Below are 287,424 nucleotides of genomic sequence, written 5' to 3' on the forward strand. Positions count from 1 at the left end.
ATCAGAAAAAAGTTTGTGTTGCTTCTTACTGTCTTCTTATGCAGTTTTCATTTGAGTTCGTCACAGTCTTCAAGTTCACATTCAGACTTCTTCCTAGTTTCTGAACCTACTGCCCAACTTCAGCAGCAAAAGAGAATTCTAAATGTCTGGTAGTCTTCAAGAGCTGCTTGTCAGACAGTTTAACTACCATGAGTCTTTCCTTGAATCCTCATTCTTAATTTTCAGACATACGTTTACAATAGTTTACAGGCATCACTCCTGAAAGAGACCATGGAATTGTGATTATGGTAGGTAAAAACCACCAGTAAAATATGTAAGTGTAACACAGACCATACAATCCCAAAACTTGACACAGTATCAGATGCATAAATAATGCTAGAACAAGTCTACAAAATCAGGTTACAATTTACTCCTGTGTTTATTCTCTTTCACCTACATGCCTCAAGTTCAGTCAAAGGACTCTCCAGCTTCAGTACACTACAAATCAGACACCAACACAGAAAGGGTATCAACTGAAATCTATCTCAAATAGGAGTAGGCTGCATTTTGCAAATAATACATCGAATACAAGTATGGTGTAGTAGTAATAGTGATGTCAATTTGTAAAACTATATTTGTCCTACGTACAGTGCAACTCTATAGATACTTCTGTCTATGCGTCTAGTTACGTCTCTCTTCAGGAGAACACTGTACACAGCAAATTCTTTTTCCAACTGCGTAACGTAACACGTTACTTTTGCCATTTTAGGGAAAAGGGGAAGGCAACAAAAATCTTACTAGAAAGAAAATAGTAACACATTCCCTCCTGAAAGGGAATTTGGAAGTTGATGGACCTGGAAAACCAAAATTTAGCAGCTTTTTCTGAACTGTCTCTGTTCTACTCTGTGTCGTTTCCACAGCTGTTGCATCTACAACAGCTAAATCACACCAGTCCCTGGGACATGACACGACTTCTAGAGAGAGCTCTAAGGGGCTGAAAAACCTAAAGCAGCTCCTGCCTGGGTCTAATGGAAATTGGCAAAGCATGACAGTAGGTATCTTCAACCAACCACATTAAAAAGGCAGGAGTCGAACTGCCTCCTGACTGGGTTCACAACATAACCAAGCCATCACATTTTCTGCTAGTAGGAGCAAAGCCTGCAAATCTACTCCCTGGCTTGAGAGAAGAGGATGCTGCCACAGGGAAGGGAGGGCAGGGAGGCAAATCAAACCACATGCCCATCTGGAACATGACCTCCGGGTAGTGGTGGATAGAATTCAGCAATTTCACCTTGTCTGATGTAACCCTGCCTCACAGGAGTGATGAAAGGAGTGGCCTAGTGATAGGACTGGCTTTGATGGGCAGATTAGATTTCATGCCAACACAGTTCTACTGGGGCAGGAGAAAAAAAAAAAAAAAAAGAATGAAACAGTGATTGATGTTCCCTCTTTATTGTACAAGAACTTCGATTGCCAGCTGATCTGTCCTTTGGTTAAACATACCTTGGACACTAGGCCAAGGTGAGCACCTGATTTTTTCATGTACAAATAGCAAATTGTCCCATGTATCAAGATCCTTTAGCTTTTCTTGTGCATTTCTCCCTCCCCCAAAAGCCAGGCTAGAGAGAGACATACATAAACAAAATCCTGAGAAAAAAACCTAGCAGCTCTCAAGGGCAGAGTGAAAGTCTGGACTTGTAAAAATACTTGGGCAACAGTCCAAGCGAAAGACCCAATCTTTAGAACAACTAAACAAAGGAGAACAGGATCTTGTCCCACATCAGTCTTCAGAGGATAGTGAGAATATGCAGAACTGTGGTCCCAAAGCATTCAACATCAGAGGGTGTGAAGAATGGCCTCCTCCAAGAAATTTGGGAGTGCTGCCCAAGAACCCACTGCCAACTTAAAGGAGATGGAAGGAGAAAGGCAACCCAGATACAGACCAGTGAATGTCAACTTATTTTTAAACCTGCTCTACAATAACTGAGAGCTGAAATGCACCAGGCAGGAATGGGTGGTGCTAGGGCTTATGTCACTTGGCTGTGATTGCCTTAGTGCGTTGTTTCATTCCCTCAGACAAGCTAGAAGATACTTTCTTAGGAAAAAAGTTGAGATCAAGTCAGGCATAATCAGTACAACCCAAACTCAACCACTTTCTAGTGAAGGGATAAAGGCATATTGTCCACTGGCCATGACTGACAGATGTTCTAAACTCTGAGCTGCACAACAGAGAGAAGGGCTATACACAGCCAGGTCTGTTAAATTCTTATTTGCTGGTAACCTGTGTGCTCAAAATACTGAGCCATTCACTTCCTTGGGTGTTTATTTTTCCCTTAGGAGAATTATCTGTTTCTGTGAATCCTTTTCATTTTCTATTCAAGTTCCAGATTATGCAACTTCCCTGATACACCTCCTTTTATACACTAGAAAGGACCAAAATTACTAGCAAAAGTACAGACATTGGTTTCCTCATCTGCCCCTTGCAATCTCTTCAGTTGTGGCTGATGTTGAGCTCTTATGACTGATATAATTGATGCTCTTTGCTAATTGGTTTTATACAACCAAATTAAGATAGAGCTGTAAAATGTTCACAAGCAGATGACAGGACCATTAGAGCTGTAGAGCCAGCTGCAGCCAAGCATTAGAGAATACTAGACAGTGTCTGAACTTCACCACCACCTCGAGTCTTTCTTCACTTCTTCACCTCCCCTCTAATCTCTCTGGCACTACCAATGGGTGCAAAGGTCTCAGTGGCCATTCCAAATGGCACGTCAATGCAAAGACTCAGTTTGAAAAGATTTGGTGTTCTTGAAACATGGGCAATGCTCCATTCCCCTGCACCATGAGCTCTCAGGATCCTGACCGGTCTCAAGGTTTTTCCCACCCACCCACCTTCAGCATCAGGCAGTTTTCTCTACCAGGAGAAATATGTAGAGTGAAGCTGTCCCTTGCAGTGGGTCTATCACAAGTTGGAAAAGACCTTGGGTGAGGGTCCTGGAAATGTCCTTTTCTCCTACTCTGACCTACATCCAGCCCCCTGACACATTGCCTTTCCGGACAAAAGGAGAAGGGGAGGGGGAAAAAAGAAGGAAAAAAAGTTAAATGGCACAGAATATCAATTGGGAATAGAGAACTACTTCAAAGAGTGGGGTTTGTGAGCAGAGGGTCTCCATGAGGCAAGTGGAAAGTTACTGGGAGCCTTTTCTGTCCCAGCATTATGCCACGGTGCAGGATTGCAGTTCCCAAGAAGATTTAGATCCGACTCTACACTGATGCCACTGATGTCAGAGCTGGGCTGGCATGTACAAATAAATATGAAGTATTTTGTTGCTATGTCACAATGGCAGCAGCCTCTTTTCCATATTTATGCCTGCAAAATGTTGCTCCACAGGATCAGGGAGGACTTCTGTGCAATGCAGGCACCAGTGACAAACCTCCTTTAATTGCACTGTGAAATATATTTTTAGGAATAAGACCAAGAAGTCAACGCAGCTTCCTCCCTGTTAAAAACTAAAATAAAAATGTAAAAATGTCTGATGGGCTGGGAGTGAAGAAAAATGAAAGTGTTGATCAGCGCAACAGCTGGAAAAATGACTACTGGTACAAATAAAATTTAAAAAACCCTGTTAATATTTTAAAGACTGTGTGGCTGGAAAAAAAAGCAATTTCTTTTGTTATTGTTAGGGATTTACAGCTGCTGGAGAATCAGGTTTCCATAAAAACCTATCTACTGTTTAATGCCACTAAAAGCCAGGAAAATTAACTTTTAAAATATTTAGCATTTATAGATACTTACTCACTGGAAACCCACCAAACCTATAAAGGAGATGTGATAGCTACAGTCGGGCTTTTATTAATTTCAGCATCAAGGGGGATGCGAGGGGGACTGAGGGGAACAACTTGTTTTCTTTTTAAAGAGAAAACCACTCTTGTCCTTAACCCCGCATAGCCTTCTGTTCCTACCACCTACCAACAGGGAAGAGCAGGCTACAAGATAAAGTATAGGAGACCTGGGAAACTGGGTTATTGCAGTTGTTTCAGCTCTGACTGCCCTCATAACATGAGCAAGTATGTCAGAGAGGGTGCTTAAATGTGTCTCCTTGTTCTGAATGTCCAACCTAAGGGACAAAGCAGGCCTGGTTTTCCCCGATAGCCACCGTTCTTTTCCAGCTAAAGGCAAGGGAAGCTGCAGATGGTCTCAATCTCAGCTCAAGTACTTCAGGTCAAGCATTTAAGAGGGGAAATCAGAGGCCACTTCTGAAAAGGACTTGTACTTCTCTGCAGGTTCACACAGCAGCATGTAAGATTTCCAGAGCATTTGTTTTTAGAATTTTAAGTCACCTTAAGCAGAGCTAAATGTTAGTTTTAATAGATTACAAAACCTTCTCTCGATTCCAGTGCCAGCAGTCAGAAAAACTGTGAAGCAAAACTGCTATTGCCAGCACAACTCATCCCTCATTTCTTCAGATCAGTGTAGCAAAGTTCTAACTTTACTATTAAGTACAGTTTTGGCTGCTTTCTTTAGAAATGATAAACAGCTGATCCATTTGTCCCAAAGTCAATAATAGTAAAAAAAAAAAAAATTCATAAACACAGCCTAGTGATGTTGAACTCCCACTTTCTTCATTTCTTAAAGAAATCGGAGAAAATTACTACAGACAAATAACACATTCTCTCTCAAATACCTCAACCTGTAGTTGAGTGCTATCTACTACTTTTCCTGGCTAGCATTTTATTCTGGTCAGAGAACACAAGCAAAAGAGCCATCAGAAAATAACACGGGGTTTGGTGGGGGTTTTTTCTGTGCCATTTGTGCATGATTTATATTGGTGATGATCATGCTAAAGCAAGAAACAAGGCAGATTGACTTTCAGACACCACAATGGTTGCAGCACTGGCATTTATAAAAATTACTTTTCTTCACTTTTGAACTGAGCAAATTTACTCTGGGCTCTACATCACAAAAATGAATGAAGAACGAAAAAAGATGGAAGACTGATGCCAACTTCACATGGATCATTTCCAGATTCCAGCCTCCATTTAACATTGCTTTGTCTTTGATCCTCACGTAAGTTCAAAAGTACATGTTTACATCAAGGTCATTACAGCTGACTCAATAATTCGGCAAGACAAAATGTTTGAAAGAAAATAAGTGGTTAAAGTAACTATTGAGGGGTTTGTTATCAGCATATGTCATGCCATAAAGCAGAAAATTACCTTAAATATTAAAGGAAAAGACTGCATGAGAGATAAACCATAGACAGCCAAAAGTACTGGGATTCTGGATAACAATTTACAGCAGCAAATACTCTTGAACTGTTTAACTTTTACATGGTTTCAGAGCAGGAGAAAGTCTAACTCTGCAGCAGGCAGATGTTAACCCTAGAAAAAACTGTTCAAAACCTTGAGGCTCTTTCATCATCCCTCACTTGATACTGCTTTTTTCCCCTAGTTCTTTTCTGTGTGAATTATGAAAAGTTCGAGGGTTGTTTTTTCCACCCCCCTTCACTTGAACTTTGCAGGCTCTCTCATGGGCAGAGATCTTCCAGTTTTGCTTGAAAATGAGTTAACAGGTAAAAATTACAAATGTCCTGTAACAGCTTCCTTCACACAGGTTTATTACACTCCATGAGCTAGAATAGACACATGTAAGTCATCCCCCACTCCCACTGAGGTTTAAGTGACCTGCACTTGAAGTCAGCATTAAATCCTAACAAGGAACAGTTACTGTTTCTAATTCATATTTGGTGACAGAGCTTCTCAGTACCCCTTGCATGAAAACAACCACAGGGATGGCAGTAGCAACTAAGCGTACATTGTCCTGGAGGAAGGAACCAGGTTAACACACCCTCTGCATATCCACTGTGAGGCTGCAGGGTGTCGATAGCTCGATATGCCACAGCCACAAGATAAGGCAACCAGAGCTCAGATTGCCATAGCTCCATCATCCCTGCAGCTCAGACACCAAGGTCCTGGTAGGAAGGACCTTAGAGCCATCTTCTCTGCTTGACATCAGCTGCACAGTCTCCAGGCAAGAGCAAACGGATGCATGACGGTAGCAGTCCTTTTGCCAGATAATTTCAAACACAGGAACACCACAAACAGTAATGAAGATCTATATTTATCTAGTTTCAAAGTATTTCACAGCTCTGGAGGCTAAAGAGACAAGCTCTCTTCTGGAACAGTGGTCACCTTGTAGGACACTTGCTTCTGCAGGTACGTGGGGAGAATTACTTTCATTTCAGTAAAATGCAGCACTGTGCTTGCATAGTGCTGGCAAGCTGTGTGTGGTGTGACCCGTGTGCACACATGTGCTTCTCTATTGTGGGAAGAAAAGAATACAAAACCCCTCTGTTTCAATTCTGATCAGATTTCCAAAAGCTGGGGAAAAGAAAAATAGAGCACAGGTTTGAGACCTGGCAGAACAATTCAGTGATTCATCAGAAATGACACAGGTGCCACAAGAAAGAAGTTTTCTCCAGTTAGAATGACCTTTTTGCAAAAAACCCAGCTACATACTAAAAAATCCTCCACTCCCAGGTTTAACCCAGGCTTATCAAACTACCATGGTGCAGTCTAACCTTTTCCCCATCTCTCATCCTCCAAGGCATATCCCTTCCACAGCCCCCATCTCTCCACTGGCTTCAACATTTCCCTGAGCCAGAGATTTTAACATTTCCCTAAAGCCAGACTTACCCCCATGCTCCATACCTGAACCCAATCCCGAACACCTCCCCAGTACAGCAGATGACTTGGCTCTGAGTCAAATGCTCTGAGCTGAAGCTCACTGCCTTGGATGAGATCCTTCCTACTACTACAGCCCCTGGTCAGCCCAGCTTTAACCTCTAGAGGTCCACCATGCAGATGTCCTCCCTCTTTCACCATGTAGTTGTCACTGAAAGAAGGGAATTTTCATGGTGAAATTACCCTTGTGGCTTTGGAGCTTTCTGAAATTGATAAAAAGACTCAGTGACTGCATCAAGCTCCTAATTAATTGCTGTTTTGTATATCACAGTACTTAAATACAACAGGCAACCAGCAACTACCAAAACCCTTCTATATCAATGCTTGAAAAGCTGCTGAGAAAAGTTACATTACAGCCTCATCCAGGAGGGATATTACCTTGGGTCACACTCACCTCCCATCTCAAGCAGAGTCACATTTGGCCACCTGATTTACTGTCAACTCCCCTGTGCTGACACCTATCCATCTGTTTGATAGACAGGCTCCAACAATATAAGTTACTTCCACTTCATTCTATTAAACCCATTGACCAGCACAATCCATCGGACAGGAGTTTATCTCCTGAAGTGACTGTTGGTCAGACTCCTGTGGTTCACCCCTATCTCTGCATTCACACAAAAGCCAATGCTCTGACGGAGAACAGCAATTATCAGAACATGTGAGATGTGGAAGACAGGGGAGCAGTTTGCAAAGAGTGTGGCCACCCTGACAGCACCTACAGAAACTCCTGTTAGGTGGAGATTTAAAGTCAGCCAGGTCTTGTGTCATCTTTCATCAGTCTTCTTGGCTTTCCTTCTCTGTGAGCAAATGATGAATATGACCTTCTTTGTTTGAGTTCTTGCGATGAAGCACTGTTTGCATAAGGCTCTTATTTATTTTTTTTTTCCTGCGGCTTGTTGACTTTTATAAGACATTCATAAATTTGTTCTGAGTGCCAGTGAGATGCTTAATGGTGCTAAAGGGAAGGTATTAAGGATAGTCGACTCATGTTAGAACAAGCCACTTGAAAGTAGCTATAAATATTTGTCTGGATTTCATTTTGCTAACAAACAGCTTCTTTTCTTTTTCTCCCCCCCATCACCCCCCTTAAAGAGTTGATTTCATAAACAACAGAAGAATTTTCACATTAATATGAAAGCGCATGTCTGGGTTTGGGTTTTTTTAATAGAAACTTTCCTATTGGGGACATTCAAGTCCTTGTATTCTGTCTGCACGAAATCGGCTCCCTTTTCAGGAAAACCTTGGCAGCTTAAGACCTCCAGGGTGAGCTCATGTTCTTTTGCGCTCCCTCAAACTCATCTCTGCTCTTTCATTGCTCTGGCAATGAGTTTAGGCTAGACTTAGGGACTGCAGTGTCCTAGAACGAAGCCAGTAGCTACACATTCCTCCTCATTTTGCTCATAGGCACACTGGAGGTTTTTGGATTCCTTCAGGACTGTAGCCACTGGCCACATAATTTGGAAACTCCACCCTCTGGTCCTATTGCTCCAAGGTCACATTGACACAGACAGACGCAGAATATCCTGATTCTGATCTTATTGTCTTTGGTACCAAAGTGTCCCTCATTGGGAACTATGACTGGCAATTGGGGGCTACCACTCATGTGTGGTCACCCTGCAGATCCCCATCAGCCCCAGGGCAGCAGAGACAGCTTTTTGCGCAAGAATAGTCCAAAGCTACTTCTTGGAATCAAGAGGGTCCAATGATGAGGACTTGTCTCTGCCTCTGGCTTTGGACAGACAGAGCCCCTTCCTTCCCAGGATAGTCTCTGCATGCATTTCAGCCCTGAAAGACCCAAAATTGTGTTGGGATGCAGTGGTCTGAGAACCTCCAAATAGCCACTGCTGCGACAGATGAGCAAATAGCTCAGCGCTCAGCCAGCAGGAGAGGAAATGACAAGGGGGTGCCCAGAGGAGCCAGGGAGGGAGGAGAGGAAGCCCCCCTCTTAGAATAGGAATTGGTGGACCAAAAGGAGTGGGAGAGCAGGGTTTGGAAGGGTCTGGGTTTTCGTTTGTTTTAACTGTGTGGCAAGAATTAATTGTCAATGCAATTTATTTTTTTTTATTAATTTTCTTGGTGCTTTCACCAACCATAGCTCATTACAACAGTTCAGAAAGTACCAGCAAGGAAATCTTGAACACTGTCACCTCAGACAACTCTCACCAGGGTCAGGGTGAGTTTTATCCCAGGAAGGACACTCAGCTTTGGTCCAAGCTAGCAAACTGACTAACATTTTCAGCTTAAAGTCACTTCCAAAAATATTCAAAACTAACATCCCCCAGAGAACTTCCCAGACAGCACTGGAAACATAGGGGAAAATATACTTTCTAATACAGATCTCTAAACTGTCTCCATTGTTTTTTCTGGATATTTTTGGATTTTCTGGATATGCGCACAACTACATCCCAGTACTCTCCATTATAATGCATCATTATGTCACAAACAAATCCCATGTCCCCAGCACAGTAACGGCAAAGACCTGGCAGATGGTCCAGATCAGCAGAGATAAGAGTAAACTACCACATAGCTAAGGTACCTGCCCCGGGGGAAGGATGCAGTTACCTGCCAACATCCAGCTTGCTGCTTCTGTTGTTCTCCCTCCTCCCTTTTTTTGAAAAAGCATGTATATTGTTCAACCAGGTTTTCCAGTCCATGCAAATGCTAATTGCCATGCTTTGAAACATTCTGTACCCCACTAGAATTAAATGGCAAACCAGCAGTTCTGATGATATCATGGTGTATGATTTATCCGGTGATATACCACATTCCTGCAGTGTGCTTAAGCAATAAGGCACGCTGGGGAGAACGTTTGAGTGATTAGTTTGCCTCTAGTGTGGGCTACGGCCAAAGGTTAATGGCCTCGAGCACCCAAGAAGTTCAATTAATGCCTTGAAATGGACTACCTAGAAGGCCTGGCGGCTATTACTAAATGGAACATTAACACAAGGAACGCTATTTCATGCCTTTGCAAGGCTTTGTAAACGTGGGTAGAGTACTTCCCACATCTAAAGCACCCTAGCCATGTTTTTAAATTAGCAAGCACCTGAAGAACTATTTGTTGAGAGAAGGGCCCCAGCTGCGTTATGGATGCACACTTCCACCATCACCACAAGTCTGGGCTGTTTAGAGAGCAGTGTTTAGGTCAAAAGACTTAGAAGAAGCTGTAGTTTCTGGTGCTATCAGGATGCAAGCAATGTGCAGTTTTATACCTCCTCTGTTTCCTCAGCCTCCACTCCCACTAAAATGCCCAAAAGCCTGAAACAAGCAGAGCAAAGAAGAGCATATCCTTCAGAGTCCTCCTGGAGAAGGCAAAGGAGTGCTGGCACTCCTTGAAGTAACTTGCCAACTTCAGCATTACTAATGACAACGGGGACAGACCCGTCCCATCCACCACAAAGATTTTGCCACATGGACTCGTTGCTCTGCTGCATCTTTGTCACACTGCTTGTGAGGGGAAGAAGTGTACACTGGCAAGAACCAAGAGCCAGTTTGGCAGATGATTTATTAAATGCTCTGTAGGAAGGTTCTCCCGTAAAGCCATCTAAGCAACCCGTCAATACTTCCAGCTGATACCACCAACAGTCATACTCCTCCACCCCCTCAGAGGAGGGCAGAGAAAAGCAGCCAGCTCATTCAGGGGCCACAAGAAGCCCTCTTAAGAGACAGCAGTAGCAAGAGTGGAGCTAGGAAGAAACCTCCGGGGATGATGACTTGCACAGGAACCACCCACTCCCTCAGCGCCCTTGAAGTCATACACACATGTTGCTCTGCCTCTAATTGCCCGCTCCTAGCTTCTTCCTCTGCTGAACTGATGCAAGGCTCTTTCTCCACAGGATATCTATCCATTTTTAGTTAATTTAAAGACCATAACCTACAACACCACCTTGGCCAGAACCAGGCCAGTTGTGATGCAACAAGGCAGGAGTGTGCTACAGCACAGCCAGTCCAGGTTTGCTCTTCTGAGGCTGCCCATCCCAGCTATAAAACTCCCTGCCAAGACAAATTGGATTATGCTCAGGTCAGATTATGTGAGAGCTGGGCTGCAGGGACTTTTTACTGAAGAAAGGCTAGAGTGAAAAGAACTCCACAGGCTTAGCATGACAACAAGAAAAGAGAGAAAGGAGAGAGACTGAAGCCATGACCAGAGCTGAACTCCTGGGGAGAGGAGAACAAAGAGAGATAAGATGCAAGGTAAATAAAAGGGCACAAGGGCTCAGTTGTAACTTCAGAGAGAGAAAGTGGGGGGGGGCAAGGGGTCAAACTTTACACTAATTAACCTTGCATCAGCAAACCCTGAAAGTATGCAACTGCCCCACTGACTGGGGCATGGGCAGTCAAGTCTGGCCCATCTTCATCTTTTAAACTAAGGGAGAAGAAAGTGACATAAAAGTGGCCGTACCACCTTCAGATCCCAGGCAGTTTGCTATGCTACAGGTCTGACCTGAAAGTGGGAGTTTGCTCACAAATCTCCCCACAGCATCATTGTAACTTCATAAGAAACAGCATTGTGAAAATGTGCACCTGCTCCCTGCTCCACCAAAGCATAGACATATGAGTTAACCTTTAAATGCAGGAGCCTCTGTTAACCCAGCATGACTATTCACAATCTGAAGTTATTAAGCATTTACTTAAATGCTTTCCTGGATCAGGAAAAGTATTGTCGTGGGTGTCCTCTAGCTGCACAGTTAACTGAAGCAGTACCCGATTCTGTCAATGCTATTGACAGAATGATAAAAATCACGCAGCAAGTAACACAAATGTAGAAACTATGAACACTAATACATAAAATAAATTGAACATCCATGTCTTGTGTGTATATATATATACACACACACACATATATATATATACACACACCATACAGAAAAAGTGGTTTATTGCTCTGTCCTCAATGGCTAATAGAAAAATAGTAAGCCTGGTTTGGGTGTTCTGGCAAGTAGAAACATAGCGTGATTGCCATTTAATGCATTTACTTGTTGGCTTGGAAAGAGAATTCAAATTCTTGGTGTATTAACATTGAAAAAGCATCATAGAAAAAGGTGCTTTATTCAAACACTGAACAACCAGCTTTACTCCGGTAAAGAAAACTGATCTCCGTAGCACAAGTCTGTCTTCCTTACTGCATCCCTTTAGAGCAGGGGATCCCCAAAAACACTGGGAGATCCACTCAAGAGTTTCTGCATACAGGCTACATAGAGATTTTTTTTTTCATTACTGGTGTAGTACTGCATTACAATCACATATACCTAGAGTTACCACAATACAAGTTAACTTTGTTATACAGTTACCAGGAAGATCTGCTGCCACCAAACAACCCCATGAACAAAACTGGGGGGACCCCTCTTTTTCAAGCTTCTGTTTAGAAATGTTGCACAGCTTTTTCCTCCTGCTACAGAATTTAAATACAAATTTTGCAGGATTTGGGGAAGGCAAGATCAGCTCTGCCCAGCCCCTAGCACACAGCAAACTAATTAATAATCACAGCAGAAGACAGACCATAGCTGCATTCCCATTCTCTCAGTACGAGAGATCGGTGATTGAGAACTCTTGCCTCCTGAAAAGTCTCTTTTGCTTCCCAGTTCAGTTTGTATTTGTTTAAGCCTGAGGCAGGCAAACACGACACAAGCCCCCAGGAATCCATAACCACCCTGATGCTTCTGGGTTGCAAAGCATCTCCACTGCCATCTGTTTTCAGTCACTCCAAAATGAGTTCTGAAGAGTCAATTGTTTTCTTCTAGGAAAAATAAACATGCAAGCTGCTATTCTCCTGATTTCCAGCAATTTTCTGCTGTGGGTAAATGTAGCTTCAGATTTTAGAACTAAGTCTCATTCTCATCCAAAGAATTTTGCAATATAATTACCTCATTTTTACTGACTTGGATAACTGCTGCCCTTAAAAAAAATTTTTAAAAAAAAGTGTGTAAAGTCTGCAAGACTAATTCCTCCTCCTGCCCCTTTGTTATAAAATCTTGGAACAATTGATAGTGATTAATCTCACTTGATATTTCTTTGGTTCTCTATTTGTTGATTTAGAGGCATTTTATGACTGATTGTTTTCAGTTGCTTGGACAGCTGTCAGATCTGTACTGTTGTTTGATTTGGCTTCCAGGGAGTAGAATTATTATTTTTCTTATTTTTACAGCTCTAACGCATAGTGGTTGACGGAGGTGGCCCTTCAAAAACCATACATGTGAAACCAAAACTACCTCCAGATTGGGAGAAGCTTGCCTAGAGATTCTGCAGGCAAACTACGCAAGCAAGATGTGGAATGCAATAATAGAGTCTTTTTTTATTTTATTTTATTACTAGTTTTTAAGATGCCCAGCTTGCACACTGAATGCACATACTCTCAAATACAGTGGCAAAATCTCTCCTGAGGTGTAACATCAGCGGCTTTACAGGAATGACTTTGGCCTTTGGAGTACTACTGGCAGAGCTGGCAGGGGGCTGCATTTTTTGCTTGTTTGGGGGCTGGAGTGCTCCAGCCCAAGCAGCATCCCCATCCCTGCGTACCTGGGAGAGGCTGTGCTCAGTGGAAGGAACATGAAACAGGGTCCAAGACTCCAGACCACAGAATAAGACATGAAAGGGTTAGCAGAACTCAAGAAAGAAGGGTGTTAATACTGAACTGCTCAACATCCATCAGCTTCATCTCCCATCTCCAGCCTCCTGGAGTGACCTACGCCCTTTGACTCTGAACCTTACTTACCCTCAATTTTAGTCTATTTTCATCTCTGCATCCTCCTTTCACCTGCATCTCACAGCTGTGTCCTCTGCGTGTCCACCCTCTCTTTCCTGGCTCTTCACTTTTCTCATGGTCCATCTACAAACATGACCAACACCACTTGTATGTCATCCCTGGCTCACCCTCACGTATCTTTTTCTGATTCCAAACTAAAACCTCACAAGCCACTATCTCAAACAAATTATGGAGAAAGACCAACCATCTGCAAAGTTCCTCCTCCAAAATATGCAGAATAAAGTTTCACTAAAGCAGAAATCTTTGCTACTAGACAATGCTTTCATTTCTTTCACATACAATACTCAAAAGTTTTCCTTGTTTTCAGAAAGTGTATGAAAATCAGGTTTTATACAGGAACTTCAGGGCTCTGCATGATCACAACTGCTTTTCTCTATGGCCTGCTGTGCTCATTTATACACAATATCAGCACTAACAACTTGACCTAAAGCAGAACTTACACGTGAGCTTAAGTGTATGAAGAGAGCAACTGACTGCTATTGACTACAGTTTGCTAAAATTTAAGCACTTTTGCAGAAAAGAAGGAATGTGCTTACTGCCATGGTGTCTTCCTGGACAGATGATGTGATCTTCTTAACATATCTTCATGTTTGTCCCTGTCCTGTTAATAAACACTAGGAGGAGACTACTTTAAGCCAAGCACTAGATGGTGGTGGCTTAGAGACACAGGCACAGCCCAGGGGCCACACTTACTTCCTCCTTTTTTGTAATCTGTTGCTTCCACTGCCCAAAGTTAGCAGCACATAAAAACAGAACAAGTGCTCAGAAACACAGTGAAATGAGGGATGGGAATCATTATTTTGCATGCCCCCACTGCCTACAAAGGAAGGTGCCTCTGGTTCTCTCCACCACCCTGAGACACCCTCTCCTTCCACTGCCCACACTACTTCTTAGTCTGCCTCCACTGCCATTCCTAGTCACCTGCACTACTGCCAGCTCTCAAAAAACAAACAAACAAACAAAAAACCAAAAACCACAACAACAAACCAAACAAAACAACAACAACAAAAAAAAAACCATACCCAACCAAAACCCCACACAACTCTTTCAGTTGCCAGATCATTATTCACCCTTTCAGCCCTTTCTGAAGCATCTTAAATACTTCAGATGAGATGCCTCTCTGGTTCTCTTCTTGAGCCTACATCTCTGCTACTCTTTTCAAACTTCACACTCAGATTTTTCTTGGAGTTTTACTTTTCCTCTTCTAGTCCCCTCCTCCACAACACACTGCAAGCAGTGGAAGCAAGCCCTATATTATGCCCTGTGAGATTGTTTGTAACAATAGACTTAAGTTTGGTTCTACTAAATCACTCATACTGACATCTTTGCTGCTTTGCTTTCTAAACCATGGCCATAAATTGTTGGCCAAACAGCACTACAGTTCTATCTTCATGCCCTCATCAGCTTCTCTAATATACTGCAAATACAGCCCATCAAATCCACCAGGCCACATTCAACCATGCACAACACACAGATCTAGCACTACAGACTATGGGTGAAGTTTCCACCACCCTTGCTCACAAACAGATCTTTCAACCCAACTGAAAGATCTGGGAATTCCTTTCCCAGTTCCACAAATCCCAGTGTGTTCCTTTCCCCTCCCTCCCTGGTCATCTTCTTAGGGTACCATCTTCTGCAGACGTGTATCACTGCTGCAGCAGTGCCATCTTCTTCCAAGTCACTTGGATGCAGGACAGATTTAGACCATCCTTGAAAAAATCACCATAGTGTTCCCATGTCTTCTGCTTTCCACCACTCCGGTCTCATTTCTATCATCTGATTTCTCTTTATCCACATTGCCTGTTCTCGTAACCATTCACGTCACACATTTAAGAAGGTGACAAAGAATGTCAAATGTTTTTATAATCCAACTAAACCACATTTGCTGCTTCAAGCCCCAGCTTAGTTCACTATTCTCCTTCTAAACAAACACAAACAGCTCCAGAAGATCTAGTAACAACGGAAACAGGCAGGCAGCAGAGCAGTACACGCTCAAACTCAGCATGGTCCCCCATTAGGGGGAAAATTTCATGTGCTTTAATCATGACAAACGGCACCACAATGAGTCAGTGGATATGACGGGTCAGCCTCTTGGCTGGTGCAGTGCCAACAGCTTCCACAGGGGTTCATCAGGCATGAATTGGCCCCATATGTGAAAACCCGCTACAATTTGTCCAGTTTCTCCCATCCCTGTGGAGCAAAGTCTCCATATGTGAGATCCCACAGAGCTGTCAGCCAATGTCACATTTCAATAACAGCAAAAACAACCAGGGCTGCATAAACCAGCAAAGCAATCCCATTGCTCATAAACTGGCAAGTGACCTAGGTTGGCAATGTTTTTGTTGATCACAACCCTTTCTATGGAACAAAACATAGGAACTATCATGCCAGAACAGACTCAGTGATCCATCTTCTTGTCTCCTGTCTCCAGCAGAGGCCAACATTGATGCTTTAACAGAAGATTAAAAATGGATCTACGAAGCCTGCAAGGCACCTGGGTCGGTTGTGCAATACATTGCCCCTGACCCAGGGCAAAACTCCACTACTGTTATATACTACTGTGCAATATTATACTGTGTTATGCCGGATATGAAAGACTGTCAGGTGCTGTCATAAAGAAATATATGTCAAAGTCAGAGGATTGTCCTCATTTCTTCTTCTCTCTTCCTTTTTATTTTATCTTAATCAATATAACTGCACATCCTCTTCCTAAGATCAAATCTGTGACTTCTCAATAGACTGGACTTTACAAATTAATTCAACTTCATGTCAAAAAGCAATATTATTATTCTTACTTATGTTCATGTCTTCTCCTATAGAAGAAGTAGTTTCATAGGATTCTTTCTTGAACGTTTCCCTGTTTCACAGAGCTCTAATCCCTTTCTTTGACTTATTCAACACCAAATTAATGTTGGTCTATTTGACCTGGTTTTAGAGAGACTCTCACCCCAAACTTTATAAATTTTTATTCTTTTCTACCTTTATTCCACCTTGTCTTGGACATGCTTTATACGGTTCAGCTACAAAAATACTTAGCTCTACCCTAAACCAAGATTCTCAGTTCTCAGTTCCTACAATGCAAACCAATAGATCAGGTGAAAAATAAAAAATAAGAAAACTGAAATGATATCTTCTGGCCTCTGCTATCTGAAGTAGAGTTTAGGGAAGCTGGCTCTGATGATACCGATGGCTATACGATGAATCATATTCCTTCTGAACTGCTGATACTTATTTTAAGTACAAACTGTGCTTCATTTCCAAAGTGGAGACAATGATCAGGGGACTGTTTTATTTGTATGTCTTTTTGTCACAAAATGAATGATTTTGCAAATGTTAAATCAAAAGAAAATACAATCTGATCTATTATTTCTTCTGTTTTTCCTACCTCTGAGACAAGTACTTTTTAAATGCTGTGCCTGTGAGCCTGGTAGAGCATGCCAACATGAAAAACTTCTAAATCAACTAAAAAAAAGTATGGACACTTTTGGTGTAAGCTACTAAAAATAAAAACATTTGGCTCGCTCAATTTATATATTATTAATACTCATAGCATCTTCTGATTACAGAGCCTGAATTATAGAAAGAAAACACTTGCATCCATCCCCAAGCTAAATATTTTCTGAAGTACCAACTGCCAATTCTGGCAGCCCCGCCACCCTTGTTAGGTGATAAATTAACGCTCGCACTCCCATTGTGCGCCTTGCCAAGCCAGGCAGAGTCCAGCCAGCCAAAGCCTCGCTTTGTCCAAACTGCACCCACCCTCTAGTGGGATGAGGAAAAAGTGCTGCTCCGGGCTGCCTTCTCCCACGGGCTGTGACTCTCTCCTATACACGGTTTATCTTGCAGCACAGGGCGATTTGCTGTCATTTTGAAAGAACATTCATACAGGAGAAGCACGCTAAGGTTTTTCTTTCTTTGCTTCTCTCGACCCTCCACACATCTGCTAGATGCGCACTAATAAGGCGTGTTAGCTCTAAAAGATGATTACAGCCCTGATGAGTTTCACCAAGGAGCTTTAGGGGCAATCTTGTCTTTCCAGCTTTACCTTGCACTCTTCAGAGTCAGTGTCATTTAAACTACAGTTTCATAGGTGGCTAAGCAGTGATTAGTCCAGTGAATTACTGGCTGTAACTATCATCACACTTTTTTTTTTTCGCTATAAAGAAAAAACAAGCACACAAACAAACAAAAATGCTTAGAGGGAAAAAAATAAAAATCCAGCACATTTTCCTCTATGTGTTAGATAGACCAATACAATTGACTGCAAAAAGTAGAAAAATGGAATATGATTGCTAAACAATGAGCACTGCAGTTGTGGTACAATCCACGAAAAAGCAGCAGAGCCATAAACGGGTTTCAAACCATGCCTTAGGTCAGCTGTACAAAATACAACAAGTGAGCAGCCCTTAGGGCAGACCACTCTTGACAGTGTTTGCAGCAACTGAAGACCAGATCCTGTTTCCCACAGCCAGGGAGGAGACCGTGCCGGATGCTTTGCAAGGAACAGGCAAGCAAGACCGAGAGCTGGGCTGCACCCCCAGCTAAGGATATAGCCCCCCAGTACGTGGGCAAGAGCTGAGCAGGTCCACTGGCCACAACCAGGGTCAGCCACAGTCCAGAGCCCCAGGCAAGTCCAAATCAAGCCAGAAGATCAGAGCACAAGGCTAAACACACCAGCCCCAGAATATCTGAGCATTTAGCTGAGCCTAAATGCAGATGAGGAGCAGCAGGCGCAGGGTGCGTGGGTGGGGGTCCAGGTGCTGCTGCTCAGGGCAGTCAGAGCCTGCTGGCACCCCCCCTGAGGGCTGGCAAACCTCTTCACAAACCCAGGCGAACAATCCCCAGTGAATTTAGGTGAGTCGAATGAGGTCCAAAAGAAGTAAGATTTACAGCAAAGATGCAAAGAGAAAAATTGCAAAGAAATATATTCTGTTCTCAAACACAGAGATGGAGCTTGCAAATAAATCCACTGCCTTTAGCAGTAAACCTTGATGGAAGCTGGAGATAAAGAACTGACTCTACAAACAGTGATGCCTTTTACTAGCCTGACTATTTTGTCCACTGCATGCATGACAGCAAGGTGAAGGACAGAAATAAAGCAGCTACGGCCATTAAAAGCAAGATGGGACCTGAAACAATTGAACAGGACTGAAGAGAGTGTGATCCCTTCCTCGACATGATGCAATCAGCAGCCTCCAGCAGCCTGCAGCAGCCTGCTAGGCAGATTCAGCTCTAGAATGGAAACAGAGTGAAGTGAAGGAGTGGGGGGGAATAAAAATAAAGCTATCTTTCATAGATCACATGGTCCCACCAGGAAACACGGAAACCTCTGACTTGTCTGGCTCTCTGTCTCTCCCTCCCTATGGGTCTTCTGCAGAAAGCATAGCCTGTGTGCCCAGGAGGTGATGAAATCCCTAATGCTGTATGGCACATGGGGAATTTGGGGGATTGCAAAACAGGATGTTTCTTGGAGGAAATAAAGTCTCAGCAAGCAAAAGGTTCAAGTACGGTACATCTTACAATGATGTAAGAGCTTGATTATGCATCTCGCTTAAAGCCCAGCTTAGGGTTTTAGTTCTAGTAGAACTAATAGGCAACACCTGCTGCGATGAAAACAATTTCCGTCCCTGAACTCCAGCAGAAGTGTTTATCTTTTGAGTTAGAAAATGTTTCTCTAATGTCTGAACAAGACTCCAGGGACAGGAACATATGCCCAGAACTGACATTTCTACGCATTAGATAGCTTATAAAAATGAGAATTAGAAAAACCTGGTATCATCAGACGTCTCGTCCAATAAAGTCATTAAATGGAAAGCACAGAGAGGTTCCTCTAACGTTTCCTCTCCCTGCCACTGTAGCCCTAGTTGCTCTTTCTAGAGCAGAAGCAGAGGCTACTGAAAAAGATTGCTGGGGTAAATACTGAGTTCCAAATTCGGGGCTTTTCCAGACCCGTCCCTGGCAAAACTACCACTGGCTTCAATGGAAACTTTACCCAAATATGGGCCTCAGGACTTGGGCCTCTTGGTTTTAGTTACTAATTTTATTATTAAAGGTTAAACAGAGCTGTTGACAGTACAAACGATTTTCTTACGTAAGCAGTGAAAGGGAGAGTGTCAGATATACAAGATAAAACAATACTGCCAAGTCAAGGCAATATAGGTTATGGGTGAATGTCCTTTCACAGAACATACTGCACCAAATCCCGAGTTTTGCCCTCTTCCTCAAGCAAAACTCCCATTTAAATCAACTGGAGCTCAGTGTGATCAAGAGGCAGAGTCAAGCCAAAGAAAGGACCTTGGGGTTCAGCCATGGTCGCTACAAGAGCTTTAAGAGACTGTAGCTGTTGAAAACACAAAAGCTCTACCTTTTTTGCAGAACAAAACCTGTGAGCAGTGAAAGTTCACCAGAAAACACAGGCTTTGCTTTGCACTGAGAAAGGAAAAGGCACAGACCCCAGGCTTGATCAACAAAGCTGAAGGGTGAAGCATTGCTTCATTTTGAACTTAGGGGGACTGTTTGTCCTAATAATGCCCTAGAACGATAAGACAGACCTGCTCTGCAGATGTAACTGCTGTACAGACTCATTATTTAATACCCCTTAAATACTACAACTGCAAATTAAGTGCTTCAGCCATTCAGTTATACACACACAACCCTTAACAATAAACCCCTTGATGACAGGAATGTCAGGGAGGACATGTAGGGCTTTCCTCCCATACTTTCTGCTATGATATTCTTTATCTAAAGCTTGGACACAAACCAGAGACTTGTTTTTAATTCTTGACCAAAAATAATAACAGTAAATGATGTGATGCTTAAAAATAATAACCATCCAGTCAAAGGCAAACTGTTCTCAGTTCAGCCTAACAACACTTCATTGGTTTGGTGATTAAGTGGCAACCCAAAAGTTAACTTCCTGGAAAATCTACTGTTGTTATAATGAAATTGCACTGTCAGAGCCATACAATAGTTCTGTCTTTAATAACAATGCAACAGACATTGAGGGAAATTCCTGTGGTCGTCTGTCCTATTCAGATACAGTTATCATCCAATAGATCATCAGCTGTACAATAGTCAATGGTGTCACAAAGTTTTTGACACAGTTAACACATTAACACATTAGACAAATGTAGGATTTGAGCCAATTCTCACCAAAGCCAATGGAAAAACTCCAAGGGAGTTGTACTGGGCACAGGGATGGTGTCACATGTATTGTCAATCACGTAGGAAACAAGACAATCACAGCAGCTCTCTTCTGACATCAGCGTCTGCCTCTACTTGAGGCTTTGGCAGAGCCTCATGAAGGACTGACTCTCTTTCTCCTTCTTTTAAACAGCCTGAGAATCACTGGGGTTTGCTTTTTTTTGGCATAGGGCACTCAAAAGGACATTGTCAAGGTTCACAGAACTGAAATCGAAATAATTTTTGTCTTTTCTTCTTAGATTTCATATACTTTTTAAAGTGTGATTTGATTTTTACCCTTATGCTTTACCCAATGCTTCTTTCAATAAAGCAGCAACAAACCCTTGCTTTACAATCAATCAACCCCACTATCATAAATCACATGCCAGCTCTGACCGTGTACTATTGAAGCATGGTCGTATCAGCAAACATGCCAGTATATCTAACCACGGAACGTATTTTCTGAGCAAATGTTTAGTAAAACTCACATCATTTGCTGAGTAAGAGTTCATTGGGATTGATTTGCTCAGGAAAGGAACATCACGGATGAAAACATACTGTTCCTTTACAGTCACAATACTAACATAGCAATAAACACTACCTCAACTGACAAAAGCTTAAAACAACAAAATCTTTGTGCAAATGGTGCAAAGAACTAGCAGAACTCCCAGTTTAAAATAAAAAGCTCAAAAATAATGCAAGAGAGGGAAAGACTGTATATTCATCATTATGGCACTGATTCCTGCTGGCTTGAAGATCCTGATGAATGAGAGGGCAAGAGAACCTGATCCTGGAAATGTGCTCACAGAGACATAAGTAGGGGTCTAAATTCAAGATAATTTTCCATTTTTGTAAAATCAGGGCTTCAACAGCAAAAGGAAACCTGTACATTTTCCTATTAATATGGAAAAATATTAGCCCAGGTCTGAAGAGGCAGAGACAGAACAGATAATAGGTCTCAATAAGGTCTGAATGAAGCCTCTCTCCCTTCTTCTCTATTCTTCCCCATCCCTAACCCCACCCAAATTCGCTGCTACCTGTGATTTCATATATTAGCACATCTGCACCGGCCCCTGCTGCAGGGACAAGGCTGCTACGCGGGCGCCCCAGCAGAGCGTTTCTTGCTCTCCGTCCCCCCACGCCAGAGCTCGGCAGAGGCAGGAGCCGTGCGAGTGGAGCAGCAGGTCGGCAGCCGAGTTTGTGTTTCCCGTCGCTGCGCTGCTCTCCCAGATGTTGCTCCAGAGAGAGCCCCGCTCCCAGGGAGGCTGTGGCACGGCTTCTTCTGCACTGGCCGGACTTCAGGGGACCGTCCTAGCAGCGGGTGTAGTAAGCAGGAACATGCTTCCTCTCGCCACTACACTTTCCTCAGCAGATGCTTGCTGTGTTGCATCTGTTTCTGACAGAGATCTTGGCTTTCGGCCTAATGCGGTACTTCAGCAGCACTTGGTTAAGTTGCCCTGAGAATACAGCCTGTGCAAGCACTCACTAAAGGAGGTTTCCAGTCTCTTGTCTCAGAGCCTTCAAAGGAAAACAGTTAAAAAAGATCATAAGCAGGTAAATGGCTACTTAGTTGGTGATGATCCATCACGATCGGCTGCATAACATCAGTACTCATTATCAAACTTCGCCCAACAAAATACCCTTATTCCCGAAATTTAAATCACTAAAAAAATAATCTCTTTTAATAAGGCCGAAATGTCTCGTGAGGGACTTCATTTTATTTCACTGCAAAGAACACAACATATTTTTTTTAGCTGAAATTCATAGAAGACTGCCCGGTTTACAGGGGGAAATGGCGAATGAACATTCACTGCAGTGTGTCTGCAGAGGGAAAGAAATTACTTCTCAGAAAGGGCCAAGTTCAGGATTTCAGCCTGCACTTTAAGCAGGGGCTGAGAGTAAAGTCCTGCCTGCTGGAATTGTGAAATCTTTGTAAGCAAGTTTATAAGCAAGTATTAGCACAGCTGGCAAAGGCTTTCAGCTAGGAAAAAGTTATTCTACTGGTGAAGACGTGCAGGAGGGCGCAGATGAACTGAAGTCTGCAAAAGCACATCAGATGCAGAGCTGTGTGGACTGGAGGGCTGCTGAAAAGCCACTCCAGTACTCGTGAAGGATTTTAGGTCCTTGTACCAAAATGCTTTAGCAACAGCTATTAGTAAAATATTTTTTTTCTCTGTTGCCTGCATGGACTCTAGTTCTGCAGACAGCTACGATGAAAACTTTTTGAAATGCCAGACAGAGGGAGGAGATGAACCTGGCACATAACATGCAATGAGGAGACTGGTTTGGTAGGTCCTGATGGAGCGCTTCAGCCCAGTGATGGATTTGGGAAGCAGCTTGTACTGAGCTGAGCACAAAACTCATAATGGGAAAAGATGCCTGTTCTTAGAAGGGCTCCATTAAAAAAGCTTTTGTGAAAAGTCAAGTCATAAACAACTGAACCAAGGAACTTCAAAATCTACATTGGTGAAGAAAAAGTAGGTATGGAATGAACCTAAATTAGACAGATTCCCCCAGGGAAGCAGAAATAGGGGTCTTGTTAAAGCACCAGCTGTTAATTCCCATCTGTATGTAATTTCCATTCCTATCGTCTGTGTAGAATAAAGCCTTTCCAAAAAGGATCATTAGTGAACTGGCTAAAAACTGGAGGAGGCCCAAGTACAAGCTTGTGGTAGGTGTCCCAGAGCTCGGAGGAGACCGTCTGTTTCCCACGTGGGTTTGAGGCCAGATGACATTTCTAGGCAGTATAGAGGCAAAGGTCACCAGTGAGACGATTGCCCAAGTGTAGGGAAACCACATCGGGGAAAACTAGAAGTTGCTGAAGCAGCAGAGTCACCATCAGCAACTCTTCCCAAGGCCCAGGCAAAACGCTGGCCACTCGGCTGCCATTGAAGGTATGAGACTGACAGCTTGAAAGCCACATTGCTGATCAGAAATAACTCTGACCCACGGAAAATGTGCACGGCTGAAGTACATGGGAACTGCAAGAAGTAAATATAATTATCAGCTACATCAGGAGAAATTCAGCTCTTAGTGAAATTCATGTCTATAGAAGGGGTGGACTTTTAATAAAATTATTACTATCTCTAGTGCTGTGGGGGTTTGAGTGACCTCCACTTCAGCTACCTGTTGTTTTACCACTGTGAACCGCAGCCAAATTAACTGAGTAAGGTGCTGTCTTGGAGTGAGTTCATCTGTCTCTTAATTGTGATAATATGTTTTCTCCTGGACATTTTTCAGACATCCTAGTGGATGGGAGTAAGAACAAGTGCTGACTCTGGGGGCAACTCGTGGTTTCCCCACCATTCCTCCAGGGTGACAGAGATTAACTACTCCCCATGTGGACCCCGAGTAAAATTATGATGAAGCCTGTTCACGAAACCCATTCATGACAAAAAGGATTCTCCATGTGCTGATGCCATTTCTACTGACTGGTGGGAACCAGCTGTCCACTGCTGGACCAGTTCATGCTGGACCAAAGACCATATTCTGCAGGAGAATGACATGACCAAGTAGCAGGTGCATCTGGTGGAAAGTCATGTCACAGGGACAGAGTTCAGTGTACCTGGTGTCACAAGTGAAGAGATTGGCTCTGAAATAGCTCAGTGAGTTAAAGGCTGGCAGATGGGACAGCAGAAGGACGAGAATGGATGTAACAGGAAGAGCAGCTCTCATGAAACACTAGTTCCTTCTCCAGAAATGAAGAAGTTAGGACCTATCCGTCATCCAAAATCAGACTGCGCTTAAACCAGAGAGAGCTCTCCAGAAACTCTGTCATCATCACGCTGGTCAGATGGCAATGAAAGAGAAACAAAATCACATCCTGGAGCACAGCCAGAGGCAACTACCCAAGATGCCCTCAGCAGACCCAACTGCAGCAGTAAGAAATGCCAAGAAATACTTGGGCATATGCATTGACTATTGAAACCTTCATTTACAAACAAATCTACTGTTATCCCCATGTAGCAGACACCCAGGATAAAACACCAAGAGTGAAATATGTTCGTAGTTTAGATATGGTGCCATCAGACTAAAACAGTGCCCAAATATCAAGGCAAAACAGTGATACCCTAGTCTACCTTATGTCATTCAAACTCAAAAATGTTCAAGAGATATGTCAGAGAATGACATGCAATCTGACCCAAGATTTGAGAAGTGAAAACATCTTAACTTAGATGATGTTGTTTGTGTCCTTAAAACACAGAGGGAACTTTTGGTAGGAGAGTGAGGGACTCCAAATCTTTTTAATCAGATGAAGTTTACATTTGCAGGGACTAGACATCAATTTGAGAGAAATCATATCCTTCTGGTGGGACATTTAATCACCTGATTATTTCAGGAGACACGCTTTGGCACACTAAGGTGATGGAGCTGTTTGTAGGCTCCAGGAAATTGTATAGGTTTGCTCAAAACTTCACAGAAGAGACACATAACTATTATGTCAGCTAATTAATAGAGATTTTTGACTGGAAAAAGGAATACTCAATGCATTTTAGACAGTTAAAATTGCCTAAAATCAATCCCTTCTCATTTATCTGAATTCAAAGGACTTCAAAACCAAGCTGATCTCAAATCACCAATCCATCTCATCTCCCCCAAGATACCTGCAAGATGCTGTTGATCTGCATTTGAACCAGTTGAGATGACTGATAGGCAGTGTCACCTGAGGAATCTATGAAGGTTTTGAGAGCAAAATCAGTATTCCACTACTAAACTGCAAGATGTTACACGTGAAGACCAGGAGTAAGTCTGGAGTTCCCTGGGACGTGCTATATTCCCGCCACTCCTCCCATTTTTTGCAGGGTGGGTAACACGCACAAACTCAGCTACACCAAGCCTCCCGAGCCTGGCGCTCTTTTGTTAGGTCTGTTGATGTACAAAATATAACTCAGGCTCCCTGACTTGTTCTTGCGTAACACTGTCACAAGACCAGTTTGAATCTATTCTCACTGCTTTTTAGCCAGCTGAGGACATCTGCACTGAATGCTGCTTTCCAGGCACATGGTGAGGAATGCATACGCACACAGTATATATAGACATGTATCCCCATACATCTTCAAGGGTGCCCTGGACTGTACTGCGTAAGGAGCGCGCTGGTGGGGGTACACTGTGGTTTCTGTACCTAAGAAATCTTACCCAGCAATGAAGGGACTGCACAGCCTATTTTTTGCAAATGCAAACCCAAAGATTTTGGCCTGCTCAGTACATCGAGACTGCCACACACGTTCATTGAAAGAAAGGCAAATGCTGAGGGAACTCCGTAACCCTCCCAGACAGATGCAGAAAAGAATTTGGAAATACCCCAGTGTGTTCCAGCAGCCTATAATGGGAGACTGGCTGTGGAAGAAGAATTGCTGGTATGATCTCAGGACTCAACCCACTGTAGTCAGACAGTCTGCCCACAATGATGGGCCCAGCCAAGACAATACAAGCTCTATACTCGCTGATAATCTAGACCCAAATACAAACAACATCCCCATGCCTGACTACGCTACTCAAGCGGGCAGATGAACATGGAAACATAATGTAGATAGGCTACCTGGCCTCCTTGTTTCAACACCAGTGAAATGCCTTTGCTGCTTTCAAAAACTCCTAATGGGGCCAGTTGAAATGATGGCTGTAAACAGCTCCTCCAGCCACAGGCAGCGCTGGATGTTCCTACGAGTACTAAGCTCCTGTGTGTACTACACAGCTGCCTCTATTCAGGAGGCTAAAAAGAAGTTCAGTCCTGCTTGTATATGCTGGAATCATTACATACAGTGTTCCCATAAATCATATAAATGAGTATTACTATGTCACTAGTTAGGACGGTTGCTGTTATTATTGAAAAACCTGGCAATCCAATCCTAGTGCCATCCAAGCTGAGGCTGGCCTCGGTGCAATTTATACCGGTCTCAAGTCTCTGCCCTGCAGTTTCCCAAAAAGACTCTGGCAGCTAGACAGTCGGTGTTAAGGCTGCTGTGCCCATTCTCCATCACAGTCCCCAACCCAAGGGCGAGACAGGTTGACGTGGAGCCGTGTTACCAGCCACGCACCACCGGGAGCTGGGTCTTCCTCCAGGCTGCCAGTGCTCTGCACCCCTGGAGCAGGGGCTGCTCCACGGCCACTACACATCCAAGCCAGAAACAGCCTGTTTTCCACTGGGGATGAAACACCTCGTGTGTCACAGGAGACTGGGGAGAATCAACCCCAACCTTCCTGCTGGGGACATTATACACACAGATGAGTCTCAGCAGACAGTCCCAGGGCACTCAGCAAAGCCGCTGGTGAAAGAAGACACAAAAGCAGAGGCAGTGTTTACCTCAGCCAATGTGCCATCAATTGTCAGAATAGAAACTTGACTAAACATGGAGATTTGAAAAGGCAGAGAGGAGTCCCAGGAGGCAGCAGAAGACCATGGACACCCTGCCTGTGGTCTCGTTCTGCACATTCCACCCTCCAGTCAGCTCTGTCTGAACCGCTTACCCAGAGTCCAATTTATTCCTGTGGATTTTCAAGAAATACGAATCCTAAAACAAGATGTACTGAAAGATCAGTACATGGTATTAAAGCTAGTATCCGTCATGTCAGTTCTGCCTCTCCAGTTTATTCATTCTGCTTGTTATTATCATCTGACTATAATCTACTCATAAACAATACCCTTATGATTTTTTCCATGCCTATTTATTTCCTCAGTCATTGACTTGGCTTCCTGAGGCTATCAAAAAAAAAAACCAAATATTTACATAAACACATCTCTATTTTGAAATGGTCCCTAACTACTTATAAATGCAATATGACATCAACCAAAAATCAAAGCATATTTGGCACATGGGACCCACTACTGGCTATGAAAACACGTGTAGCTGAAATAGCCCCAGGAAAGGACCCACCCAACCCATACACAGAAAGCATTTAAATAAATATAGGGTACAGTCTTGGTCCATAGATGGGCAAAACTCTTAAGCAGGTGGGAGAAGAGCCGCCTGAATGAGAGCATGGGGGGACATCCGTGCACCAGCCAGACATGCAGATATAGTTGTACAGTACTGCAGCACCACAGCTTATTTATAGTTGGGCGGGTGAAAGAGTGGAAGAATTGAATTCCATTCATGGACACATTTCCAGAATAAAATCTGATTACACTAGAACAGAGAAGACAGCAAATATTATCTCTGAGGGTTTTTCTCACAGAAAACAGCATCCAGCAATTCTTCCATTTGGGGTTATAGATTTAAAGTAATTTAGAATAAGGAGAAAAAAAACTTCTGAAATAATCCCTTTGCAGACATGAGAAACTACCATGTACGGTCCCATGCTGATGAGCCCAGCTATAATCCAATCTTTGCTTTCTGCTGACTAGCTGAGCTCTCGTGGTTTATTATGTCAGTGGAACCCCTCAAAAGAATTATAGCCTTTTATTCAGCTCCGAACCATGTATTATTATGAATACTAAACTGGTTCAAATAGTGTATTGGTCCTGCTATAACATTAGGCAAAGTCTTAAGTAATTACCTATCTCTTCAAAGAATGTGTTTTTGTTGGCGTCAGATCCCGCTGAAAGCAGGCGTGCATGCTTGTGGATACACTGTGCACAACATCCCCAGAGCAAGCACATGGCCATGTATAAACAACAGGACAGAGCTCCTGCCACCACAGCACTGCAAAATAAAAGGCTTCCACAGCAAGCAAAAATCTAACCTTAATCTTAATAAAAACACACTAAATGATGCTCAGAATAAATACAGATACGGGTGACGTAGGCAACATGCATAACATAGTGGCAACTGCAAGTTACTTTGTGATAAATAATAATTAAATGCATTAATAATGTTAATTTGAAAATAGAAGTTAGCATCAGCCCTGCAAAAAGGGAGGCTCAGGCAGGTTCCTGCATCCAAGTGGTCCCAATGGAATCAGTAGACCCCGTGACAGCAGCAGGACTTAATCTGTATTTTAAAAGTTGCCTGTTCCAGTATTGGTAACTGCTTGTCTAACACCCACAAAGCAGCAGGACCACTGCTCTGTGACTCTGCTCTCTGCATTGAGGCCCGGTTTTTCTACACGCTGTCTGCAAGTCCTGCTCATCATAACTGTTAAGTTTGGGGGAATCTTTTTAGTCTCAACTGCCTGGCTTGACAATTAACTATTCACTGAAAAGCTTTTTTTTTTAATGTGAATTTCAATTCACGGTACGTGTTATTCCACAGGAAGAATACAAACTGTGTCATGTAGGTCACGAATGCAAGTATCCCTAAGCCAACATGGTTTATAGGCTGCGCTGTGTCAGAGCATCTGCCTAGATCCCATATGAGTGAAACAACAGATCTTACCAAGCAACTGTAGTTAGGCCATGGAACAGTTAGACCTATGGTTTAGTTCTTGTCTGATCTGCACCGAGAAGTCCCAAAGCAGTGGGAAGATCGTCTACACGTACAAAGTGAAATGTGGCTATGAAAAGCCAGTGAGAGCCCAAGGTGGGACTGTAGAGGTGCTTTTCTGTCTCATTGCTCTTACCCGCGCCGCAGAGTTGCATTGAATTTGTTGGGTCCAACATGAAAACAAAACCCGACCCTTAATTTCAGCATCAGCTGTCAGGTGAAATGAATGAGTGGAGAAAAGGCATAGAAGAGGCAGGCAAACCATCCATTCGATTTGTGTTTGCTGGCGTCTGCATGGCCATTCACAGGAGAGGCAGCAGATTCACTTTCAATCTGAGGTCAATCCAACTGAGAGCCAGCACCGGCAGGGAGGGAAATTTAAGAGCATTACATTGTTTGGACTCCTATTCTGAAATCATTGTACTCTGCAGAGAGTCGTACTTTGTGGGCGGTGACTACGGTGCTGTAATTACCACTATAATTACACTGGCATGTTTCCTTCTTGGCCAGCCCCATGGAGTTACAGTCCCGTTACCTGACCTGGGTTTCTGATAGTCCTAGCACAACGGGCGATAGCATGTCTTCTGGCCTGGCCACAAGCTGGTAGGGTTAGTATGAATTGGAAGGCCAGGAATGCCAAGACAGGTTCTTCCAGAGCAAAAAAAATGTTGTCAGTGTCCACTTTGACTGCAACTATCGCTTGTGGCTCCTTCAGGAGGTAAGGTGGAGGAGGAACCAAGGAACCAGATCATGCAAAGAATCTGGCACTGCAAAGGAGAAGGACACCCTGGGACTAGCAAATCTCACCCATCTTTAACTTCTGCCTCACATAACTGCATCATAAATACACATAAGCTGGGTGTGTCTGATAAATATGTCAGCCGTGACACTTAAACTTAATTAAATTATTTGCATTGGGCTTTGGCATTAATATCGTAGTGGTAATTCTCATCTCTCCTACAGTTATTGCTTCAGGATTTGGCGGGTTCAAAAACGCAAAAACATCTTGTGTTGCAGGTGGAACCCAGTTCATCTCTCGGTTTTGAACCTGCCCATAACAAAGCACGTGTTAACCTTGAATCATGTAAAACAGAGAGGACACTTTATATGCCAGGTGGTCCTCTAATGGGGGACCCAGATAACTGTTTTTTGCTTTATATGAAAGCCTGTTTTTCCCAAAATCAAATAGGATTTCTGCAGAAGAGCTGCGATGAGTTTCTATGCTCCTCTGAGCAGGATCCGACCCTGCAGCCCTCAGCTGGGAGACGGAGCTTGCTGCGTCCCAGCAGGCCGTTGTCTGAGGAAACCAGAGTGACTCTGCTGCAAGTCTTTTGCAGATTCTTCTTTTCTTTATAATACACAGGGGGATTCAGTTTTGGTGACTTTGCTGAACAATTCTCTGAATCAAAGCTGCTTCTTGAAACTCTTTTCTCTAGTTTCTGATGTATTTTTTTTCCCTGCTGATTTGGAGTCCGAGCTGGGAATATGGGTGTTAAAGATGTTCAGCACTTCTCTGCGTCAAGCTGCAGCTGACTGAGGTAGCCACTTCACTCAAGGAAATTATTTGAGGTTTTCTGAGAGCCTCTTGACAGTAGGTAAAGATTGTTTCAGCTTGTGGGAGTGCCAGCTAGAACCCTTTATAACCTGAATGACATGTAGTGTCATAAAAACTCCTGCTAAAACTCACTCTGTCCTTTCAAGATGGCAATTTTGACGTCAATGTCTGTCTTTTCAACCATCAGATAGCAGCTCATCTGGGTAAGAACCGGCAAGTCGGAGATCGCCTACAAGTATCTCCTAACAAAGAGTCCCTTCCATGTATTATTTTAGTTAAGAATGTAACTCAGCATGTCTTGCAGATCTCTTCCCCACTCTCTTGGGGCAGGGGGAGGGAATGTACTACTGTGAGAAAAGGGGAGAAAGAGATGCTTTTGGCCAATGCTCTTCTCTGGTGAGTAAGCAGACTGCAGTCTGATATGTCTCAATCTGAACAGCCACATTTTGATGACCCTTTCACACATAATTACCAACAGAGCTTCCATTTTTCTTTAGCTAGTGCAGTAGTCACAGAAATTATGACTGTTCGGCATTATCTGCCTTATATTAGTTGTAATCACATCACATTTTTGTTTATATCCACAAGTAATAAAAACCATGCATATCTTTAGTTTGACTTAAAGAATAAGTAAATACATAATTCTGGCAAATTGTTTGGAATTATAGTTTAATGGCATCTGGTTCAGATATTCTGTAGTAAATTGTTGGCACCGACGTTGCCACTTTTTTTTTTTTATTTGAACCAAAATGTTCTCAGAAACATGTGTTTTTCGTCCAACTTCCATGTAATCTATTTTATGAAGGCCGCAAAGCTTACAAAGTTTGAAACTTAAACTACCTGGGCAGAAGGGATTGTTTCTGGACATTCATTACACAGCTGATTAACTGAGGAATAAACAATTCTGGCATGCAACCTAGCGTGTCTGTTGTTTTGGCTTTTTGTCTCAAGGAGTTGTCTTTCTTGAAATACCTCCCCAGGTACAATGTGTACATTCCACCCTGTTTTGCTCACAAATTACATACCTCTCTTTTATGTCAAGTCCAATATAGCTGCACCAAGTTTTCTTATTCCACATAAAAAGTAACCAATTACTTGAGTAAATACATGTTTTAAAAATATCACAGAGTGGTTTCCTGCTGCTCTAAATACTAAAACGTTCGGCAGGATTTCTGACACTTATAAATCCTTCAAATAGTTCATATTTTATCAAAGAAGCCAGACTGTCTTTAAACCTGGTGCATAACTCATTGAGGCCATTTCTCAAATACCTGATTTTTACACAAGCAATCAGGAAAAAAATGTCTGTATAATTTTTAATATAATTAGCTCCAATTTTCCTTGCATTTCATTCTCTGTGGCTTTACTGTCAACTTCTGCTCGTTTATCATAAAAACTACAGTTACCAGAGATTCAAAAATACTAAATCGTTGATGATGGGGGAAAAGTGGCTTAAAATACAACCCTTTGAAGCTTCGCAACAGACCTACATTTACTGAGCCTAACAGGTTCTCCAGTGTCAAATCCCATTTCAGTCACTGTCAGCAGCTTTATTCGCACCATCCGAGAACCAACTTGTGGGAATTAAATCAACACGTTCCCAGAGCAGGTCCCGCACCAGGAGGAACCAAGTCCAAGAGGCAGCTTCCTCCACTCTCCCGACCACTTTCCCAGCAATGCTTTGCAGCTCTGGGCTGGCTTCGTAATGATGTGTCATTTGCAAGTCAGCACCTTGCGCTAAGCCCGGAGGTGGGGAAATTACCCAGGAGAAGAGGCAACAATAAATTCCCCTGTCTTGCTTATTTTCTCAGGTCTGATGAAATCCCACTGCGCTGCTGGGGCTGCACAGCACAGCTTACTCTAACTCTACTGTGAAATGCGTTTAGTCACAGATAAAAAATCCAGAATCCAGACCTCGGCACACCTTCCCCACAGCATCCTCTTCCCTTTTGAAGTCATCGGCCTCTCCATCCTTCATAACCGGGTGTGCTCGCTCTCTCCCTGTGTGCTGGAGCCTCTTGCACGGCGCTCCTCAGCCTTCACCTGCCTGCAAAGGCCTTGCAGGGACACAGCCCCGTTAATAATTGTGAAAGTATCTCATCTCCCTAAAAACCCCAAACAATTAAATGCTTCCCATTTAAAGGTAGTTGCAAAATGCTCGTGCTGCTGCTTGATCATATAAAGTTTTAATCAAATTATGAAACACTCTTAAAAAGTAAGACCTACGTATGTCAGCTCGAGGGAACTCAAAAGCGTATTCCTAAAAGCCAACAGTCGTTCAAAACTGCTGGAAGTAGTTGTGATCCTCTCCAAAGTGTTACTCCTCAACCACGTCATCAAACGCCTCGCAACCGGACACCATCCCACGATCGGGCGCCTGCGTCCACACGAGCTCCCTGCCGCTGGAGCAAAGCTGCAGGCTCAGTGCCTCAAGTGCCTCGGGATTCAGGCATCCCAAGTCTCCTGGAAAACAGCCTCTAAATCACTGGAATTGGTAACTATTCTATAAAATTACCTGGCACTCAAACTGGCAGTCGATCGTGCTGCCAGGGAGCGAGTTACACCGCGCTCCAAAAGATGCCAAATTTGCTAGAGCGTGACTTGTGTCTCATGCGCATTTTTCCTGACAGCGCTCACCTTTAAAAAGCAGGAGCGGCTTCCTGCCTTGCTAAGGAAGGGCTGAGTGGGACCAGATCCTCTAATCCCAGGAGCCCCCTGATGAGTGACCTCGAGAGAGAAAAGCAGGGAAAAATCCCCCAGCTCCGAGTGCCACCCGCCGCCCAGCAATGTCTGCTGAGCAGGAAGAGCTGGGAAATGCTCAATGTGCTGACAGCCGGCAGATTTCTTCACCAAATAGTGACACGAGGGGGTGCTATTTTAGGCACGGTTTTGGTAAAGAAAAAAAGAGGTGAAAATAACCTTGGATGGAGCGATTAATCCAATATAGGCTGAAGGGGAGGATGAGCCGCGCTAGGGCAGCCAGGGCTGCGTGGTTCAAAGGACACGCTCTGAGAAATGATGAGACCTGACTAGAGAAGTCAACCAGAGGGAGGAACCCGGGCTCTGGTGCATGGAGGATGCGCGGAATTCCTTTAAGTCGAAAGGGCAAAACCCATCCGAAAATTGTCACTTTAAAAAGAGACAGAAAGATTGATGAGGAATGGCTGCAGGAGGTCATCAGACCTAAAGCAGCAGGGAAAAGGCATTACGAGAAAGCACAATTCGTGAGGCAGAAGAAAAAAATTAAAATAGATATTACATGTATAATACAAACTTGCTGGTTAGGAACAGTACATCGGTTGTCACCTCCTCCAACAGAGAAAAACCTCTGTCCCTTAAATTCTCCTGCCCGTACTCCCCCTGTGCTGCTCCTGAGTTCATTCAGTCCCTGGTCTTTGAACACTGGAGATGAAAATTGTTAAAGTCAAGCTAGTGAGACCTAGCAAAGGCAATTAAATAGCAAAACTCTTCCGCAGTATAAATAGTAAGAGAACAAGGACAAAAGAAGGGCCACCAGGCACTCAGGGTGAGGTAAAAATGAAGAAGAAAAACCTATTCCTTTAATAGCCCTGTTGTCAAAAAGGGCAGAGCCCATCCCAGGGGCACAGGGGCTTTGCAGACATCTGCACTGGCACAGCGAGTTCCTTAGAGGAAAGCTGCAAGTTGCAGTTTACAAGGCAGCAGCGTATCGATAAAAGGGAATTTCCACACGAGCTTGGCACCGCCGCTCAGGATCGCAGTCTTAAAAAGATGTTTCGAAGTCAAACCCTAAAGAACGATAAACAAACTTTGCACCGCACCGACCCGGCAAACAAACCTCCTGGCCTGGGACAAAACCCGGGAAGGCCCAGGCGAGCAGAGCCGGGGGGGGGGGGATGTCTCGGGGGCTGCAAGGGGGGGCTGTCCAAACGTGCCTGGCCGTGGAGCCATGGTCCTGCGGCGCGGTGTCACGTCCCGCCGAGGAGACCCTTGCTCGGGGAGGTGTGAGTGGATTTCCTCAAGTGCATTTTGACAGCTGGGAGGAAGCGGGCGGCAGCAGCAGCTGGAGACATTCCTGCCTGCGTCCCCCCCCCCGGCGGGACCCCCGCCCCCGGCCCGGGCCGGCACAGCACGGCCCGGCAGGGCTCGGGGGCTGCTGGGGGAGGCAGGAGCCGCATGGGGCCCGCGGGGTCTGATGAAACATCTGATGTGCATTACGGCAGGGCAAGGGGAGACACGCACGCCCCCTCCCCAGCGAGCGCGGCACTTCTCATCACCTGCTAGAGATTTTCCTATGTTCCCCCCCCCCCCCCGGACAAAAGGGAGCGGGCAGAGCTGGCTGTGGGGTTGCTTCGGGGGGGGCTTGTAAGGGTGATGCTCTCCTCCCGGTGGTGGAATGGGGGGGCAGGGTGTCAAGGATGGCAGCCCCCGGCCCTGCTTCCCTGGCCGGGTCCGCACTCGGGTACCGCCACCACCACCCCCCAGGTGATGGATTTGGCCCCAATCCCCTCGGAGCTCGCAGGGTACAAAATCCCGAAGGGGGGGTGGGGGGGGGAAGCGAAGGCTTCCCAAGAAAGTCAGTGCCATAGCCGCTTCGGAGAGGGATTTTTTTTTTTTTTCTTTCTTCCTTTAAATCAAGTCTGGCAACGAGGCGTCAGTGGCGCAGGACGCCCGGCGCGGCAACCGGCTCCGGCCACGGGCACCCCCGCTGCTCCCCCCGCAAGGGGCAGCGCCGGGCCCCAAGTTGCCTTCCCCGCGGCTGCGGGGGGGGGAAACCGGCCGCTCGGTGGCTGCCTCCCTCCCTCCCTCCCGTGCCCCGCGCTTGTCCAAATCCCGCTTTTTCACCTTCTTTCCCCCCCCCCCATGCCGCCGGGGGAAGGCACCCACCACCCCCCCAGCCCCCTCTCCTCGCCGCCGGGGGGGGGGGGGTGCAGCCCCTTGCCCCCCCGCACGCCCATCCCCCGCGGGCCGGGGTTTTGGGTTTGGAGTTGGGGGGGGGGGGGCCGGGGGAGGCGGGAGGCTGCAACCTGCCGGCGGGGCAGGGCCGGCCCCCGGCGGGCGGTCGGAGCGGGCCGGCGGTTGCCATTGGCCGCGGCGCGGAGCGACACCTGCTCGGCTCCCTCATGCGAGTGACACCGGGGCTCGGCGGGGATATTTGAGGCACCCTCCGGAGACGGCCCCGCCGTCACTCCGCGCTCGCCGCCGAGCCGGGCACATGCGGTTCGCGGGGCCGCGGCGAGGAGCGCGCTGGGCCCGGGTGCGGCACCCCGCGGGGGAGGACGCGGCGGCGGCGGCGGCGGGGGGAGGAAGGCGCGACCATGTGCGCGGAGCTCCGCGGCAAGCTGCTGGCCCTGGCCCTGCTGCTCGCCAGCCCCCGGGTGGCGGCGGGGACTGAGGCCACCCACCCGCCGGAGGGACCGCAGGACAGGACCCCGCAGCAGAAGGGGCGCCTGTCTCTGCAGAACACAGGTACGGCGGGGTGGGGGGGGGTGCAAAGGTGGGGTGGCGGGGGGTGTGTGTGCATGTGTGTGTGTCCCCCCCCTCCTCCTGCCTCGCTGCTTCTGGAGCGCCGGGGAAATAGCCGCGTTGAGTTATGACAGGCGTTTTAATTCCGGCGTCCGACTGTCAAGGCATAAATCATCAGAGGAAATAAGAGCTCGCTCCTAATTACCTTTAAAGCCCGGCTTTGCCAAGCACGTGTTGCCCTTGCAACAGCCGCGGCAGCACTCCCGGGCGAAGCGCCTCTGCGGCCGCGCCGGGCACGGAGCGGCTGCCGGGCGGCCCCGGACCGGCGGGGAACGGGGAACGGGGGCGGCGGGAGCCCGGCGGAGATGCTGGGCTGGGGAGGAGAAAGTTTCTCGGCGCAGCCTTTGAAACCGGGTCGGGGGGTGACGGGGAGGGGGGGGGGGGCGGGAGGCGAGGGGAAGCGGCTGGAAATGACTGGTGCTTTGCCTCCTCCATAGGGAGTCGTGCAATGATGCAACGGACCGGGGGTTTCTCTCCTCCTCTCCCGCCCCCCTGCGCTCCCTCCCCCGGGTATTATCTGCCTAGAAAGAGAGAGCTGAGGCGTGCACTTCGCTGGATCGCTTCCCAGCCGTGCAAAGAGAGAGCGCGGGATCCAGACGCTTCCCTTCCCCCCCCCCCTCCCCCCCCCCTTTCTCCTTTTTCCCTTTTTTTTTTTTTTTTTTTTTAACACTCTCAGTGCTGCGAGACGTGTTTAAACACACACGAGCAGGAATGCACGAATGCCCATTAGGGACTGCCACATGTGAATCACGGCACTGTGCAGTTCTCAGCACGCTGGAGCCAGGACATGTGATCCGGCAAAGGGTTTGCATCCGGATGCCAACACAAGCACTACAGCTGAGCTCCCGGCCCCAAAAAAGCCCAGCTCCGCACTCTGCAGCTCTCCACAAAGAGCTCCATTTTCCCCCCCCCCCGCACCGCCCGGTGCGTGTGTGTTTGCGCAGCTTTTCGCGTGTGGCTGAGACAATCCCAGGAGCCGACCCCGGGGCTGCCCTGTCCCACCCCCAGATGCGCTTCGGGGCAGGTAGAAGCCTGGAGGGGGGGGGGGAGGCAGCGGCAGTGATTTGGTTTTGAGCTGGGGGGGGTTCCGTGTGAACTCCATCAGACTCCGCATTTACATCCGCGGCTCCTCTCTCTGCCTCGCAGCGGGTTGAAATTAGACCGAAAGTTGCTGTAAAGACTTGCAAATGGACCGCATGGCAAAGGGGGAGGCTGGGGATGTCTGAAACACGCTGCGGTTCGGAGGGGGATTAGGCTGGCTCCCAAGGGCGAGCTTTAATTAAAGGTGCCACTAGGGCACAGAGTACAGGAATTCTTAGCATCCTCAGTTCTGGTCTAAAAGCTGCCCCTGTTTAACTTTATCCCTAGGCTTTTTCAGCAACCACCTTCCCTCTGGCAGTACTACTACGTCCATTTTTTTTTTTAAAGGACCAGAAGCTGTCTTGTTAAGAATTAGATTTTTGGGGGTTTTTTTGGTAAGTGAGTATTAGACAGCATTTTTTTTTTTTTACAGTATTACATAACACCTGACAGGGCAGAATAAACACATATGTAGCAGCTACTTGCAGTAGATCAATTTTATGTTCTACATACATAAATGTATATATTCCATTGATTTCTGCATAGGTGAGGACATAGTTGCAGCTTTATGCAACACTCGGTGCAAAGGACTTTATTTATCAGTGGGAGTTTTGCCATTAACTTTGTAGACATCACGACAGAGGAAACCCAGTGGTCTGTAAAAAAACCATCATGGTAAATCGCCAGAAACTAACTCAAAGTACCAGAAATGAGAAATTTTAGCTGGCTGGGTCCTGGGCTTCTCATTTTGGCACTTGAATTTGATGGGGGGCTTTGTACAAGTCAGACAGCAAAAATCATGCCCGTCCTCTGCTCCTGAGGAATGCAAAAGCATTAGACAGTTCTCAAGTGAAATAGCTTGACGTAAGCGTAGTGGATTTGGCATTTACTTCTTGGATATTACTTTCATAACATAATACACCCAAGTTTTGGCCTAATTTCTGCAAAAAGTGGGCATGCTGTGGGTACAATAACTTGTCACGTGTTTTTTCTTTCGAACTGATGATGTTAGCAGAATAACTCTTTCCTTCCCCGCCCCTACCCACCACCAGCTTCTATGAACAGTTCTGCAAATTAACTGTAATCAATGCTCATTTTAGCTGAAATCCAGCACTGCCTGGTTAATGCTGGCGATGTGGGATGTGGAGTGTTTGAATGCTTTGAAAACAATTCTTGTGAGATCCGAGGCTTACACGAGATCTGCATGACATTCCTGCACAACGCTGGAAAATTTGATGCCCAGGTAACACAGCAAAATGTCCTACGTATCTGCTTGCTTCTAATATACACTTGGCATGTATTTTAGTTCCTTAACACACCTTTGAAAAAAGAGTTACCGTAACGGAACAAATTTACATTTGCACATGACCAGCTTCCCTAAGAATTTTTCTGTGAAAGGGTCCAGAATCAAGACCCCAGAACAGTAATAGAGCAGTGGTGTGCAACCTGTCCCAGGAGACAGGCTGTCTCTAGCTACAGCTCCCTGTGATCACTTCTTCCTCCTGTACCCAGGATAATTAAATCAGAACACTAACGTAGCTGAACGTGGTTTTCAGAAACACTAAGCGGCTTAAGCTTCTACACCATGTTTGTTCAAAGCTGATTCAGAAATGCAACTTAGGCACCCAGCTCATTTAGACATATCAAAATATTTCCCAATGTGCAGTTATTAAAGTTGGTTCTCAAGACTTGCACACAACCAGTACAGGCAATCTCCTAAAGCTGCTGTACTCAAATAAGTCTTTGGTTCAAGCACTGACATTAAAATACATTACTTAGATGGTATGCAGTATTAAGTTTGTCTCCTTCATTTTCTCCCCAGACCATTTATGCATCATTGAGACATCCTGTTATTATGTCTTATAAACCTACTCTCCCATTTCAGTGTGGAGGGAAGAGAACATTACGACGGGCCAGCGGCATTTGGCTTGACCATGTGGTTTACAGTATAACTTGACTAAAAGCACCAGCTACATGGCACTGTTAAAAGCATGTTATAAAGTAGAGCTGCCTTGAGGATTCAGCCTGTTCTACCAGGGATGGTGGGGCCACCCAATAGGAGGCACTGTTAAAGTGCTGGAGTTCGGGGTTCAAATTCTCAAGGATGTACAAAGGGTCTGGCTAACCATTAAAATGGGAATTGTTTCTTCTGTGGGTATCTGAAAATGTTCGACTTAATTTCCAAGTGGCTTCCAGAAAATGCTCGTTTATTTTTGCACAATATTCTGTCAGTGAACAAAGTTGACCAAAAAAGTAAGCGCTGTTGGGAGAGGAGGGAAACGTGCCTGTGAATGCTGAGTGTAGTCATTGATGCCTATTCCCCAGGATCCCCAGATACTGCTAATCAAATACAGCCTGTTTCATACCCAAGCTGTCTCCATTGCAATGCACAAGTATTAAACCCCTGGAGCTTTATTTAATACAGAGGTGACTTTAGCCTCTGCTATGACATGGCTTTTCATGGTTCATCTCTGTATTATCTACAGTTATTTCAGGCTGCATTAAATGACAAGATTAACATTGGCCATTTTCCGCTCTCTGCTTTCTGCTCTCCTTTCTTCTCTCTGAAACCTGAGAACTGATGTTAGGTTTGGTTTGTATAAGAATTTTCTTTTTTATCCTTATTTGCCTACTGTGCTGTGTGTGTTTGTTACTGAAGGGAAGGGCAAGTAAGAGTCATTGGTAGGGGGAATGGAAACGGATGATAACTGAAGCAGTTCTTTGATCAGCAAGAAACATTTCTGGCTTGAAATAATTTGGGGATAACATCTGCTTGCAGGTCTGGGTGAATCTTAGTTAATGTCAGTGGAGCTGTGACAGTGTACCCTTTGGATAAAGGATAACAAGAATTTGGTCTTCATGAAGCATTTGTGTAAAATAATCTGAAGCTGATGAAGAGATGGGGCAGTGCAGGAGGCTTCCACACACCTATTGCTCAGCAAAATAAAGGGAGTCTGAGCAGAGCTGTCAGACTGCGGCACGTGCACCGTGTATGGCAACTATGGTATCACATAGCAAAGAGAAAAGGAAGGGATGGGTTTGATGCCCACTAAGCAATTGAATGAAGGAACTGCAAACAGTGATTAAACAGATGCTGCTAAAGCAGCTTTCCTGCAACTTTTTTTAGTTTCTTGATGGCATTTTTTTAATCTCAATTTCTTGCAGCAAACAGACATCAAGACACTGTTGGATTATTATTAGTGCTGATTTGAGTCCCTCTCTGATGAAGTGGTAGTAGAGAAAATACAGCTGGGGAATGGGGCAGATACATATAGACAATGCATACGTGTCTGAGTTTTTATTTTGAAATTAGTTTGCAAAAAAAAACTAATTTGCAGTTACTGAATGGGTATCGGCTTGTGGTCCTGGGGACCTGAGCCGTGGCAGGGTGCCCTCTTCTTTGTGTGAACCTGCTGTGCTGCCACCCCAGAAGCAAATGAAGCCAGGAGCTCCAGCATTGACTTATTTCAAGGTGCTTACTTTTGCCCTTTCCCTTGTTGGGCATTCAGCTGTTGGGGCAGAGGAAACCTCGGAATACCACTGAGGAAGCCCCTCTGTGTTCAGCTCCGCTGGGATAGCAAAGTCAGGTTAACTTGGCATGGTCTTTAAGGGCAGAGAAACAAAGAGAAGAGGGAGAAAAGCCATTAAGTGATACCCTTAGCAATCTAATAACCCTTGACATTGTCCTACAGAGGAGCAGCTAGCTGGGCATAAATCATCTGCTGTGCTTAATGGACAAAAAACCAGACCTACTCCGTTTCTTTTCTTCTCAGGGAAAATCCTTCATTAAAGACGCTCTGAAGTGTAAGGCTCATGCCTTGAGGCATAAATTCAGCTGCATCAGCCGTAAGTGCCCTGCCATTAAAGAGATGGTGTTCCAGTTGCAGCGGGAGTGCTACCTGAAGCATGACCTCTGCTCCGCTGCCAAGGAGAACGTCCAGGTCATTGTGGAGATGATTCACTTCAAAGACCTGCTGCAGCATGAGTAAGTGCCTCCATGCTAGTGCAGTCAGGGGCGTGGGAGCTCCTTCCAGGAGCACGATGGTGCCAATGGGCTGCGCATCTGCCCAAGAGCTGTTTCACTTCTTTCTGGCCCGTAAGCACGTCTTGTTTTCCCAGGTACCAGACCAAGGTAATGCCTTCTTCGCAGGGGCACTTGCAGACTAGTGTGTTTACAAAGGGCTGGATGTGACTGGAAGGAGGTGAAATGGGTTGAAGTTGGATTTGGCTGTCCCTTTGGTCCTTTAGGAAATACAGTGTTGGTCTCTGCTGTTTCCAGAAGCATCTCAAAATGTCTCTGTGCTTTCTGAGCGCAAAGGCAGCATTCCTGACCCCAGTATCTTGTTAAAGATGACAGCTAGAGGAGAAGGGGGAAGAAGGTCTATGCAAAGTTGTCAGTAAGATGGTAATTTCTTCTTTAAATACATACTTTCAAATGTCTTGTAGTTAATTGTCCCTGAAAGAGCTGCAGTCCCCCAGGTAATCTTCCATTCATCTTACTCCTTATTAATCTCAGATGCCTTTTAATAAAACATGGAGCTGTACAAAATGAAGGCACAAGTCAGATTTTGAGGAGTTCATCCCCCTGACTGGGAACACAGCTGCCCTCTGAGGAATGGCAGGCACGAATCCTATTTGGAATTGATCAAAGCTGCTACATGACAGCAACAAACCGGGCACAAGCTGTTTGTACCAACTCTTTGTGCACAGATGCAAAAATAGGAGCCTGTTTTTCTTGCAGGTGAACATCTTGCTCCCAAACAAGAAGGCTGAGCCACAGCCTGGCAGCAGATTTAACCTTAGAGCATCTTCCTACCACGCCTCTATGCCTTCTTAGCCCTAGCAGATATTAGCACAGAAACCCAAAATCCCAGCAATCATGACAGATACATTTTTTTCTTTTACAGAATCATATCTTCTGGACTTTTAGCCTTGCATTTTCATTGGTCTCCAAAAGAGCTGTGCCCCGGTTCCCTTACTTTCTGTTGAAAACCACCCCCCTAATACTTAAGCTGCAGTTGCAGAGAGACACTCTGATGCCAGTTTAATCTGAAATGCAGAATTATTTGCTGTGGTTTGTACGAGCTGAACATGGTGGCCTGAAAGCAAGGCCCTTTCCGTGGATGCTCCTGAGGCTGGGATCAAAGGCAGATTTTGGCCTTGCCGGGGGGAGAGGGGAAGCAGGGCTCCATCCTGCCCAGCAGCACCTCTCTGTGGGCACTGCTCAGGCTGTGTTAGTAGGCTATAAATTGGGTACTTGGTACCAGTTAACCCCCCCCATTGCTTGGCCTGTCCAAAGAGAAGTAAGTTATCCTTGTTTTACAAATGCACTAAAGCAGGAGTGCTCAAAGGCAGCTGCTTATTCCTGGGGAGCTTAACTGGGGGGTTCTCGGTTTGAGAAGAGACGGATCATTCAGCTAAACACCTATAATTTGCATGATCTCATTTAGAGCTTCCTACACTTCATTTTCAGCATCTCACAGAGTCGGAGCTTAGCTTTCCTATGCGGGACTCCCCAAATAGAAGCCAGCCAGCCTCCTCCCCTCCCCTAAATTTAGAGGCCATCTCTGAAGCTTTTGAACTAAGGAACTTGTTCAAGATCAATAGGCAAGTGTGGCAGAGCTGGAAATAAAATCACGTCTGCTGACTTGCAGCCTTGTGCTCAGTTCAGGTACTATGGTCAGGCCAGCTGAAATGCAGAAAGTAAAACAGTGAAGGAGAAATGGGCCAGTATTAATCCGCAGGGCTCTGGCAGACTCTGAATACCTGAAATATTTGGCAGCTGAGCCACTTTCTAGTCATACCAGCAACCTTTTTCTTCCAAAGATTTTTGTAAAGGTTATGTCCAACTTCAACAACTGATTGCTCCCTTTGTATTTTTTTTTTTCTTCTGCTGGATCACTTTGTATGCGATGTGCTCAGTTCTCTCTCATCTTCTATTTTACGTTTAAAACAAAACCTAAGAGCGGAGCAGCAAGTGGCAGCTCTCAGACTTGTTCTCTGACTCTTTTATTTGGACTGTTTTCTCCCGACGAGTGTTGAGGAACACGGTCGGGGCAGTGAAGTCTCCTCCTGAGTCAGCTGCGGTGGGGTGGGGGTCAGGCTGATTTGCTATGGTGGAAGTGGTGACAGGCCCTGGCAGATCAGTTGCTGCTGCATTCCAAGTAACTTTTTTTAAACGACAGAAACAATCCAAACATGGGAAATATTTTGAGATAGGGGAATAGGTGGCTTTCCCAGATTAGTCATTCAAAATGAGTTTAAGCAGTTGGGCAAAGTAAAAATCAGGGTAGTGTCAGACACTGATCATAATCTGTTGGTTTTCCTCATCTCTTCTGACTTAGTCCATGGGAAGAGATTTAGACTTGTCCACAGCCACTAGAGCTGGTGGACTGTGTGCCCAGAAGGTGCACCCCCACCACCCCACACCACCATGACTGCTGACCCCAGGCAGTTCTCCGCTTGCGCCGTGGATGGTTCCTACCGTGGAAGACTTTTAAGCACGTCCTTCTGGGCCTGCTAGCAGCGGTTGTGTCAATAAACAACATCAATATTGACCCACAAAACTTGTGACCGCGACTATTTTAAAATCGCTGCACTCGGTGACCCATGGCTGAGGCAGCCAAAGTGCCTGCGCTGGGGCGGCGTTGTGCCGTGGGGCACGGAGGGACAGGTGGGAAGCAGGAAAGGTATTTGGCCATGGCTTGTTCGGAGTCCTTATGTGGCTGGGAAAAGGTATATACTGAAAGCTGTACTCAACTCTGTAAGGAAATTAAGAGGAAAAAAAAAAAAGAAAAAAAAAAAAACTTGGTGTGGGAAGAAACAGTGCCACCAAAGCAGATTTCCATGTGTCTGTGCAGTCGGATCCTGAGTCCAGATAGGATCTTGCTTGTGGTGGAGATCAACACCTAGTGCTTCAGGGAAAGCTAAAGATGATGAGAAAAGCCGGAGAACCTCTAGCTGAGTATCTGTTGCTCTTCACAGCGGTGAGGAAAGGCCTCCTTCTTGCAGACCAGTGATCAGTGTGTGCTCTGTACCAGCTGTTCACCTGGAGATAGCAAGCAGTTTGATGAAGTTGATGGCTCTGTGCGTGAACAGGTTTCCTTTTGTCATGTATCCTGACTAATAAAGATGAAGGGGCACGGAAAGAGGTAGAGGCAGGTGTGAGATAGCAGTTCTTCCCATTTGCCAAGCCTGTAGACCTCTTACTCCTCTGGTGGACATTACAGTTCTCCCAGAGCATCTCTGGTGGGGGAGCAATCAAGGCAGATCCAGCACTTGAGTGAAGCTTCGTTTGACAGGATGCCATCACGTGCATTTCTTACAGCAATATGGCTGATCAGAATATAATACGTTGCATAATAAACATATGGTGCAGAATTGCTGTACGAGGCTGCCGAGTCAGTGGGTAGCAGGGGGCTGACGCTACTGAATGTGCTGTGCACGAGGGAGGGTAAGGTAGAGAGGCCATTACACTCGTTTACTCATGGATAACTCTTATATATTTTTTGACTCTCCTCTTGCTGTTCCCTTTACCTCTAGGCCATATGTTGACCTAGTGAATATCCTGCTCACCTGTGGCGAGGAGGTGAAAAAGGCAATAACAAGAAGCGTCCAGGCCCAGTGCGAACAGAACTGGGGAAGTCTCTGCTCCATTCTGAGCTTCTGCACCTCGGCTGTGCACGGCGACACCATCCTGGGTCCCGAGAAGAAGCCCGGGGAAGGCAGCAAGGCCGCTGCTGGCCGCGGGGACATGCTGGCCCACTCCGACTCCGACCACAGGGAGAGCTCGCGAGCACCTAAGGGAGAGAGAGGTACCAAGGGCCACCTGAACGCCCATGCCCGGGTGAAAGCTGGGGGCCACGGTCCCAAAGGGGCACAGGGGATCATGGACCGGGCAGACGAACTGTCCGACTTCTCTGACATCCGGAGGTGAAAAAAGGCACCAACTCCCCGTTCCCCCCATCCTCCCCCTCCACTGGAAGCCGCCTCCGTTGAGTCCCATCTTCCCGTCTATGGACATTCCAAAGCATTTCCCATTCAGAGGTCAAGCACAGGGCATTGCAAGATATATATGGACCTCAGCAACAGTGTATATAGTAGCAAAGGGAGAGCAGTGGCAATGGGTTATCGATCCAGCAAACTCGACACTTGAGCAGCCACCAAATGTGGCAAAATATCTCCAGCTAAATTCTTTTCCCCTTTTTTATGGAATGGACGTCAGTTGAAATTTAGGATCTTGTTTGGGGATTGTTGGGTTGTTTTGGGGGTTTGTTTTTTTTTTCTCTTGGTCCCCTTGGCTGGGGAGAAGGTTCCAAGAGGGCTCTGCCAGATTGCATGTGGCCGCTTGTGGCTTAGCACCTCCGCAGGTTTAGGGCACAGCCTTACAGCAGATGGCTGAATTCCAGGGGGATTTGGTTGCTGCCTGTGGCTGAGAACACAAGAGCTCAAGGCTCTCTATGTGACACTCTGTAATGAAATAGCTACCCCGTCTCTCGCACGGGAACCGTGCAGTTGGAGCTCCACCGCTTTCTCTTAACTAACTTCTGAGCCATTGTTCCCATCCGGGTGATGCTGCCTAGTTTAAGTGCCCCCTGTTTGTTTTTTAACCACTGCATAATTTGACACTTGCTAATCCAATCACTCCAGCGTATCGAAGGCGAGTCGTCAGCTTCCAGACAAGGCAATGCGACTGTTAAGACTTGCACAGTATGGAGGACCCCCAAGAGTATGCTCGCGGACCTCTAAAAACCCTGTGCATATTCTCTGCTTACACCTGCCCACTCAGTGACAGAGGTCCTCCAGCCCTACGGACAGCCCAAGGTTAAAGGATGGGCACAGGCTCAGACAGCAAAGGACCCCATATACGTAGTTCTTCTGCAGGGCTGTGTTGAAGGCCCACCAGAAATCTGTCTCTCCTTACCAGTAGCATGGTGTGGTTTGCTGGGATGTGGAGCCCCACTCTAACCTGCCTATCAGCTGTGGTTTATCCAAATGCCAAAGATAAGGAGAGGGGGTTGACTTGGGTTTTTTTAATTGTCAGATAATGACCACCAATCTCTGCAGAATGAGTTACTAGAGATGAAGAGTGTCAAGAGCTTATTGTCTCTAAGCGGTTTTAAGTGTGAATGAGGTGTTTGGACACATCTCTCCTACCCCCTATGCAATTGTAATTCTCAGGTTGCAGACCTGCAATCCTATATCCCCAGATACTGTACTGGAAATGGAGGTTACAGCATCCATGGGGACAGAAGGGTGAGCTCTTCGGCTTCCTCTAAAGAAAAAGCGAGTTTTCTTAGAAAGTGGGAATCGCACCAGGGATTTGAGCCTTCTCATTTAGAAAGTTTGGGAGGAAAGCTGTGGGGGCAGGAAGGCAGTTCAGTAGAGACAGAACGTACCCGGTGAACTAACGTACGTCTTGTCGCATGGTGGGAAGGAGCTGTATAAACAGTAGAGGGTGTTGGAATTTGGCTACAATTTCCAACTCAGATTTTAGTTACTGCTAAGTGAACACAGCTCCTAATAGCTATATTCAGGGTTTAATGCATGTATCCACCCGCAGAAGTTATAGGCATTGCTTTTAATAGAAGCCACGTAGGAAGCAAGAGAGGACCGTTAAGTCGAAAAGGTGTGTCTCTATGTGATCACCAGGTCTTTGTTTAAAGACATGACCTTGATCCTGCCTGATTTTAGCTAAGTTCTGTGACAGAATTTTCATTTGACTTTATTGGGAAGAGGTGAGATCGGGCCAGGTACTGTAGCAGCAAAGACCATGCTGACCTGAGGAGCGGAGCTCTGGCGGTGAGAGTGCCGGCTGCCCCGGTGGGTTGTAGTGAAGCTGTCCCACGGATGGGGCACCCAGGCTGTCCCACGGAGGAGCTTGCCAAGGTTGGGTCAGGCCTGCCTCTGATGGCCAACTCCTGCTCCAAAACCAAGTGGCTGCTGGTGGGACCGTAAGAAGGTTTCTAGCATGCCTCCGTGGGTTTCCTGTGAGCGTCCTCTCCCCCTTGGTGACATATAGCCACCATGAAGAACAAGCTCAAACCAAAAAGACAATCCAAGCGTTTTAGCAAAAAAAAAAACAAAAACAAAAAACACACCAAACGCAAAACAGAGACAACAACTCGCTACCAATGTAATGTTCTTGCATTGAACTAAAATAAGATCCCTCTCTCATTAGAGGTCTGATTCATCAATGGGAACCAAACATATAGATCTACATCTTTGAATGTCTCAGTCAACATATCACCTCAGCATGCATACAGTTTTATTTGTATTCATTCGTTCTGTGGGGGAAATTGTATATTCCCCTTGTTTAGTCAATGAACATTTGGGGGGGGGGGGCAAGCTGTGGGTGGGAGGGGTTTTTGTATAAGGCATAACTTTTTTTTCCTCTGTGTGTGAAGATTTTATGTGTTCATCTACTGATTCCACATATGCTATTATTGTAAATATTTAACATTTCTATTTATTATAGTGTCTCCATTTAAAAAAGAACACTGCTGGCTATGATAATTTAAACGTACGTCATGACCTGTGTTGTATATATTCATGCCACTAGTATGTTTTTTTATGTTTAAAGCTGCATAAATATAGTTTTATACAGTTCCATAATGTTATTGACAGCATAAATCATTTATTTATTGTTAAACCTTCTTTCATATCTAACAAATAGGGTGCGTTTTACCTGAGATTATTTTATTGCGACATCTACATAGCCTTAATTCTTTATAAAAAAGAAAAAAATTGTCCATTTAGATACTGTATGATGCTTTAATTCACATTCCTTATGAACTTGCTGTTCATGAAGGAGGTTTAGCTTAAAAGCCAAGGTATGAATGTTTCCTTTACGCTTTGCATCTGGAATGAGTCTTGTTCTGGAATGAAAATACTGGGAAAAGCAAAATGCCTACTGGAAAAGATAGCAGTAAACCCTGGAAAATGCTGTCCTAACTTAAAGTGCTGAACTAAAAGGAAAAAAAGAAAAGCTAAAAAAAAAAAAAAAGACAAACTGTCCTTAATTCCAAATCTCTGGGAGAAAAACATACTAGTTTTATCTCATGTAGGATTTGCAGCCAAATAAGCTTGTAAAAAAAAAAATGCATATGGCTTTAGACAAAGCTCTGTACCTTTCACACTATTATTTTCCTTAAACACTAATAAATGTTTTGAATAAGTCTGTGGCTGGGTTTTGTTTAGCTGGAATTTCAGCTGCTGCGATAAGGGGTAGGAAAAGCCCTCTGAAGCTGGGCCAGCAGCTTCAGCTGAGGGGGGCAGAGGTGATCTGTCTGCTCGTCCCCCCGGAGCCTGTGCCAGCTGGGCAGCAGCAGAAGTGCCCTGGCTGGGGCAGGACGCGGGGACGGAGCCAGCCCTTCCTCTCTGTATACTGGGGAGAGCCGGCACAGGGCAGAGACCTCGTCACCGGCGTGTCATTCCCCTGGGGGAGGGAGACCTCGCTGGCGGCTTAGCTGGGACCTGGCAGCTTGGTTGGAGGGCAGATGGGGAGATGCAGAACAAACTATAGGATGAAAAACATGGGGAGCAGCAGCTCGTGCCCTGCCCAGGCTCAGCCAAAGCCCCTGTTTTGTTTCGGGAGGTTTTTCCCTTAGCAGGAGCCATGGATTGGGTTCACTGCAGCATGTCAGAGCCACCTCATCTGCTTTAAATTAGTCTGTGTTCAGGTTAGGAAGGGAGTAGGGGGATGCAGGTGCTCATGAGTTTCTTCTCACTGCCTCGATGATCTTGGATTACAAAATCGCCTTGGGAGGTTGGCAGTGGCACCATGCTGTGCTCAGCCGGGTTGATTCTAGGCACAACTCAGCATCCCATAAGGGCCGGGAAGGGGATCTTGGCTGACCGCAGCACCTGCCCACAGGCAAGGTGTCAGCAGCCCCCAGCATGGGGCCAAAGCCCTAAGCGCTGGATTTCAGCCAGACCCATTAACAAATACAACAGCAATGCTTTCTAAAAGCTGTAATAGCTGATAAGATTTGTCCTGCATGTATAAAAGACCCAGACAGTTGATGTAATGGCAAGAGTTATCCCTTCAAGATTTTGCCTTAAAAATGGAGAACAAGCATTTGGCTCTCCACTGTCAGCTATTAATAATCTATCAATAAGTACCAGCCATTGGCTCTGTACAGGGACATAACAGGCATGTACAGTAGCTGTAATTCTCTCTCGGATCACTTCATCACCATCCCAGCAATGATCAGGTATCAAAATCTTAAATGCTTACTGGCATTTCAGCAAAGGAGAAAAGCAAAATCCAAAGATTTACAAAAAGCAAGCTGCAGAAACAGCACTTTGTGTTGTCTCCAAAGTAATTTTCATACAGCGTCGGGGTGTAGGCAGCAAGGGGATGGGGAAATTATGAGAAAGCACCTCAAGAACATAAAGCACGGATTTTTTTTTAAGGCTGCTTGCATGAAAAAGCACATTTTTAACACTCCTTCTGTGGGTTTTAAAAATAACTAATCCAGTTGAAGCCTTTGGATGAGATGGGCTTCACAAGCCTAAATGTGATTTGCAGCAATTTAGGACCTGTAGCATTTCTTTGCCTTTAGGTGCAACAGCTCTTTATAATCCTGCCATCGACTGTCATCAAACACCAACAGGGAAGCGTGCCTTGCCAGCAGAGATGTGACAGAGTTTGGTGGGATGTGATCTCAGACCAACCTGCAGCCAGGCTACAGCCAAGGAATAGCTTGTGCTGGTGTTGGACCACTCGTTGGCATTAAAGATCCCGTTGCATTTTTTTGCAGGAGCTGGTCCACACCGTGGCTGTGATGCAGCTAAGGTAACTGCATTCTGCCCTCTACCATCCTCCTTGCAATTTCAACTAGAGAAGTTATTTTTCATCTCCTGAGGCGTAAAGTGGTGAGACTGCATTCTGCTCCAAAAAGTGGCTAGACGTTAGTGATGGAGAAGTGACCCTTACCTTCCCTTAGGGCATCACGTCTCACCAAACAGCACAGTAAGTAACAGAGTGCTGACATTAAAAAGTACACAAGCACAGGGAGAAAAAGAAGCCCTAAAACAGACTGCAGAGCAGGGATTCTGCATTGCACAACCTTGAGAAGTGTATAACTTAAAATCTATTTAATACCAGCATACAAGTCTCCTTCAAGACTGGAGTGATCTTAGTTCAATTTGGTCTGAGTCACTTTACAAGTGAGGTAAGGAAAACCAAATCAAGGCAATTCAAATTGCAAATGCACGTCCATACACGGGTCTCATCCAACTGAACAAATCCCACCAAGATTCATACATGTGGTCCATTTGGATTTATTCTCCTACAGGCTCCCTGTCTAGCCTCCCAAAAGAACAAAATTAATTCCAGATACTGGCTTGCTCAGGCATACCAAAACATTTACAAATGTATATGGCAATTTACATATGTCAGCCCACGTAGTGAGCTGAGTCAAACCTACTGCCAGTGCTTCTGCGTTTGTCTTTACTGGTTCCTAGTTACTGCCCTTCGCTCTCCTCCCTGAGCCCACGCCTGGAGATGCCAGAAGAGCCAAGGCAGCTCCAGAGCCGCTCTCTGCTGCGTCACGCCTGATGAATTCATTGCAGCGATCTTCCCAGGTGAGGGAATAGTTAAAGCTTGCTGGGAAGCCTCTCAGCAGTGCATTTTTAAAGCTATTTCCTGACACCTCACCAGAAACACAAATCCCACTCAGTTTTCACTGCTAGTTATGTTCGTGTTTCCATGCTCTCCTCGCAGACTCTCGCAGGAAAGGCTTCTCTCACACCTGCTGAAGTCAGAAATTGCTGCCTGCTTCCCCAGCCACAAATACAGCAGATCTCGAGCCTTGAGCAACGCTGGGCAGCCTGCATCACCCAGACCCATCCCGGTCACCTGCCTGTGACCAACCAAAACTGAATCGTGGAGAGGGGATGCAAGGGGGTGCAGCTGGACCTCCCCGGAGGCAGGAGCACCGCTGATGCCACGCAAGGTCCCTCCCAGGTCTGTTCCTGCGGTCCCAGCACTAACAGGTCCTGGCACAGGGTTGGGGCTAAGCATAACCATATAATTAGTGAAATCCTAACAATTTTTGTTTCTGTACATTTTCTTTAGGGAAAAACATCCCAGCCAGTGGAGCATTTCATTTTGAAATCAAAACCTCATGTCCTTCTTGATCGGGAATGTAAAATGGGGACTTGAGGGTTTAAAGACATGACAAATTATGGGAAGCTGCAGGGGCTGAGAATTCCTATCTCCGAGGATGCCGACTGTTATAGCCTTGACCTTTTCTGCAAATACCATCCTCCCTTATAAAAATGTGGCTTGGAGTTTATTTAGAAATTCTTTTAAAAGAAGAAGTCTTTGGAGAGTCTGCTGGGAGGTTCTCCACGTAGATGGGGGTACAGCCTTTTTTAAGGCTATTCCTCCGCTGCTGGAAAGTAGTGCCCTAAGGAGCGTGCCACTGCAGCAAGTGTGCTGGATACGCTGCCGTGCATCTCAGTGGCTCTGGTGACACCACAGAGATCAGCTCTGGCACGTGGTTCTGCAAGAGGAACCTCAATAAGGTTGAAATCAAGCCTGCATCAGCTTACATGGTGCAAGAACAAAATGCCCCCATGGCACAGACAGTGCCAGCTTCCCTGGTGTCATTGGAAACAGGAGCTTATGGAAAGGCTAAAACCAGGCTGCATTTTAACACAGCACGGGATCAGCCCTCCGCTATCTAAGACATTATGGCACGTAATCCCCTCTATAAACGCCGCTTCCATTTCTCAAATTTTCTGCAGTTTGTATCTGCTTTTCTCTATCCCACAATCACACCAGGCTACATTTGTCACCCATGAATAATCCCACTTACATTGCAGAATCTCTTCCTACCCTGGAGAAAAATGCAGTGGGAGGTGTGGGGAAGCTCAGCGAAAGCTGACAGCCAGGAGAGACTGGGAAAGGCCTACAGAGTGCCTTATTTAGATGTCCTATTTTAAGACAAAATGAAGAGGAACTATGCACATTCAGCATTTTGTTAAACTGACGTGAAATCAAGCCACTACGAAATCAGTTTGCAGAGGGGTGCGGTGCACATGCTTGAAGCCTTCTTGAAAATATTATTATTATTTATAATTGCAGTAGCTTCTGGCTGTCAGCAAGTCCCAACCTTGAGGCTACCGATCCATATATCACAGGAGAGAGTCCTGGCCAAAACGGGTTTCCATTGCCATCGGTAGAAGGAAACACTGTCCTTTGCCTCCACATGCAGAAAACGAAACAGTGTCTACCTGGACACTCAGCATTAACTCACTGCACAAGATGCTTCTGAACAGTAATCGCAGGAATTACGTGTTTTTCTCTCAGATCTACCACCTACACTTGCTGGTCCCAAAGCTAACGCTAACTGATGATGTGTCTGCAGAAGCCCATTAAAAGCATTTTGGCCCGTACAGAAAGAGGGAGTTAAAGCAGGCAGGATGCCTTGGCGGGGGCAGAGGATGCCCAGGGAAGCTGAAACTGCTCTGCAGCAAGAAAGGGCTCCCGAGGGTCCGGGCAGCCCACGGTGGCAGCCAGCTGACTCTGCAGATTCCTGGAAGAGGAGATGTATTTTGTGGCTATCTGCATTACATGGACTAGGGAAAGCTGGCCACAGCCGACGATGCAGGACCAGGGAGTGAGTCTTGGATAATAATTAAAGGCCCAAGCTTGGGTTCACCAAAGCCTCTGGTAAAACATCTTATTGATAATAGTAGGACATCAAGATTAGGCTCCTGATGGAGCTGGGAATCACTGAAGCTTTCCTGACTACATAGGCTTATCAGGAATAGTCTTAACAAAATCAGAAAATAGATGAGGCTGAAAATAATCTGTTCTCAAACATCCCACATTCAGAAATGCCTGGATCTGAGGCACGGGGGGGTTTTGCAGCACTCGCTAAGCACAGACCATTTGCAAACCATGGAAGAGCAGGCAATCCATAGTGTCTTTCAACAGCATCCAGAATTGTATGACACTTGAAACGTGACAAAGACTTGAATGCTGCTTTTAAAAACCCGAAATAAAGTTTACCAGGCTTTATGACTTTATATACCATATTGCTTGTGTTCTGGCCATCCTGCACATAACGGCCTCTCCCTTTGCTTCTGTTGGTCCGTATTACAGCTTTAGTACAGCCTGGAAAAGTGGTCAGGCCCTCACTTCGAAGGAGAAAACACCAGCTATACCCTTCCAATGAAGATGGTAGCAGGATGGTACCATTTATCTGGAAAAATACAGCAATTTTTCTGAGCAACAGCATAGAATTCAAAAATTTGAAAGGGTGGAGTAAGAAAGGACCAGGAGACAGTACTGAGAATATGTGATGATGCTGTTAAAGCACATAAACTCATTTAGGTGCTCGCTTGGAACAAGCTGTTCTTACAGTATTGCCAGACTGACCAGAAACAAGAAGAGCATTAAGGTCCAGTTGACCAATAAGTTGGCCAAACCCTCTCTCATGAGACTGCCAGACAAATTCGTAAACATTGAAGGTCAGATAAACATACAAATGTTGCAACTTATTGGATTCGCATTCCTCTGTGATTCACCTATGTTTTCTTCTGTCGGGACTACGGGTTTGAGTGGATGGTGGGCAGCTAACAGGAGGATCATGTTCTCTACCAGCACAAGGCACAGGCAGGACAGAGAGGGTAGAGGCTGGAATGGAAAGCCTAAGCTTCTCAGGAAAAAGAAACCCCAGCCCCAAAGCAACACCCATCCTTATCTTTGAAAGAAAAACCAAGTATTTTCCGATCTTTGCAATTCTCTCAAGGATGAGAAAGTGAGCAAACTTAAAATCCTTCAGGGGCCCTAAAACCTGCCAAGCCATTATAAACCAGGTACTACCACCGAGGGATTGCTTTAGAGCAACATCAGCACGGAGGGAGGGAATAACCTGAGAGGCGGCTCGACGGCAACAGGCACGGCGTGTGCCCGCCAGCCTGAAAGCGGCAACAGCAGAGCGAGGCACAGTGTTGCCGGAAGGACACCTACATAAAAGACACGCGCTAGTTTAATCCAGCAGACTCCCCCCAGCCCTCGTCCCTGCGTGCGGACCGCGTGAGGCACATTTGTCACGGTGAGCACGCTCTGTCCTTAGGGCTGTAACCGGCAGAAGCCACGCGCTCTCGCAGCTGCTGCGGGATCCAAGGTTGTCCCCTGGCTGGGACTGCGGCGCCGCAGGTGTAGCTGCGCCGTGGTACACCCGTAGTAACGCTTACGCAACCCCGGCTCTAATACGCTCAGTGACACACACCCACAAACGCAGCTTACTCCTCCGGCAGAAAGAGAGTGGGGCCAGGCTTAGGGACCGTCCTACGAGACTGGAAACTCTGCAGCTGTGTGACACCAGGGCTGGTGCCCCCAGTATGGTATCTGGTATTGGATAAATCAAAAATAATTCTGATTGCAATCTCGCAACCCACCAAAATCACCGCAAAAGCATAAAGCTGGCTCCAAACTGTGCGCTCCCGCTGACCAAAATATAAGTATGTTGATGTGGTGCATCTCAACTGGATGTACGTTACCGAGCAATCTGGTAGTGCACAGGGTCAGCGGGTCTGTGATACCCATGGCATCAGCTCACAGGTTACAGTAACAGAGCATGCAATTAGCTAAAATGCTGCTACTGGCAGTAAGAATACAACAGGCCCCAACTGAGGCTGCAATACACTTGTCCTGACTTCATATGAAAGTGGCAAAAAAGGACTTTTCAGGGGAAAACGTGAAGGAAAAATAAAGATATAGAAACACCAGTTCTTATCCATAGGACTGTGCTGATTCTCACTCAGTACTGCCTGCAAATGGAGCAAATCTGTAGCAAAACCAGACAGAGAGGAAAAGAGAGAGTGAAAATACATGAATAGTCATCCCTGCACCTGTGCTGAAGGCTGGCTTTATTAAATGGGCAGTGAGGTACCAATTCCCCACAAGCCTAGTTTTTCTCTTCTAATTATGACCAAGTGCCATTAGTTTAATTTCAGTATCTCTGTCTTCAGTATCTGACTGCAACCTGACAGATCTCTAACAACAGCAGCTCTGTCTCTAAGGTATGGAAAAGCGTGCAAGAGAGAAGACACACAAGTAAGAAGGCCATCTCTGCTATGTGTGGCCCTGCTGCTAAGCTTGGCCTGCAGTTCACATGCTTTCAAGCTCCAGAAAGGTAAGGAGTTAGGGTTTATTCCTGTTGCAGAGATGTATTTATAAGGTCAATAGAAAGAAAGATATCAGAAGAAAGAGAGGATGCAAAGCAGGGACTGCATTAGCTGCCTTTAATTGCTTTGGTCTTTTTTTGTCAGATAGGTGGAATTGCCACCAAAACAAAGGCCAGGAAGGACAACCCCACTGTCTCCAGACTCAAAAAACAGTTGCTAAAGCCCATCCACGGTGGAAAAAAAAAGCTGTGGGAGCATTTGCCAACATCTTCGCATCACTAGTCAGGAACTGCGCAATCAGCCAGGAGCAGGGTGGGTGGATCAGCCCAACATTAACAAGCCCAGCTGGCTCTGCCTTGCGCCCTTCCCAATAGTTTCCAAAGACAGGGCAACGATTTACCATAAAGAGGCCCTGAGGCACTGACGCGTTATTTTATTTCTGGCTTTGAACTTCAGGAACATCCAGGATTCACGGACGTGTGCCGTTGCTCGCACCAGGTGAATTTACCCGGAGTCTCTGTTTCAGCCATACAACCACTGGAAAGCTTCGGTGCCTGCTTTCCATCTGACAGCAGCACAGCTGAACAAGAGATGCAAAACTAATCGTATGGAGAAGGGAGCCAAAAAGGGATTCCAGCAACATGAAAACCAGAGGGAAATGCCAGAGTCATGCTATCTGCGATCAGTATCTGTGACCCTTCATTTTCCAAGAAGTAGCAATGATAAGGCAGCTCTGTCCAGGTGAAAGATATCAGCAGGGCTAATTGTAGCTGAGCAGACTGATTCTCATGGCAATGCTGTTATCTCCCTGGATTCCAGCTCCCAGCGGCTGCTGTCACTGCTCATAATATCCAACAGCAAGAGAGAGAGAGAAAGGAAGAGAAAGGGGGAGGAAGGAGAGAGAAAAAATGAAGAAGAAAGGAAGAGAGAGGGAAATAACAAACAGAAGGGAAAGTGTAAGAATAGCCAAAAAAAGAAAGGGAAGGAGGAACAGAGAAGATACGGAAAGAAGCAAGGGCAAATGGGAACCCTTCGCTGCTCCACAATTTCCTCTTAAAGGAGTTTCAAGAGCATGGAGCTGATGGCAGAAATTGCTCACTCTGGGTGGATGGCAAGAGGCAAACTCAACTTGTCCCTTCCCTGGGGAGGTACATCTTCTGCAAGGGGAGACCAGGCAGACGCAGAAGGCACAGAGAGTAGAGAAATTACTCCAGAGACATTACCTCTCCACTGACTCTGCCGGCTGCTTGCTCTGTGTAGAAGGCTCAAGAAGTTTAAAAAAAAAAAAAGTAATAAAAAAGGGAAGAGTACTACTAATGAGCTGCTAATGAGGCTTAGCCTGTGCACACAGCATACCACAGAAGGGAGGCTGCTCTGGTCCCTGAAAACTCTGCCCCAAGAGCAAAGGAATGTGCTTGTCCACTGGGAAGGGAAGGGAAGGGAAGGGAAGGGAAGGGAAGGGAAGGGAAGGGAAGGGAAGGGAAGGGAAGGGAAGGGAAGGGGAAAGCCAGAACACTGATAACTTTGCGTCCGCTACCACCACATCCCCTGCTAGTCCTGCACCCATCCACCAATCTTCTGGTCCCCCCTGCCCATCCCTTACAGTGCCCTACTGTTTGAAGCCCCAGCTTCAAACGGGCATGAGTTCTGGGCAAGCTGCCCCCGCACGGTCCCCGAGCCGTGCCCTGTGCGCACCGGAGCCTGCTGTGCACGTGCACGGCCAGCCGGACCTGTCAGACCTGCTGCGGTTGGCAGGTGGGTCGGGGCCACATGATTATTACTCTTGTTATTCCTGCTCAGATCCGGGTAAATACATGGTACATGAGTCCATGGACCAAGAAGATGACGCTCAAAACAGCCACAGCAAAGGATGAAAGGAGCAGTGAGAAGTGACTTGCTCAAGAGCATGCAGCAGAAAAACAGCAACGTCTAGTGAGCGATGGAAGGGGTTTGTTGCGAAAATATAGGTGTCAGGAGCCAGCTGATATGTGCTAGGTTATCCAAGACATCCACCCGGAGCTGGCAGGTATGACCCAGCACCTTCTGGAGACTGGTGGCTTTCTGGAGCAGCAGCTGGAGGCCAAGTAGGACACCTAAGTTTGGAAAATTGAATACAGGCTTACTCTAAGAGCAGTGCCTGATGCCCCAGGCCAGGCTGTCTCCCCACGCAAGGACCCAACTCTCCACACTGGGGAAACACTTCCAGCTGGTATTTGGAAGCAGAGTCACGTGGGCTCTGCAGAAAGAGGTCCAAACCCCTCACAACAACTCTTAGGGCCATGTGCTTTAAGAATAAATGTCACGGGGATGAGAATAGAAAATAAGGCATTGTACCCAGTCAAGGCCAATTCCATCAACAAAACCAGTGTCAGCCTAAAGGCAGCCTGCTGGGTTATATATAGACAGCCAGTGGGTGCTCTCAGTGTAGATAAACATTAAGGTATTCTTATTAAATTTTATTTTTTCATTTCACCTATATACATACATGACATTAGAAACAGAATCAAACTTACATTATAACCTGTTGAAATTCTTTGCCCTATGGAGAAAAATTGCACAAATCATACATGATGACAGCATTTTAAAGGGAGTCAAACTGCTGAAATGGTGGAAGCCACAGACCATGACCAGAACATGTCAAAAAGCTCAACAAGCTTTTGATGAAAATAACTTTTACTGCAAGTATAGAAAAACCAATCAGAATTGTTCATTCTGATTTATTCAGTTTGATTGAGGTACTTTATCATTCAGGTGTTAATTAGTGACTTGAAAAGCAGGAAAGTTTCTTTTCCACTTCTAGCCATGAATAAGTATTTCAGAATGCATTCTGCTAGTACTAAAACCTTGAAGACCCTGACCAGGAAAAATACCTTGTTTAACTCACTACTTAAGAATAACCTCAATACACCAGCTTTGCATGCAGAACAGGCCTCTATATACTTACTTTGTTTTTCATATGTATTCAATACATTAGACAGTTTCATTTAGATAATAATTCCTTCTCATGATTTCTTTTCTGAATTTCCATTTCAATCCTGATATATTTTAAGATAGATCACAAAAGAAAACCAAGTCTGCCCCCCCAAGAAAAAAAGAAAAACCCCCCAAAAGGTGCTATGCGTCACTTTCTTACATAGTAAAGTTTCCTTCTGAGAATCTGAATAAATATATGATAAGTTGTATAACTGTGTAAGTAAATGTGTACAGGTATGCCAAAAACCAGAACAAATGTAGTGCAAGGGCTGTATTTAGGGCTCTGACCTACATCCTCTGGTCAACCACAGCAGACCAGTTTAAGATGCCCAAAGGATTTTGCTGTGGCTTGCCGATGGTCACCACTCCTGGAGCAAAACCGGCATCATGGGACACACACCTCCATTTCAGGAGTTCCAGAGAGGAGTTTGTTACATCAGCTTAAGCCATCAACAAAGGTCAGTTTGCCCCCCAAAAAACAAGCTATTGGGCTAGAGAACTGGAAGTGCAGCTCGTCCTGTCCCCCAGGAACATAAGATGGGGAACTGGAGCAGTAATATCTTAAATTATTGTCTCTAGATTCACTGGAGCGCATTAGCCAGAAAGTCTGACTGCACACAGTCCCAACAGTGTGAACCAGGATTTCTGCAAGAAATAACCTACATCAGTCTGGGGCAGGACTGGGATTCATGACACGAACATCTTGATTTAAACCATGATAATGTCAGCGATCTTAATCGCTGGGATATATACCAGCCCACCATGCCCAAACCAAAGCTGCCCTTCTCCTCCTGTGCGTGACACAGAAAAAGGCACAGGAATACATAGGCAGATAAGGAATTCCCACCCATATTGCCATGACGCCTCCGAATTCCCACCCATATTGCCGCGACGCCTCCGTATCTGAGGAGCAGGCGGGCGATGGGGGGATCCCCAGTGAGCGGGTTTGCCCTGGGCAGGAAGAATGGGAGCGGGTTCCACGCAACCCAGAGCCCACGCCGGCGGTATCGGGGCGCACCAGCCCTCCTTCACCCTGTCCCACCGGGTCCCCCCAATGCTGCCAGCAGCTCCCGCAGCCGCTCCCGGCCAAAAGCACAGACTTCGCCGGACAGGCCCCGTCCTCCAGCCGCAATGCCTGCGGCACGCTCTGCCTCCGAGAACCAGCGGCTCTCGCCGAGATGCCTTTCCCTATTCTGCAGCACCATCTTGCAGCAGGAGGGAGGAAAGCACCTCTCGCAGGCAACAGCCCGGGGGGGGGGGACCTGAAGGACACGGGGGACCGGGCTGCGGTTGCAACCAGAAGCACAACAGACAACAGATGAAAGATTTTTTGACTAGGGATGGAGAGTTACGGCCTCTAGCATCCCAGACAAACCCCAGCACCAGCGCTGGCGTTCAGCTGAACTTGGGAATAGTTTGCAGGGTTCAGTATTTTATTGCTAAACTCTTCCGCCCTCACAGCTCCTTTTCTGCCTACCTCCCTTGGTGGTGGGTGCTTTTCACCCAACTAAAACCAAGATACCTGCTAAATTCTATGCTTGAACCTCCCCACGAGCATTGCTCCCAGCGCAGCCTGGCAGCCACCAACCTGCCCCGCACCGGCACAGCCACGTCCATACCAGGAAAGGAACGAGCACGGCTCATCCGCACAAAGGCAGCAGCAGGAGTCTAAAAAGTCTAACGTGTCCCCGCAACCTCTAAAATATTGTTCCCCAGTCCCAGATTTTCCACACTCTCTCCCACGCAGTTTTAGAGCACTGGGGAGAGCAAAGGATGCTACTGAAACCGTAGCAGCGACAGCAAAATGACCCTTTACACCCTTTTGCCTCCCACTGCTTAGGCAATATCAGACATGCATCAGACGTGTCGAGAATGGAGAGAGGACACAGAGCACGTGGAAGTGTTTGCGTCAGGTTTTCAATTTGTTTGATGACATTCTTAGTTAGGTCTCCTCACTTCTGGAGAGGAACTCGGCTTTCTCCTGTCAGTATCTAGATTTCTCAGATAACTCTGAGAATCACAGCAGAGGAGGTGGAAGTACTTAAAATAGGAAGAATATTAATTTAGAACCACCAAAAAATGGCCAATGGGCTCTGAAACAGTGGAAACTTGATATTAACCTTAAGTAAACTTTAAGTGGTTATTTCAAGAGCCTTTTTAGTAGAAGAAATTTAAATTTAAGAAGGCTGTTTTCAGGAATGCTACACTCAGACCATTTATGTCATTAGTTCTGAAGCTAGTTGCATTTTTTAATGAGAAAAATAATCCAAATGGACCAAAATTACCTATCACCAAGACATCAGGTTTTTTAAGTTTCTGCAGTAAAAGAAAAGCAGAGTGGCATGCAGGTGGGCAACAGGGCAAAGCTCATCCTCCTGCATGCTGCAGGATGCATTTTCCCCTTTGTGTCAGTCAGTGTGAGTGCACATAAAAATTTATTTCTATTACAGTAAAACCCCGAGTTCTTAACCACAGGAGGGCTGAGAACAGCCGCCACGTTGTGTGTTGACTCTTGAAGGCAAAGCTTCGCCTCCTTTTGGCAACACCAACTTTTCCCACAAAGCCAGGGCTCGGATTTGTACGCAGCAGTGGGAAAGGAGTATAAACTGTTTCTAAAGTCAGCGGGTCGTACAGGCCACAGATTATGGTCGGGATTACCAAAGTTATGTACATATGTTCTCAGATTATTGTGTCTGGGGTTTTTTGTTCCTGTGTCCCTTTTATTCACAGACTCTTGTGCTCTCAACTCTGCGTGTCCCGGCTCTAGCTGGGAGTGCAGCTCCCGAATGTGCTCCAGTCTTTCCCGATATCCACAGTCCTCATCCTTCCCTCCCTGCAGTACCTTTCTGTTTTCACTTGAAGGCAACCTTGCGCCACACATGTCTATAAAAAGAACCAGGCTGGGAAAGCACCGCAGCTGCTTCACTCAACAGATATCTCCCACCTTGCAGGTGGAAAGAGGCTGAGCTCCAGGCGCAGAGGAGAAACAGCTTAATTGTTCTTAAAATGTTTGATTCATCAACATTTGCACACTGCTGACTTTCCATTTAGCTCCTCTACATGTGATTTCACCCCTCTCCGATCACAGCCTTGTGAAGTGCAGGAAAGCGAGGATCTGCAGCTGCGCGGGGAGCACGCATGTCCCTGGGTGATGCCTCAGCGCTCACCGCCTGGTTTGGCTCTTCTCTTCACCAAAGCATCAACAGTGACCGCAATTAATAGCAAGGACAGAGCGGGAGCTCAATTTCGAGTGGAGGCAGAACAAGTTGGAAAGTATGTAGATAAGAGTGATATTTCCTAATCGGCTGTCCCCAGGGAATTTTATCCTTGGATACTTGGGGAGCCAGTTATCTCGGCCATTAGTGAACTTGTGAGGGACAGGTGAGATACCAGCAGACGGGCAAAGGGCAAAGGTAGCATCTCTCTCCAAAAGCAGGGGACAGGAGGAATCAGGCAATTATAGACCTATCTGCTTAACTGTGATGCCAGGAAAAATACCAGGAGAAATAAGTACCTGAAAAAAAACAAGATAAATAGCAGGACCCACAGACTGCTCAATAGCGAGTGGTACAACATGGCAATGTGTTTTATGCAGAGAAGAAGAATACAAGGAGATGCACTATAGAAAAATTTAAGAGTCCAGGGCTTTAAACATGTCTCTTCCATTCATTTCAGGGAACAGACACATTGAAAAATTATATACATCCACCTCTTGACACTACTTTGGAAAGAACAACCAATAACATTACTGTGCATTAAGCTGCATTTATGAAACTGCTCTTCAAAGCAGAGCAGTATTTAACATTTTCTACTTTTCCTTCTGCTCAAAATGACCATCTGGCAACAGACTTTCTGGAAGGGAGCCTTTTCTCTGGTTTCTGTTTGGGGACAAATCTGTGCCAACTTCCAGCAGTTCATGTGATTTAGGGATGCAGAATATAGTTCTCTTCTGAAATGTACGTGGGCTTGAAGTCAAATTCAGATACTGAAAAGATCTGGTGTGAAGCAAGCTGTGGGTTACAATACAGTTTTCTCTATGTGCATGCAATATGTCAAACCAGAAAGATTTGCATCCCTTTCCACGCAGTCTCAGGCTAAGTGGTAAATTCTGTATTTTATCCACAGTTACTTTACTTGCCCTAAACTAACCCCATCAAACCTGTCTGAAGTTTCATTTAAAACTGCTGGGAACCTCCATTTGAAACCGTAGAATGCAAGATCCTCCTCAGATACAGCAGGCACAATTATGGTCAATTAACTTTTCTTTTAAAAAAACCAAAACAAATTCAAACTGCAAGAAGCTAAGAGGTCTCAGGGGCAAAACCTCCCATTTCAGGAGGATGTGGGAGTCTGGGAAGACAGTGTAGACTATCCCTAATGGAAGAACGATTCTCCCTGTGCATCAGCCTATGTTGGTTTTAGAAGCAACATCTGAACCTTTTAAGAACTAGAGTGTAGTGCATATGCTCAGCCGTCACAGCATACACAGGGCCTTGGAGACATAGACAGGAAAAAAAAAGTCTCATCTAACGACCTGCACTGCCTCTGTAACTATGTGGTCCCAATTCCGCCTGGTCTATGGGCAGAAAATAGTGGGAAATGAAATCTAAGACCCTGCTTGGAAACTTCACGCCAGGTTTCTGATCTTTTTTCCAAATGTCCTAGCATACTGGTGACAGAGCTTTGAAACCTGGCCACGTCCATCTGGGGCACAGGAGCAGGCAAGGAGCTCCACAGCCAACGCCGGGAGAGAGCATCAGCACGAGGGGGGAGCCGGGCTCTCCAGGCTGAGGGTCATCGGAGGATTAAGCAGAGGACAGGCATGCGGCTCCCTGGGGAATGCCACCAGCCTCCTGTTATTTCTCAGGAAAGCCTCCAGGAAACTATCACTGAATAAACCTTTTTTCTTGAAGTTCTTGTCTTTCTGGGTCTAAAATTTCAGAGGACGGTCTTAGAGTATGTTATAAATGGATTAAAAATATCTCAACTTTTATTGCTTAGAGATAAAATGTGGCTAAACAGTATTTCCAAGGAAAGACGTTAGTGCCTAAGTAGAGGAAAAGACAGAGGCCATCTCTTCACCTTTGCAAACAGAATGAAATGTAAAAATAAACATCAAAACCCAGGAGAAATGAATTACTTTTAAAAATTCCTTTCAGCTACAACAGTCCCAGGTTTATTTCCTTTTATTAGATCTACTAAAGTAGGAGGCCTGAGGAAAAATTTTAAAATCATCAAATCATGTTGCTTCTTTTCCAACAGCCCAGAAAGCAGCCCACAATTTTCACTGAAGTTTTTACCTATGCTTCATCTTTCCCTTTAGCAAATGACTGCCTTAGAAACCAGCCTAAAATAAGAAATAAATGCCTGCCAATAAGCCTGAAAATAATGTTGTAAAGTATTTGCATTGGTATTTTGTGGGTTTTTTTTTAATAAAAGCTGTTACAAAGTCTGGACTGTGCTGGTGTGCAAGTGCTACACAAACACACTAGAGAGATCATGCTCCAAAGACCCTCCCATCAACGGCAAGGAGATGGACAGGGTCTTATCGCTGTTTGGCAGGTGAAGCAGAGTCAGATTTGGATCCCCCCAGTGAGGCGCCTGCTTAGCTGGTACAATTAGGAAGGCTTTAAGTCAGGAGAGGCGCTGGGAACACCGCCATGGAGCTGCAAGAGCCTCACCATGGAAAACCAGCCCTATTGCCTGAATCAGACCCCTCGATGGGTTGTCTGTAAAGAGCCTGGGCCAAGTCTGCACAATACCGAGAAGCAGAACTAGATATTCTGAGACCCGTTCCAGGGTTTAAAATATAAGCCAAGCTTTCCTTGTAATGACAGAGAGGAAAACCTTCATGTCATTTTTAGTAACCCTGTAGGATTTTTTGCAATGACTCTTGATATGTGGTGAGCTGACACCTACACCTTACATATCCTCCTGTTTGCGGTAGGTCTGTCAGGGCTTTGTATTTTTTAGCAGCCAACTGAGCAAGCTGCATCCAGCAGATAGGTGTGTTTCCCAGCATAGGGGCGTTATGCTATGAGAATATAGTAGCTCTTTTGAGATAACAACAGCATCGGAAGCACATGGCTCTCAAATATGGGACAGCCACTCAATCTACTCTAACTAGCTAATGTCACTGGCAAAGTGGAACAAGTACATAGTCTCCTGACCAACTCACCTTCAACAGGTTCTGCATTTTCATGGTGAATCTCTCTCCCTGATTTCCATTTTTCCTTCTGGGAAAGTCGTTAAAATTTTAAATATCTCCATTCACACAAGAGCCATCTAAATTCCTGTATGGCTATATCCCTGCATACGTATGTGTGCATGGCTCCTAGACCCAGCCATGGAGGAAATAGGGTGCTGAGTTGGCTTTTTGACCACTTCTCAAATGCCTGCTGCTGCCTATGATTGCAGACACAACTGCCTCCTGCCAAATAGTAAATAAAGGCTACTTCCCACTCTGAAATTAATAGCAGCTTGTTTTGCCTCCCTGCCAGACAGGTTGTAATCTAATCACACGCCCTGTGGCTTTACCCACCAATCACTCTTTCCTTTCTACTGTCACAGCGTATAACACCAGGGGTTCCTCGGCACCCACCGTGCATCAGGCTGGGACTTGTTCTGCAGCACATCCTGAGGCAGCCTTCCTCATGCACATCTATGGAGGCCAAAATAAGAGGAGGATGTGCTAGGGGTGCTGGACCACAACAATAACGCAGCATTACCCAACTGCAAAGCCAAGGGATGTTATTTGTCAGGAAACCTTGGTACACAGTTTTCGTTTCTCCCAAGCGAGCAATATCTCTAGCCCAGCAGTGGCTGTTGAACAGGAGCGCGTGGGTACTTGGCCATTCACAGCCTACAGACCTCTCTACTGTGGGTGTATGCTGCTTATAGAGGACTTGTGCCGGGAAAACTCACAGCTAGTTATAACATGTACAAAAGCCAATTGGTAGAGTTAAGGAACTACAGCAAGGCGTTCATATCAAACAGATAGGGAAAGACTGACTGAATACAATGGTTCAAGCTGAAAAAAAAAGGAAATCTAGAAGATAGAGGAGAGCAGCAGAAAAGAGGTGGACCTGGATCTTGTGGAAAGGTTAGCTAGCTGTGCTATTTTGGTTCAATTTGTTTGGGAGAAGACAACTAATACAATTAGCTTATCCAGCCAACAGGCTAGAAGGGAGTCCTGGACAAACATCCAGGTGTAGGCCAGCGCGTGTTTGTGGGTGTCCCTGATGTCACATGAACTGCATCTCTTCTCCAGGAGATGTAGAAGCAGCCAAGTCAGATGGCAAGCAGCCAGCCTGGGGTTGCTAAGCATCCAGAGCAAGATCTGCTGCAGGCCTTGCTCTCAGATAAGCATGCACACTCATATCTAGATGCATCCTAGACTTGGACATATGAGCACATGAGCATGAGGGGCTTACTAGTGCCAAGGTTGGCTCCTCAAAGTGCTTTGAAAGAGGAGCAGGGCAGGCACTGATAGAGGTTACTTCTCTCAGGACCTTCACAGTCCTATCGTTTCCTAGACTGTTGCATACCTGCTCAAAAAGAAAACAAAAAGCAGTAGCTATTCCCCCGACTCCCCCTAAACCTGGCTGCAGGAAGTAGGCTCCAAGCACTGGTGCCCTCCATAGAAACCAGCTCACCAACCCTTCTTCTGACATCCTGACCCCAAACAGCCCCCGTCTCTCTGTGGATCTCACCCAGCACTAACATTTTGCCCTTCTGCTCAGACCACCTCTATAATTAGCTCTGTTCTGACTTCACTGTTAACCTTTTGGATCCACTAAATCCAAAACAGTGTGTTGGAGAAGCCAAATAAGAGGAACTAACGAACATCCCTTCCTTGGAGAACCTGCCCAGGCTGTATTTCACCTGGTTAAAACAGGGTAAGTCCCAGTTCCATGTATGCAGACACAGAAAACAAAGCCCATTACCTGCTGAAATCAGGCAGGAGCACAAGATGCTGCTGCGCACTAAAAGAGGAAAGCAGCTCTGAGTTTGCTCCGTAGACAGCTGTCAGCTCCTTGGACCCGCCAGCTGTGCTTTGGCACAGCCAGACTACAATCTACCAGCCGTGTCAAATGTCCCGTTTCCCCCAGTCTGCGGAGCTCAGAGAAAAGAGGATCCAGACAGTGCTTTATCTTGGTGACAACTTTCTTTTCTGAAATCAGTTGGGAACGACATGTTCAGCTATTGCCAAAAAAGATCACCAACAGCTATTGGCATCATCAGCCCTCGGTTACGTGGTTTCCCAAGTGGCACAAGGGATGACAGATTCATATTAATTCCAGTCAGCAAATGGATTATAAATACTCCCCCAGCCAGTTGCCACCTGATAGGACTGTCCTTGAGTCCTCCAATTGTGGAAGGGAGTTGTCAACTCTAAATTTACCCACTAGCACGTATTGTATAAAACATACTACTCTGTGATCCTTGGTAGACACTTGTGCTGTAGCCCAGCATGGATTAGACCAGAAACTGCTAGTTCCATCAACCAGACTGACATCTCACTATTGCTTATCTCAAGACTTCGATGGCAGAAAGGAGAGAAGGATGGGTTTGACAGGATGCGTTGGTGTATTGGTCATGCAATTGCCACAGCAGTCCCATCAAGTCTGAGTTAGTGAAGTGATCAAAAGCTAGGCCCACCTAACACCTTTCTGATGAGGTAACAGCTTCTGTTCCTAAGGATAGCCTTTCCCATCAGAAAAATGTACCACCACGACTGATATAAGTAAACCCACTCCAAGGATGGGGTGTCCAAGACCAGATAGAGCTGATACAAAACAGACCAAGATAGCATTCCCTGTAAAAAGCAGTAGGCAGGATGCTAAAAGTTTGTACAAATGGACTATTCACTTGAAGAACAGTAATTAGACAGATTTAACTTTTACAGAACAGAAAGGAAACAAAAAGAAAGCAAGTGAAGAGCTCCACTTTTTTCTAGCTTTGGAACGGCCCTAGTGTCTGCAAACCGGGCAGGTGCACATGCTAGCGGCACCTGTCTGCGGTAGATTTTCTCACCCAAAATAAAAGGGTCTGTCTGAGAGGAAGAACAGTTTGTAAATGATCAGTTCAGGGCACTTACCTAAAGTAAGCCCATTTTTTTGCCTGTTGCTTGTTCGTGCACAAAAGCTTTCCAGGCTCATCAGCCGGAGACAGCATCCCATCCCAGTTGCTCGATGGCCACAGATAAAATCTGCCCTTAGTTAGTCAAAGACAGGGGAGTTACATGGCTGTTGGTGGCTGGATGACATTGTTTTCTGATTTCATGTCCCAGGTTATTCTCTAGTGATGCTCTTTAGTGCTCCTGAGGACACCCAGCCTCTCAGGCAGCAGCAAGAACCTTCTGCTCACCATCTGCGCCCACAACCTGGGCACTCTCCTTCCCCCAAACCCTGCAAGCCCTGGGGGCTCCCAGGCAGGGCTGCAGGTCCCACAAGATGGCACTCGGCCACAGAGTGAGGAACAGCAGCCCAACAACCCAGTGGCTGCTTCTGGACAGAGCAGGCTCTCCCACCTAATAGACACTTGCCCCATATTTCCATTATTTTCACCTGCTGAGCACTTTTTAGCAGTTGAGCCAAAGTGGTACCTTCCCACTTTCTGGAAAACCTCAGAGGAGAGCAAGGCTGGAAAATGATGCATCACAGAAATCCTTGGGATCTTTGCCGTGACAAAGTGTAGCAAGCACACCTCTGTGTTTAGGAAAAGGTTTGACCTTGTCTGTACCAGGAACAGACATTTTTGTCACCTACATGAGAATTGCCCTAAACGTAGCCGTGTTAGGCACGCTGCTAAATAGCAGTTTCTCTGTGCTTTCTACTTACTTAGAAGACTGTAGCATCTTTTAACATCAAAAATACTTCTAACTCACACTGCAGCTCTCTCCCATGGGGTACCCCAAATCAATGGATGCTTTTAATCTCAAACTCTACACCTTAAATTCTTTAGGCAGTAGGGGTAAAGCTCCTGGACTATTTCCTCCCCACATATGAGATAGGCAAAGGCAGAACCACTTGTCCTTTCAAAGCACTCAGACACCCCTGAAATGAAAGAGGAACCAAAAAGCTCTGTCTCTGTGGTTTAGCAGCGTGTTGTGGAACAAGGCCTGGAGCTCAACAGAAGGGATAAAAGTACATATTGAATGGCTGCTTTTTGCACAAACACTGTGCATCCCGTGCACTTTGTGAGACAGAAGCTTTAGGAAAAAAGCAAAGCTGAAACAAAACCAAAAGCCCAATGGGGAATGTACACAACAGAGAGTCACATCCTGAGTGCCGAGTGCCTGACTTTGCAGCTTGCACGATGTCCCTTTTGCCTCATTTTTGTTCATGTGCGATACATACAAAAAGTAGTTCAGACTCCAGTCATACAACAGGCTTTTTCAAAATGCAGATTTACTCCAGGGCTGCTGGAGCTTATCATGAAAAAAGTACACAGAGCAAACATCATTTACTCACATCAAAATGTAGCATAGGAATCTGCATTGCAGGACATTTTATCCTACTGGAACTTTAATCCAGCTAATGCTAACAAGTCATTCAGAATAAATGTGGTGGGGATGAGAACAGGAGAAAGAGTCAACTAAGCAAATGGATCTACTCTTTCCACTAGATCTCCACCATGGAGTTACACCAGCAGTGACAAGTCCATTGCCCCCTCCTGCATGACACCTAAAGTCTCAGCACTAATGCAGCCAAGGATCAGACTAGCAGAGGTTTCACATCCCTGATGAATTTTAAGTTCCCAAGACAGGAGATACATGGTCACTTTCTGCTCTGCTTTGCCACAACTTCCGTCACCTTAAGTGCAGGGCACTGCCTGACTGAACGACTGGATCAGGTTCATATTTTGTAAAACTTATTGTTATTTTATGAACTTTGGCATCAATGAGAGCAAAGCTAGAGAGGCTGGGATATGACACAATGGTTTTGAGCTTAGCTGTTATTTGTCTATTTTTTTTTAAAGTGGGGAGGGAGAAGGAAAAGGATAGTTTAGAATTGTGGTTAAATACATTTTTTTCCTCTAGAGGCCTTTAGGTTTTTGCCTTTGCTTTGTTTATTCTTCTTTGGGACTAAGTAAAGTCATATTTTTAAACATAGGACATCCCCCCTTTCCTTTTTAAATACTGAAATTCTAAGAGTCACCCTAGCCAGGGCTCAGGCTTCTCTGACTGTTTGGAGCTAAATGCACCTTTGAGAGTGTTTTCTTGTGGCCTAAGAAAGTATTTATTTTTTCAGTCATTCCACTTGGATGTACCTTTGTTCACTCTCCAGGAGCAGTTCAGTTTCATGACTTTTTTCTTTTAAATCACAATATGTAATAGAGTTCCCAGTTTGGGCCTCAGTTCTGTTATGGTATTTCAAGCACATGAGTGATCCTTGTAATTCAGATATTTAAAATTTGACCAGCACTTTAGGATCTTACTGAATCAGCGCTTACATATTTCCTTATTTCTCTTTGGGGGGTTTACAGTCTTTTTATTTTTCTTAAAAGTGGATGCATAATCCAGCTCCGATACACGCAAAACCAAGGGCACATTTTTGCTAAAGCATGTTTTGACAGCATGGGTGGTGAAGCTCAGGGCCCTGGCTGAAAGCAAGGATGTACCCCTCCTCTCCGGGATGGACTCTGCCAAACAGGAGGGCTGGAAGCCATAGGGCAGCTAATCCTAAACTACATGGATGGGGGTAGTGGGGGAAACAATTTCTGCTGGACACAGTGAAGGGAAAAAGCCTCAGAAAATACTTTGGGACAGGGATTTCCACCTCCCCAGGCTGGCTGTGCCTAAAATGCCTTTCCAAACCCAAGGAGCCACAGTGAGGATCCTGGAGGTTTCGGTGCCCCTGTGCAGACGCAGTGTCGAGTATCTCTCAGCTGGAGCTGGAGGTCGGGAGTGCATTGCCCAAGCGAGTGCCCCGGGCACAGAGGGGCTGCGCTGGGGCAGCCGGAGGGTTGGAGTGGAGAAGGCATCTGGGAAGAAGCAATGCAGAGCCTGACAGCTCGGAGACGGCCAGATGTTTTCATCATTATGGAAAAAATCTGTTGGTGCCTCTTTGCCCAGAGAAACACTGGAGGAGGAAATAGCCTCTTGAGCTCCGATCAGGGCTGCATATTAAAAATGCAATGGGCCAGGGTCAAAAACCAACAGAAAGGGGAGGAAGGGATCTTTTCTGACTCATGCTCTAACATTCAATCTGAAGGTGCCCCAAAGCCTGCACTGCCTCCCCAGGGATCTTTTCCCAAATCACTGCCTCAGAGAGCTGGAGAGACAGGGCCTGAAAGATGGGCCCAAGTGATGTTTCTCCAGCACCCCCCCCTCAGCGCTCCCTCCAGCTGCAGCAGGTGCTGCCCTGGGGATGTGCAGCCCCGGGGACACGTAACCCTGGAGCTGCGTAGCTCTGGAGACATGGAGCCCTGGGGTTGCAAGGAGACTGAGCACAGCGATAATGCAACCAGGGGCTGGGGACCCCGTCCCAGCTTACAAAATCAGCACTGAACAAAGCCCGCTGCCCTCTTGGCCCCAGACACCCCTGTGTGCTCCAAGCCCCTGGCTTTGTGCAGAAGACACCTAAGAGCGAGAGCCAGGGCTGGGTTTTTCAGTGGCACGGGATAACAGGTTCCAGGTTTTCCTTTCTGTCCCCGCATCCCCTGCAGGCTGCGGTGCCCCTCTCAGCCCGAGCATCCCGACGGGCTGCAGGACGCCAGGATACGGCCAGCCCCTTCCCCCGGGCAGCTCCTCGGATTCATCCCTCCCCACAGATCCCCTCTTTCCAAAAGCAGCGCGGCCCCCAGCCCCCGCCGGCTCCTCTCACTAATTTTAGCTTTCAGGCACGAAAGATACGGTACAATTATAAAGCAAAAGTAACCCCAGAAGACCGCCCGGGAGAAAAGCATGCAAAACCGTAAGAAAACACCAACAGCCAAACCCAAATCCCTCCAATTTCTGTAAGAAATAAACCCTATCCACGAAATAAAAGGGCGTTTAACGTTTCGTGCATTTCACTTGGATTATTTTGTTCTTTAATTGACAAATAGAAAAGGCGGGCGGTGTCTGGGCTTGGAAACGGACGGCACACCGCGCAGCTCTGGCAGGGAAGAAGGCAGGCACCGAGGCACCGCGGGGAACTCTCCCTCCTTTCCTCCCCTTCTTCTTTTTACAGTATTGCTGGGGCTCCAAGAGAAAAAAAAAAAAAGAAAAAAAAAAAAAAGGCTGCCTTTTAAATGGTGCTTTTCCCTCTACCGCTGAAAAACGGGCTGATAATTAATGCAGGGGTTGGGGAAAAATGCAGATCTGGTTTTATTTGTGCGACCTTCCTTTGAAATTTAAAAAGAAACTTGTGAAGATATTCGAAACTTGGAAATTTTAGCCGGGGGCGGGGAGAGTAAAAATCTAGAAGAACTTTTGCAAGATTTTCGTTTCTTTCTACCCTTTTCTTCTTGACACACACTTGAAATATATTATATTTTATGTTCGGTGAATTGTATATTCATCAGGCTGATGAAAACACTTTCCCGCGCGTACATTTGCCAGTTTTCCTCTCTCACGTATTTTAATTTTGCATGGATTTATTCCCAACCGTTTTTCTCCCTGCAAAACAAGCAGCGGGAGTGCTCGAGGTTTTACTTTTACGGAGAAGATGCAGAAACAGGGACCCTTCGGAGAAACCCACCCATTCCCCGTCAGACCGCCACAAAAAAAAAAGAACAACGGATAATTTCCCCTCTTGGAGAAAAAGAACGACTCAAAGACCTGATCCTGCTCCCGGGGCTGAACCGCCCGGGAGCCCCACGGGGGTGGGCAGCGGCCCCGCCGCCCTGCGCGGAGCCCGTTGTCTGCAAGAATTTGCAGAATTCAAGGTTGGGAAAGGAAGAACCGGCTCCGCCAAACCCGCCCGGCTCGGGGCAAAAAAAGAACGCGGGTCCGAGCATCCCGGGGTGGGGTGGGGGTTATTTCCCTTTTTGGTTTTGTTGGTGGTGGTTGGGTTTTTTTGTTGAGTTTGGAGAGGGTTTTGTTTGTTTGGGGGAGGAGGGTGGTTGTGTTTTTTAGAACTGATTTATTGTTACCTAGAGGACGTCCGGCACTCCCGCCAGGAGCGGCAGCCACCCTGGGGCGGGTGGGGGATTTTGCAGGACAGGGGTGAGACCCCGTCCCGTCCCGTCCCACCCGTGCCTCCCCCCGGGGCAGCCCCAGCTGCACGGCGGCAAGTGCGGGGAAAGAAACGGGGCCGCGTCTCGGGAAGCCGCCTTCCCGGTGCAGGGGGACAGGGAGGAAAAACCAGAGCCACCCACCCCGCCGAGGCCCCGCGGGAACGGAGGGGGAAGCTCGGCGGGGACTGGGACCCCCCTCCCGCCCCGTCCCACGGCTCGCCCTCGGGGCAGCCGATTTCATGCCTCTCCGGTTGTGGGTCACAGGCTGGGCCCTCGCCGGAGCAGAGGTGGGGGGTCAGGGCTCTGTAACTCTACTCGCCCGGGTTCTTCATCCTCCCACCCGTCTCGGCGGAGCTGATCCCCGAGGGTCCGCTCCGCTCCGCGTCCTGCTGCCGGAATCCCGGGGCGAAACCTGCCGCCGCCCGCCGGGTTGAGAGCCGGCACCCCCGGGCAGGGCAGTGGCCGGCAACGCTGCCCGTCCCTCATCTCCTCCGGGGAGGGGGGGGTGTGTGTGTGTGTGTCACTTTTAAGACAAATAAAGCCCGAATACCGTCTCACGTTAAATATGGCTCCCCCCGACCTGCGCCTCCAAGGTTGCGCTCCCCTTCTCCGCGCATACGCGGCCAAGGGCAGACCCAGATCCCGGGGGTGGGTGTTTGGGGGGGGGTTGGGGGGGGTCAGAGCAGGGCCCCGCTGCCCTGGCCCGGCACGGCCCCCCCCGGGCTCCCCGGGAGCGCAAAACGCACATGGTGACATCGCAAGACGGATCGGATTTGCAGGGCTAGCAGGAAGTATCCGAGAAGTCAGCCCTTTATCTCCTCTGGAAAACATCGTGCGGACAGACAAGCTGCAAACACCCTGAAATCCTTGCGGCGGTTTCAGGCTTCCCAGCCGAGCGCTGCTCCCATTCCCACTGGAGCCGGTGGGAACCCTCCCGTCCGGGGGGGGTAGATCGGGCCAAAGCTCCGAGGGAGAGGGCAGGGCAGCCCCGCCGCATTTAGAGCTTTGTCCTTCGAAACAGCCCACGCCTCGTAGTGCCTGGAAGGTGTTTTGGTTTTAAAACAGTTTTCTTGACCATCACTAGGCACCGGTGCGTCCTGGCTACCGGACGCGTGTGTCAAACCGTTGTCGCATTTACTAAACGTGAAAGTCTCTTCGGTCGTTTAATTTTCCCGTCCCTGAAATAACCGTATTGCTTCTGCCCTGTGTGCGTTCCCCTTGGAAAAGTAACGAACAAGCGTTTCTGTAATTAACCGGCCGCGGTAAAAAGCTTTTACTCGAGCGCAGAAAAGCGGCAGGTCTTGGAGCCAGCGCTAATAACGCGATCGCTCCAGTAACGCCCGGGTACTGGGAAGAGGGGCCGTGGGAAGGACGAGGAAATCCCGGATCGCGCTCTCTTCACTAGCGAACCCAGCACAGTTACAGGCAGAAAAAGTTAGAGGCAGGGTAGAATTAAAGCTTTTGATTTATCTGACCGGCTCCCAGCTTTCGCTTCAGCCGAGGCGGGGGGGGGGGGAAACCACCTCCAGCGCCCGAGGTGCAAAAGCCAGCTTAATTGTCAGATTCCAGGCACGGAGCCCAGGGCAGGAGGGGAAAATCCACGGTGACATTTGCTAGCCAAGTCTCCTGCCCAGGTCACCCTGCCCGAGTCACCGACGGAGGCAGAAAGCGGTGCCCGAAAGGCAGGGGGTGGGGGTACCAAAACCGAAACAACACGGGACGGTTTTATTCCGGGCTTCGCATAAATCGTCCTGAAATAAAGGGAAGACACTTGGGTGCTTTCTGGCTGCCGCATTCGCCTTGCTGTGCCCTGTCATCAGCCTGCTCGGCTCCATCAGCGCTCTCCAGCCGGTTTGCACGGCGGGGAGAGGGCCCGGTGCTCTCCTAAGAGCACGGCAGGGATGAGCTGGGAGCCCACAACGGCGGGCAGGAGCCCCCAGGGCCGGAGCAGCGGGGCTGGCAGCGGAGAGACCCCCTCGCACCTGCCCCGCCGTCGGAGAACGGGGCTGTCCCGGAGGAGCATCCCCCCCCCCCCGCCGGGTCACGGCGCAGCAGTCCCCATCACCGGGCAGAGGCGAGGCCCCTCGCCGAGGCCGCTTTCGCGTCAAGGTCAAAATTCTCTTTTTCTTGCTCAATGCCCGAGGCCGGGGCTGCGGAGCGGGGCTGCTCTCCCTGCCAGCAGCCCCGGTGCTGGGAGCGGAGCGGGGCGGCCGGGAAAAGCGGGCTTCGTTAGAGCTTGAAAGGACCGGAGGGAAAAAAAAAAGAAAAAGGGGGGGAAAATATGAAAGGATTAAAAAAAAAAAAAAAAAAGGTAGCAAGAAAAGGCGAAGGTTTTAGCTGCAGCGGAGTGGAGCGCCCGGACAGCTCCAAAGCCGTTTTCCTCTGCAGAAATGCGGGGGGGTGAAAGCAACCCCTTCCCCGGCCCCAGCCGCCTCCCGCAGCAGCGCAGTGCGGCCCCCCCCGCAGCCCCCAGGCCCCCTCCGGGACCGCCGGTGGGACCCCTCCACGGCAGACACGCACAGCAGACCAGCTATCGCGCCGGCAGGATTTATTCAAGCAGGGCTCGCCGTTTTGTAGCATCCCTTTCCCATCGTTTGAAAGAAAGAACTGGCCGAAAGACCTTGGGGAGCCCTGGGGGACCCGCAGAGATCCCGAGGTTCCGGCGATTCCCGCCGCCCACGATGGGAACCGGGAGATTGGCACAAGATCTCGCAAGGAAATCCTAATAGGCTATTTCTGGACTACTGGCTCTTAACAAATCTATAGCACCTGAAGTGTTAGCACTCAATTAGTGACAAGGTTTCAAACCCCGGCGTTTACTGGTGAGGTATAAACAGAGTCCGCGGGAGATAGTCGGGAATTAGAGCGGGAGGGGGCCCTGGACTTCTTAGCCGACTGGGATTAAGAGGAAAACTTTTAAAAAAGGCCGCATCTCTCAGCCTCTCTAAACAGTCCTAGGTGTCGAAAGCTCGGGGAGAGAGGATGTGCTCTCAGGAGCTAATTGCGGGGTTGGGGGGTGTGTGTGTGTTTGTTTTCAGCAAGAAACTTAAAAAAAAAAATAATCGTATTTAGCAATCCCGGAGAGAAGCAACGAGCGGGTGTGGAAGACAACGCTCTCCTGCGAGGGGCTTTTCTGGACATGGGGGCCAGGCTCAGTCCCGAGGGGGGGAAGCGAGAGCGACCTGCAAAGAGCCTGGAGGCGGCGGGAGGGAGCAGGGCACCCCCCGCCTTCCCCTCGCAGCCAGGAAAACAGCAGCGGCTTTGCTCACCCCCGTCTCCCCACGGTAGCACCCACGGGACCCGGCTGGATGGGTGGAGAAGGTGTTTCGGGGCGCTCCTCCAGGGTCCTGTCTCCCTTTACTCCTTTTTTTTTTTGCGTGTGATTTAAACGCGATTCTCATTTCGCACCTGCTGGCCAAAAATCAAAAGCGACCCCACGGAGGGGAAAAGCGCTGTGCGAAGGTTGGAGGTGCGGGTGATGCCTCCCCCGGGGGCTCAGCCGGGGCACCCGGCCAGGTCGCCCCGGGCTGGCCAGGACGGGGACCGAGCCGCGGGGCCTGAGGGCTGCAAGCAGGGTCCGGAGCTGGGTGAACCGGTCGCCTTTGTCCCCTCTGCTCGGCTGCCCTCGGCCGAGACGCCGTCCGCAGCCGGAGCCCGGCTTCGGTGGGCTGCTGCAGAGCACCGGCAAAGGGAGAAAGCGGGGGCGGCGGGGATGGGTGCTGAGCCCCGACCCGGAAAGTCCGTGAGCTGCTGTATGTCAGTAACTTACTCATCAATCAGCCGGACACAGAGCAGACCTGGCCTCTCTTCGCGGAGTGTTTGCTTTTTCACCAATTATTGCGGCCCTGCAGCTCTTTTTGTTGATACAGTAGTTCTAAAAAGTGCTAATGTTCATTTATCAGGGGGCCGAGCCCGAGACTCCCACTAGTTGTGATTCTTCCAAAAATATAAACACGACGAGAAGGGCTAAGGCTAAAGCCCCCATTTGTTTCTAAACTGCAGTATTAAAAGTGATGCATTGTTGAAGATAAAGCGGAGATAACGCTGTCTGTCTCCAATGAATGTCTCCCCGACGCATTAATGACATTCCAAATGATAGCTCCGGCTTATCGTTCAATTAATCACTTCCACCCTCTGCAGCCGGGCCCACATCGATCGGGAGCCGCCGGGTGATTGGGGGTCTGGAGGAAACCCGTCAGTCCTCAATTCGTCGCAGCTCGGAGCCCGGCAGCTCTCCTCCCGGTGGGCGCGGAGCCCACCGCCGGGGATGCGCTCCGGACCCCCACCGGCTCGGGGCCGTCCTTCCCCTCCGGGTTCACCGGGGAAAGGGGGACCCTCCGGGGCAGGCACTGCCTTGCCAGCTCCGGGCCTGACCCGGGAAAGGCGTTTTGGGCCCGGGATGGAGGAAGGGAGCGCTGGGACCCCCTTTCTCCTGCCCCGAGGGAGGTGGATGCCGCCGAGGCAGGCGAACCTGCGGCCGCGGGTCTGGGTTTGGGGTGGGGAGAAGGGGATCGCTCCGTTATTTTGGGATTTATCTAACCTATCCCGCTTAGCTTGTAATAAAAAGGAGGCAACGAGGTTAGAAAGACCAGCGGGCGGTGCAGAGGGCAAGGGGTGCCGCAGACACCCGGCAAAGTCCCGCTGTAGGCCCCTCACCTTCCCCGGGCGCTTCCCCCCTACTGGAACCGAGGAAAATCCCCTCCGAGCTGTTTCCCAGGGAAATCCGGAGGAAGCGCAGCCGCGAAGAGCGAGATGGCCGCTTGCCCCCCCCCCCCTCATTAAATTGCAATATTTCAGGCTTCCCCGTACACACTAATCGCTCCAACTGTCATCGCAAGATCCAGATCTGGTTCGCGAACAAACCGCTCCCAGGACACCGGCAGGCGGCTGCAGCAAGAGGCTGGGTCCCCAGAGAGTGGGACGAAAGTCACAGCATCGCCCGCAAAAATATCCTAAATTGCCCAGAAGGGAACCCGAGGGTGCCGAGACACCAAATCTCGGGGGGGAGTGGGAGAGGGGACAGCAGCAGCAGGTACGTTCAAGAAGGGGCAGCCCAGGGAGGGCGGCTGCGGGCAGGTGCCCCCCTTTCCACCCGCCTCGGGGGGTTTCCTCCGTCTGCGGGAGGAGGAAGGATTTGCAAAACTCGCCCTGCGACCCCCCCGGGCAGGGCCTGACCCAGGGACCCCCCCAACTCACCGCACCCCGCAGGGCTTCTCCGCTCGGCTCCTCGGCCCCTGCCTTATCTCCCACCGCCCTCCGCCGCGCCGGGGCTCACAGGGGACGAGCCGACCCCCGTGCCTCTCGGAGCCGGGCGGTCCGCACCCAAGAAGGCGCTAGAGGAGGGTTTTCTACATTTTTTTTTTTTCCTAATTTTTTCCTCATCCCCCCGAAGCCAGAAAGCGCTGTAACGCCCCTCCTCAACCTGCGACTTTGCCGCTAAGGTTTATTTTAACGACTCCAAGCGCGTTAAATTAACGAGCTCCCACTTCAGCCCCGTGAATCCAGGGGCCTGCGGGCAGCCGTGAGCCCATCCCGGCTGCGGGGACCCGGCCAGCACCGGAGCTCGCCCCCGGCTCCCGGCCGCAGCCCAGTGGCCGGTTGCTTTGCCTTGCTCCTCTCTTGGCCCCAGGACCCCTGTATATTTTGCAACACCTTCAACCCGCGGTTTTTTTGGTTGGGTTTTTTTTTGGTGGTGGTGGGTTTTTTGTTGGTGGTGTTTGTTTTGATTTTTTTTTTTCCCCCTGGACAGTGCTAGTTTTTTGTTTGAAAGCTTTACAAACAGGTGGGGGTGGGAACCCAACCAGCATTTTCCCCTCCAAGGCCAGGCAGCGGCTGTTTAGGTGCTCTCTCCTATCAGCTGGATTTTGCGGGTGTTGTGCTGCTTAAAAATATCTGTATAAACCTTAAGCACGGATTTCCCCTTCAGCACACTTCTCACAACATTGAATTCCCGTTTTCTAGTTCCTGAGATCGGATATTGCAGAATAGTAAAAACGAAACCTCCGTTCCCTCGCCTAAAAAAAAAGAAATCAGCACATATTTGGTTGATGGTTTCCTCCCGGCCTGTTTATTTAATCTGACTGTATGATAGATGGCATCAGATAGCAGCTTTGTACACATTAGGCCATTCTGGATTTTTTTTTTTTTAATGGATCAACAAACTCAGCGAGGAAAAGCTGGATAAATACAGTGCCGCCCCTTTAAATGAGTGGGGATGTTTTTGAGATGTATTACTATATTAGGTGACATGGAACTTTGCATCTCTCATACCATCACTGCAATGTTGGCCAATAGAAAGCTAAAGTCACCCAAAAACTGCCTAGTCCCTCCTTCCCTTCCCTTATGGTCTGGTCCTACCTGCCTCCAGTGCACAAGTCAAGGCTACTCGTGGGAATGCTATGTGCCCCCTCCGTGAGCCCACGCTCCACCACTGCTCCAGGTTGGCTGCTCCTCACCTACTTTTCCATGACCCTGGGCTCCGGCTGCTGCCCCGCTCTCCTCCGCAATGTTTCCTAGCCCTGTGACAACGACACCCTTCTCGGTCAAGGATATCTTGAACCTGGAACAGCATCAGAGCGGTCTGGCGCCCATGGAGCTCTCCTCGCTGTCTTCCCCCTCCTGCATGCTGGCCACCTTCAAGCAGGAGACGTACAGCGCCGAGCCCCCGGCCCTGCCCGACCTGCGGGAGGAGCTGCCCGAAGCGCACCCGGCCAAAACCGCCACCGCCTTCCCCGGCTCCTACTATGTCAAAAGCTACGTGGAAATGGACTCGGGCAAGGACGCCAAGGCGGACAAGAAAGGTAAAGCGAGCGAGTAACGGGGGTACCGGCCGGGGGCCTCCGAACTTGGGGGGGGGGGGGGGGGAAGGCGACCCACAGCCCGGGGCTGGGCGCTCGGCTGAGGGCAGCTTGGGCTCCCCGGAGAAAGGGACGGACAGACGGACGGAGAGTGCGGGGCTGCGGGCGGGAGGCATCGCGCCCGGGCTTGGGGCCCGGAGGAGGAAGAGCACGGGGAGTGAAAGCATCTTCATCCCCTCGCAGGCCCCGCGGTGCGGGAGCGGGACAGACCCACTGCCGGGAGTGTCCCACTGAGCCCGGAGACCCGCGGCTCCCCCGAGCAGGGCTGGGGCCGTGGCCGTGCTGGCTGCCCAAGGGGACAGGGAAAGCTGCGGGATGATATGTGAGGCCTCAAGCTTGTCCAGAAACTGGGCGACAAATCTAATTTCTAAGTCGCCCGGCTGAGCATAGGCTCACGGGGTCGTCGGGGTGGGATTCGGTACAAAAGCGACGTGGAATAAATGCAGGCTGTGGCGCAGGCGGTTGTGACTCAAATCAGTGCGCAGAGCATCCTTGTTTTCAAAGAAAGAGCAAACAAAAAAAGACCGACAGAAAACTGCTCAAGAGGTACTTAAGGAGCGGGGCAGGGCCGGTTCCGCTGCCGCAGGAGCGGGTGGCCACGGCGGCCTGCAGGGCCGAGGCCCAGCAAGGCTGGGGAAGAGCCGGGGCTCACTTGCAGTTTATTGAACATCGCTTTATTTTTTTGCACCTTTTTTTTTTTTCCTCCTTTCCCCGTTTATTTTGCTGCAGAACTGTGTTCCCTGCACAAGAGCCTGGAACAGGAGAAAAGGGACCTGGAAGATCCTGAGCGCCCCAGACAGAGGAAAAGGAGGAAACCTCGCGTCCTCTTTTCTCAAGCCCAAGTCTACGAACTGGAGAGAAGGTTCAAGCAGCAGAAATACCTGTCGGCTCCCGAGAGAGACCATCTAGCGAACGTCCTAAAGCTCACCTCCACCCAGGTGAAAATTTGGTTCCAGAATCGAAGGTACAAATGCAAAAGGCAGAGACAGGATCAGACCCTGGAAATGGTGGGCATCCCTCCCCCCCGGCGGATAGCGGTGCCGGTACTGGTACGCGATGGGAAGCCCTGCCTGGGGGAGTCTTCTCCCTACAGTTCGCCCTACAATGTCAGCATTAACCCCTATAGCTACAACGCCTACCCCGCGTACACCAACTACAACAGCCCCGCCTGCAACGCCAACTACAACTGCAACTACCCGTCCGTGCAGACCATGCAGCCCTCGGCGGCCGGCAACAACTTCATGAACTTCAGCGTAGGGGACTTGAATTCGGTGCAGACGCCCATCCCGCAGGGGAACGCGGGGATCTCCACGTTGCACGGGATCCGAGCCTGGTAGAGCCGCCCCCCGCACCCAGCCCGCTCCCCTCCGTGGACCACGGCCACCGGCGAGACCCCGGGGCCGGGGATGGAGGGGGCTTCGGCCGCGCCTGCGAGCCGCTCTCGGGACATTTCCAGGCGGCGGGGGGGGGAGGATGAGGACGGTCCGATGTAGCATCCCGGCGGAGTTCACTAGCGTGGCGGCCATTTCCAGCGGGGAGGTCTTCGGTATTTCGTGCGCTGGCTGCGCTCCGTGGGGGGCCAGGCGGGCACGGTGTGGGGAGGCTCGGTGCTGCCCGCTCCTCCCGACCCGTGTCCCGGCCCCGGGCCCTCTCGCTCCCCCTTCCAACCGGGCTTCTCGCCCCGGTAATTCCCCTCCTTCCTTCCTATAAAGCAGCCGGTCATTTTGCTTGACTTGATCCCGAAAACAGCCAGCCAAGCCCTGCAACTCTCTTTTTTTTTAAAAAAAATTTTTACTCTATACTAATTATTATTGAGATCCACACTTAAGTTTTGCACTTCCCGTACGGTCTCCGCTGTCCGGCCGGTTCAGCATCTCGCCAGCCCCCAGGTCTCCCCTTGCGGGGCTGCTACCGCCGGCCTCGGCAGCAGCTCTCGCCAGCGCACGGATGAGGACAAAACCCCCCCAACCTCACCCCGGCCGAGGAATACAGACACTCCGACCTGCCAGGTCCCCGTAGGGTTATGCACTAAAACGTGAGTTAGTATTGGAATGCACTGTCCGCCCCTCGCCCCGCCGCCCGTTCGTCCGTGTTTCCCTTTGCTGTACAAGCTGATGGAGATCAGCGAGTTGTCATTAAAGAGAGTGGCTTAACCTTGCGCGTCCCTGGCGTTCCTTGGGCGGCCCGGGCCCCCCCCAGCATCCCCCAGCGGCGGCAGCTCCAGGAGCCTTTCCCTGCCGCTCCCCCCCGGCCCCCGGCTTTGTGTAGCCCTCCCGTAATTTCAGCAGTTCCCTTTTTGACGCCTGCAAACGGCACTTGTATTTTAACGTCTTTCCAAGTTAATTTTAAAGCTGCTTTTTGAGCCCACGGCCCGGAGAGGACCGCTATGCACCGGCTGCATGGGGCTGGGGTCGGGGCCAGCCCCGTCCCCCCCCCCCCGGCGGTGACCCCGTCGCTCCGAGTCTCCGGGAGCGGGGGGGCAGCAGCCGGTTTCTTCCCTGCACAGAAAAGCAGTGCAAGGCGGGTACAAACACCCCGAGCCATAAACCAAGGGGATCGGGCTCTGCCGGAGGGCAACTGCCCCCAGCGCATCCGCGGGAGGGTTCCGCAGCCCCTCCGCACCCTGTCCCCATGGGGGAGAGGGGCTGAGGACCCCCCCGCCTGCCCCCTTACTGCCCAGGGACAGCGAGCGGGGGTCCCCACCGCCCGGCTCTCTGCCTCTCCTCTGTCTCAGCCCCAGCCTCTCGGCCGCTTTTACAGTAGTCGCTATCAAATGTCAATTATTGGGAGTGAGAAACAACAAACATTGTAATTCAGCGCAGTCAAAACATCCTCTGAGTGTCTGAGATTGTCCGGCCCGGTGACAAGGCGATTAGGAGAACCTGCAACCTCTCCTGCCTTGGCCATATCGGCCCCATCAGTAAACAGGGATGGAGACAGGGTGGCTGTGGCCCTGGGACATAGGATGAAAGGCTGCCGGTGAATGGAAGCTGCCTGCAGCCTCTATCCCTCCTTCCCAAGGGGACCAACCTCACACACACACCCCGAGGTAGGATTGCACAGATAAGGAGCTCTGACCTCCTTCCTATCTCTTCAAATGGAAGAGGAGCCCTGGGTGCTCCTCACAAAGCCCTAATGCAGGGTGGAGAGTAGACACCTGCCCGGGGCTCAGTGCTGGGGAAAGGGTGGCCTTGTGCCACCCCCCCGGGACAGTCTGCCTCAGGGGCACTCACCCCAGAGAGGCAGAGGGACGCTGGGTCGGTTACAACAAAGGGGATCAGAACCTGCCAGCCTGAAGCAGGGACACAGGGCTGCCTGCCCTTAGGTGCACAGGAGCTGGGGCCAGCCCCACAGCTGTGCAGCCTGAGAAGAAGAAAAGGCCACTTGTCCTCCTCGTTTGAAATCTCTCCAATCCTGGTGTCATTGGCTGCATGATGACTTTTACCTTCTTCCCACAGAGGCTTTGCATTGGAAGGACGCACAGACTTCAGCAGATGGTAGAGAGGCAGCAGGTTAGCCAGAAAATACTCTGCTCTAAGAGGGCCAAAGGCATCTACCTCCCCAAAAGCGCCAGGCAAAGGGCATGGGAAGGGCAGGAGAAAGCTGGGTTTAAACTCGGTCACTGTTGGATGCTGCGGGGGAGTCACAGTTTGGTGCCTCAGTTTGCCTGATCTGTAAAATGGGCACAATGCTGCCATCCCACTCCCTGATGCTGGTGTCAGTAGCAGTTGGATCCTGCCAATGCAGAGCTTGGCCAGGATCAGAGCTCACAGGGAGCCCTCAGCAGACAGGACATGTCCTCAGTTACCATGAGAGAGCATTAAGATTAGCTAAAACTTGAACCACTACTTTCAGAAGCTCCCTCTGAGTAGGGCCCTTTACTAAGTGGTCTACCAACATGGACTGCACTGAGAGTCCAGGAAAAGCCACAGGAAAAAGTAACTCCACACAGCAACACAGCACCCCTGTCCTCATACTCTGAACATCCTTTCCCTTCCCAAGATCCCTTAATTTCTTCAAATCTGTTTATTTTCCTCCCATAATATCTCAGAGCTACAGCTATCAGGGAATCCGGCTGTCCAGTGGGATTTAGCCTGCTGTTGCTCTGCAGAGGCTGGCCTGGGCACCAGCTTTGGGTCCGATTTCCAGGACTGCACTGTGCTCATTCTCAGTAGGGATGGATATACTACAGCCCCTGCCCACACTGCTGCTCACATGCTCCCCTCCTCCCCGCGCTTCCCCATTCCTGTGGGAATTGCATCACGAGCAGATGCACGGCAGGATAAGACAGGGGCTTGGAACAGCAGCCGGAGCCTTGGAGCCAGTTCAGAAAGCGATTTAGGCAGAGGACACAACCGCAGCTGGCTGAGGCCGAGCGCAGTGCGGCGGCCCAGCTCTGGCAGAGGCACCAGTGGCTGCAGAGCAGGCACGGTTAAAGACCTTTCACTAAGGGGAAAAGTGCAAGAGGGCTCTACAGTAGGAATTAACCCCCAGCACACTGATTTTGGTCAAGGGGAGGGCTCACTGTCTTCACACACACAGACACCCCATTGCTACTAGTCCTGCTCTTCCAGGTCTGCCTCACCTCACAGCAAGAACAGCCTCCGCCGGGTCAGGCGGTGGTAAAAGGTCTCTCCGGGACTTTCCGAAGGCACCGAGGCTGTCGGCACACACCCCAGCACGGTGATGTGCTCTCCAGAGCCCAATCCTCTCAAAGGCTTAGAAAAACTGAATGCATCAATCTTGACGTGTTTCCCTGCCTGAGCCTGAAGTGTTTCACATCTATAGAGCAATATGAAAAGCCTGTGCTTAGAAAACATTATTCCAAAGAAAAGGGCAGGATACTGGCTTTTCCCCAGGAAACCTGAAATCAGAGATCCTCTCAGGGTTTGGGGCATGCTAAGGGGTGTAGGAAAGAGGCTTTAACAAGATTTGCACTTGGATTTGATCTCGCTGTCCTTTCCTCAGGGTTGGTTTTTTTTTTTTTTTTTTGATTATGCAGCCTAGCACTGGCATTCATTTCTCTGTTTTAGACTGGCTTTTTTAGAAGAACTCAGTGCCCCAACTCCGCCTGAAGGTAACAGGGCAAGTGCAGCTCAGCACCACTTGTCTTCCTGAGACAAACTGCATATGGTAGGTTTATACAAACTATTTGGAATTCACACAATTTGTACAGGAACAAGTTGTCAGCTGTAAGGGGCTGATACCAAATCCCTCGCCTTTAGCAGTTTTGTAGAAACTGAAGTAATTGTTTTTCCCAAATAACACCCCTGCAATTCCTAAAGTGCATCTGTGGCCAGAATTTTATTCCTTAAATTCAAGGAGTTTTCACATAGAAAGTTATTCTCTGGAGTCAGAAAACGAGGAGATAGGGTCTGGGCAGGAATTAGCTAAATGTTTCAATGTTCCTGAGCAGCCCAGCAGGAAAACAACAGATCAACAACCCTCTGTCCTTAGCCCCTGCTCCTAATTAATCTCATTGACAACAGTTTAGATCAATATCAGCAGTAAGTGATCTCTTGTTAATGGGGATTATTAAGAAGAATCAACACCTTTAAAATGCTACTCCACGTCGTCTCCAAAGTGAGAAAGGGATAGGCTTTCAGGCTGGAGTCTGATTTTTCATTCCTGGGTGGTTAGTTATTGACGACACCACCAACTTAATCCTACATTTTGAGGCAGAAAGAGAGGGAAGCGGAGATTTCTTCTAACAGAAGATCAAGCACTGACAAAACATTTGTGAAAGTTAATCAATCAAGGTTTAGCAAAGTGACATGGAGTAAGTTACTTGAAAATCACTGCCTGTCTCCTGCAGTCATTTTAAACCGCGCCACTCCAGAGCATCATTCAATAAGAAAGCCCAATTTAGCGACAAGATCATCCTCGGAGCAGTCCATCAGCTACAGGCCCTTCCTAACCTCTCCCTAGTTCACTTCAACACCAAAGGGAATTCCAGTGGTTTTTTTCCACCAGCTTTTTCTCTCTCAAAATAGCTTGATTTATTATTTCAGTACAAACTCCAGCCTCAACTGAGGTCTCATCCTTACTACTTCTTCCACCTCATGGGTAATGCACTGATCCACACAGATTTTTCCTTCTAGGTACCAACAAGGGATATTTAAGGATCTCAAACTCCACTCTTCTCACTTCCCACTGCAGTCCTCAGAAAACACAGAGCAAAAGCACCAGCTGAACTAGATTATTGCTGCTGCTTCTAGCTACAGTGAAGGTTGTACTCTGTACCTTAGCTAATTGACCAGTTTTAAAGCATTTCTACCATTTCTGCTGCAGTACTGCACAGACTTGGCCCAGACCATTGCTTGAAAGGGCTATGAGAGCCTATGGACTGGCTGCAATGAGTAAAAATAGGTGAGTTTGTGTAAAGGAGTTACTGGAACTGCTGATCACATACTGACAGTTGACAGAAGCCCAGGAAGAGAGAGAAAAATTCAGAAAAGCAAAGCAGGGCATTTTTAAACCAGCTCTGTATGCTGAGCAATTGATGCACTGACTCCACTGAGACTATAATACATCTGTTAAGTCATCCCTGCTTAAAATAACATTTTTCTGGTGTCAAAGAAGCATGGGTGAATGGCTAAACCACAGGTCTGTAAGTCAGGAGATCAGGGCATTTTTCCCAGCTCCATTAGAGAGGGACATCATGTTTGCAATTGGGTCAGCATATGCAGACCCTCACTCCTACACAGCTCTAAGCAGAGGCCATGCAAGTGCAGGCGTTCACCAATATGATTTGCAAAGATCACTCAATACTTGCTTAGTTTGATGTGCTGGAAAAATAAGTTGTCCAAAAGAAAAACTAACTTGCAAAGGCGCAGAATCTCTTAGTGGCCAAAATTATTTTATTTCTTAGGGTTGGATAAAATTAATTGGTCTTGGGGAGACATCCTGGAGCTAAATTCTATTTGTGGAGACAGGTAGGCTGAAGGAGAAACAAGCATGAATAACACTACTGTACAGTGGGCAAGGTCAGGAGTTAACAGGCTTAAATAGGAAAAGAAAAGCAAGTTTGTCAAGTATTTCAAATTCTGTGAACTGCTCTAACTACCACTTAGTAAGAAACATAACAAACATAATTTAGAAAGGCATTTTAGAGTTTTATTCCTATAACCAACAAATCTGGTTGTTGAACAAATTGTTAACTTCCACCGATAAAAGCACGTATTCTCAGAAACATTTCCTAGGTGTTCTGCATATTGGGAATAGGATTTGATGTACTCTGCTGCCGCAAGAATACACTGTAGTTTATTTTAGCACAGCAGACATTTCCTAAATAGATTGCATTGTCCTCCAGCGTAAGCTTTGAATAAGTCACAGTACTGGCTCCTAGAAATTGCCCCCAAATCCCATCTTCCTGGCCAGGATTTTTTTGTACGCCTTACTATCTGTGAAAAATAAAAGCTGCTTTCAGAGCAGTCGTTGCAGTCAGTGGAGGTGCAGCATACAGACATGTGCACAGTGCTGGCTGGCTGTCATCAAGAGAAGCCGTTAAAAAACAGGTCACAAAAAAAAAAAATCCAAACCCATTTCAGTCAAATAAGTAAGTTTCTTATATATTTAAGTACCAAAAACTTAGAACGAAGTCCTACTACCCGGCTTCAGCAAGTTGGTTCTAATGATATCAAGGAGATGATTTATAGTATTTCAGGGAAGGAAAATATAAATCTTGGTTGTCTTGAGGTTTCATGTACTGCTTTATGTATTGTGCAGTGTCAGCTGCTGCTTCCCTCTCCACCGCATACCCACAGAGACAGGTCCAGCTCCATGCTGCAATTACACACACTTCACTTTATGGACATGGCTAATCCCACTGAAGATTCTCATACCGACAAGGACAGCGTGTGAGGGCTCAGAGTGGAAGTAGACGGACATGCTGACACCCGACTACATTTCTGGCATCCTCCCATGCTGAGGCTCTAGTATCCTTCTGCTATTTATTTCTAGTTATGAGGGTTAGAGGAGTTTTTATACTTGTTCTGGGTTACAGGGTATATCCGAGTTTTTCTTTCCAATTACATGCCCAGAAAGCAATCCATACCCTGCACCTCAGTGGGTGTTGCAAGAGTCCCCATCCTGTGGCCACCAAACATACAGAGATGCCACGCATACAGTCATGCTCAGAATGCAGGTTCCTCACTGGGATCTTATAGACGGCCCTTTTCAAGCAATGCCAAAAAAATTGCTTTACTTAACCCTAGTTCTGAAGACATGAAAGCGGAATTGCTGCTATAAAAAGAGGCGTTCTGCCATATCTCTCATCCAACACTCACAGGCATCCAGCATGCCCGTCTGGGACCTTAGGCTAATTTCTCCTTTTAGAGGCACACACACACAAAAAAAAACCAGAAGGGGGGAAAAAAAAAAATAAAATCTGTGAGAGCTGCTGGTCATCAGCACCTCTGAGGACCAGGCCTGAGGTGACTACATTTGTCTGTTTAGACATCAATTTAGAGCCCACCAGTATTTCACCTTGAGAATTTAAGCCTAAACAATTTCTTACACAACAAGGCATTAGAACTGGAAACCAAATTTCCCTGTTCATTCCTCGGCAATAACATTACAGCATTTCATTTTTATACACAAATATTATTTCCCCTGTAACAAGTTGAAAGTAAATACTTGATATTTTTCCCCACCAAAAATGAAAAGTAAGAGCACACAAGAGAATCACCCCTAGTGCAGCACTCTGGAACGACAGGGACAGTTGTAGGTTAATTTCCGAATACCCTCTTTGCTCTTCTTTCTTTCCTAACCACATTTCCAGTCCTATTGGTCTCAGTATTCTGGTTGTGAAAACACTGTGCTCTACCCCTTTGATCAGCTAGTGAAAAGCCCTTTCATGCCTTGCTGTCTTCATTACCTTACATTTTAATTGCTGGCCTTGCATGGGACAGACAGGTGGTACAAGGTCACAACAGGAGATGACGGATGGCTTTTGGCAGTGTGTGTCCAGATTACACATGCTGAAATCAACCTGTGCGGCAGTAACCCGTCCTGCGCTGGGGGATCAGGGGGGCACGCACAACACCTGATGGCTACAGCCACCAAATACCTATTTTGGGTCCTATTAGAAAATAATAATGAACTACACTTCTTCAGTTCTTTCAGATTAGCATTTCAAAGCACCACACACACAAGTGTTACTTACCTGAGCACTACCATCCCTACAAGCTACTGGGACCACCACTTCACACGTCAGTGAAATGATACATCCAGAAACAGGGATTTAACTCAAGTTACTTAGAAGATGAGGGAGTGTTAGAGGTGAAACCCCAAAGTGTCACATCATAGCTCCTGCACCAATGGCTGAGCCCTGGTGAAGATTTCTGAATAAAAGAATCCATTTCAGACGTGAAACTTATTTTAAATCCCATAAAAGTCACTGGGGAAATGGAAGTGGTTTTCCTTTTACACACCCAGAGCTTCCCTTATTTTTCCCTAGAAGATGACAATTCAGTGCTTTGGATCCCTGGTGTACAGGAACCTCAGTTTTACCCTGACTCCATCTACTTACACTTAGCAAATGCATACACCCATCATTACTATGATACAGAAAGTTTCTTCTCCTATGCATTTGACTTACTAACTTCTTGGTCATGGCAAGAGTTACACAAGGTTCATTGCAATGATAGCTATATTGGATAGCAGGTACCATGCTGCTATTTTATCTACTCAAACAGAGAAGGGATAAGACGTCATAAAGAGGAAAACACTTTGGACTATATCATAGAAGATATCAGGCTAGATCACTTTACTTGTCCCTTTTGGCCTTAAAAACCTTTAGATGGAACAAGTGGGCTCCCAAAGCAAAGGCTGGATACAAACGTGCTTCTAAATGTCACGTAATTCAAACCTGAACTTGAGTGCAAGGCCCTTTACAGCACAGAGAAGCCATGATTTCAGTTCTGGACACAGGATGCTCTTCTGGTGAAAGTAAATAACTCTATGTTCAGCTTGTGTCACAAGATATTTTGGGGGTAGAACCGTTCAAATCTCAGTGTATAACCAAAACAGAATACAGAGGGTATTTTGCCAAAGTCAGACACTTACTTGCTCCCAGTAGTAAAATGCACCCTTACTACAAGTGCAAAATTAATTAAAGATCCTTTTCCAGGAAAGCCAAATCAGCCCTCCAAGATTTGTCTTGAAAGACAGAGACCCTGATTAACTGCAGAGCAGAAGGCAATGTCTCCTGGTTATGTTCTTCTCCTCCCCCCCACCCCGCCCCTGCCTCCCAGCTGGCCATTCCTTTCATTTTCTGGGCAGGTTCCTTTCCTTCATGCAGCTGTTCCCAACTGCAGCTGAAATCAAGACATTGGGACTCATTAGCCCTACTCAGTCCTTTCATCCAAAAGTCAACATGACATGCTGAGGGAGCATAAGTGACAGGAGTCAAGTTTAGACCGAGGTACAGGTGCCTGGGACTGGAGAGGCCGTTCAAGCAATTAGTTCCCACTTACACCATCTTGGTTTATTTTTTAGGTGAAATAACATAACACAAATTTTGCAGATTTTGGTGTGTGCCAGTTGAAGAGCATCATCCCCTTCAAAATGCAGTAGTCAGATGCTTTCAAATCAAAAGTTTCCTTTGAGACCATTCCTGTTTTATCAACAGGATGGCAGCATCCCACCCACCTTCTGAGGGAAAATGAAAATATTTAGAGGAGGTTCAAAATCAGTTAGGAAAAACAATGTAGGCCACAGAACTTCACTCCGTATTTTTATTTTTTTCTTCAAAACAGAACTGATGACTTGGGAATTTTTGAGTCACTGTCATTTTGTGGAAAACATTTTTGGGACAAAATATAATAAAAATCACTCCGTGAAAATACAGCCTTGCTGTAATTACTATTCTGCAGAGTGGTCTTTACCTATGCTCGTTATTGCTGCAGAATGCACTGCTTGTTGCTTTGTTTTCTTCAGTAAACTCAGAGTTGGTGAGATCTTGAAATTGGGAAGACCCTATTTTAATTGTAACACTGGCATTCATTTGATGCAAAATCTCGAGACGGTCATTTAACCTCATGTGTCGCATTACAGAGGCGGAGAGTTCAGGTGAGGAACAAGGGTCCTCCACCACCCACTGAATGCAGAGAGGCTGCAAAGACACGGACAGAAATCCCTGCTTCGGAGTGCTTGGATGGAAAAATGGATGGGGTGGGGGGTGAGTGCAGGAAAGCCTTTGCACAGAGAGGAACTGACTTTTCAAAAGAGAAAACGCTTTCTGATGACCTGAGCTAAAGATAGGATGAGCGCAACCAGCAGCTTTTTAAAGTAGCAGATCTTGTCTTATCAGGAGTCCCCAAGGAAGGGAACAGTGCTTTCACCAAATACTGCATTTTATGGAGCTCTTCCCCTAGACATCAGGTTCACCCACAGGGCCAGCATCTCAGCAAGCTGCTGGTCCTGCTGGGGACCTGGCTGTACCCCAAAAGCCTGGAGGGACCTTTACCTTAGCCACTGCCCCATTATCCCAGCGCTCCACCCAGGTACCGCAGGCGGGCGCTTCCTTTATCATTTTGACTTTTGACCTTGAGACGGACAGGGCTCTGCCCTGCCACCATCACTGTTTCCGTCCAGCCCAAACCCCCTCCGCCCCTCGTGATGGGGATGCTTTAAAAGAAAGGGCATTGTGGTGATAGATTTGTCAAGACCAAGGGTCAAGTTTATGTTGATCTACAGGTGCCAGAAGCGTATTGATCCAATGATTAAGGTCCCCAAGAGGTCACCATAAATCCTCAGGGGGACGAAAATACCACATAACTTGCTTGCAGATGTTGCAGAAGTAACCAGATAAGGTAAAGCAACCGCCCAGCAAGCATTAACAGACACCATTAGAGCAGCAGGTGATGCCACAATGTTATGTTGCTGTAAGCCAGGGTGGCCAAACCCATAAAAAGGTGAAAACATCAAGCAATTCAGGCCCTTGTCAGGGCAAAATAAGGACGTTTACTTCAGCTTAAATTGGGGTGTCTTTGCCTTGCGCAAGATGAGAGACAGCCTTTAGTACAAACACTTTGCCCTTTTTGGTTGGCACTTTCCACATATTTCCCTGACAGTTGTGAATTATACCCAACTCAGAAAATGCTTTTGTGAACATAATTATTTTAGAATAGAACAGTTCAGTTGGAAGGGACCTACAACGATCATCTGATCCAATTGCCTGATTTTGCAGATAGAAAAACCATTACGTTAGGTACAGCCATAGCAGAACTGTAAAAATAATCTCCTTGTCCTAATTTCCAGCTCCTCAGCTAATGCTGAAGGTCTCCAAAGCGTTTGACAATGACCAGCGTGCACACTGTAATCCCTGAAGCCAGGGACCACGCGGACCCTTCCGGCAGCGGTGGCGGCTCAGGGTTTCTGTAACTCGAGCGTTTAAGCCCAGCAGTTATTGCAGAGCGTGATGCTCAATCCCTTTATCATGTCTCCTCTCCCTGCAGCAGCCAGAGCAAGGTCTAATTTTAAAAAGCAGTGATATGGTGCTGTTGCAGTCACACACGTTACAGTTAGCTGCTGGGTATTTAAATATAAATGTGCATGAGCTGCTCTACAGTTATGCTGTTATACAGTTGACTATATGGAGTCGAGTTAAGCAAAATGCAGAATGTTAACTTACTAACTTGTTGAAGCTCAAAAGTTAAAATAGATGACTTGCCAATATTATTTTTAGAGTAATTTTGGGATTAATAAACCAAAGTATTTCTCTGATCTAACTAAAGGAATTTTAATAAAAAGAAGTTAATAATCAAAATGCCATTTTTACCTGACTCCATTCCTTTGGAAGAATAACACTTAACATATTAAATCAAGACAATGCATTTTCCTTTGCAGTGTATTCCAATGAAAATTAGAAGTATAATGGATCTCATAGGAATTAATAAATGCTATTGAGACAGAAGAAACTCAGTTTAACTGAAAATAATGGAGTATCAAACTGAAAATTAATATATTGAACCCTGTTCATAATTTCTCTATAAAAATTAGAAAATTATATTCCAATAAAGAGACTTGTTACAAGAGCAAAATGCTTATTATGAGAATAATGTGCAATAAATCTGAGTACAGTACATCTCTGCTATCACATGCAGCTGTCGCCATCAAAGCACAAAGATTAATTTTAGAAATGTCTGCAGCATCTGTTTTGCAGAGTTTTGGTGTTAACAGCCACTTATAAGCAGAATAAAACATAACACGTATTTCTGCTTCCAAACTGGGGCTTTCATCTGTGTGAGCCTCTGGTCTGCTTCATCAGCACAAGCAGGCAGCTCACACACCTAGGGTAGGTACGCGCTGGAGTATTTTGCCGAATAGTACCCCAAACATCTAAAAAGCATATATAGTGACATTTGCATCACGGCTGGTTTCTCCCACGCGTGACTGTGGACCCAATACTGAAGAAAGTTTTAAAACTACCCTTGCTACCTTTACCCACATTGAGCCCAAACATGCCGGAATTTGCACTGTCTTGGTTCTGCGGAGGCCAGCTGGGTAGGGAGGTGGTGAAACGGTGCGGGGCTTGGCAGAACTTTATTTCACAGTGCTACCTAGTGGTTTCTGGAATAAACGATGAGTTTGACAAAATGCATCCTCCATACAGAACCTTACTTGGAAGTAAATCCAAGTGTGTTTAAAACCTAAACCCCCACCACTGCCTGGGATGGGTAGGAACTATTTATTTACACTGCAGGGGGAAAAAAAGAAAAAAGAAGGAAATAAAATGTGTAAGAACACTTGCGAACTAATCCTAAGCGTTTCTGACTGGATATTCATACACAGTTGCACTTCCACAACCCCGTCCCAACTTCCCACAGCTGTATCGGATGCCAGGACAGGCAACACCTTCATTCCACAACCAGGATTTTTCCTCCCTCACCATTGCCAGGGAATAGCACAGGAACATGGAGCTAGCGGCATTCACGGCCCTTCAGGGGCTGTCCCTCCCCTCTTCATCCTCTCCCACAGCATCAGGATGTTACTTCCAGACTCTGTGATCAGATTTTCCCAGATTTCCTGCCAGCATGAGGACACTCATCAGGAAGAGCCACAAAGCCCTCTCCCCTCCGAAACCCCTTCCTCGCTCCTCTCAAGCTTTCCTTTGATCCGCAACAGTTCAGCAACCGCTGCCACTGTCTTCTGCACAGCCCAGTGTCACCTCCTCCCTGCCTCACATCTATCAGTCTATACTGATCTATAGATCAATCTATCCATTTTTCAGCATCACCGCTGCCCTCTGCCTACACAGAAGACAGCGCTGCCCGAGTGTCAGGGTGCAAGGTTTAGGTGCTACAGCAGCACTAATAAATGAAGTCCTGTTAAAAACTGACAGGGCAGACCAAAAGCCAAGCCTGGCAGGATTCAGTGGAAGATGTTAAACCCAAGTATGAAACACGGTGGCTGGATGCGACAGTTTTCCCATATTTAGAAGGGGAAGAACGGTACTTGCTTCCCTGGGCAATGCCTTATGATCGCCAGATGAAAGGAGTCATGTAAGTACTAAGTAGTATTAATAGTCACAGGCGTAATATATATATACTAGAATAATATAGTCAAACAATACTTAACAGTTATTTCCAATAGCAACATTTGTATAATGCCATTGACACTCAACTGCTGATAAGTCGGACACACTTAAGGAATTTTAATAAGCCTTTGAAAAGGTTTAACTGATGTGAATTAAGCCCTGAGATAATTTAGACGCAGAGCTATCATTCTTCAGTTAAAAATAATTGATCTTGAATGTAAACGTCACATCTTACGCCCTAGTGTACAAAGGCAAAGAAAATGTCATTTGTCACCAGCAGCGTCTGGGGCTGATGAACACGTTTCTGGAGAACCACAGTGCCTCTGAGCTGTGCCTGGACCGTACGAGGGACCCCGCCGCTCTGTTCACCCGGGGAAACTTTTTCTCCCATGGGGTCACGGCCAAGGTACCTCACAGGAATAAGATTCATATGTGTTAATTAACAATACGTGTATGGTTATTACTACTAAATCCAGTGCCTTAGGCATTGTGGACGAGTGCAGAAAGGACTGCTAATATCTTTTGGCTTTAATCCACAAAAATAGCTCTCCTGCCACTCCCCCCTTGCAGAGGCAGAAGCAAAGACTTCATCTAAAGTTTAGTACTGTACATAAAAGTTTTTTCTTTTGGAGAGGAGTAGTCTATATTTACTGCTTGTTGTTCCAGGCATTATGCTTTCCTAACTCGCAATTTCTCTCCCAAAGCTCGCTATCTTTTCTGGAATCCTCTAACGGAAACATAATATAATGCCTTTTTGACAAGGTGGTAAGACCAGAAGAAGCTCTTATTGAAATCTGCAAACCTAAACATCCACCCACAACTTTGTGGAAATTAATTAACTTGCAGTAATGAGAATGTAAATTCCCACTTGCTGTCTTTCAGCATGACTATTACCCTATTGTCTACAAAGTTATTTACCATTAAGTCTGTGAAAGATCACAAACTAAGCTTGGGTCAAAGTCTGCAATTACGAAAGATACTGGTGCAAAGACAAAACTATTTTAAGCAAATCTGAAGATAAAGAGAATTGTGGTTTTTTTCTTTTTCTTTTCTTTTTACCTCCCCCTTTTTTTTGGCTGGTTGGCTTTGAATAAGCAGACAGATTACTGGCACAAACCAGTCAGTGAAAGCTGGGAGTCACTGGCATTAAGCTATTTGCATTTTTGCTTCAGCTATTTTCAAATATCATCTCTGACATTTAAACAAATTGGAATAACATTATGATCCTTAGCAGCATTTGCAACTTTATATCCAAATGAAAAGAAGCAAAAGCAGCATGCTTTTAAGATGGCTCAGAAGGGAATTCTTCATTGTTTAATCCAAAATATACACCATTTGTATACATACAATAGATCATTTTTATATATATACACGCAATATATAAGAATATGCGGAACAGGGGAAGGCTTGCTTCTCTTGGAAACAAAGTATTTGCTAATATCAGACACAGGACAGGAGGCCACTGGATCAATAGACTTACTCCATATAGAAAAATCTTATCTTTGTTTTGGACTAGCTAGCCATAATGTCAGCACCTAGATGCCACTGACAGAGTTATCTCCCATCAGCAGCAGCAATAGCTGTTCAGTACTTGGGTGACACCTATGAAAAGCCAATAACCCAAACAGAAAAATTTTGTCCCGCTGTCCATTTTGAAGATAAAGGGAAACTGACCCACCCCTCTCTGGTCTTTGTGCATTTATCAGGACTACAAAATGACGCTTTGCAGCCCGTGTGGGTTTTGGTTTCAAATCTCCATTCCTGTTGGGACGATGCAAACTGAAGAACTTGGGGGTACAATGAGAGCAGACCCCTGGAGGGGTCAGGTCCAAAAGCGTCCCTGGATGGGATACTTCGCCATCACACTGTTGAAAAGAAGAAAGCAAAAAGCTTTCATGTTGTTCTATATATATGTGGTTCTATCTATAGGGCCTGGTGTGTGCTGATCCCTGAGGAGACGTTCTCCCTGCCTGCCCTTTGGGCGCTTATCGCAGGACCAGAGGGACGCACGCAGCATTATCACCAGGCCAGGCTCGGAGCAGCCGAGTGGCATTTTCCTTTCATGCAGCCACCGACACCAACTGCGGGGCAAAGCGCTCCGCAGCGCCGCGGCGCAGCCTCCGACCCTGCCTGGCAGCCTCTAAAAGCAGGAGATAAGTGGGATACGCCAGTCAGCTCTGATGTTGCAGCAGGAGACAAGGGTCAGGAGCGATAACATCTGATCGGTCTCACGTTGTGAGGTTAAAAATAAAAGGAAGCCCAAGTGGAAGCGAGAGACTGCGGCGGTCTAAGGTATGTCAAGATGTCACAGCACCCCAGGGAGAGACCTTCACCAGATTTGCTTCTCACAACTCTTACCAAGTTATTTTTAATGACTTTGCATGGCTGCATGAGCCTCGGGATCATCCAGCATTTTAGCACCCAAGACCTCACCCTGAGGCAGATGCACAGCCATGATTACGGCAGCTCTTGCTTTACAGTAGTACCCAAGGTCCATGCTGGAAACGTGCCGTTTTCCTCAACGCCACACAAGCCCAGGAAGGCCAGGCTGGGCCATTCCTGCTCACACGGAGCAAGTGGGAATGGCCAGCGGGTGAGGATGTAGCCAGGCAAAGAGAAATTGGCAAATCGCTAATGCTCCAAGGTTATGATTTAAGTGCTCAACACTTACATGATTGGCTTATATCATGACATTAAAAGCACAGCCCAAACCAGAGGCAAATAAAATTAAAAGCTGCTTTTTCTACGAAGAATTCCGTAGGGTTCACATTTAACGTGTTTGCTTGCTACTGTGAAGACCATATATCTGCTAGTGTAGAATTTGAGACTTTTCATGATCACATGGCGCCAGAAGCTGGGAGTTTATTCCCCATATTGCTCATGCTGGTAGGACTAGCAGCCCCAGCCCAAAGCACAGAGAAGGGACTTTAGTCTGGGAAATCAGTGCTAGCTTCACTGCCCTTAATCAAGTGCACTTACATGGAGACACATGGACACAACAAGGTAACATTTCCCAGTGACTTTGCAGAAGTGTGAACCATTACAGACAGTAAGAGACTTTAATATTAACCACACCTGCCGTGTCTCTACTAACCTGAATGGAGAACTCAGTGTACACCACATGAAAGGCCAGGCCCTAAACCCAATTAAGTCAATAAAGATTCCCTGTCCCTTCCTCAGGCTGTAGTTGTCTCTTCATGTGGAAGAGGATCAGATCTTAAAGGCAGAGTTACAGAGCACCAGCACATCCAGAGCATCTCTCTTGATGCATTACTCGATGAAACTGGCACAGGAACACGCAATGGAAGACTTTGTGAGAAAACTAAATTCTCAGCTCAGTGGCACTGTCATTTGCCTTGTTGCACAGAGCAGCCCAGACCCTGTTCGTACCATCTGATATAAGCAAGCAGATAATATTTAGTTTATTCAGTGTAACAGTCTCAGCCTAGACAAGTCCACAGTCAGCTACACAGACAGACACCCACATTAAGCCAGTCCACAAACAGCTTTAGATAGTGGTAGGATGATGCAAGAGCCCTGGATGCATTTTATACAGCTGAAAACCCAACGGCACTATGGGACAGATGCAGAGATAGCAGATGGAGTAATAACTGGTTATGTGACTCCCAGTTGCAATTGGTCCATGGAGTCAAAGATCCCAGCACAGCCTGCAACCAGGAGAACATCAGTTTTCAGGAATGGGTCATCCCTGCTTGACTGGCAGCTTGGGAAGTGTTTATTCAGTGAATATTTGATGTGAGCATGGACATTCACAGTACACTGAGCAACTGGAAAGATAAAGATGATTACTGCTCCAGATACCACAGTAGCTAGTTATACTACTTACACAACATGAATTTAAATGATGTGATTTGAGATTTGTTTTCAGAAAGTGCTGGCATTTTAATTTTTTTTTCCCTACCAAGCTTTAAGCAATGCAGTACACAGAGAAAGATGAGAAATCTGACTTCTTCACCTGCGAACTTTTTAGGTTCAATTAGCCTTCTTGTTTCTTTATAGATAAGTGACAAATCCTGCAGCCACCAAATCTTGGAAAGATTACATCATAATCAACTGATCCCATTATTCCCTAACAAGCATACCTAAAGATGTACGTGATTGAGAAATATTCAATTACATCATCAACTGATGCATGGAAGAGAGAACCAAAGTGTTGGACTAAAATTTAAAGTACGAATACAAGCTCCTTCCACTTCTTTTAAGTTGAAATAGTTTCTCAACTAATGTAAAAGTACCATACTTAAAAGTACAAATAAGGACTGAATGGGGGCCAAGAGAGCTGAGGCTGTTCAGCCGAGAGAAGAGAAGGCTTCTTATCAAGGGGAAGAGGATCTTAGCCATCTCTAGAAATACCCGAAGGGAGGGTGCACAGAGGAGGGAGCCAGGCTCTTCCCAGTGGCGCCCCGTGACAGGACCAGAGGCAATGGACACAAACTGAAACACAGCAGGTTCCCTCTGAACATCAGGAAACATGTTTTTACTGTGAGGGTGACTGCGCACTGGAGCAGGCTGCCCAGGGAGGTTGTGGAGTCTCCATCCTTGGAGATACTCAAAAGCCGTCTGGACAGTCCTGGGCAACAGCTCTAGGTGGCCCTGCCTGAGCAGGGGCTTGGACCAGATGACTTCCAGAGGTCCCTGCCAACCTCAACTGGTGTGCAACGTTGAGAAACATGGATAACCAGGGAAACTGAACAACAGCAGACAAAACTTCCAGGCCTATTAAAAGGGCTAAGTTTTGAAGCAAGGTTCCTGTTCTCCCCAACTACCCTCAGAGAAAGAACTGCATCAATCTTTCAGCAATCAGAAAAAAAGTCATTGGGGGATACTTGGCATTTACACCGCAGAGCATCAGGACTGGTCCATACTGGGGCTGCCACTCTGCTCTGGTATCACTGAGTGCGTTTGGTTGTGGTACACAGCACCTGCTGCCTATTTGGAGAACACTTATCTCACCTTTAAGGGACAGAAACACAGCAAGCACTCAAGCACCAATTACATTAAGGGCTTGATGCACTTCGCAGCAATATACAGACACCACATCTTGCCAAAATACTTGCTTAAGATTTCTTTTCTGGTGGAAACACACCATTACAAATAGGAAGGCAAGGCAACAGCAATCTGATTTCCACCCCCCCCCAAAAGAAAAGCCCCACATATTTGCAGACAAGTATGCACATGCCCCCTGGATATTCTCAGTCCCCAAAGATTCCAGCCTGACTTGCCTGGCTTGCTCTGGACCACTTGGCATGTGATAGCAGCCGCACACATTTGGCAGAGACATTTTTAGAAACTTCCAAGCTATGAATTCACCCTTCCATTTTGGTAAAGCCAGTTATGTGGAAAGCATTTCAAAAGCAGAACTTCAAATACAGTCTTAATTTCCCCTCAATTCTTACAGAGGGGTGGGGGTGCGAATATTACACTTTTCATTTATTTTCCCACAGAGACTTATCCTGTAATATTTCTCTATTTGCTGACACTATAATCAGTAACAAAATAATTAAGTCAAATCAAATCATTTTTTTTCAACACAGTTACGCCATATGTTAAAACTATTTCCAATTCCTTCCCTCAGGTCTGTGTTTTATTGCAAACACTAAAAGGTGACTTTCTTTGACAACATACATCTCACTAAATGCTTAGGAAGTGACCTTCACGCTCCACGCTTTAGGGAGGTACTGGGGAGATGCCCACAACCCCAGCTACAGCAACAGAGATACTCAGCAGGTGCCTGCTCCTGCCCACAGGCTTTCCACCATGGCCACATAGGAACGGAGACCAGGATCACATCTGCATCCACAGCCTGCTAACCATGTTCTAGAAAAACAGCTAAATACCCGACAGCGCTGCCTGGCTCCTGACACACGAAGATGCCTTCCAGGCATTTTTCCCCTTTTCCCCAGGTGTTCAGAAAAAGCAAACCGATCACAGTTGGTTGGACTCCCCAGGCAGGACCTGACAGGGACTCTCACAAACCAGCAAGTTCTAAACCTCTAAATCCACTGAGGCATCAGAACTGCCCCATCCTCATCCCTAAGTGGCTCCAGCTGCACAGCAAAACACCCCATGTCCTTTAAATGGCTTCAGTCCCCTTTGCCAGGAGGACACAAGTAGTTAATCAGCACTCAGCTGATGAGCAGGAGTTCATTAACCCACAGCTGCTTGATTGGTACCAGCTGCCTGCCTCAGCCCCCGAACTCCAGGGCAAGGAGATTTCAGGCCTTTTTTAAGCTCATAGTAGTTCCTCACTCCTTGTTTTAAAGGAGCGTTATTCTTTGAATTAAAAAGATTTTCACTGCAGCTGTTTTACTACAGTGAATCCCACTATCAGCTTGCAGCGACCACATCTGATACCTGCTGCCTCAAGGGGAGGAATGGTCCAGGTAGCAACAGGAGCACTCCTGTTTGCTTTTACTTGCGTATGAACCCTCTGGCACAGCCCTGAACACTTCTCCAGAGCCCTCTTTCTTTCTTCCTCTAAAGCTCCCCAAACACCTTCTGCTTCTGCAGTCCTGGAGCTCCTGATCTCAGGAGGGCTCTAGCCCTTGGCCCTCAAGTCATGCCCGAGCCCAGAAGTGCAGAGGGAGCAGAGACCACCCTCTTCTCACCATCCCTGATGGGTCTGCTGCACTCATCAGGGCAAACATGAAGGGTGAAGCACCTAAGAAAACACTACTCCCTTTGAAATGAATTGGTGTGATGCCAGTTTTTACCCTTCAACAACACGACCTTGGGCATGCAGCAAAAGCAAGACCCTGAGACACACCATCCTGCGTGATTCAAACCCCACCTTTGTATTCAGAGGTGGCCATGGAGACCAGTGGGCTGCCCAAAAGGCAGAAAATGCAAATATAAACCCCCCCATAGACACAGAAGAACTGCACAGGCCTAACTTTCTGCAATCCCTGGATAAACAACACGAGTATCAGACAACAAAAAGCCAGGCACAACCACAGTACTGCTCCCACTCACTTACTCAAAAGGTCAGGTATAGAGACCTACCTTCAAGCCAGGAACAAGGTCTGTAGGCGAGGAACAAGCCAGACACCATGTTACAGCCCAGAGGGAGGATGTTTGAGCACACCCACTCAGCCATCCCCAGCTGCAGGCCATATGGGCTGATGGAGGCATCCCACCGTGCCCAGGAGGGATCCAAGGCAGCCACCACCAGCCCTGGCTCTGCTCCAGCACCCCACCACTAAGCCAGGGTGTCTACTGAGGTACCACTTGGGGTGGGTGGCCCCACGTGTTAGAGATGGCACTTCACCAAATCACCCTTCTTACCCTAAAGAGGAAATAACATTTATTTTGCCGTCTCTACTGATCATTTCTTTTCAGGTCTGTGGCCCATCAGGAGCCTGGATGCTTTCTCGCTGCCTATGGAAGGAAACGGTTCAAGTACCAAGTGCTGCAGATTGACCCGTTGCATCCCAGGGAGGATTTCTACTCTTCCCCTCTCCCAAAAGGTCCAGTTGTCCTTGATCTTTTTTCACTTATTTCCCTTGTCTCCAAGGTCTGTAAATTGACAGTCAGTTTATACAGAGCAGGCAGGTATGTTTACAAAAGAACTAGATTTTTTTAAAAAATGAAATCCAGATGCAACAGAAAGCAAATGTCATAAGGAAGGTCCTTAAAAGTTATTTTTTGCCCTCAGAGTGTTCCAGCAGGTCAAGGTCTGAAAGCTAAAATTTCAGTAACAAGATGAGAACAGAGCAAAAACCAAGCCATTCAGCAACAGACCTTTTATTTTCCCCCAAACTGCTACATTACAATCCCCATCCAAAAGATTACCCCTTTAAAATGAACTTCACTGAAATTGTCAGCACTGTGAGAAAGCTGCTGCTTTTTTTCAGGTTGATCTACATTCTGACAGGACCACGTCGCAAAGATAAACCCAGTGAAACTTCCTGCAGACAGTCGTGCTGCATCACTGCTTACAGCAGAGCTCTCCCCTCTGCTTAGTGTCCCAGTATCTCAGAGATCAGCAACAACCTATTTTTTTATTGCATCCATATGAGGCAGGAAATACTGAGGCAGCTAGTGTTTGACCACCTGCAGGTACCATGTTTCAGAAAGATGAGACTGTTTTCAAGCCAGCTGAAAAAAATAAAACCACATTGCTACATCTGTCCCAGGAGCAGTAAGTAGTCCATAAAGGGAGAATTTTATTGACTGTTCTGAAGTTGCATAAAACGTCACTGCACTGCTGCTTTGGAAAATAGGAACTGCTGCACAGCAATTCATTTTAAGTGTATTTATAATCTAAATAATCTTCATGTCTTAAATATTATTTATATTTAAAGCTATATTTTCCAAGACTGGGGGACAGGTGGACACACTTTTATCACCCTTTGTACGTTTGTACACATCTCTGCAGGGGGCACACGGACAAGCGGGCTCCAGAGAGGGCAGGAGCCTGACGCTAGAGATGCTATGTGTGAAATGCAACAGCCAGTATCACTGGGATGGATGAAACTGGCTCCGTTGTGGCCCCAACTTGCAGACTACACAATGCTCTCTTGGTTAGCAGCCTGCTCATCAGAAGACTTCTTCCAAAGCAAGGCTTTTATTATTATTAAAAAGCACACAAGCATTGACTTTGTGCAACATACCTTTTGTAAGCCAAGTAATTTCCCTCTTGTTCAAAACCAGAACATGCACATTGTCAATTTATTTCAATCTTTGTGTAATTCTGTATCTCAGGGAAGGCTATTAGGAGGGCTGCACTGAAATACGATGAATAAACCATACAGAAAAAGCCACATCCATTCTGTCTAGTCTGCATACTACAGGACTTCCAGGGCAAGAAAACGCTCTCCACTCCCATGCAGTAGTGCCCTCTGCGGGATGTACCCATCCTAGTGCAGAGGTTTCCAAATCCCTTGTTACTACCCCAGGAAGAAAGGCTCAGGTATCAACTCTTCAGGCAGAGCCCTTGACTTTAAACTCAATTACAAATTCCAACTTTTCTTGTTTATACACATAGCCACACAATCACCACTTCAGCTGTCCCATACTCCAGTTTGGATTACTACAACCTACTGCCACTTCCATCTTTAACCAAGCTTGTGGCAGCTGCCAAAAAAGGGTAAACTGTGACTACTGGTACAATCTAGTAAATGAATATTACAATGACAAGATAATCGACTGGTCACCTCTTCTCTCTAAACGTATGTCCTGGTTTCAGCTGGGGCAGAGTTAATTTTCTTCCTAGTAGCTGGTATAGTGCTATGTTTTGGATTCAGTATGAGAAGAATGTTGATAACACACTGATGTTTTCAGTTGTTGCTAAGTAGTGTTTATACCAAGTCAAGGATTTTTCTTTCAGCTTCTCATGCCCAGCCAGCAAGAAGGCTGGAGGGGCACAAGGAGTTGGGAGGGCACACAGCCAGGACAGCTCACCCAAACTGGCCAAAAGGATAGTCCATACCGTGTGACGTCATGCCCAGTATATAAACTGGGGGCAGTTGGCCTGGAGGGGATTGATTGCTGCTTGGGAACTAACTGGGCATCGGTCAGCAAGTGGTGAGCAATTGCATTATGCATCACTTGTTTTGTATATTCCAGTTCTTTTATTATTACTGTCATTTTATTATTATAATCCTAATTATTACTATTTTCTTCCCTTCTGTCCTATTGAACTGTCTTTATCTCAACCTGCAACTTTTACTTTTTTTGATTCTCTCCCACATCCCACGGCAGGGTGTGTGTGAGCAAGCAGCTGCGTGGTGCTTAGTTGCTGGCAAGAGTTAAACCACAACCTACTATTGAGAACAAACTACAAAGGTAACCTAGCCTCAAATTTCACACAAACTTATATACTGCTATTTGCTTGACATCGTATTTCTTAGGATATATGCACTGCCTTTTAAAAAGTTTACTTCTAATGACTAAAATAAGGCAGTATTTAACCATTCTGTGAGAGTTTCCTAAAAAGAACATCAACTTCACCAGTCAGCTCTGAAGAAGCAATGAAACAATCTCCAGAGGGGAAGGCAACATCAGTTTTAAGAACGCTGCAGTACAGTTTTTGGTACTTCAAGGTATTACATGGAGTGTGGCAGGTTGGCATTTATGTTATTAAAGCAAATCAACTACCATTACTAAAGCACAAGAGATAGGGAAGTAATCATTGTAAAAGATTTTACTAACTGAGAGAAGATCAACTGTACGAGCAAAAAAAACTTTCAAACGCACAACTTGGCAGTATTTTGCAAATATAAAGTATTAGGTGGAATTTTATAAAGAAAAGGAGCAAAAAGCCTTTTGATTTCAACACATTGGCAATGTAATTCTCAAATCTACTTTGTGAATTAATAGCTAACAAATGGGGCTCCCATTTTTGCTTTTGTCAGAGCCCTCCCAAGGCCAGAGGAATAGAGCCAGACTGCATGTGTGCTATGCTCCCAGAAAAAACAATCCATAAACAACCACTGCTGTTAAGTATTAAGCAGAATTTTTACACTGGAAGTTATTCAGGCTCTTTCAATCCATTTGACTTTGTTTTTAAACAAAACTCAGTTTACATGGATACAATAAATAGTTTATTAACGGAATGTATGCAAGTTTCTCTCTTCCATCCTTCCTCTTACTCTCAGCACCTTAAACACAGATGTCAAAGCAGCTTCCAGTCCAAGCCAAGGACACAGCTTAATTTCAAGGCAAAATGAAGAGAGGTTGAAAGCTAAGACTGGCACCTTTGGGTGCCTAGTTCCTCAAGTGTTTGTCTGGTTACCCAAACCTACAGGCAAATCGGTGTTTCTTCTTTCCACACCTTGATCTACCTGATTCTTCCTGACTTGTGCTCATTTAAGCTCTTCTTAGGCAGGTCGCATGCTCTGTGGGGACAGTATGAAGTCATGCCTGCTCTAACGCTCTTTCAGCTATTGCAATATCCCTTTATTATTTTATTTAAAAGCCCTATTATGCCATCTCTTTCTGATCTTTTGTAATAGTTCAGTTTAGCTTTGGAATTTTACAAAAATGGAAAGAGTCTTTTTTTCAAAATATAGAGCACTGTGGCCAGGAATAAGGCAAGGGCGAGAAAGATTAGCAGCTTGTCCGTCAGTTCCCTGCGATTGTACTTTGTTATTAGCTTTCGCCCCAACTGAATTGTCCCAGACATGGACTTAAATTCTTCATTTGCTTCCAGGATGGTTCGTGAAGAATTGGCTGAAATTAAGGGGGAAAAAAAAAAAATCAGCTGGTTGCACTTCAAAAATACATGACAAAGGATATAAGCATGCAATATTTGGCAATACAGATAGTGCCCGTGAGACCCTTCTGGGTCAGACTGACTTATGGGTAAGACAAAGGCAGATTGTGTACTTGCAGAAGCTTTCACAACTCAGCAGTCCTGATGTGCTAAGGAAAAATGCAAAGCAAAATAAGAGTACTGAATGGCTTAAAGGCTCTACGTCCTGTTCCTGAATTTTTAATGTTTAGGTTACCAGATAAAATCTAGTTCCTCTTTTTTATGAACAAAGCCAGTGCTACCTGAGAGCTCGCCGGAAGCAGAGTGAAATAAGAATGGTGCTAGAACCACTAATTTAAGAGAGAGAAGTCACCATCACTATCAGCATCAGTTCTAGCAGCAGCAGGACAGGTCAGTATTTGAATACATTAATTGCACAACTGAAACTGTTCCTCCAAGCCAGAGCAGTACATCAGTTGGATTCACATGGGGTTGCAGAAAGTGAAAAAGCAGCATGCAGCAGTAAGAGATCCTTAATTATTCAGCTCAAACAATTTCAACAGTTTTTAATAGTTATTTTTGACAAACATAATTGTTTTTTTTTCCTAATAAAAAAAGAGAAAATTAACTAGAGGAAAAATGTGTTGATTGGTCTCAATTGAAGACAGAATTTGAGAATACACCAAAACAGCAAGATGGAACATCGGTCCCTTTCAACGTCTCCTTCCCTGTGAGAAAACAAACAAGGAAGCAAGCAAACAAATGCCCCAAACTCCTCAGTCTTCCTCCTTTCACTAAGTGAAAGCAAAAGCCCAGGAGTTCCCTTTTCCTTATATTACAGAATGCATACCCTGTACGACAGTGAATGCTGGTATATCGCTCTATACTGAACTGATTGATTAAAGAAAGGTCAAGCTCCAAGCACGTTTTCCAGTTCACAAAAACAAGCATAGTAGAAATACGCCTGTAGTATTTTGCAAACCATTATGTCCCATCTTAAAGAGGCATTTTCATCCAAGTGAAAACAGAAAACTTGTTTCCCATCACTAATGACAAAGCAGAATTTCCCTGCTTCACAGCTGCATATATTCACTGCATACTAGGAAAGGACTTGCTCAGGAAAAAGGAAATTCTAACTACTGATGCAGAATTTGCAGCTGGGTTTTGTAAATGACCTTTGATAGTTTTTCCCTTGATGAACTCCAAGTGCTGTTCAGTAAGAAACAGGGTGAAAAAGTGTCTGCCAAACTGTCTTTTTAATGGGACAAGAAACATGCTACTTTTGCATGAACAAACCATGCCCAGCTGCCATCCTCAGATGGGGGCAGAAAACAAGGAGGGCAAAAGTTGTGTTATTTATCTTTGTCGTTAAACTGTTCTCTCTTCTGCCCAAAAGTACAGCTAGTAAGAGGCCCAGGCAACACAGATCCAACTTCTAAATGCTTCATGAATCACCAGTTCTGACAGGTCACTTGATTTATTGTCTTAGGAGTCTAAGCCAAAGAACTGGGTGAAATCTTGGTTTCACAGTCCCTGATGCGCTGCTGACAGAGCAAGTGACCTTGGGTTCAAGTCACTTGATCTCCTTGTCTCTTAGTCATCCCAGCTGGAGACTGGGTGAAAACAGTCTTCCAGCCATACTAAGTTTTCTCTGTGTATGGACTTGTACCTACGCTTTCATTTTCTCTGCTATTACCAAATGCATGCCAGGACAGTAGCACAGAATGACGCCAAACACACTCTTAGCACCGTGTGAGCTCACATTGCTTTTACAATTGCTTTTATGTGAAACTAAAAGAAAAGCTCCTCATCCTGCCCCCTTTTTGTTTTCATAATCATGAAACAGAAACTCCAACAAACAGCTCCACACAATGTACATTATTATTTTCTGTTTATGTCCAACCGTTAGAGGAGTTCTGCTGGACAGTCCTTTAATTAGCATCATAGTATGTTCTACAGCAAAGCAGGTTTCCACTATGCTCCACACCACGTCAGTTTGCCTCTCCCCATCCTAACAGAACTGGCGAAAGGTGCTTCAATCATCCAATCCATACCCAAACCCCCAAATAACATCTGTACCTAGGGTTTGCACGGTCTCCTCACTCTGCTGTACTTGCTGCGACATCATCCTGCTAATGCCCATCAGGCTCTCTGTGATGTTACTTGCACTCTCTGCCAGACTTTCCTTTGTAGTCTTCCTGAAAAAGAAAGGGAAAAAGTAAAGCAGGAAGGGATAAAATTATGTCTTTGGGTACTGTGGGGAACATGCTGCTGCCAGGGACCTTAGTATAGAGCTTGAAACCAAACATCTCTGCCGATGTACAAAAGACACATCTAGTTTCTACTGCATGAGAAATTCAGATTATCTTCACTAAACAAGAAAAAAAAATCACGAAATATTAAAGTAATGAGCCTAAACAACTGCTAGTGGCTCAGAATATCACAGGGGCCCGTATTTCACCACTTATTCATCCATGACTGTACAACTTCATGAGCTGATATGGAAGTACTGATACAAACTACCACTTTATTATCCTGAGTATCCCATTTGTTGCTTCATGACACTAAATACGTCAACTTTTCAATACAGAAATTACATAAGATTACATCCAGTTCTGCATGTGAAAACAGCTTGCATAATGATCCATTACTTGTTTATAAGCCTGATTGCAATCAATGTAAAAGACAGTCAGAAAAATTATGAAGGCTAACTTAGCCCCTTTTCTGCTTAGATATGCCAATGCCAAGAAAACCTGAAATTATCACAATCCTTAACAGTTTATATCACCACAAAAGGTAAAGGCACTCATAAAAGAAAAGCTATGTTCCACATACAATTAAGTAACTTCAAAACATTACATCACTTCCATTTAAAACTAGTGAATATAGCATACTGTTTAAATCTCAGATCATACAATGGGATGGTGTAATACCTTTGTCTTAAGGAGTCTCTTCCCTGCAGCAGTTGATCTTTCTCAGAGTTGTCGATAGCAATTTTGCAAGCTAGATTTGCCTTTCTCCAAGCTGCCTGATTGCTGAAATCACAAGAGTACAATGTTGTAACGTGACGGTAACACCTTGCAAGCAAAAACAATTTTCACAAAGCAATCACCACTGTAACTGAGCACCCCGAATACATGCATGGACTTTCTTTATATTACGCCATAGAATAACAATATACTGTCCTTTCATTTCTTCTCCTAAATGTATTGTTTATGGAGCAAGGGAAGAAGAGAACTGTGCCAGCTGTCACATGGCAGACTCTCAAGCCACCTACTTACATGCTCAACTGCTCAAAGGGACAGACCGTGGTTAAGGAGTCAGGCCGGGAGGGAGGCAAGGAGAAGGCAGTCCTGCCCTTTCCATCCCTGATCCTCTCTTTGTCTCGGGCAAAACAGCATCATGTCAGCGACCGCATTTGCAAAACGGGATCTGAGAGATGCTGTACAGAAGTCGGATTATCTGTGGTTACGGGGCACCTGTAAACAGCACCGGCTGCCCAACCCACCTGAGCATTTGTTTCTTATGGTTTTCCACCTCCCGCAGCAAGGCCTGCTTCTCCGACTCTTTATCTTGCTCCTTCGCCATCTGTTCGAGCTCCTTTGGCAGAAAGCAGAAACACGAAAAAGCTGATCAGCAACTGCTGCCACCTCCAACTCGCGGGCCCCAGCCCCGGCCAGGGAGTGAATTAAGGGCAGATCGACCCCATAAACTAACACCCCACGGCCGGGGCTCCCCACCGCCCCCCGCCAGCTGCGGCCTGGCGCGAAGGCCGGTCACCGGAGCGGCCCCCGCCCGGGAGCCTCACCTGGATGCGGCCGCGGAGGTGGCGGAACTTCTCCTTCACGGCGGCGTTGAGCTCCGTGAGGGCGCTGAGAGGCCCCGGGCAGTCCCGGATGTCCTGGAAGACAACGGCCCGGTCAGCGCGGCCCGCCCGGGGGCTCCCCGCGGGAGTCGGCGGCCGCCCCCGCAGCCCTGTCAGGGGGGGTCCCGCCGCGGGGGACGGGGGACGGGCGGCGGTACCTGCACGGCCGCCTTGATCTCCAGGTCGAACTTGACGATCTCTTGGTGGCAGACCCGCACCGGCACGCAGGCGGCCGCCGCCATCTTGGGAGGGGAGGGGAGGGGAAGGCCGAGGCGCCGCCGCCCGGCCCGCGGGCGCCCCCCCGCGGGAGAGAGGCGGGAGGAGCCGGCCCGGGCCTCCGGCTGCCCGCGAAGGGAGCGACCGCGGGGGCTCGGCTGAGGGGGTTCCGGCAAGGGGCCGTTCCGGTCAGCGGTTGGCGGTGCTGGGCTGAAGAAGGCGGAGCGCCTGCCCTCGGGGCAGCCGGCGTTACGGGTTTTACAGTTCTTCGGGTAGCGAAGCGTTCCTTCGCGCACCGCGTCAAGGCGTGAAAAGGGGGGGGGGTGTTAGCTGAGGAGGGCTAAGGTGGGTCCCTCAGCCTCCGTCAGCTAAAGAAAGGGCCCAAAGCAGCACCCACCGTGACACCCAGGAGAAGCAACGATAACATCGGCGCTGCGCGGGCCTCCGAGGCTGCACAGCTCTACCCCCAGCAGAGCCCCCCACGTTTCTGGTGGACAGGCCCAGGCCACCGAGGTCTTCGCACCTCAGCAGCAGGGCGGATGGCTGGTGTCAGCGCGAGGAGGCTGGGCGAACAAGAGGAGGTGCCTTCCGTACCCCTGAAGGGAGGAGAGGGGAGGTAATGCAATGACCCTTTTGCTTTTTCCACAAATTCCTCATTCCTCCCCTGGCGTCGTGTCTTCCCCCTCCTGCCCTCAGACCAGGTTTGGACAAAGGTAGTAGGTGTTGAAGACGGAGACTGTTTTCATGGCCATTACAGAAAGCCAGTCAAAGGACCTGGTGGGTTGCAGTCCAGGTTCTCCTGATGGTCCCACCATGCTGACCCAGCAGCTCCTGGTGCGAGCGCTGGCTGACTGGGGCAGGGGGGGAAACAAGTTACTTCCTTACCTAGCTAGGATCCCTTCCAAAGGAAAGTTGCTAACTATACCAGGAGACATAGGGGTTTTACTTCAAGGGAGCACACGCCGTTCACTATCACTCCACACATGCAATGATTCGAGACGTATTTCCTCCACAATTTTTATTTTAAATTACAAAGGATGTTGCATACATTGATGAATTTGTATCTGAATAGAAGTGCTAGGGATCAAGGGTGACAGAGTAAACAAAGTCAATAGTTTCATTGTGCCTCTTTAAAAAAAAAAATAAAAACTGCACAACTATTAACCAACATTAAACATTGCAACTCTTAACAACCATGCTTTTAACAAGGTAAATTTATTTTCTAACAGAGACAAGACTTTCAGTAAGTTTTTCTGAGCTCCAGTTGGAAGTTGATTATAGAATATCAAGGACAGCATTACAATCATGACCCCAAGCATAGGCAGAACAGGATGCCATGTTTTGTTTAAAACACTTTTTTTGCCTGTCAACCACCTACGTCCGCATGTGCCATCAGCCTTAAGAGTTCACCCAACCACAAATACTGAGCAATAAGTTTTACTTGGACATAATATTCTGCAAGGATAGACAATTCAAATCAGCATGTATGAATATCCATCATTATAAGAAAGATCAATAAAATTAAGTGCTACAACTAGGTTCTGTTTCTTAATCAGAAGATTTTGATAGGGTGGAGTGTGCTTTTGCCAATAGTAAATCCAATCCAGAAGTTTTCCTTACCGTAGCTAGTTAACTCACCCAAATTTGACTTACAGACATACCCAACTAAAAAAATATTCTTAACTCAAGAAAAACACTAAACACTGTTATCTAAAAAGTTTGGAGTTTTATTTTTTATTAAAAAAAAAAAAAAGTGTGGCTTAAAATAGCTCTGGCTCCACAGCTCATTAGAAAGACAATAAATGCATAGTCAGTATTTGCTCTTGTGGAAGTTCATGAATGTCTAAGAGGCTGAGGATTATAATTCAGTGCGCACACGCACCTTCTTATCATGCTAGAAGCATTGGGGGAAAAAACATGGCATATTGTGAAATGTAAATTGTAGAAAGATAGAGACATTTTTGTATGCTGCAAAGAAGATATAACCTGAAAGTGCCATCTTTTGTTAATGACATTTAAGAATCCCAATTTATATTGGGAGATATTCAAGAGTGGTGTTTTCTCAACATACTAATGCCCTTAATACAGTTACAAGAAGAATCAGTCACTGAAGCAGTAACTGTTTGAAATGTACTTCACACGATCCCTGGGGTAAACAAAATAAACCTCAGCTGTGTGCAAGGCTGTGTCAATAAGCCAAGACCACATCTAGCAGCACACTTAACTAGGTGATTCCAACTGAAGCCTCCAACTTAAAAAGAAAATAAAATCATGATTAGATGCATTCTTGAAATTCAGGTCTCGAGGCCAAATACAGATCCTAACATTGACGGTACATAATTGGGTTATGCCTCAACAGAATTTCAGGAAGACTAGCAAGGACGTTTAAGGAACAGAATTGTTATTTGCTATTTCTGCTGAAGGCAACTTGTATACAACCCTTTGAAATTGTCCTGATAAAGCCTTTTAGAGCTTTAAAAGAATAGCTATATTTAAATGATTTATGGAAAAAGAAAAGCACATCCAGTCTTTATATTTTGTGAATAAGCTAACTGTTTTATTAATGAAGGCAAGTATCAGATAAATATTAGGGGGAGATCTTTTTAAAATAAAAGTCAAAACTGACACCCCTGTATTTCAGAAGTGTCTGGCTGCTTTTAGGTTAGTTAAAAGACCCTTCATCATCCATTTTAGGTTTTTGTTTGTTTGGTTGTTTTTTTAAAAAAACTAACATTTTTTCCTGGCCCTTAGTATGGAAAGTCTACCTATAAAAGAATTAGGAACTGAACACAGCTGAGCCTGACTCTCACATCAGCTTTACAGCAATGCAACTTCATTAAATCACAATGATTTCAACTGGTATGATAAGAAAATCCAGCCCATCCACACGTAAACATAGCTTTAGTAGTAAGTCTCTCTCATCCAAAAAACAAGTACTCACCAAGTATCAGTAAGTGTGTTCAATAAACCATAAAAGGAAGCGTTAGCAAAAGGGGTTTAGGGCTAAAAACCACCCTTCATGAGCACCCCCACATTTTGCAAGGCCATTCAAAAACTGGTCTTCCATATAAATACAAAAGGACTAATATTGAGAGAAACTGAAATCAGATCTATCCAGACTTTCTTCAGGATGCTTTTATCAGTTCTGATTCAATTTCAGGAGGGTTAGGTTTGAAGAGTTCAGAGGGAATGAAAAACATTTAGTTCTAGATGTACAAGTAAGGCACAATATAAAGCCACATCATCATCTGTCATGAAGGAAGTAGGAAAGGACAAGAATCATACATGGTACAGTAGAACAAACAGTCCATCAATTCAAAGTGTGGCACCTAAGTTCAGACTGACGAGATCTCAACAAGAGCAGTTATGACAGCATGCTTTTAATATGGAAACAAATTCTAGAGAATCCAGTGTATCAGAAAAAGGAAGAACTTTTGTTTGTATTAAATAAAAAATGTATAATTGTTTTTGGATATAGGATTAAAAGTGAATATTCACAATGCCTACACTCAAAAACAAACAAAAAAATCCAGGACTTCATTAAGATCCACATACCATGTATGAACACTGAAAATCTTTAGAAAATGGTCTTCTCTAAAGATCATCCAAAAATGCATGCCACAATTGCCAAAAAACAGAACATGTACAGTTGTTGGTTTTTATAACCTTATAAGATTTTTGTTTGTGATAAGTATACACTAAATGTATATATTTTAATGACACTAGAGGAAGCAGATTGTTACTGGCATTAAAGTACAACCATTTCTAGACGGTTTAAATGCCACAGAGTCCCCTGGTTAAAATGTAAAGCTGCACAGCTTGCCTATGTCACCTTTATGATAAAGTTAAACCAGCAAAAGGTCTTATCTTTACTCTACATTTTACTGCCAGGTTTTATTTATATCAAGTATCGCTGCAGCATTCTGACCAGCCCAGAGTTAGCAGCAAGTGGCAGGAATCATATAAAACGCAGTTTCTTTTTTTTTTTTTTTTTTAAACAAAGTGCTTTTCTAAGATATACATACATATAAATAGGTACAAAATAAAGTGTCAACATTAAAAAGCTCAACTATTTAAAAGCTTTAACTTAAAATAATACATAGAAAACACTGAAATGCAAGGGTATGGAATTCACTAAAGATTCAGAGTCTACTTTGAAATGCTAGACCAAAATCATATTCTGGTTTTCAGACAAAAATAAAAAGCTATGAAGTTATATTTGCCCAGTAGTTCTGAGCAGTGAAAAGGGGCTTTTTAATACCTTGTCAGTTTAATTTGTCACAGAAGTTTTTACCTGATTGCAAAACTGCTCTCTTAATGTTTAGAAATGCTGCCTTGTCTACACAGTTTGGATATAGCATATAGACCTCTCGTATCTGAGCAGTGCGTTAACACCATTCATCAGAAAGGAACAGTATTCAAATCTTGGTACAGACATGGCCTTAACTTCACAGGAGACATTCTTTGTCGGGGTTTTATGGGCCGTATGCATCTCCGGAATAACTGCAACATTGGCAATAATTACAATTGGAATACATCTGACCCACTGTGTAAAGCAGCAGCCAACTCTCACCTCACCCTAAAAACAAAAACACCTGAAACAAAACCACCCACATTCCACTCAGATTTTGCAAGTCTTAAGTGGATTTACAAAGTTTTGCCTAAATTGCCCTGGGTATTTGTTCAGTCTCTTGTAGGAAAGACTTTCTGTACAGCTCAGTAGTGGTATTTTGGCCTCCTCCTCCCTTTTGAGTCTTCCAAAATATTTAGATACAAAGTAAGCTGTGGGCACACTCACAAGTGTGGCAGGACTGCCACCTTCATCGGCCACTCTTACTGCACTATTACCGATTCAGACTTTTTTTTTTATAGTACAAGCTTGGATATAAAAATAATCTACTTATAAACAAAAAGGAATCACAGTACAAACAAACTTAGACAAACTAGAAATGAAGTGGAGAAATTCCCCAAAGGGAGTGGGGAGAAAGCCTTCATGGACTTTTGCATTTTTTTTCAGCAGCTACATTTGAAAATATTTGGTATTTCTATTTTCAGTAAACAGTGTTTTGTCATCTTTAAATAGGGAGAGAAAGAACAGGGAGGAAAAAGGGGGGGAGGGGGGGGTCCATGAAACCAGAGAATGATCTTGCCTTGAGATAAAGTACTTTCTCATCAAAGGCTAAAGCTTTTAATCTGTACGTTAACACTGACTACAAAGCCAACTCTTATTAGCAGAAGAGCAAATAAGAACTGTGTGTTAATATTCCTCAATCATAGAAACTACTGAATTAACAAGAATAAGTCACATATAAGTTTGAAGAAGCTAGTTTCGAAATACCTGTACAAAAATATAAAAGTCTATAAATTTTTTTTTTGTTTTGTTTGAAGCCTGTGTTGATCCTTGGAAACATCACATGCATAATAATACGTCAACTGGAAAAGTGGCAACTAAGGAATTAGATATTTGTAGCTCTTTTTTCTCTTTACATATATACACATTACAATAAAAATAATTTTATTTTGGTTGTTTGGTGGAAGTATACTACAACAAGCTAAATATTTTTTTTAAATTCTCAAAGTTGAAAACTATTTTACCAATAGCTTACTAAAATCCAAATATATTAAAATCTCCTACAGTAAGTGCAGAGAAAAAAGATTTAAAGACTCCGAGACGGCCACCAACTTATCTACCATGGAAGCGAACTACAAGAACAGCAAAATAATATTGTTATGTATGAATGCTCCTTCTGTAGATAATTGGACCCAAACAAAAAAATTCACAGTTCAGTAAGATCCCTAACCCTGACCTTTAATTTTTTTTCTTTTTTCATTTGTTTTTACATTCAGTACAGTATCATATAAGCTGTGCAAAACTTTACTTAGACTGGCAGTTCGCCATATCAGTTGCATTTGTCTTTGGTACAAAAATAAACAATCGCATTAATGTGCAAGTATTTGTTTTCTTCCGGCCAAAGTACCGAAATTGAGTTTTCTAGAGCCATCTTTTATACAATACATAGACTCTGTGGCATATATCTACATTTTCAACATATTCCTATATACATTCAAAAATTTTAAGAGCTGGAACAAATACATTAAAACCTATAATCTTACCATCTATACATCTTGTTTTTTCCCCTCAGGGTTTTCTTCATACAAAACTTTACCAGCTTATACTGATAGCTCTCCCCCCAAAATACAAGGCACAAAGAATATACTTTTTTCTCTTGCTTGCACAGACATTTAAATACTATATTAAGCTCAGAAAATTAAAGTCTTATATGGCACACTAGCTCTAATGCCGCGTGTGCTATGTACAAGTTAATGGTTGCAAAGAAAGCTTACTGTTTTTTAAGAACAGAAGAAAACCCAATTATATAAAAAAAACCAACAAACACAAAAAACTCCCTAAATTGACAGCTTTACCAAAAAAACGCTTCCTCTTATTTTACTTGGAGCATAAACCTGTCACAATGTCTGGCATATGCTAAAAATTTTTACTAGCAAAAACATGTTTTTGCTTCTAAAACAAAAGTGATATATTCTGGTCCTACGTAACTTAATTTTAAAAAGAATCCTCATCTCTGTATTTAAGCTTAAAGCAGCTTTGAAACTATCTGGTTTATGGTCCAAAAATGCTATCAAGCATTTTATATCATGCTTTGATTTGTTTTACTACATTGTTATTTAAAAACAATGGAACCTAATTGTAAGTGTTTACATAATGCTAAACTGACATGCAGACCAGAATGCAATTTACAATGAAGTACTTAACAACACAGGTAGAATCTGACCAATGAGAACAGCTGAAGTCATGTCTTAAACTTTTGACATTGGTATTCGTAGCCCTACAAGGCCACCAGTGGGGTCTCCTTCTGCAGTCTTCTCTAAAACTTGATTCACGAATTCTGATGTCTGTCCAGCTACAGGTAGTCCTAAAAAAGGTAGGGTAAGAAAACATGCTGTAAGGTTACTATTCATTGCACATATTTGTACATTCCCAAAGCCGACGAACACTTTGGGTGGTAACCAACAAAAAGGCATAGACAACTGAAATTGGGAAGCACTTCTTTCTTTTTTCTATTCCAGAAATTGTTTACAGCATATCATAGATTATATGTCTCTTCACGTACATGCTAATACATGAAGTCTACTGCTTACCAAGAGTGTCTTTAATAAGTATGTTTAACTTCTGTTCCATGTTGACTCCTCTATCATCTTTAGGTACCTGCACCCGATTAACTATTTCTTGTTTAATGGAGTTGATCACAAACAGTAAACTATCTGCAAAGAAAAAAAAACTGGATTAGATTTACAGCACATTCCCCTAGGCGCAAAAGAGATCGATAGTTGTCCACACACTGTTATCTGTAAGTGTCAAAGGTGTCACATCACACTTACTGTAAAATTAAGTTGTAATAGTTTACATCTGTAAACATATTTTCAAAGATATTTACATTACATGCATACATTTACATACTTTACATCTGTAAAGTAGCTCAACACTGCAGGTAACCCAATTTACATACACTTTATGGAGCAGACTGTTTTTGTACCAACAAAATTGTTGGGTTTGTACCAACCCTGTTTTCCATATAAACTGCCAGGTATGACCCAGGTTACATGATGGTGCAAAACACAGACTTGTCTGAACAAAAGAAAAATTAAGATGTGAAGAGTTGTATTTACCATATTCCGTGTTGAGACCCCAGAGTTTTACTTTATTGGCTTCATACTGGGCTTTCTTTTTTAGTCTACAAGCCCTATAGTAAGAAGAGGGGAAGAATTAGAACACTAACACAAATTCCAGAATACTAAGAGCATCTGTTTGTCTGCCACACGAACTTATCAACCAATACTCCCAGAGCTGTGACGTATAAAATCACCTATCTACTCACTCACCATCACTGAAAGCACTCTGCTACCTATCTTTGCTTACAATTCACACTTGGGGATTTTATCACTGTATCAATCATTTGCCCTGCAGCTAAATAAGCCAGCTTCCAGTGGAAATACATTGTTATCTAGGGAACAGGCAAACTACATCTCCAAAGTGCCAGTTGCCCTTCTTTTTGATAAACTGGTGATTAGCCCATTGCAGGAACTACCACGATGAAGCAGGATCTCGAAGCAAAAATTAGTTAGATCTTAATTGTACAGTTTTAGTAATCCAAATATACTCATCCATGTAGTGTTATCTAATATATACCTGGAAGCCAGCTTGTTCTTTTCTTTTCTTGACCTTGGTCTGGCCGTTAAGGGAAGTTCACTGACTGGCGTCAGGTCACTGATCACCTTATTCAGCTTCCTCAGTTCATTACCAATCTGTAGAAGTTTTCTAGGGTTGGGAGTTAGGTCTTCTACATCAGTCCTCCGTGACTTCTTTGCTGCATATTTTCCTGTTTTAAATATGCAGAAAATTGGGTTGGGAAGTGACACAATACGTACACAAACCTGTGAAAAAACATTCTTAAATATTTTTTTGGTTGCAGTTTAAGTTCCTTTGTTCGTTACAAGAGAATGGACTGGAATCATGTGATCCCTATGGCCTTTCACAATAGAAAGAGCACTTCCAGACAAACTGCTTTGTACAATTCATATTATATCCAGATCAGATAAGAGCAAATGCTGCTGGCCAGGCTACTGGATGTGACAGACAGTATACACACAACCGTGCTGAAAAATGTATGTCACAAGTTCAAACCCAGTTGTTTTGCCCCAACTGTAACTTGCTAACTCATGTGTTCAGCCAATATATCCTCTTGCACATTCAAGTTTGATTAAATTCCTACATCATCTTATTGAGAAAGTTCTGTATTAAGAGTGTCGAGGCCTGGTACTGATAGGATCTTCAGTGATACTGAGCTTAATGATCCACATAAAGGCTAGTTAACCCCTTTTATATGTATTTGAAGCTATTTAAGCCTGGTTTTCCTGAGGAAATACACATATTCAAGACAAAAATCTTTATTCCTTAAGATTCTCTGCCAATGCTATGTGTCTTTTTCTAGATTTCTATAAAAATGCCAGTTGTTACAGACACTTGCATGAAAATGTTAATAAAACTAACAAAACCTACTCCAGAAATATTTATTAGAGAGCTGGTAATTTAGCATGATTTATCTGAGGTAGTAGATGACCTTGGTACATGTCTCTATATGAAAATAAAAAAATCCTGCATGTGTAGCTTCTGGATGTTGCCTAGCGTTTGATCCTACAAATCCCTTGCATATGCACCTGACTTAAAGGTCACTTACTCCTCCAAGTGTCTGGGAGGACTGAGTCCTCAAGGCACGTTTGGTTATTTGTTGTTTAATAACGCGTATAGATATAAGCCTTCATAAGAAGGAGCAGTGATAGGGACTTTAGGTACTGATATTTCACTATGAGATAAATAATCATATAAAACCTAAGGAGATTAAAAAGAAAAGAAGTTTTCTTCCCTGAATAAATCTACAAGTTACAACAACAAAAAAATCTTTTGGTTTAACAGAAGGTAAACTGCCATGTTAAAGATAGTAATTTTCAACTGTAAGGGAACATTAACATTACAACCAGGAAAGCTGGTTTCATTTTCTCTTTCAAAGCCAAAATAAATGGAGCAGCCTATCAAGGAGGTCCTGTGACAAGAAAACAAACATTACTCCTAAGAGTGGTTTGTTCTGGGTGATGTTAGTCATGTGTGCGGTACAGCAAATTGCTAATCAAAACGTTACGGGAATAAAACAGAGTTATTAGACCAATTGGTTTAAGTTTCTAAGAGGGTATGTTAAAGAAATAGTTTATTCACAGAACAGTAACTGCTTCACTGTGCTGCATTCACATACGTGGGAGAAACAAGTAGGGAGGAGCAAAAAGAGACAGTTACGCCTTATTGCTTGTCCTTTAGTTCATACTGCAGTTAATGTGAACTTGGCATTTCAGATCACTTCCACCTTACTTCTAACACAACCAAGACTGAAACTAACAGCTATGAGGAGCAAATATCAGTCAAGCGACCAATCCAATATGTTTACAGTATCGCACTGAGAAAATGCCGAACTCTTGGGGTTTCCACTGAAAGCCCTTGGAAGTTACAATTCTCAATTCATCCACCTTCCTCTGGAAGAAACCACACTGAAAGTTACTACTGTATGTTCACTGTGCCTTCCTTGGACACTGTGCAGAACTCTGCTAATTGAGAAACAGACTTACAGTGTTTTAATGATTTATTTTCATGGCCAAAAGACAACTTCTCGGCACTTGCCAGTATGGCAGTTTGGCTACTGAAGGTGTCAAACGAAAGACATTCCCTTCTAACTAGGACTTATTATTCTTACCATGATGGAGACCATTCTTCTGATACATGTTACTTGGTAACGTATCTCGATTCCACTCGGATGGCCTCAGCATTCTTTCTTGTTGTGAAGGTGTTAGTTGCTCACTGTACTCCCAGAAGTATCTTCGCTTGCCTCTCTTCCGAGAGGATATTGCAGTCATTTCTTTTAAATCCTCCACAGAATCATTTTCATACCCTAAAAGGATGCATTGCATTGTTTATATAATGTTGAAAAAACTCTTTCTAGCCCTTTAACAGTGGACTGAGTATTCAATTTAAGAGCAAAACCACAGATGAGGCCTGTTTTACATTATCTAATAGACTTGGTTTTCAGTGTCAACTACTGCTGGATACTTGCCTTAAATCCAGGGATAGACATTGAGCCAGTGATGGTGCTTCATTAGTTGAAAAGAGACAAATCATTTATACACTGAAAGCCCCTCTCTGCTCTCTGACTCCTTAAGCTCTAGCTCTTTTCCCCCACAATCCAACCACTGCAGAGTACAGACAACAGCTGTTGGAGAATGTTCTTCCATCCTTACAATTTTCTCCATGAATTTGCAGGAACATAATCCTAACTTGCCTCCACATTTTAATTAATCTCTCATCAAAAAGCATGGAAAGAAAAGCAGGTAATAAAGATGGATTAGCAAAAGACTAGTAAAGAAAGCAAAATCATTCAATCACAGAATATTCTAAGTTGGAAGGGACCCATTAGGATCATTGAGTCCAGCTCCTGCTCTTCCTTGAGTTTGAATACCTTCGAGAAATAAACCACCCATCTCTATTTGACTAAAGGAAGGGGGCTCTGTTATCAGGACAATGACCTAATAAAGCCCATAAGAAAAGACCATCTAAATTCAAGGGATCTGGACACAAGCCGTTCAATCTCTTCCTAACCTCTTTGGTGATATGAAGAGAAATGATCCACAGTAAAGCTATGCAGTATTTTAGAGGTATCTTATGATGCACTTGCTGTGATGAACTGTTCATGAAGTGCATGAAAACTGTAATGTCACTATCCACATTGCATAAATATTTATACCATAATTATATAAACACAAACCACAGTTTTTAAAATCCTACATATCTTTTAGAAAATAAAGACAACCTATACTAAGGTTAAAAAACCCCAAACCACTGCATTGCCTTTTGTATTAAAATGCTATATAATAGTTTACATTTACTTAAAAGAGAATGCATTTCAAAACATCACATACACTGATGACACTTAAAGAAAAGCCAACCACTGAATGGACTGTAAGCTTAACAAGACTTGACCCCATATGCTTGAGCTCTGCTTCATCTTTTAACAGTAGCACAAAGAACACTTTCTTCCTTTTAAAACAGTCCATTCAAGTAGTCTGTCTGCACTTGAAAAAGCAGTTGAAAAACAAACTTTCTTGCTTTGGTCTGACTCTCACCTCATAACCCAAAGTATGAGTAAAAGTTAGGTGCGCAGAGGGATGAAATCAGTTCTAAAGTTCTGTTTCTAATCATTTAATCAACTCATTTACTTTGATTCTCTGGTTTATTAAAAAGACAGTATTTTAAAGGCAAATCAGACAATGCAACATGCTTTATAAAACATTTTTTCTTGTATAGCCAAAATGATTATGACAATTTACATTAAATATTGTTTCAAATACCATAAATATTTTAACTGTACTTCCATTTCACCCAAATGCTGTTTGACATAGGTATCAAAATACTCTTAAAACCCCCACTTACTTTCCACTTGAAAAGCTATGTCAAGCTATGAACTCATTATATAGATATGTATAAATTTAGCCCATCTTCATGACAACACAGAGTTAAGTCAACCGATGAAAACAAATCTCTTTAAGAGCTGACATGTACAAATGTACAAGGTTAAAATCAAGACTTCCTGTTTGCTTCTTTAAACTATAATTAAGTTCGCAACTTAAATTATGTTGACTTAATGCATTCTGCCTTGCAACTCTAACATTGACCTGCTATCATTTTCAAGCTACATAGAATAATCTAGCGCACAATGTCCTAACCTAGTCCGTAACATACAGAAGTGCAACAAATCCGTTCAGCTTTTCTGCACTGTATTCATCTTCCTTGAATTCTCCTCTTAGCAAAGATCATATAGCAGTCTCACTTTCTTTGGCAGGCTGCTAACAAATTTGAAAAGGTTCTTGTATTTACCTTTCAAGCCCTTCCTAAATCCTTCCTAAAAATCTTTGTTCAAATCCCTTACTATGGTTTTAGGTTTAAATTAACCAGGGTTAAATTAAGTAAAACAGAGAACAGGATAGACATGACTTCTGCATTTTACCAGATTAAAAGCAAACAGCCCCACCAAAACAAAACCAGAACCCCCCTTCTCTTTACCATTTAATCATACTGACTTCTGTCAAACCATATATGAGTCTTTTTCCTCCAGCTGATGGTCCAGGTGCTCAGGATACATGCAATGCAACTTCTTTAAACAATCTCCATGTCTCTACAAGCACTTTTCCCTTTCAGCTATGTCTTCTCCAGTGCTACTGAAAACTGAATCAGTTGTTGCATCTCCCATTTCTGGAATCTCTTGACTACTTGATGGGAGCAGCAGTCATTTACAAATATTTTCATTAAATGAGATAGGTAAAATATACCAGTAATGGCAAAAAAAGTTTAAGTGCTAGAAAAGGCCTGGGCTGGTAATTCCCATAATAAATTACCTTTGCAGGTAAGCAAAATTGCTAAATCTGTATCACGGTGATAATAAAAACACTGTTGCCCAAACTTGTCCAACAGCCAGTCACATTTTAGTTAGTTCTCCATGTTCCTTCAGTATATCCAAGTATTTCCTCAGCCAACACTAACGCTTTAAGAAAGCTTTTAATGTACTCCGAAGACATACATGAAGAAGAATGAGCAAAAGCAAACTGTGTAATAAAATACATCAGAGGGTCAGCAGTAAGTTTTTGTCCTTTCAGTAAATTATATCTTCAGTCTAAATTTATCAACTGATTTTGGTTTCAGTACTATGGAAGGTTAAATCTTCCTGTGCCATGCCTATTTTTAGAAACTTTATCCATAGTATTTACCTTTACTCTAAAGGTAAAAAAGCAACATGAAGTATAAGACTGACATAATTAAAATACCTGGAGACATTACCTTCTAATATAATCAAAACATATGGTAAAACTTTCAATATCACCATACTCGAGGTGAATGGCTTCATTCATTTAAAAGTTCTAGAAAGCTTGAATAAGCCAAGTTCCTCAGTTACTGTACTGCACGACATAGTTGTATTTAGAAGGCAAGAGTGATTGCTTATCAGTAAAATTTGAACAAACGGCAAATAGTTAATGTAATTCCACCAAATAAAATCCCAGCATTTTAATATGACATCTCTTCTTCAAGGTTACCAGGCTTTCTGTGCAACATGCCTCCGTGGGCTGCAAAGCACTGTGCAGTACAGCATCATTATAGAGCTGTAATAGCTACTCAAAGCCCCAGAAAGCACAGGGAGTTCAGTTCAGAAGAAGGGAGGAAGAGGTTTTAAAATGCTGATAAAAATGGGTTATGTACATGTAAAAGTAACATAAAGCACATAATGCGTAACAAGTTTAATGCCAATTCAGGAAATCTACTTAAAAAATAATTTAATCTGAGAGTTCATTATGACAGACACTGACAAGCTTTAGGGAAGCTGCTGTTTTTAAAAAGGCTAAATTTCAGCTGCTTTCCCCCTGCCCAAAGTTACATATTACCAAATGTCTGAATACCTTAATTCTTATACTCTACTACAAAGCATTTATAAAATGTGAATATTATAATACTTTCTACAATGAAACTAATACTTGGTTACAGTCCTGTCCCTTTCCCTTCAGATTTTATTTTTACAGAACGTTACCGCTTTGTTACCTTCTAGGTGAAGGTTAGTTCTTATTTCTGTTGTTAAGTCTCCATTTCTACATGCAGGAGAGAGGAATTCAGTATCCTTTGAAGACCCACTAAGTGTTACTGCTGAAAACCACCAAGAAACAGTTCTTTTAGTTTCAGTGGTAGGTATTCGTTGGATTCTGTGGAAAACTGTACCTACAGTAGGACTTAAGTAATTATGAAATTATTTCAATCAGGCTATGATTTCATACCAGCTATCAAGAGATACAATTCTGGATAAATTCAAAGCAGCAACCTACTGAAGCACTAGAAAGCTCTGCATATCCTGTCATCAAGCCACAAAAAAAGAAGACAACAGTTGCAGGTAGTTCCTCTACAACCTTGGGCTACAAGCTAGGTTTCCTGTATTCTATTATTATTTTTATTGCATGACCACAGTTTATGCATTTTTTCTCAAAACAGGGCAATAGAGACCTTCTATAGTTTTCATTATTGCATTTTGCAAAGCACTTAGAAAATCTGTGATTAAAGTTCATAATTTAAGATCAGTGTTGCTCATCTGTAATTATAAAGCATTCAAAAGCATTCTTTCCCACTTGGCAGACAAATCCATTTATCTCCATGTTAACAAAGCCCAACATTGCTGGTACCTGGTTCTGAGAAAGTATCACTGATGTCATCATCTTTATCATCCTCATAATCTTCTTCCTCATCATCGTTTTCAGACAGCTCGTGCTCACTGCCGAATCCTTCATCGTGGTCCTCATCTTCAATATCATCCTCATCATCCTCATCTTCCTCAGGGTCTCCTTTGGCTGACTGTTCACCCAAACTGTCCGTTACAAAAAGAGAATAGTTGTGCTCTTCTTTCTTCTGTGAAGAATCTGGCACTGATGTGCTGGCAGAAAGACTGCTCTCCCCCACAGTAAGCCCTGGGGTTTCCTGGGGTGGACTGAGTAGCAGTTCTTGAGTCTCTTTAAAAGGCAAAATAGGAGGCGTACTGTGACTATGCGGGGACTCTATTCCTTTTCTTTCTTGTCTCTTTGCTACAGCACCACAATAGCAGGTGTTTTCCTTTGCTGCATCAGCATGTGTCTGGCTCAACACTGGTCTGCTCTGTGGTAAAGGATTGATCTTTACTTTTGCCTTTTTAACATAGTCTTTACATTCAACATGAATGTTCACCTTTTCATTATTGTACACATTGGTCTTCACCATGATTTGTGTACTGGAAGCAGGCTGAGTTGCAGGTTTGCTTGCCTTCTGAACACAGTCCGACAAAGGTGCCTCAGCCTGAACGTTCTTGGAGGAACAGACTGGGGCTGCTGCTCTGGTTGCAATTTTTTTGCCAGGTAGCAAAGAATTTAAAGGGTTTTGTTTTACACTAAAGAGCAAATCAGGGTAATAGAGTGAATCGGAAACAGGTTGAGAGTCCTCACTGTTAAGCTGAGCCAGTGTCGGCGTTTTGCTTATCACCTCTTCATCTTGGTATGGGCTTGAAAAGTCATCAAGGCCCAGGTAATCGACCTCTTTTGTTCCCCAGATGTCACAGCTGGTTAATTTAGTGTACTTAGTTAAGTCTTCACAGTAGGTGTCCCACTGCTCCCACTTTGAGGTGAGAGCAGCTTCTTTGTCCAGGATGTCCGTAAAAGACTCCAAGTTCTCAAGGTCTTTGCAGTCCTCCATTGAAAGTAAGTTGTCTCTGGAGCTTTGCTGATAGTCCATTTCTCTGTCCTGTGCATAGTAAGACAAGTTAAAAACTAATACAAAAAAAGTATCAACCATCTCTGTCCTCTACTTAATCTAGTATGATGAGCTTAATTTCAGTGAAGTGTAAGAGAATGATAACATATGAAGATACCTCGACTTCTAACTAAAAGCTTCTTTTGAGGGTCAGAATGAAGTTCAGCTTCCATGCTTAGCAGCAGAACCTTCTGAAGAGATTGCTAAAGATACAAGTCAAATGCCACTGGATTCTTCTTCTGCTATTGCAAATTCATCTGACCATCAGGAACTAGACTAGTACCAACATCCATGTATTTAAAATATGAAAGACAGCATAGGCAAGCTGTTCTTGTCTCTATTAACCTAGGTCAATCTTTGCTGTGTGCTTAACAGAATATGCTGAAGTTTACCAGTCCCTGGAAAACCTCATTCTAACATGATCAATTAACGACTATGAGCTACCTTTCTCCTTTGATGCAGGGGGAAAAAAAAAAAAAAGGAATGCTAGTATAAGCTCATGAGTCAACTTTTATTTTGCTTCCCCTGCTTTCACAGCTTGGGTGAAGTAGCATATAGCTGCTCTTGCAGAAAAGATTGTACAGAAGAGTCTCAAGCACCATTACATAATGTCAACACAGCTCTATTTGAGACTTGTACATCAAGCCTCTCCTGATGGCCAGCTTTAACAAGCGTCTACTGAGGAAGCATCACATTTGCTGGACAAGCAGGTAGGCTCCTCCCTAATCAGTAGCTAGCAGTAATGAATAACCTTCTAGCATTCTTGAACAAATACCCCTTTATTACTACACGAACTCAGGTATTAGTCAAGGAGAGGGAGTTATGTACACACACAGAAAGATGACCTACCAGTTCATACATGAAGTCTGGATCTGAACTGCTTGCCAAGAGATCCGTGCTCATCAGAGTCTGCTCTGAAAACACATGGCTCCGAAAGGCGTCCCCAAAAGGAGGGTCCATTCCACTCACACTGGGCTACAACAAAATTGATACTGACATTTGAAGCATGCTATAAAAAGGCATATTCTTTTCTTCAACAAAACATAAACAGTATTGCCATTTCATCCAAGTCTCTGAACTTGTGCTACGCTTGCATCTGGAAGGTTTTTACCTACACAGATAAGCATGTCATTTCTCAGAGCGAGAGAATGCTTTAAGAGCAGCTAACAACATGCAGCTCTTTAATCAAAGGACACATTTGTATTCATCATATAGCTGCAAGAGCATTGCTCATGCATTCCTTTTTGTTGGTTTGAAATTCTCATGCATTTGCCAAGTTTAGGGATATGTTAGCATTTGTAGAAGAGAGCGAGTACTGGCAAGATGTTTTAGTATCAATAGGCACTACACGCTTGCAGGGCCTTCACCCTAACACAAACCATTTTGTACTAAAGCAGAGTCAACTGCTTTTAAAACCATTAGAACTCAGGAAACTTCCATCTGAGATTGTTACAAAAGCAAAATTTATTACAACTAAATCAAGACTGTTGTATCTCTTGAGAATGAAGTGGAACTTTGCAAAAAAACATTATGCAGGATGACTGGGCATGCAGGGAATGGGCAGCAAGGCTTTCTGCTACATTTAATTCCAGACTTCTATTTCTCTTCTAGACACACTCGCCCTGAGGGTTGGGAAGGGAGAAACACTGTACTGCTGAAAGTCATTCAGTGTGCTGATGTGTGAATCACTGCAGTAACAAAAGGCTGCTCTCCAGGCATCCACCCTCATCAAGACAACTTTGCTGAATCTTGCTGTGTGAACAAATACAATACCAAGAGCAGTAACATAGCTTCCACCATAGACACTAATGGGAGCCTAAAAAATATACACCATTTAATCTCCTATAAATTCTCCCTGGTAGTGCCAGCCAAATTTGCTCTTAAAACTTTTTTTTTTTAAATAAGGAAGCAAAACTATTTACAGAAGCAAACAAAATAATAACAGACTTACCTGAGGCATTTCCAAGCCCAGATTCCCCAAATCCAATTCCAAACTTCTTGTATTATTCACTTGTAGATTCCTTTCCAGCTTTATTTCAGTCTCAGTGAGTTTACACAATCCATGCAATGAAATTTTTCCTTAGGATAACTTCAGTACACCCTGATTGAGCTCTTCTTTTTGTAGACTTCTGTGTGGAATAAACACAGCAAATCCCAAAGGAGGTAAGTAATCCTTCACCAAAGAGGTAGTGCTTAAAAAACGGCCAAAGTGAAGTAAAGACAAAAATTTCCCCTGAAAAGTGATTATTCTTCATGCTGAAATGTATAGCAATTTTCTTCCCCTGCCATCTTTCATTGAATGAAAAGCCACTGATGCTACAGAACAGAGCTCCTGCAAAAACCTTTTTGGCTGAGTTACATTTTGTTGCCTTTTTTCCTCAGTACAGAGAATACGAGCTCTATAGACATCCGAAAAGCCTGCCTAATTGGAAATAATGACTAGCATACTGCTGGGTATACAAGTGAGAAACAATCTTTATGACTAATATAACAGAGCCAATAAATTCTAAAAATGTCTCAGGCAAGCGTCTCAAAATACTAATTTCAGAATAGGTAGTAATACTGTTTCAGCGGTATCTCCTCCTTTTCTTAAAAGACTAATCCATCCTGCATCAGATAAGATTGTATCAGTCACTCAAATAGCAACATCTAGTGGTAGAGCGATTACAGCAAGCAAACTCACCGTCCAGCAGTAGAGGAAGGGAAGCAACAGACTTCCCCAACCGAGCAAATTAAAAATTGTGCCAAATTCAGCGTTGCCTAATAAAATATCTTCTCTATTAATTTCAAGTAAGGCTCATGTTAAGATTGGTCCAATTTATCTAACAGTAATTTTACCAGTTTAGTAGTTTCTATAGACCCGTTGCTACTTCAGATGTTTATCTAAAGACTTTTCCGAGCCTTCTATCCTGCTTAATCCTGCATTTTTTAACAACGTAAGGAAAAACTGAACTGTAGAAAAGCAAGCGCCTTAGCACAAACATCAGTAACTATATCTACCTAAAAGTATGACAAAAGACTTGTAAAATAAGTAACAGGAAGTAAAAAAGAACAATGTTATATCAAAACCAATAATAACAAAAATCATCCATGGTATCAAACCTTAGTATCTAATGTAACTACATTGTCTTCAAGGACACTGCTTTCTTACTGTCTTGCTGGCCTGCAAGATCCCTACCCTTTTAAGTTTCTAACAAAAAAGCAGCATTAGAGGAACATAATCAAAAAACTGAAGCATCATACTTGTACAGTTTTTTAGCATTATCAGTTAAAATGTATTTGTTTCTTTGAGCAGAATTCTTCACTCAGCACTGCTCCTAAGTTAGACTTCGGTGCAATCTGCTCAGACTATGTTTATTCTCCTGTTTTGAAAAACAAATAGTAAAGTAAAAGTGTTCTCCTACAGCGGAGCTACGCTCAGAACCCTCCTCCCACCAGCACGTGACAGCATCCCCGTGATTATTCCTACTTTCAGGTAGCATCTCAGCTATTTGTTATATTCAGCATATATACCATCAGACTGTGGTAAAAACAGACACTATGTGAAAAAGTCTTTACTTATCAAAACATACTGCTTTTCAAATAGTTGCTAGAATACAAAGAACAACAATTATAGGTCCAATTATACATGAGTTCTCAGTAAAACCATGCTAACACTGCCAAAGCAAGCCATTCCTTGTAGGGCCCTGTGTCAACTAAGAGCCAGCTCCTTCTGAGAAAATTTTTTCTGGTCTAAAACTTCCAGGGAACTCTTTTTACTTATCTTAAAGTGACATTTAAAATTAAGTTTGTGTCCCAGGGCAACATGCCTCAACAACCCCGTCTCCCTTCATCCCACAAAGGCCACACTGCAGCAGAACTAGTCCTTCCTAGGCTGTTAGATGTGGCATGAACTTCTAATTCACTTTTCAACCTGGCCTGATCTAGGAGAAAGGGTCTGTTCTTTAAAACAAATAAACAATATTCTCATACGCAAAGAAAGAGGCGAGAAGGATATAATCTTTAATACCAATCTACATCTGAGTAGTATCTTTCTTTCTTTCCATGTAGAGTGGCAGAGATTGATGCCTTTTTCAACAGAACATCAGATTAATACTTTGACATCAACACCAGAACACCACCACCACCTGCATTCACATGGGAGACTGTTAGAGTTCTGCCACTGCATGATATAAAGGGGAAACAACGGAGACATTTGCTGCTTCTTTACTGGTTATTCTTTGTTATGTTTTTGTTAGAACATGTACCTCAAGCCATTCCACTGTTTCATACACAGGGAAGAGGGGTGAAACTTAATCTGTACTGACACTGATTTTAGTAACAACCGACCTACGCTTCCAAGTGTCAGGACCAGGGAGCTTTTGGATCACTTACAAATCCTCAAAACAGACATTAAACGTTCAAAGTACTTTTAGCATCTCAAAGACTGGAGCGATCTTTTAGCTATAAACTTACAGCACTATTTAAGAATGACAGTGTATGTCCTCCCAGGTCAAAGCAGTAGTATACCAGCTAATCCGATTGTTCCTGTAATTTTCTTTATATTTAATTCTTGACATTTTATAATATTAATATTTAAATGTGATTTGAATCCCATTAGGATCTATTCAAGCATTCTACAACAGAAGATTTTTCTTGGTAGGTCTATGGAGGGGGGAAACACAGTGAGGCCATAAAAAGAAAGACGCTGCCTCAGGGAGCTGCACAACCTAGGCATGCTTCATGCCCCCAACAAAGCAGACCTACTTCCAACTGCTTTCTAAATTTCCCCGAATCATCAAGATCTTCATTAAAAGACTCCCAGCGTTCACACTTAACTACCAGTATTTTTTCATGAACTAGTAAATAAAGATGTACTGTAGAAGTCAATGACACATATGGAAGCACAGATGTAAATATCTGAACTTGCTGTGAAGGAAAGTAACTTTGTAGACTGCAGTTGAAGTCCCATTTTTACAGAATTCATCATTATTGGCACTCTCAGGCCAAGACTGAGTTAGAACAGAATAGTACAGTTGTTACATTATCTATAATGAATACCAATTTGAATGAACTGAAAGACAAGTGGCAGAGCGCAAGAATAGCAGTCTAAGAATTACTGAAGATAAATATAGCAGGAATTTCTACTTCAGGACAATTTTCATTAATGCCTTACATCAGCCCTTCCCAAATGCAGAGGTACAGAGGTAAAAACCTGTAGTTGCTTCACAGCAACTGAACTGCAGGTGGAATACACAGCCGGAGGCACCGGGCAGGGTGCCGCCACTCCTTTTGGCAGCAGCCTGCAGTTAAATCAGATTAAGGTGATTAAGGAGCCAGTCCCTGAGTTGGTTCTGTGTCTGCAGATTTTTGAGTCACATCAGTGTGGAGCTGCTCCCCTGCTCCTGGGAGAAGGCTCCCTTGTCCCCTTGGGCGTGAGGAAGGGCAAGGCATCTCAGGAACTGCTATGTTCATCTAACATTCAAGAATTTGGGGTACTGGTGGAGGCATGGATATATACACATCGGTTAAAATCCTCATCAGTCATCAATAAGTAACCAAAACCTGTACAGAGTTAATAATTTGTTAATCTAATGACAAATCCCAATAAAAATCCTCTGCATTTGTATTTACTTTTTGAAAACGGGACCACTATTAAACTATTCTAAATGCACAAGATGCCCAGGCAGACTGAACTTCGAACAATCTAATGGCAGGCTTATTACATGACATTATTGATGCAGCACTACATTTAAATTGGCAGACAGCAGGACCTGAACTGAAAACATGCAGCATTAAGGAGATGCATGACAGTTACCATGCACGTGCCACTTCCCTAGACTAGTGAAACGCCCTTCTACGACAATACATTCTCTCCAAAGAAGTCCCTATAAGAGAAAAATGTAAACTGCCAGCTTTCAGCTTGACAACTCTGAAAGTCTTCCTCAGTCACCTGTATGAATCATTTGTACCATAGCTATAACTAAAGTCGCTATTTCTGTCTCAATTGAGATATGTATTTTGTACAATTTGAAAAGCACACAGAGCGTTGCTATACCATTTTGTTGATTGTACAGTGCTTATTATCACAGCAGCTAAATGCCTGTTATAAATACATTACATGAACAATTACATTTTTCATGATGGTGACTGCATCATACAGCACAGTTTGCCAAAGTTACATTTTTGATGCAGATAAAAAAATAGCACATCATGAGAGCCTGTTAATACTAAACCTACAAACTCAGGCTAAAACATTCAAAATGCCAAACTTTGAATTTCAGAGAATGCACTAAAACTATGCCGTGTATTTTAAAAGAACCATTATGTACTACGCAGTGTTTGCTGTATCTGGACATTTTATGAAGTACTACAGTTAGAGATGCAAGAAGTTCTCCTACGCTTCTCTTAAACCTTTTTTTCCTTCCACAGTTTGTGCCAATTTGTTTCCTATTACAGAACATACTCGGCTCAGTGCGGTCTTCAAGCACAGAACGTATTTTTCTTAGTTTTGTTTATAAGTGTAATGTTCTTGTGTTGTTGTGGGTTTTTTTTCTTCTTTCTACAGGATACTTCAATTATTAGCCAGACTTTAAAAAATTTGTTTACTTTTTCCCCCCACCACAGAGACATTAAGTTTTCTTTCATGGTGGTTGGGGTTTTTTTTTTGATTTTTTTTCGTAGCAGGTGAGCAAAGACACTCTTGTAAAAGGTCGTCTTCTGCTTCCACCCACCGTAGCCTCATTCACCTCTCATCCAAAGAAGCCAAGTCCGTCTATCTTCTCCGTGATGAATTTGTATTAAAAAGCCAGCACAAGCATCTAAGGCATTATGCCCTTTGCCTTCTCTACCCTGGAGAGCAAACAACATCCGCTTAAGGCACCCAGATCCTAAGTTTGACGGAGCATTGCCATATAAAAGAACTAAAGATACCAAGACTGTTTCATTTCTTTTAAGACTCTTCCCTTCAGGAGAGGGAAACTGCTACTTCACTGTCTTTGTTCCTTTTCCTCTGCTGACCTTCCCTCCCCCCCATTTTTTTTCTAATCCTACTTGCCCACAGCAGACAGACTTCAGGATCTGGAAGTGACACCACTAAACAGAAACTCTGGTCTTCAATCACACACACAACATCTCAGGTAAAAGAGCTGATGAATTACCAAAAAAAAAAAAAAAAAAAATACAGCACTACATTCGTTGTTTGAATTAATACCCCTACAAGTCAATGCCAGCTACCCAATTTTGGAGGGGTATTCCACTTCAGCACGACAGCATAAGTAAATAGGCAGATGCCAATAACTGATCATCATGCAAGAGGCAGAAGGAAAAAAGTGATTTTTTTTTTTTTAAACTGACTAACAGTGTATTGCACCTACATATTTTGTAACAATTATACCCAGAATAATAGATTCCTACTAGAAACACTAGCTTTTCTGTACATTCTGGAACAATGACTGAGATTTTATTATTATTTTAGTGCCAAGAGTGGGACGTGCAGCATGCTAAACTTATTAGAACTATATTAACACACTTCCATTCATTTACAAAACTTTCCATAGTTAAAATATGAATTGCAAAAACCTTTATTACAATACCACTGTAGAGTTAGGAGAGTTGTTTGCACAAGAGAATTAGCAGTAAGACTAACATTCAAATTTTTGTTTGAGCCAGAGACTTCCCATGAAGCAGAGTGCGGCCAAAGCAGAGGCAAAAAACAAAAGCAAAACTAGGCAACAATTTAGCTTACAATCTCCAGCAATATTCTACATTCCGACATACTAATTCTTTATATATTTTTTTCTGACAGTACAAAGTGTTTCAGGGTAAGAAAAAATTTAGTTCTATAGTTCCCAGAAAAAAACCAACCCTCTTATGATGAAGGGAATGGTACAATCTAGTCTACTCTTCATACTGTAAAATTATGTTTTGTAATACTTTTGTTAGAAATGTGTTATCAGTACAGAACACTTCAAAGCCAGCAACAAATCAGAAAAATGCGTCAGTCAAAATAGTCCAAAGAATAAAAAAAACAGCACGGGAGTTAAAAAACAGAAGGGGGATATATTTTTTTTTAAATATAATAAAATAATCAGGGAAATTACTATAGCAAGATCTAAACTTTAGAAATCTACAATTTTCAAAAAACTGTTGGCTTGACTTTCAAGCCAATGCCAACTTTCAAGCACTTCTTATGAAGTGCCAAATATCCTTATCAAACTTTTATTTTAAAACATAATTTAATTAGGCATGGACACGCAAATCATGGGAATCTAAACCAGTGCATTTTCTTATTTATACCACACTATCAGTCTATTAGTCAGACAGAGGCTTCTATTCCCAATTAGTTCCTGCTAACACTGAAGAAACTTCAAACCTTTGCCCTTCAAAAAACTCTTTTGCCACTCTCATTATTTAAAAAAAAAAACATGGCAAGGATGTTCAATGGCTTGATGGCTCTGCTGCAGATTTCTCTTATCAGTTAATACTCTCATCAAACACAGAACGATTCTTTCTTTGCTCAGGTAAGCTACTGTATAAGGTCTCCGAGTTATTACTCATGGCTCCAAAAAGGCACGGGCATTGATATTTCTACAAGAAATCTTTCCTGCTAAAATAATCACCCAATACATTTCCCACAGAAATTCTGACTTCTCATTTAAGTTGCCAACAATAAAAATCGACCCAGTTTCTAAAGCACCTGTGTCTGCCCCTCTTACATAGTAATTCTTACTATGAAAACATAAGTGTAATAATAGAAATTAACCCTCCCCACAAGGATGCTTAGAAGCACCTGATTAAGCGACCTTAGGCCAAAGGCCTTTTATAATCATCTTTAAAATGTTTTACAGTGTTTGAAAGGTAGTATCAGTATCTGATTCTGTTTTGCAGGTTATGCATTGCATGATTTCAACAAGTTACCCTCAAACGGCAACTTACGCTTACTTTAAATGAGAAGTTAACATTTCAGCTGGCAGAGCTGAATGATTGAAACTGTTCAGCCTGTTGCATAGAGAAGCCTGAAAAAGAGCATGTGTTTTATACTGGAGCGTGACACAGTGAATTCTGTTCATTAAATTATCTTTGATATCTGATCAGTTACACTAGATAATACCCTGAGAAACACTGTGGGCTGGCCTTGCCGTGCTGCACAGTTGCATTAAACCACTGCCAACTCACAGGGATGAGATTAGGGCATACCAGTAATACCGTGGGCATCGTTACATAAAATAACGTCCAAGCTGTGGACCTTCAGGACGGAGGGGAAACATAGTTCAGGCTTCAGTCCTTGGCGACACGAGGGGCTCTCGGCAAGCTGCCGCCCACCTCAAAGCCTGCGTGAGCTTAACCCAGACCCCGAGAGGTGTCGAAGACCCGTGTGGGGAGACGCCGAAAGCCAGAGACAGGCCCTGAGGCAGCTCCTGAGGCGGCCCGCGTTAGTTATCGATATTTTAGAACTCAAGTCTACGGGGACTGGCTCCCAGCGGGGGGCGGGAACGTGCCCCGTCCTGCCCTCGGAGAGGAGGAACGGGACCACCTGCGTACGGGCACCGCCTACCCCACCCCCCCGCCCCGGGCTGCGCACCGGTTGCCGGACGGTTTCGGCCGCGCCCGCGGACCCCGGTGGCCCGACCCCCAGAAGCGACAGACTCCCTGAGGCAAGAGCGTTCCGGAGGGACAGGGCCGCCGACACCCTCCGCGGAACGGCGGCAACGCTCCAGCCGCCGTCCACTCCCGCGGGCAGCTCTCGGCAGGACAGCTCCCGCCCGGCCCGGGCGGCTCCACGGCCCGCACCGCGCCCCCGCCCCTGACCCACTAACACACCTCCCAGCCAACATGGCCGCCCCGCCAGCCAGCGCGGAGCGCAGCCTAGCCCGGCCACCGCCTCCCCGCCCCGCCCTCCCCGCCCGCTCAATGGCTCGCTCCTCAGCCACGCGCGCTGCCATTCGCCGCCGCCCACGCCGCTCACCCGCCCAGCGGCCCTTTCAAGCTAGGGTGAGGCGACATGTAAACAAACCCCCTTCCGCCGCTCCGGAGGGGACCGGCCGCGGCCCCGGGCCTCCCCCCCGCCCCCCGGCCGCCCCCAGCGCGGCCGAGCCGCGCCCGCGGGGCGCTAGCAGCCCGCGCCGGTCTACCCCCGGCCCCGGCGTGGTGGCAAGGGCGCGAAGGGCTCCCCTGCCCCGCGGGAGGCAGCCCCCGCCCTGCGGCCCCCCGCGAGGGCTGGGGGCAGCCGGCGCGGCCTCTCCCACGGAGCGCGCCCCCCCTCCGGCCCCCCGGGGATGCCCCTTCCCAAGCGGTGGGGGCTGCCGGTCACTGTTCGCCGGTGAACCTCCATACCGCCCCCCCCCCCCGCCTCCCGCCGCCCTTGTCAGTTACATAAAACGCCGTGCGGGAGCGGGGAGAGTCCCTGCCCCGCCACTCGCAGACCGCCTGCCGGCCCGGGACTCCTCTCCGCCTCCTCTGGCCCCGCAGCCTTCCCCAGGGACTGGAGCCGCCCCGCTGGACACCAGCACGCCCCAGGCAGAGAACCCCCCCGACACACACCCACGGGTCACCCCCCCGGCCGTCCGGAGCATTCAAACAGGTCGAAAGCGGAGGAGGTGACTGCGAGCCTGAAAAACAACAGAGCCCAGGAACCGGCCCCGAGCGCGGCGGCGCTCACCGCGCCGCCGCCTACCCGGGCAGTCCCTCCACCCGCACGACCAGCGCGACCGGTCTCCCCCGGCAGGACGGCGCTTTCGTTTCCCTGGCGCTCGCTGCCAGACTCGCTTTCCTTGTAAAGGCACGGGCCGCTCCCGGCGGACGGAGGCTGAGAGGGACGCGGACAACTCGTTGCTAAGCCCGCGCTCCGTCCCCAGCGCAGCCTGCCGCGTCCCTCCGCAGCCCCTCTCACCGCGCCCTCAGGCCACAGCGGTGCTGCCCCCACCCCCGCCATCGGGCCCGAAACCTCAGCCCTGGGAGCCGGACACCCCCCCGCGCACAGCCGCTCTCCCGCAGCACCGGCGGCCACACCCCCCCGGCGGAGCCAGGGGAGCGGAGGGGGCGGCGGGCTCCCGCCGCTCCGCTCCCCTCCTCTCCCCTCCCGGCCGTCGGGCACCATCCCCGTCCTCTTCTCCTCGGCGCCCGGGAGCCGGGCAGACACACCCCTTCCCGCGCCCCGCAGACCCCGGCCCGCCGCGCACACACTAACGCCGCCTCCTGCCCCGCCGGGACGCCCCCCCCTCCCCGCTCGCCCGCCACCGCCCCTCCAGCGGGGCAGCGGACCGGGGACCGTCAGCCGCGGCCCCGGGGCCGCCCCGCAGCCCCCCGCGCTGCCCTCCCGCCTCCCCCGGGCGCAGCTGTCGGTCGGCGCCGCCGCCAGGCTGGGCTGCCGCCGCCGCCCCCCGCGGCCCGCACTCACCGGGCGGCCGGGGCTCAGCAGGGGGCGCCGCCCCGCGCGCTCCGGCCCGGACCCTCCATGCGGCTTCGGGGTTTGTTTTGTTTATGTCCCTTCCTGACGGGTTCCCGGAAATCGCGTGACTCGCCCCCCTCACGTGGGGAGAGAGGGCGGGCGGCGGGGGGAAGAAATCGCGCCAGCCAATCGTCGGCAGCCGCCCCGCCGGCCAATGGGGCGCCGGCCCGGCTGGGGGCCTCCCCCGCCACGTGACGCCGGAGAGGCGCGAGGAGGGTATTTAAGGCAGAGCGGCGGGCGCCGGCGGGCAGCGGACGGCGGTGACGGCTCCGGCCCGTCCCGGCGCTCCGGCTGCGCCGCGGTCCCGACGGCGTACATACGGTGTACTTGGGGTGCTCGCCCGCGCATCGTCTGCCGGCAGCTCTGCGTTTTTGCTACTGCCTGCAGCTAGACAGACAGCCCCCTTTCGCAGTGACAGGCAGCTGGCCTCCATCACTTCAGCCACAGCTGGAGAAATCACTACCAAAAAACCCCAAACTCAACAACCCTGCCATTTTTATTTTACTATTTGTAAAGACTATTTCTTCTATTGTTTAGATGAGTTTTTACATTTCAGCCTGCTGTGGTAACAAAACTTCTTTAACTTCTTTCCACTGTACCTAAACCCCACAATTTTTTTTTTTTCTTGCCCCAGAGACTTTGTAACAGGTAATTCTGGAAACAAGGGACCAGCCACCCACCTTTAACAACTAACTTAAAGCCCTTCGCGTGAGTGAAATGCTTCCCTGTTTTCCAGTAGAGGAAAAGCGAACTTCCATAAACTCTTCAGAACAATTTCCTGTGAGGGGCACAGATGGAGATATTTGAATTTCCTAAGCAATACCACAAAAAAAAAAAAGTTAAAAACATTTGAAATGACCCTGACCTAAACACTTGCTCTACATTCTGCCAATGTTTATGACTTAAAGTCTTCAGGACTTGCAGTTTCCTTAACCTTCCTCGCTTTCTACCTTCCCCCAAAAATATCCATGCACATCCAGAGATCAGACCGTTTCCATGCAGACCCAGGCTTTCAACCTATTTCAAGTTCCAGCAAGCTTCCTTCTTAGATACTTTGACATTTGGCATTCTCTTCTGTTGTCATGAAGCAAGAGGAAACTGTTAAAGGCTTTGATACCTGCATTGTTTGTTAAACACCAGTGGCTGAATCTGTCTGCTCTAATTTCCTGCAGTCATGCAAAAAAAGAAATTATCTGAAGCAGTGTTAATTCCTGGCACACATGGAGCAGACCATTCCATAATCACAATGCAGACAGTAGGTCACACAACATTCAGCAGAACAGGAACAAAACATTATTTTTTCAACTTCTTCAATCATGCTACTACCTGCTACCTGTTTCAGAGAAAATATTAACCATTCAGATAAAGGGAAATTTCTCTATCCAGAAAGCAGCTAAATAAAAATTGAACTATGGCTTGTTTGTCCAGGCTTTGAATAGCTCTTTACATTAAATTCACTGACAGTGAAACACACCATGTGAACTCTGTTTTACTCCTCCTGTATCTTCTACAATGAGTGATAGCTTAGAACCTAAAATAGAAGGCTGGTTAAAGAAAGTGATAATACCAATATAACTAATAGCACTGTTTGTCACTGTACATTTTCTTTTCTGGTGTCTCACTTTAGGGTAAAATGACAGGCAGATCAATATGTTTTAAAAAACTGTGACGTATTCAAAATTGCCAGCGGTGTCTTGAAGCATTTCACCTCCCCTCCCCATACTATGTCAACGTATCTTATCCTCCACACACACTGTAAAAAAAACAGAACAAACAACAATCGAAGCTTGTATAAGATCATTTGGTTTCCGATTTTCTTAGGAATTATTTCCCACAGACTATACAGCATTATGGTGTACAACTTCTCGCATGTTAAAATACAGCTGTCAGTAGTGGGTAACTTGAAAAAATTCACTATTCTAGTCTCAACAGTCACTATGCTTATTTGTAATAGTGGCGGCATTCTTGTTTCTTTTGCAATTCATACTGTCCAGTTTTCGATCACCGCAAGTTACAGCATTTTGTCAGGATCTCCTGTATAGTAATGAGTACTATTGCACTGAAGTAGTTAACAGTACTATCCAAAAGGAAAAAAATGAACCGCTCCATTATGCCCGTGTGCATAACAATAAAACACAGTAAGGAAAAATTGCAATTTATGTGGACATGATGTAAGGAGCTAAGAAAGTATACATGAAGGCTCCTGTGCATGCAGCAGTATTTATATCCTTTGAAGCTATTCCTTAACAAATGACTTACTAGATTCACTCCCAACTCCATGGTCTCAGCTGACATCGAGGAGCCTCAGCAATCTTTCATCTCCGGCCTACATTGTCACATGCTTTATCAGGTCTGCAATTCCATGTGCAACTGTCAAGTCAGTATAAAACAACTGCTGTATTTTCTGTTCAATTCAAATTGCTTGTTATTATAGGTATCCCCTCAAAAGGCCAGGGAGTAAATCAATCTCCCATCAAAATTACTATTTATGCTTTGTTCAAACTAGTCATGTTATCTCTGTTGCTGAGTCCCCCTAGTATCAGACAACGGGAAGTTCATGGAGAAGAGGCTCTCGAGCCAAGGCATTCACTTCTTCCTGCAGACCTTTCAGCAATTTTAGACTGCAAACTTAGTCCTATTTTAGAACTACCCAAGAGGTCTCGATACAGGCAGCAAGTGTGCTCATCTCATCACACTGTATGACTTCATCACAGTTTACCCACATCATCTAAGTTTCCCCAGCTCAACTCTGGCCAACTATTGTCTGATTAAAACCACAGAAAAGCACATCGTAACAGTTAAACATGGCACAAGAGCATTTTGTATAAAGCAGAGGATTAGTTTTATTTCCAGGCATGAGAAATTTAAGACCAAATTTCCCAAGAATACAACTCACTTTAAAAAAATAAATGCCATCAGCATGTGGCACCACTGTTTCTCCTCTCCTCATACAGTTTCATTGCACACATTTTTTCAAGTGCAGTCAAACACAGAACAGGGGTGAACAGCACAGCAACAGACAACCTAAGACCTGTAGAAATATAGTGTTCCTATGGAGTAAGTAAAATGAACAGGAAAGCTGACTCTACGACCCATAAAAACTTTAGAAATTTTCATCAGATCTGAAGTTAACAGACAAAAATTTACAGTACTGAAGAGGAGTATAAATTGCATTAGGCACACTCTTAAACGGTATAGTAGGAAAAAATACAGGGCTTTGAACAAGCCATTTGAAGCACAATAGAAAGGTTAAGGCATTAATGCAGGCTTGGTATCCAACCAACTATGTTAAGGGCATCTTTGGGTCAGTGGAGTTTTTCATCTGCAGGAAATCTCTTCTTTACCTGCAAAGCAAGAGGCAACTTAATTATTCCTTCCCATGGAGACAATTTACTAATCGAAGACCTGGCTGTTAAGCACAACTATTTCCATTTCACAAATGCACTGAGAAATGGTCAAGAACTGTAGATAATTCATCTATATGGAGCTTCAAGAATAATCTCTCCTTCCTTTCTTAGCAGTTTCATTTCTGAAGCTACTGCAAGTCCTTTTAGTTACATTCTAAGTCGATCAAACAACTATTTTACTAGAAAGTTTGCAATGCTGTAACAGCATCCAGTCATCTGGATGATATCCCTTCTTGCACCTGCATGAAGAAAGCTCCTGGTCTGAGAACACAAGACTGTAAATCAACAAATTTAAGGAGAAAAGGTGGTGTTAGATCACATTGCTTACCACAGCTACAGAAGTTTGCATGCTCTTACATACTGCCATCCAAGCCATTAACTTGATTATACAGACAAGTCATCTGATACATCATCATCACTTGGAGAGACACTGACCGAAAAGAAAGACCAAACTTCTGTAATTTGGCATGGATCAATCAAGTCAGCATCTGTAGAAGCTCCTCATTAGAATGCAGTAGCTTTCTGTGTGCATTTTCAGCCCGCTCCATTGGTCAAGTAAAATGGGTTTGCTTAGACTATCCTTATTTTTAAATAAGATTTCTCCACTCTAGGAGTTAGCATTTCATTCTCTGCTTTAACTCTTTGCCTTGCCCATACTAATCCATCCAAAACTCAACTGAAAGAGAAATGGGAGGCTGAAAAAAGTGTAGTACATGCACCTTGAGTGCTAGAAAAGCACATCTTAAAAGCCAAAAATAACTGGTCAAACAAGAAATGGTAGCTATATTTATGGAATTCCATGCAGTGCCAGAGATATAACCCAACTCTTTCAGATGGAATCTAATTCACAGTCCCTATCTGGTGAGAAACTCAACAGGGGGCTCTAAGCACAGAGGCACACAGCAGCAAAAGACAGGACACTGCAGCTTGATCAAGGTAGCCACCTCCTTGCTGCTCAGCTCATTCAACACTGCAAGAGTAATTCAAACAAGATCGTGGAGAATAGTATGTCCTGTTAATAGCACATTTCTAGCAAGAAAGCACATAGTATTTAACCATGATATTTGTGATTATATGCTTCTACTTTTTTAAAGCATTCTTTTTCACAAAGACAAGAACCTTCATTTTATTCCAAAATTAAGCCAATGAAATCAGATATATCAAAGGTTAAAACAAACTGCTTCATGTAACACAACAGCACGTGCTATATAGGTCTCATTCTCCATTAATAAGTTTAAAAATGACAGCTCCTTACATAAACTTTCTGGCCATCCTAGAATACATTAGTTCCCTCTCTATCTTGGTACAAATTTAGCTCCAGTCCTCTGGAAAATCCTTCACTGAAAGGGAAGGGGAAAGTCCTGATTCTTTTAGTAGGTGCCTAGAGTCCAAAAGTTGTATCTCCATTTTTTTTCAGTGCTGGTTGCAACACACAGACCATTTATCAGTCAGAAGGAAGCCCAATTTTTACATCCAAGGCAGCTACTTATTCAGATAACTACATTTCAGTTTCAGATTCTAGGCAACTGAATTATCCTTCGAGATTCAGGGATCTGTATGCCCCTTACCAGAATACACTGGTCTCTGTTTTAGCTAACTAATTATGTGTTAACACATGAGCAGTGAAAATGCTCCTAGGAAATTCGGCTTGACTGACTTAGCTAATTACAGGCCTCTACTTGAAGCAGGGCCAAGTCTACCTTTAGCTTCTGCGTGCTGCTTAAAAGAGAAGATACAGACATATACACATGCCACAGTCTGACAACACCACGGTTCAGATGAAGCCTACTTTGAAGCAGTGGAGCTTTGCTTCAGGGTAAATATTCAGGATGCTTTACAGACAGCATTTAACTGAGCTATAACATCAACTGTCATCTGTCTGCTGCTATTGGACTTCCATAAACAGAAGTTAAAGTAATAACAGCAAGGGGGTAGGCAGTTAAACCTAAAAGGACAGAAAAAACAGGTAAAAAACTAAGTGTGTCTAATTATTCAGTTACCAGCATGAAAAACTAAAATCACAGGGAATTCTTTCCACAGCTATCCTTCATTTGAACCTTCAACTCCAAATGCTGCTGCAACCTGAAGTCATCATGGTACTTTTAGTACAAGACTTTGTATTTTTGCTGGTCATGTCAGAAAGCATGCCTAAGAACTGCAACAACAGCATTCCAATAGCACTACCCAGATAGCAACCACCAGGCTCATCTATGATTAAAGTTGCACACAGGCTATCATAAAAAAACAAACCCAAACATTAATCTATAAGCTTGGCATTAGTGCTATAACATTGACAGGATAAAGAACCATTCTAACTGCAGTTCTCACTCCAAGTTCCCAGATGAATGAGGGCAACTGTACGTTGCCTTGTAAATCAGGACAAGTCTTAGATGAAATGGTAGTAGTAGGCTTGAAGAGAGGTTCAACAATTGTAAAAGGTTAGGAAATCCACTTATGCTAGCTATTCAAAGATACCCCAGCCCAATTTTTTTTTTTTTGTAGGAAGAAGAAATTTACTGTTCTCCTTACAAACCCCTGCTTACTGAACACAGCACCATGACACGATAGCAGAGAAAAATAACTGTACAAGAATTAAGTCCAAGCTTTTCACAGTATCCAGTCAAGATTAACATCAAAATAAGTTTTGTTGCAGCCTACAGGAAGAACTGTTCAATTTCTCCTGAAGCTTTAACATGCCAAATATATTAATAAATCTGATCATACTCACCTAGTCAATAAATTGCAGCAGAGGACAGACATCCTTAAGGCCAGTGAGATTTAAGATACCAGATTGTTTCATTGCTTAACTGTGGCCCAAAGAGAGGGTTGAGTTGAGCCAGAATCGCAATCAGCCAACTGCAAGACAACCCCCCCAACACAAAAGAGAGAACATCAGCCAAATTACTAAGCTTATGATAATGGAAAGGCTTGTCCAAAGCACAAGTACTATCAGAAAAAAAAACCAAACAAATGACAGTTTTCAGGAAGGTCTAATATCAAATCAAAATTTTACTCAAGCTCATACACAAAGACCAGATACCAGCAATGAAGATCTGGTACCAAATCGTTCTGCAACTGAAACAATAAATTGTCCTGTTCAAATTAAAGCAACACAAACCCACCTGACAGCATTTCTCTCATATTTTTCCTTTGACAGGAAAAGTGTTTTGAGACATATGGAACTCGGGTATTTGTGAGCTCTGAAGATAGAAACATAAGAGAGACCGACCTTTTCTCAGTGCCTTTGAAGCATCCTTTAAACAAAAAACTCTGAGAAACATACTTTCTCTCATTTGCTCTTATTTTCAGTGTATGACAACCTACCCTTGCAGACATGGTATATTTTTCATCAGAGACTGAACAAAAGTAAATTTAAACCTGGCACGGAAGTCAAGAAACAGGAACCTAAGGCAAAAGGGTACAATGCTACAGGAACACACACACACACAAAATTAAAAAAACCACAACAACAAAACCAATATGACGACAAACCCCAGATCATCAGCAACAGCAGCCTTGTCATCAGAGCAGTTCATAAACTAACACTGCAGAAGCCATAGCCAGAACCAAGAACAAGAGGAATGTAGTTTGTGGAAAATATCCAGGAAAGCTAAACAGAAATAAATATTCCACTGTTAAAAGATGTATTTGTTTTGTAAATATTACAAGAGTCAGAAAAAGCAATGGATGCTTCCATGGATTTAAATCTATGTTAAATACTAACTATTTAAACACATTTAGTGAACACACTGGCTCATCTGTCTGCTATTTCTAGAATGCTTTGTAAGGAGGAGAAAAAGCAGAGCAGCTTTGTAATGGGAGCTGCCACAAATGTACCAGAGTGCTTAGGCAGTCATGGAAAATTCCACACAAACCTTGATGCTTTGACCAACAAATGAAGTGCAGGTCTGCTGTAAAATGGCTAGAAGAGCCAGGGGCAAAAGACATGGGCCAGACTTAAAGAAAACACATCAATCCTCTTAAAATTTACAAATATTTATTTTCAATGCCACTTTCAGTTTTGCACAAAGTAGGACTCTAGTTAAAACGGCATGCTGAGCCTGCAGCAGTCTATCAGTCATGCAAGCCTTGAAATACATAGCAGGCTCTACAAAGCAATTAAAACATCAGCTAGACACCACCAAGAGGAGAGCCAACAACCTTTAGGTTGACATGTTTCTACTTTGCTATCCAAAGTGATGATAACGTATTTTGAAATCATGTTAATCATTATGTTAAATTTACTTACGGGAAAAGCAAATTAGCTCTTAAAAATACCACAGAATTTATTCTGCAAGGGTTAATTTTCAGATACAAAAGACAGACAGAAGGGATGCCAGAGCACTGTACCATCTGTCTTTAGCATCCTGAACTAACAGAAGTGGGAGGAGGGTAGGAACACTAAAAGCCTGTTAAAGCACATTATTCTCTTTCTCACTGTACAGAAGGAAGGAACTCTGTGCACAAATATCTCACCTCTCTATGCTTCCTAAGTTCAGACCCAGCATGGCTGTGAATTAAATGAGCTGGAAGCACATTCAAAATATTGACGTGTCCCAGCTGTATAACCATGCTTTAGGCAAGCACTGTGCAGTTTTCAAAAGCTATTTGTTGGGACCATGCTGGATACCCAAGCTCTGAGCCATAGTGGCATTACAGGTCAATAGTATATTCCTCCTCCCCGCTCTGCTAGGGCCCAATAATTTAAAGTAGTAGTTAGGCACTGAACTCTACGACTCCCTTGCATTCAAGGTAAGTCACAAAAAAGCTTTTACCACGTTTTGCTTAAGTGATGCTGCTTTATACAATAACCTATCATGACAATGCAAAACAAAACATGGCATTCAAAGTTAAACAAAGCAGGCCTCTGTACCCAACGCATAATGTTCTAGGTTGCTAAAATCAGGTACGGCATTCGAGCCACCCACAGGTCCTTAAATTCTACAAGATACCACTTAAAACAGTTAGTGTTAATTACCCAGCTCAGACAAGGAAATTGAAGTCCCTTATGTTCTACCAGGAAGATTTTTAAAAGGTCTTTCTACCATAACTGCCATCTGTCTATGCTGCACATTACAAATTAAGGTCCTGCTATCTCTGTTTAAATGTCAATTTGGGCAACCATATTTTAATCCTTTTAGAATCAGTAGCAAATAATACCATTTTTCAAGCACCCTGTCCTCTGTTAGTAGAGTATCATGGTACTGTTTCAGGAACTGCTTTGTAAATAGCAAAATAGATTTAGACTTTGACAGTTCTTTACAACATGGTGTAACCTATAATTTCTGCAGCAGTAACTCCTTATGCTTTGCCTTATATTTTACGAGGTTCCTGAAGCTCATGTATTCAAAAGGCTGCTGGGTACAATATCTGTACACAAATTATGCACTTACCCATGCAAAAGTTTTCTATAGAACAACCAAATTAACACCATGTGATCAATATGGTTATTCAAAATTATTACTGTTAAATCTAAACACAGAAGAAACAGCTTTAAGTTGAAATGTGATCAACTTCAAATTTAGTTAGCACAAATAGAGTTTGATGCAAATTAATTTGTCCATCAAGTGGTGTTTAATGAAGACAGGAAATAGTTTTTTCCCTATTTTCAACTGGAAAGGTCCCTCAAAGAAAGTAGGTCTAGCAGAGTTCTAAACAACTCCACAAAGAAGTAGATAACAGCACCAGCCACCTACTAAGGACATGCAAATACAGAAGACCATACCTGGGACAACGGAACTTATTTTAACCCTAACACATACAATGAAGAATCCTCTGAAACCATTCTTTCACACTTCCTTCAAGACTGCGATGAAAAATTAGTCTCTTTCTTTAGTCACCGAAACCAAGGTCTGAAATGTTTTGAATGCCTCCCCCAAAAAAAGAAAAAGGATATGGAAAGAACAAACTTACATACAGACTAGATGATCTTTCAAGGTCCTTTCCAACCAGGGCTGTTCTATGATTTTATACAGAATTCATGGGGGGTGGTGGGGAAAGACTGTGTGATGAGGCAAGTTCTATCTTGGAATATGAGGAGAAAAATCTGCTTTTTATCATATTCTGGCAAGCAGAGACTATGTATGTAGTTTATGTGGTTGGGTATAACTAGTGATGGTTTAAAACATAGTAATGTTTTGCTGCTTCTCTTTTTTCAAGGTATAATTGGAGAAAGCCAAACGGAATACAGAAAACGAGTTAGAGCCCACAAAATTACAAAAGAACCCCCTCATTGGACATGCAAGAACAGATTATAAATCATGTTAATGACACTAGATTTATAACAGGTCTGTTTCAGTACAAAAATCACTAAACTTACAAGTGAAATACCACTGTACATTTGAAGAGTTCACAGCATTCAAAGTTAAGAAATTCTACAACAAACACATTCCACATCATAATCCAGGGGTTTCTGCACATGACACATGGCCTCAACTTAAAGGAAACTGTCCTTCTTCAAACAACAAAGAAAACAAACCCTAAACTTCAAGGATTTTAGACGAGTAGGACATTATTTCTGTTAAAATACAGAGTAGGAAGAACTTAAGTGAGAACTTTAAACTTAAACAAAAACAAAACACTGCTGCCCATCCCCCAAAAAACCCAACAAACCCCAAATGCACAAATTACTGTAACCTGAACACGGTAACCTAGTGAAAATGAGCATCCAGTTGCCCTTTTTTAGCCAAGCATTTGGGACCTACCACGAGACTGGGCTGCTACATACTTTATGTGCAGGCAAGGAGGCCTTCATAGCACTGAGATTCCCAAATTTCAATCACAAATTCAAGTTGCTAGCACTACAAAGCTCAAGTTTCTACATTTGCTCAGCAAAACTTTAATTTAAAAAACTGTCACAGAACCAAGTTTGCTGTACTTTTACAATTATTCAGAAGAGTTATTTCTTAAGACTTCATATGTCAAATACTCCAAATTAAAAAAAAAAAAAAAAAAAAAAAAAGGCCTCACCTGTATAAAACCTGAATATTGCATTATTAAACTAAATCAAACCTGCATAAGCCTGCACCACAGGCCAACCCAACATGGAACCAAACAGGCGCTTCCTGGAACATGCCAACACTGACAATATGGCTTTTGGCTGCCAGTACTTCAGAATGAGTCTTGAGATTAGAGACGCATTTCTCTAAATATTCATGTTAAGCTCCTTAGAGTAGCATAAATAATGCCTAAATACTTCAGGAAAGTACAAATACTACTCAGGTTCAAGAGGAACTCTGAATAATGATTTTATTACTAGTTAACGCTAAAGATCTAACCAGCCTTTTACCATTTACTCTCTGTAACAAATTCTTTCAAAGTTATTTCTGCATAGCACTTTTTTGACTAAGATCAGTCTCTAATGTCTTAAAAGATAAATGCTTTCTCTTGTGGACTCCAGCTACAGCTGGCTTACCTCTTGACAAAAGAACAGATATGAGGAATTCCTCAACAAGTTATTTTGTTATTTTTACCAATTCTCTTACAGAAGAGAGGCAGCCTCAAATATCATGTGCATCTAAACAGAAACAGTCTTTATATATTAAAGCATCACAAGTCTGTCAGAAAAATTATTTGTCATACATATAAAAACCCCCATGTGTAAGTTGTTCCACCCACTGCCCTGCCAGATTTCAGGAATATATTCAACCAAACTAAGTAAAGCAAAACTCATCAGTAGGTTTAAATTAGTATCACCTTAAAAATAAATGTAAGGTATAAAGAATGAAAAGGGCAGAAAGTCATTGCTCTGCTGTGAATCAGAAAAATTTTAGAATTGACAAACTGCCATTATACTTGTGAGCGAATAAGCCAATGAACTAGAAAGGAGTAATATCAAGTCAACGCAGAGCACTATTCAACAGTTAACATGTCAGAGGACAACAAGAAGAATTCAGGTTTAATTCAGTATCTTCCAATGGGAAAACGTTTTCTTCAGCATGTTGAAGGTCTTTAGAACTAAGAATTCTAAGAGCTATCAAAGAACACCTTGTCTAAATCTCTGTAACACATTTAAAAAGCTTCTTCCTAAATGTTTTGAGGATATAAAATAGGAACTTTTGATTACATCAGAACTGTGCCTTAATTAAGAGGCAAGACATTTATACTTACAACAGGTAGCAGCAAACAGCACATGTCACCAGCATTGTGTTGATAACACTGCAAAAAGGAAGGAGAGAAGCAGCTGATTAGTTGTCATGTTATGACTGACCACAAGATACATCGGAAAAAAAACCCAACCAGCAAACAAGAACAAGTTCAACTTTGATCATATGGAAGGTGATTCAACATGAGTGTTCTAACTTCTTCCAGCTGAGTAACTTGCAGAGGCACAGCTAAGACTCTGCAAAAGAACTGACACAGCTCTGGCAAACAGAAGTATACAGCTGTATTTAAAATAAAATAAAAACTACTCTGAAGAGGAGCAAAATCTTATGCAGTCAGTGTCCTTGCTCCATTTCACAGTCACGTCTACCAGCAAGTTAGTAAACTACTGAAGCTGGATATTGTAATGCTAACAGTAAACGATAAACATTTTCTCCATTTGCAAAATTCTGCTTACAGAAAAATTAAGTATCAAAATATGTATTTTAATTTCATATCATGAATGAGGGTTTTGCAAACTGAATACAAAATAAAATCTCAAAGCCACATGAAATTATCTTTAGGATAAGATTTTCCTTTCTTTCTGAAAGAAAACTGTGTCAGAAACCATAGTTAAGCTGAAAAGAAGCAAGAACCAAGCAACTCTTGAAATTGAAAATGGTAAAATCACAGCTATACACATGTATGATTTTGAAGTGGGAGGAAAAGAAATGAGATTTTCTAACAGCGAGTGATCTATGTGGCTCATGGAACTCAGTAGCAAAGTGGAGGGTTTTCTTTCCTTTTTGTTTTATAAAAAGGGAAATTCCCTCTATGTATTCCGTCCCCCCCCAAACCAAGTAACAAAAAACTCATGTTAGCTCATTAACTTCCAACCGTTTTGTGACATGGATAACATTCAGTATTTTTCATCTATTTACACACATCCACCTTGTCAACTTTCAAACAAATGCTATAAAGCTAACATAGCCTGAATTAACCTTCAGGAACCCCTCCTTTCCAAGGAGTCCCAGAGTCATTGTTTGGGAGTTTTAACCTAGGATATGTGAATTCTTAGGTCAGTTAAAGTTTGCATTGACTTCTTTTGTTAGAAAAAGAACCACCCTATTCAGAAACAGGCTTTGGGTTGAGTTTTTTTTGTTTGTTTGTTTTTTTTTTTATTATTATTTTATTTAAGAAAATGAGAAGTTAACAGACTACACAGTGTTACTATAGACATGCTACAGAATCAGAACACAGCAGTGCTCTACTCATATTTGTTCATCATATTTTTGAATAACGACAGAACATCTGTTGGTGACCCACATACTTCCCACATACTTTAAGGACATGCCCGGAAGACATATTTCCAAGGTATTTCTAGAGGACAAGTTTTCAGGCACAACACGCACTTCAGGTTTGAAACTGAGGCAGTACATAGCAGAGCTAAATGCAACCTGAGGAAAGTTCCTCCAAGTTCAGATAAACAACTAAAAGAAAAGACAGCTGGTACCTGTGGAGTAGAGAGGATGTCAGAGAGAAGAAGAGAGATTAAGAAGTCATTATCTCCTAGGGAAAAGAGAAAGACAAACACTTGTCTACTTTTCAATCAGAGCAGCTAGGATCACTGCAGGAAAAATGTCTCTGCTTAGACGCCCTGCTTTTGTCCTCAGGCCACCACAGCTACAAGGCCACCAAGCACAGAACAGAGATCTACCACAGCGACTTTTTCAGTCTCATCCAGCGTGAGACTAGAGGACAGTGGAATAAGCTAGAAGAGGTCAAGTAAGAAAAGAAAGAGGGACTTATCGCTCAAACACCATCGAACTGAACAATAGACCTCCTTGCACCAGGATGCAGTGTATGCAGGCGTTTACAGGGCTGGAGGGGAAAACTCAAATCCGTGACGGACTATTAAGGTACGGAGACACTGCCTCTGGCCTCCGGCCCCACGCTCGGGCAGCCTCGCAGGCCGTAGCTCCGGCCTTCCGCCGCTGGCTGCATCTCGGCTGGCACAGGCGCCTGGGCCCGGGCCCGCCCGCCCTCCGCGCTGCGCCAGTACGGCGACGAGGAACCCGCAGGACTACTGCGGCAGGAGGCGGCGGCTCCGGGCCCGGCGGGGCGGCGAGTACGGCAGATACGGCGCTGTAGGGCGCCGCGGCGGCCGCCGGGCCTCGACGGCGGGGGTAAAGGGGAACTCGAGAGAGCCGGAGCCGCAAGGCCGCTGCCGCCCGGCAGGCCCGCAAGGGCACGGCCCGCCTCCGCCGGGCCGCCGCCGCCACCTCGGGGCGACGGGCCCGCCTCCGCCGGGGGCCTCCTCACACCTCCCCGCCATGCCCGAGGGGGATGGGAAGGGAAGCGAACGGGCCCACCGCCCCCCTCAGAGCGGCCCCGGCCTCCCGCCGCACCCCCCCTCCCGGCCACTCACCCGCGGTTAGGCCCCTTGGGTACGAGCCACGGCAGGACGCCGCCGACCACCCCCCAGAAAACGCTCATGACGATGATGGGCACCGTGAGGCCACCGTACGCCATGGCCGGGCTAGCGGGGGCGGCGGCGGCGGAGGGAAGCTGCTCGGTCCGACCCGGCGCGGCGCCTCCCCTCCCCTCCCCTCCCCCTCCCCTTCCTCACGGCCGGGCCGCGGCGCCCCGCCCCGCCCCCTCCACCAATCAGCGCCCGCCACGTCACCGGAGCCAGGCGGGCGGTGGCGCACCTGGCAGTGCGACGGGCGCCAGCCCTTGGCCCCGCCCCCCCTCCCCCCTGTGCTCGGCGCTGCCGGCTGCGGGGCCGGGTCCTGGCTGAGCCCGGCCCCAGCGGGGAACGGCGGGGCGAAGGGACAGGCCTTGGGGGCCAGGGCTGCGTCCGAGCTCCTCGGAAAGCTGGGAAGGGGGAAGAGGGTCCGGCAGGAGAGCCTGCGGCAGCGAGCCCCAAGACGTTCCCTGAAACTGCGACGCAAGGCCAAGAAAAAACGAAGAAAAATCTTCAGTCAGCGAACCGCGAGGGGTAAAACCGCGGAACCTACACGCAAGAAGCGACGTTCAAAGCTCGCCTCCGTATTAATGCCTACGAATGACTTCAAAAGTGCACGTCATTCTCCCCGATTCCCAGCACCCCCTTTGTCAGCTCGCAGCGCTGCTCAGGCAGGTGCTGGATTTCCTTCCCTCGCTATTGGCAATTAGAGGGCCATGCACCGAGACAGTAAATTCACTTAATTGCAGGGCTGTTTTCAACACGCTGCAGCAGCTCTCGGTTATAGATGTATAAAGCACTAAAAACCTCACTTCCTCTTACAGAAAAGTTCGTCCAAAATAGCGTCAGCAACAGCAGCGAGACTGCCCTCGCTCCTACCCTTTTCAAACCAGCCAGCTCTGCCTCACAAGCACTGGCGAGGTAAATCCCCTGTCCCAAGCGCTGCATTAATGTAAGACCCCGAGACACCGCACAGCAAATTCAGAGCTGTGTTTGGCTGCATCACACCCAGTGAACCTCTAAAGTGTCATCCTCGACTGTCAAGTTTGTAAGACAGTTGAAAAAACATAATTTAAGAGGATTACAGAAAGAGACTCATGGCCAGAAATAACTTACTTCAAAAGTATGATAAAATACTAAATACATACAGTGCACAGAATTAACATGTTCATTTAAAACCATGAACAAATCTAAGTAAGTGTTAAAGATCAGTGGAAGAGACAGAAGTACAATGGTCATTAGATGCATGTTTTCATCTTTCTAATGTTGGTTGAAACATTCCTTTATGGGGAACAAGTCCTTCGTTTTCTTAAAAGTAAAAAAAAAGGGTACAAAAAGCTTTTTAATTTAGTGGAAGTATTTTTTACATAGTCAACATCAATACACAAGAATGAATATTTAATTGCTAACTAGACACACCTTATCAAGACTTTCTAAAGGAGAAGACACAACAATGGGTTGAATTTTAGCAGTTCTTTAATGGTGTCAAATAGGAAACCATCTATTCTTGCATCTTTTCGATTGTTTCTTCCTTGTATTTGCCCTTCTCCTTGCCAACCTGGCGAGATTTTGCTTTACGCTCCAAGATCTTTTTGCGATCTTTGTCCAGTTTTAGCCTAGTGATCACCACCTAGAGAAAGGACAAAGAATTTAGTGTCTCTTCAGTGTTTAAGTACAACAACCTGACAGAACTGTGGTAACATAGCACAGCCCAGGAAGATCACTGCTGACAGACTGCACCAAATCACCCAAGTTTTATTTCCACAGATGATCTAATTTGGTTTGAGTAGAACAGAGGTACTGAATTGCTTTCTGTATTTCAAAACACTGAGCTATATTAATTTTTCCGGGTACATTCAGGGATCAGAACATACAGGCAGTTTTTTCAATGCACAGCCACAACATTTGGACAAACTGAAGAGCAGCCAAATATCTATCCATCTATGTAATAAAATAATTACTTTGAAGTAAATCTAATTTCCATTATGCTGCTCAAACATGATGGATACTACATCTACTTAAAACACAGCATACAGACGAGACTTCTTCCCATCACCACAAAGGCAAGTAATGGATCATTATTTTAATATCTCCATGTTTTAAGCAATACTACCTAAATTTCAGAACACTAGAGAACCATGCTGCTGCCACTGGCCATTATCATATCATTGCTGTACCATCTGGACTAGCCAATACATCTGGCTAAACTACAGGCAACAGTAAAAGTTCATGCACCATGATGACTCATATAAAGACACTTGAAAGAACACATCTGCTATTGAACAGTTGCGAAGTGGCCAGGCAATTATCAAGTATTACTAACAAGGACACATGAAAGGTAAATTGCGCAGATCATTTGCTGCCACAACCCTAATGATATTTCTAAAAAAGCAGCAGCGAACTGCAGCACTGATTTTTCAGCTCATAAGCAGCCTTCAGTGCTTTTTGTGCCCCTCAAACTGGCAAAGAAATACCTGTGTTGATATTACTGAAGGGAGTACTTTAAAAATACAACTGACAATCAAATCCTAGAAAGAACATATAGGCTGCAGCAGGGCTGCAGACTCCTCCTCAGTTCCACTGTCCATTTAGGTCTCTCTTAATTGTAATTAATTCCTACCTCTTTACCTAGGAGAGGCAGAAACTGTTCATCCACCCCACTGCAAGTTTGCAAAAAAAAATGTTCTTCTGTTCCTTTTGCATTAATAACCAGGATCTTTGTGCACAGCTTTATTAAGCTCTGATTCCCAACTAGAGAAAAATTCCAGAGAAGTACAGGACCAGCAAAAATTAAATTTCTTTCACTGCTATTTACCACACAAGTAGTATGTGCACTGGCTTCAGCGCAATGTCACCTTGTCCGTCAAATGTTATTACTGCACACAAGTCATTATGTTTTGGAATAATTCTGCTTTCCCTCTGCTGAACATACCAACCATTTAGACCAGAAAACCTGTTACAACTGGATTTCTTCCACCAACGTTTCAGTATGCTTGCCCACATGGCAAGGCTGAAGCAGACTAATTTCATCTGCTTCAAACCAGGTTTTGGCTAGTTGTTCTGTTTTGCTTGAAATGTTTTCCTGTTATGACCTAAACAGGCTTTGCCTGGTTTTCACAAACTCTAAACATTGTATATCATTTCAGGTTAAAACCAGATTCAGAAGAACTTAGTTCACAGTAGCCCAGAAAAACAAATCACAAATCTGAGCATCTATCTGAACATTTCTAACACCTCCTTAACCAGTGCAAATGCCACATAGCAAAGGTGAAAGATTGTTCTGAACCATCTGGTCTGTGCTTTAAAAACACCAATCTCTTCAAAAAAGTATTTTAACAAGATTCTAAAGTCTCCAGCAGCTCCTCCACCAAATAAGCCCTAGAAACATTGAGGAGTTCTCTACTATCATGACACCGTAACATTTCCTTGTTTATTACGCTCCACCCCCACTCCCCCCAACGGTGTAGTATCTCAGTCCATGTGCCATAACAAGGCTTTACTCATGCCAGTAGCAGTATCTTCATTTGCCAACAAGGTCTCCTCATGCATTTCAGACCTCACTTCATGCACCGTACCTTGCTGGGATGGATCCCCACATGGACAGTTGTGCCATTAGCCTTCTCACGCTGAACACGTTCAATGTAGATGACATATTTTTTTCTGTACACCTGGACCACCTTGCCGATCTGCTGTCCTTTGTAGTGTCCCCGGACAACCTAAACACAAACATAAGTAGTACACTGTCCCATACTTCAAAACCACCCCTTAAACAATTAACAGATCTTAAGAAACGCTAATTATCCCAACAGAAAACCAGAACTCCACAGGTTGAAATCCCAACTCTGCTCTTTGTATACACACGCTACAAAGATATCAATTACTGGACAATTTCAGCAATCAATAAAAAGGAAAATATAATGGATCAGAACCATACTTCTCCCGCATTTTCCCTGCAATAAACCCTAATGGAGGAACTCCATATGTTTTCAACCAGAAGGCTAATAGTCAACTTAAACAGTTTTTCACCCATCATTGCATTTTATATTAAAAAAGCCACTTAACTTCGATTCATTTCTAAACTGATTTTTCAAGTATCACAGGTAGCAAATAGTCTATAAAAAAATAAAAGAAACACTTTTTTGTTTTGTGCTTTATTGTTAAAAGCCTTTAATCCAGCGTGATACTCAATACATGTAACTAAAGTGCAGTAAGGCTGCCAGCATGCTTGTGTTCCTTTTATTTTCCTTGTCACTGATGTGATCTCAAGAAACACGCAACAGGCCAAGTCTATGACTACATTAACTTGCATTATTTCTGCAAGACTCATGGCAGAGCTCCAGCATAAATGTAAATTTGTCTAGTCCTTCCCTTTTGCACAGGCTATACATGAAAACTAAAACACAGATGGAAGCTCATGTGTGACAGTACAACTTGTAAGACTGACAGCACAGCTACCTGGACTTCATCATCCTTTCGGATGGGCATAGAGCGGACATTGTATTTCTGCCGCAACTCCTTGGAGAGCGGGGAGGACATTATTTTTCTTCGAATGTGAGAAGGCGCATTGAAGTGTCGTTTACGGTTCTTGCTGCGGTCTGAGGTCACAAATGGATTGAACTTCATTTTGGCTGTGTAAAGAAGACAAGAGTTTGAGAGATGCTTGTAACTCATCCACACTACTCTATCATCGACCCACAGAAAGTATGCTAGGACATAAAAAAGCAATTTTAACTATTTTTAATCTTATCTCCAGTGAACATACCCTTACAAAGTGGACTTCAAATAAGGTTCAAGCCTCTTCCCTGATTGACAATGGACCTATGATTGACAGGTGTGCTAACACACGCACATCAGACCATTCTTTCTAATCCAAAGCTTGCTGTTCTCAGAAGTCAGGACACCTGATTAATTAGTCTTAATTTTGCACGGTAGTATACACCACCTTCATTTATAAAGTGAACATGTATTTTGGACTCGCAGAGAGAAGGAACTCATACTGCTTAGGGACCTCCAATAACGCACACCACAAGACTGGTGCACGTAACAGATTTGTAAATCCAAGATACTTTTGGCCTTCCCTAAACCTTAACAACTGCACTATAAGATTGACTGTTATGGCACAATTCATCCTAACTGACAAAGGCATGTCTGTTAAATGATGCTTTTGCTCAACTCTGCAACTTCCAACTATTACGCACTTGCACCTCCTGCACACGCCAGCCTGGGCTGTGCGGAAGCCAGGGCGTGCTGCAAATCAGAAGATCATACGCTGCCTGAGCTGTATTAACGAATAATCCACTATGGAAGAACAGACCAAAGGAGCGCAAGCCCTCTCCGGAGTCCGAGCTCCCAACAGCACACCCGAAGGCACCTCCGGGGCAGACCTGCCCCACCGGACACCCCTACAGCCACACTCCCGGGCCGGCAGCTCACTCGCCGCCTCTGCCCCAGACACGAACGCCAGCAGCGCCCTCGGGGCACACCCGTCTCGGGGACGGCGAGCCCGGGCCAACCCCGCTCCCCTCTCCAGGCAGCGAGCTGCCCCTTCCCGCGCCGAGAGGGCCTGGCCGGCGGCACCCCGCAGCCTCGGGCGCGGCGGCACCAGCAGAGCCCAAGGCGACCGAACCCCCTCCCGCTTCCCCGAACAGGCCCCGCCGCGCCGCGACCAGCGTGGGGGGACGGCGCGGGGCCGCCTCACGCAGGATGGCGACGGATGGCGACAGGCCGGGCCGCGCCGCCCTTACCCCTCTGCTGCCGCCGCGACGGTCGCCCGGAAAGAGGAGCGGGACGCGCTTCCGCTTCCCCAAGCGGCCGCCGGGCTCTCGCGAGATCCTGCGCGAGGAGCTGGGGCGCCCCGGCGCCCCCTGGCGGCCGGCGGCCGCAGGCGCCCCGGTGTCCGTCAGGGCGGGCATCGCCGGCGGGCCTGAGGGCGGCCCCCGTCCTGTCAGCGTGCCCGAAGTCAGAGCTGTTTAGCGGCAGCCGCTTCTCTCCACATCCAGCCCCTCCTCGAACGGGTACGAACACAGTGAACCCCTCCGGCCGGCTGCCTCCCCTCCGGCCCAGCCCAGAAAGCCCGCGTCCCTCAGCCAAAAGGGAGACGGACCGGGGCTCCCGCCGAGCCCCAATTCCTCAGCCCAGACCCCGCTCCTGTGGCTGCATGTGCTGTCACCCGCCTCCCCAGGCTTCTCACCTGCACAAACTGCTTGCATCTGAGGTAGATGGGGCGGTGGTACAGTTTTAAGGGACATAGATTAATTTATTCTCAAGGAAAATTATTTATGGCAGAAGGTGGTGTTGGTAGAAATGAACCGAGCGCTCAGGTGAGTGGCAGTACGGACACTTGACTGGGTTTTGGTTTATATAAAGATAGGTTGGAAAAGTTCCCGGGCCGAGGGCCGGACAAACGCCTTTCCCAGTGCCTTTACTGTTCTTTTACGCAGAGTAAGAAACCTTCAGCACCATCCTGTCACTTCTGGAAATCTGAGTTCCAACCTGCGCTTGAGGGCCATTGGAAGCAGGCAGATCTCTCCCTTCATGAAGATGTTGTACACCAACGTAAGTAAGCAATACCAGAACTTAAAAGGCATTGGTTTCTTAATATGGTGCAGATATATAGTGCCCAAATTCACTGTGTTGTAACCCCTTCCTATTTAATCTTTACTAATTGCCTCAGACGCTTATTTCTAAATACATAGTGAAGCAAGGCTAAAAGGAAATTAAAGGAGGGGGGGAACAAAAAATTACTTATTTTATATACCAAGTGGCACAGTGACTAAAGCCAAACCCAGCAAGTTCCAAGCGCAGTCCATTCACCTCTCATTAAAAAAAGGGAGGTTAGGACACTTGGTACTGTTCAAAACCAAGCACTGAATGTCCAGACATGACTCAGTGCCGATTACAAAAGAACCTTCTGTTAACTTTCTACACAGTGACCTGGCTTACAGTGATTTCATTGTGTGATAACGCTTAGTTCACTGAAATAATAATTAAAAACAAAAGAAAAAAGCCCTTTTAGATTGATTTTGCAATAGTAGTGCAACAAGAAGCCAATCAAAACACACGAGAGTTTTATTTTTAATTATAGAACTAAAAAGGCTAATATTTTATTAACATAAGGTTGCAAATTAAAAGGGAAATGCCAGAACTCCTTAATAATCTCCACTGTAAAAATGCAAAAGATTTGTGCTTTAAACATCGCCATAACATACTACAGGACTATGTCTTTCCTCCTCTGCCCCTCTCTCCCTTCTTCCAAGGACTATTGAGAAATGGACATATGTCATCTGAAACTTCAAACAATGATTCTAAAGCAGACACTCATCACAGTCTTTTTCAGCCCAGTATCACACAAATAAAAAACAACTTCAAATGAGAAATATTCAGAAATTAACTACAGACATTACCATCTACACTGCAGATTTCACTTTTTACAGAGCAGTAGTTGAATGCAAATATTTGATAAACCAAACATTCACAATTGCATGTCTTCCATTTTTTTCTTATCCCATTTCCATTTTTTTTTCTTAAAATTAATCTTCAGCGGTCCACATAATGCCTAGAATATACCTAAGCACAGCTTTCCCTAGAGCTAAAAATTGTAACTCCACCATTGCAAAGCATCCTACACCACAAGTTCTCACTGTATGATGAAGCGTAGCTTTAAAGGGACTTATTTAAAGTGGGATATATACAAGTTCTAAATATTTTACTTCCTACAGGGATGTCTTTCTTGGAAAACCACAAATACTTCTGTCAAAATACTGACTTGAAAGAGCAAAGTCAGGAATACAGATGAACACCTACAATCGATGGTTTTTCTTCCACTATGGCTTGAAATTAATTTTGTTTGCACTGATGTTTAAAAGCATAACTAAGCTCATTTATCTTCTAGAAAGTGTTTGAAAATAAAAGTGAAATCTAATGAGACATGTATGCACGGGGCAGGACTGCTATAACAGTAACTACCTCGCTTTCACATTTGGAGATGAAGAGCAGATTCTTCTGTAAACACATGATGCAGCATCATTACATGACCCAAGCCAGCCACACCTGAAGGACAAGCTCGCCACAACTTACAGCAGCCCCAGAAGGTAGCCTTGGCTTGGCAGTACTCAAAAGCTTAGACCTGGTTTAGAGAACTAAGGTGCGGACTGTTTCTTCAGCAGTTTTGCCAGAACTTGAGCACAATTTGGTTTCCACATCTAGCAAAAAAAAATGTGATTTATTAGGTTATTGCAGTGGACATTTTGGCAGAGAAAGCAGGCACACTGAAGTATGCATCTGTTATTTCCAAAAAAAGCCAAACAATTTCACTGGTCTGGTTTAGAGAACTGGCCTGGACTGCACAGAAGGCAGCACTTAATTCAGACAGAGGATGGGGAGAAGTAGAAAGCCAGAAATAACACACCAGGCACAGACAGGAATCTGCAACCAGCTTTGCTCGTTTGTGTCAAAGAAATTGTACGAGGGAAGAAACTTCAGAAAACTAACAGTACAATCCACTGCGCTACAAAGATCATCTCTTGCACAGCTCAGGATGCACTGCCAAGATATTAAAAATCACATCCTTGTAATCCCAGTAATCACTGGGTTCACAAGCTGTGAGCTAAGATGCAACCAATTCAAGAGAAAAAACTAGGACATTTTTTGCTGTAAGCTTCATCTGGTCACAGTGGATTAGAGGAAATCCTTCGGCCAACAATTGCAATGGAAAATCCCGGCTCCCACCGGGCAGCTGCCACCATCCAGCAGGTACCGCTCGCAGGCACACGGACACACGCATCGAAATGAAGACAAGCATCTCATTTTCAAGTTGATTTTTGTAAATGGAAAAAAATGTATAAAATCTATCCATACATTAACAGATACAGGAAGTTACACAATTCAGTTTACACCTAAAGTAATAGCAATCAGTCCGTAATAAGAACAGGGAAAAATTCCAATGCTGTAATTTGTCTGAAGTCACTACAGGGCAGAGGACAGCAGGGTGAGGGTGGTTGGCTTCTTTTTTTTGGTATGTGGATAAAACTGGCTACCATCCCTACTTCCAAAGCAATGAGACAATTTCAACAGATATGTATTAGGAATACTTTTGAAATGCATCTGACTCTAGCATTAACACTGAATATTCAAAGATTCATATTATTACAACATAATGTTTGGATACTTCTGCCTCCAGGAAAGGGCAGTGGGCAGTAGATATTATCCAAGAGAAATCCTGCACCCGTCTTAGAATTTACAGCATTGATTGAGTTAAAGATTTTTATTTTATGATTTTTATCCATCCTGGAACACTTAAAATTTGTGTATCCTCAGCTCAGACATTTACAAAGCATGCAGAGACTGTTACTACTCAAGGAACATTTAGGAGGCTATGGAAAATGCGCTGGTGGGTATCAGTCTAATTTTAGTGAACTCATGTCTACCATTACATGCAAGCCACACCTGGCAGTAGTTTTCCCCTCACACCTCCATTTACTGGAGGCCCCAGAAGACAAGGCTTGAATGAATGGGCATGGAAGCTCAGGTACCATTTTAAGTAATAAAGCAAAACAACCACTAGCAGGGGCCAGCCTGTGGCAATGCCTGCCCTGCTACTGGTGTACCTGTGGGTGAACAGTGTCAGTCTAGGGCTCAGAAAAGATGCCCGATTGACTTTTAAAGGAAAAGGGAGGCACCTTAAACCCTGAAAAGACAGACTTCCTGTGTTTGACAGGTGTATTCAATATACACACACAAAGCAAGACAGTAAGCTGTGCTTATCCACCCAGAAGACTGCACCATTCTTCTGAACACATAGAATATACAACCCCTTTTCAAAATAACAACAATAATAAAAATAATAAAGCAGAAGTGCAGAATCCAGACTGTTGGGTGGTCTGTGTTTAAAAAAATATAAGAAAGAATAAAAGCTAATGCTGTAAAGACAACTATTCCCTTTCAAAGCAAAGGCCACATAAAACTGTGTTGCTCAGTTTGGTTTTTACTTCATGCCACCTGTAAACACAAGACTGGATATTCAGTTTCTGGGAAGAAATGAAACCACTTTTACATCCTTACATCCAGAGTAAAAGAAAGGCCCTCCACTGCCTGGATCACAGATTACCCAGGAAAAGGTAGCTAGGGGAAAGCTTCCTCTTCTCGTTTGCTCATTTCATTAGAAAGGTCATATCTGAACAAAAGAGCTTTCAATAAAAGCACAAAACATTTCTTGATGTTATTTCTGCCCTCTGTCTCTAAAGTTTGCTATGGGGACTAACACTTTCCATTCCTCACCAACAGATACATCACCTTTTTGGCACCACGGGTGGAATTTCTTCCTAATATACAATTTTGCCATATACAAAAGTCGATTGTCTAATCATGCAAATCCAACGGAATTCCAAGAAGTGCCACAAGACAGTTCAACTCTTTGCCATCTACTACCTAATTTGCATACTGCCATAGGACCCTCCCAGAAAACAGACTGTCATCCTTACTTAGATCTGACGGTGTGTTTCATATATGGCATTTCAACCTCTCTTTCTGGGGGGAGAGAATCGAAATCCATGCCCTGATTCCATTGATTTTTCACTCTCAGAGCTCTGAAATGCATGGAGATTTCTTTGATTTGTTGAAGACGTCTTCACTGAACAGCCTGATTAGAGAAAAACTTACTGATTCAATCAAATAGAAAATAAAGACAAAAACAGGTAGTGGTAGATTTCTCAATCTTTGCTCCTGTCCTTGGAGACTAGGGTACAGTTTCACTGCTACTGCATTTTCCCCAGCTGGATCTTCTTCCAGGCCTCTGATGCTGTGAAAATGCACGAGTCGAGGATCCCAGCTACAGTAAATGTTCCTCCAATGATGGCACATATCTGAAAAGTACAGAGAGAGGAAACAGGTTTTTCAGTGGTGAGGAAAACTTTTACACAGCTTGAAACTGGGGGGAAGGATATTATTGCCTACTGTTAGGGCATTTTCTGGAAGCATACCAAGAATGGGGTAACAGTACCGGGGACATAATTATATGACAATCATTCAGGAAAACCGTTCCCTACAGTGGAATAACTTAGTGCTATCCTGAACTCATCATAGCCTGAGCCAATCATAAATCCCAGCTCCTAGGAGTATACAGCATGAATGCTGTTCCTTTCTGGGCTAAACTCCACCTAACAAAGTTTTGTAGAAGCTCTCTGTTGCTCATATCTTCCTACTACTGTTTTCTATTATAAATAACATGGCCTTGCAGTCTTTTCCCTATTTCACAAGATACAGCATTTGCAAACAGGCAAAAGACACTGAAATAGCATGTGAAGGACAGTGACTAACAGAGAAACCTAGCTACCAGTGACACCTACAGCTAAGTCTGTCTAACACTTTCCATTACAAGTGCTGCTTACAAAAGCACTGCCAACTTAACTCTTTGTGGGCCAAAGTTTTCCATGCAAGATATCTCAGGTTGAATTATTTAAAAACCAGTAAAAACATGATCATTTTCAAGAACAGAGTTAGGGAAAAAATTAATCTCCTGATTAGCATAACAGCCTACTTCAGTTCTCAAGTGCTAGAAAAACACAAAAGTATTCTGACATGTCAAATCTTGGCTTGGAGCACCCAAAATCAGGGGGCACCAGTTATAGACTTTGCAACACATTGCTTCAATTCCCTTATCTATGAAATGGGGACAATGCCAAACTTGCCTCCCAGGGAAACTGCGAAGGAAAACACATTTGAAGGGTTCAATACCATGACAATAGATGTCTCAGAGTCCCTGTGGATACGTATGACTTGTACTCAGGACCAGGTTAATACAAACCACCTGCTAGTAACAAGGCAGCAGTCAAATACTGTAGGATGGGAAGAAACGCTGCTCACAGGGTGTCACCCCACCCTGCGCGCTGCACAAGGCAGGGTTCACATGGAAAGTATGATACATAATAAAGTAACCTAATAATATTTAACAGCCAAGTTACAATTACACAGACCTGGCATTTCTTAACTCCCGCATTTTTGACTTCATAGCTGTGATGCTCTTTTAATTTGGTCTTTTACATTCCATAGGATTAGGTGGCTGTGAGAGTAAGAGACACCAGGTCAGTGAGAAGGGGACAAGATACAGAGCTTATCTCCTGAGAAGGGCTTGCCTAGGAAAAGGGGGATTTTGCTGTGAGCTAGAAGCCAAGAGAGTGAGGGGAACCCAAAATCAGTAAGCCAATGTAGCAGGGTATCAGGGAAATGCAATACAACTGCCACAGAAGGGAACCAGTGCCACACTAGACCTACCGTGCCCTGTCTCTTCTCCCATACAGCACTACACCCCATGGGCAAAGTTACAGACAAAAGAGTAACTTAACAGCAGCAGCATTCAGGTCAGCAGGAAGTTAGTATGGCAACAGAACAAACAGTTCATTAATGTTGAGCGAAGGCAGCAAGAAATAAAGCACTCATTTACATGCGTATTTATAACCAGGATATATGCGTTTAGTGAGCTCGGTGAAATGAGGAGCTGCAGTAAACATGGCTTTTGCAGGACAGTTGGCATTCCAGCAGATAAAGGCTTCAAAAACCAGAGCACCAGCCTGAGGCAAAGTTAGTATTTTTAGGGGACAAGTCCAGCTCCTGCCCCCTCTGCCCCCCTCCTTGCTATCCCTTGGACCATGACGCAGGGTGACTTTTCAGGGAAAATGACCGCAATGGAGTTGGGTTATTTCAGTACACAGCAGCTCAGCTGACAGGAGATGTTGTACCGCAAATAACAGAAAAACCGTCCAACACTAAGATTTTGCATCATATGGTAGGAAAATCTGATTTCAGTGCAGCAGTGCAAGGGGGTGGGGAATAGAAAAAAAATATATATTCATCTGCACAGCTCTGTACTGCTGAGAGTTTATGAGTCACACACACCTGGCATTCGCTTGGAGCCTGCCTCCCAGCACGCACACAGCCCTCTTGTTTCGTTGCGACAAAAAAAAGGCAGTGCCAGGGTTGATCTCTAAGTCAGCACAGAAGCTGCACCACTGTGTTTCTTTATCATCACAGTTCTAATACGTATGGAGCGTTGCTCCTTAGCAGCACTGAAGGAAGTTAGGCATCATGCACTGATTTATATTTAATGGAGTTTTATACTGGGAATGATCTGCATTTGGCTTGCTGAGGTTACAGTTTGACTTGGGCCCAACCATTAAATGAGGAAGAGAAAGAAATATAGAAGTGTAATAAATACAGCAGTGAGAGACCATGCAATTGGGGTACACATGAGGGTTTTGAACAGAATATGATTATAGGACAGTGGCTGGGATGCAGGCTGAAGCCTAAAGGAAAGCACAAGTGGATATGTAGGAGGAGGCAAGGCTGCAAGCAAAATGACAGAAAGGCAAGTGTCAGATACATGACGGTGAACCTCTGGGATGTCTTAAAATCTGAAAATTACCTTCAAAGACAGAGGGGACCAGTAGGACCCCCACATAATTCCTAGTAAGGTAAGCTACAGAATCCCACCCAGAGATTTCTGGCTGATCTGCAGCATATCTTGTAGAACAACACTGTCTTGGTTTTAAAAACGGCACGGGTCTGAGTCTATGATACCCGTTGGTAACAGGTCCCACAGCTGAAATAATTCTCCCTGCAACCCTTTCCCCCCCATTATTTCCAGTTTAACTTTTTTCACACCTAGAGGGCAGATGAGTCCTCTCACATCAGGAAGAAAATTCTATTTTTTCTTTGGATATTGAATGCTTCAGCAGAAATTTGGCTTGTTTTCTGCCTGCTCTCCCCTCCCAGCCCCTAGGCTGACCTCATGATAAAACCTTCTTTCAGTTTGGCCACTTACAGGAACTCATAAATTTTCAGCAGTGAAACTTTCCCCCTTGCTCCATAACCTCAACCATGAGGCCATGAATGGCTTCTCTTTATGGGGAGATGCCTTGATTTTAAGCAGTACAGTTTAACAGGCAAAATCTACTGTGTTTAACACTATGTGAAGTGTCTGTGGTTAACCCCTGGATCCATGGCAAATTCACAGCACAGTGACAGTGGCAGCACTGACCCATAAGCAATACAAAATCTTAGTTAGTACTGAATTTTTTGAAGCATGACATGTAAAGTAAAATCTATGCTAAACCAATGCCCTTTGTCCTGCACAGGAAGTACCTCTCACATGGTACAGAAAACTAGGATAGTTCTGTATACCACAAAAACCCAAGGAGCAGGCATGAGTTAGAGTGGGTCTGTTTGGAACACAGAAGACCTGGGAACACTGCTATGGTGCTATAATGCTCCTCTTGGCGGCACTGAAGTTTTTTGGGGGCAAACTCATTACTAACAAAGAGCATCAGTTAACCTTCCCAGCAGCAGAATGAGATTCCTTTGGCTCTCTGCTGAACAGGCAACACCCCTCTCTCATCTGATCTCTCCACATGGGATCCTTCCTCCACAGTGTATTCTTCCCTCCAACACTGACACAGTTTCTCCCCTAAAGTCTCTTTCAAGCCCACAGGATCCTCCCGCATCCCTGGGACACATTTAAATTTACTGGAAGCCGCACAGGTACCCTAGTAAACAACCTGCTCACTAAAAGAAGTCACAGGTGATCCCCCCCTACTCCAGAGCCCCTCTTGTAGTTTTTAAATAAAGCAGTTGCCGCTCAGAAAAAGCTCATGCTTTCCATGGCCAGCCCCATTCGGCAATGACTCCAGATGCCCCAGCACAATCTCTGTCTGGACCTCAGCCCAGTGCTCATCACCACTAACTGGTCTCCAGAGCAACTGTGATGCAAAAGGCCACGTTGGAGATACAGGAAGGGGCTAAAACAGTGGAAAGGACAATGGAACAGATCGTGTCATCAAAACAGGGCAAGGAAACCTAGGACAAAAGGTGTTTCGATCCTCTGCAGCACTGCTCCCCCACTCCAACCTTTTCAATGCCACCTTGAACACTGTAAAGCTTTAAGTGTAGCACATACACAGCCAAGGCTGCCTTACTGTAAAACACTCCTAGCCTAAATGACAGCAAGAGCAGGTCATCTGTACCAAGGCCAGATGGTCCAGACTGATTGTCACAGCAGCTGTAACAAGGATCTGCCTCTAAGTCACCCCTGTCTGACAAGGGTCTGGCACACCTGTCTGACATACTGCTTAACAGCTACTGCAGATATCAGTGTCACCCACACATCTCCATAGGAAGGACATTCAATTGGAATGGCCCCAAGTGAGCTGCTTGAGACTATAGCCATTTAACAGACCAAACAAAGTAGACAAAAATCAATCGTAAAACTCTTCAGCAGTCTAGCAGCCAGCACATGCCTGGCTAACTTTACAGACAGGATGGGACAAAATTCTAGCTGGGGCTATCTCAAATCCAAAAGGTCATTGTGGCAACCAGTGAGGAAAGCCTTTCCTGTACACTCCTCATGTAAACTCTGAAGCAAGGTATCAAATTCAACAAAGATACTATTTATATGCATACAATGGCATATCAGCAGTAAATGCTACCAATGGAGATGACAGAGAATAATGCCAGCTATCAATCATTTCCAAACACTGTTTCCCGTTAAAAACGCTTCCACAGCCTCACCCCCAACAAGATGTGTAAGAAACCTATGAGAGCATATTGTTAGGGAAAGAAGCAGAGGCAGTATGAGATGCCAAGTCATAAAATGCTGATGTTTGACCTTTTTTAGGATTACGTTTTGAAACCAGACAGACATGCTAAGAAGAGAAGGTCTTAAACCATGACATTTGGATTTTGCTGAAGTCACTTTCTCTTGGTATTTGTGTATCCTAGAGATCACATGAATTTCCAAAGTTAAGTGAAGGGAACTTGGTGTTTATCAGAAGCTGCAAAATCAAAATCTTTAAGTGCAAAACAGCCACACTGTTTAGGTTACTTCCAATTAAAATATTCAAACAGTTTAAAAATCAAAATCCAAGGTCTTAATTCCAGCCAATTCATCAACTACTTCACATTCTACCATGCCTCACTGGCACAGCAGACTGCAGCTTAAATTTTAAGCCAACTCCCTCAGGACACATTTTTTAATGTTCTGGAAGATCTTTAAATAGCTCTTTGCCTAACTAGCAGTTTGGACAGTACAGCTTTGTTATAGATGCTGAGATCAGTACTGCAGCATGTTATTTGGATAGATCAAAACATAACACGTCAGGAAAACACCTCTGGAATCTGATAATGCAGCTCTTCTCCACTTCTGCCGAGGAGTAAATATCTGGAACTGGCATACTTGTATTAAGCCAAGCAACAGTACTGAGTAAAACAACTGCCCTGCATTCTCTGCAAGTTAGATCTCACTCTTAGAGAGATGGTTTATTGCAGCATGCATTACTGCATACCACATTAGCTTTACTTCCAAGTTTCTGACATGTTGCAATAGTGCAATAGTGCCCATCCTGCCTAGACAGAGCCTGGCACTTCTGGAATAGGATAATTTTCTTTCTTCTTATACCTAGCTATTAAATAAAATTGTCAGAGCATAGGGCTTACCAGTTACCTCACTTATACTTCAGTACAATTGCGATGATGTACCGCTTTATTTCAATCACGTCACAATGCTCTGAAGCAGAAATTCAATTCTTCTTGACAAGAAAGGCTCAGAACAGAAATGAAAGGCAGGCAGAAAAAGGGAGAATTAGAGGTTTAGAGTAACTCACCGATGTGATAAACCTGTACAAAGGCTGTCGCCTCTCTGTGTATTTCACTGTGATGGGGCTCAAATCGTAGCGAAACCAGATAGCTGGGATAATGCGGCCAGTGTGACTGTAGGCTACGTACTCCTAGGAAAGAAAGTGGGGGAAAAATGGCAGAAAATGTAAGCAATCTCATTCCAGGTAAGAGTGTCTCCAATAAAACTGCTTCTGTGGATCTGGCCCTTACTCCACTGTTTTGTACTAATGATCAGACTGAAAGAAGCAAACAGTTAATTCCTGTGTGACTGCCCACCCCCCATCCTTATCAAATAGGAAAATAAGTTCTTTACAGTCTGATAATGATATAGCTGGGAACAGAGAGTAATGGTGCTTACTCTCACCTTCATTCAAAATTACAGAAGTAAATAGAAAGGCTGTCATTGATTTCTCTAGCTTAGATCTGCTCTATTGAAATACAAGCAGTCTCTAGGTGGTTGCAGGTGAACTTTCTGTACTGTCAGTATGTAAATCGTATACTGGGATATTCATCAAAAAGAATTTAGTTTGCAAGAACCTGAAAATGCCTTCTTGTCCACACACTCAGAATAGCAAGCAGCAGCTCCTGTCTGTAAGGCCCCCTTCACATTGAGACCAACAATGTGAATGCTTTGCCCACTCAGTATGAATCACATAAAGCCCTGTTTAAACCATGTTTAAAAATCACGCTGAAAACCAAAAGGAAACTGTATCCAGAAAAATATTGGCAAAGGTTCAAAAAATATTCCAAGCTGGTTCGGGAGAGACATCTTCAGATTGCCAGTGATAATCTCCCTTAATCCATTTCTTTACTAACAGGTACAGTGCAATCAATCAGGCACAGGACAACACCCCAACAAGACATACTGCACAATGCCAATGTAGAACAGATACTAACATCAACTTAGTATCAAAAGTCACATCTTTTTGAGCTAATATTTTCTCTGTGCTTTCAGTAGAAATATATATCTCTTTTCAATGATCAGGACATTTATCTTGACAGACTGAAGAAAAATCAAAGAAAAGCAGGCTGAGGACTCAGCAATCCAGTGAGAGCCATCAGCACCGGCACGGCACACGCTACCTCTTTACCCAGCTGCTCTTCCCCTCTTTAGCCCTATGACATGCCTGCCAACTCAGATGACCTCTTCTGTTTTAATTCTCCTTCAGAGCAGAGGCAAAGACAACTTCAAATACTTCAGAAAGATGAAGAAAGGAAAAGCAATAGGACACTCATGAGCATGATACAAAAAAGATTATATTACTCTCTGTGAGCTCAGAGGGAGCTAGTGAAACAGCACCTATTTCCTTCATTAATCTCACATAAATCCCAAATTTCCTTCTATGTAGTTGTTTATCCATGGATGACAAGAGAAGCAGAATGCAGCTGAAGCCCCTAGTCGTAATATTTTCAGGGCTCTTATTGCTGAACTTCTGCAGCGTATCTTGGGACAGTGGCTATCTGGGGAAGTGAGGAAATGTAGGGTCTGGGAGATAAAAGGGGAGAGGAGACAGACAGTCCACATTTAAGACTCTATTCACCTCTTCATACTAGTCAATCTGTGCCAGATGATTCCAATGGCTTCCAATTTCTGTTTCCCACCAATCAGTATGGCAGTCAAGGACTAAAACACCGATAAGAGAATTTTTATTTTTAATGAGAAGAAAACGCAAAGGCAGCACTGTTTCTCTGGACTTTAGTTTTGATAGAACTGACCTCATTTTTTCTTTCCTCTCCCCTTTTCCCCACCAGCAATCCTGCCCTAATGAGTCAGTCTTGGCTGAGCGCCCCAATTTGCAACCATGCTCAGAGAAGTGTCAAAAGCTCCTGCTGTCTATTTGCCAAATTACTTTCAGAACTTGCATCGCAAGACTCTTATCAGAACAACAGTTGTGACATTAAGCAGAACAAATACATTGTAATCTGAATAGAGGGAGACATCCAAATCATTGGGACACACTGTACAAGCAAGCCCAAAAGTCACTAGACAGGAATGTTAATCTAAGAACTAGTCCATGAGAGCACGTGCTTGATTCTCAGTTATAGCAAACTAGCAGTAATTAGATATTATAAACAGATTCCGGACTTTCCTTTAGCACCTGACTGGCAAATAATTTTAAACTGAAAGAGGCTTTTTACCTTAAAAAGTAAATAGGGTCTTTTTTTTTTTTAAAAAAAAAGTTCAATACATTGAATTATTAAAATACAAATATCTTCACACTTAATGTAAATTAAGTTAAGAATTATATCATAAAGTAGGCATTGTGAAATAGTCAACTAGTACATATTTGCTGCTGCAGGTTCAATGGCTTAATATCTGAAATCAACACTTGTAAAAAGCTAAAAACTCTGCTAACTTATTTGTCTGATACATCCATCACAATTGAGACTGTTTTATTAATAAAACCACATGTAAGCGCCATTTTGTATGTTCAGTTGGATTGCAGTTTCCATCCAGATGCATCCTGACACAAATCACAAGAGCTCCTGCAGCATGTAAAAAACTCCCACACAATTTATAGAAATCTAGATCAGTTAAACTGACATATGAGAAAGTTCGGAGTAAGAATACCTATCTCTAGAATTAAAACAATACCACCACCTGCTCTGACAAGCCCTCACAATCCCAGCCCTGGTAAACACCAGCACCAGGAGCAACAGGAAGTCCCACTCTGAAGAGCTTCAGTTCCTCCTTCTCCCAGCAGAGGCTACTGCTCACCTACAAACAAATGTACATGGCTGCAGAGCAGAGGAGCGAAAGGGAGGAGGAACGATGACTGAAGATCCTCCATGCATCCACTGGGCTGCAATGAGAAGCTTCTCTGAGAACTACCTGCTTCTTTACCTTATTTGCTACAGTATACTGGTATGAGTATCGCTGCTTGCCACTCATGTCTTCATACACCGTTGGGACTATCTTCAGTATGTAATCATGAGATGCAAGAGCTGTGATCAAGAAAGGAAAGGAAAGTATACATTAGTATTCAGAGAAAGGAATCATAGCCTACACAACATTTTAAAGTAAATGTGCAAACTCAACTAAAACAAGTAAGTCACAGAAAAGTCTCCCTCCTCCTTATCTCAGGTTCTGTGACAAAGTGACAATTTCACATCCTACATTTATGTCCTTTGTACAAAACTTTGTAAGGTAGTTGGATGACGCCAGAACCTGCCCACCATTCTAAGACTTCTGTAGTACCACAACCTACTGACATGAGTTTGGGTCACTTGAACCTTCCTAACTCCTTGCAACTATAAATGATAAGACTTATCAGCACCATAAAAAGCTGTCCTGGTTAAATCAAGAACCCGCTAAGGTTAGAGCTGCAGCTCACTGAGCTTCTTTTGACAGAAAAACCTGAGGCATCACAACCTGTGTAGTCCCATTTCTTGTGTACCCATATTTCCTTCTTTCTCTTCTTCCTTATCCTACAGCTGCTTAACAATTATTAATTAGTTTTTTTCATGATTTAAATGGCTTGTGCTATTTTTCATGTCTGCTGAAACAGTTCTAAAACAGAATTCTAAATGATTTCTCTGCAGGATCCTTTGGCCAAGTGTAACACACTGACATTTGGCTCCTGGAGAAAAAGAAAACATAACTGTTTAGCTTCAGGAACAGCCATAGAAATTTTGTTCCAAGAACTGGACTGATATCCTGTGGGAGCCTGAACACTTGAAGGAGAAAAACTATGCTGAATTGTAGCATGCACTGGAAATTTCTTTTTGTGTTACTGGTCATGAAGAAGGGCAATGAAAATGTCTATCCTTCTAGCCACAGAGTAGAACTTAAGGTAAGACCTAACTTGCAACACAAGAACAAAGAAAAGTTCTGGTGGTGGTGACAGCAGCAAAAGGAAGCTATAGCAATAGGATATGGATAAAAACCTCAATAATTCTGAGTTGGTCATAACAGAGCTGGAGACAATGTCCAGGTTGCAGAAGGACTGCAAAGGACTTTTTGGGCTAAGCCTTCTCTATGGTACTGGAGAAAATGGAGATGTCAGTCAGCAATGTCTGGATCATTTTGGTTAAAGAAGCAAATTAAAGACTTCTGGATACACCAGTGTTGCATGAATGGCCCTGTTTTCCCTCCTGCAGAGAGCAGCTAAGACCTGTAATCACCAAGAATACATACGATTTGAGCTGAGTTTGTCTGCTCCCTCCAAGGCATTGAATGCTCCGTGAACATTATGGACCTGGAAAGCAAAAAGGCATATGAAGAAACTATGCTCTGACTTGGTACTCTTGATCTTTGCTTCCCTATCCTATCCTGTAACAAGGAGATCAGCCTGATTCAACCTTTCCGAAAACAAAGCCTCAACCCAGTAAAAGATGACTTGAAATATCTTTCAGTGACCATCACCAGAGAGGTTGGTTCCAAGTAAAAAAGTTGATTTCACAACATCTTACAAAATGAAACTCCAAAACCACTCCAAAGCTAAAGGAGTTGCAGTTGGAAGAGGCCAGTTAGGAAATATCTCACAATGAAATTTCACAAGACCTTTGCATAGTTAACTGTGAAATTCATTTATCAGGCTGAAAGGGAAATAAATGGGAGTCATATTCAGGTTAAAACTCAACTACAGATTAAAACTACAGGTTTACTCCTGTAAAGGTAGCTCATGTCAGAACAGTTGGGCTTGCACAGCTTTAACTCATTAGTCCAGCTTTCACACCATGCACATTATACCCTGGGAGATGGAAAGGACACACGCCAGCACTGCCATCCATACAGCTTTTCCTGCAGCTGGTCCCAGGCATGCAAGTATCTGTTTGCCCAGAATAACAGGATTTCCATCCCATGCCTTCCACATACTATGATCTGGAGTCTGATGTTCACCAACAGCATAATTGATTTGTGAACTCTCTAGACAGGGAAAACCCCACAGCAACAGCTGTAGATTAGAGGTTGCATCATTCACATAATGTACAGTAAGCCATACAGAAAGGACAAATAAGTCCACAACCTAGAATTCCTGACCTTAAGCCAGACAACAGGGAAGAAGAGTTTGGAAGAAGTATTTGGTCATGGGTGTGAGAGTTTCACCTCATTAACAGGGCAATGCAATCTTCTTCCCAGACCCTCTCAACAACTGATAGCATGTGAATGTATTTTTTCTCATCCTAATGGCTGTTTACCTATTCTGAATGCTATGGAGTGGATGATTGTTTCGAGGAAGCAGCAATGGAACCCATTTCTCTCCTGAGAAAGGAAATTCTAGAGAGCCAAAATCATCAGCAGGTTCAGCTGGCAAGGTGCTGGTAACAAGCACAGAGCAAAAGCAACAGCTGAACCTTCTACAGTGCCTTTCAGTCTGCTAGCATTTCAAATATTTTACACAACAACAACCATTTCCAAACTACAGACTGTACGTATTCTTTACTCATTGTAAAAAGCATACGAAGAAAGAGAAGCCCCTGGACTGGGCTACGGTATTATGTTCCATTCTTGATACAGCTGGTAAGTCTTATAGCATATCTGGGCCAGAGACTTTAAGGTCCACTTCAAACACTCTACCAGTAAATATTTGAGCAGTTACTCAGCAAACAACTGTATCTATCCTGTGAGGTATCTGTATATTTGGACTTACATTCTTGTCCTTGGCTCCCCAGCATCCACACTTCTGTTTATATGTAGAAGTAGTCTGCTCTGCATCTCTCTACACAGTGAGTTTGCAAAGCTGCGAGTTACAGAGCTTCCACTCAGTTGTGGAGATATCTGGTGGCTTTGTCTACCCGTTTCTGTGCCATCAGGTCCTTTGGTGCATCTGCCTCTCTTGTCTTTGCAACACGGATGGCATTTGTAACTCCCAGTCTGATATTTTACTATGATTTTCATTGTGGAATATTCTGGACTCCCATTACAATACTTGCTGTCCGTAGACTGCTAATTAATCTCTGCTCTACAAAGTGCACAGGTGTGTTCCTTGGGGGAACATACTTGTTTGTACCTTGTTAAGTACCTGGAGGGACTTCAACAAGGAGTAAGCTTTTGGCCACAGTAACAAAATTGCTTTGCAACAGAAAACTTAAGCAAGCCTGTTCAGCCAGACATTCTCAGGACTGCCCTGTACTACTACCACGACCAAATCTAGTGCTTGGAGTAGTGGCACAGGAGGCTAGTCAGTGGTTTAACAGTGGCAATGCTTTATTCTCCTGCAACATGGACCTCAAAAAGATGTTTGCCAGGTCTTTGAGCACCCTAGGCTTTAACCTCTACAAACAAGTGCAAAGACATATAACTGGACATATAACTCAGGCAGAGTCCAACAGCAGGCTAAAATAACTTCCAACCTTGCAACTATCAAGGAAAGACAAGACATCTCACAAGGTTAAAACTAGGATTATTCAACATAACGATCTACCACTCAAGAGAGTTCTATGATTAAAAATGTATAATCTCCTACTTTCCACATCTCTTTCTTTACTGGGTTACCTGACATGCAAGAACCTCACTGGTTTGAATTTTGGTCTCATCTACATGAGGGAAAAATCTACAAAAAGTCTGCCGCTATTGTGCATGAACTACTGTTGTGGAACTGAAGGTCATTCAATATCAGATGAGATTTAAATCTCTATTTCAAACAGACTGTTTTTTCTGGAGAACACAGCATGTACCTTAGTGGACCATTCTGGCAGAGGTGGTAACAATCTACAAAGAACTTACTCCCAACACATGACACAAATGAATGAGAAGCTCCTCACCCTCTTTAAGAAATATGAGTATATATTACATCAAAGAAGGTGGAAAGAACCCAAAATATTCAAAGGTATATCTAGATAGATTTAAAACTCTCCATACTTGGCTGGCTCTCTACACTGCTTGCTGAGTCTTGGTAGCACCTGTTTAGTGAACATATCCTTCTTTAATTTGTGCTGTTGAACTCGTGTTTGCCTACAGGATCAGCAGCACCTACATGCTCCACTCTTGTGTATGGAGATGATGAGTAATTATTTTGAACTTTGAAAATACTAATCAGAACTTGTCCAAATCAGGAGCCAACTACATGTTTGCTAGACAGGTTTCTCACCACCAGAACTGAAGACGCTTGCTCCTTTGCCCCCAACTGTCCAGGCTTCTCATCTCATTCATGCTGATTCGCACTTCAGCTCCATTACTCAAAGACTCCATGATAAAACAATGGGAACGCTACCTTAGAGCGCTGATTTCCCACGCAAACTGCAGAACTCCCCATTAGCACTTACCTAATATTTTTCATAATCTCAGTGTGCTTTACAGACATTAAGCCAAGCTTATTTATATGCTAATATTTCAGCGTTCCCACACAAGATATTTCCTAAAAGAAGCCGGGAGCAGAATCAGAAGACTACAAAGCAACGCTTAGACTTGTTAGCATGAAAAAGGGTTTTGGAAGTGGGTGTACAAGAAGCAGACTAATGAGACGTCTGTGCTGAGGAAAGAAGATTACAGAGAGACTATGGGTAAGCAACGTTTAGGGTGAGTCGCAAACTGGGTGTGCACATATATAACTCCCACCTATGATGCTAGCTCCTTGGAAGTAGGCTAGAGAAGTGCTGTAATCTGTCCTTATTGAGAAATCAGGAATTATTACATAACTTGCAACACCTGGTGAAACTCTATCCACTGGGCAAGTGCACACATTCAGCTTCTTCCCAGCAGGGAACCGGCAGTTCTAACTTGTGTTTTATAGAACAAATTTGACTAATAGGTGTCTGCTATACAAGTACAGTGAAGTGAAAAAGAACTTGACTGGTGCCATGGTAAAGACAGTAGTGAGCACACATCTTCCCTTAGTATACTCACTGCTCCTCTGCAAAGAGAGTCAAGATTTCTTTGCTCTATTAATACCGAAAACAGTACTGCATAGGATTTTGCAAAGCCATGAGTTATCATTTCTACTCCCTGCAGGAAGATAGCCACGTAGTTTTCCAAAAGCACTTTCAATTTCAGATGAAAACAGCAAAGTTACTCTGTGACTGAACACTGCTCCTTCCTGAAGTGGTGGCATGTAAAGAGTTTGCGAACTCTTCCAAACTGAGTGTACATTACATGAATGCAAGGGATGGGCTTGCTTACCCAGGCAGTCCTTTCTTATGTCCTCCCCAGACTGCACATGGCCCTTCCATAAAACCAAAGTGTCTAATATTAAAGTCACTCTAATTGCATTCATTCCCCTAGAGCCAGGGAATTTTCAGGGAAGAGAACTCACCTGTAACTTGTCCCCAAATGAGAGCTTGTGGATGATATGAGTCATGTCAGGATTCTGAGGCTGCGCAGTGGCACTGTGTGTTGACACGTGAAAGTTACCAGGGACCTAAAATTAGTCAAGACAAGGAAGACAGGATTTCACATTTTATCCCTCAAGGCATTGCTAGGCTCTGTGATATGAAGCAGAAATGCCTGGATCCATCCAGCCTGGCAGACTGTATCTACTTAGCAGTGGACAACCTCTGGCATGTCAGAGAAAGGCTCTGAAATACCTTCCTGCACTTGACCAACACGACCATACTGCATACAGAGCGGAGATCGGTTACATTCCGCAGCCCAAGAGTCTGGCACCCTCACATTGCTACTGCTGCTGACTAGAAGGTGATGAGTGGATCATTCCCAACTTCAGGGATTCCTAACACTTAAGGCTATGTCTTTCATCCCTATTAAAATAAGATTCATGTCTCTGACAGGCAACAAACAGTTGCTTAATGTTTTACTCCCACATCTTGCATTTGTAAATGGGCCTACTGCTGCAGAACAACCCGAGAAAGCTGTGGATATACTCTTATTGTACTACTGGTCACAAGCGTTTGAGAAGATTGTACGTAAGAATAAGTTTTATAAAAAAGAGAAAAAACACCACGAAAAACAATGGGGCTTTCCATACAAACTAAGCTAGATCTTCAGCTTCTAGCCCTGGCAATAGCCCTTCCAAGTACAGGTTTTTCTGGTTTTAATTTTTTAAACGGAGGGAAATACAAAGTTCTGAAAAATACAGATTTCACCTAAGGATTCAGTTCCAAGACAGAAAATGAGCACTGGTGTCCTTCTGACAGGATCACTCTAGCATGCACACAGTTTTCAGGTCACTAGCCCTACTCCATGAAGTCTTTCAGCAGATTCAGCTCAATCACTGTTATGGAGGACGCAAGAATTTTTTCCTATCCAGAAAAGGTTGGGAAATTAAGCAACACTGAGGAGCAATCTGACATGGCCTAAGACAAGAGTGGGAGGATGGTTATACAACTGGTGCCCATTGTGCTCTCTGCAGAGACACCTCACCAGCAGGGCCACGGGAGGCCGCATGTCGGTTCCATGTGCTTTCAGGAAAGCTAATTTAAATGACTTGAGGAACAGCAGTGCACTCCTGGGAACACTTTCAGGTGTGGACACAAGCTGTGTCATAACTCTGCAGTAAGTAGTACACACAATCATCTCACTGTTACCTTGTCCTCCCTCTTCAGGTCTGAGAATAACATTCAAGTGCAACCCTTGGTCAAGTTTCAAAGCCTGGCCATGTCCCACTCCAGATAGCAGCTCATACAGAAGGCTGTACAATTTCTGCCAAGGGACTGAAGACTTCCAGCTCATATAATTTCAGGCTTTCAGAGCCAGAAGTCCTGGGTTGGGTCCCCTACCTCTGACAGCAGTCCCAACCACTATATGAGACAATGCAATTAGTGGCCTTTCACAGATTAGGCTGTGAAGGGAGCTCCTCACCGCCACATACAGCAACCCCCTTTTGAGTTGCTTTGGTGAGAACACACTGCATCTAGTAGACAAAACCCCAAGTATTTCAGCTCTCTGCTTTAGGAATTAACTGAACAAGAACTACCTTTCAAGAAGCCCTTTCCCAGTTTTGTGGACTTTCAGCTGACAGTAATCTTGGTGGCTTAGAGGCAAGGAAAGAAACGTCCTCTTTTTAAGTCCCTAATCCTTTCTATGCCATAGAATCAGTAAGAGGTTCTGCCTGTTATTTTTAGATGCGATTTAACATGACCTGGGAGGAAAAGAAGGAAGTAGGATTTTGTAGCCTGTGGTACATGAGGAGGCGTGAATAAAGGGTGTGCCCTTCTTAGGACATCAGTGGGCCCCACCACTGCCTCCCCCACCCCAGCTAGTCATCTCCAGCATTACATAGCAAGATTATTCAATTCTGAACACACCCATCCCAGAGAGGAGCCTCCTCCAGGCCTGGATTTTCATTCTTTGAGACAGAAGTGGAGCATCCCGACAAAGCACATGCAGAGGCTGTATGCATGTATTCCAAACATCTCAGCATGGAGCTGCTTCTCTGTTACACTGGCACCCTCTAGTAGAGAACATTCCTGTCATTCTGCGGCTCTTGGAACAAAAGAGCACTTGGACAGAGACATTGCCAAAGACCTCTGCACAGTGAGTCACGTTTTGGAGGTGCAAAAGTTGTGAGGAGTAAACATAGAAGCCATTTGCCATTTGTAGGGAGTTCATACATCCCCTAAACATTAGGCTGCTGCGCTGAAAGAGACAGCACTGACTGCAACACAGAGCTACTCTCTGCTGTTAAGCAATGCTATTTTGATTACCTGTTTTGGAGAATGAAGAAAAAGTCTGATCATTCTCTGTGGGTCTAACTATGCAGCCTCCTCTCCCCATACCATTCTGCATCACCGAAAGACTTAACCTCACCACTGATTAGGGACATGAACGTACACTCTACAGGAGAGACACCGACACACAGATTTTCATGAGCATTTTACAAATGGATCTTGCTAGCATTTCCCCAGCTAACACACACTCACCCACTGTCATTCTTACTCACCTTGTTGATGCTGAAATGGCCCTCAAACCTGCAGCCATCCCCATTATTGAGAGGTATCTTCATCGAGTTGTCAATATGGCCCACTTCGTGCCTTCCCATTTCATCTTGGATGTCTAGTCCAACTACTGCATGGGTGGGAGAGGAGGAGACAAAAAATCAAAAGAAATAACAGGAAGGTTGCATAGGAAAAGCATGCATTGCTTTTACTGGGAAAAAAATCCATGTCTTTTTCCTGACATTTGACTAAACTGTGCTAGTCACGTCATTTGTCAAATATTAATTGTTATACCAGCTCTTCAGAAAGAACTTTGTAACCAAACTTTTCAGACTGCCTGTTTGACACAAACATACCTCCCATACCCTGCCAGCTGACTGGAATCTCAATTACATAAATAGAAAAACTTCAGGTGGACAAGGCAGATGATTTGTAAAAAGCCAACAACTAGCTGGTGCATTCAGAGTTACAAATGAAACCTGGGAGGCTTCTTGCTCCCAGAGACAAAAAGGTTGCTATGAAAAAAGGGAACGAGATTTAGAAAGAAGTCAGCAAGGCAGGTCAGCCACTAACACGGGCTGCAGAGTGAGCACAGGGTCCAAGAAAACAGGTGTCCTGGTCTGGAACAGAAAGCAACGGGGTATTGGCAAAGGCTGCAGCTACTTGATCTCCATCCACCCTATTACAGAAGAAGGGCCACTGTACCAGTTTGGGCCAGTTTCAAGTATTAGTTAAAACACAAACTAAAACTGATAAGTGAAAAGGGGTACTCACATTCACAATGCAGGTTTGGCAAACTGATGTTCAGATTCACTTCTATTTTACCTCCACTATCTTTGTCTGGGTCATCCACGTAGAGCTCATTAACTCTGGAGGACAGAAAACACAGGTGGGTTCAGGCACACAGCTACTTTCCACAGGAAAAAACCCAACAGCTTGCATGGGAAGGGGAAAAAAAGGAGACTTTGAAGCAGGGAGTTGACGGTGTGACAGCTACAATAGAGTTACAAGACAGAGAGCAGGAAAAGCCCTCCACAACTGCATGGGGACAAATCATGATTTAATTTTACTTCTTGCTTGGCAAGTGCAGGAGGCTTTAAACAAGTCCCTTGCACCAGCAGAAAACAAAACTCCTGCTCTGATTTATGCTTCCTGCCCCCTTACCTAAGCTGAGTTTCCAGAGGTGATACAAAACAAGACCGTAATGTTGAAGAGGTGGCAGGCTAGTGTGCTAGCCCTCCGCATACCTGGGCTGTTACTCCTTTTGGGAAAGAGGGAAGCATGTGCTTTCCGATCTGTTTCATAGGTTTAGCGAAAGGCCGCTCTCAACTATCCCACAGGAAAGCTTATTTGTGTAACTAATTGCCATTTGTCACTGCCACCCAGTTGACAGAGCAGTGGCAAAAGAAGGCAGCATGGCATACTTGTATCTCCCTCCTTAGTATCTCATTTCAATCTATGAATGGTAACCAAAAGCAACGACTGAAATTCAGAAGAGAATTTGAGCCAGGAACAGATGGAAAGAAACATCCTGGACAGCAGGATCTAACACACTATGCAACAGTCTTCCGAAGAGTAATGTTGTTTCATAGCACCCACAGTGCTGGCACATATTTCACAAAGACAAAATACAGATATAGAGTAAAAGGAATATAAGAGTATAAATATTTGTTGTTGGCACATACAATCCATCTGACATGTAAAATATAAACAAAAAAAACCCCAAAGCAAGCACAGCCGAATTAGCTGAATGGTCCTAGAGAATCCACTCCAAGGAAACCCATGACACTGAACTGAGGATGGCAAGGTTACCTACCAGCTCTTTCTCCCTCAAAGCCCAACACTAGTCAGCCTCATCAAATAAGAAAATTTGACAATTTGTCTTTCAGTTTGACAGATTATAAAGGTATGGGAACTTATGTTCAAGCTACATAAAATAAACTACCTTCCCCAGTAAGTGCTCTGTATTATTTTTATTTAATGCTCAAAGTGCATGACACCCTTTGACAAGCCCTTGCTGAAGACTCTATATGCTAATAGACAAACCAGACTAAGGGCAGCTACAAGACAGATTCAAAGTGATTTTGCTCTGGTGATACATCTCTGGACCATAATGAACTGTTTGCCCTGTGGATTCAGAAGAAACAAGCCTTCACCCTGAGAAACACACAGTTGCCAATTTTTTTGGACGTAATTACTCACAGGTCAGTGGGGTTTACAGACACTCATTTAAAACCAGCACAGCATTTGTCTTCAGCTTCACAGCCCTACCTTTCTCTGTCTTTAATTGGCTTGACAAGTTGCTTGCAATCATTACTCAACGTATTTTTCAAGTGATTAATAAAAATGACACAGAGGGAGGGGAAAGATTGCTCATCAGTGACCTAGTTAAAAGCTTCTTGGCTGAGCCCTCTTCTACCGGGTGGAATGCATTAAATCTTCTGCGTGTTTATTACTGGCAGATTGGGTAGCAATTGGGATTAAGTCATATGTCCAAATAAGGTTTTGAGGAGCAGCTCCAGCCAGGACAGGCAATAATCCCCCAAAGCAATGCACCTTTTTGTGCTCCCCCAACAAGTCCTCCCATCAAGATTCTCCTGTTTCATAACAGCCCCTGGCTTCTTCACAGCTCTCTGCCATCTGAGATGTGGGCCATGCCCAGCCAGTGCCACGGGCAACTTGATGTTACTGGCAAAAAGGAGCATTCGCGCCAGGGCTGGGAGAGAAGCGCGTCAGGTTCAGCAGCGCAGCTGAACATCCCAGCTCTTTGGAATAAAGCTCAGGAAGGTCAATATTTGTATTTGCTGATTTCCAATTCCAAACCTGTCAGAAAACGTGCCGTCAGTTGAGGTCTGTAAGCAAAGGCGCATAAGCCTTTCAGTGATAAGCGAGTGAGAAGTGGTTGCTGGCAGAAGTCAAAGGATAAACTGTGCAGAGGTACACTATGGAAGCTCTTACATAGGAAGGCAAGTGGTGAGGTCACTCAGTTGCAGACTGGATCACTGAGGCAAAGAGAAGCAGGCCAGTTTGTCCATGTCACATAGGCCATTAGTCACAGATAAAGGAAACTGGTTTCCTGTCCTGCACTCTGGTCACTAGACCAACAGTTCCCAACCTGTCCCTTGGGCAAGGCTCCCGGCCACTTCCTCCTCCTCCTCTTTACCTAGTAGCCCCCTGCCCCTCTCCTACTCATGTTCCCAATTTCATAACCCTATCTATCACTCCTTAGACATCTGACAGCTCGTGACAGTCTGTCCTTCCTTCCCCTCCCTTGGACCTGCAGTGCCGCCTTTCATGGAGCACCCTGCCTGCTGAACCCTGCTTCTCCCTCCCAGCTCCGGCCACTGCCTCCTCCTGGCAGCATCAGCTCTTGCAGAGGGCCCAAGCTAACAAACCCAGCAAGGTTTCTTATCGGAGGCTCCAAAGCGCACCCTTTGTGTTGACCTGCTCTGTTACTGAGGTTCCCTCTCACTATGGGGAACCAAGGGCACAATGACAACACACCACAGCCTACGCTTGTTGGGGCAAACCTAAGAAGCAACGCCATAATTTTCAACAAACTAGAAATTTCAATCCCAAAATACATTCTGGAAACCTCCCAGGTAAAGCAAACTTCCAGGGTCAAGGCTATTCCATCCAGGATCTCCCCGTGAACCACCACCACCTAAGTCTGGATGGAGCTGGCAGAGAACTGGCGCTCACGCCTCCCTTGCTATCCTCCCCGCCCCAGGGCCAAGAAGCCAAATTGCACCCAGCTTTCCTACTATTTAATCGGACAATCCTGGGATGTTGGGAAAAGCACTATTTACCACCTCTAGCAACTCTCCCTGAAGGGATAATGTCTCCAGTGGAAGAAATGAAGTTGGCTCTAATTTATAGCTGTCTATCCTGGAACATAAAGTGTCCCAGGAGTAACAGTGCTTAACAGTGAATCTGGGACGGTCAAAAGGGAAATAGAACCTGAGGTCAGGCAGAAGGACACTGTAAATGCAGCTGCTTCTATGGCTGTTTAGAGAGGCAGCGTATAGGGTCGTATTGTGACTCCAAAAATGGCACATACCTCCTCTGACGACCCTAAGCACATAGGATTTGGTATTTTACTGGTTGCTGTTAAAGACTATTAGAATAAAAGTGGGACAATAAAGCAGGGGTGAGGTGCAGAGCTATGAAAGTACAATGAGGGCAACAGGACAGGTGAGAGGTGGACCTCTCCCCCCACGGGGCCTCCCACTACTGATTCAAGGAAAGGGAGGAAAGTTTCTCCAGGCAGCAGGAGCCATGATCCACACAGAAAGAATCTGCTTCACTTCTAGAAAGAGCCACTTCGAAATGCTTCACATTCCTGAGTGGTGCTGCTGGGCTTCTCAGTTGCTTATCCCATTTGCTTACAAAACTTGCAGCATTACACAGAAAAAAAATGGAGGGACTTTGGCTAAGATTGCAGATCATGCAAATGGCACGCAAGGGAGAATGAAAGCGGGAAACGGCAGCCAGAGGGCTCAGCATTTCTTTAAGATTTTACCCAAAGAAAGCCAGACCCGTTCCCCATGCTTTAGGACTTAGATTTATGACACAACAGCTTTGTTTCCTCAGAAACAAAACTTCCCCAGTAACTTATTTCCACTCAGCAGCCCTGGCCACTAACATTAGACTCTTCAGCACTTCAACAACTGAAGAGCCTGTGATCCTTTGAATACAAGATGAGACACACTGCATCGACCTTTCAGAGCTTCATGCACTGCCCGGGTGCTCTCTAAACACATCTTCCTTGTCCTCCGTCCTTCTTGTCCTAGTCTCTGCTTCAAGTTTTAGCTTTTTTTTTTTCTCCCTTTTTCACAGCAAACAACCAGGCACCCTCCTCCCCAATCATCAGCCATACAGAAAATACAACCACTTACTCCAGCAAGCTGCATTTTACCTTGTCCTCCAACTCCCAGGAAGCACTCACTTTCTGGTCTCCAGGACCCTAAGCCTAAAAGGGAAAGTAATTATTCTTTCTTGAGGGCACCCAAAGCTTCTCAAAAGACTTTCTCAGGCGAGCTCTCTTGGCTCTGCTTGCCATTTCAGCTCTAATCAACCACCTTCTAGAAAAACAACCATCTGAAGCCAAAATACCTGCACTACCATCTTTTCAGTTGTGCCAGACCAGAGAAGACCCAACACAGGACAAACAACCCATCATCTTCTCAATTTGTGTGAAGAAACAACAAGCAGGTCAGCAAATTCTCCACTGTGTAATAAATTGTGCATATGTCTATTGCTCTGCCATTTGTAATCTTCCTTCTATGCCCTGAATCTCAATCAGTTCTTCGTTGAGAAGGTCTTTGTCCCAGATTAGGTCTTGGCTCAGCTGTGAAGCACAGAAAACACACTGTCCTACAAAGGAAGGAATTACAGTACTCCAGGAGGCAGGAAGAAGGAGAAGGGTTCAAAAGACGTCAACGTAGATTTGAGTCAGAAATTGCAAATGACATCATGACACGACCTTCCGCTTCCTGCTAACCCACACACGTACGTTAGGACAAACGGCATAACAACACTTCACAAATATATAACACCTTTTATTAGGTAATCTCCAAGTTACTACGCAAACATTAATTAAGCTTCTTAGCACCCCTGAGAGGTAGGCAGCTAAGTATTACATCCTTCTACAGAAAAGTGTCTTGTCTCAATGTCAGTCCATAGCAAGAGCAGGCTTACAACTCCCATTCCCCTCTGACCCTTAGGCTATATTCCCTATGCTGGTCTAGTTTGCTGCAGCATTTCATCTGCGTCAACTGGATGAGCTGGTGGAGTTGGAGTTGCATCTCCAGGTTAGTGTCAGAATGTATGAATTGTAGTACTGTGCTCATGGTGCAGATGGTTTATGCTCTGAGGTTACAGTTTGCAGCAGAAGGAACTGTTGTTGCACCAGGATCACACTCTGCTGCTTACAGCAGGTGCAGCTTGACCCTGCAGGTTGTTTTGAGAAATTTTCATGGGCCAAGAGCCACAAGACACATTCCACATACCTTGGACAGCTAAGGGACAAAAAATCCTCTGAAGGCAGGTATGATAACAATTCTGCTTCACTGCAGGATCAGTCTTGGGCATGCAAATGAATCCAGTGCGAACAAGCAATGTTGGCCTCAGAAGCTCCTGGTGTTTTGCTTCCTCCCACATTCAGGGTACCTGACAGCCTTCATGAAGAGTTAAGTCGTACTGCATGTGATGTAGCCCTGGCATAGGAGCTGGGCTGTGTGATATTCATAGACTGGACAAGGTATTTTTCATAAAGATTAAAGCAAGAAGGTGTCCCCAGTGAATGATCTGATCACCTTAAATGAACAAATGATTTGGACACTGCTCATGATTTATGCTTTTAGGCAAAGGCAATATTTTTATTACAGATATTTTAAGTGATTAATTGCCTTGCAGGGGTGCACAGCCTTCCAAGTGGCAAACTTGTTACTTCAGCCTGTTCTTTCCCTGTTACTACATTAAAAAAAAAAAAAAGGAAAGAAAAAGAAAACACTGCCAGGAATGGTCTGTTGCTTTCTAAATGTGCTGTGGCAGATGAATTATTGTTGAGCAGTTACATTCATACTGCAGCTATCACATTCATACTCTCCTACCCCTTCCCCTGGCTGCCAATGCAAGGCAGACTAGATTAGTTAATTACACCTTTCCTCCTTAATGATTGAATACTTGGAAAACTCTTATTGATCCTACAGAACATAATTCATGACCTAATTATGGTGATAAAACTGCAAGATTATCACCTTGCCAGCTATTAACTTCTAGTGCTGATCTGAGTTAATTAGAAAAGAGATAGGTGATTTCTACGTTCTTGACTTGCAACATAACAGCACAATGAATGAGGAAGGCTGCTGAAGGTATGCCGAGCAATTTCTAGCCCTCAATCTACTCTCAACTCTCAACCTACTACTGATCCTGCCCAGGAAATACCAGGCACGTTTAACACTTTAGCTTCATTTCTTCAGCCGTTTGAGTCATTTGCTCAGTGGGACAGCCGAGTTTGATACTGTCAATTTTGCAGAGGTTCAAATGTGGAGCAGGGACCTCCTTTTCTTTATCTGTCTTTTACAGAATTGAGGAGGTTAATCTAGGTTCTTGTTTTGGACTAAGTCTTCAGTCACTCTCAGTCTGGACAGACAAAAAAAAAAAAAAAAAAAGAAAAATCATGAAGATCCTTGATTTCCAGAGTTAAACTCACTCTCCCTTTAACTGCAATGATGGTTTGTGGCTGAGCAAAGAAAGAAAAACTTCTTCCCTCACCAGCCCTTCACAGTGCTTTTCCTGAAAAGGATGTAGCCCCACCTAAGAACCAAGCTTTGATTTCCTTCATGGCTGCTCAGGGGCACTGCCTGTTAGGGTCACGCAATAAATCTAGAAGATGAGAAACTAAGAGTTTTCTACCCTGCTCAGGGCTCATCTCCACAGGAAGCTAGTCAGCAGCAAAATAGGATGTGCATTTACAGTGCGTTACCTATGCCACATGAACTTCCTGCATGTCCGCCGTAACGCGCACAGTGTCTTAGTTCGGCTTCCTAACTGAAGTAAGCTCCTGTGCACAAATGCAATCTTAGCGCTCATTAGAAATACCCACACGAGTTATGACATAGCTACTGTGATGCATGCTGTCTTCCCCACATAGGTAATCTGTTTGGTTTTAGTGTTATGACTGTTATCGTCAAGATGAGGGTGTAATTTCTTGGCTTTCTGCCACCCAGACAAGTCTTTAGCAGTTGAGACTATAAATGCTAAGACAATGGGCTGGTCAAGGAAAAACAGCTTTGACATTGGGCAAGAGTGACCAAACTGAGATTTCTAGTAATACCAGGAATTTTAAGTTGCTACAGCCATATGAATGTAGAAGAAAGTCCAACAGTGAGTAGAAGCTAGCAAGTATTAGGGGTTAGCATGGTGTGGAGCAGACCTTATTTTCTCATGTTGCAGCCTGAGTTCAACAAACCACACCAACCTCTCACTTCAGATGCAGATACCAAAGAAACCTCCCATTGGTGAGAGTTAGACAGTTAATCCTGTGGGTACCACTGCTGTTGAGGTTGCTGCTGACTTGCCCTGAAGCAGGCTGTCAATGCACACACACCATGCACAATTACTTGGCATAATAGGGCTATGAGTTAAGCATGAGTCCACATCAGCGAACCTGGTATGTCTCTGATGTAAGGCACCAGGCCAAGTGCTCTTGATTTCACCTTGCCACCAAAAAAGTGCAGCTATCCCCATGCAATCTAGCTTTGTCAAGCACGACTGCTTTAAGGGAAATATGACATGAGGAGAAAGACTGATGCAGTCTCATAGTATAGCTGGCACTGACAAAGCAGGAAAGCTCACCCCACATAAGCACACACACTAGTTAATCATTCAGATCCTGGCTAACACCAGGAAACTTCAAGCTGGGAGAGATATCTGTTGTAGGAGACTCTTAATACAAAAGAAACTCGAAACTTGCAATAAAAGTTGATGGGAATTGAACAGTTTGCACATAAGGAATCTTCCTTATCTTCAAAAATGTTTGATTCATGGACAAACAAGGCTCAAAATATTTGTGTGAGATACTATCTCAGCAGTTATTTGCTACCACCCAGTTTAAATGGTGGCACAGAGTTCTCACACCATTTGTTCCAGACCACGTAGAGCTCAACACTTCTGCACCTTTATTCCAAACGATGAGACTATTCTGCCTCCAACACACTGCCAGTAATACACGCTTGAAAGAGAAGCACAAGAGGTTCGCACCATCTTTGAACACCTTTAAGGAACTGGTTTCCCAGAAGAGAAAGCAATGACTAAGAAATGGAAAAATAAAAGTTTACTTCTACTTTAGAAGTTGCTGAACTGGGAAGCAGTTTGTTATGTGACTTTCTGAAGTATTTCCGCTGTTACAGGGGGAGCCTATTCACAAATGCTGCGGGTGATCTGTTCCCAGCAAGAGAGATTCTGATGACCTATAACGCATCAGAAGGAGGTTTTCATATTCTGCGAGCTATTGTGTTGGACGGTCCATGACGAATCAGTTTCCTGCATTCATGTCTCTCAGTCTCTTCCATGACATCCTCTCTAAAATTTTACTGCTTTATTGCTTACAAACACCTCCGCCCCACGCAGTTCCTGCTGGGAAAGGCAGTTTACCATCTCTCTGACATTTTAATAAGAAACGTGCCAGCTGAGCATGCAGGAACTTGTAGCACCTCTAATATCTTTGCGGAAAATGCATCATCTTGTTAAGAAAAAAGCATGAAGAGGCCTCAGAGAATCAAACAATTTTGCTGTTCAAAAAGAAATCTCTAGTCAGGAAACTACCACTACATAAAGGCATGTGCACTCAAATAATTGGATCAAAATTACGTAAATATTAGTAATTCCTCTGGTAAAGCATCAACTAAAAAAAAAAGAAAACCAGATGAGAGAATGAGATCTAGGAGGAGAGCAAGAAAAAGTACTATTTTACTTGAAGTGATTTGTCTAGCTTTTCTCTATTTTTTAAAACAATAAAACCAAGAAAACTGAGCTACTGCGAGAAGTGGGTTGATAAGGTGACCCTAGTATTTTAAAAGCAAATGCATGGAACTGAATTCAAAGAAACAGTGAGTAAGAAACATAAGATACCATCTCTGAAGTAAATGTGCAGTGGGCATAAAAAATTAGCTAGAGCTAGATTACACTACTGTCTTAAGGTTAAACATTACTCAAGGTTAAAATTATTCTTGAAATTATAATCTTGACCCAAGTCAGAGCTGCACAAAAACAATGAAAAAGCCACATGGTTATCAGAAGCCACGTAAAGCATGGTCAATCTAAATACGGCACATGAGTCCAACGTGTTTCAGAGCTTTTTTGCTCAGCAGTGACATCTGTTGCTATCTGGACCATCATATATGTCTGACAGAAGTTCCACCCTTCCTAACTATCCAGGAACTGTGCATCACAGTCCAGTGAGCTCACTGCCGCATCAGCAGGATGATGGAGAATGTTTCCTAGAACCCAAACCAAAGGTACCCGTGTTAACAGTTACTAAGAAAAGTTTACCTCAAGGCAGGAGGAGCATGAAAAGAGCGGGGGGGGGGGAATCTGATTAACTAAAATACTTGTTCTGTGAGCAAATTTTTAAAGTGGAAATTATTTCCATTTTGCTCAAAGCAAGGTCCTAAAGAGGTTACCTGGGACAACTTGTCTTCAGGCACAAAACCTGTCATCTAAGTTTCCAAGTAAGGCTCAACAGGCAAAAAGAAAGAAGATAAAACTCATGTGTGAGTAAAGCTATCTGCCTGTATCAGAGATTTAGCTCTGACATTAAAAAAAAAGGGTATTACTAACATTAAACTAATAATAATTTGCATTTTATGCAATTCATTTTTCCATAAAGCATCTCCAAAAACATCTAGTGAAGACTGGCAGAATGTGATACCCGTTTCATCCACAGGGAAGCGAGGGGAAAAGAAAATGTCTTGTCAGAGCCCACCATATCTGCAATGGGACCCCACAGTCTCAGAGCACAGACCACATGAATCCAACCAGTAGGTACCACACATTTAAACATATGGCATCACTGATGAAAAATATACTAGTTTTTGAGAATCACTTTGAATCAAACAAGTACAGAGGAAAGTGCTTATTCAGGAGGAGAGGGGAAACAAATCTCAGATGAGGGCAAGAAATCAACAGCCTAAGGAGGAAGAGGGAAACTGCAAATGACTGGCATTGATCATCGTAGCATTCATGCTACCTTACACCTGATCACCAGAGAACTGAAAAGGCTCAGAAGTTTTTGATGTGATCTGTGGTCATATGAAAAATATTCACTGTGCTCAACAGAGAAATCCAGTATGCGGCTAATAAATGATCATGCAGCTCTGGAACAGTTTTCTCTATCAGAAATATTTTAGAACCAAGTTTGCCTAGCATACTTCAGTAAATTAAAAAGCTGAATGAATCCGAGAATTTGGGCTCAACCAAAAGGAATCCAAAAACCATTAGACAACTAAGTGACCTGGTGAAATTACAGGCACATTTTTCCAAGGTAACAGAGTAAAGCTGTAAAGAATCACATACGCGCATACATTCAAACAAAGGAAAACATGATTTTTACTTACATTTCAGTGGCTATGAATCCGGTGAGCTCAGACAGGAAGAGAAACAGTATGAAGAGACAGCAGCAGACAGAGACTGGAAAAGAGGCAAGGAAGGGAAAAGGTTAGTTTCATATCTCTAACAAAGGCAAAAACTGTTTTCACCCAGGCATATTACTCCCCCCATGGATGCGCCACTCAGACACACCTGAGAACTAACACTCTTTAGAGACAGTAACCCAGACGAGGCCATCAGAGCACAGACTTCAATGGCACACCAATACCCAACATCTTGCTGGGTATTGTAATTCTTGGGCCACCTTTCCTATCATGATTTCCATCTCCCCATGGCTCCTGCATTCTCCATCTTCAGCACACAATGTTGGTCTGCAAGCTCTCCCTCCTTCTTGACAAAGCTGCTTGACAATATGACTTCTTTGGAGCCCTTGCTCCAAAGGTAATTTTATTACTACCAAAACCTCCTGAAAGGAAAAAGAATCAGCATCTCCTTGCTTCAAAAGCATACAGTCAGCTACACAGTGTTTTGTGGATTAGGAGACATTTTGGTTCTTTGTCAAGTTCTAAGGCCATGTGTAAGTCATCTTACAGCATGCACTATCCACTAGACAGAGCTGGTACAGCAGAGACGTGGCGATAAAGGACTAGTCTAGCCAATGCCTGATACTTCTCTAATTTCTCCATTTGCCGATATATTGACTCTTCAGAGAGGGAAAATTCCCAGTGAAGGGAATTGCAAGTACCTGGACAACAAGTCCCATATCTTTTCTAAGAATACCAACCTAGAGTTAAAAGTAACTGGTATATTACTGGTTACTCTTCACCAGGAAACTATTCAAAGCATTGTACAGTGACATTCACGCAGCAGTGACAGAGTCATTGACCCACACAGGAGGGGCTGGAAGGAAGGACAGCTGTAAATCCTATTGAGCAGGGATGATTGGAGTAGACAAGGATGTGCCAACTCAAGGAGACAGGGCTGCAATGTCTATTTGTATTAAATAAAATACCCAAGTTCACCATGAATCACTATACAAGAGTAAACCAGGAAATGGCATACTATTCCAGGGCTGTGACAACAGGAGTACAATCTGGCTCATCCCTCAATCCCAGCAGTTGCAGTGACCAAGCACTCTTTGGAAATGACCACTTTACCATAGCCACTAATTAGGATTAAGAAATCCTTAAGAAAAACCCTGCTCCTCAACTTTATTCCACATGACCTATACAGCTTGAATACCCATTCCTTTGGGAAGCTCAAGCAACAACTGGCTGGGGATCAATTTTATCATACAATTGTGCCTGTCCAAACTCCCTTAGTAGAGAATGTGAGAGGCAAGGGAAGGAAAGAGGAGGTACTTAAGGCAAATACCAAGACAGACCCTTGAGTGACCTAAACCCTTGTGCCTCATTCTTCAGATTAGTCAGTTTAAAGTTCTGAGAAAAGAGAAATGCGTTGCTTCCCCTTCCTCATCAGAGTCTTTTCAACGGTGGATTAATTTATTGACCCTCTGAAAAGTAAAAGGGACTAAAAGAGATGCCAAAAAATCCATTAGCTGGGATGAAGAAAGAGAGAAAAGGGAAAAGTGAAGTCAAAAACCAGTAGGAAAATGGGAAGCAAGAGGGGGTGTTCATTTCTAAAGAGAAACCTCAGATGGTTACACAGTTGCTTCCAAGTCTTGGCTGTGAAGACATAAGAAAACACTACTGTAACTCAGCTAAGCCATTGGCATGGTGCACCATACAGTGAAGAGGAGGAGAATGGTCTACTTAAAGCACAGCAGCAAATTCTTATAAGAACACATACACCTACATAAAAGCACAAAAAAAGTAACCTAAGCACAAGACTCGTTGATCCAGTGTTTCTTAATCACCAAACAGCAGGGACACAAGATCTCTGATCTTTGGCAGTATGCAGGGGAGAGCATTTGACAGACACAACACTTTCTTCTTTAATTGCTTCCCATATTCCTCTCTGCTCGTTATCATCCTGTAAAGGCTTTCCACAGCATCAGCTAGACCTCTCTGCTCTCCAGTACGTCTATGCAAGCCTGGTACTACTAACTGTAAATTCTCTTCCAGAGCTTTCTCTCTCTTCCAATTTTTTAACTTTCTTCTCTGCCATTTACATCATCAAATTATCCTCTCCTTTTCCAGTACACAAAGTATTCACTCTCTCAAGTCCATCTTCCAATTCAGCTCTTGTAGTGAAGGCTTGTGACAATACTCACCAAATACAGTACAGTAAAATTCCAGTAACCTGTATCTAAAAAGTCCTGCAAGAATGCCCTGAAACACCTGGCAGGGACTGACTTTCAAAGCTCCTCAATGCTTTTGCCAGTATTCAAACTCCTCAGTCAGTTTTCAATGTGTAAAAGAGATTACTGAAGGTGGACATGAGAGGGGTATATAAAAACATGAGCAGCCTTAAAGAGATGAACGGGGAACAACCACTCACTGTCTTTTCCAGTATGGGAATGGGAGGGAAGGGGGAGGTTAAAAACAAGACAAGGTTTTTCTTTACGTAACACCTAACAAAATTCTGAAAATTCTTGACTATGGATGTTGAGGATATTTTTAAAAAGTCTGTAAGATTTCAAAAAGGAATCATCCATGCCCCGAAGAAGAAATCCAGTGAGGACTACTAAACACAAAGGAACCACCTCTAGCTCAGAAGTCCAGAACTGCCAACTGACCAAAGCCTGGCAAAGCGTTTAACCTGTCCTCATGCTCTTTCTCAGGCACCTGCTGCTGACCACTCCTGGGAAGGGGATGCTAGGCTACACAGACATTTGCTCTGACCTAGCTAGCATGGCCACTCTTGTGTTAAACTCTTCTTGTACACAGACGTTTTCAGGGCAGGAGAGTGTCTTTGGCATGAGACTTATGTGAAAGTCTTATGCGTTAAAACTGTCTCTAGAGCCAATGTTTTTTCAGACGCAGAACATGAGCTCCTTTCCTTAGCGTGGAGCTGCAGGCATATACAATGTTCCCAGTGTAAGAATTTACGCACACAGTGCTTCAGCTACTTATTTCATAGTGAAGGCCTTTACTTGCTTCCATGCAAATGTGCAGTTCCTGCCACCCACATTTGACAACTTTATTATATTTGGAAAAGTAGATTAAAGGCTAGGATCAGACAATTCATGCACTGTGATGTTCCCACAGAGCTCGAAGGACCATCTAAGACAGGTTTCTTAAAACTCTCATATGATTAACAGAATCAATATATCAAAGGTTGCTGGTGTTAGACATACTGCAACACACTTGCTGTTGGCTAATAAGTAATCCCAAAAGGATGGGAAATTCTGCCAAGTTTTTTTTTTTTCCTACACTAGCTTTGACAACCTAACGTTTTTGTACATATCCCTTCTGATACATACCCCATCTATGTACATTCCTGACTTTTCCTCTCCACCCCACAAGAAATGAAAGAAACGCAAAGTGTATAACACATCATACAGACTGAGAACGTGGGTCCATGTCTATATTAAGGCATAAAATTAATAGCATTTATTATTCAATGGAGCAAACTGCTATGAAGTGCAAGGAACGGGTCTTGTTACAGATGCCATGTGAATCATAACTTTGATATTTCCTGATGTGTATTTAAAACTCCAGCCTCCAAACAGCATAGAGTATTTCTGGATAACATTACCATGTGTGCATACAACATGTGCATGCAAACTATGCATCCACATTGACTGTTAAATAGCAGGATTGCTACAGCAGCTGTCCGAGTTGCAGGCCCCTCTTTCAAGAAGTCAGACTGCTCCTGTCCAGCCAGATGCCAACTGTCAGCCAGCCAGGGCATGTGCTGCTGCTGCTTACATACCCAAACATGGCCAAGTTGTCACCACGTTAGTTAGGTCTGTTAGAATGGCCGTGTGCTGGCATCACAGACACGCTACACAGGGGTGGGAAGGCCTGCAAAGACTGGCACAAGCATCTGGTGGAAGAGGGACAACAATGGCGTGACTGGCTGAGTGGCACGGGGATCACAATGCTGCCTGAAAGAAGAGATTTTTATTGAGAAAAAGGAACGAGAAACTTCTGCACACTTTTCAGAGAATCCCACAGCAGTGAGTGCATTGTTCTGTACAAACCTCACTCCAGTAAACTGCAGTGGACTGCTCTTGGTTTCTTCATTCCTACTAATTTTTAGTAGCTGGAAGGATTGCTACATGGATCTGAAATATCTTGTATGCCATGTTCACTGCAACTTTTGAAATGACAAAACCATACACAATAGAAAGCCTCTATAACCCTCCAGTTGGCTTCTGAAGTTGCTTGCATTCCAGATCACCTGCTCTTCTCCACCAAAATACCCTAACACTTACTCTCCCTGAGCTGCTTCTTTCCTAGAAAAGTTGGCCACTTCAGCCCTGGTGGTCAGAAGCAGAGCTGGTATTTTCCATCTCTTTTCTTCCGTAATCTGATCTATGCCTTCTTCCCTAATAAACCTCAAACTTTTCAAAAAAAGGCCTTTTTACAATCCAAAAGCAAACATACGAAATTTGCAGTAACTCCATTCATATTCCAGAAAGCCTTCAGCACTAGAAGTGATACTAAGCTAAAGTTTCAGCAGAAATCATGTGGGAAGGGCCTAAATTAATAGTTGGCTACTACAGGCTATCTTATATCTGCTCTGTAAAACCTGGAGGACTTAAAGAAAGCCAAAATACAGTTGCAGCCACAGTCGTTTCACACATTTACTAGACCCTAAAAGATTTTTTGAGAGGCAGACCCTTCCCCTACCCTCAAGCCCCCAATGTTATTACAAGCTGACTTCCCTAAAGCATTTATCACGAAATCATGCAACCTTCCCAGGCTTCAAACTGGCATGGCAATGGGCTGGTCTCATTCATGGCCTCCCACAACACGCAAGATTACTGGCTTTCAAATTACGAGTCACAGGCTTGGTCAGACAGAAAGCCCATTAGGAAAGCTGCACACAAGATCCTCACATGCAAAGCCACCACAGTTTGTTGGCTGCCTGTGTGGTTCAAAAGCTTATATCAGCCTGTCTAAAAACACTCTGACAAAAAGAAGGAGAACCAGTTAGAGGAGAAAATCAAAGCCTGAGAAGCTGAAATAACAATAGAGAGAAATAAGTCAGCTAATAATTTTAAGTAAGAGTCACAGCCTTCAAGCCTTCCCACAACAGACTTATCACTTGAGCTGTTTACTGCAGATCAGAAAGCCTAACACTGGATGGCCTTTGATGGTTTTTTTTGTTTCTAAAACATACTCTTTTGCAGGTGATTCATAACAAGACAAATTCTCAAAGGGAGCCCAGTTATAGTGTGGGAACTCTTAGTTTCCAAAACAGGAGAGAAGACAGGATCACTAACAAGTTCAAAGTGTTCTTTCAAAACACTAAATCTCATACGCCTCTAAATTAGCAAACAGTTTTATTCAAGCCCTTTGTTCACAGTTTCAGCAAACCTAAAAGGGAGACAACATACAACTAATTCAGTGGTCAGGAGAACACAGAGGACAAGGACTCTCTGAAAGTAAATATTTAGAGTAATGTGCTATCTTTCACAGAAGCACAGGATAGTTGAGGCTGGCAGGGACCTCTCTGGAGATCATCCTGTCCAACTCCCCTGCTCAAAGCAGAGTCAGCTAAAGCAGGTTGCTCAGGGCCAGGTCTAGTTGGTTTAAGTATCTCCAAGGATGGAGACTCCACACCACCCTGGGCAACCTGTTCCAGTCTTCGACCATCCTCACAGTAAGGAGTGAGGAGTTTCTTTAGCTCACAAAGGGCTTTCCTTTGTGTCCATTGATTCACTGCTACTGACTCAGTTTTATTTGATGCCTGCTGTCACCAAGGGATATGACATCACTCACGTCAGCAATGACATTCAAGGCTACTGACCCATCTACAAGAATGGATGAATGGAGCACAGCTACATGATCAAAGGAAGTCACTGTTCAATGGAACAGGAAAGCTGTGTTAGGCGCCTAATTACAGGCCTGGCAGGATCAACCTGATCAATGTTTACCACTCTGCACAGTGCGCTCACTGCATGTAATTGTGTGAAATTGCATTACTCAGCCTACAGCCTCCCTCAGGAAGAGGAAGGAAGGAAAAGGGGCCCAAGGCAAGAGATTTATATCAGCCAAAGTCTATGTATTGATACACAGGAGTGAGAGTGGATCACTATCGGTGGTTTCTGACCAAGCAAATTTTCTTCTTTAAAAGCATGACAAATAACAACAAAATAAGATTTCTGCTCACTAGTCCCACCTACAACATCAGATGAATCGCCTGAGTACGTTGTGAGAGAAATACATGTTTCCCAAATCATCTCCACCACTGGCCACTGCATATTGCCACCCACACCACTCCTTACTGATGCAGAACCTGGATTCCCTGTTTGCACTAGTTTGGTTCCTCAAGTCTCTTCAGCAAACGCGTGTCTGGGTACGCTAACTGTGAATCCAACTGTTACCAGTTGTTTTTCACACTGACTGAGGGGATGCCTACCAGTGAGAGGTAAAATAATCTGCAGTCATCCTCCCCACCAGTGTTTGGAGCAGACTTACAGCTTCTGTTCATGGGAAGACACTAGCAAAAAGCTCTCTAGCTACCTCAGTAGCTAGCAGAGTGGGTATTTCAGTGCTAGCTTTTAGAAGCTCCCTTTCATGACAATATATCTTTACTACTTTTTGTTGTTGAGATTCTGAATCCATGCAAACTACTCCACTGTTTAGTATGACTGCAGATTGGGCAAAATGAGCTGTCTCAGCAACACAGGATACCCTTTCCAGTGTTTAATATCCCTTTAAAAAAATACCCCGGAGACAGAAAAGCCAAATGATCTTTAATTTTAGACCAGGGGTATGCAAGGACATCAAAAAGAAGTGTTACTTACTAATAGCCCCTGTGTAGGTTGGCTGTGTAAGGTCTTTTGGCACCTTCCTGTAGATGTCAAACCTGAAAGAGGAAAAGCATCAGCCATAAAACAGGTGGAACATTTCAATACATTTTACATCCCCACAGGGATGAATGATGTGAAAGTTTTTCCATCCAGCTTTCCAACAACATTTTTTCAGTTTGCAGAAGGATATGAGAAGGAAAACCAAACCAAAACAAAAAATCCTTTTTCTTTTGTACAATTATGTAACGAAGCTCCTCCTCGGCTCCAATTTCCAAAGCACTTCTCTCCACCTCCCTCTTGCCTTGCTGTCATGGATCTGTGCAATCTGAACCGTGAGAGGTGCCAGGGAAGCGTCATTCTGGACAAGTTTATAGACCACCGTAAAAGGAAAAGGATACTCTACAGACTCCTGAATAAAGAGGCCTGGAAAAAAACCAGCGAGACACAACCTATATTGCTCCTTGTAGTTGATATCCTGCAACAGCCAAGAAATTGACAATACCAAAGTCAGAAATCAAGGTGTTGAGGCAAGAAACCTATCCTTGGACACTGGATACATAACAGAAATTAATCCAAGAAGTTTGCCACTCCCCCAGCAAAATCCAGTTTAATATTAGACTGTTGTTTTGATTCAGTCATATCTTTTAATATCCATATGGCTCAGCTTTGCTATTTTAAACTCTCCACGGTTAAACTTTCACTGTGCTTATGATGTTAGCCGTATTATTTCCTACAACCTTGTGTTACTGCACATCCAGTCGCAATGCAGCTCTGACATCAGTTTCTCCACCACTCAATAAAAATTAATTAATGCGTTAAAAACACACACACACCCTAAAGAAGGAAGTGACTGGTTCTCCCCCAAAATAGACTTTTTTTGGATATAGCACAAGTGGGTGAGATTTGATGCTTTTTCCAGCCCTGGAGAGGCATGAGAGACACCGGCTTCCAAATTCCTATTCGATACTGCACCAAGATGAAACACCCCCGTGTTTATTCAGTAGGTCCTAATACAGCAAATATTACACTGAGAGTTTAAAAACTAGATCATCTTTCTTCACTCTTCATCTGTTGAGATCACTTGGAGGCACTCTGAGTGAACAAAACAGCATTTGCCTTGCACGAGATTAGGAGGACATCGGTGCTGCTGTGTTTCATTCAGGAGTTAAAGCTGGAGGAAGGAAGGGTAAGAGAGGGAAGGAAAGCAGGTATAAAGATAGTTCACCTGCCCAGCTCAAGTCCTGAACAAGGTATGTAATCACTTAAACATTCCAACAACCCATTGCGATACACTTGACAGAGCATGCTGCACAGGATACACATGGAGCAGTATGTTTTTATGACTCTCTTCACTGCAATCTCCTAAATAGATTAGTAATAGTCCTGAACCAAACAGTCCATTTATGGCTCTCCAGCTGCCCTGAGAACATCTGGAAAGTGCTGTTTACATTCTTTCCACATACACCAAAGCAACAGCAGCAGTGGATGGTAAAGCAACGCCGAGTAGCTGATGACATCATGGTCTCACAGCCAGAGGAAGTAGCTGATCATTCCTGCTCACATCCCATTAAACGCTGAAAGCTGGCGTCGTCTCGCCAAAGTCACAATAATAGATCAACAAGGCTAAAAAAGCTGGGGGGGGAGGGAAGAGCACGCGCACATGAACATGCAAAAGCTGCTGAGTGTGAGTAAACAATTAGAAATAGGAAATAGCTCTATGCTGGATTCAGTAAAACCAGCAGCATGTGGATACTATAAAAGGAAGTTTGTTCTTACAATGAGAAATATTTACTAGTCTTAAAATGATGACCGATCACAGGGTTAAAAAAAAAATAATCTAGCTTTTTAAATAACTCAGTGGAAAGTTGATGTCATGGCAGGGTTCTCTCCTCTCAGACTGCCATTTTAATCACATAAGTGACACCCAAACCCCACAAATTAAGTTTTACATGACATAAGTAAGCTAGGATTAGGCAAAGACACTACAGAAAGCGATCAATGGCTCCCAGCCACATTTATTACCTGGCTTTAAGTGCTTAAAAGGCAGTCCACCCCCTCTGTGCTATTTTGCTTCCCATCTCTTCTACCACAATGTTCCATTCCCTCTGTCTTCTACTACCATGACACACATCTAAAAAGGGCTTTAAGCAAGTCTCTGGATCTGATTTACCTGGAGTTTTGAGAACTCCTGGGTCTATACTTACAGGCTTAAGCCTCCCTGCAAGCACAGTACGGCACATTTGCAACAGTTGTCCCATGAGGCCCTTAACGCACTTTAAGGATCACTTAATGTATGAGCAGAGTGACCGTACACAGCTTGCCAGACAAAGAACATTAGGCAAACAGCATCCCACCCTTGAACTTACAGTCTAGAGGCACATACAAGAAGAGTACAGTACAAACCAGGAGAACTGAATAAGGCTTTAATGGCTTTGTTTTGTAGAATTAACACATTTTTAGATAAGGACAGACAGATGCTACAGAATCATGAGTGGACAATGTATTCAAAAGAGGCAGCAAGAGCAGACTGGATGGTAGGGAGGAAGGAGGAAAGCTCAGCTGAGATCTTATGGATGAACGCAGAAGCTTCAAGGGTTACATCCAGCACCTGACTCAAGCAGCAGAAAGGAAGCAAGGCAAGCAAGGGAGATGTATTTAAGGTTGCAGGAGGATGCTGAAATGATCACAACAATTAACATTAACAGCAAGGGAATGGAAAAGGGCAAGTTTGGTATGAGACACAAACACTGCTGGATAGACTTTCCTTACTGACATGTGATACCAGTAAGTCCAAGAGACTGCCAGACCAAAAGAGAAAGGACTGGTTATGTGCAAGTATCCTGGCAGAACATTCATTTGCTTGGAAAAGACAGGCTCTGGATTAGGAAGGTTTATACTTTGACAAAGGAACAATACTCTTCAGGGTATGAGGCATCTTCCCATAAAGCATCTGATACTGGCCACAGCTTGAGAAAGTACAATTTATTTAGTCTGATCCAGGATGGTGAAAACAGCAGTTGGGTTTACGCATTCAGAGAGGGGCAAGTGGGAAGCCCAAAATGAGAGCAAGACATTAAATTTTGAAGAGAATTATGGAGATGCTGGCACAGCCAGGGAACAGAGCTATCTTGTTAACTCCGATTTAAACTCCAAGTTAGAAGAAGATACAAAATGCATAGGATTCAACGACAGCTTGAAAAGTATGTTTGTGAGACACCAGAGAGATGAAATTCCAGCAGTGAGTAGGGGATAGAACCCCAAAGAAGGCCTCAATAATTACAAATAATTATAATAAATAAGTAAATCAAGCAAACTTCTCAAACAAATCCATGAAGTTGACAAGAGTTACTGTAACAGGAGAGCCTAAGCCCCAAGGAATCAGAGATTTGTGAAAGCCATAGCTCCTATCAGACCTAAGGGTTAAAAATCTGATTAACTTCTAGACTCCATTAGACAAACTCTTCTCCTTTTGCCACCGGCTTTTTGCCTGTGTCACAGAGCTTAAAGCCATTTCAGGGGATCACTTACACTGTCCTGGGAAGAGAAAAGAACAAGGATTAGACACCACAGATGATTTGTAACATATGAGGGAGGAGGCCATGGAGTTGTATGCATGGTAAAGGGGAACAGGTTTTACTTGCCTTCAGGTCAGATGTTCCTGCAAGCACCTGCAGTAAAAATTCCAATAAGCCTCCAGGTTCCTGAGGCATTGGTCACTTGGAAAAGTATTTGTACCCTGGGAACAGAGAAGAACCTTGTGCTCGTATATTGCAAAAGCTACCTCACAGATTTCTGATACTGGCACATTCAAAGCAGTGGAAGACATTACTAACACTGGAGGAAGACTGGATGTTCAGAAAGGTTATACCAGCCAGCTTATAATGCAGTGAGACACACTGTACTACACTGTGAATATCCACTTTGCTAGTCTTGTAGTCATATCCTAAACGACCATGAGAAACCAGAGTGTAGATTTACAGCATGTTGACTGCCTCGGAGTAACTGTTAAGTGAACTCTCTTAATCTGCAGTACTGTGCAGCACTTTACCCCACTTTCATGCAGGGATACATTACTTGACACTTACAAAGCATGCATACGTACAGTTTCCACAGGACAGCCAGCACATTGTTTATATATAGCTTTTGGCAACTTTCTTCCTTTGCTCAGAAAGGCGAGACTTGTAAGGTGAAGTAATATCTTTGAGTTAATCAGCTGACATAGCTGCAGAGTGGAAACAACAAACTTTCTGCTAGGAAAGCTCTTCCTCCAGGTCATATGTATCCTCATAAAGGGAAGGCTGGACCTTGCAATACCAGAACACAAGGCTAAAGATAGAACTAGGCTGTCATCAGTATAACAAAGGAATTTCCTGACACATCTAGCATATCTATTGTCTCTTCTTTCAATGGAAAGCATAGATGCAAACAAAGAAATAAAAAAAAGGCTGTTTGGCAATGTCAGAGTTTCACAGGAACCAACATTCATAACTAACATGAGGGAATGCTACGATACTTTCTTCTCAATCCAATACTGAAAGGACTTAACAAAAAACTTTCTCACCTTCCTGACGGGAATGTCAACAAACTGGTAAAACAGCACTGTAAAGAAGAGCAGCACAAGGATCATTCCTAAATAGGTTAAAACAGAGAATTCGCAAACCTTAGCATGATTAAGACAGCTCTGAGGCAGAACTCCGGCTGTCTGATGGACATGTGTGCAACAGTCCTCGCAGAAATACAGAAATTACGTGTCTCTTCTTATTGCAATTGCATAAGTGGACGGTGAGGTAAAATTGCAGATGGGTGCACCTCAATGGAGCCAAACAAAAGGATGACAGATTTCAAGTGCCAGTAAGTATTAGAAGGACTTCAAAAGCTATATCTAGACTAATATGGGCTGCTGCTATTCAGAATTTTTTTCTTCAGACAGAAGTATACGCTCTTCATGTTCACTTTTCAGGACCTCCTAGAACCACAGAAAGCATCAAAATGTTTAAAAAGCCAGGGCCAGATGCATTAGTGCTCATCTGAGTGGGACAACCACAAAAAAATCACGTCCAAGGCTGGCTATGCAGAGCCAATGGTAGGTCAAACCCAAAGAAAGAAGCAAGCTGACACTGTCAGCCCTGGGGTGATTCCTGACTTTCCTTTCAAATCTATGTGATTGACAGCACAAGATGGGTGACAGGGAGGACAGAAGATGTCTACCTAGACACTGTTTTTTTCTAGAGGAGATACTTCAAGTGCCTGCCCTGAGAACAGGGATGAGCTCACCCCCTCAGCAGGAGCTGCTATGAGCAGGGCTTCCTGCCAGGGTGTGCTTTATATACACCTGAACTGTTTCAAGTCTGGATCTGAAATATTTCAGGAAATGAAGTAATAAATACATTATTTCACTGAAGATTATCACCCCTCCAAACAGAAAAATCCTCTCTGACATCTTTGGAGTCTGAAAAGAGCCTCAATAAAATACTACAGTAGCATCTCTGTAAGATGCTGTTAACTTTTTAATGAGCAAGAAGCAAAGAACTTGAGGCAATAAAAAAAAAATACTACTTGTAAGTAGAACTAACTAGATGGTGGTTAAATTTGAATGTCTCGTAGCAAAGGGAAACTCTGATACCTAAAGGAGTTCATACCAGAAAAGGAAAAACACTAATTCCTCCTTCAGTTTACAGCATTTGTTGGAGTCCTCGAGTGGCCAGCCCTCCCTGGCACAAACAAAGGAGCAATGCACTGGCTGTGTCACCTAGGGCAGACATTCAGAGCACAGCTTATAAATCTCCCTATACTACTGACTCACTGCATGGAGTCACTGCAAAGAGACAGCAGATGCTTTAAGCACTGTCTGTGGAGCACTGAAACACAATTCTGGAGTGAGCAGCAGTGGGATGTTTTCATGTACCCTTCTGCAAGGTGTGTTTTTAGTGATTTAACTAAGGGGCAAGGGAAAGACTGTTTTGCAGCTCTCGGACTGTATTTTGGATTCCAGTTAATCAAGTAGCCAAGCAAAAGTGCAACACATTTACATGTGGCACTTGGTCACAGAACAGAATTCAGACACCTTAAGTCAGCAGTGAACAGATTAATCTTCATCCCTTTCCACTCCTCAGATGATTCAGAAACTTAGCTTTAATGCTCACAGACAGAGGAAAAACATTTTTGTTCTTCAGGCAGATTATGTTTTTCCCCAGAAGAACTGAATATTTAAACATTAGTCTTCTTTCTGAAGCGCACTGGCTCTATCATAGGTACTTCTGTAGCATGTACTGAAACGGGATGGTGTTTAGAGGACATGATCATTCATTACAGCAAATGACACTTCTGATGTCAAAGATTAAAAAAGAAAATAAAAAATCACTATAATGGCTGACATTCCACCTTTAGCAGGTCAATGGTGGCGTAAATACATCATGTCATCTTGTCTTAGCAGCAAGGGTCCATGGCTGTGATTCACACAGAAGAATGTGGGTGTTGAAACAACGCTTGATTCTCCACCTCCCATATTAACCAGGTTTTAGAAGTGGCATCTATTTTTCAGCAGATACCACAATTGAAGTTGAGGTCACCAATTCCTGGTGACATTACTCACTCTCAATAATGAGTCCAGTGCACAGCGAACAACTACCTTAATTTTATTACACATCAGTAGCTTTGAGATCTCTCTGAAAAAAAGAAATGGCCTGGTGCTGCTGAACCAATTTGCTTCATTAACAAATAACTTGAAGTGACTTGCAAGAACAACATGTTTAACAGCAGAAACATAACTTCACTATTAAGTTAACCAAACAAATGACAATTCTATAGCAGATTTGACTAAACTAGACAAAGGGGGAATTATCGAGTACAGAAACAAAAAGTTAACTTTGAAAATACTATAAAGATTATGTTGTTACTGCAATAAGAAATTTGAAGAACTGTGGAGCAAGTGTTTGTATTCCAATACACTGCATGTTGGAGACCCAGTGCTGGACAAATGCTCACTCATTTTGAGTAGGGAGCAACATATCCATCATAATCTATCAGATACCATAACGTCTCTCAAAGAGAAGAAAAAGGGTGTGGGGGAGATGTCCCTAGGGTTTCCAAGATGCCGGGGAAAACCCAGATAAGAAAAAGCCAACTGGTGAAGCCCCACACCCTGAATTGTCCCAAAGGACTTTTAGGGTCAGCAAGAATTCCATCCCTGACTGCTTTCTTCTTGGTAAGAAATACGACTCCTCTAAGAAACAGAGGGTCTGCAGATTGCAAAAAAGAAAGGCAAGGCACCTATGACACAGACAGAGGGACAGGTTGGTTATCTGAAGAAATTAAGAGTAATACACCCTCCCAAGCTGAGATGGCTTCCTAGATCAACAAAAGCCGTTGGTCAAGGGCTCGAGTTTAAACAGCAGCACGAAGGAGCACAGAAATAATAAACCCTGTCTTCAGTGGCAGTTGGCACTTCAGTGGGAGGCTGTGGGGCATTGATACGGGCTGTAACACTCAGATTTCCGTTGAGATTCCCTGTTCTCACACAATATTTACGTATCTGCAGTACAGGTTAATTCACTCCCAAGATAGCTGCGTAAGTCAGAAAGCAGGAATAAATCTGTCTTTTTAGAACCTTTTCAAAAACACGACTGAGTCACACTAAAACCACTGACCCTTTTGTAAACCAAGAAAGCAAGCTCTAAAACCTGGCATGCCAGCTAACACTGAATTTGTAGGCAAATCTCTCTGCTCCACAAAGTGAAACAAGATTAGGCTGGCCTTTTAAGAACTATTTCATGCAAGAAATGTTTCCTTGCCACTGCACAGGGCAATACAAGCTGGTTAAAGCAGTTTTCAAAGCTTGTTTCCCCTTCTGCTTCTGCTCATGTGCTGGTAATGCCCTTACTCAGTTTAACAGCAAGTAGCAAACTGGAGCATACATTTGAGTGCCATATTGCTGCTGGTTTTTCCCATTTGTCAAGTCCTTCTTGCAAACCAATGAAAAGTAGATCAGAGTATGGCTGCAGGCCTCAAACATTAAGAATCTGAGAAGGCATGATGTCAATATTTCTCCACACACACCAGTTCCTGACTAACGTAACAAAGAGCTTGCCTGTTCCTTACAAAGTCCGTTCATTATGTACTCACCAGTAAATGGACTTACAACGTGGAAGAAAGAATTTCTACCGTTACACACTGTACTTGCTGCATTCAAGAAATATAATGACACAGAGGTATCCCATGCAGAGTAGACACATTAAGTTTTAAGAAACTCACTCAAAAAAAAAAAAAAAAAAAAGCTTTTTGTCGAAAGAATATAAAGCACTCTATTCTTTAATTTTACTGGGTTTCTTTTTCAGGTGGATAGAAAAACTGCTGCACAGTGCATTTGTAGGAATGTACATTCATTCAAAACAACAATCCCAGACTGCTTTTGATGAAAACTACACATACTGTGGAAGGTACACAAAGAGCAAGGCGGCTGCCAAACACAACCTTGGACAGTCAAGCCTACGCCAGCATCCATTTAATCTTCAGTAAGAGTCATCTTGAGGCAGCTCTGCCTGATAACAGGTTAGAAAACATCTAGTGTCTTCTCTTCTTTGAGAGCATCTACCATTTAGACATTCTAAATAAATTCATTTTTAGACTGATAACAGGTTAGAAAACATCTAGGGCGTTCTCTTCTTTGAAACCGTCTACCATTTAGACATTCTAAATAAACTCATTTTTAGGCCACATCCCTCCGAATAACACCAGACTCTAATTACTTCATGTAGACATCAGTGAATCCAGCCAACTAAGAATTTCTATTCAGCTGCCATTAAAGAGAGGAATCATCCTTAACTTTGAGAAGGATTAATTTTCCCTGGAGACAAGGACATAACCTTGGGATTTGTCACTCTACACACTTCTGTTCTTCCTCTTACCATTTCCTATCTGCCTCCTCCAACATTTCTGTTATATTGTTGTATTACAGACATATGATTCAGAGAGCAGAGATGGTTGGTTCAATCACCTTTATTTGGTTCCCCAGAGGAGCTATAGATCTGATGCAGAGACAGGCAACCAGCTCTTCCCACAAGATTTGTATAACTGCATCTATTTTTAAGTTTGTCATTTCACGACAGAAGAGGTGCATTAGCAGTTCAGGAAACCAAGGTGGGTGTGAAGTGGGGAGAGGAGAATGAGCAACCTCAACCCCACTTCAGGAAACATGTTTAAGTGCACATGAAATGACCTGGAACGATGGCTCTGAAGAGTTTTCAACCAGTCCACAGCATGGGCTACCACACAACTTTCTCTCCTCATACTACTGCTGCTACCACCTTTGGAAGAAGCGACCCTAGAGACAGCAAAAGAGTTTACATTTACAGACTATGATTCATTCAATACCTGCTGCTATTAAAGCTCTTAGCAGAGATACCACTTAATAGTTGAGAATCCAGCAATTCACTTCGCATAAAACGCTTTATCATTTATAAGGAGGACACTGGAAGCAGGAAGAAACTCAGTCATGATAAATACAAGTTGGATTAAGTCCATCTGACATTCAAAGATCACTGGGCACAAATAGACTCCACTTTCTCTCTCCAGGAAAACTTTAGTGGAGGTTGGTGTTACAAAGGGAAGATCAGAATTTAATCACCATGTCTTGTCTCAGAAGCTTCCTTCTGCCCTCCAAAATCGGCATAGCTTGGAGGCAGAAGGGGAAAGAAAAAAAAAAAAAGGCCACATTGGATATCTTCTATGTGAATTCATAGAATCAAAAGGAAGCTATGGAGAGACTGTTGTCACAGAGCAAGATCATTCAGGCTGGAGACTAATGGCAAAAGGGAAACACCCTTCCTTTAGTACCCAGTGGTATTTCTAGAGAAACCTTCCCACCAAAGGCATGCTGTTTTATGTCAAGGAGCATTTATATCTTTGTGATCTTGCTGACTGCTCAGGCAAAGAGATGTCCATCATCTAACCAAAGCTTAAGAATCAGAAGTACAAAGCGCCTAAGAGAAAACCTGCGTCCCCAACAGCTCAAGGTAGCGTGGGGTCTGTGTTCACTGAGTTGTTTTAGAGGTTTCATGAAGCAACTCAGCAAAAGAGCTGGCCTATAGAGAGCACCCACTGAAACACCCAGTAACTGGCACTCCCCATCCACCTCCCCATATTCCACAACACAAATATGAGGTAAAACAGATTCTCAGGCTGTAGCTACTAGGCTAAGAAGGGAAGAAATTGCTTCCCCAGGACTTTCTCTCCCACTGTTTCTTCAATTGAAACAGACATTAAAAAAAAAATAATATTACAAGGTGCTAGAAAAACTAAGAGAAACTAGGAAGGCATATAGAATACTCCTATGCTACTAGAAGAACAGAAGATTTTAAACCAAAAAATCAAATCCCTTACCTAAGAGCTTAAAAAAAAAAAAAAGTTGTTTAACAGGCAGCAACTGTTCCTCTGTTTCCTTGGGTCATTGCTCTCAAATAATGACTTTGGGACAATTCATCCCCGCTTTGTCAACAAAGCTGCCTTAACAGCCTTTGAATGCTGGGCAGTAGGAGCAGGTCAACCACACCAACTGAACAGCACAAGCCATCAGGCACTCAGCTGTAGGTAGCTTTTAACCTCTTCAGGGGCCATTTAAATAAAAACAAGCAGGCTTATACACACATCCTCACTCCACCAAACACAGACAGGTACCTCTAACACAAAGTGTACCTTTCTGGCTTTGTTCCTTCCTACAAAGCACATCAGACACTTGCAGTAAGATCTTTAAAGCAAAGCTGTTACTTTTGTATAATGGATAAATCTAAAAACACCAATTTAGTTTTCAATGTGACTCTTCAAGCTGAGGGAAACATAAAGGTAGAACAAACAGTACAGCTGAGTCAGGTTTGCCCACATAGTGCTCTTTTGATTAACAAAAGATCATCTACTTAGAAAATAAAAATAAAATCCCAAGCACCTGTTTGAAGTTGTTGGGGGGGGACTTTTATTGTTCACAGTTGTTAAAACTGTGCCTAGAACTACTGTGGCCAGGATCAGAGAGAAAAAGATAAACCTCTTTTTTTGTTAAATTGATTTTATTCAACCGTGTAACAGCAGGCTGACTCCTAGGGTATGCAGAGATGCCCTGAAAGACCAGTTACCCCATTCCATGTGCCTAACGACAGAATATTTGAAATAATCAAAACAGTAGACAAGATGGCCCTGGAGAACAGGTAGTATCTGGGACAATGGTGATAAAGTAACAAGTGGGGCAAGACTCCCCTCTGCCTAGTGACCCTGAGGGGCGTTGGACATCATCAGACTCCACTGGGAGAGAGGAAAGGAATGAGCAGACAGCTGGGCAGGTGACACAGGAGACTACTCAATAATTTTGTGGGGTGGATTATGTACCCCACGTGCTTGAAAGCTGCTACAAAAAAAAGTCAGATCCAGTCTGACTAGCAGTTTGGAGCAAGTCCCTGAACTAGGAAAGCATGGGCTTGAGAGAAGATGCAACCCCTAAGTAAGAGGGCTAGAGACCTCTGAACTACAGAGAGAGGGAAGCTATCTGAACCGCCATGTTCGCTCCAAGGTAATGTCAGAACACAGGAGGGTCTCCTCTCAGGGACACTCGAAAGAGCATTAAAATCAAAGGACAACATTTACAGCTTAGAAATTCTGTCAGAATAAATTCTCTTGCATTATTTTGTTTTGTTTTTAATTGGGGAAACATCAAGAACAGCATGTCTTTTTAAGTAAAACCTCTCTTACTTTTACAACAGCAGTGACTTCCAACTCCCTATGCATTTTCAATTCCTTATGGTCCTCGCTGTACCTGTGCTGGACAAAAATCCAGAATTTTGTTTCACAGATCTATCAAAGAAAGAATTTCTACACACCAGTAAATTCACTCTGAAACAGTCCAAAGCAAGTAGAAGTGCCTTATTCTAATGCCTTCCTTTATACATGTATAGGAAGCACTGATTTTTCTATTTTTATGGAGAAATATTTGTTCGAGATTTCATTCTGACATCCTTTCTTTAGATCATGCTCTTTTCTACCCATCCAAAGGCAAGCGTGTACTCGACAATCTCTGCAAGAACACTCAGCTCCTACACAATCCAGCACAGATAACAAGTAATAACTCTTCTTCCAACAAAGTAGGTGGAATCTATTGCCCTGTTTTACAGAGTGGAAAACCAATAGCAGGAAGTCAGTAGCAGGGGAAGAAAATAGGAACTACTGACTCTGAGCACTTCATTTTGCGATTGTTAATTCTTTGTTTAAATTAAATTTCTATGTTTCCTGTCTGCTGGCAGATGAGAACATAATGTGCAGAGAGCAGCTCAGGACAGCTTCTGGGACAGCCATGCTGCGATCCTGTGGATGGGATGCAGCAGTGGGAACCAGCAGACCTGAATTCTGTTCTGCTTCCAGTACTGACTCACTGCCTAATTTCTGTTCCAGTCAATTAAATCTTTCTTCTTCATCTTCTTCATTTTGCAGAGCAGCACCTGGTAACATTTGCTCACGTTTCAGCAAGCACGTTGAAATCTACAGATGAAAAACACTGCAAATATATGAAGTATCAAAGTTCCAACTTTTTTGAAGATCTGTACAAGGAAAGCTGCAGAATATGGGCTTATGAAAACAAACTGGATGTGCACTGCAAGAGCTAAGCCTTGGTTCAGTAACAGGGTTGTGCCTAGAGTGCTTATTTACGAACAATCTTGATCAGGAACCGTTTCGTGAATTGGGACACAAACTTCAAAGCATGTGAAAAGTAAAATTAGTGATCCTGTTAATCTCAGTTTCACACAGAAAGTAAACACTGAATATACAAATACCAAAGCTTGGCCCTGAATGTCAGTTCAAGATGCAAATACAGATTCAAAGCAGGACTAATAAGCCGATACTTGTAAATACCAAGCAGTTATTAACACATTTTATAAGATTAACACCTGCGTAACAGCAGATAATATACAAACATCATTAAGTAATCAGCTAGTCCTCATTTACACACAATAGGATATTAACACACATACTGCAGAAGCTGAGCTTCAATGGACAAACTCTCAAGGCTTCAAAATTGCATTGGGAACTGTTTAATCCTGAACTACTTTAAGCAAGCTCTGATATGTGAAGGACTGGACAAGGAGGTAGAAGGGCTAATGTAGTTTTAAACTAGTTTATCTGTACTGCAAGCAGGTCAAGACTGCAATTTTCAAATTCTGTATGACTGAGTTTTCACTCACAACATCACACCAGTTTTGAAAGCATGATCCTCCACATAGTATTTTTTTTTGACCTGCTGACTCTCCACACTTTTAAGCCCAGGAGTGAAACGTAGGAACAGGCTTCCTTGCCAGCCAGCTCCTCCCTCTTAATTCTAGTTCCAAGAACATAATGAAACTAACAGAGGAAGTTTCTGAAACAAGGAGGAGTACTGAGAACAAGAAAACAAGGTTAGCTGGGAGGACTGTCATTAATTATATAATCCAGCCTTTGGGTAACTGGACATTTAGGGAAAGGGGCTGAGAGAATGTTGGAGGCATCAGTCTCTGCAGCATTATGTCATCTGGTCTGCTAGTTACTTAGCAGGTACAGACTTTGTACAGGAAAAAAAACAACAAACCCATTTATTTCTAGGACAAAAGACTATGAATCCCCACAACACTTGCAGAAAGAGGGCACAAAAAATGAATACATTCTGCTCCTGTTTCAACTGGTTTCTTTCCAAGGAGCTCATTCTGTTTTCTCCCTTCTGCCAGCCTCCCCGACTCCATTGTGCTGTCCTGCATAACACCTTTTTGTCAACTATGTTCTAAATTTTGTGCTCTTATTGTTTCAGTGCATAAGAAGCTCATTCTCTATTGCCCAGGAATGCAGAGCAATTGCTATTGCTGAAATACGCCAAAAGTGCAAACTATTTTAGGTGGCACTAAAGAATGGAAGAGAGGAAGTGGTACATTGCATTTTTTTCAAAATAAATGTTAGGCTCAAACATATTTCAAAGGTAATTAGGAGGAGGAAGGTATTTATAATCTCAAATACTCAATGGTGGAGTCTTGCCAGCAAACATTTTATTTCCTTTTAGGCAGTGAAAGCAGGTGTCAAAATGAAGGATGGAAGAGAAATGTATTTTTAATAAAGTGAGAAAACTATACTCTGCTTCATCAAAACAGGAGAAAAGTGTCATGAAGAAAAAATGTTCAAGTAAGGGAACTGGTATTTAAAGGGATCCAGCCCTTCTCTGTATTCTGGAGATCAGAGAGAATGGAGGCAGAGAGATTGGGGAACAGGATTAAACATATATGGCTGCTCCCCAAACTAAGTAAATTGTTCAGATACTTGAACGTCATAAGTAGACTGTAACCCTTCCTGTCCCGGAGGCTTCATCCCCCTTAAGCTCAGAGATTCTTGCTCTTGCAGCTCTCCAGCACGTCCCAGCGCCTCCCACCATCACATCCCCCAGACACTTCCTCCACTGCCATCCCTCACCTGTTCCCTCTTCTGTGAGGCACCCAGTCCTGAACATCTCTCTTTCCCAACTCGAGACCTGCCAGCTCAGATTCCTCTACCTTCTGCCATGTTCCTCCAGCTCCATCTCACTGCCCACAGCTGCTGGTTCCCAGTACTGCCAGTGCTACTGGCCGCAGTAACGAGCTCATCAGCCCTCCCCACAGACACAAAGTCCTAATCTCTAGCAGACACTGAACAAAATTTAAAGTTGTACTGTGATTTCCAAGAAATTACCTACATAAAACTCAGGGCATAACCAGGTCACTGCTATGGAAAGAAAGAGTTGTACCATAGTCTTTCCCATAGCTTCTAGGAATCACAAAATATTTAGACTCCATTGCTGCCTTGTACTGCTGAACACCTTGAAACAAGAACTGGTAAGATTCATTTAGTATCAGAACTGTGCAAATTTTGTTTGTGGAAGCTGCTTTCTGAAAGGTTTAAGTACAGCTGCACTAGGACAGCACACAAATCAGATTTGTACAAAACAGCATGAACAAATACAACATCTGGGGAAGAAAAAAAAATGGGGGGGGGGGGAATGTGTGAAGAAAATAGCTCCATCTTCATAAGGCTTCCCTCAGAAGCACACAGGCCAATCCATACCTTACTGCATGACAGAGATTTCTCCATATCAATAAGGGAAACTCCTAGATGTCTGCTAGGCTTACCATCTCACACTGGACCAGGCCAAGAAAACCACTCCAAGGAAAAATCGTTCAGCCACTGCTCTGTCAAGTGAGTGAGCAAAGTAAGGTCCCCTTGAAACAATCAGTAACTGAGACTCAGAATGGGATTGCTACTTGCCTGAAGCTGACAAGAGTTAAGAATAGTAGAACCCTGACTTGAGAGAGTAGACAATAGCATTCACTGCTGTGTACACACACACCACCAAGTCTACCTTCTCCTCCAGAGCAATTTCTATAGGACAAAAGCCATTCTTAATACACAAGATTTAGTGGCAAAAAACCATACCTGTTCCCAGAGCATCCAGCAGGGATTCAAATATATTGTACTTTTTCAGTATCTAACCTAAGAATATCAATAAACCTGCAGTGACCAGTGCAGGTTCTCCTATTTATATTCCAGTCTAAGGAGATAAGAATTTCTGTCTATGCTTCTACAACTCAGTCCTATTTTTTAGTTGCATATAGCTGTATTACCTACAAGCAAGTACAACTCATATGCATCATCTGGCTTCCAAGTGAAGTTCCTGGTTTTAACTTGGTTTCTAAGAAACATCCATATTGATGCTACCCCACTAGAAAAACATGACTGATACAGACCCAAGATAGAGCTGCAACTTGTAGTCAGGGACCAGGTTTACCAGTGTTTGTTAGTCCAGATATAACTTGTTATAATGCAGCAGCCAGATTCAGATTTCAGTTCAGTAGGGTCACATTTGATTTAGAGTGACGTGGAATCTGACTGAGGCTCTGAGACTTCACCTTTACCAAAAAACACAAAGTCATATTTACATTACTGGCTGCACTGGTGTTTTAGTGGGCTCTCCAACCTCGCTTTATTCACAGCACCCAGTGGTCTACAGAGATGGACAGCAATTAGGAAGCCAAGGGATCCTCCTTAGGATATGACTGTTAAATAAATACTAAGCAACCATGACTGCCTGAAATCCTGTTAGCAGTGTTACATGCCTGTCTGTATTAGCATAGCATTTTGAAGGCTCTTCGATTAAATGCCAATCTTTCTGGCTTCTCTGGATTAAACTAGATACATCTCATTTGGAAACATCCTTAAAAACCAACCAAACAAAAAAGCAAACATCCAAACACACACAATTCAAATGCAGCAAATCGCACTGTCTGACTAACTGCAGTCTTTACTTGTGTGTATCTGCTGTGATTACTACTAAAATACTCAAACATTTCAGTATAAGGAAGGTTTTGTAGATCGTGGCAAGATTGTGGTTAATTTTTTGGCAGAACAAGTTTTCCATTTTGGGGACAGCTGGCTCCCTACAGGAATACCCAGACAACACTTCAGTGCTTGTGCTTGGATAGAAGACAAAAACCCAGATGATTCCACTATGTCTTTGTTCATTGCAAGACTGTTCTTTTCTCACCACCTCCATCATTCGAATTACATGCCTAAAAAATACACATGCACACTTCAAAATACAAGCTCAACAGCCTCCACAGCTTCTCAGTCCATGCTGGTGGTATTGCTTCAACTCTGTTTACAGTGTGATTCAGTCATTTTCACAGCAATGAACTATGATGGCATGAAGAAAGCATCTGTGTCATCAACAAGTGAACAAAGGAGGACAGTTAAAGTTCAGAAGGAACAATACAAAACTTTCCTACAAAGCCAGACCTTAATACTTCTGTACTTACTCAAGAAAAGTTTTCTACTCCAACTATATTTTAAGAGAAATAATGCATTAGGGAGACTTAGGAAGAAATATTTACACATATGCATGCTATGTATAATCAGTTATTTGTGGCATAAACATCAATAGACTCTGTCTGTACAACTCTGCTTGCCCATCTGACTGCTCTGACTGCAGAATAATTTCTCAGGTGCCCTCAAAGGGCTATTGTTGAAACAAAGTTAGTCATGGCACTGCCTGGCACCAAAATCAACTTTGGTGATTACGTAAGGTGGCAGCAATACCACTTGGAAGGCTTGTTTACCAGCGACATTGCACAATGTGAAGTGGAACATGCTTGCCAGACATGGCTGCAGTTCAAGATGAAAATATGCTTGCAGAGTTACCAGGTGCTATGAAGTGGTCAGCTATCCCTTCAGTAGCTAGAGAGAAAAAGTGCAGGTCCCTGCCAAGAGTAGAGAGGCAACTATCAAATCAACACAGAACAATGTTACAGCCACTAGTTATAAATGTAGACATTAATTTAGGAAGGGATGGCTACCAGCTCAATCACATATGGAATTTAAGATTTTGAGCAGCATTATTGTACAAGTGGCAACGTCAATGGCTGTGGAAGTGAGCGTGACCATGCACAGCTTAGTACAGGGCACATGCAAACCTTTTTGATATGCCATTGCTACGCATGAACTAGTAGGCAAAACTCATCTCATCAGGAGTAGCCGTATCAGCCAGCCTCAGCTGTTTATTCTTCTCTCTTGTCCTCCCTGCACTGTTTCAGCCAAGAACACACCTACCTGCTGCTATCACCACCATGTACCTTCTATAGGAGAGGCACCATGAGCTCATTTGTTAAAGTAAGTTCAGCAAGTAATTTTGCCAAATGAACTAAAGAGTGTTAATGCAGTTAAACAACATGCTGGGAGGGAACAAGCAGGTGGATGGAGTACAGAGCACCACAACTGATGAGAAACGCAGAGCTGGTTGAGACGCCAAATTAAAACTCCTGAGCAAACATGTACATTTCCACTAACATTTGATATTTACTAGGCAGTGCCAAAACATCATGTAGTCACCATTTCTCCTTAACAACTGGCAAATGTTCAAACACAGGCCGAACAAGTCCCATGCAAGTTTAAGTGAGATTTGAGGAGTTACAGAAAAAATCTAAGTCATGACCCTCACAAACCTATTGAAAGAAAAATGGTAGGATTACAAGAGACAGCTTTGTTCCTTCTCTTCTTAAGCCTGAAGACTAAAATAAAGCTATTTTCTTTAGGCTCACATGTGAATGAGAAATTGTTGTCCAAGGGGTTGCTTAGTTCAGAAAAGATTTTTCTCCTTAGCCTCCAAATCACCTACAATCTACTGGTTTGCCCTTGCTAATCTGGTTGGGAATTGAAGGCCAACAAACAGACCTCCCTGATGTTGCTGAAGCCGTCTGTATCACTGGTTTTGCAACTGCACCAGGTCAGATGTCTTAAGCATCAGTTTGCCTATTAGCCATCGCAACTCTCAGGTCTAAATTAAAACCAAACATACTGCCTCTCCTAAAGGCAGTAAGGTTGGAAGTATGTCAGCTTTGGTTAAGACTGGACAATTTGATTTAAAAAAGACATACGGGAACCGAAGCAAAGACCTGTCTGTGCCCCAAAACAGCAAAAGTGTTGTTTATATCTGAACCAGAATACCCACATAAAAAGTATCACTTATCACAGATGTGCCAAAGAACAGCTGACTGTGGGGGCCCATTATACTGTGCAGATGGAATAACAGTCTTCACCGCAAAGAAATTCAACTCTAAATCAGCATTTAAATCTAAATCCCTTCTAAGCCTGGTTCCTTTCCCATGACCTCCAAAATCCAGGTATAACACACTGTTACTTCATTCAGGTTATCAAGCTGCAAAAAAAACACCAAAAAAATCAAAGACACCCCTCCCTCCCCCCAAACCCTAATGAAAACATCACCATGATTAACTGTGGGAAATAAATTCTGAATTTCTCAGTTAAATATAAAAATAAGGATTCACAGATATTTGCCATTCTATGCCAAAAATGTGGCCAGGGCACAACTGAGAATTGCCCACAATTAGAACAAAAACTTGATTTCCGAGCGGTTTATTTTAGTTTTTCTGTCTAATCGGTTAAAGCTACCAAAATAGCTCAGAAGTTTCAGTATCTGCTACAAACCCATCAGTAGCTCTTTCATGCAAATAGGCAGATGCCAAGAAAAGCCAACAGATTCAAGCAAACTTGCAGCAATGTTTCTCTCTACCATGTCCATGCCCAGTGCACAGGAGTCACTTCATTTTTACTTCTGTAATTCTCAACACCAGAGCAGTCTGAAGTCCAGCATTGATGTTCACTGCTGAAGCTAAGCCTCCCTGCTAACTGGATCACACAACATGTGAGAAACCTTCTGGCCCACAATCACCATTCAAGATGACCCAGGCTTACAGTTTAATCTAATTATGATTTCAACCATCCACAGATGCTGTAAGTACACAGGTGACACTGGGTCTTAAAGGCTTGAGGGGAAAATACCCTTTCAGCTCCAGCAATATAACTCAAAATCTCCAATCAAATAGGTATGAAGCTGTGCTGCTGACACAAGTTCTAACAAACCAGGAGTAGAGGCAACGAGGAAAAATCTCTCTCTCTCTCTTGCAGCCGAACAGGTTTTAAAAAATAAGAAAGAACCAGGCCTTCCGGAAATACAAACTGATTTAGTAGTTCTGTAGGAGGGCTGGTGTCTTGTGACATGCACTGAACAGACCTGTACTGAAGGCTCCAATCTGGAAGCTGAAAACTTGGTTCCTTACCAATATCACAGCAGGACTGTAGAGATTAGTGCAAATGAAATGCTTTGAAAAACGAAAAGCATTAGGTAAGCACTAAGTATTATTAAAACGCTAAAGATAATTGGGACAGAATAATTATTATTCACTTGAAATTACTTTACTGTGAAAATATTATTTTATTTATAAATTAAATGTGTTTTATATTAACAAAGGGAACTATTAATAAGCCAAGATAACAGAAGTCCTACAGAAAAAGAAAAAAAAAGTACAGTACAAAAAAGTACAAGTAACAAAACAAGCTACTGCTATATCTGATACCAACCAATGTGCCTCAGACTCTCACCCATGGAGACAACTTCCAAGAAACAAGTTCAAGCACTTTGGGTTCTTCAGTCTGGCCAAATATGAACCCATAAGTCTAGGAGATAGGAACACATGGACAACAATGCTTTCTTTGACTTCCAGTTGTTGAAGAAAAGGGACCTTTTTTGGTCATGGGCTGTTTCACTACTTGCCATTTCTGTCTCTATCTTCTCCAGATGAGACTGTGGCAACCTATTCCTCCTACAAGAATCTATTTTGTGTGGAAACAGAGATCGAGTCCCAAACTTCTAGCTGGTCTACTATGGCCCTCTCTACAACTGATGTTAGCTGTCAATGTCCTACCACTCTAGAATATCAAAAATAAAAGCTTTAAGTGAGGGGAGGATACAACAAAAAAAGAACTTGCTTTCCCAAATGCCCTAGCAGAGCAGTGATTCCTTCAGATGCATTAGCAGCACAGACCAGTGAAATCTGTGGCCTCCAGAAGAACACAAGGCCTTTCCACTTGGAACCTCTGAATTTTGTACTCTAGAAGATATGTAGGGGCAATTTTAAAAGCTTCTTAACAATCCAACCCTCTAATCATACATAGGCATAACAACCACTTTAAAGTGTGTGCTAAAGACAGGGTGCCAAACTGTACCTGCCAAAGAGAACGTCCAGTTGAAAACTCTAAAAGAAAAACCTTGCATTTTACATGATGAAAAATGTCACCTCTTCATTCAGAAACTTGCTACAGGTGGTAACCTTATTTCTCTAACAGCATTGTATTGTATGTTCTATAGCTGTCAGGAAGTAACTGTACATTTTTTTTAATGTATGCATCATGCTTTACCTACGACAGTAAATTTTTCCAACCTCAGTAGATTTTGTTCCACTGACTGCACAATGAACAAAAACCACAACAGCTAAAAGATAGTCTCTAACCTTTGCAAAAATTTTGGTCCTGAAATCTGTTCATGCTTCTAAAACAGGAAAGTGGTTTGTTGCGCGTGACAATAGTTTCTCTGTACCTTTAAATATAAATTTCTTGCTATCAATGGCAGTCTGTTAAAAATTCATCTTTGCAGAAAAGCTGAACTTCAGTAAGCTTACATTATTTCAGGTGCTTAGAAGCGTCTATTTCTAATCCTCCAATCTGAATGACAAAAAAGTTATTTGCAATTGTGAATCTTTAAAACGCAGATCTGAACTGATGCCTCTATGTTTTTGCAACTCATGAACACAAATTCCACAACTCAGCCTTTACTTAATGTCTTTGTTCCATTCCAAAGTGAAGCACTAGTGCTTCTTCTTAAGATGATTACTCCTGGTGAGCCAGTGTTTCCACATGCACATTCTGAGACCCAACAAAAATTACATTTTCAAAGACATCTGAAATAACATTTTCTTTATCTGCTACTACGAAGTGACAGCCACAACCCAGGATCCCTTATTGTTCAGGTATTGTACAAGTCTGAAAATAGACGACAATGGGATTTGCAGCTGGCAGAATGTCTCCAAAGCTGAGAAGAATTTTTCTATCAAATTTTACGCAAAAGCAGAAACGAGGCTCTGGGCCCCGGATCCCACATGATCCAGCAGATGCTGTTTCCAGCTTCAGCAAGTTTTCATTCAGAAGCAACTGCCTCCATGTTCAATAGTGCCCCATGGATCACATACAAGATCCTGTTAGCCTGTATAAATGAGAGGCCTGATTTAGAATTACAGCAAAAATACAACACACAACTTTTGTTTGGGAGAACTAAAAAACTGCAATATTACCACTTCCCCCTGTCATCTCAAAGGGGTGCAAATGTATGGTTCATGATGGCTTCTCATGATGAGAAGCATCAAGCAACAACTGTATCTCTCAACTCCCAAACCCATATTCTTTTTTATTGTAATATTAATGCTCTAGTAAAACCTACATGAGAAAACTCATCTGTGCGTCTTCCCCATGGCATCGATGAGTTTGGAAAGTTACAAATCTTTGGTTCCAGAAGGGCTTAAAAAGAAAATGAATCCACAGTTGCTATTTCAGCTCCGTTTGAGTCAAAGAGATCTTTTTCGTTTCTGCTTTGGTATCTGAAACTGACCGCTATGGCCCATAGGATGCAGGAGCCCCGCAGCAAGGCCAAATCCCGCAACCCACACCTGCTCAAAACGCCAAAACCAAAGGTGGAGGCTCCGACGTTGCTCCCCAGCCATCAGAGCCATGGCGTGCGCCTTGACTCGCACGCAGCCTCACCGTTACCGGTGACCTCCTAAAGCTGCTCTGGGACCTGTGGGAGGAGAAGGGGCCCAGCGCCTTCACCCCGACACCGGCTGCGGGGGCCTGCGCAACACCCGCAGCCTCAGCCCCCGGGGCCCCGCCGCTCCACCCGTCCTGCCCGGGGAGCTCGAAACTCCGCACACCTCCTTTTCGCTTTGCACAACAGCGTTACAGAACAACACCCGCTCGCTGGGCAGAGCCTCCCAGTTTCCCACGTCCCTTGCCTGCCCAGACCTACTTCTCCCATCCAATCCATCCATCCAATCCATCCGTCCCTCCTCCCTCGGGCTTCACCTCGCCCGCAGCCGGTCACAGGCCCGGCCCTCGCCTCGCCGTTACGGGGCGGCCTCAGGCAAGCGGGGGGGGGGGGGGCTGCCGGGCGGGAGGGCGCCCACCGCCGCCCACCGCTGCGCTGCCCCGGCCGGGGGCGGCGAGGCCGGGGGAGGCCGGGCGGCCCCGCCGAGGGGGCGGGCGAGGCCGGACGCCGCGGGCGGGGGTGGGCGGTTCAGCCCGGCCGCACTCACCTCCTGAAGTCAAAGGGCATGTTGGTGGCGGGCCGCCGGGCAGGCTGCGGGCCCCGCCGCCCCCGGCCCCGGCTCTCGCCTCGCTGCCGCCGGCTGCAGGGCCAGGAAGTGACGGGCCCCGCCGCCGCGCAGCACCAGCCCATTGGGCGGCTGGAGCCGGCCGCCGCTTCCGCCGCCGGGTTACGGGCAGCGGCGGGACCGCCGGCCTCCGGCCCGGAGGGGTCCAGGGCTGCGGCCGGGCTCCGGCTACGCCAGCACCCCGCGGGCCTCGCCTGCCCCGCCGCGGCCCAGCCCGCCGCCTACGGCAGCACCCCGGGGCCCGCTGAGCTCCCCGCGGCACCCCCGTGGCCTCCGGGGTCCCCTCGGCGCCCCGCAGCCGTGAGGGCTCACCCGCCAGCTCTGCAGGCCCCCCCCCCCCCCCCGATGCCCCCTGGCGTGCCCTGCCAGCACCCCGTGGGGGTCTCCTCAGCCCCCCCACGGGCCCCGCCGGCACTCCCTTGCCCCGGCGCCCCCCTCAGCGGACCCTCTCGGTGCCCGCAGCACCCCAAGGGCCCCGTCGGTGCCCCGCGGGCCTTCTCGGCACCTGTCCAGGCCCTGGCAGCACCTACTGCCCCACAGCCACAGGGCTGCTGGCCTCGGGTTTGCCCAGAGGTCATCCTGCCCGGCAGAGCGGGCTCAGCCCTCTGCAGCTGGCTGGCCATGGTCACTGCCCGCCTTAGCAAGGCGCGTTGGGAGTCTCCCGGCTCCTCCGCAGCCCTCGTGAGCTGCCCGCGGACACGGGCAGCGTCAGCCGATCCAGCAGGACTGCCCGGGCCTGCGGGCCGGAGCGTGGCGGCTGGCGCAGGTGCTGTGTTTCAGCTTTTGTCGGGCATCTCTTGCATTCTCAGCATTGCAATAGTAACAGCTTATGTTTGTGACTGCAGCGTAGTCCTTTCTCTGCCTGGAGACAGAGTCAAGCCACGGTGACAGACTGGGAAAAGTCTCACGCTTCAACGTGACTGTAAAGGAAGGAGGAGCACCCCTGCACCGTTGAGATGTGCACCCCCACGCAGCCCTCCCTGGTAGAGGATGAACTCCTTTGGTGACAGCATGGCTCTTTCACTTGCTCTTGAAAATCTTTCTGCAGCTTTATTGGAGGCCAAGGAATTAAAATAAGAACACACACCCCCCCCCGTTCTTTAGGCGAGACGTTTCCCCATTCTTGCCATTTTGCCTGAATGCATTTGTCTGACTGCATCCCTGCCAGGTTTAATGCAATGCACGTGGCTAATCCTGCACTGCTCCATACACCACCCTGGGTCCTTCCCTGAATAATGTCACCAGCTAATAGCATCAGTCAGGGACTTTCCGCTGCAGGTAGCGTGACCACTGCTACATTAAGAAGTGCTGTCACATACGGTGCATGTTAGATTTCAGTGCAGGAACAAAATACTGCTAATCTTGCCTTTTAAGCCTTAAAGCAAGGCAAGAGAAAAAGGGAAATGACAGCAATCTTAAGTATGCTGTGTGCAATATACTGCTTTTCTAATTGATTCTGCAGATTTCTTCCTCTTCCTCCTGCTGTCATAATCTCTGTACTTAAGAGATCCAGATCTTTCCATTTGTTCCTTTCACCCAGAAACCAGGCCCATACCTGCATAAAAAAAGAAATTCAGATTGAAACAAGCAGAGAAAAACTACCAAAGAATCAGAGCTGTTAATCAGTGCCATAGCCTTTCAAAGGAAGATATAATAATTCATGCTGGGAATATTCAAAACTAAACTGGAGGAATCCTGAGGATGAGATACCAAGGCAGAAATCCTCAGAACCCCCCAGGGAATAGATAAAAATACCTAATTGTTTTTTTTTATCTCAGACATCTAAATTATCCAACCGCATTGTGCAAGCATATTCAGCAGATTGCTAACTGATCAGCCACGAAATCCTGCTGCACTTTGCATTGTGCTCCAAAACTGAACAACCCACTGAAATTAATGAGACAATTCTCATCTCTCATGAGGTCAAACCAATTACATAGGCATAGCCAGCGGGTACTATCTGTAGCGGAAAAAACCAAAACAAAACAGTGCCTATCAAGTTAGAGTTACACAACCAAGTGCTCATCTAGGCTCCTGGCAAGGCCCCGATATCATTAGCTATTATTAACTGCCTTGTGCAAAGGCATCAACTATCTCAGGAGCCAAGAGAGCACCGACGTCGTTACAAAAGCACTTCACTTGTACAGTAGACAAATCTTGAGGTGGCCTTGAAGAGTCATTCCTTTTGCAGGCTCGAGGCCCAAGAACACAACACAGTGAGAGCTCACATTGTGAAGATTTTATTTGCAACTAAAAGGTCAAACTGAAGAAAGTAATGGGCTCAGAGCAGTGCCAGGACAGCTTTCCAGTTGGGTCCAGCTCACTTACATCCTTGCCAAGGGAAGAAGAAGTTAATGCCCTGAGATAAGACCCTCGTCACAATATTGTTTAATTACATAAGGCTTCTAGTGAGCCTGAGATAAGAACAGGAATTTGTCTGCAGTCCAGCTGGGTGCGGCTGCTGGCTGCTTAGATCATGTTGTGTATTAGAATGGGAACTAAAAGCTCGGGTTTATTCGAGGTGGTTGTCACATCATTACAACTGGAATGAGTAAACTGATAGTGACAACTGATTTAAAAGTTAACTGTTTCACATGAGAAATAAACTAACATTTTCCTGACAACAGTAGCTCTAAAACTATCTATTGTTTCTCTTCAAATTACATTAGGAACAATAATTGAGCCAAACTGCTACTCTGAAATCAGTAAGTAAATTTTTTCAGTATCAATGAAGAAACTGAAGCAGAAGGATAATTTTGACTCACCTAAGTCTACAGAATAAGATCAGCTTCAACTCTAAAATTAGCAAACAAATCCCTTCATTCCTAATGCTGTGTTCATAATTCTTCTTGCAAAAAAAGAGTATTTCCCTCATTCCAGTTCACTTTCTTAGAGATAAATCAGATCATGGATGACTCTATCTGCATTCCTAACTAATGCCTCACAGCAACAAAACTGGTACCTCCTTCCTATGAAAAAAAAAGTGGCCAAAAAGTGCTTTATTTGAATGATCCTCCTGGATGTTTATTCCATAAATTTGTTCATGCAGGTAAAATGTTTTGTATCCAGGTTTCCTGAATATTCTTAATTTCTAGATGATATGCTTTTCTTTTAGTTTTAATTTCACATTAATAGAGTTTATATTAATCCTTCATAATTTTTATTATCTCTGTTTTGTAATCTCAAAATTTCCTCTTTCCCAGAAAAGGGTAACCTTGATCCTTACCTGTTCAGTATGGTTTTGGATAGTATAACATCCTGTAACACTCAGGTATTCCTCTTTTATTTTGTTTGTGATTCCTTACACATGGCTGGGTTTTATGTTAGCCTCTGGCTTTTGCTACAGCTCTTGCACTGGGAATGTATTGTAAAGGCTGTGACTGGGTCATGAGCAGCATTGTTTGCTAAAGGTAAAGCTGGGTGCATACAGTCATCGTTTAGGTCAATTGGGTTTCGTTCATCGATTGGGAATGTGCAGTGACTGTTAAGGAAGGTGCAGTGCTTATTCACGTACGGCCCTTCTGCTGCTGAAGTGTGTTTGCTCCCAGCTGAACTATAGCTTTTTGTTTGGGATGTTGTGTGGCAGGGTACTCACCAGGATGTTCTACCCTTGTGCATTTATTCACAGGATACCCTTGTAACACTTGTGTCAGGGTGGGTTGGGGATTGAAGTGAGCGCATTGCTTTGCAGGGTGTGTTTACTTGATTATGTGTTGTATTCTGCAGGGTGTGTCGCTGACTGCATGAAGCATTAAACACAACTGCCGTTCAGGAAAAGGAAAAAAACATTTTAGAGAATGAAGAGAAAATGTTATAAAGCATTTAAAAATATAAATAACAGCATGTGAGGAAATCTTTCTGAAGGAACAGGATGCGCCTGTAGGTGAAGAATTCAAATACAAGTGCTGTGCTAAGTATAATCAGTAATGAAAGCTCAGCCCTTCCTCTTAGGATTTTAGTAAGCCACATGTTGACAGGACTTTCCAAGTAGCAGGGAACAAAAAAAGCAAGCTTTAAGGCTGGTTGCAGTGTAGTATGTGTTTATCATTATCACATATGTTATGCTGTCCATCTATTACTGTAAGACTGGACTTTAAACGGACAGTAGAATAAATTAGTATCTACTCCACTTACTATGGAAGGTCCTTCTTTATTGAGTACCTGAGCTTTTTCTTAAGAATACGTAACAACCACCTTGCTTCCTCCTGCTCAATATGCAGAAGAAATAGTCTGTTTATTTGATAGATCACGGGGCTGACTACAGCTGCTGTGTATATATTTGAGTATGGAGAAGGGGGTCTGTGTAGCTGTGTGGCCTCTTCTTTGTCCTGTGACAGCGGGCAAGCACGTTGTTGGGCAATGCTAAGGGGAATCTACCGCCCTTAAAGTCCCTAGAAAATTTACCCTGTTTTTAATACGATTTGTCTTTGTTTGCTTGTTTGCTTTACTTTTGGATGCCAGGAATTGCCTATGGGAAAGTCACAGTGAGCGGAACATTTTTGTACTTGGTTTCTTTTTCCACTGTGGAAATGAACTCCACAAAGAAGTTTCAGCTCCTGTCACAGGCTTACCTCATGCTTTCACAGCATCCCTAGTGTCTGATTAGCGTTTAGTGTAGTTCAGGAGACTGCAAACACGTGACAGGTCATGGCCAAAGGGAGATGCAAGTTAACAGTTAACTAGAGCAAAGTCCTGTAATAGAGGACTTTGAACACTAAAACAGAGGGCCAAATCTCAAAGAAAGAGATTTGGGATTAGCAACAAAGAAGAGTTGAGGGTTAGCACCTGATTCTCAAAGGGGGAATGCTCTGTAGTAAGTTAAATGCCTAAATTCCCTGTACACTGGAGAAGAATAGTTATGAACCTAAGGACTTGAAGTGCACTTCGGTAGTACACTGAGTGTCGAGATGCCTACATCAGCTGGTAGGAAATACTTAGGAGAAGGGAACATCTGAATATCTCATTGTGAAACTCTGATACGGGACCAAAAGGTGTTTGCTTATGGGTTTAAGTAACACATTTGGCATGGACACCTGAATTAGTCTCAGTGAAAATATGCCTGGGACATGAGCTACCGCCTCTACTTTAAATACTCACGAAGCGCTGAAAAGCACTGTCCTGGAAGCCAGTTCTGGACCTTTAAACAGGGAGTGCTGTGAGAAACTTTAGGGTGTTCAGGGGAAGAGAGGAAAATGTGCTCTGCCCAGCTTCTGACAGCTGAGCTGTGCTGTAATCAGGCGCGTAAAATTTCTTCTGTTGGAATAGGGTGCCTGGTTTGGGCTCTTAGCTGGGAAACGGTGGCGATACTGGGACTGGGATACTGGTGAAGGGGTTTGTGTCTTACTAATGTTACATACCTGTAAGCACATAAGCACTCCTGAGAGTTCCCTTCTGCTGTGTACTTTGAGTCCTACTCAGTCACAGCGTGCCTAGGAAATTAGGTCCTTAAGACCTTACTGGCCAAAACACCCCACCTGATTTCTGGATGGACTTAGAGAAGAAGTTGACAGAATTCAGTCCACCCAGGGTAGCAGGGCTGCTGGGCACAAAAGGGCACCAGACCTTTTGGCGCCTAAAGAAGCTTTCACCAGAAACTGTAGGCACTTACAGCATCTGATGTAGCTGAGGAGGGGAGGCAGAGCTTTCCTGGGTTGCTCTCAGGAGCACAGGCGCCAGCAGTCTGCATAAGTTGCACTTCGGTGCCTGAGTGCTATTTTGGATCTCTCCCAGAGACCTTGCACTGGCATGCTCTCAGTGGGGAGTCAGTGCGAAAGCTCAGCAGGGACTGGGGATGCTAAGTGTCTGGTCTGCTGCGTCAAGAATGACCTTCTCAGAATGGGTGGCTTCTTCCTAGGTATGAGCTGTGGAAGTCAGGTCAGCCATCCAAATGCAAGGTCAGGCTGTGCTCAGGTCTCTGTCTAGCAGGAGGGCACGCTATCCCATGGCCAGCAATATATGGAAACCAGCATTTTTCAAGAGAATGACTATGTGAGGATTCAATAGCAGTGGGCCATCACAAAAACCCTCAGGCAGTAAATAAGTTGATCAACCCAAAACCTTGACAAGGAGGAATGTTTCAAAGAAGGTGCTGGAAGCTTTGTTGGAAGACTTGCCAAATCCTGCTGCAGCACTCTGTGGGCAGCCAGTCATGCTACTGCAGCTTAGAAGGTTCTCACCCATCGTTTGACCCATTGGAACCGACCGTGTGCGTGAGATGGTGAATAGCACTTCACTGACTTACTTTTGGCATGCTTGTCTGTGCTGCCTTATCAGCTTTCTCAGTGGTTTCCTCTAGATACTGTGTAGTATTCAGGGAGCTGAGTAAGCCCAGTGGGACATTTCAGACAAGAGATACATACTCTTTTTTCATCTTTTTCATAGTGAGGATATGGATTTTTAATTGCTGCTTCTGTGATTTGCTAGCAGGCTGCCTCTTCTGCAAATGACACTTCTGTTTTCATTATTCTCTCTTGGTTGCTTGGCAGTCCTATGATGGTCGGTGGATTGGGGAGGCTTTCTCAGTGCTAAATGTTGCAGAAGTCAGGGTGTGGCTAGAGAAAATCTTTTATAAAGAGGTTTTATTAACCCTCTAATGAATGAAGCCAGAGGTTGTTATCTCTGGCCTTGTGTTGGTTTCACCTGGAGCCCGTGGACTCAGCATTTCTGAAGTGTCATTTTTAGGGTACGATTTTTCAGTATCTGGCCTCTGATTTGGAGTGGGATTAGTTTTGGGTGGTCAACTTCACATGACTTGCGATCCGATCTAGCATCTATCCTTGTGGCTGACTTCAGCAATCTGCCATTTGGCCAGAGACTCCAAACCAGTGATTATCTCAAAGTGCTGGCTCTAGCATATATGAGATGGAGATGGAGAGAGAGAATGCTGTAAATACACAGAGCATGCAAAGAAGCGTGGAAAGATACGGAAGAATGAAGAGAGAAACTGCTTGAGAAGTGAATGCCCAGCTTAAGGGAACTGGAAAGAAATGAGAGCAGATATGTAGGCAGACTTGTGCGGGAACTTTTTGGTGAGGATAAGAAGCTTCGGCCTATGGCAGAAGCTAAGAGGAGATGTATCTGGGGAGGTGATTCATCAGAAACAAAGCTCAAGTGAAAGTTCCCTTTCAAATGACAGTGTGCATAATCAGAAATCACTAATCCAAAGTGACTTGAACAAAGCAACAGGTAAACACTTACAGAAAACTCCCCCTGCCTTCAGAGGAATCCAGGCCTAGCAGTCTCCAGACTTCACCCTTGCCAAAGACGACTCTTTTCACCCTGTCTCCTATGAGGCCACTTCATGGTTTCTTGCTCAAGCTTCTCACAGAAGAAAGAGCAAAATAGTGCCCTCCTCATGCTGTGATGATAAGCCTGCAGTGCAGTTTGCCGGGGTTTATTTTAATTGGACTTTTTTACTTTTTTCCTGGCACTTTAAAGTTTATGAACGGAAAGGATCAGTCTGACTCAGAGACTGGGCTACTTCCAAACATTAATCTTAGCTGCCATATGTTAATGTAGTTTGGCTCTGCTGCATCCTATGGTGTAAAGTAAGACGTCTGTACCCTTTCATCTCTGGTGTCAGAGGCTACTAAAGGGAATATGTCAGAAACATGGGCAGATTGTGATTGCCTGACGTGCAATCTACAGGCATTTGATGAGATTCTATGAGTAAGAAGACCTAGAAAACATCCATATTCTGTTCTCATGAAATTCATATTTTATCATTCTGCGATATTGGTTGCCAATATGGTAATGTTGAGGGCAATTCTTTGGCCTGTTCTGTCTCTGAAATCTATATACAGGTTTTGGTTATCACAGTATTGAGGCCAAGGTAATAACCCTTGGCATATTAGGTTGGGTTCAGTGGTACAGTATTTAGCCTCTTCCGTTTTTGTTGGCTTCATAGTATGGGTATAACAAACACATAAACAAAGATGACTGTCCTGTTCATCATGATTTTTCCAGCACTGAAACATAAGTCTCTCATCATTTGTGTTTCACTTTCTTCCATTCTCTCTCCTAAATGTTTCCATTCTACGGTAACTATTTTCAAATTTTATCCAGTCTTTGAGGGTTTACACTCAAAGTATTTGGTGTTTCCCTGCTCCTTCCTCATCATCTTACTCATGCACTCTCTTCCCTGAAATCATCATGGGAACAACCCTATGCAAAAAAAGAGAGAAGTTTCCAATTCTACTTATTTCAATGGAATTTCCCTGCTGCCCTTTTTCCATATCAGTGGATGTTTTTTGCTAGTGACAGTAGTGTGAATAGCGTCAGGAAGATGAAAACTTCATTACAAGGGCTTTCGCAAAGGCTAACATTAGCCTAATGAAACTAATTTTCCTAGATTCCCTCTCAAGCCTAAGTGCAGGGAAAGGTTTCCTCCAGAGGCAATTCAGAGCAGTAACCTCATTCCGCGGAGAACACAGGGTATCCAGAGAGATTAACTCCTTAAGCCTAAAACTTAAAAGCTTAGAAAGATTGAAAGCCATTCTTATCTTCAGGGGAGTTACAGCAGACATATAGCTAGTCCCACTGTTGTAGATGTGTTGGCCTTTTGTGCTGACATGGAGAAAGATGTTCTCGATTGGGTAACCACTGGTTTATTGTACAGGACAACATCACTCAATTCTCTTCTCAGCTCTGCGGCCAATTTTCTAAGCAGTTCTGAGCAGAAAACCCTCTGGCCTTAGTTTTCTGCATGGGAAATGATGTCAGTCATTATGTTAATTAATATATAAGACTTTTCTCCAGGAAGACAGAGATTTGATGGACGACTGATGGACATCAACTATAGCTAGCAAAGGCTTAAAGTTGAGATGTTGGCTTGTGATAATGTGGGTTAACAATTAATGAATAGATGCCTTCCACCACACAAAAAGCTAGACACACGACTTTCCCACACTGCAGGGAAATTTTATGTGCACATTTTACATTATTCTATTTCCCCACTGCAGGCACTGAAATACCAGGCCAACGTTTGTGAGCATATGACTGACGAATGGTACTGTACGTTCACTTGCCGTCCGGAGACTCGTCAGAGTGACAAGTTGGAGCTATAGAAGATAGAGATGACTCATGATTGGAGCTTTATGTAAATGAGGAACCTCTTCTGTTGCGTCCTGTTGTACCAATGAGGCCATGTAAAGTTCACGTAAGTGATGTTGCGTTCCCATGTCCCCTCTGTCTTTGAGGCAGGGAAGGAAATGGGGTAAGATGGATGTTGTTCCCCCAGAGAGGGCAATAGGTCAAAACAGGTAGTGAATCTGAATGTGAAACCCCTGGAACTGAAGATTTCTTCCCAGCAGCAATGCCTGGAGAAAGTTTGCTGTTGCCTTTTGCTGTCAATTGCGAAAGTGATTGAGCCTCTTGCCACTGACAGTAAATTCTGAGGGGGAGCCAGATAAGGGGGAAGTAGTGAATTTCAGTGAAGCGTTCTCTCCCTGGGAGTCAATCAGTTTTAGTAAGATTTATGGGTCATCAGTGACGTAGCTAATAAACTCATTTAGCTTATCCAAAGCACGAGAAAAAGTCCTGCTGCTGAGTGGCCTAACTCTGCATGTCCTCTCCTAATGGCCTCGTGTAGGCAGCATATCCTAGGCAAGAGCAATGAGGAGGAGTGGAAGTGTGAAAAAGCAGTGCAGTTGAATTGTGTCTATCCAAAGCCACAGATAACATTATTCCAGGTAGAGGGCCAAATTCTCTGACTCACCCCCACAAAAATCATGCTGAAGTTTACTGAAGACAATGGAATTAATTAATCTAGTGTAAAACTAATATGAGAGAGAAGAATGCCAACCTCCAAAATGTTGACCTCCTTAGCTGTCTTATTTCTAGGGTGCTGTGACTCATGTGTGTGTATATTGCTAGCAGATATAGCATAGTGTGACTACTGCAGATGACTGCAGAGATCCAAAAGGTATGAAAAAGTCTACAAACTAGAAAAGATTTGTCTTGCATTAGATATGTTGTTTAAAGTCAGAAGGAAGATATAATTGACTCCAGTGGGAGTTTTGCTAGACTAAAGACTTAGGAGCTCAAATGAGAGATGAAAAGAAAAATCTACCTTGCTAGCCCAGAACTCACAGAATAGAGACACCCTTTATTTACTCTATGTAATTCTGTTCAGACAGATGCAAGTAACTTTCCTCAAATAGTTTCAGAGCCCGTATCACTTTTTCTCAGTTTTCAGTGTGTTTCTTCTTATATATGATTGCGTTCGTTTATCTGTAGATATTATCTGACTGAAGCACTATACAAAATTTTTCTCATCCATTACAGTCATCCTAATTTGATAATTCTCAGTACACTTAGTTTATTTACCTTTGTCTCATTTTTTCCTTTTCTAATTGATTCAGACATCTATCTGTGGCAACCGGTCATAGAATCATAGAATGGTTTGGGTTGGAGGGGACCTTAAAGCTCACCTAGTTCCAACCCCCCTGCCATGGGCAGGGACACCTTCCACTAGACCAGGTTGCTCAAAGCCCCATCCAACCTGGCCTGCAACACTGCCAGGGATGGGGCATCCACAGCTTCCCTGGGCAACCTGTTCCAGTGCCTCACCACCCTCACAGTGAAGAATTTCTTCTATCCAATGTAAATCTACCCTCCTTGTTTAAAACCATTACCCCTCATCCTGTCACTACACTCCCTGATAAAGAGTCCCTCCCCATCTTTCCTAGGCCCCCTTTAGGTTCTGGAAGGCTGCTATAAGGTCTCCCTGGAGCCTTCTCTCCTCCAGGCTGAACAAGCCCAACTCTCTCAGCCTGTCCTCATAGGAGAGGTGCTCCAGCCCTCTGATCATCTTTGTGGCCCTCCTGGGGACCCGCTCAGGGAGGTCTCTGTCCTTCTTATGTTGGGGGCCCCAGAGTTGAGCGCAGTACTCCAAGTGAGGTCTTACCAGAGCGGAGTAGAGGGGCAGAATCACCTCCCCTCCCTCGACCTGCTGGTTACACTTCTTTTGGTGCAGCCCAGGGTACAGTTGGCTTTCTGGGCTGCGAGCGCACATTGCTGGCTCATATTCACTTTTTCATGCGCTAATGCCCCCAAGTCCTTCTCCACAGGGCTGCTCTCAATCCACTCGCCGCTCAGCCTGTATTTGTGCTTGGGATTGCCCCGACCCGTGTGCAGGACCTTGCACTTGGCCTTGTTGAACTTCAGGAGGTTCACAGAGGCCCACCTCTCAAGCCTGTCAAGGTCCCTCTGGATGGCATCCCGTCCCTCCAGCGTGTCGACCGCACCACACAGCTTGGTGTCGTTGGCAAATTTGCTGAGGGTGCACTCAGTCCCACTCTCCATGTCGCTGACTTGAATAGTCCTACCTATTTTAACCCAACTCTTGTTAATATTGCAGCTACAGAGTTAATGTGTGCTTTGACTTCTAGAAGTCTGCAGTAAACTTCCCAGACAGGTGATGAATTGATTCAACTCTAATTTCTCACTGAGTTTAAAGGTCAGCCTTATGATGCTGAGAGTTCCTCCATGAGCTAAGTCCTTCATATATTTTTGCTCTTTTCATCACCTGTTCTCTACTCTGTCCCACATTGTAATGGCTGATAATTACACGCTTTTCAATGGTATATCTCCCGGTCCATTGAAGGTAGGACTTTTTTCTCAGCAGAAAGCTGACTCATAAGGTATGCTGCCTTCTATCCTTAGAAAAAGTGAGTCACTAATGGATTTTTCATTATATATTCAAGTACCACAGACTGAAATTTTGTCCTACCAGTCTAGTCCTGAGGTAGTATTTGGAATTCTTTTTGATTTTATATTCTAGTTATGTCGCAGTGAGGCTCTGTGAGATACAATAGGTGCTGTACAAGGAGCTGTTTTGTATTACATGCGATGAGTATTCCCATTAACTTCAGTAGTGCCATGGTTTCACTCTTTGTGTGCTGTGTGCTTCCCTAGTTAAAACAACACAAAACTCCCTTTACACCTGCATCGTAACATGTTCAGCATCTGTTTTCACCCAACACAAATAGTTTACAGTTGTTTTTCAGATCTGTGTGAAAGCTGAAGAGACTGAGACGTAACTAATATATGAATCCCAGTGGTACTATTGCTTTAGTAGAAATAGTCCTTTTGTTCAGGCAACACTAGTTTGGTGATCTTTCAGACACTCGGTGAAGATTCACCAGTTCTCATGATGGCCCATGACAGAAAGCTAGATGCTATTATTTCTATTTTAGAAACAACGGAATTAAGGTTGGGGGAGATTAAGTTGTGATAAGGAGGCAATAGAAGTATTGTGAATGGACCCCAGGAGTCCTGTACATTTTTTTTTCCAATATTTTGTATCAAAGATATTGCTGTATTTACAGTCACTGCTATTTAACTTCAAGTGGTGTCAGTGTGAATGAGCATCCGGCAGAATCTGTGTAGAGTTGCAACATAGTCTGCAGTTCACAGGAGAGTACCAGCTTTTGCCTGTCCATGTTGTATTCTGTTAAGCTAGCTTTGCAGGGTATTGGGGGGCGGGGGGAGGTGGTGTCTGAATCTTTCTGATACTGACAGGAGCTGTTATTTAAAACTGTATGATGAAGATGCAAAAGGGATGGTGTTAGGGTGGTTGCTTTGTTCTTCATTACACAAAAGTGGATGTGCTGCAATGACAAGTTTGTAAATCATAGTTAGTTCCGTTCTCACACCACCCAATAACCTTACAATCTCTCTGTCAACTTCCTGAAGACCTTGGGAAGCTATAATTTGTGATAAAAAAGGGAGTTAAAATGTTACGTGTATATCAAAGCCGAAAATTTGTGGCTGGCTGACCTTTTCATTTTGAGCAAATGCACTCATTTCCTTTACGTTGCTTACCGTTTCCCTCTGAAGCTTGGCATAATAGGAAATCCTCCATGATTGTTCTCCTTAATCAGTGGCTCCATTGTGCCGGCTTCTTTTCCTTTCAGTGAGCAGTGCAGAGGATCTCGCCATGCTCCTAATGGGGCATCGCTCTCTGTGCTGTCAAGCATCAGTGCCCCAGAAACTCAGACGTTTCAGTTCAGCTGCCATGGATGAGAGAATACCATGAGTGGTGTGTGCTAAATTCAGTATGCTGTCAGAATAAGGAAACAGCCCCCTGATTTTCAGTTCAGAAAAAAAGAAAAAACAAGAACTCGCTGGATTTTACAGTGATATTTCCCAGTGTTTGTGATTAGGCTTAGATGAATAATGAAAATGAAGAGTTTGTAAATTTAGATTTTGCTCCATTTCCATATGTGGGCTAATGTCATTTGTTGTCGTGTCACTGCTAATATTTGCATAGTCATCTGACAATTATAAAGAAGGCGTACAAATCTTTAGGACAAATAACTTCTCCCGAAATATATTCTGAAATGCCTACTCATTATGACTAGCACATCATTTTTCATTTTCTGATCTATTTCTCTTTGTCATCTAGTCAAGGGATGGAACTTCTACGTTGTGACCGTACACTACAAACCGCCGATGGTGTAGCATTTATATACATGCCTCTTGCTAAAAATTAGTCAAGTATTTAGAAATAAAAGATGTATTGGCAATAGTTTAAAACAGTTTGTGAAAAGGCTGAAGTTGCCAAAAAGATTGTTTGTATTGGTAACCTCTACTTCATAAAGCATAACATAAACAAAAACATAGTGACGGGCCAGTGCTCAGGAAGAGCTGATGGTTCACCAAGTCTTATCTTTTGCTTCCTGTTGCAGCACAGTGGTGTTGACATCATGTTCCTGCACATGCAATATGCAAAAAGCTCAGGATTCGTAATTCAGTGTTGGCACAATAAACAATTTTTGCTTGTTGCTATTGATTTTCTGCTGTTCTGTTTTTTCTCCAATAAAGTTGATGTCTGCGGGGAGCCAGGTAGTCAGTCAGTCTCCACAGACATTTCACAGTACATTCAGTTTCTTGCTTTCCTGTCATATGGTTTTCAAGTGCAGCTTACAATAAAAAAGACAGAGCAGTGTCCAGAGGACTTTAGTTATTGTGTAACCCATTCCTTATGCAGAAAGTTCCCAGAGAAGGCTGAGGGGGTTTTGTATGGCAGTATGGTTAACAAAAATGGCATAACAACCCCAGGATATGGCTTCATGCATTTATACTGGAGTCAAATCTCTAGGGAAATTAGGTTAGTGGCGGCGATGATGATAATAATAAATAATGCATGCTCCCCTTGGATCTTGGCTGACTATCAAGACAGACTTCCTGGTGATGAGGTGCATATGTCTGTCTCCAGTCTCTTCAAGGTATCTGCAAGGCACCATTTTTTGCAATTACAAAGGACTGCAGATGAGAACATGCACCATAAGAAGCAATCCAGGAGCATTTGTCCCAGACTTTTGTCTCTGATTTCCATAATCGTTCTCATCTCAACTCCTCAGACATTAGCAAGCCAAATCTCAGAACAGCTCTGTCAAGTGCTGACAGTGGTGGCAGTGGCAACCCAGAAGCCTGAAGGCTTTTAGTTTTGCCCGTCATGTTGCGCCTTGTTTGCATGAGGATGAGACAAGAGGGGAGAGGTCCCTGTCACATCATGCTAGTAATAGATGGGGTCACTGAATATATCTCTTTTGTTTCCAGTAGGGACTGGGACTCTGCAAGAGCACGTTACCAAGGGATTCTTCACGAAGACTGCAGAAAGCGCCTGCCCCAAACTGTGCACAAGCATTGTCTGGGGAAGTGGCTTTCTGCCAATTGTCAAACGTAACTGAAGCAAGGCCACAGCGACATTTGTGGCTTTTCTGTTGGCCTTGTTGCTGGCAATGCCACGCTGCTTCAGGTAGAAAAGAGGAAGGGCAGCCCTGCGGGGGAGCACTGGTTTGGTTGCAAAAAGGCTGGTCTCACCCCAGACCGCTGCTCTCCTCCACAGTCATTCAGCTTCCACTGGCTCAGTTTCTCCCCAGTAAAATGGGACTAGCTGCATTCCCTTTCCTCCCAGGTGCTATATGGGCCGTTCTGGTTTCTAAGAGAAGAACAAAAAGCACCTCAGTGCACTGGCATGCCTACAGGAATACCTTCTTTGTTGTTGCAGGGGACACCAGGTTTAATTCCGGTAAGTCATTAAACAAGATAAATAGGCTTTAGGCAGTAGCAGGACAGACCTCCCCCCAACACATGGACCTATAGCCCTGGTGCGTGAGAGCAAACAAAATTCAACACATCTCAGTGCACTCAGGTATCACTCAAAATTATTTCTTCATGTGCTAAAAAGCAAACGGAAGTTGGTATTTGCCCTAATTTGGGATGAGAATATACTTCTGTGCACTCCAGTCTAATCATGTACTCGCCTGAGGTTGGACTGTATGTTTGTTTTGGTTTATTCTTCACATACTTGATAATGAGGAAACAAATGCTGCTTGGCCCATCCTCTCTGACTCTCGGGCTGATTTTCTGTTGCTGATTTTCATAATTTTATCATTGGTCTTGTGACATCGAGCTGTTCAGGTTTAGTCATAAGTGCATTTATCATTCTACTTGACTTGTTTAAATAATGTAAAAATGAAAATAACCTTTGTTCAAGACATTTAGTATTGATTCTTTTTTTCATAAGCCACTGTTAATCAGTGTTGTAAAATGGGATGACTTTTCATGACATTAATGATAGAGATTGATTCTAGATCCATTCCTCATGAATTGCTTTGTCCTAGCTACACTAAGGAACGAGCAGGACTTGCCCCTCCAGTCTCTTCTAGAAGGGAAGAACGTTTCTCGAACTCATAGAGCACTAGCAGGGCAGTGCTGGTAGAAGCCTGGATCAGTAGATCACTCTCAAGTGAAATTTTAAAGGAGCTTTGTTACCTAATTCCTGTTGATAGCCCCTGAAAACCTTGACGATCTCATCCTTAGACTGCACTGAACTGTTAAATAGAAACAGTGGATGATATCTTAGAAAGTCACAGTGAAAGTGGCAGGTTCCCAAGCCTGTGAGATGCTCCGGGCTGTGATAATGAGTGCTGCTTAGGTGGCCTGGGGCAGAGCCCTCTGTTCTGCTTTCAGGAGCATTTGAAAGAGGAAGGGGGAAGGAGTGCTGGTGGCACCTCTAAGGTAGCCCTTTCCCGCAGTGGGAAATTGCCTGGCAGACAGAGCAGCTTTAGGACTCCATTGGATACGTCTGTCAGCTCATCTCTCTCTCTACCTACGTATAACACCCTGGCACTGTAATTGCCACATAAACTATCAGGCATCACTTTTGCCAGAGGATTTTTTTTTCAGCCTTTGAAAACAAAGTTAAATATATCTTTCTCCTACAGACAGAGAAACCGAGGCACGGAGAATCTGAAGGGCTTCTACAAGGTTACGTAGCAAGTCACAGGCAGTAAATCACAAGGTGTCCTCATTTCCTCTCACCCATACGAATCCCTAAAACTCACTATCTCATATAATAAAGCTTAGCACAGAGTCTTATTTTGAGATTTAATTAATATGCAAAGTGCTTTGATCCCCTTTGATGAAAGATTCTGTGTAACATATTTTAAAGTAATACCTCTAATTGTTATGCAGCAGTAAAATGAAATACGGATAATTCATTTGCTATCTTTAGGGAAACAACCGAGTATTTTACTCCACAGTTTTAGGTTACAGTGATTTTCAAGAGAAGAGCTGTGAGATTTCTGCTGCTGTTGAAACATTTAGAAAGTGAGGATTAGCAAACATACAGTGTGTTCTGGGATACTGGCTTTGTAGGGGTGAGTTCCCCCAAGAGGATGACTAACAGCAGGATGTGGGACATAATTTGCATGTTCTCTGACTCTGCTGCCATCATTTGTGTATTGGATACTTGAATTATACATTACACAGAAGGTCACCCACTTGCCAAGCTGACAGTCCTGCTGAACGGTGCATAGCCCTGGATGGGGGCTGAGGGAGGAGGGCTGATGTTATTTCAAGAAATGGTTAGTGTTGCGTTCAAAAAGAAATAGCTCTGTGTATGAGAGGACTTGGAATTTGTCACTGAATACTTCGGGGGGGTGTTATTTACTCATTCTGCACCACTCTGCTGCTAGCTCTGACTTTCAGGTTTTTTACATCTGCTTCTGTTTTTTTCCTGTGGTGAATCTGATGCTGTTGAGAGGTGCCGTAAATCATCCCTACACACTCAAATGCTTTCTCTGTACAAGAGGTTCAGCATGGGCAGTGGCAGATTTCCCCTGTTCTGCCTGCTAAGGCTGCCTCTGGTTTTTCTTAAGGAGACAAAAGAGTTCCCTGCTTTCATTGCAGCCTAGTGGAACTAGGTTTCTTCACTGACAGAAGGACACCAGCAGGTGCTTTTTCTACTGTCCTGCTCAGAAAAAAAGACTAATAGAGACCCACAAACTCATTTTTGTAGATCACCTGTCCAGGAGGAGCACATAGATCTGAACAGCATTTCCCCTAGCAGCTAGCCTCTCTGACAAATCATCTTCCACATATTAAAGTTTCAATGAGACAAATACTGATCACATATTTCCCCTTTGAAACATTATTTCTTCTGTCAGTACTGACCGTAAAAAAACAAACGAAAAAAAGGAAATGATTCAAAACTAACTGACAGAGTGCACTCATCTAATCATCTGATTAGCTTTCTTGCTGATTGTCACACTACCTTGCTTAAATACCCTGGCTTAAATGTCAAGGTCTTTGGGGCAATGACTGTGTTTTATTGGCTCGTGTTTGTACGGCTCCCTGACGATACTCTAACTCAGACAAAAATGCCATTGGCAGGTGATGCTTTGTGAGCTGCCCACAGTGTGCAGGCTCTGAAAGTTGCTGGCTTATTGGAGTAAGTTTCTGAGCCATCAGGTCACAGTCGAGGTGTCCGGGGTCTGCTGCCAGTCGTGGACAGGACACAGTACAGCCGGCAAGCCAGGACTGGTAGTCAAGCTCTGTTGGTGCTGCATGCCTAGGCGCCCTCCCGAATTCTCTTTCCCAACCAAAAATGTTGGCTTTAGTAGCCAGTTGCAGTAAGCTGAACTCATTCCTGTTGCTTTTTTCTGCTTAGGATTGGTTACCACTGGAAGACCAATGACAGCGGGAACCGTTTTATCAAATGCGTTCTTCCAAAATCTGTTTTTCAGTTGGGGTCCATGGGAAAGATGTGAACAATTTTCTTCAGTATTTCCACTGAGAGCTCAAATCTTTTAGTTTAGAATTGTTCATTAGATCACAATCACATTTCCCCTTCCCTTCCCTTCTCTTCCCATGGCTAAACCCATGCTGAGAAAGCAAAGCAGAAATGTATTTTACCATTGGAAAGGCAATACATTGACAAGAAAAGAAAAGTGTGTAGAAGGAAATCAAACCCATTTATTCAGTGAGGTTTCCCTCTGTGACAGTAAATACTGAAGTTTTCTTTAAGAAGTAACATGGTTGGCTGGAATGATTTTCCTTCCATTTCCACCCCGGGGGAAGTCAGCAGTTAGGAAACTCATAGCAGCTACTGTTGTCCCAGATGTGCCCACTCTGAGCTTCTACAGAGAGAAGGGATTGTGATCAAACCCAAAATCATGCATTACTGCTGTTCATAGCTTAGGGGACTGCAGTCTTGCTTGGGCTTTTCCACCTCCATTGCCTATAGATTCAGGCACCTCAATTCCACATACTGGTGGGTCATTCAGCACAGAGGTATGAGGGGGAGAGAGGAGGGCGAGGAGTGGACCTGGAGGCCACCCGGAGTCCACCTCCACTTGCTTTGCAGACCATGAACATGTTTCTTCAGTAAGCTGCATGCCCTCAATAGCAGAGCTAAGTCAGCAGTGAGGAACGTGCATAGGACCTTCAAACAGGTGCAGTCGAGGCAACATTTCTTCGCTTGTACTTCTCACATTATTATTGGGGCTCACGGCACCTCTACCATCCACCCCTGAGCCACGCTTCTCGCCATACCATGCATTAGGTTCAGAGATAACAGGTGCCACCTTTACCCTAACAAGGAGAAGACAGACTTGGTTTCAAAGTCTGAACTGAAGCTGCAAAGCCCTAGGTGTCAATGAGAACCTTTGAACCTTTCCCTATGGAATGACATTTTTCTCTCCCTGTGCTCTGGACAAAGTTGGAGACCGCTGGCTGACCATCAGGGCTTTCAACATAAAATGTGTTATGACGGGTAATGCTAGATCTGCTTTTCTTAAGTCCCAAATGCCTCCAAGGCTGGTGTATTTCTGGGTAGATGACCATGTGCCTCGTAAGCAATGCCAGTAGAAATCAGAACCTCTCTTCTCCACTTAGAGTTACAGAGACGACGATCTGCTCACATAGTTGCCTGCTCTCCTTCTCCCTGAGCCAGACTCCTGCCTGGTGTAAATCAACGTTTTTCCATTGATGGTAATCCACTATTCCCAAATAGATTTACCAGGAAGACTACAGGCACTCCACTCCCAACCTTCCCCAGGTGCACTGCTTGGCATGGTACATGCTGCTGGTCTGGTGCTGGGGAAATGGCTCTGTGGTCCCCGCAGTCCCCTGATGGCTTTGTACAGTACTCTGATGGAATCCAGGGGAGCTGCACACATTTACGCTGGGCAAGAGACTGACACACAGCAGTAATTCAGATATTTTGTCACTGACACTTTATAAACAAAAGTCATCGGTTTCAGCATAATGTGCCATCCTTCTAAGTAAAAGATACATCACAAAGTCCTCAGGGGGAAAGGTTGTGAGTAATAGCAATGGCACAGAGCCTGCAACCCAACCAGCATGCCAAACAATATTCCAAGAAAATATTTCTAAGTTACAGAAATTGCGTAAGAATGATTATTATTTTTAAAGTACAGAAAACAAAGTCCAGTTTCTAAAAAAGCAAACACGTATTTTTAGCCTTGCTAGTCTCTTGATCTTACACTAATGGGAACCATCTGTGCTGGGACTGGCTGACGTTCCTGGTAAATAACCTTTCGCTGCAACGTTCCAGATGTTTCAAAGGCTTCTTTGCAAAGAAGCGTTTTGTCTCCCTGCCTGTCACTCTCCCTTTCTGCCTTTCCTGTCCATGTTTACTTCAGGAATATACATTCTTTTATTAAAAAGCTTTCGTTAAAAATAGCTTGTCAGGATTTTGGCTAATCTTCATTATGATTCTTGCTTGCTAGTGGAGAATGAAAGCTTTCATTCCTTAGGGCTGAAAGACTAAATTGGAGACTTGAGAAGGAAGCTAAAATATTTAGACTAAAAAACACACCAAAAAATTAGTTGGAGATGGATTTCTACCTCATTTTGATCCCTGTGAGGATTCCAGCTATTGAACAGACACATTTCTTTTGGTATTGAGAGTTCTTAATGTGACAAAGCTTGTATGGAATATACAGATGTACTTTATAGGAACAAGATACTTCTCTATAAAAGCTTTGCAACTCATTATGTAAAAGAGTTTTTTGGTTTGTTTCCTGCCTCTGCTGTGCTATATCCTAGAGCTGACTGCCTTTACTATATGAAGGAAAACATCCCTGGATACATGGGTCACTTTTTTGTCCCAGCTGAGCTAAGCTGAGACAGAATGGTGGAAGGAAAATAAGGGGACTTAAAATCCATCCTTTAACCTTTCTGTTATCTCCACCTAGAGTCTGCCTGAAATCTGATGTGTTACAGCTTCATTAACGCTGTAACTTGGGCTCAGGTACAATTAGATAAGAGAAGTCGTGCTTCCAGTGTCAAACCTCCTACTCGGGTCTCCAGCACGATGTCTGTATCACCAGCTAAGGGTATGCTACTCAGGAGTAATGAGCACTTTGACGTGTACTCTTCAGTGGGTAATTCCTTTGCTTTAAAAACTTCATGTCACTGCTGAAGTGTAAAAGCTCTAGAAGATAAAGGAGAGCCTGCCTTTTGGTTTCTGAAGGATTTGGGGTTGTGAGGCTCTGCAATGCTCTGCTGTGGCTAGGGCATTGCAATTGCAATTGCAGCAAACTCCAGTTCTCTGAGGGTTCTGCAGGCTGGGACATGCAGCAGAGCTGAGCGGGTACAGGGTTTTTAGAAGCTGTCCCTTTGTTCTTTTGTCACCCATTATCAAATTTTTTTCATAACAAAGGCTTCCTGAGCTTGGGGGTTTTGTGTGTGTTAATACTGGTAATATGATTTAAATATTCTGATGATTCATTTTCAGTCCAGAGAGCTGAATCAGCCATGTAGAACATAACTTGCTTCTCCCAAACCGCTACCTTTTCCATTCTTTCTCGTCATTTCTATAAGAGGATGATTCATGCTCCTCTTGTATTTACCATTTGAGAATGTGCCCGATTCTTTTAGCTAATTTCACTTCTTGTTCCTCTTTTTCAAGAAAAAAAAAAAAAGTGGTAAGGAAAGCAATGTGATTGCTGACTGATGTGACATATCCCACCAGTGGACCTGGCATGTGAACTAAACCTGAACCAGACAGCGATGAAAAAGAAAGGAAAAGATACCTTGAATTATTAAATTGATCAGAGCCCAAACTGCAAAATTCAGCCCTTGGCTCACATTTCATGTTTTCGAAATTCTGGGTGTTCAAGTGAGGGGCTGTGTTCAAGTATAACGATCTTATTTTTGCTTGTTTAAAAGAAGTCCCTTCTTTTATTTAGTTATTAAATTCTAATTTGTTTTCTCAGAAGCCTGATTATGGTTGTGACTGGCTCAATCAATTAACTGGGGGCTGGGGTTAATTATTGATTTACCTGATTACACGCGAGAGCTGTCTGTTCTCAGAGATGGCCATTAGATATATAAGACCATAAAGAAATCTTCACGGCAGGCCTTGGGAAAACACCTGGACTCTTGTCCCCACTTTCCGTCTGAAACACTGTGCTTCTCAGCACAACCTTGCGGTAATCAGATCAGTTTTAAAATCAGAGAGCATCTCTGTCTTCCCCCTATCGCTCCCAGTGCAGCCCCTCACCAGACCCGGGGTCCCGCCTGCGGCCCTGAGTCAGGGCTCAGCGGGGTCCCCGTCCATGCGAGGCTGTGACCATCGTGGGGCTGTCGGGCTGCTCGTGCCATCCAGGAGCTGCCACGTTCTAAGGAAAGTCTCTCCCAGTTTTCAACCCCTTCCATTTTAGGGCTCCCCTCAGCCTGCTGCTTTAATGGGATGCCTTTTCCCTTTATTGGGAAGGGAGGTTTTTTACACTACAGCAGCTGTAAAAAAATACTCTCTAAGAAGTGTATTCATGCGAGCGTCCCTTTGGCTGGGCCTCTATCTAAACAGAGCTCAGCATTTTGTGTGGCGGCCGAGGTGAAATCACAGCTTGCGATGGGCTCCAAGAGCCACAGGGCGTCTGGCCACGCGTGTGGCCACCCCCGGGAGAAACATCCCATGTTTGGGCAAATTCGTTTGAGCCAATGCTGCTGTATGACTTCACTCCGCATTCATCCCCATCAAGAAACAGTTTGTCCAACGCTTCGGAGGACAGCACCAACGCTTGCTAGACTCACCTGAAGGTTTCACAGCAAGGCAATGAGATCAGCTCAACACTGAATTTTATTGAGTCAAACGGGGCATGAGCAACGCGAGCAAGTCACGGGTGGCCATGACAAGGCATTTCAAGGACAAAGAAGTGGGTCGTTAGATCCCTCTCCTGGATATTGTGCCCTGTCCCACTCAAGGTGACGTTCAGAGGACACTACACTGTGAGTCACTCTGCCCCGTATGGTCTCATATACTTCTGAAAACAACACAGTGGGCCAAAGTTTGGCTTTTTCCACAGCCTAAAGGTTTTCATATTCAAAACAGTCAAGTGTTATTCTCTCCTATGACTAATACTGTGTTTTCACTAACCGCTATTACACACAAACATCACCTCACTCTATCACATGAGAGAATCATGTCATATTGCAAATATTTTAACAAACTGCATAGCAGAAAATGAATAAGCAGTTCTGTATTTACTAATATGGGGGTATTTTTTAACAGTTACAAATGAAATACAAAGATTGGCTATAAACGCCTTGGAAGCTCATACTAAGAAAGCACAGAAAAAGATGCATGAATAACAAAGAGACTCAGATGGAGCATGTGCAATGCAATATCCACTGGAATTTCTTTGTGCTTTGTTTCCCTTACAAGTTTCTTTATTTTAGTACATCCTCTTATGAAGTGTCACTCTTGAGTCTCCACACTGAGTTACTCCATAGGCCAAGAATGTGTGAATTGTGGCTTTTGATAACAGAAACCTCACATTATTTCAGACAGTTTACAATTGCTTTTGCTGTTACATCCTCCCCTTCCGTCCCCTCAGCAAATAACCCCTTCCAATGCCATTAGACGGTGAGACTCATTTAGACCTGGAGGATGGTAAGAATGGTGCAGATGAGCAGCGTGAGCGCACCGGGAGAGCCTGCCTTCTGGGTCCTTAATTCCTGCACTTAGCACAGGACTTCAGGAGGACGCAGAAGTACCACTCTGTCGTCTCTGCAGCTTTCAGCCCTGACAGTCCTAGAGAAGTCCAAGCTGCCTACATCCATGCAAAGTTATTCTTGAGTTGGGAGCAGTTATTATGTGCGGGGACTCTGAGCACAAAATTCTTTCCCACTGTAGCTGGTTGCACTGGCTTTACAGTCCCTTGCACCTACAAGATGGTGGGAAGAGATGTAGCTATAGCTAATGGAGAACAGGTTTGTGCTGCCTCCAGGACAGGTAACAAGATGTCAGATTCCAGCTGTATCCCTTCCAGCCCTGCTCCATCCTAATAGGCACAACCCAGAGTAATTCCAGGCTCAAAATCAGCCCCTCTGCCCTTCTGTTGGTTACTGTATGCCACGTACATTTATGAAGCCTTCATGTCCCTTTAAAGATAAGGAAAACAGAAGAACAACATACAAATGGCAGTACCTCAGCAGCTCTTATCTCAATCTTTATGAGAGCGGATGGTTCTGGGAATATGAAGCTCATACGTAGTCACTGCGCCCACAAAACACTGACATCACATGACTAGCAATAAACCCAGCTCTCATGTTTCTGGATAGGAGAGCACGCCTCTCCCTCCTTCTTGGTGCAAGGTACGTCATTTGTTTTCTATTCAAGTTCACCCTCCTCCCACGGAAGCCTTGCCTTACCATACTAGCCATTAGAGGATGTTATTGAGAAAATACACATTCGAGCAGTAGGAAGAATAATTTCCCATAAGTATATTTTATTATATATCTAATACCTTTCATCTTGAAATATGAGAACTTTACAAATACAGTGATTTTATTGAATAAATACCCTTATGCCTAGTGCATGGCATGATTCATAGCAGATTAATAGAGGCAATTAAATGTAAGATTAAATTGCCTAAACCATTTGCCCTACTAAGCTGATCCCAGTGCTGTGAACTGTATCAGTGCCACTAATTCCCAGAGATTTTCCATTGGAGGCAGGTATTTAATGATTTTGAATATCAAATCCATGGTATCCCAGACTGGCTGTCTAATGCCTGTAATCATGTTAAAACGCAGCACTAAGCAACTTGCCCGAGGCAGCTCGGTGAGTCACTGGAAGAGAAAGCAGAACTCCTGACTTGCATTAGCTGCTCAAGCAGACATGGAGCCACTTGCAAAATTATGACGGGGGACTGTCCACGCTGCAGACTTCGCAAGTGTCTTGCGTTTCAGGCCATGAGATGCCGTGTGTCGGGCCCTGTGACAGGCACACACACATGTACGGGGTCATATGGTGCCAGGCGTGCTGTCTGGGCGCCTTGGGTCGTGTAACCGAGCGGCAGATGCAGAGCTGAAGGCAAACCCCCAGAGCTGAAGGCGAGCCCCCAGCTGCAGCGCCGGGCTGGCTCCGGGGGCTGTCACTTCTTGGAGCTGACAGCGACGGGGAGCTCATGGCCCTGCATTAAAAATACAGCAGAGAAAGGCTCGTGGTGGGGAGCCTGGAGTCCAGAGAATGACCATTACGGTCCACGCGTGTGCAGGAAAGGCACCCACTGCTGCCAGCGCCCGCTGTCCCCCCACCTCTGCCCAGAGCCCTGGGAGCCGGAGGCAGCGAGCAGTCCGGGGCAGGCAGGCGAACAGTGAGCTGAGAATTCCTTAGGCAGGGCTGGGAGAAAGGGGCTTGCCTTATTCCTCAGTGTACCTCTGTATCCAGGATGTGTCCTCAGTCAAAATACCCGAGCCGCTCCGCCAACTATTTTCCACTCAGCAAGAAATAGTTACACATTGGATGTGGCACACAGAAATAAGGCTGTACCAGGTTTTCCACCCTGTTCCTCTGGGAGTGAGACCCCAGCCCAGAGCTGGTTTTCATGCTGTTGGGACTAAACCTTCTGCCTCCCCATTACCCCACCTCATCAACTCCAACTTGAAGAATCTGTGGCAGTCTGAGCTCAGCCAAACCCTGGCAAAAGGGTTAAATCTCAGGATTTAAATGCATAAAAAGTAATGTTTTCATTGTAGTATGAGTCATCAGTAATTCTATATTGTTTATGTTCTGTTTATTGTAACGTTTCATCGCTGAATCCTTTTCTTTGTCTACTTTCTTTCTTTTCTTTCTTTTCTTTTTCTTTTTTCCTTCCTTCCTTCCTTCCTTCCCTCCTTCTTTCTTTTTCTTTCTCTCTCTCCCCCCATCTTTCCTTTCTTTTTTTTTCTGTTTCTTGTGAATCTGTGTCTCTGTAAAACCTGTCCAAATATTTACAAAAGGAAACGCTGGGTTGTGAAACTGAATTCGGAGAAAATGTTACACATGCTGAAGAAATGCATCCAGCACCATTTCCAGATGTTCCCACATGCATTTTTGTTCTGTGGCTCAAGCGTTGAGGCTTGATCCTTCATATCTTTATTCAGACAAAACTTGCAGTGAGGGTAGTGAGACCCAGGCTTAGGTCAGGTCCAATGGTGCTGTAATTCTAGCTTCGCTGGAACGGTTCAGGACAGATTTTGGCCATGAATGACTAATTAAAACGCCTGAATAACCAGTATGACTGGGTAACCGGTTTGTGCAATGGGCCAGTTCCAGGCCAGTGGTTATCTACACTTGTCACCAAGTTGCTAACAAATTGGCATCAGTGTCACTCAAGGCAGAAGCTCTCTGCAGCCCTCTATTACGATCCGAGATAAACATCAACCAGGTTGCACTGGGAGACCCGCAGCCTCTGGAGAAAGCCAGCCAGGTCTCCGGTCCCACTGAGACAAAGACAAGATGCTCAGCTGTGATGTGATGAAATTGCCATGAAGTAATTTTCCCAAGAAGTCCCTAATGCCATGAGTGAGGGCTCACACTCATGGGGCTCTCCTCTTCTTATGAACCTGTACATATTTTGGCAGAGCAACGTGGGAACTGTTAAAGCCCAGGGGGAAAAGGGGGCCAAATGCTGGCAGTGGGTCCCATGCTCAAATCAGAGCATCACCTCCCACCCCCACACTTCGTGCTCTTGTTTCTATTATTACCCTTACAATGACATTGTGGCCCAAGTGCAAACATGGATTGTTTTGGAGGAAGGGGTTAATTTTGTATTTCCTGGCTTTTGTTAAGACAGGAAATCTAACCCTTAAGAAAGTCATTCAGGTCGGAGTGAGCTCCTAAAAGCCATTTCAGCCCTGTTTTGTATTTTCCTTTCTTTCATTCTTATGGCAGGTTTATTTAAGAAAAGAAAACAAAAATAGAGTAAAGCAAGGAAATAGCTAGTCCAGGATTATAAGTGATTAAGTACACACTGCCACATGTGATGAATTTTTTTCTTCCTGATTTGCACTGGGTGTAAACAAGACCAGATTCAAAAGTCTCATAATTACATAAGTCCATCGAAGAGCAATTATCATTGTTGCGGAGGCAAATTCCCTTTGCGCAAAGGCCTCAGCTGGATGTCTTCCCTGCACTGTCTCAGAGCAGCCAAGGTCCACAGTGTCTGGCCCATATTTAATGTTCGTATGATGCTGGTTAACATCACAACTGGGAAGGTGGTTGTCATTGAAAGCACGTTCTCACTTAGCGGTGCAGATGTCAGACATGGCAACTTCTTTAAACTTGGCAAAAATTGAGGTTGCCAAACTGGAGGAAAAAAAATCTCAGCCTTTTAGCTTTGTTTTCCATGTGGGACACTGAGAAGAGTTTGGGACAACAAGAGAAAAGACTGTCAGTGGCACAGGGATACCTGTGTCTGTGAGCCAAGGCTGGCTCTTCCCACTAACGAGGCACTGGTGGCACAGCACCATTAAAAATACTGCTTTCCATTAAAGCGTTCGAGTGAAGCCTCTCAACCTGCGCTCCTGCTCCTGGAACGCACAAGACTTTGGGTTAGTTGGAGGAGCTCGACATCGTGATCAAGCCCCCTGGGAGAAGGATGTTCCCAGCCCCTAACCCTGCAGCGCTTCTCCGCTTAGGCTGAGCAGAGTCCTTGTCTCTTCTGTGCTCCTGCCCAGTGGTGCCTTAAATCGCTCCTGCATCACACTCCAAAGGAGTAAAGTGAAGGGATTCCTGGACATAGACTTACAGAAAGGTCAGCGTCTGAGGTCCATATCCAAAGAATGAAATTTTCTTTAGGAAAAGGTGACGAATCAAGTCCTGCCTTGTGGCCATCTGCTATACTGGTTTCTGCTGCAAAAAGCTGACGAGCAATTGATCATTGATAATTTCTGTCATTCTGCTCCTTAGAAAAATCTGTGTAGATTGGTGTTAGACAGATGACGCGCAAGGTCACCAGAGCTTGGCCATGGCATGGTGTCGCAGTGATATCACGTCTCGTGAGGAGTTGGCTCGGAGCGCATCAGAGGAGGACAGGCGGGTCCGCTGCTGCCTGCGGTGTGGCCCGTGCTCCCTGCTCGCCTCCCATGCGCTTGAGGTGCGGAGGGACGTGCGTCACCCGCCCGACCGGTGGGCCCTGTGATTCACACCCAGCGATCCGCTGTGGAAGGCTACGGGGTCCCAGTAACAGAGTGGGTGATGGTGTGGTTGAGCAGAGTCATTTCCCAGCGCTGAAGTGTATGAGTGTTTATCTCACAATCTGTTTCCAACCCACTGTTGAAAGAACAACAATAAATAAATGGAATGAAAAGTGCAATCCCATGTTTATTTTTAAGGAATGTGTTGAAAAAACAGATTTGCTTTGAGGCTGCAGTTCTGGCAAAAACCCCACTGCTCCGCAGAGCAGAAACAATCCTGTGATAAGTGGGTGAGCTGGAGCTGGCATTCACCCGCCTGTACCCTTCCCCACGTCCCCTCCTCCTGGCCACCCATGGGAGCCTGGAAAGCCCTAGAGCTCTCGGCCAGATGGGTTTAGAAGAAGGTCTGAGCTGGTAAAAGACTGGGGGACACTGGTGGGGGAGAAGATGGAAAATTTAAGAAGAGTGATGGTAGGCAGGCAGTCCACGAGGCTGGTGGGGCAGGATGGTGGAGAGGAGCCCTGGTGTGAGGGGTTGGATGGAGAGGTGTCCTCCGAAAGGAGCAGCTGAAGAAGCGAAGTGAAAACACAAAACTGCTGAAAGGGGTGAGGAAGGAGCAGCGCAGCTGGGGCCGACAGCGTGGGGGGAAGAGGAATTGCTGGGAAAGGGCTGGGGGAACAGGACTGAAGCGGGAGGAGGTGCTGGGGGGCAGCAGTGGCTGGGGGCGGCGAGTGGCCGGGAGCTGGTGGAGCCAGGGAGGCATCACGGGGAGGCAGGGGAAGTGGAATCAACACTGACTGGAAGCCCTGAGTAAGAAACACCCGAGTGTCTTGATGGAAGGCGGTCGCCCACAGGGAAAAGAAAACTTTTGGGAAGTGCTGATGCACTACCAAGGGGGAAAAAAAGAGAGCTCCCACTACTCCACTGCCAGTTACTGGGCAGCCCCAACTTCTGGGGGTGTTGTCAGTGGGGAAAATGAACTTTGCATGGGCTGCAGATCTACTACATTTTTTTCCTTACACATAAAACATGATGGGAACGGCTCTCAAATACGTTTACATTATAAATATATATACATATACATGTATACACATTAATATTTATGTGTAGGTATGTCTGTACATGTATATATGTCTATGCATGAATACAAATATATGTATGCGTATGCTTGTCTCTTTACACGTATATTTTAGGAGAATAAGCATGCCCGCTCCCAAGGCTCCACATCCCCCCGCACTGCTGCTCCAGCAGCTTCCTTCCCCAGCAACGCTCTGGTTTCTGTGGGAAACGGGGGAGCGTCCAGTGCTGGAGGGGGGACAGACCAAGGCTTCCCCAGCCTAAGGGACGGGGGACAGGCGGCAACGAGGCGGCCCAGCCCCACAGCACCTGTACTGGGAGTGGTGGGCGCAGGGGTGGGGGGGGGTGTTGGGGTGGATGGGTGTGTACGAGGGGGGGTGTGCACGCGTGTTTGTCGGTGTGTGTCTGTCTGGGGGGGGGTGTATGGGTGTACATCTCTGTGTTTGTGTGTGTATGTATACGTGGATGTGCATGTATGCGTGTGGATGTGCATATATAGGTATGTTTATGTGTATTTATATATGTATGTATACGCATGTCTGTAGGCAAGTTTTGTGTGTGTGTGTCTGTGTGTCTGTGTGTGCCTGTGTGTGCGCGCGCGGCCCCGCGGGCGCGCTCCGGCGGCCCCGCGGCCCATGACGTCATGCCGGCGAGGCTGGGCGCGCCCCTGCCTGGCGCGCCGCCAGGTGACGTCTTCGCGGAGCGCCCACGTGACCCGGCCCCATTGAGAAAACGCCGGCCCGGCGGCGCGGCCCTATATAAGAGCGGGCGCGGGCGTGCGGGGCCGGACTGGGGCGTGCGGCGCTTGCGATTCCGCGGGACCCCGGCACCTCCGGCACCGGCCGCGCCATCCTCCTCTCGCCATCCTCCTCCTGCCATCCTCCTCCTCTCCCTTCCCGCAGCCGCCATGGTCAACCTGCGGGTGTGCGCGCTGGAGTGCGAGGCGCTGCGGGGGCTGCTGCAGGAGCGCGCCGCGCAGTGCCTCGTCCTCGACTGCCGCTCCTTCTTCTCCTTCAACGCCGCGCACATCCGCGGCTCCTGCAACGTGCGCCTCAGCACCATCGTCCGCCGCCGCGCCAAGGGCGCCCTAGCCCTGGAGCACGTCGTCCCCAACGAGGAGCTCCGCGCCCGCCTGCGCCAGGGGCTGGTCCACACCGTGGTGCTGCTGGACGAGCGCAGCGCCGACCTGGAGCTGCCCAAGCGCGACAGCACGCTGCTCCTGGCCCTCGGCACCCTCTGCAGGGAAGCCCGCGGCGCCCGCATCTGCTTCCTCAAGGGTGAGTGAGCGGACCCGGTCCCGGGGTCGCCCCGACCCCCCCCAGCCGGAGGGGAAGCGGGAGCTGCGCGCAGCCGGCCCGGCGGTACCGCCCGCGGGGCTCCGCTCGCTCCCCGCGCCGGCCCCGCAGCGCTCACCCGGTGCCCCTCTCCTTCCCGCAGGAGGTTACGAAGCTTTCTCGTCCGCCTGCTCCGAGCTCTGCACCAAACCGGCCGCCCCCACCGGCCTCAGCCTGCCCCTGAGCGCCAGCAGCGCGCCCGGCAGCGCCGACTCGGGGTGCAGCTCCTGCGGCACCCCCCTCTACGACCAGGTGAGCTGGGGGGGCGAGATGGGGGGGGACGGACGGACGGACGACGAGCGGGGCGGTGTGCCGCTTCGCTGGGCTGTTTGCGAGCCGCCGAGCGAAGCTAACCGCTTCTCTGCCCCTTTTCTCCTTTAGGGTGGGCCTGTGGAAATCCTGCCGTTCCTCTACTTGGGCAGCGCTTACCATGCCTCCCGAAAAGACATGCTGGATGCTTTGGGGATCACGGCGTTAATCAACGTCTCGGCCAACTGCCCCAACCACTTTGAAGGGCACTACCAGTATAAAAGTATCCCCGTGGAGGACAACCACAAAGCAGATATCAGCTCCTGGTTTAACGAGGCCATTGATTTCATAGGTAAATGAGTTCTCCTTACAAGTCTTCTTTTTCTGGGGTAACGTACCCAGGGAAGTGATTTTGGGGTGTTATTTTCCCCAGTCAACCCTACATTTGAGATGGGGGAATTTCATTCCATTGGGGAGATATACGCGGGGAACACTCCCATTAATTTTATTTTACTCGAAGGAATAATCTTAGCTTCGCAAAGCTGTTTGAAATCTTGAATCAAGAGGCATTGGTCTTGCAGAAAAGAGCTAGTGAATTTAAGCGGATCAGTGTTAAAGTAATCTGGCAAGACTGCTAAAGTGACCTGGAGGAGCTATTAGTATAATTGGAATTGGAGCCCAGAATGAAAATAGCTAGACTGCTGGTTCCCTCAGGACAAAGGCTCTCTTTGTCTCAGAAGCACTGGGTGCACCTATTAGGCTGAGGAAGGGATGGATTAAAGAAATGCAAAACAGCAGCCTGTGCTTTCCCACCTCGGGAAGCAGTGGGACTTGTTTGCTAACTGTGTATTTTAACTCTTTCAGACTCTGTTAAAAATGATGGAGGAAGGGTATTTGTGCACTGCCAGGCTGGCATTTCCCGGTCGGCGACCATCTGCCTCGCCTATCTCATGAGGACCAACAGAGTCAAACTGGATGAAGCCTTTGAGTTTGTGAAGCAAAGAAGAAGCATCATCTCGCCGAACTTCAGCTTCATGGGGCAGCTGCTTCAGTTTGAGTCGCAGGTCCTTGCCCCCAACTGCTCAGCAGAAGCTGGTAGCCCTGCTATGTCAGTATTGGACAGAGGAGCATCGACCACCACGGTCTTTAACTTTCCAGTCTCCATCCCTGTTCATACCTCGTCCAGTGCTCTAAGCTATCTTCAGAGCCCCATCACCACTTCCCCAAGCTGCTGAAAACTGGGTGAAAATAGGGTCAGAACTCGGACTTACTGTCTCAGAAGTGCAATAACTACAGGCACAGTGTCATCAGTCACTTGTTTTTGTGGGGAACCATCCATGCATCCTAGAACAGTGTCGTAGATGGAGAGAAGCTCACCTGCTGCCAGAGAACTAGGTGTTACTGACTTTTCTGCCGACTTTTAAAGCCAATACCTGGATGTCTACACAGAGATCAAAGGACACTGTCTCTTCCCGAGCTGTTCCTCCTTGTCTTCTGTCTGTCCTAAGCCTGCTCCATGTTTAGTAGCATGCTCACCAGTATTCCCATTCCTGGACACTTTGAGCAACACTGATGCTGTCCCCTTTTATATGACAGTCCTATTTATTTATTTTTACATTAGTGCATTGGGGTTTTTGCCTTCACAAACCTAAAGTTTCATTTCTAGAGAAACAAAATACCTCAGTATTTTTTGGTACTGTAATCCTGTGTGTGTATATATGTCAGCTCTTCTTGTTTCCCAAGCACTGACGTGAAAGCACCAGGCGAGTGCTTTTTTGAGTTGCCAAGGGTTGTATGTTTGCTGATTTATTTATGATGTGAAATAATATATTTCTTCTTCTGAAGACATAGTTTTGTTACATGATTATAACTTTTTTATACAAACAGAATAAATTATGATATTTCTATTGAGGTGGATGATACATTCTTTAAAATCTTGCATTTTACAGTCCCAAAACTAATGTGGAAGCTCCCTGCTGAAGAGCTATAAGAGAAGTCTGAATTGTCAACTGCTGACATCAGATCTTGACTGAACCAGATAGAAAAATGGGTTTAAACAACATAATTGACTAGAAACTACTGCTGCTTCTTAACCTGAGCCTTTCTTTGTCCCCATTTAATGAGATGCAGTGGCAGAGAGCCAAGGCTGGCTTCTCAGCTGTAAGGTGGATTTGGCTGCAGTGATGGCCACAGTGCTGTAACAGTTTGAACCAGCTGAGGCTTGGGCACAGGGCTACAGTAAAATGAAAATAGTCCCTCCTAGGAAGGGAGAAGCTTCCTTATTGTTTGTTTACTTTTAATGCTTCAAAGGTTAAGTCTAAAAATTAACCTGTTGGTAACAGATCTCCAAGGGTTGTGAGTTTGTGCCAAGGTGTTTTCTTTTTCTGTCCCACCCACCTGATTGCTTTTTGCAACTCAAACTGCCTCTGATGCCTGGAGTGAAGTATTTGGTTTGCTGGGCTATTTCTGTAAACAAACCAGGGCATAACAAGAGATCAGGTAACCAACAAGTCACTTGTTTCCTTACCCAGACCCAAATAAATTCTTCTCCTTCTGCAGATGCTCACTAGAGTGACTTTTATCTGGCGTTTCAGTTGAGGCAGTGAGAAGAGTTTTATGTTGTGTATCAAAAGCCAGGCAGGAAGCTCTAACAGCCCAGCACTCCTGGCAGCTCATGGGCAGAAGCTGCGGGGTGAAGGTGATGGGCAGCAAACAGTGCAGGGTTAATGCTGTGTGGTGTGACAGAACTGCACATCTTTCTCCGTGGGGTGTGTGGGGCAGGATGTGTATGGGGGGGAGCAGTGTTGCTGTGACATACCCTTCCCAGGGGAAGCTGATGTGGAAGAGATGCAGCTGGAAGCTTGCTTTCCTAGGCAGGGTAGTAATACTGGTAACAGGGAGATGGATGCTGGGGGAGCACTAGGACTAGGACATCAGGTGTCCTATGTCCAGTCCAGAAGGGAGCCACCAGTCCTTGCATCTCTGATATTCAAGGAGTCAGATCCTACTTTTGCCCCATCAAAAATTATTTTGCTTGGGCAGATACAGCAAGTTATGGCTCCTTGTGTAAAATCAAGGCATTTCAACAGTTACCGTCCTAAGCTTATAGATGAGGCGTTTTTTCAGTGTAAAGCAGCCGTGCTCTTGTCACGTAACTGGAGACAAGCAAAGCACCACAAACTCCTGCTGAAATTCTGCAAGTTACCTGGAGTATTAATGGTGCTAAAATCCAGGACTCTTCTCCTGGGAGAAGGTGCCCTTGAAGGACGGGATGATGCACTGCTGCGTCTGAAATTCTTCCATGAGAGCTATCCCTCTGACGCAGTCCTGTCGTCAGCACTACACGTCAGCCATCGCCAAGCTTCAACCTGACACCAAGGGATAAAAAAAAATGGAGCAGCTAAAAGGCAGAGAGCTCCCTGGGCACTAAGAAATGAAGTTAGAAACCCTTATTTTCCTAATGTGTGTTTGAACCTCAAAGTGAATATTCCTCCCCAAAGTCTGTCCCATGCTGCAAATCCTGCAAAACCCCTTCTTCCATGGAAAGTCCCTTGGCAGGTTGTGCTGCTCCGTGGGATTGCACCTACTGCTGCTCTCCCTGTAAAGCATGCAAGGCTGTTTCTGAATATGTGAGCCTTTTTACACCTGCGGTAAACAGTGGAACAAACTTTCACCTTCAAAGCAAAGCAGAGCTTGTTCAGTGGAAAAATACAACCTTGGCAGCCCTGGCCATGCAACTGATAAAAAAAAATCCTGCCTGTTAATCACAATTCAAACAGAAATCCGCTCTCCGTCAGCCAGGGGAGCTTGTTTATGTGTTTCTTGGAACAATAAAACTCATTACCTGGCAGCCGATCAGCTTTTATAACCTAAGCAGGCACCTGACAGAGGGGCGCAAAAGAGAGCTGCTTCAGCACAAAGCCCGGTGCGGAAAAGCCAGCCAGCGACAGCAGGGCTTTGGTCCCAGCGAGGCACCGACATGCACTTCCAGCTCTGTGGACATGCAATGTCCTTTTCCAAGTCTTTATCGTGACCCTTCTGCTGTCATCCACGATCAGAGCCTCACGGCGCCCAGAGCCCACCGGCTCCTGCAAACTCTGTGGGCAGGATTGCACACAGATCCCAAACTGCTCCCGGTCCAAACAAGGGGACGTTACGGGGGCACGAACAACAGCAAAAAGTAAAAGAGATCAGAGTGAGCCCTGCAAACGTCACCTCAGTGCCACAGTTTTGGGGAGACAGATGGGCTCAGCTGGGGGGTTCGCTGGGAGCGGAGGGGGGGAGTGGGACGGCCAGTGAGGTGGGGGGCAGAGGAAGAGGTATGAGCTGGGCAAGGAGGCACGAGGGGCCAAGATGGGCAGCGGCAGAGCCCGAGCGTGGCGGAGCCGGAGGATACCTTGATGACACAGCCGACCTGAACTTTGCCAGCTGTGAATGTGTTAGGGAGGCATTTTCCCTTCTCGCCCCTCGTTTATTCTCCCTGTTTTGCTGTTTTGTTTGTTTGGGATATCAAGGTACACAGTTCACCCTGGTTTACAGCTTTGAACTCCCATTTCCCCTGGCTCCCACACGAGCCACTGTCCCCCCACATTAGCAGGGCTTGGCCAAGACCCTGCCCCTCGTATCTGACCCAAGACGCCTAGAAACCCAGGACGCAGCAGGAGTGCGTCGGGCTTTCAGCTTATATAAACCTGGTGTTCTACAGTTGCATACATCCCCATGGAAACCACAAGGAGTTTCCCCTTGGTGAGGACGGCAGTAACATCACTTCCTGCTGCTGACAAACCAATTTGTCACGAAGTGATAAAAAGGCATGTTTTGTGTTTGCAGGAACTGGCTCCGGGCTTTGTTCCTCCCAAGCCAGAGGCTGCTCTCCCACCCTGAAGGCAAACAATGGCCATTGTGCGCTGCGCAGAGCGGGGATGGAGAGATGCGGACAAGCCCTTTGGGCCCCCAAAATGCCAGAGCATGGACCACCGACACCCCAAAGGTTACAAAACATATAGAGAAAATGCAAGTCACGGCAGCGTGTAACCCAGCGAACGCAGCACGTGGGGCTCCGTACAGCGCCCACGGACGGACGGGTCCCCACAGCCGTGGGGTGTATGTAGCCAACCCACGCGGGGACACAGCACATGAGCCACGTGTAATATCCCCAGCAAGATGCAATACCCAGGGGATACAGTATACCCAGTTATCACATGACAAACAGACACAGAGCTCCAGATTAGACGTGTCTCGGGTAATCCCCTTGTCTCAAAGCTTTTGCCTTTCTTTTGTAATCAGCACTTCGAAAGGTGCTGGGTGTACTCAAACTTAGGGACTATCCTGCATTAGTCACCCCTAGTATCAGACTAGCAGGGCCACAGGGATGTGTTACACCATTACGTTGAGAAAAAGAACATTACATCCAGATCATACACAGGCAAATCTAGTTTGCCAGGTTACCACCTGGGTTTTTTCCACTGTCTGGCTCCAGGGCAGCAGAAAGGGCACTGAAAGTCATTTGGAAATGGTGTTTAAGTGCAGCCCCGGAGAGCCCACTCCCCAGAGTCACAGCAGACAGGGAAGAAAAGGTTGTGATGTGTGACTGTCTAGTGTAGTTAAGAGTCACTACACCTCAAATTTCCTCTAAACCTGTTTCTTATCCTTTCCCTTGTCCAGCAACGACGTCCATGACAGACACCTACACGCAGTGTAGCCAAGGAGACTCCACCCAGGGCTTTGGCATCCCCAAATCTGCTCCGATCCAAGGCTGTAGGGAGGTTAGGAAAACAGCTAAAACCCAGGCTCAAACCCACTCACGTTGAAAGAACAAATTAGCCCTGAGGTTTGTGCTACGTGTGGCCTTCATGCTATATGCTATTTACTATGATGCAGAGCCCGGGGCCGTGGCTGGTGGGGGGCTGGCAGCCCCGCTGAGAGGCACAGCCAAGGCACCCAGCCAGCTGGGTCCCATCAGCACCCATCAAGGGCATAAAATGTTAAGTGGGATCAAGATATTAAAGGAGGACTGAAGAGGGAGACCTGAGAGCTTGGGGAGAAGTAGGGGTCGCTGATTTAATTGGCATTGCTGAGAGGATTTCAGCCTGTCTCACTGACCCCACTGGGGACCCGGCTTGGGATCTGGCTCAGGTCTGTGTGTCTTACTCTTGCTTGGACTGTGGCCGTGTAATACTGAGGGCAACCTCCAAGGGATGAACGCAGGTACCTGAGAGGAAGCAGCTGAGCTGCTCCGCTGCTGGGGTGGGTAAAGGTTTCCTGGTTTTGAGAGCTATTGCCTGTTTTGGAAGTGTAGTTGTACAAACCTGTGCTTGTCCGGAAAGCAGTGCCAAGGTCCTATATGGACCTGACGCTTAGTCTGGCACAGAGCAAGTTGGCTTTATCATCGTAAGGCTAGTGGCCAAAAACCGGGGGAAAAGGCAGGTTTGTTCTTTTTCCTTACATGGTGTGGGACAGCCTATTCTCCAGGTGAGGTTTTTTTTCCCCCTCTCCCCTGGGAGTTTCCATTTCCAGGGTTTTCCAGCTGCTGCGTGTGGCTGCACACCCATCCCGCAGTGCCAGGCTGTGCCTGCCCTCGGTGCTGAGCCTTGCCAGTCCCCACGGCACAACTGAGGGGCTGAGGGCCAGCTAATGTCCCCGGGAGGCTGCTGGGCTGGGGGTTTCCTGAGCGGTGCTCTCAATCTCTTGCATTTGCATGAGTTTCCTGCTAGACACAGAAATGACTCGGTCTGGGCTTCCCCTCCTTGGCAGGCAGGGGAGCGGGTGAGTTGAGACACCCGGCACGGCCCGTGGGCAGCTTCCAGCTCACCTGGCGGTGGGTGGACGTGTCCTCTGGGTGGGTGCTCAGCAGCGATGCGCTGCTGGCTTGGAGTCTGGAGGGTTGAAGGTGTTCAGAAAGCTGGAAGAGAAGATGTTCGTGATGTGCTCGGTGTACGGGAATGGGGACGAAGCACAGCTAATAAGAGTGGATGTTAGTAACGCCGTTACATCTTACCTAGGTCTTGTTCGGCATTCAGGCTGGGTGAGTCAGGGCTGTGGGAACGCTAATTTCATCAGCCAATTCATTCCAAAATCCATATTGTATAGACCATGCTAGGGCTATCGCGAGTGCCACAGAAAATGCTTCATTTCTCCTAAAAGGATTTTATGTATGACACCAGTCCCTCTCATTTCAATACCTTTTGGTTCCCAAACTATAGGCCATGTTTAAAAATAAACTCCCAGCGGACTCTAATATGACTTAGTTGTCTTCTAACACGGTAACCAGTTGGCTACAAATTAGCAGGTTCTTGCTACACGTTATTTTTTTTTTAAATTATAGTCTTTGTCTCAGAGCCAAATGTAGTCCTACCTGAACTAAAACAATAAAGTTCAATGTCATTTTTAGACTTCTAATTTCTGATATAACTTAATGTTATTTGAAAGTGTTTTTTTTTTGTTCCCCAGCAGTTGTGGTGGAGATGTCTAAAAATGGCTTTTTCAGGTCTTTTACATACTGGGAAGAGGTGGCCTCTTTTCAGTGTCTTCCCTAAATTCTTGTCAAAATATCATCTATGGTAAATTTGTTTCCACATCAGTATCTTCTTGTTCTTTCAAATCTTAAGTTTTTGTTAATTGGCAACTGGGTCATAGCACTATGTGGTTTTGATGGCAGGTTTTTCTAATTTCTGGAGGATATAAACTGCAGATGTTCATTAACTCTAACAGTGTTTCCTGATAATCTGTGATACTTGCAGACCAACTAGCAACTTCTTCTATTTCTTGTCTTCTGCAATGATATCTTGATGATTGCAGATGTATATTTCAGGGGCTTTTGCACAATGAGTATTTTAAAAATTACATCTGTGTGATTGTTTTCAATTCTGTATGCATGTACAATCCTTCTTACATATAAAATATGCAACAGAAAGGTGCGAACTTTGCAGTTTTTCAGTGGTTTAAAGCGCCCAGTGGTTGTTCCCATTAGCCAGGCAATGGGGACACCCTTGATATAAACAGGTGGCATAAACTACGTAATCATGTCTGGTGGGTCTTTCTTTTTTTAATCGTGTAAGTGCTGGTTTAAATGTTACATTACAGGATGTTTTCTTGGTCTTTGTTGTTAAAACAAAGTCAGAAGTCCTACTTGTGTTGGCTGTGAGAGCATCAGTTGTGAACTCGGTCTGTGTCTGGGCACAGGTGGCATTTCCCCTGTGTTGCTGGGCTTTGCTGCTGGGAGATCAAAGCTCCCAGCTGATGGCCTGGGTGCCAGCCGGGATCTTCTGCAGCCTGGTGAGATCCTACAACCGTGTCTGTGATGGCCACTCTCCCATTCCCAGGTCTAGGTGGATGATATCTGGCACCTTGGGGGAGGAGATGACCTCTGGAAACATCTTTAGGCCTTCTTGGCAGCTGAGTAGGAGGAATCCAACTGCTCAAGACACACTGACACAAACTGCAGCATCTACTGAGATAAGCACAGGTGGAGCAGGGTGGTTGAAGCTGGTCAAATGTTGAAACCCTGTCAGCTGCTGTAGGTTGGCTGGAACTGCTGTTCTGTCACTGGGATGCTTTGAGCCAAAGGATTTCTGGCTGCCCTGGGAGTTGTGTGAGGATCTAGCTGAACAGCAGATTGCACACTATCGAAAAATAGTTCCCACCCTTTCCTACTGACTGGGAGGAACAGAAAGGAACAAAGTCATTTGCAAGGAGAAAAAAATCCTTTCAATCTTTTTCTTTTGCTCTTCCTACTCCTTAGAAGAGTTTCCTCCTTCCTGGAGCCAGCAGACATCTCAGCACTGAGCAACCCCAAATTTCAGCACCTTCCCTTGCTTGTCTTTATTCTTTAAACACTTGTCCACGGGTGCCAGTGAAGATGGTCATTTATAACTGCCTTTTGTTCCTCTGTTTACAGCTTCCCTTCCAGACTCGGGGGATGGCTGATGTCAGGGTGCTACATTTGGGCTCATCGTACTTTTACCTGGTGTTAATGCCTTCCACGAGCAGCGGGAATGTGGACCGCAAGGCGAGCTGCCAGGGCGGCGAGGGGAGAGGGCGCCTGGGGAGGGCAGAGGGGAGGCAGGCAGTGCTGAGTTGGGGCATAGCGTGATGCTGCCCACCCTGCTCTCCCTGCCAGGCACCAATTGGTTTGCTGGAGAGCACCATGGTCATTTATGGCCTTGTGCGGGGAGGGCCTGCCCACTGGCACCCAGTCCGTCTGTCCAGGCAGCTGGCAGAGCCATACGTGGCACCACGAGCTACGCGCTGAGCTATTTTTAAGATGCCTGGGCTGCATCCCAAGTATAGAGTGCTCTATTTCTGGTGCAAAATGATCTTCCTGGGTGGGGGATGCAGAGATTTTTTTTTTTTTTCATATGAAACACATGGGTTTGGGTTCAGAGGCAGTGAGAGAAAGAAACAGCTGGGCATGACTGGAAGAGAGGCACAAAAAAAAAAAAAGGCAGAGGGACGTGGTGGCCATGAAGGTCTCATCCAGAGGGACAGCTCTGTGCTCATTGCTGCTGTCAAATGCTGATTGCCAATGGTTTGCTCATGGATCAGGAATCAAAAAGGCCTGGGTTTGGTTTACAGCTGGGGTTTATTGAGGATGCTGGAGGGCTTTGCATTTGTTTGAAATAGGCTGCTGGGGGAGTTTGAGATTCCAAAACATTTAACAAGGCTGAAAGGGATGAACAGGGGTGCTAAATGCAGAGCTGTAAACTTGCTGGTTGCTTTCACCAATTTTGGACCCACCTCTCACTCTAGATGGACTAGATCTCAAGGGCAGCAGAATGCCATTTGTTCACCAGGGCTTAAAAAAATTCCTAAAAAAGAATTAACCAAAAGGAGTTGTTTGTTTACTAGATGCCTTGTAGTGATATCAAGAGGCCCTGAATAGTGCTGCAGGCTCCATTACAGTGGGGATGTCGCATTTGTGGGGTAGCAAAAGGAAAGCTCTGCTCCTGCCTCTAGGTGCTGGAGCAGATAGACCAGGCCATCACCATGCCCTGCCAGGCTGCTTACTGTAGGAACATATTTTACAGGTAGAAAGGGATGTGCAGGGCCATGGACTGACTCCCCATGGCTGTGGGTTTTGCCAGTGCAACCTTCATACCTACATCTGAAACTGGATGTCCAAAGTGGTTTGTCTTCTCACACACAGGTGTGTTGGTGATGAGACAGGCTTCTGAGAAGATAGAATAGGATGTAAAAGAGTTTTCTTTAAAGCTTAAGAAGAATTTGCCATTCTTATTTTTTCAGCTACCTTCTAAGGACCCACTCCTCAACAGCAAGTTGCACAAAAAATGCCATGACTCTGACACTAATCATGGTGTTAATCAAAGTCCTGTTCTCTGAAACCTACTGCTCCATTACCTCCACTCACCTGTGCACCAGGAAGAGCTTTTCATCAATCATAAATTCAGAGTGGGAATATCTGATATTTCCAAAGCCCAGCACAAGACTGACAGCTTTTCCCTTGAGATGTTATTTTGGAGGAATATTTAGGGTTTTTTGAGGCTGGATGAAAATTTTCTAATCAGGGCTGATTTAATACTGTCTCTTTATAAAAGAAGTTGGCTCCCAGGTGTAGGATACAAAATACTTCCACCTACTACCAAAACATAGAAGAAAGGAGTGAGTAATAATATTCAGGATGAGAATGAGGTCTGTTTGCAGGTAGAGACAATCAGATCCAGCAGATCGGGTTTGAGGTGATGTTTCTCATCAACTTTTTCTGGTTACCAAGGGCAGCAGATGTAAAGATACAAACTGATTTCTAAGGCCAAAACAGACTAATTTGATTATGCAGTTGAAGTCCTATGGAATGTAAGACAAACTTCTGTTTGAAAAAAAAGCCTATTCTTTAGAAGGATTCTGTCCTGACAAATGATTTCAAATGACGGAGATGTAATTTTTGTAGAAGAATTTTTGGGTAGTGTTTTAGTGGAAAGAGCAGATGTCAGTGTCGGAAACCATTGAGTCTCAAAAGCGTTCTGTGTTACTTTCACTGAGCCACCCCCCGTTTTTCTACTTCAGTTTGCTTTTCTCTAGAATGAAGACTGTGATGTTATGCCTTGGTATTGTCAGATTTAATTAGACTGTTCATCAGCTGGTGACAGAAGCAGCTCACTGGTGAGAGCACACATCCATCATGCTTTTTCTGGTGGAGTATGTTCGGTATTTTTAGGGTGCAATGGTCATGACATCTCACCATTGCCTTAATGTCAACCCATGTTTTGCCAAATTTTTGTGCTTAGAGGAGTTGTTTTCTCTCCCCAGGGGAGCTGGGCTGATGGGCTTGCAGGGAGGGCACAGGTGGCTGTGTTAAAGGCCTGGCCAGCTCAGGGTTGTGGCTCCTGAGCTTGGCTTGGAAGCAGCCTTGGCAAGAGCGGGTCCAGTTAAGCACAAGGGCAGAAGCAGGATAGGGAGCAGTCCGGGGTGGATCTGGAGCGGGAAAACCCCAGACGGAGATTGCAGCTGGTGTGGAGCGATGAGTGGAGTCAGGGACGGTGTTTTTTAGGATGAGGGAGAAGGAAAATGTGTTTGCCTTAGGGGAAGAACCAGGAGCTGAGCAGAAATGGGGAGGCACAGGGGGGTTGCAGATGGGAGCAAGGGAGGTGTGGGGACATGCAGGTCACTGGGGAAGTGGTGGAGGCAAGGGGGTCAGCAACTTCTGTGTTTGTGGCAAGAGAGGAGACAGAGGGAGTTATTGGAGAAGCAAAGGTAAACTGAATGGGAAGGAAGGTTACTTCATATTTGTAGTGGTTTTCTCTTGCACAGTGAGGTAAGGTCCTGGGTGGAGAGAGATGGTGGAGGCTGGCAGCAGAAAAGGAGACTTGGGTGGATGAGCAAGGAGGGCTTGTGAAGCAAGATGGTGAAAAGGCAGATGCTCAAACCGTTTGGTGAGGAAGAAGGTAGAGCTGATACAGGGGAGACCCAACCTGCAATGGGGGAAATACCTCCTGGATGCCAGAGATGCTCCACAATGTGAAGAAGGAAGTGGATGCTGAGAGTGAGCTAAATCTGGAGATTATGAGACAGAGCTCCATGACGGGAGAAAGGACAAAAAAATTTGAGGGGGAAGAAAATGAAGTATGAAACAGTCAAGTATATTTGTAATAAAGACAAGGAAAATGAAGCGGAAAGGATGGGGCTGAGAGCAGGCAGATAGCTGGGAAATCACTGAGTGATCAAGTGTGATGGACAGAGCTCCCTCTACCCTGTTCAGGTTGGAAAGGGGACACTGAGTGACAGGAGGAAGTTAGGCTATTTGCCCATGTTTTAAAGAAATGTCATCCCCATTGTGCAGAAAGGAAAAAACTGACTCCTCAATTTTTAAGGAGTATTGTAGCTTATCTAAGTCGGGACAGAAAGGGTTATAACAGGGTCAGAAATGGGGAACTTGTGTTCTCACTTAGAGCTGAGCACTCAGGTCATGATTGGGCCCTTCAGGGAGAGAGGTCTCTGTTTCTAAGGACTGTTTCTCAGGAAGGTCTCCATTCACAACCAACTGGTCCATGCTGAACTGTGCACTGCTACAGCTGGATTTCTCCTCTCTTGTAACTAGCTGGGGCACTTCTCTTCCATGGACAGGTGCTGCACATGGTCCCACAGCACTTCCAGACTTTGGGACCTTGTTCCTTATGCAAGTGGGAGGCACAGAAATGTAGAGGGAAGATGCAGCTGAGTGCAGGTGAAGCTGCAGAGCCATGTGCCTTATGTTGGTGATTTAAGGATCCTATTGACTGTTTGCACTGGAGAGCCTGAAATTTGTCACAGAGTTTGTCCAACTGTTGCAGCTTTGGCTGGCTTGTTGCTCCATTTCCCACTTCCACTGCACAAGCCGGTTTCCCTTCTGAAAGACAGTTTAACCTCTAGAAGAGAGGGCCTGCTTCTCCCTTGTGTTGCCCTTCCCATCATGACGTAAGTGGGTATAAGGTATCACCATGTCAGAAGTGGGAGCAGTTGCTCCAGGCTGTTCCCCTTACAACCTGGCTTTCCACCAAATTGCCAGTCTTGGCTCTGGCCAGAGATCTCCATTTTCTCACCCTCCTCCTCCCCTTCAAGCCGGTAATGGGTCTCTGAAAGGCAGCTAAAGGAGTGAGAAATGGCTTTGCAAGAAGGAGTCTGCCTGCAGGAGCACGATGTCACGGCCGAAGGTGCTGGGCCATATTTGCAGATGCACTGTGCTGTTGGCCCCGTTGCCTGGTGGCTGCTGTGGTATGTTTATCCTCTTCCTGAGCTGTGCAAACTGCTGTTCCCTTGTGCTGCAAAGTTCAGATGAGGTGCTGGAACTCACTGGCTATAAAAAGTGACGGCTCAGCCTTGTGCCAACCGTTCCGCAGGAGCGGCTCGTGCAACTGGAGGTGCAGAGCCCGTGCGGGGAGCAAGGGGTGCGTGGGTGCTGCCGGGTCAGCTCTCCAGCTGAGCAGCAAGCTCTTCCTGTGTGGTATCCGTGCCAGCTTTGCTGCCCGCACAGGAGCGTGTGGCTGGCATGCTTCTCGCTGAGCTGTCCCTGCCCATGGGTGACGTGTGTATGGGGTGTGTGGTGGCCTCTGAACTGTGTGTGCTTTGGAGGTGACGGGAGGGAACAGCCTCCTCCTGCTGCGCACATAGCGGAGGTGGCCATACTGGACCAGTGGCCACCCAGGTCCTCTCTGAGGATGCAGAGGGTGGGAGAGGAACCAGCTGGTTCCATGTATGCTGGATTTCTCCTCACACATGAAGGTGAAGCAGCTTCTCGCCAACAGCCATGCCCACCCTTGGAGGCGCTGGCTGTGCCGGGAACTCCCTACATGACCCTTGGGGGTCTCCCATGCGAGAGGGCTTTGTGAGACTACCGGCCTTTCCTCCTGCCACCAGGAGAAGTGTGCATCCCCCTGGCCCTGCTTTAGCTCACCATCAGCCACGGGGAGCAGCTGGCTGCAAAGGTCCATGCATTTCCCTCTTCTCCCCCCGTCCCCCCCCAAGAGAGGGGCTGTTTGTGCAGGGTCGAGCGCACAGGATCCATGCCGGAGGAGGAGGCTGGGAACAGAGGGGCTGTATGAGCCTTCCTGCCTGGCTCCTGCACTGCACAGTGACGTTGGCGCTGCAGGAAGGAACAGCAAGTTCCTGAGGGGACATTCCTCCCATAGCTCCGCCGGGCTGCCATGGCCCCCTCCCAGCCACGGCCCCCCCTGGCACACGAGCCTGTCTCCAGCGGCTATTATTGAAACCCATTTCCATGGCACCTTTCCAGACCTGTGTTTCTTTTCACACGCCAGGGTGGAAGCAACTCCCCCCCGCTCCCTGCCCTGAAGCCTTCATCCAGAGACTTCTCGCAGCGGCTGTACTTTTCCAGCGTGTGCAGAACATCGCTGCGTCTGCCAGGCAGGAGGGAGACCTGCGGCTTCGTTGAGGACTCCTGGAAAGCAGGCAGGAGGGATGCACAGGCTGATGCTTGAACTCGGGTTCCCTGCGAGTAAAAGCATCCCTGTCTTTGTGCCTGTCTCCCCTCCCTCTGCTCGTTATTTTCTGATTAAGGTCTAACTATTGTCCAGAGATTACTTTTGGAATAGAAATGACTTAAAAGGTCTGTTGCTTACTGCATTTTGGGCACTTTTCTGCTTTCAAACATTCTCCTTCTTGCATCATTTCTTTCATTTGCCTTACAAGAATGCAAATGATTTTTTGGCCAGCAGTACTTCAGCAGCTGTAGGGAAGTTACAGAGAGGGGAGTGTATGCTTGTCTCTGCCCCATCTGCTTTCTGGGGCCAGGCTCGGTCCTGCCAGCTCAGCGCAGCACAGGGGGTGCTGAGGCCGATCTCTGTATATGGATATTTCTGCCCTAGATAGCCACACCACTGAGCTGTCTCAGGATTTTTTACCCACACAACAGACACCAGGTCCCTCTGAAATGTAGTGCTTCAGGCTGAAACTGAAAGTTCGGAGAGAATTAGTCACTCCTGTACCCTAGTAACGTTGGCGAAAACCAGCCTCAAACACGGCGCAGGCGAGTGTTTTGCAATCCCAGCAGCAGCCCTGTGCCTCTCCTGACGCAGAGGGAGCGGGCGGGGGAAGTGCCGAACCGAAATGCACCCCAGCCCCTTCCTCCTGCCCTGCTCACCCCACAACGGGCTGAGCCCCGGAGGTGGCAGTGGGGTGGTGAGGGGCTGGTGGGGACAGCACAGCACCCTCCTTTGCATCAGTCCCCACCCGTGTGGGGGCTCGTATTGTGTGTCTGCCTTGTGAAACAGCAAACGCAGCCCTGAATGCTTTGGGTGATGTCCCTGTGGGGTGTCAGACCCAGGCACCCATCCTGGGAACGCCATACCCCTGGGAACGCTTTCCGCCCATGGTGCTGCCAGCATCCTCATCCCAATCTCAGCTTGGAGGGTCTGAAAATTCACCGTTCTCAGGAAGGTTTCAAGCCAAGCTCCAGCTTTTTTGGGCCCGTCATCAGCCACAACCTTCCCTGAAAAGTTTGAAGCTCTTAGCGATGTGGAGCTGCTGCTGTGCTTCTCCTTGCCTGGCCTCTGTGAAGGTCTTGGAGGGTGTGAGAAGGGGGCTGCGGGGCAGGGGTGTCTGCCACGCTCTCCCTGCAGTGCTGTGGGGCCGGTTTAACTCGTTCCAGATTCGCAGGGTTCACGTCAGCGCCTGAAATGAGAACCGTGCTGTGTTTAACCACCGCAAAACATAGCAACGGCACAGCAGCGCTGGCACCCGCGCAAAGAGAAAAAAATAATAAAAAATCAACATGAAACAAAACCAAGCTGGTTTTTCAGGCTTGCCCGGGCTTCGCAGTGCAGAAAAAGGCAAAGCTTCCAGGAAATGGATGTGGGCCTGTGAAGGGACTATTATGGATGCTCTGAAAGCTCCCACACCTTTCACCAGGGAGTGTTTTAGGCAGTGCTGCTCTGGTCATAGCAGTCAGGGAACCTCCCTGGCCTTGCTGTCCCCTAAAACCGGTTGTGCAGGCAGGCTGGGGCAGGGCAGGCACTGGGCAGGAGCCTTAGTGCTGCCTGTTCTGCTCTGCCTCCTGCACTGCCTGCTCAGCACTGACCTCCCGTTCACCGCCATTCGGGCACGGCTTGGAGCCTCTGGTCACGGGGTTGCTGCATGTGCAAGGCATCTGCTGTCCCCTCAAGCCATCGGAGGGTCAGGGGGTTAGTTACTGACCCAGAAGAAGATCCTCCTCGGACCTTGGATCCGGAGGGTTCCTGAATCCTGGGATCTGCTTCAGGAGAGGGGGGCAAAGTCGCAGGGACCTCCAGGGAAATGTGAACCCACATCTGTGTCACATCTGCCGCCTGTCTCCATAGTGGGCCCAGCCAGTCTCCTGTGTCTGACTATCCTGAACTGAGGAAGCTCAGAAAGGGGGCTCCAGACCCGCATCTAAGAGAGAAAGACAAGTCCTTGTGAAAGTAGGTGACCTCCCTCCTAACTCCCAACCCCGCAGCCTTCCTGGGTAGCACGTTGCCTTGCACCTCATGCTGGTCCCTGCCACCGCAGAAATACCAGTGCTCCTTCCAGTGCATGGAAACTGGGATCAGAGGTGCAGGAGAGGTCTCTGGCTCTGTGCAGACTTGGTACAGGGAAGCTGGTCATCCTCTGTACAACGTGCTTCTGGGAGGAACCTGGGGAGCGTTTTGGGTGGCAGAGAAAACTGGGAGATGAGAGAGTGGGTGCAGATGTCAGGAAAGGCAGCCCTTACACTGGATCATGTCCTCTGCTCAGATCAGTGTCCTGCCTCTGACATGGATGGAAACAACATGGCCAACATGGCCAGCTCTGATGGTGCTGGGCAGGGAGGAAGGTGGAGGGAGTCCTGATGGACCAGCTGATGCCCTGCAGCAGGAGCTGAGGTTAATGCTATCATAACTTCAAATGCTATTAGTAGTTAGAAAAAAACCAGACAGTCCTTTAAAAATCTGCTTGCACAATTCAGCTCTCTTCACCCTTCTGGCCATATATTCTCGGGCTTGCTAAGTGCTGTGGGACACAGTGTGTCCTTTTATTGCTCCTCAGTTGACCGGCCATTTATAGCTTCCACCTCCAACTGCTGGGTCTCATATTTTGAAGTGGTGCAAAGGAGTAGGACGGATCAGCTTTCCTTCTCTGCCTCCTCCCACATACCTTGGTCATGCTACCTCCAGCACTTCCCCTTCCCACACTAAAGAAGCTCTCTTGGCAGGGTAAGCACAGCCCACAGTGCCAATTTTATTCGCTGCTTGATCTTTTTTCTGGACTTTATTGGCATTTGCTGGGTAAAGCGAGGCCCCTCCCTGCTTGTGCCCTCAGCCGTGGGAGAGGTTTGTCCCAGCTGTGCTGTTGCTCTGTCACTTGTGCCACCGGAGAGCTCTGCTCTGTGTGGTCTTAGAGCTGCGTGTTCCCAGGACACTGGGAAACGTATGCTTGGGCACCCCAAGGCTTTCACAGTAGAAACCTAGAAGTGAATCCAGACTGCAAAGAGAACTAGGGAGGAGAAAAGCAGGTTGTGACTCACTGACCTGCACCTCCAGACCTGTGATGGGACGTTAACAGGTCACTTGGAGCCTGTTAATGAAGCACCCCCCCCCCCCCCAGGTGCCTCTCTTCAACCAAAATTCTGCAGCCTGGAGGGGAAACCTCTGCTCTGCTGGTGGGAATGGCCTCTCTCTGGGAGGCAGGTCCCCAGCCCAATGGTGTCAACCCAGAAAGGGACTGCTGAGCAACCAGTGGATGTACCTGGTTTGTCAGTAAACGCTTCGCCACTCTGTTAGACATTACATCAGCACAGTGACCACCACAGAGATATGATGGGTTTCAGTGACCTCAAGCTCTTATTCAGACAGTAGTCACATCAATTGTAGAACCTGACGTGCTTTATCAAGGTGAGTCTCTGTCCTCTTTACACAGAAGAAAGAGGTGGCTGAGTCATGAAGTAACTTGTTAAAAATCATCCAGAAAGTCAATGAAAGAGAGAGAGGGAGATAGAGAGAAATGGGGCTCAGGTCTCTTGAGTACCTCTGCCAGGTCCCAGGCACTGACTGCCAGTACTTTTATTAGCTTCCACACACTTTGAAATACTCCTCAGCACATTTTCCACCATTTCTTTCCATTTAAAAGGAGAGGCCATTAAATCCTATGACTTACGGGAGTGATGGAGTGACTCATGCTAAGCCAAAGCAGAAGTTGCTGTCAGACACCTTACACATCTGGACTGCCAGCCCCATGCCAAACTGTTGCTGACACTTCTCAGGGTTGCTCTGGAACCTGCAACACTACCCCACTATTACGTGGCATTGAGAGATGTATCAACAGTAGTAAACAATATATCTTCAAGGTGTGATGAGAAAATGTCATACCCTGATTTTCAGTCTGGTAGAAAGGTATGGGGGAACCCTAATAAATGTGATTTGACGTGTGTTTTTTTCATGTCCTGCCTTAGACTGTTGCACGGTACTGCTGTCACTGTCAAACCGCTGTTCATCCCAGAGGCGGGCGTAAGCCAGCACACCCACAGAAGACACAATCCCACCTTCAGAGAGATTCATCTTGTCCAGCTTTGCTGTCACATTAGCCGAGAGGGTTTTTTTTTAGTTTGCTTCTCATGTGACAACCTCTAAAATAGCTACAGGAAAATGAATAAATAAATAACTGCCAGGAGTTTAAATAAGGCTACCTTGCTCATCGTGTTCTCTAGAAGTATCTTCTTTCCGACATAGAAAACTTTTTCCAGGGTGGGTTTAAGGAGCTGGGACACTCATCTGTGATTCCTGGATATCGTAAGGCCAGAACAGTGTTTAACCAAGTGTGGTGTGGGCAGCTGGGAGCTGCCAAAGAGAAGTTTGCTATGGATGAGGGGACAGGACAAATGGGTCCAAGGAACAGCTCTCACTATGGACAGGCTGCACAGAGTGCACACGAGTCCTCAGGGTAGTGCATGTACGCTTGTCCGTGTCTGTTGAACACAAAAAAAATTTATTTCACAGCATATGCACACCAGGCCAGACATGTGCATACCCCGCCTTGCATCTTGCACGGGTGAAAAGTGCCGTAGAAATACCATCCCATCATGCTCAGCCCAATAAAACTCAGAGCTGTGACTGGGAAGTATCGCGTACTGCTCTGCGAGTAATAACCATGTCTGTAATTAATAGCATGTTCTTCTCCGTCGCTGTGTGTCTTTCTGCCATCTGCTGGGCTTTGAGGCACAAGGTAGGATGGCTCCCTGCGGCTGGCAGGCGCTGGCTTGGCTGGTCTCTGGGGGCAAAACCCTGGGACCAGGGGTGGGGAACTGCCAGTGACTTCATTTCATGTGGCCTGCAGATGCGTGGGTTTTTTTTTTTTATTTTTTTTTTGGTTTTCCATGCTCTTATCGGATGACATTTAGGTTTGTGTTGATGCATGACCTGCCAGAGATGTCTGAAAAGTCTGCTGTGGCCTCAGCAAGGACGTCTCCTTCCTTCCTGCCCACTCCTGTCCTAGCAAAGATTGTTTGCAGAAGGCAGCAGTGGAAGATGAAGGGATGTCTGCGTGATATCATCTCCCTCCCCTCCTCCTGCAGGGTCTGCAGTTACTCCAGAGAGCTACCCCATACTGAAATCTTTCCCAGAGTTTTTGACATCTTGCAAAACACTGTAACAACATGAAAGTGTTTGGTGTTGTCTGGGGAGGACCCTGGCCTAGCTCACTGGAAGGATGTCATCCTTCTTCGGCTCTTGCTGGCTGTCTTGACATCGGTTTTGCGCATCCGTGCATCCAGAGTGCCGACGTTTGGGGAACGGTGAAGCACCGGCAGAACTGTGGGGGGGCATGAACCCATCAGCAGACGCAACAAGCCCGTTTCCAAACGACACAAGCTAAACGGAGAGAGAAACTCTTCTACTCGACCGAGAGTGCTGGCCGGGAGCGTTTTCGGTGCAAACCTCCTCCTGCAAATCCTCCCAGCCGAGACATGGAAAAGATTTTCCTGCTGCCACGGCTGGGCGGTGGTTTGTAGGGAAAAGCTCCCCTCTAGTGGGTGATCCCCGCAGTGCCAGGCGCCCAGCGCAGCCCGGGCCGGAGGAGGTACACGCCACGCACCGAGGGCTGTAAAAAATGCAGAGCAGATGGCATTTATTGCATATGTGTACATAACCAGCACAAGAGGGTCCATAACTGATTATATTGTCTGTAATGAGAACAACGACAATGCTGTAACTGAGCTACCCAGTTCTTACAACTGCGTTTTCAGAGCATTTTTAATCTTCCCCTTATTTTCTGAACAGTAAGTGGCTGTTTAATTCCCACAGCAAGGCAAGAATTCCATATTGTTGTTATCTGCTTTTTACAGAGGGAGAAAATGCTGGAAAAACAGGGGAAGGACCTTGCCTGGTGAAGTCATTTGAGGTCAGGATTCAAGCAATTCTCCCTCTGGCATCGCTTCACTCAGCTGTGCTGATCTGTCACACCACTCAGCTGTTCTTCACAGAAAGAACAAAGTTTTGTCATTTTGCAAGTGGCCCTTAACAGAGTTGTACGCTGAAAAAGGTAAAGTGACTAAATGTAAACTGTTTGCTCTTCAATAGCACCTACAGTGCAGGGGTGGGAGGGCACTCAGAAGGGTCCAAGTTTTGAGCAACAGCATGCCCTAATGCTGCAGGATACAAAACCAGTCTAAGGATTGGGAAACGCAGGGGTTTGCACCAGGACTGCCACTGAGCAACCACGCTGAAAATATTATTCCTCCTGTTCCCCGGGGATGGGGTTCTCTTCAGTTTGAGGACCGAGGTTAGTGGAGTGCTTTGAGATCTACTGATAAAATTGTTACAAAAGCAGCTAAGTGTTATTACTATTACTGCAATTACTAGAGTTTCAGAAAGGAAAATATGTTTTTTTCCAGGATCACACTGTGACAGAACCAAAAATAGCACTGCGTTAGTGAGGGCCTGATCCTTGCTACTACACAGTACTCAAGCTGGGGTGTCTTCTGCACCCATGTGTCTGCACCTTTCCCAGCTGCTGTACAAGCATCTCTCTGGCAGCGCAAGGGGACAGGGAATCTCAAGGGTTTCTCCATAACCGCCTGCCAGTTCACAGGCGCCCAAGGACTGGCAATGCAACCGCACTGTATGCAACTGCAGGGACTGGGCTGAGCCCACATGTGCCCTGGGCAATAGCTCAGTGCTCTGCTTGTGTAAGGGCTGCTTTCATTTCTGTTCATTTGGAGTATTGGGTTATTCTTCCAGTGCTTCCAGAGGAAGGGCTTATGGGGAGAGGAGAGGAATGCAAAGGGCATGTTTTGTTACTCACTGAAGTAATTTACTGTCCTGTTGCTGAGGGGATGTGGCCTCATGTAACCCCTCTCTGATGTCTGTGCCTAGATCAGTGCTTAGCTTTTGAATTTAGGATGACATCCTCCTACATGCTTCTGCAGCAGTGAAGCCACGGCTGACCCAGCTCCGACTGGACCTACCCCTGCAGAAATGATTAAGGGTGTGTGCATGGGGCTGGACTCCAAAGCAGTGTCTTCCTCCTCATGTCTTGCTGGGAAAGCTGTGGGCTGCACCACACAGCTGTGCTGGCCAGCCAACTCGCGGTGCAGATGTTGTGTCCCTAGAGCTGAGGTGTGACAGTTTATGGGAGCTAAAGCTTTCTTTGCTGAAGGCTTTTGGTTCCAGTCCAATAACACATACTGAGGGTTAATGCTGCCTGACAGCTGCTTGGTGGTCTCAGCGTGAAATGAGCTGGTGAACCTCAGCTTGGTTCCCAGCAGAGACAGATGTTCATGTTTTAAAAAAATCATTACCATGGCCATTGCTAGCCAGACTGCTTTGTGGCAACAGGAGAAGATTCATAGCTTGAATAAGCACAGAAAAATAAAAAAAGCCTTTCTTCAGGTCAGGATTGATGCATTTTGGCTCCAAATCTGCTTGGGAAATCTGCGCTTTTTGTGATATTGCAACTGTGGAAAAAATGTTATGAAAATTTAGTCTCATCAGGCCTTTGTCCAGAGCATGACACTGAAACAGGAACAGTACAGGATTATGCGGGGGCTATTTTGGGCAATGTGATGCTAGATAGCCCTCTGCCTGCTCGAGACACTATCGAACATTACAGGCCAGTTTTAAACACCAACCATGCACCCCCCTGCCCTGAATGGTGTTATCCCTCCTTTAAGGGGGGAAGCTACACGGAGGAATTAAAGCGATTTGACAACAGCTGCTCAAGAAAACAGACAACCTCTGTCAGAATATCATCTTCTGAACCTCAGCTCTGTGCCATGACCAGCAGACAAGGCAATGTCTCTGAGATCCCTGTCCCAGAACTAAATGGGAAGGAGCCACACGACCTCCCTGTATCCTCCTCTCAGGGTTTCTATCTCTGCCCCTCGGAGCAGAGGTGTCAGTTCTCCTTCAGTCTCCCCTGAGTGCCAGCGAGTGTCCGGCTGAGTGACACAGTGTGACCTGCCTGGGGTTCCTCCTCCTCCTGGGGACAGCCCGGCGGCTGCTTGAGCAGGGGTGGGAAGAGATTTAGATAAAAGTAGGCTGCTCTTATCGGCTGGGAAATTCTTGCCAGGACAGCAGGGACTGTGATCCTGGCCCAACTGCAGAAAACTAGATGGTGGAGTACTGCTGAGCGCTGAGTGTGCCAGCTGCCTGGCTCTGGGGCTCCTTTCCCTGGCACTGGGGTGATTACCTGGCAGTAGGCAATTCTGCACATGCTGCCTCTGCAGTCAGGTTCCCATTGCACCTGCTCAGGTGGAAGCAACTTCCCTGTTATTAGAGGGCTGGGAAAGCTGCTCTGTGTGCTACTCGCCCTCCTCAGGAATGAGAGTATGTCTAAGTGTTTTCTGGGAACAAACACAGCAAGACGTCTCCTCCCTTTTGCTTTGAGAAAGTCTGAGAAATCAGTGCCCTTTTGTTGTAACGGCTAGCATTACTGAGGGCTACGGCTCGCGTCTGGCTGCCAGTCCCGACTTGCTCAGGATCTACAGCGAACACTCAGCAGTTCTTCTGCATTGTGTTGCTGTTATTATTGTTGTTACAAGGGTTATTATTAGAAACCCAAGCCACACTAATGACCCCAAACGTGGTGGTGAGGTGACTATAAACTGCCGTGTATGAGGATAGCGCCATTGGCTCAGGAGGCTGCTTTGAAGGTTGCTCAAGTACTGGGGACCTTGCCATATTGCTCTCACCTAACGGAGAAGATAAAAAGTGCATTAGCAGCTAGATAAGGAGTATCCGCATGTCACAGTCACTCCCCTGCTCACAGTCAAACAAGACATCTCTTCCTCAGCCCGGCTCTCATCGCATAACCATGGTGTCTGATAAGGGGGACTGGGATGGTGCGGAGGAGGACGGAAAGCAGCAGTGCTCCTGCAGAGGCATCGCTGTTGCTTTTCTCCTGGACTCAGCCCTTTCCCAGGCTCGAAGCAGCAACACACTCATCTGCACATCACATTCCCATTATTTTGTCTATGGTTTTCAGGGCAGGAGGTGTCTTAATCTGCAGCTAAGCCATTCAAAGCTGCTGACACCCAGTAATGATGTTCTGGATGCAGCGGTGGAAGAGGCAGTCGGCACTGGGATGAATGATGGTCTCCCTGCTGTTGTTTTCCTTCATTCTCCCTGTTTATTCCCAGGGGTGGCTGGGGTGCTGTGACAGTAGAAACACTCAGGAATCTCAAGCCTTCTGTTCTTCTCTTTTACTTCCTCCAAAGTGCACATCAGTCCTGTGCAAAATATAAGAGCAAATGAGAAAATGGGGAAGAGAGTGTCCTAGGAGCAGCGGGACTCATCGCTATTATAAATTTCGTGGCACAAGAGGACCACGCTCTGTCTGAAATGGGGAAGAAATCTTCATCCTGTTATGTGATAGTGGCCTTTTCCTGCTCTTGGCCCTTTCCAAAAGCAGCTGTGCCTCAGAGCACAGCTGCGCACTGGTGAAGATTACTGCAAGCGGACCACTAGTCTGCACTAGTACTGTGGTGTTTTTTTTTTTTTTCCCCAAGTCTTTTCAGAAAAGGAAGCAATTCTAGTACGTTACTTTTGCCAGCATGGTGCAGGGACCATGGAGAACCCCTTCCTGTTACCTCGTACCCGTAGCCTAAGTCAAAACGTCAAGGCGTGCGAGACCACCACCGGGCTAGCACGGGCGCAGACAACTAGTCGGTATAGCTTGGTGTGAGTACAGGAGGAAAACAACTGCTTTTATAGGTTGGGGGGCGGGGGGGGGGGGGGGGGCGCGGTGACAGCCACCTGGGCTTCACCGACGGTGGGCAGCAGCACCCCCCTTTGCGGGCTGCCACGGGTGCAGGCACCTCCTTCTGCGGGCTGACACCGACGCAGACACCCCCCCGTTGCAGGCGGACACGGGGCGCACGGGGGGTGCAGACACCGGCCCCCCGCTCCGGGAGCCGCCCCGCCCCGCCCCGCCCCGCCCATGCGGCCCCGCCCACGGCCGGCGGTTGGCGGCGGCGGCGCTGGGCGGGGCGGGCGGCAGCTTCGAATCGGCGGCGCGGCGGGAGCGCGGTGCTGCCCGGCTGCCTCCCACCGCCCCGCTCCGCTCCGCGCCCCGCTCCGCTCCGTCCGGCCATGGGCAACGCCGAGTCCGTCCTGCGCGGCGCCGCCGCCGCCGGCATCGGTAAGTGCGGGTCGGCTCGTCCCTTCTCCCCCCCGCCACCCTCCGGGACGGGACGGACCGGGGGGCTGCCGCATGCGGGGAGCGCATCTCTGTGCTGGGGGCTTGACTGAACAACCACAGGGGCCGCCCTGCGATGTCCTTCGGGAAGGGGGATGTGACTGTGGCGCCGGTGACACGGGAGGTGACAGGTGAAATGGTGGTGCTCGGGGCGGGTGAGCTGCGGTCGTGCTCCAGAGGGGACGGGTATCCCGTGGTCTGAGCCCCTGTGTTCATCTGTGCCGGTTACCGAGCTCCAGACATCGCCGTGTGGTTTTTTTCTTTTTTTTCCCCTCCCCCCGCCCCCGGCCGCAAGCAAGAACTGGGGCAATAAATGCACTTTTACCCTTCGCAGTTACTGCCTGGGCAGCGGTGCTGCCAAATCCTCCCGCTATAATTCAAAGTCCTTCGCTCCAAAACTGTCTGCCAATCCCAGCTTGCAGGCTGGGAAAACAGACCTGGGAAAACAAACGGGTTCGCGCTGGCCGTGCAGTGGGGTGTCAGGTTCTTGTTGCCTTTTATGCATCTTGTGCGCGTCCAAGAAGTCCAACAGTCAGCAGCCTGGTTGGCTGGATTTGAAGGGAGCTGATAACCGAACTCGCCAACCGGTACGAGGTGCCAGCGCTCTGGAATACAAATAATCCTGGGTGGGAACAAGAAAAGTCTTGGGTAACATGCAAGCTAATATGAAGCATCATCATGGTTACTAGTATTGCTATATAGTAGTAAGTTTCAACAAGACTGAACTTGTTTCTTGTTAACGTCTCCTTGGCTTCAGCCTTTGGGAACTGCATGCTGTTTTTCAGATGCGTGTGACCTCCTACAGTCTCATTTTTAAATAAAATATTGTCATTCTTCACACCTGATTCTTAATGGCAATGTTAGAAATTTGATCAATTTTTTCAGGCATTTATAGCTTGGTCTGATTTAACCACTTCTTTCAAAAAGCTTTAAGTACTTAGTTTTGTTTTCTCTTCCTTTGGGGAAACCCGAAATATTTTGCTACTGGAAGTATGAGTGTGTTGTCATTTACTTAATATGTAAGTTCAGTAGTGTGATGTGTAGCAGGGTAATCTGTGAAGCTGCACTGCTGGGTGCTCTTGCCTGAGCCTCTGTACAGGTGTGTGTGGTACGGAGGGGAGGGAAAGGTCCCTCTGGGGATGTGCCAGCAACCTTTGGAACATGAAGTTGCATTGCCCTCCTCTCTTCTGAACGGCAGATGCATTTGCAGAGATCTGCTGGTCCCATATTGAGCAGGTTCACACTGCTGAGGGCTGTCTACTGCAGAAGAAAAAGGGATATAGTGCAATGCAAAGTACAACTTAGGGGTGTCTAAATCTGCAGTAAATACTTCTCGCTTCAGGAAATGGGTAATTGCAGGCAATGAGCAGAATAAAAAAAGACCAAAACAAATTAATTTTGGGCCTTGTTTCCTACTGGCTATTGCTTTCAGGTGTGTGGAGCAATATTGAGTTCAGGAATGTATGTACATTAAGGGAGGGCCTCTGCTATTCTGTGGGGTGTCGCTAGCCCTAGTGGATTAAGAGCCGATTGTGTTCCTAATGAATGAATGCTTTGGGTGCTGGTAATGTTCTGCTGTAGCGGGTTCTCTTGTTTCTTGTATTTATTTCTCCTGGGAGCTGCTAATGCTGTGTTTGGTTTTGGGGTAGTCGGTCACCATCATATTTACATGTTTGCTATGTAATGGAAGATTATTTCTAACTGATGCATAACTGTGCTTCCTAATGTTGGTTTTTGTTTTGAAATCCAAACATCAAGTCTTTGATTATAAAGCCAGTTCTGCAAAACAGTACCTGAGATAACATTTTTAAAGTTAATGCACTATCAGGCAAGCCAGACCTCAATAATACGTTATGTCAACAGCTACTGCTGCACACCCATTTGCTTAACAGAGAAGGTAAATAAATACATTTGGTGATACTTCTGGTATTGGACACAAGGATTTGAACCAAGATGGAATTAATTGTCAAGGACTGAGAAGGAAAGAACATATATAAACCTCAGCCTGCTCTCAATTTGAAGTAGTTTCTCCACTTGCACAGTATAGTCATCAGAAGTCAGAGAAATCACTTTCCAAAGCCAGTAGCCCTATCTGTGTTCCAGTTAAAAAAACCCTCAAGCTGATTTCTATACCTTTCTTGTTGTTGAAGTTTCAGCTGGGTCCCCTTTATGTGGTCAAGCCACTCACTTTCTCCAGTACAGCTTCCATGGGGCTGCATGCTGCAGCCTCTGCAGCCTGATCTCTGTTAGGGATAGGGAAATTTCAGGGATTACCAAATGTGAACAAATCCAAGCTGCTGAGCACCCCTTCTGCAGGGATCCTGGCTGCCGGCACCATTCTCAATCTATGCTAACATGTGCCAAGAGATGCTCTGGCCAACAGCTCTTGTATGCTTCACCTGCAGTAGGACTCGGAGTTCAGCGGGTTGGTGGTAATACCCGATTTTCTACATTTCCGATGTAGAGTAATCCCCGCTGGAAGGGCTAGTCTCTCTGGGATGAGACACAGAATAAATCATCTCTCTAATAGCAAGTGTGTTACTGCTGTGGCTAGGAACTCTGTTTCTCTGTAGCCTACACTGAAGTGACTTGAGTCAAGTATTCTTGCTCCTGAGCCAAAGCCCAGATGAATCCTAGGATATTTATAAAACACAGAAAATGTTGGGGAAAACATGTAACTACTTGACTTCCACCCACTGCTGTGAATTTCTGGTTCTGCTGGAGCAGGGGACCAGGAGCTTTTTTTTCTCTTAGCTATGTTTGAGGTACCGGTGTTTGGGCAGAAAGCAGGAATGTGGGATTATAAAATCGGTAAATCCTTGAAAGCTGGAGCTGTCGCTGAGGTACGAGGGTTCTCGATTTAGCAGTACTGCTTTGTGCGTCTTTTATACAGAGCAGCAGAACTGGGGCTCGGGCTCAGGCTCCGCAGCCAGGGAAGAAGCTGTTCGGGACGTGGCTGTCCCCAGGTCCCCCGGCCGGGAGAGCACCGGCGGCGGACATCTGTCACTAGAGGGCAGCCGGGATTAAAAAGTCAGCACTGCTACTCCGTAACTGCACCAGGAAAAGAAAAAGGGGGGGGAAAAAAAAAAAAAAAAAAGCTGAATAAATGCCAGGAAAAGGACACTGCGAAGCCGGTTGCTTAAGGGATTGAGCCTGGTCAAAAGAAGAGCAAATAACCATGCAGCAGCTGGTCCCCAGGAGAGCCAGTTTCTGAGGGGAGCACAGCTGAGAGTGAGTTCTTACTCTTTGAATGTCCGCATGTGCCCCTGTACAGCATGGAAGGTGAGCTCCTTCCCCTTAGGGATCTGGTTCAAGTCACAGAGGCTGTTGGCTTGTGATGGTTTAGCTGTGCTCATAGCGTGAGCACTTGTTCCGTCTGGATGGATGTTTAATTCTTCCACTCAGAGTATGGGTGCCTTCCTTGGCATCACGATGGGCTGACGCTTGCCTGGGGCTGTTTCAAGCGGATGTGGCTGGGGGCTGATGCCTGCATGAGGCGCTTTGGTTAAGAGTTTGCCTGAGATCTGTACAGGATGGCTAGAAATCCCAGGGTCTGTTTCAGCTTTTGGAAAAGTTTGCAATGGACAGGCAAGTCTCCAAGGAGTAATTATCACTCAATCCAAAGAAGTGCTCCTTTCAGTGAGAGTCCAAGAAGAGTTGCTGGCTCCTCTGTCACCTTTCTTTTTTTATTAATTTTTTTTTTCCTAAATCTTCCTTCGCAACAACTGACCATGAGCAATGTGTGTCCTTCTGAACAGCACGAAGTCTCTCAGTGTGGCAGGAGCTTTGAATCGTTTGCATCTGGCACAGCTCAACAAGGTCAAAAGTCACTGAACGTTTTCTTTGCATAATACAAGTTTGCTTATGTCTGTACTGGACAATCATTCCCTGACTGATCTCTGTTAATGGTCTTTCAGTGTAAAACCGAATTGCAATGCTAGGGAGCATTACAGGTCAGCACAAAGTACACAGGCCTCTGTGCTGAGGTACTTTTTGGCTGTTGGTCTGAACTCCAGTTAGGCATCAGTCGGGCTGGATGTGTTGCCTTGTATTCATGGGCAGATCACAAAAATGATCGCAAATGTTGCCATGCTTAGTCTTTCTCTGCTTGGTCAGCAGCTTCTCCACAGCAGCACTGTCTGATGAATGCAGCTTCTGTCCTTCCTTCCCCATCCTTCAGCTAGGAGCCCCCTCTAATCCCTGCATCTCCATGCTTCTGTGTCTCCAGCTTGTGAGTGTTGTCCTGCCCACTGTAGTACTTGTTCTCAGTGCGTGTGGTCTGCCAGTGAGTAACTCCAAGAGAATACCTCTCTGAACCTGACCTTGTGGCTCATTGAGTCTAAGACTTGTTTTTGAGCCCCATGACCATCTTCCAAGGGCTTTTGGGGGCACCAGTTGCTCATCCTGAGTTGGTCTTCCTGGAACTTTGGGACAGCTGAAATTCCAATTTGTGAAAATCTTTCCTGGACCCAGTTTTCAACTGGATAGTGACGAGCAAATATTCAAGAATTCTCTGATATGTGGCAGGAGAGTTCTTGGGATCTGGGCAGTTAAAGGAGAAGCCCCCTACAACCTTTCTGAAGTCCCCTAGCTCTTTGGTGGGTCTGACCTTAATTCAGCGCTTGGGTTTCTCCAAAAGTGTTTTTCCTGGCTTTCTGTCTGCTCTCAGCTCCCAGATTTCTTCTTCCATGGAAGCTTCTCCCAAAAGACCTGGGCTGTAGAAGCAGGAAGATTTTGTTACCGAAAAGTTTTGTTTTCCTCTGCCCTGAAATGAAGCAGGGAAGAGGAAGGAGACCATTTATGGGTTTAGGTGGTGCCAAACCCTCAAGAAATCACCTTCCTGGGCTTTGCACTGCCCCGAGCTGCTGCTCTGCCATGGAGCTGGGGCTTAGCCCTTCGCCTGCTGTTCACCTTTCTCAGCCTGTGGAGCAGCAGGTCTGGGCTCAGCCTGTCCCTTACTTATGTAGCTCATGCAGATGGTAAGCAGAGGCGAAGCTGGCTCTGTTTTGTGGGTTTAAGCATAACGTTTGGCTGGTATCTTGCAATTCACGCAGCTGGGAACTTACTCACGTGTGTTTTGTCCTTAACTGCTGTGCTGCTTACTCTGAGTCACTGTACCCAGCTGCCAAAATATTCTGTGCCACAGTAAATTCCCGCATGAACTACATTTGCTTCCATTGCCTGTCATGCATGGATCAACAGTAGTTACATTTCTGAGTTAACCTGCACACATTAGGCCCTAGGCAGGCTCAGTTAGCTTATGGGGAAAATAGTGCATTCTCTTTATGTTAAGCGTGGTTTACTTGAAAACACTTTCACACCGTAGAGTCTGTTTTCTCATTAACAAATCACTTCTGCGGAACTGCAGTTTAGCACTCTACAAAATGCTGTAGACTCTGCCAAGTTCAGCTTGCTTAGTGCTGTGGGACTGTATTGTACATGATAGCCTTAGGTGGATTTTTTACTGATAAATGAACAACATTTATGTGGATTTATCACAAAGGTAATGATAGAGAGTATGTGTTGTGTTTCCTCTTCAATGCACAGTGCTGCTTCAAATCAGCCCAGAAGTTTGGGTATGTGGGATCCTCTGCAGTCTTGCCTTCTGCAGCTGCACTGAGCTGTGAGGGTCAGGAAAAGTTGATGCTTAGCAGTGATGTCTTTTTGCAGATCTGGATTAATTGTGGTTTGCATATTTGCTGGCAGGTGCCTTTGCATTGCTCTGGGACAAACACAAAGTGCTCAGTGGGCTGGTTCACTCTGTAACAGACCTTCACTGGGCAGGGGACCGTCCTGAGTGGGACACACAACACAGTGGCACCTTGCTGTAGCTCACCTGTGGCTTAGCAGCCTTGTGAACAAAGATGAGTGAGAGGTTTTTCCCCTTAGAGTGGAAAAACTTGAGAGACTGATGTACTTGTTATTTCTGCATGGTTCTGAAATGCAGATTACAGGGCTTGTTCATACGGCTTTTCCCTTGTGCTTGCTTTTTCTTTCCTCCTTGTGCACTGTAATATGGCTCAGCTTCTGTAACAGCCTTTTTCCTCCCAGCATGGTGCTGGCTGCAAACCCACTACTGTAGGCTGTATCCTTGGGTTAGATCCCTGCACAGCTTTCCCCTCCACAAATTGCTCTGACTTCTCCTGCAGCTGCTTTTTGGGAAATTAGAAAATGAAAAGAACCTAAAATCTATTTGCTGTACAAAACATGGACAAGTGTGTTAGGACTCAGAAGAAATGATTAATTACAGCCCTGAGGGGAGACTGGAATGCCCTCATGGGTCTTTTCCCATTGTGTCACCCTGTTACACCCCTATCTGGGGCTCTTCACTGAGGGCAAGCATCTTATCTTCTCTGCAGGCTGCTGCACATACCTAAAAAGGAGCATCCATATGCCCTGACTAGAAAGGACTCCAGTTTTCAGAGTTTGGCACTCAAATAGCATGGTTATAAATGCCTGCTCCTGCCTTGAACTGGAATATAAATGTTTATAACTTCTGTTACTCTCTTGACAGTTCTCCCATTAATTTAGTGCTGAGAAACAATTTTAATTTCTGACTTCATCTGGGTACCAGCCTGAAGTCTGTTAAAGTTGTAGACTTTTTCCCCACCAAGGACAGAAGCTTTGGTTTTACAATCCTGCCCTCAATTTGCAGAGGTGAAGTTTCTCACACATGTGCAGCCTTCTCTGTGCACCTCTTCCCTTTCTGGCTGAGTTCACTGCTGTGGGTCTGAGAGCCGCTCAAGGAGTGTGTACTGGTGGCTCCTGGGATGCGGGTACAAGTCCTGCAATGGAGGGTGAGATGAGGCGAGGGTAGCAAGGAATGAGAAACTTTAGGTCCTAAAATGATGTTAAAATTCACCCGTCCCTCTATTGTCTCTATTTCTGGGTCTCTGATAAAACTAAAACTCAATTCTAAATAATGTGCAATATTTCAGCAAGGAAAACCAAGACAAAGAGGCTATTTAAAGCTACCGTCTTTTCAGGGCTTGGCTCACAGGCTCTGCTTCTTTTGTGTCATTGTGTCTACGGAAAACACAAGAGGCTAGCGAAATACAATGTGCACTTCTAAGTACAAATTTAGAATGCATGCAAAGGTCAGATGTGGTGCATGCTTGGGTTTGTGGAGATGAAGGTTTTGGGCTGATGCAAATTAACTTGGATTTCTGTAATGCAAGGAGGAATATTATAAATGGACAGTGGAAGAGTACTTAGACACAGTTTACACAATATAATACAGCCTATACAATAGAATAACCTGTACGACCTGTTCCTGGGTACTCTTTTTTTGGTCTGAAGTTGACGCATTATCTTCCACTCATCGCTCTGCTCTGTCTTGCTGTTTGAATCTTGGATGAGTCTTTTACACTGGCGGTAGCTTCAATGTCCTTGGTTGTATAATGAGGCTGGGAGTATATACATAAAACGTTTTGAGATCCATAAATATAAACAAAGTGTCATGACATATGCCTGGCTTGAAAGCAGCTACAAAACTATCACAGAGGCTGCTAACTTGGAATGTCTTTGTTCTGGCAATAGGATGAATACAATAAAAGGACTTGCTAAAGGCTGTGCTGAAGGGAACTGGTTGTCGCAGGTTGTTTGAGGGGACGGGATATGGGACAGAGGCTGGAAATTCCCCAGGAGGAACAGACAGCACAGAGGGATGTGTTGGAGGTTACAGCTAACAGGGTTGTGCTGCCCTGGTGGGAGGGAGGAATACTGGACCTGCACAAACTGGAGAGAGCCTGTTGCAAGGTGGAGGGGCAGCCTGAAAACTGAGCAGGTTTTTGGAATCCTGAAGGAGTCCATAAAAAAAAAAAATAAAATCTTAAGAGCTTTGCTGAGGAGATGGGGCAGGGTATTTGTTGTTGTTATTTTGGGTTTTTTTTGGGGGGGGGTACAGGTACATGTGTCCCTGTGCTTTTTTTAAGAGTAAAGTTTGTGTGTGTATTTAAGAAGTTACAAGAGAACCTCAATGCTATGCAAAGTAGCTCTTGCTTGTCCTTCAGGGATGAAACTGTAGACCAGCAAAGCCAAGAAGGCAGAGCATGACAAAGGAGGGTTGCTTAAGTTATTGGGGAGGGGTCCGTGGTGTTTGGGTGTAGGGCCATGGGGCTGTATTCTCAGTAAGAAGGGATGCTAGAGAGGGTCTAAAACCCAGCACTGAGCTCTGAAAAGCTGGAAATGGGAATGATGTACACTGTAACCCAGATCACTGGCTGCTTCAAACATTGCATTTTCAGGGCACAACACTCATCCCAAACACTCATCCAAACATTATATTGCATAACATGACAAGATCTTAAGAAAATCCACGGTTGTGGGGTTGTCCTACCGTCTTGATTATGTGAATGGGAAATTAAGGCATGAGATGGTACAACTTGTCTGTAGCAGTTTATAATACTTGTTGTGGATGGAGGGTTTCCATTTGCCTGGTTGCAGCCATTCCCCAAAGCTTGGGAGAGTTCAGGGGTCCGGCTAGGATCCCTGCTGTCTTCTCTGAACTGTGCTGCCTTCCCAGTGCCTAGGGATATAAAAACATCACATACATTTTAAAGCCTTATCTGTGTCTCCTTTCTTCAGCATTGTGATGGATTTTTGGCCTTGTTAAAGCAATCTTCTGCAAGGATTTATCTATTTTTCTTGTGTCAAAGATAATTTTTTTGAAAGTTTTTCATGCTGAATTAATTTGTTCACTGTCAAACCTGTTTTGTTTTTTGCTTGAGCCCTATGAGTGGGAGAATCCGACTCCCAGAATTGTGCATGCGTCTTTTCTCCTGCATGTGGCACTCTGTGCCAATAAATTCAAACCTTCAACCTGCAAAACCCTCTGAAGAAACACAGCTCTCCATGTCTCAGATGCATCCAGCATGGATGGCTCTGGACCTCAGCTCAGAGATTCCCTGTGTGATGGGGTTCAAACCAGCACGGCTCCCCATTTGAGCCATACACAGTCTTGACAACGAGGGTGAGGAAAGGCATGGCCTCAACACCTTGCATTTGGGCAGGAAAAAACTTTTCAATTGGGAGATATGGAGCCCTTCCTTCCCTCTCCTGTCCACTCATACCTTGCAGAGGGGGGCTGAGGGCAGTGGGATGCTGTAGGGACAGGAGCTGTTTCTTTCCTTACCCAGACTGGGATAACGTGGTTTTTCTCTTGTGAAACAAGTGTGCACTGCAAACTGGTAAAGCAGGTTGGTTGGAGCCTGTGGGCTGCTACTCTTTTTTTTTTTTATATAATTTTAAAAAAAAATTCTCTATCTGTAATTTTCTGAATGCTAATAGGGCTGAGACAAACAACCCTCTTAATAAATGCAACATGGACATGGTAACAATAACTTGAGTATTTCCTGCCCTGGGCCGTGACCGGGGGTGCTGCCTGGTCCCTGTCCCTTGGGAACAGCTTGGATTGTCACAGCCACCCCTGGCTTTGTAACAACTAGGGACTGAGCTGTCACAGCCCCTTGGGTTTGGAGCGTGCTGGCGGGGTGGATACTGAGCACAACTCACCAGGGATTAACTGGACCTGTCATTCTGGTTGAGGATCAGATAGCTGGATGCTGTTAGTCTCTCAATTATGAACAATGCATTCAACAGTGATTTTAAGATACTTTGGGGCTCCTGTTGATACCAGAGATGCCAACTCCAGGATTACTTCATATCCATACCTGCATGTGCACAGAGCAAGGTGGGGGAAAGCACCTGTGCCATAAGCGTGGCAGGATCAGGCCAGGACCTGTGCCGTGCAGCTGCTGAAGCTGGTGAAGTTTGCAGGTGGCAGGAGGAGCGTGGGCAGAGGGAGCAGTCTGGGTAATGGAGAATGTTGGAAAGTGTGAGGAAGAGGAGGGAGGATCTCACATCTCTCTTTCCCCTCACACTGGTGTGGAGAAACAAATACAAACCGAGCCGTCCCCGCCATGGTGGTGGGCTGTGCTGTGACAAGTGCCCTGCGGGGCTTTTCCCCTTCCCCAGCTGCATGTTTTTGCAGGCACTAGGTGCTCCTTGCTGGGTCTGTCATGCTGACAGTGTGACAGCATTGGGCAGGAGTGGGAAGGTCCCCAGGCACTAGGTGTGGAGAGCACCTGGGGTGGGAGCTGGGGGTGAACGGGGTTTGTGGGAGGATGGAAGAGGAGATGCAGAATAAGAGAAACAAGTAGCAGTTTTTTTGTTAAGCTGCCTCATTCTCTCTATTTCTGTAGCTAACCTTTTGCTGCTTGAAGCAATAAAGCAAAACCTCTTCAAAAAATATTGCAGGGTGTTTCTTTGTGTGCTTTGACTAAGCTGTTCCACATAAACCAGTGGCTTTTGCGTAAACACAGCCATGGCAGGCAGAATTATCTGCTTTTTTGCAGCTGTCAAGTATCTTCACTCCCCCAGTAACGTGTAAATGGGGAGAGCAAGACTGGGAGAGGCAAGCCCTGACAGAGCCCAGGGTGCCCTCTTCTGCCAGCGACCCCACGGCATCCCTCCCCAGTCCCTGACCCTCCGAGGGGAGAGGACTGTGTGGGCCCTGAGCCAGCTTGTCGCTGGATGCCTGGGGCTGGGTGGTCATCGCATCCGACCATGGGAAACAGCGGGTCGGCTCCAAGCAGTCCCAGGCTGAACATTAAGCTGGCCAAGGATATGAGAGAGCGAGGGAGGGACACCGAGGAAACCCCCCAGGGCCACGTCTTTGGGGAAAGTACATTCTCAGGACTAGAAATGTGCAGCTGGAGATCGGTATCACTGGCTTCCCTCCGCACTTTTAATTGCTAGCCAGTGCTTGAGTCTCCCAGCAGAGCTTGGGGTGGCAGCAGAAGCTGTTTGGCTGCTAATTGTTGTGTCTCTGCCGCCTTGTCGCCTCCAGTCAAAGCTGACATGCTAAATCCAGTATCTGCTGGAGATAAGGGGGACCACCCTTCCATCCCTGTGGGCTTCAGTGACTTTTTTTTTTCCCCCAGATAAAATGAACAAAAATTCTGTGTCCCGTGATGGCTCTGATAAGCTGGAGGCTCCAGACATGGCATAGCACAGACTGCCCATTATAGGCCTTTGTTCATTTAAAAAAAAAAAAAAGCCTAACCTCACTATCTTGATTATGGAAAAAAATTATATAAACGTGCCAGAAGCATAATTGGTGCCAGTGGAAACCAAAAATGACCCTTTGCTTTCCCCTTCCACCCACCTTTTTCACAGTATAGTAGTTTGCTGGGAGGCACCGGTGGACTGCTGCAGGGATCCTTTCTCATGGATGGGTAGAGCCCTCTCAAACATTACTGGTCTCAGATGCTTCAGGGGATGGTGAAAGGGACCCTGGTAAAATTCCAGGTGGAATAATGTACCCCTGACTCTCAAACTGTTATTCTAATCCTCTTGAGACTATCTTAAGGGCAGTAGTAACATGCCGTAGAAGCACTTATGAAAATCTTATCAGCATCTTTTATAATGCTGGATCATCCTGCTATTTAGATAATTGTGCAGTCTGTTCCCTTTGAGTCTGCCTCACTGATTGCTGGCCGTGGGGAATGACACCATGTTATCAGCTTTGTCTGGCTCTTCAGATGTGCCGAAGGACCTGTTGCGCGTGGGCTGATGGTGAGAACAGCTGGTCCCTGGGTGCCTTTCCTGCCCCATTTGGGACTGGTGGCGTTTGCATCTCAGCTCCTGGGGCACTGCATGGCTCCATAACCCTGGGAAGGGGGGAGAAGAGCCATCCAAGATAACCCCTACCTACCTCAACTGCTACTGCCTCTTTTCTTCTGCAAGACCTTTTTCTGGGCTGGTGGCTCCGTCCCACCTCTGGCTAATGCACGTTTACCTCTGCCAAGCCTCTTGATGAAGATGTGACCGCAACTGGTGCCGTGCGTGGTCTGAGTGGGCTTTCCAGTTACTGTCTGGGGGTGAGCTGGTTGCCTGGTACTTGTGTTGAGCCAAGTGGCCCTCAATGCCATCATGAGCGAGGTGAAAGGCAGCACTGGGAAGGCTGCACAGGTTGGGCTGAGCCTTTGCGGTTTACACTGAAGGCTTTTTGTGGGAGCCCTGCGGTGATGGCGCATTGAATGATGTATTTCATAGGAGGATTATTGCAATGGAACACAATGTGCTTTTGTGCAATTATATGGTGTCTTTTAAATCATTTCCTCTAACAAATCTGTCCACACCCGAACAAAAATAAACATTTTGAAAGACTGCAAAGATAAACACACAAAAGTTACCTTTAAATGCATCCTTTCTCCCCCTCCTTACAGGCACCTGCTCCATTCTTTGGACAGGATGAGCAACCAGGAAGGCTGAATTAAGATTACCAGCATAAACTTTAGCAATTATTGACTTTTGGATCCTTCATTTCATGGCCTTAGTATTCTTTTTAATCAGTGACTTTCTTGGAAACAAGAAAAGGGGAGCTAGGACTCATTCTGCCACCTGCTTGCTCTGCCTTTTTAAGGTGAATTCCTTTAATCCCTTTGAGGCTTGCGTCTATGGGGATAGACTGGGCTCGCAAGCCTTATTCCACATGGGGCACATCACTGATTTGTTTTATTTCCAGGTTGCTCTCACTCATTTTTGGGCATGGGTTGTTCTTGCACGGGTCCTGATCATGCTGGTGGGTGAACAAATGTGATTTTCCCCCCAACTTTTGTCAGCTTGGCAGTAGCCATTGCTACCCAACAGCTGCTCCTGTCTTGCTCCTCTGAAGTTTTCCCAGCTTTGCTTTGGGAATAATCTGGGCGAGAGAGAGGGGATTTTAACCCCTTTTCACTCAGCCTGTTTTCTAGGCTGATAAACCAGTGATCGGCATGGGGAATTGGTCTTTCAAGGTGAGGAAATTGCCCTAATGAAACTGCCTGCCTGTTTCTCCTCCTTATCCCCTCCCCAACTCATTTCCTTCTTTGCCATTTCCCATGACTACACGGTTTCTTTAACAGCCTCTTGTGAAGGGTCTCATCAAAGATGGCATGAAAATCTAACTGCATTATCAAACAGCGCTCTTGCATTGCCTCCTTTATTCACCCATCCCCTTTCCCTGGTGAGATTTGTTCAGGTGATAGCCTGTCTCTACTGTGAAGCCCAGATGGGAAAGTGCTCTGTTTGTAATTATCATCTTAATTAGTTTATCGGGTGTTGGCACCACGCTGACTTCTTGTTCCTGGATGCACTTTTCAGTAGACCTCTTGTTCTCACTATCTTGTAGTGCTTAATTTTTTTAGTTATCACAAAGTGCATCTTTTCCCTGGCTCAGGAAGATATTTCTCTGAAATTCAGTGTTTGTTAGCTGAGCTGAGTGATGCATCTTTTTTTCCAAATAATCAAATCACTTCAGTTTTTCTTCTTATGCCCAGCTCCAGATAGTGCCTGATCATTAATCCCAGAAATGTGCTGTGGTAGGAAAGGTGTAGCTCTGTGACAGATAAGCTTGACTGACATAAATAATTTAGTTCCTCTGTACCCTCCTTTTCTTCCTTTACTGCTGGAGATCGAGGTGACCCACAGAGTCATCTGAAATTCTCCTGCAAATGATCTCCTGGTTTGACTTTGTTTTCAGTTATTTGTCAGCTATAATTTATGGTCATGCTCAACTGGCTTCCATAAGATTATATTCTATATTTTTATATAATTTTTCTGCTACACTAAATGAAGAAAAAACATAGGTATTTTGTCTATTTACTTTTTTGTGTGATCTAAGCACTGAATATTGGTTTTTTTCCCCCCACCCCTTTCCCTAC

At 45.2% G+C, this 287,424-nt stretch overlaps 8 protein-coding genes and 1 long non-coding RNA gene across 12 annotated transcripts; 4 read left to right on the forward strand and 5 right to left on the reverse strand.

Moving 5' to 3' along the window:
* Nucleotides 1-35,691: 35,691 nt before the first annotated feature.
* On the forward strand, nt 35,692-47,522 carry STC2 (stanniocalcin 2). Its single transcript, XM_075057055.1, has 4 exons — nt 35,692-36,028; nt 38,266-38,408; nt 40,939-41,150; nt 44,708-47,522. The coding sequence occupies exons 1-4, from the start codon at nt 35,878-35,880 to the stop codon at nt 45,099-45,101; spliced, it is 900 nt and encodes a 299-aa protein (XP_074913156.1). The 5' UTR covers nt 35,692-35,877; the 3' UTR covers nt 45,102-47,522.
* Nucleotides 47,523-77,352: 29,830 nt separating this feature from the next.
* NKX2-5 (NK2 homeobox 5) lies at nt 77,353-81,551 on the forward strand. The gene is made up of 2 exons (XM_075057054.1): nt 77,353-79,254; nt 80,041-81,551. Exons 1-2 carry the CDS (start codon nt 78,960-78,962, stop codon nt 80,646-80,648), a joined length of 903 nt encoding a protein of 300 aa, XP_074913155.1. The 5' UTR covers nt 77,353-78,959; the 3' UTR covers nt 80,649-81,551.
* Nucleotides 81,552-103,978: 22,427 nt separating this feature from the next.
* Nucleotides 103,979-109,199, reverse strand: BNIP1 (BCL2 interacting protein 1). Its single transcript, XM_075056618.1, has 6 exons — nt 109,092-109,199; nt 108,877-108,969; nt 108,577-108,668; nt 108,002-108,103; nt 107,148-107,266; nt 103,979-105,046 (listed from the first exon to the last, which is right to left on the reverse strand). The coding sequence occupies exons 1-6, from the start codon at nt 109,173-109,175 to the stop codon at nt 104,850-104,852; spliced, it is 687 nt and encodes a 228-aa protein (XP_074912719.1). The 5' UTR covers nt 109,176-109,199; the 3' UTR covers nt 103,979-104,849.
* A 942-nt stretch (nt 109,200-110,141) lies between these two features.
* CREBRF (CREB3 regulatory factor) lies at nt 110,142-136,576 on the reverse strand. Of its 4 annotated transcripts, XM_075056833.1 has the most exons (10): nt 136,452-136,576; nt 127,026-127,203; nt 125,924-126,049; nt 123,982-125,065; nt 123,353-123,454; nt 119,469-119,663; nt 117,359-117,548; nt 116,839-116,912; nt 116,311-116,433; nt 110,142-116,084 (listed from the first exon to the last, which is right to left on the reverse strand). In XM_075056833.1, the coding sequence occupies exons 2-10, from the start codon at nt 127,032-127,034 to the stop codon at nt 115,969-115,971; spliced, it is 2,019 nt and encodes a 672-aa protein (XP_074912934.1). In that variant the 5' UTR covers nt 127,035-127,203; nt 136,452-136,576; the 3' UTR covers nt 110,142-115,968. The 4 variants fall into 4 exon arrangements, 3 of the variants coding, with proteins under 3 accessions (XP_074912934.1, XP_074912935.1, XP_074912936.1); XM_075056834.1 differs by lacking the exon at nt 123,353-123,454 and having other exon boundaries at nt 136,452-136,575; XR_012654312.1 differs by lacking the exon at nt 116,839-116,912 and having other exon boundaries at nt 116,060-116,084.
* Nucleotides 136,577-138,284: 1,708 nt separating this feature from the next.
* On the reverse strand, nt 138,285-150,611 carry ATP6V0E1 (ATPase H+ transporting V0 subunit e1). Its single transcript, XM_075056501.1, has 4 exons — nt 150,420-150,611; nt 148,019-148,066; nt 142,638-142,765; nt 138,285-139,846 (listed from the first exon to the last, which is right to left on the reverse strand). Exons 1-3 carry the CDS (start codon nt 150,521-150,523, stop codon nt 142,672-142,674), a joined length of 246 nt encoding a protein of 81 aa, XP_074912602.1. The 5' UTR covers nt 150,524-150,611; the 3' UTR covers nt 138,285-139,846; nt 142,638-142,671.
* A 1,305-nt stretch (nt 150,612-151,916) lies between these two features.
* RPL26L1 (ribosomal protein L26 like 1) lies at nt 151,917-156,330 on the reverse strand. Its single transcript, XM_075056500.1, has 4 exons — nt 156,203-156,330; nt 154,914-155,086; nt 154,034-154,174; nt 151,917-152,088 (listed from the first exon to the last, which is right to left on the reverse strand). Exons 2-4 carry the CDS (start codon nt 155,079-155,081, stop codon nt 151,960-151,962), a joined length of 438 nt encoding a protein of 145 aa, XP_074912601.1. The 5' UTR covers nt 155,082-155,086; nt 156,203-156,330; the 3' UTR covers nt 151,917-151,959.
* An 11-nt stretch (nt 156,331-156,341) lies between these two features.
* On the forward strand, nt 156,342-158,384 carry LOC142044254 (uncharacterized). Its single transcript, XR_012654273.1, has 3 exons — nt 156,342-156,472; nt 156,899-157,013; nt 158,177-158,384. It is a non-coding gene; the product is annotated as an uncharacterized LOC142044254 (long non-coding RNA).
* Nucleotides 157,508-218,879, reverse strand: ERGIC1 (endoplasmic reticulum-golgi intermediate compartment 1). Its single transcript, XM_075056499.1, has 10 exons — nt 218,625-218,879; nt 195,886-195,947; nt 189,011-189,083; nt 178,665-178,759; nt 177,896-178,020; nt 175,313-175,417; nt 171,256-171,316; nt 169,963-170,063; nt 167,105-167,227; nt 157,508-161,317 (listed from the first exon to the last, which is right to left on the reverse strand). Exons 1-10 carry the CDS (start codon nt 218,765-218,767, stop codon nt 161,210-161,212), a joined length of 996 nt encoding a protein of 331 aa, XP_074912600.1. The 5' UTR covers nt 218,768-218,879; the 3' UTR covers nt 157,508-161,209.
* A 29,254-nt stretch (nt 218,880-248,133) lies between these two features.
* Nucleotides 248,134-250,997, forward strand: DUSP1 (dual specificity phosphatase 1). Its single transcript, XM_075056592.1, has 4 exons — nt 248,134-248,782; nt 248,943-249,091; nt 249,221-249,440; nt 249,953-250,997. Exons 1-4 carry the CDS (start codon nt 248,149-248,151, stop codon nt 250,321-250,323), a joined length of 1,374 nt encoding a protein of 457 aa, XP_074912693.1. The 5' UTR covers nt 248,134-248,148; the 3' UTR covers nt 250,324-250,997.
* Nucleotides 250,998-287,424: the final 36,427 nt, after the last annotated feature.

The sequence above is a fragment of the Buteo buteo genome, chromosome 24, assembly GCF_964188355.1.
Source record: "Buteo buteo chromosome 24, bButBut1.hap1.1, whole genome shotgun sequence".
NCBI lineage: Eukaryota > Metazoa > Chordata > Aves > Accipitriformes > Accipitridae > Buteo > Buteo buteo.

What these genes read in the sequence shown, in the direction of transcription:
- ATP6V0E1 (XM_075056501.1), bottom strand. Translation starts at nt 150,523, where the DNA reads ATGGCGTACGGTGGCCTCACGGTGCCCATCATCGTCATGAGCGTTTTC. An exon ending in CCCAAGGGGCCTAACCGCGG is followed by an intron (nt 148,067 to 150,419) that starts GTGAGTGGCCGG and finishes TCCTTTTTGCAG; the next exon opens with TGTTATCAACACAATGCTGG. An exon ending in GCTGTTTGCTGCTACCTGTT is followed by an intron (nt 142,766 to 148,018) that starts GTAAGTATAAAT and finishes GTTGTCTTGCAG; the next exon opens with TTGGCTGATTGCGATTCTGG.
- RPL26L1 (XM_075056500.1), bottom strand. Translation starts at nt 155,081, where the DNA reads ATGAAGTTCAATCCATTTGTGACCTCAGACCGCAGCAAGAACCGTAAA. An exon ending in GAAAGGATGATGAAGTCCAG is followed by an intron (nt 154,175 to 154,913) that starts GTAGCTGTGCTG and finishes GTTTGTGTTTAG; the next exon opens with GTTGTCCGGGGACACTACAA. An exon ending in TGGGGATCCATCCCAGCAAG is followed by an intron (nt 152,089 to 154,033) that starts GTACGGTGCATG and finishes TCCTTTCTCTAG; the next exon opens with GTGGTGATCACTAGGCTAAA.
- ERGIC1 (XM_075056499.1), bottom strand. Translation starts at nt 218,767, where the DNA reads ATGGGCTGGTGCTGCGCGGCGGCGGGGCCCGTCACTTCCTGGCCCTGC. An exon ending in AGTATACTGTAGCAAATAAG is followed by an intron (nt 167,228 to 169,962) that starts GTAAAGAAGCAG and finishes TTTCTTTCCTAG; the next exon opens with GAGTACGTAGCCTACAGTCA. An exon ending in TGTACAGGTTTATCACATCG is followed by an intron (nt 161,318 to 167,104) that starts GTGAGTTACTCT and finishes TGTACTTTTCAG; the next exon opens with ATATGTGCCATCATTGGAGG.
- STC2 (XM_075057055.1), top strand. Translation starts at nt 35,878, where the DNA reads ATGTGCGCGGAGCTCCGCGGCAAGCTGCTGGCCCTGGCCCTGCTGCTC. An exon ending in CCTGTCTCTGCAGAACACAG is followed by an intron (nt 36,029 to 38,265) that starts GTACGGCGGGGT and finishes TGCTCATTTTAG; the next exon opens with CTGAAATCCAGCACTGCCTG. An exon ending in CTGGAAAATTTGATGCCCAG is followed by an intron (nt 38,409 to 40,938) that starts GTAACACAGCAA and finishes TTTTCTTCTCAG; the next exon opens with GGAAAATCCTTCATTAAAGA.
- BNIP1 (XM_075056618.1), bottom strand. Translation starts at nt 109,175, where the DNA reads ATGGCGGCGGCCGCCTGCGTGCCGGTGCGGGTCTGCCACCAAGAGATC. An exon ending in AGAGACTCCTTAAGACAAAG is followed by an intron (nt 107,267 to 108,001) that starts GTATTACACCAT and finishes TTTCTTTTTCAG; the next exon opens with GAAGACTACAAAGGAAAGTC. An exon ending in GGAGACCGTGCAAACCCTAG is followed by an intron (nt 105,047 to 107,147) that starts GTACAGATGTTA and finishes CCTTAATTTCAG; the next exon opens with CCAATTCTTCACGAACCATC.
- DUSP1 (XM_075056592.1), top strand. Translation starts at nt 248,149, where the DNA reads ATGCCGGCGAGGCTGGGCGCGCCCCTGCCTGGCGCGCCGCCAGGTGAC. An exon ending in GCACCCCCCTCTACGACCAG is followed by an intron (nt 249,092 to 249,220) that starts GTGAGCTGGGGG and finishes TTTCTCCTTTAG; the next exon opens with GGTGGGCCTGTGGAAATCCT. An exon ending in CGAGGCCATTGATTTCATAG is followed by an intron (nt 249,441 to 249,952) that starts GTAAATGAGTTC and finishes TAACTCTTTCAG; the next exon opens with ACTCTGTTAAAAATGATGGA.
- CREBRF (XM_075056833.1), bottom strand. An exon ending in TGATACTTTCTCAGAACCAG is followed by an intron (nt 123,455 to 123,981) that starts GTACCAGCAATG and finishes GGTGGTTTTCAG; the next exon opens with CAGTAACACTTAGTGGGTCT. An exon ending in AAGAACAAGCTGGCTTCCAG is followed by an intron (nt 116,913 to 117,358) that starts GTATATATTAGA and finishes TTCTTACTATAG; the next exon opens with GGCTTGTAGACTAAAAAAGA.
- NKX2-5 (XM_075057054.1), top strand. Translation starts at nt 78,960, where the DNA reads ATGTTTCCTAGCCCTGTGACAACGACACCCTTCTCGGTCAAGGATATC. An exon ending in CGCCAAGGCGGACAAGAAAG is followed by an intron (nt 79,255 to 80,040) that starts GTAAAGCGAGCG and finishes ATTTTGCTGCAG; the next exon opens with AACTGTGTTCCCTGCACAAG.